A 269262-nucleotide genomic window follows, 5' to 3' on the forward strand; every position below is an offset into this window, starting at 1 on the left:
ACTATCACGGTGTGTTTGCTCAGGAGGAGGTGTGACTGTAAAATCAAAGTTAGCTCAGCCTCTTTACATACCTGCCAAGTCTCACGTTTTGGCCCGGAAACTACCGTTTTTTACCCCCAACCCCCTTTCCTACCATGCTCCCATATTATTATTTCCCCTTAAATATAAAATATCCCCCCCCCACTCTCATGTTAGTCTTTCTCCTTATGGTTTATACTCTCTTACGTTAGTAGGTAGTGCTCATGTTAGTCTCCGCCTCCCTCTCCTCGTTCTGACTGTAGCACCGGACGGCGACATTTCCTGTATTCTACAGTCCAAAACCTGACAGGTATGCCTCCCTGCGCCCAGTTCGCACGGCAAGATTTTAAAATGATCGTTTGACTATCAAAGAAAACAGACGCCAATATAAACGGGTTTGGTCCTACAGTGTGTGTCGTACAACCACACGGACAGTTTTCACTCGCAGGCATTCAGGCGTCGGGACGAGAAATCCGGCGGAAACCTCTCAAAATCAAACGCGAGACCAGCGTAAAGAAACATGGCCGACGAGGAACCTGACTTTCCATCTTAATTTAGTCCCAGATCATGCTTGGATCCAAAATACAGAAGACAAAAACAACTGCTACTGTCTGTTACCTGCATTGTTTTTCTCTGTTAATATTTTTACAGTTCTGTATGTCTTTTACTATTATTAAAGTTATTAGCATTTCATTATATTTTTTTATTATAAGGCGTTCTTTACATCCGTTGTCCATGCCCGCTTATCCTAGCAGGTCCACTTTGGACCAAAGTACGTAAACAAATTGATTCGAATGAAATGTGTCTGTCTCATGAGATAAAATAACGAACAAATGTGTGGCGTTTAGCTACGCCACCACCAAAACTGCAAGGATAAGCCGACACAGACGACGGATCCAACAGCGTCATTATTTCGTTGATCTGTTCCAGATCTTGCTTTTCCTTTTTCTTTCGCATTCATAAAACATCTCCTTTTGTTTGAATCACACTCCTTCCTAGACCTGAAGTCAGACTAAAAAGGAAAGGGGGAAGCTTCACTGTCAGTTGGACTTACTTTATCTGACTGTCTTGCGTATTGGTTGCAGGAGCTTTAAACTATTAGACAGCCTGCGGTGAAAACTGCCAACGTTTGACGGGCAGCCCCTTCATTTGATTGACACGCAAATTCCCTAGAGTATCGTGTTGTGTCAAGTGCAGAAGCCACAGTGCCACAGATGGTGCTTGTTTTTTTTAAAAAAGAAGTGGAAAAAAAAAAGGTGACAAATTATGGTGGGATTATCTCCGCCCACAGATGTTCATTTCTTCGTGAGGGTGAGGATGGAAATGCTGACAGTAAGTAGAGCATGACGGAACAAGGAAACATTCATCTCACGCGGCATGATTTAAAAAAAAAAAGGAAGACAAAGGACAACAAAAAGAAAAGCACAGCCTTGGCCTTTCCACAAAACGACTTCAGTTAGTCAAAATCACTCCCTCTGTGGTTTTCAGGCTTGTCTAGAATATACATATTCCTCATATTTTCACTATTGTTTCGGTTCTCTAACTCCACTTTCTCTCTTTAGCTCTCACTCACATCCCACTGCACTGTTGTCTTCCTGCAACTACAATCCAACTTTCATTGCGAGATCTTTTCTTAAGTGAGATTTCTGCTACATTTCAGACAGTTATGCCTCTCTCCCTGCAGGAATGCTCCCATCACGTTTTCAGGCACCTGTGACAATTTGAGGTTTCAGTGACAAAAAATGAAGAAAAAAAAAAAAAAGCGGTATCAGTGTGACATGAAAAGCCGACTCGCTTTTAAAGACGGAGACATTTTCCAGGCATTTTCCAAGAACTGAACCACAAGAAAAAACAAAACCAGAAAACATCTTTGGAGAGCGAGCTGCTTTTTCCTGCGACCCAATAAGAATCAGACTTGGTCACCGTACCAAATAAACGGGGAGAGTTCAGTTTAGACTGTTTGCCATTTTCCACAAATGAGTAATAAAAAAAACCCCAACAAATTATCCTCTACCGAAGTGCTGCATCAGATGCTGCAAATCAGATCAAGCGACTCATGGTGAGAGACATTTGCGTGTGACGCCACATCCCCCATCTGAAAAGCAATAGAAAACATGTTTGGAGTACAAATGAGTGTTAGCATTTTCAAAGAAAAACTCCCTAGGGCTCAGTCCGCCCCCCAACGCTTTGCCAACCTGGGCTGTGAGCCATATTGTCCACACAAAACACCTACACCATCTTTTTGACAGATAAATCCAAAGCTAGAAAAACAGCTGAAAGGGTTTTTTTTTTAAATCAACAACAACCTCTTGCATGAGGATTTGGAAATCTTTTGTTTGTTTTTTGCTTTGAGACAACATTTCCAGCGTTTAAAAGTGGAGAGCCGACACTTCGCCGTATCACGCTTGCGACCGCTTCGATCAAACGTTCACTGCTGCTGGAGAAGTGAAAACAAGGAGCTCTGCCGCGACACTCTGAGGAGCAAACATTAAAGAGCAATTTAAGCCTCGCATGAACTATTACCAATCTGTGCTGGAGTATTTTAAAGCTATTATAAGTGATAAAAGGAAATGAAGGAGGTTATGGAGCCAAAAGGAGGAGGGCCAGGCTGTGTGGAGCAACATTATGACTTGATATATATACAGTGGCTTGAAAAAAGCAATAATGCGCCTTCAACTTTCTCACATTGGTCCTGTGAAAACGGCAAAGTTTAATTTTGCTAAGACGTCGAGGGATTGACCGACACAAAGTAACACATCACTGAGAAGTGGAAGGAAAAGATTATATGTCTTAAACTTGTCTTACAATAAGAATCTAAAGTGTGACTTTGTATTCGGGCGCCTTGAGTGAAGTTGTACTGGCAATTACAACTGCATGCATGCTACGAGGTACAGTATGTGTCTACTAGGTTTTGAAATAACTGAAGCTCAGTCAAATTATAAGTGCCATATCTATTAAAGTTATGTCTGGAGTTTAATGGTCTTTCTTGCATTTGAATATATGTTTTACCTTAGACAGCAAAAACACAAAATCTCACCAAGTATTTTGGTCTAGTTTCTAGTCCAAATATCTTAGTACACTTGAAATAAGACAGAATTAACTTACAAGTAACTTTTCAGCAAGATAAAAGATCGTTAGTGAATAATTACTTAATGTTGATGAAGAACGTTCCAGTTCCACTGGCAGCTTAGTTAAAAAAAAAATACATGTAAGTGAAATAGTATGTCAGTGGAACAAGTACTTTTTCATCAGCATTAAGGAATTACTGACTTAAAATAATCCTTTATATCTTGCTGATAAGTCAAAGATTTCTTAGATAAATCTCAGAGATGTTTTAGATATAATCTTGGAGATTTGTGACCTTTGGATATTTTCTAAGTTTCATGTTTTTTTTTCTAGAATACTTTTGACTTTTCAAACGCAGAAAATCTTTTCTAGAAAATGTTGCTTGTGAAGAAATTTACTAATTTCTCTTTTCATCTACCGTGGCCCTCGTACGCTCTGGTAGTGAAATGTTCCCAACTTGGGATATTATGCAAAAGTCTGGTCCTTCAGTAAATGTATACACAACTTTTAGCATTTGGTTTCCCTTCATTTTATTTTTAGGGGTTTGAGATTTAAGGCGGCTGAATACAATAAAAAATAAAAAAATAAAATAAAATAAAAAAAATAAAAAAAATTCAGAATTTTATTTCACTAAAAATAATTTATTAGGGGTGTAACGGTGCACATATTCAGACCTAAAAGATGAACACATGCACAATGTTTATGTGCGCAATGCAGTGTACTACAGTTCACGTTTACCCTCTGATTGGAGATTGTCCCGTCAGACCGTCAGTTTCTGAAACCACACACACACGCAGCCACGCCCACACGCACACACCAAAACATGTAAAAGCGTAGAGTAAAAAACTCATGGGTTCCAAACTCTTACGGACGTTTGGACGGTAAAAGTGACCAAACAGAGAAGACTCCCAGCTATCACTAAACTTTGTTACAATAAGATTTCTCAAGTTAAAGTGATACATCAAAGATGAACCAAACCAAAACTCCGCAAACGCAACTTTCAACAGCAACAGGGTATGTACTGTAGCTCACTCTGCACGTTTTTACCTTAGTCATCCGAAACAAGGTGAAGCAGAACATAAACCCAATAACTGGAGACAAATCAACTGACTTCAAAATGGCTGCCTGTAATATCCAATTGGATCGCATTAAATGCAGGTTGGAGTAATTTCTGTTACTATCAACAGCTGCATGTTGCTGATTCCAGGTTTAGCTGGGTCACTTATCAAGATATCAAAACATCTCTGAAGTGATTGAGCCATGTTTTATTCTCAAATATGATCACACTTTTACTCAAAGGCCATTAACACTGACCGTTTTCAACTGGTTTTATTATACTATTATTTATATAGCCAGGCGCTGACTTTGACTGAATTTTACTTTATTCACTGAAAAATTATTTCAGAAATGAAAAAAATATTCTTTGTTTTACTGCTGATAGAAAAAGAATCAGCAGTAGCTTATATTTCTATAAGTAGGTATAGAAGTATTCCTACTCATATTTTTTTGCTACCAGCGTACTCAAAATATACAAAACCATGACTTTAAAACCTGAACATGTACCGAAGCGGGATTTTTGTGGGCGTGTGTGTGTGTGTGTACCGTTACACTCCTGCCATTTATTGAAGTCTGTGAATGTGACTTGACAAAATGTGAAAAAGTTCAAGTGGTTTTTCAAGGCACTGTAGTGCAGATGTAATTTTTCGAGGAAAACCAATGCAATTAAAAACAAGGGATTACATCTCATAACTGAGATCTAACTGCGGTTTTATGGCGCACTGCCCCTATTTGCCAAATATTCATAATTTGTATACTTTTGGCTCGAAAGATTGGAACACTATTCAAAATGACCCGAAGGTTATAACACTTTCGCACAAACTTTATGCACATAGAAGAAAAGTAGACTTTTTTCCTTTTTTTTTTACAATATCTCACTAAATATATTTACATGACATACAATTTGCCATCAGTGCAATACATAGGAATGTTGCATATTTACCAAATGTTAGACTCTTTCCTTTATGAAGAAAAATAATTCCAATGCTTAAAGTCGAAATAACCAATGTGTAAAATTACATGTGCAACTTTTATAGTTTTAAACAGCTTCACAGGAAATAAAAAACAAACAAAAAAAATCTTAGTACCACCCTATCAACAATCAAATATCAAGCCATGGGAAAAAAAAATAGATCACGTTACATATATGCCTTCATACATGTAATGAATTGCTCTGGTACAAATATTTAATATAACTTTGGCAGTTTATCAGGAGCAAAGTTGTTGGAGGAAAAATACAAAACAATAGCAAAGTGTAAGCAATGTCGTGTTAAGCTTGCCTTCCAAAGCTCATGTTCACAGTGGTCGTTCAGGAAGGCTGGACGCGAAAAAATAACTTGGAAAAACACAAAACGAAACGCTAAAAAAAAAAAAAGAGAGAGAAATTCCACTCTTTTATGCTAAGACTGTTAGCACTGGAGGCTCTCGCCAACGTTGTCATGGTTATAAAATTACAAACATCTACGAGGGTTTACATAGCAGTCATCGCCATTTTAAAAAAACAAACAAACAAACAAACAAAAAAAAACACACACAATCTGACTTCAGGTCGACGTAAAATACAAACAGTTTTGAAAGGCGAGGGACAGGACCCTGCTCGGCGGTCACTGTGGAATCAGGGGAAAGACATGATTGAGAAAGAAGACATGCACAACAGTGCAGAGTGGAAAAACAGGAAGCCGGAAAAAAAAAGAAAGTAAATTCAAACCAAGGGTGCGAAATCAAGACGTCTGCAACAATCAAAACGCCACACGGTCAGAAAATTACTTACACCAGACAAAATAACCGAGCAAATTTCATACATACTAACTTCACCATAATTCATATATGTTAATTTTGTTGTTTATGTTTTGTTTTTGTTTTTTTTCACTGGTTTGGCACTTTATTGGAACAAATCTCTGCTCAAAAAGACTAAATGTTGTACAAAAGGTATCCATGTCTCATTACAATAACTCGTAGAATATAGTACTTAATAGTGAGCATACGGTAAGTAAACACTTGTACATACTTTTAGTTTTAAAATGAACATTCCAACAGATGTTTTTACGCACATGCACAAAAAACAAACGAACACGACTCTCGCTCTCGCTGCTTCGCCACGTTTGGGCCGGCTTCCCTTCTCTTTGGATGAACTCGTTCTGATGCCGCATCCGGCATCTATCCCAAACAACGGGGCGCGCGGCCATGCTCTCTCTACGCTTCCCCCTGCATCTATCCGTTCTGAAGACGACACGACTCTTAATACCTCAATTTTTTTTTGTTTTTCGGGTTGTTTTGTTTTTTTTTTGCCTAGTTTACTCCGGACTATGACACTTCCTCCGCTGATCGGGTGTCCGTCTTGAGACGCACAAACTCTTTGGCCACCTCGTCGTTGGTCCTTTGAGAGAGTATCCTCATGATGGTGAGGCCCGTTTCGTCCATGGTGATGCTCTTTACCAGCGGGTAGCAGGCCGAGCAGCTGCCCTTCTCCGCCAGCTCCCGGAGCGGGATGACCGTCATGCCGATGATGCGGTCCTCGCGGGCAAAGCAGTAATCCTTCACCGAGACGTGGAGCTCGTAGACCTCCGGACCGTGTTCGTTACTCAGAATACTGAGAGAGATGAGCAGATCATAGAGGGGTTCAGTCAGAGTGTCGGGTAAAGTGCCCAAAAATTAAGAGTAGCACCACTTCCAACATAACATCTACTCAAGTAGAAGTAAAAGAAAAAGAAAAGAAGAATAAACATTGCTTCCTAACGGGAGCAGGAATTGGGTCTTAAATTTGGGAAAGATTATTGGGCTAAAGTAACTGACCGGATTTGTACATCATCATTCAGTTTTAAGACTGCATAAAGACTTCATATTTCAAAATCAAGACTATCAAAACAGAAAAAAAAAGTAAAAACAAGCCGTCCAAAGAAAGGACTCGAGTAAGAGTAATGAAGTGTCGTTGTCGTTTTTCGGGGAACCAATAAGCATCCTTAAAATGACTGGCGCGATGCCTGGAGTACAGCAGCTCTTTCCCTCCCGGAGCTGCTGCCTGGTGCCGGTTCAGAGCGAACGGCGGGGAAAAGCACTGCAGGTGTATTTATACAGGTGAGCGGATAGACTGAACACTGCGGGCGGCTGCACATTAGATAGTTAACCTAAGTGTAGCTTTACGGACGAATCAGAAAATTTATTTTATATCATCCCGGTCTCAACAAATGGGTGGCGGAGCTTATTGTGGCGGCACGTAGGTGGTAGATGTTTCTGTGTGTGACGAACGAAGGTGACAAATCCCATCGCTAACATGAACACAAAAGCTATAAATGTCTGGGCAAAGTGAGAGTTCATCTATTAAACTCACTGAAGATGAATACAGAAATGAAAAGCTGGACTATAGACTTTTTTTTTTGTACCCCTCCAGGGGGTCTTTTTTTTGTGGGCTCTAGTGTCCCTTATGTGACAGTAGGCTGACAGGAAACCAGGAAGGAGAGGGGGGAAGACATGTGGCAAATATCGTCGGGTCCGGGAGTCGAACCCGCGACGGCCGCATCGAGGACTGAAGGCCTCCAAATACGGGTCGCGCTAACCACTACGCCACCACGGCACGCCCCTATAGACATTTTTATAAGAGTATTTGTGAGCCTGTCTCTACAAGTTCAGATTTTTGTATAACTTTTCTTCAGGTTAACTTAGAAAGTGAGCCATTATTGTTACAGGCTAACTTTCTAAACTACTGAAAAGTTATTGTTAGAGAAGCTCAAATGTGAAAAATTGGACCCATGTTGATATGCGATAGCAACACTGCTGTTATGTTGGATTTACCAATGTTTTATTCTATCTTTTTTTTTATCCGATTACTCGATTAATTGTAAGAATAGTCAATAGATTACTCGATTACTAAAATATTAGTTGACAACAGCCCTAACTGAATGAGAAGGTTATTCATCACCAATGGCACAGCCATATTTCAACATGACGTTACTGGGTGCACTGAGCTAAAATGATGAAAAGAGCATGAAACAGAAAGAGATTAGCCTTTTTAGTCTCCAGACTTACAAGTAATTTGAGGATTTTTGGTATGTGCTGTAGACGTCTAGTCTAAATTTCTTTAAACATTGTCAACAATACCATGACAAGATTTGGTTATTGTTTTTGGGCTTCTTTTTACCAGTTAGTGACATGCAGTAAATTCTGGATTTTTGAATCGCGGTTTTACGTCAGCTGGCTCAGCTTTTCGCTTTGCGGGCTGTATTTGAAGACTGCAGTCCTCTTCAGATAGCCGGTACTTAAATTTTGTTACTGTTGTTTAAAGCAGAAATACATTAGGGACTTCTAAATAATTAAGATACTCGTTAAACCTCTCAGTGAGGTAATAAAGGGACAGGTGGAAACCGTGCAAAGAACTCCTCAATTGTTTGACTTACGGCTGCATCATATTTAGACAAAAAAAACCCCCAAAGGACAAACCCTTACAAGCCATGTTTTGTGAAACCCAAACAGAGCTTGATACTCACTACTGGAATGTTTCATTGTACTTTGGCGACCAGTTGTTGTTCTTGGTCTTGGTGCTAAATTTGCGCTTCTTGTCAGCCAGATGTGGACCAATGGCGCTGACCTCCACGAACGGCCGGAACATGGCATTGGTCTGCCACATGAGCTTGTTTACGCCAACCACTGAAATGAAGAAACAATTGTAGAAACACCAACAAAAAAAAAAACGCAGAGTGGTGAATTTAAAAATCTGATATTTTTCCAATAAGTGAATGTACATAATAGGGAGGGAGCAATTGCTGAGAAAAGAAGAGTCAAAGTTGGATTTTTTTTGTTGTCTCAAATTCAATTATAAAGATCACCCATTGAAAAAAAATAAATTAAGTGTAATATAAATTTTTTTTACCAAAGATCAATTTCAAGGAAATTATAGTTTTTTTGTTTGTAGGTTTTTTTCAGTGGACATAAAAAATGTAAATTCCATTTTTTATGTCCAAATGAGTAAATGAGTAGGTTGTCGTCATTGATCCTTAATTTCTGAGAAATAAAAAAAACATAATTGCACAAATATTGATTGAAATGGTTAGTATTGGAGTTAATAATCAGATACAAAAATGTTTTGGAGGAATTTTTTGGTTTCTGACACTATTGCATGATTAAACACTCCCCGGGTCAAATTGACCCACAAACAGTTTTGCTGTACCCTAGAGACAAACATAACAGGAGGGTTAAAAATATAAAGAAATATTTATTAGCTCACACATTTTACAATCTGTCTTAAAGAACCTGTTGGATTTGAAGATAGCGGACTTGTGACTGTGGTAAATGAAGCTCAGTTGGAGATAAAATCGAGTATCAACAGGCAAAAAACTAACAAGTAAATTGTCCGCCGTATTCATCATCTTGGTTGAGTGCGTAAACATTTCTTATCATGCTTCAGACTACATTCCAACGAGATCCGTCAGAATATCAAATTGTTAAACTGATGAGACACCGGTATGGCAGAAGACGTCACGTCATGATTGGAGTCATCTAAATTTAATTGCAATAAACCCAACAGTTGTTCAAATGTTTCAAATAAACACTGCCGTCCTAGCTTTGTGACAAAACAGACACTCTTATAAATAAGGTTGAGTTTAATGCAAGCTACCAGGCCGATGTCTGAAACATTTACGGTCTTCAGCGCGATTACTTCAACCTGGAGTGTTTTTCACCTTCGGTTTCTGTCTGAAGGGACAGTTTCCAGCAGAGACGCTCCCGTTAGGAGCTGAATCTGCAGAGAACACTTCTGACTCGGCGGGCCCCGAGCGTGGGAGGGAAGCTTACCCTTAACGCTGATTTTGTGTTCTCCTGTGCCAGGGTGAGAGATGAGAGTCACTTGCATTGACACCTCCCCCACGGATCCGTTGGATGACTGACCTGGAGACACACCAAAAACAGCAACGGGAACATTGGAGGGAGGCATGATGAAAACCGGAGTGGAACGGCGGGGAAGGATGCCAGGAAGAGCAGAAAGACGGAGAGGAGACGCCAGCAAACAATCTAAACCTGTGGGTGAAGCTTTTTTTTTTTCCTAACATTTTTTTTAGAAATATGTATAGATGAGATATCCAGAAATACGTCCTGAGAGCTGCGTATAAACACCTCACCACGTCGAAGCAGAAAGATTATAACGTGAAGGATGGACTAGATTATACACCAATCGCAAAAGAAAAGCAAACACTGCCAAGCTTTGACTTCAGGCAAAACCAAAACAGAGAGAAAAAAAATAAAAACAGAACTGAACCGTAATGTGTTTGTTTTGAAAAGGACTGGAACAGCAGATGGAAAAGACGAGGTAAACTAAATAAATATAATATCCCACGTGAAGATGAAAAGGAATATAAATGATCTTTAATGTACGGTGCTGCATAAAAACGTTGTTTTCTTTGGAGCTACTTTCAGATTTTGTTACGTTTCAGCGGCACACGTCAATGGATTTTATAGCAAGTTTATGCAACAGATAAATACAAAGTAGAACGTCATTTGAAAAGGAAGGAAAGTCATTGTTTTTTCAAAATTACTCTGGAAACGGTGGGATTTATTTGCATTCAGCCTCGTTTTACCCCTAATAACTTGTGAGGAGAAACCTATGGGGCCCACAAGTCCTGCCTATCAGTCAACAGAATTAGGCTGTTTGTATTTTAGTCCTGATAAATAAGGAATGAAGTTGGGAAGAAATGCAACACAAAACTGGCTTTTATCTCCTCATTTTACCACGGCTTCATCAATCACACAGAAATGGAGAGATTATCTCACTTCTGCAAATCTACCGCAGCGTTGCCATCCCCTCAAGTACCAGGGTGAGTTACTTTGATTTTGCCCTAAAACACTCCTAAAAGCACTTAATGGAACCAGAAAAAAAAGCACTTTTCTTTGGCAAAGGAGATAATTAATGAAGGTTTTTTTTATTTATTTATTTATTTTTATTAAGCTGTAGAGAAAGAAAATATATACATCATTTAAAGTTTTAGAAGGAAGAAAGCATAAAACTGTTTAAAGAACAAAAGTAGTTGCACAAAATAAATGTTGAAAAATCAAACTATAAGCACTTTGTTATTCGAGGCCCACTTACAGAAACAATTTGATGTTCTTTTTATATCAATTAGTTACGGTTCACTCAAAGAGGGACGGACAATCACAAAGAATTTCTGCGTGATTTGGGGGAGCTCCGCCCACTTCACCTGTCTTATTGTTTCCACCAAGATGGGTGAGAAAAAAACAAACAACTCCTGTAACTACACATTTTGGTTAAAATGTGTAGTTACATGTATTGTTTGACAAAATAACAGACAATTTAATAAATAAGCAGACGGAGTGGGATTAATGTTAAAAAAAGCAAAGGTAGTTACGATACAACAGTGAGCCGGGTCAGGAGTTGAACTGAGAAAACGTGGTAATAGAAAAAAAAAAAAAGATCAGTGAAGATGAGATGTTGATTAGATCTGTTATTTTTTTGCACAAATATTATTCCCTCTCCATATTCACAAGTTATTGACGTTTGGACTTTTAGCTGCACACCATTCAAGTGGGATGACTGTAAATGAAAGTATTTATGTCCCACTGAGGCTTTGAAGTGGCTGTTAAACTTCACCTCATTAAATTCTCAATTTCACTGATGATTTCGTTTTATTAATTCAATTAAAAATAGATTAAACGTATGACTATAGATTCATTACAAATCTATATAGATTGTTTACCTCTAATTAAAAAAAAACTAATTCAGTTCCTTAGAAAACATAAGATTTTGAAACAAAAATCTCAGCCTATATAAGCACTCAATGCGTGGGGGTAGTAAAAATATGAGGTGTTTCATTTCAAAAATGAGTTTCTGAACGAGATGATCTTTTCATGACGTCCTAATTCATGGAGACTGTGACACCGTGAGAGCGACTTTGACAGAACCAAACCAGAAACAATCTGCCGTCGCCATCGGAGCACAGGGGCGGCCGATTAATGAAAACGGCGTCGCAAAACAAGCCGCCGCCGCCGTAAAGCCCCGTCGAGCACACCTCACTACCTGCGGACATCTTTACCGGAACGCCGCAGATAAAGAGTGACAGCGCGGTGAGAAACCTGCGACGGGGTCGAAATGGGATGAGAGACGGGCGAGGCGGCGGTGGGGAGGGGAGAGGAGTAACACGGAGCAATCTCAAAATAGCACACGGCGAAAAAGCCGCACAAACCCGGCCCCATCTGCCAGTCAGGGGAAAGCAGCGTGGCTGGTTGGCCTGCTGGCTGCCTGGCTGGCAGACAAGCCTCTTCCCGCAGCCTTTCTGCTTCCTCACTGCCTGCATGTAGAGTGTCCTGCAAGGCTAAGCACACTGAGCTCAAGCAGGAGCTATGAGCTTCGATGCCCCACTGGGTCGCAAGTCCCTAGTGGGGCTATTTGGACACCTGAGGGGATTTCTGCCTTGTTATGCAGAGTTATAGCAGGGGTGTTGGGGAGGGGGGATGAGGGGGGGGAGCATGTAAAGGCAGAAAAAATGAGGCAATAATAAATGAGGTCAATGATGAGAAGGAGAAAACCGAAGCACAGGGGATTTTAAGATTTACATTAACGCATTTGTCAAAAAGCAGCGCTTCGAAAATTAATATAAAAAGAAAAAAAAAAACACGGAAAACAGAATGGAATTAAATATCTGAGGCTAACGGAGCGCAAATACCTCTTCATAATGGAACAGATGGATTATAAGAAGACGGGAAGGGATGAAAACAAATGCCTAACGATGATACAAAAGCTACGATGTAACTACAGCTGAGACCGAAGGGATCGACTGGACTTGCAGCAATCAATTTCAAACAGTGGCGCTTTAACTAAAAACAAATGGAGGAGAGGTGGTTGCCGTTCTCACTCAGACGTTAGAGAGACACAGTGAATAACAGCGACGACAAAATATTCTGTCGCTGAGCCAGTTCACACGCTCAATATGGATGTTTACTATCAGGCGCCAAATGAAAGTATCATCTACACATCACAATCTGTCTTCTGTTTTCACATTCATTCTGCTACTTCCACCATGTTTTTTTAATTATTATTATTATTTATTTATTTTTATAATGGCTCCCTTGGCGCCTGAACCTAACCACAGGTTTTGAACACAATGCAGCACGGAAGCCGGGCATGTTCCAAAACTTCCATTTAATTTAGTTTATTTGGAGCAGGGGTGTCAAACTCATTTTCGTTTCGGGCCAAATCGAGATCACAAATGGTCTTAAAGGGCCAGTAGGGCCAGAATGTATTGGGGAAAGAAAAAATGAAAAAAACTTTAATAAAACTGCTAAAATATCAATGAATCCTTAAAATTAAATAATATTATTGAACATTTTCTGATTCTTTTTGTGATTTTTTTTTTTTGCAGTAAAAATCAAAGTGTTCGTGGTGCTAATTTGGAAATATTTGCAAACATTTGTAAAATGCAAACTTTTTATAAAGATCACGGACTATAATCTGATATTATTTAAGGCTGAGGCAGCTGTTTAGTACAAGTAAAACAGTTTTTGACCATTTTTGAAAAAAATCTGCAGTTAATCCCAATTATGCATTAGCGCCAAAAGAAGTGTGGGGGTTTGTTGATTTTGGCGCGAATTTCCAAGATAATTCTCAAGAAACTGGAGGGACTGATTGATATAATTTGGCAGGAAGCAAATTAAAAACTGCATTGATTTGACTGAAAACATAATATTCAAGCACACTCAGTGTTTAGTCTAGAATCTAGAGGGCCACATATAAAGCTTCGTCGGCCTGGATTTGGCCCATGTGACTTGAGTTTGACACCTGATTTAGAGCTAAATCGCAATAAATATCGTCTCAAGCGCAACGTAATCAGACTAATCCAGATATATTGAATATGGAAGATGTTGACATGTAACATGCATTCAGCTTCTATGCATCACAAACCTGGAACAAACTTCCAGAAAACTACAAAACAACCGAAACACTGATTTAACTTAAGGCTAAAAACCCACTTGAAAATCTTGATGATGGCATTTGACAAAAATTTTATGTTTATTGCCGTTTCTTAAGTGGTTACCGTATTATGTTTTGTTTTTATTCTTTTAACTGCCTTGTTCCTGAAAAGTGCTGTACAAACAAACTTATAGCATAGGGGGGTTTATCAAAATAAATTGTCCGAATCCTTACCTTGAGAGTTTTGGGTGCATATATACTTTTTGATCAAGGCATCTGTAGGTTGAGTGTAAAGGCTGAGAGCATATTTGAGCGATTTCATGTCAGGGCTCTTTTCCAGGAAGGTTTTCTTCAGTCCATTCCCACCAGCATGGAAGTATTGCTGCAAGAAAAGATGAGAGACGCCCATTACCCTGGGCTCTTCAAAGAGAACGTAGGATTTCTTCAAAATAACTTCAAAAAGAAAACCTCTTCAGCAGTTTTGCACAGCAGCAAGTTGCAAATGGCCGATAAATAAGACAGGATTATATGGACAATGTGCATTTTTAAACTCAAGAAGCACACACACCCGCCCACGCCCACACACACAAAAAGACATTAATAGCAACTTCGCTAGCTAATTACTAAGTATTTGAATCTGAAGCTGCTGCCTGGATGGCTGAAGTGCTTTCTGTGCTGATAAGCGTGGTGGCCGGGGATAAACAAAGCTTTGCTCTCTTTTGAAACCATGTCCCCACTCCTACGTGTGAAAAGTGGGCGGACAGATGAAGTCAGACCTTATCAGGAAAGAAAGTTGGGAAGAGAGAGAACATTCGAACTTGGAGGCAAATCTGTGGGGCCTTTCTGTGTTTTGGTTTTACTTTGAACAAGCAATTATATGAAAAAACAAAAACGTTTAATGTCAAATGTCAACTATTAAAGAAACATGGAGATGAAAGAGTGTTGCCGTGTCCATGTTAAAGGTGCAGCGTTATGGGTTTTCCAGCCACAGAGTTTCATTTTATAGTACACATGTTAACTCTGTCATCTTCAGTTGTTATAAAAATCCTGTATGAATCAAACATGGCTTAAAAGAAATTTGACATTGCAACTGAACACCTTGAAATTGGGTCTCTGTCTCTTTAAGAAAGTCCTGCTTTTTCCAACACTTTGCAATCACAACATCGTTCCTCTATTAACCCTTTAACAACCTTTAACAACCAGCATTGTACTGAGAGGTAGCTCCTATAATGAGCTCATCAAATGCGCAGTTCCACCAGGTTATTGCTAATTGCTGCTGCTAGTCTGAAGGAGCCGAGTGAGGAAGTCGTGGGGGAGGGATGCTCTGTGAGGCAGAAGCTCCAAGGAGGAGCTGCATCCTCAAAGGCGGGGCTAGGTCCACCCAGGTGTTTTGCGCAGCTGAATGGTTGCCATGGGAAATTCAAGAATTTCTCCAACATGCATGAAAGAATCCAGGCGACACTCCGAACATGTTTTTGATGAGGAAATAACATTATAACTTGATGTAAAGCTCAAAAAAGTTGATTTTACATAACACTGTCTCTTTAATAGAAAGATGAGTAAAAGAAGAAAGCTTGGCCAATAAAGGCGCACAAGCAAGAGAGATAATAGCAGCCAGGACAGGATGGTAAAGAAAACCCTCATTCAATAGTTTACAGGAGCTGGAATCAATTCTTCAAGAGCCACAAATGTATCCAGGACACAGACTGAACATGGCAGACTATGACCGCCATGTTCCTGATGTGAAGTCTCTACTGAGCTGTTAGGTTTCTTACCTGTCACCCAGGTAACAAACCTGGGTGACAGGTAATCTTTCAGGTAAGAAACCTGAAAGATTAGGAGAAAAACAGAGGATTGGTGCTCTTGTTCTGTTTTCAGGTGAAGGTAAATTGATCCATTTCCTTGAGAATCAAGTTCCCAGAGTTACAAAGAGTGAAGGTCTTTAAGGTCCAGTGTGAAGTTTGCACAGTCAGTGATAATTCAGTGTCCATGTCACCAGTATCCTGATGTTTCTGTCTTGTTTTTTTTGTTTGCAGCTTTGGCTTCCCTAACACCTCAGCAGAGCCACAAGTTGATTGCCTCCATGGCTCCTCACACTGTTGACCATAAATCAAGCCAAAGGAGCTTCAACCAAGTGTTGGGTAACTACAGTGTACGAAAAATCAAGGTATTTTTCTGTAGGCTGACATTTTTATTTTGTGATTTTGTTTTGTCAAATTTTCTGACAAACTCAAATTTGAGAGTTTTTCCTTTGCCGACAGTCACAATCATTACAATGAACAGTAAACTTGACATTTAAAACTCTGTTAGCAACGTACGCTGTATACGAGTTTCACTTTGTGAGCTCAACTGAAATGAAATAAAATCAGAATTTATGTTCCCAGACACTGATAAGCAGCTGAAGTCCCACGTCTACCACAGGCTCAGGGCAGGGGGAAAAAAACAAAACAACGAACCCATAAAGTCAACCTGGCAACCAGCATCTGAGCTGCATCTTTATCACACATGGCAACACCTGTCCAGGCAAGATGTCTGTAAATATTTTATCTCTTATCCTGCTGTCCTATCAGAGCTCGCGTTATTCCAGCACAGTAGGAGGCGACCCATGAAGGCCCCATGAGTCATAAAATAAGACCAACATGTCAACTACAAAATGATATGATGTGCAAGGATGAGTCAGAGGTGCAGGGAAAACATGACTTAGGTTTTAATAGAAGCTACGCTGATGCATGTTGGATAATTTCAAGAGAGTTTTAATTTTTTTTTCAACTTGCTTGTCTGCTTGCATCATATAAATTTGGCTTTTCTACTTTTAGGTGGTGGTATAAAGTTTCACTTGATTTCCTCAGAAAGTCTCCACACCAACGCAGGTAAATTCTAAGGAGAACCAGCGTCCGTCTGCAGAAATCGTGCCTTCGTCTCTGAGCTGAGTTTCCCCCCTTGCAATCTATTGCAGTTTTAACCAACAACAAAAAGATGCTGTTTTATCACTGGCATAGAAAAAAAAATCATTTTAAAGATAAGCATTGCTTCACATTGGAATACGTGTTATTTTTCCCAGCTGGGAACTGACATGGTTCTGCCTGTGGCTTTAAAGACAGACAAGTCGCTGGCCTAAAATACCAACCTGCCTCTGGCAAAAACACAGACCAAAAAAAAAACCACATCTCTGTTTTCTCTCCTTTTCATCCACTCTTTGCTTTTCATGCCAGACCTCTGTGAGTTGCTCCATCCATCCATATATACAACGAAATGTATTGAAAATTACAAATTTGGGCCTTACATGCAGTTGAGGCCCCAAAATTACAGCTTTAAAGCAACTTGTTTCTTGTGACAGGAAGTGATGCGATTCACATTTTAGACTTGTCAAGCAGGGGCCCTGACTTGAACGTGACAGTTTGTGGAGGGAAGCTGAAGATCACGGCCTCAAAGCTGATCAGCAATAATCAGAAGGGCTTAATTGCTGTGAAAGATTTCTTTTGTTGATTATCGGAGGAGGGGATAAATGACTTTCGATGAGATTTTTAATAACATGTATTATAAAAAAAAAACACTTCACTACCAAAACATTTATTTACTGCTGCAGAAATATCTTCAAAAACTAAAACTAAAATAAAATAAAACTAACACCTCTAAATGTTAAGCTAACAGTTAGACAACTTATTAATTCACCATGGAGAAGGACTGGCAAGACATTATTCAGGTGTTGTTGATTGGCGACTATGTGACTTTGGACCACTAGGGGGCAGCACAAAGTGACACACTAAAACCCAATGAAATTGCTTATCAACACCCACAGATATAGAGGAAAGTGGTTAACCTGCATTAAAAGGTTGAGCTAACTAGAGGTTGAATGTAAGGGCTAAAACAGTTTTTAAAAAAACGAACTAAAAAATGTCTGGTTGACCTGAAATAGCCGTTAAAGAGACGCACACGGGCGTCCAGCGTTGGCGGTGATGGAGTTCAAAGCCGAGTCAGCATTTCTCCACAACAACTCTCAGGTCACAGTTCAAAGAAGGGGATAAAGGAGGAATTATTGAGTCGCTGTTAAATGGGCCACATAAAGTGGCTTTTATGAGTGCATTCATTCATTTTACCCCCTATTAGTTTTTAAAAATTTTTTTTTTTTTATCAGGTTTAAAGGTTAGTCTGGATGAAATATTGCCAGTAACCATAATCATTGAGAGAATGAAAGTGTGTGTGAGCAACTTGGTTTATGTTTCTTTGTTGTTGTTCCACCAAACATAATATTTTCTGCAGATTTTTCATGAGGTTGGTCTCATTATACCAGGAAAATTATGTGTAGTTTTACAGCATATGTAAGCTTCAATATTCACAACAGGTTTATTTTATTTTATTTTTTTTTCAATGAATTGAATCCTTCCTATTTTGCACTGGATGCAGCGTCATATTGCATAACGCAGCCCCTGAAGAAGTTTATGTGATCAGATCGTTCTCGTTAATTTGCCAGAGCTGAGATGCCGTTCTCATTTGGCGAGAAAAAAATAAATAAGAGTCGCACCGACGTGACTGATCTAAACCTGCAGGTAGTTTCTATGGTGACGGTAAAAATCAATTAGTTTTCATGACGCAGCGAGCACTTCACCACAGCTTTCTTTTTTATCTCTATAGCGCTGAGCCTTCAATCTGCCTTCCACCCAGTGTTGCAATTGCTTTTTTTTCCCATTATTAGAAGGTGCGGAGATCCGTCACTGTGAAGGTTTTTATTACATCCTTTAGAATGTATTCATATAGGATCTGAGGCTCTACAAAAACATTAACTGCTTCTTGCATCTATAATTCTGATTGACTTATTTGCATACCTTTTTGTTTTGTTTTTTTGCATCTACTTTACTGCTTTTTAAAGGTCATCTTCAGACGTTCTTTTTTTTTCTTTTAACTCAGCAGAAAACCTACCTTGATTGTGGGAAGCACAAGGTCCATGGCGGCACATTGGCGAGGCGTCAGACTTCTGGTGTCCTCTCGGATGACATGCTCCTGGAGGGACACCGAAGCGAGGGGAATGGCAGCAGAGCAGCGAGGAGGAAAACAACATCACATTCATACACTCTCAGCTTCGAGATGCTTACCGCCGTAATGGTAATAACTATCATTTACACCGCTGAGTGATAAACTTCAGCCCTCGCCGTCTTACAGCGGAGTGCTAAAAATCTATTTTAATCATGAAAAATGTTTTTGTCGATTCTAATTGGAGCTTTCCTGACCTTCGAATTGACTGCAGTAAATAAGTTCTGGCACCACTTTATTTCCCAGGTGCCGGTACTCCTTACGCTGCACAACCACCAGAATGCGATAAATGTTTTATGAATTAGGAGGACGGGGAAACTGAAGCACTGAAGTAATCACTGCCACAATGCTCGGTCAAATTTTAGCCGCGTCCAAAGAATACGGACAGTCCATAAAGATTTGCATGAGACTGACTCTAAATGTTAGAGAAAAATCAATATCAATTTAAAAGGAACACACTCAGGATGCGAGAGTTTTGTCTCTCACACCTGGGGATATACAGTATATATATACAGTATGCAAATATATATGCAGTATATATATATATATATATATATATATACTAGTTTTTTAAAATTAAATATCGGACATACAGTAGTATATACTGCACATCTAATGACTACATGTTAACTTACTATAATCTACAATATAGAACAATAATAAATATTCTAAATAATAATCCTGAATTTCTGGTGTTTTTGCTGCAGTTACTTTACAGTAAAACCCAAATCTATATTAAGTGAGATGTTGCCGGGCAACAACATTCATGTTAGATCCGTGATACCGGATGGTTGAATGTGTGTATAAGCAGTTTAAATGCAGATTCGACCCGAGGTCGAACATGAGCTTTGAATTATGAACGGTCTGAATCATGAAACATGGAAACATCTGTTACAGGATCATTACCAGATTACCTTCAGTTTGGACAGCTGTCCCAGGTCCTTGGCAGCACTAAAGATCATCTGAGCTCCTTGTTGCTGAACATACAAACATGTTCTTATGAGTACATGAAAGAATTAAGTCATATGAGACTGATTTGGTGAACAGACTAAGAAAGGCAAGAGAGGAACACAAAATCTATATCAATAAATGAAATGTTTGAATTTTAAAGTAGCGCTGGTAATTCAGTAACTTCATATGGCAAACTGAGAAGCAAAAGTGACACAAAAGCATCAGAACCAATACCAGAAATCAAAGAAAGAAGCACAGAAACTGATATTATTTAATCTTAAAGAGGAATTATTAGCTATGAAAGAAAAATCTCTTCATATGCTTGAATGGTTAGTGAACCCACAATGTTCCATTGTTGTATAAAGTTATTTTGGGTTATATTTTATCCATTAAAATGATTTACTTTTTGCCTTAAGTCAAGCATATCTGTTTGTAAATCTAATGCTCCATTAAATTCTAAACAGATTAATTTCTTCTTTCTTTCTTTTTTTTTTTTAAGCAAAAAGTCCTAATTAAACATCTTATTTAGAATTTAACTGAATATGTTGCTTCAAGCTATCGTTACAGTCTGTGTTTACAGAACTTGGTTTGGTTGCTTTGTTTATATGAGCGCCACCATTAAAACAGATATGAATTCTGTTGATGAACGACTCGTTACAAGACTTGTAGCTGCAATTTTTACTGAGTTGGAGCAAAAATTGTGGATTCCATGCAGATATAATCATTTTAGCAACAGTGCTAATGTGAAAGTCAAACTTGGTAGTGAGCTAAACTTCTAAAACCCAGCGGTGTTGCTGATAAATGGCAATAAAAGTAAGGCACAAGTGAATGTGAGAATAAGATTTAAAAGGTGATCGACTCACGCTCTGGTCACTAAGCGGAGGCAGAACGATTGTTCTCTCGATGGTGTTCAGAACTATTTTCCAGAGCTCTTTGAGGACTCTCTTCAGCACGGTCTTCTCACAGATCTTGGCGAACAACATCAAGCTGGGAAGTAGCAGAAAGAAAGGGGATTAGGTCAACACCTTCAGCACGTGTCTTTACCAGATCTAACACAGCTGAAGGCTTCAAGTAATGATGTCTTACTGTATAATATTCATAAAAAATGAAAACACCTGTGACTGAGAATAAAAGCTGGGGCTTTGTGCTTTAATCTCGCCCCTTTGTGCGAGCAGGGTCTCAGAATCGGCAGGAAGGATTTTCTATTTCCATATCATTAAGAGGATTTCTCATAATACCCCATTGGCCTCTATGTTGCTTTGAAAAATGGAGGAGAATGATTCTCCAAGCTCAGCTCTGGCATCTTTTTTCTTCTTTTAAGATTGCATGTTAAGAAAACCCTAGAAGTAAATACAGCTCAAAGAGTTGAATTGATAGACTTTGTCATTAGAATGTCTCCCTTTTTTTGGAGACGTTTTCTCTTTCAAGCGGCACAAATCGACACCACTCCAGTATCACATTATGACAACTGATAGGTAGAGCGATATGTTAATGTGTTAGAAGGAGATAGGGAAGACGGCAAGCCAGAAAAAGTTCTTTGACGCTTTCGGCGACTGGGAAGCTATGGGTGTTATTGAGACATGTACCAATTACCTAAGCAATGTTTCAGACCATGTGGCTGGGGACTCTCTTAACTAGGGCAATCTGCCCAAGCAGGAATGGTTTGAGAAGCAAAACAATAAAATGTAGGTGTTGACTAAAGGCTCCCACATATTTCATCTGAAGTTGAACAGTTGACGTGCAGTCACATGCTCTGGGGATGCTTTAGCAGACAACTTTTATACAACGGCGCAGACCAGCTGTGGGACAACGGCGTTCCCCGTCAACAACAACGTTACAATTTTTATCCAGGAGTTGTTAACCATTTACCAGTCTTAAAATTCTATAAGTTATTTAGTAAAAAATCACAAGTATCCATGTCTCCTGCAGATACAAAAACCGGATACTGGAAGCGGACTGGTTAAAGCAAAATACCAATGTTACCATCAGAGCACATTTGAAACAAATGTCTGACCAATCACACAACACTTTGCACAGAGCTCCATCGAAACAGTTTGACCCGGGGCTGGTGTCGTGTTCGGCAGGTATATGCCTCTCTCCGAACAAAATGAAGCAATTTTTGTGACATGTCTACATCAATGAGAACCAATTTCGACATTTCATATGAAGTACATGGGGGTCTTTAGCCTCCAAATTTGCTGAATCTCCATCTAATTGAGCATCAATGGTGGCTTTACTTAAGAAAATAGAGCACTTAAGATACCTTCTGCTAACATCTTAGAGCCAGAGACCACAGCTCGCCTATATGGGCCAAATGGAGTCCATACCGCTATGCTTCAGGGTTGTTTGACAAGGGTGATCATCATTTTATGTTATCAGTAACAAGTAAATCCACCTTCATTGCGTCTTGCTCAAGAATGTGATAAACAAAATTATTCTTTGACTACTCCAGATTAATTTGCCAGAGGACATGCAAGTTGATAAATAAAACGCCTACGACTGTATCCATCATCATGCCTTCACCAGGTACTCACTTCTTATCCAGAAGGTCCATAAGAGGCCGTAAGACGGTTTCTGCATCCATGGCAGGATTGCTCCCTTTAATTGGCCCTTTCATCTGGACCAGCTCCTGGTTCATCTGCTTCACGCAGTCCTCGATTACAGGTTTAAAGCTGTGCACACAACAAGAGTTGTTTTTTTTATGGCTTTATATTTGTCTTGGCTGAAGCAGTCGATGTTTGAGTAGGTGCTTTCTGAGTCCCGCTGTTCCCATTAGCTCAACAAAAGAGGTTTTCAGAGAAGAGGCGTCTTTTCTTCACGCTGAAATGTTTCGCGACTTGCTGTGCTCACAAAGCATAAGTTTGAGCCAAATAAATTTTGAGACTGACAATGAAAAAAACACCCTCATGGCATAATTTCCCTTCATTGGGACAAAATATAGATGCATCGACGGGCCATAAAGGATTTGTTACAGACTCGCACACGTGGAGTTTTGAGTCACACCAGTACCCACCTGGAGCCAAACACCCCGCTGAGCTCATCCAGGACTGTGTTGAGTTTATTCTGCAGCTCCTTTAGCAGATCACTGGCCTCTGCATCCAGCTGTCAGTGCAGAGAGAGACAGACAGTCACTACATCTACGCACTCCATATAGCAGTCCACACTTACTAGAGCCCTGTGTCTCAGGGGGATGCCTCTATTGTGATGGGGTTGCTTTAGGGGGAGCGGAGGGAGGTGCTCGCCGGTGACTCCTTGCTCCTTCTGCCTCCCATTGTATTCTGAATACCAATGTACAGCTCACCTAAGAGCGCTGTAATTAGGACTGCTTTCCGAGTCATAAAACATGGTGACAGCAGCGAGGGAGCTAGCTACAGGGACATTTACGTGGACCGCTACATGAGTTACAACTCGCTATGTCTCAGGGAATACAGAAAAACCAAAAAGTTAATTGCATTGAGGTGTAATATGGATGTAATGAAGGGCAGTGAGCAGTTAGCTACTGCTTAAACACTGAACAAAACTGAGCTTAGAGTATGTTTTAAATAAGCTGACAGTACAAACGTTACCAAAATTTCAACAAATCATTCGAATGCCCATGCATGGCATGTCCAGGATACATACGCCCACCGGCCACTTTATCAGGTGAACCAGGCGAATTATTTGCAAATACTGTGAGTTAGTCAAAGACATGGCAGCAATTCGAAGCCTTTAGGCCTCTACATTTGATGAAGGTGACTTGGTGATATTCAAAGTGAGCATCAGAAGGGAGGAAGAAAATGAAACTGAAGTGACTTTGAACATGGTGTTGAAGTTGGTGCCAGATTAATTGGTCTGGAGTATTTCAGAAACTACTAATCTACTGTAGAGGACATATCCATCTCTCGGGTTAACAGGAAATGATCCAAGAAAGGGGAAATATCAAATAAAGGGGAGTTATGTAGACAAGAAGGTCTTGCTGAGAGGAGAATGGTTAGACTGGTTTGAGATTATAGAGAGGCAACAGGAGCTCAAATAACCACCAAAGTAGAACAATCTCTAAATGTACAACATAGAGGCACTTAAGGGACATTAGGGCTGTTACATCAGCAGAAGAGTGCAAGGGGTGCCACTACTGTGAGCTAAGAACAAGAAAGTCAAAGAACAATTTTCAAATGCTCACCAAACTGCAGTGGTACAGAAAAGAGCATTATTTATCTACAGCACCAGGATGATGCCATCATGACACCAAGTCGAATCTACGCCACAAAGGACGTAAGACAGTTGTGTATGAAGCAGGGTACCAACCTGGTACCAGCTGGACGTACCTATAAAGTGGCCAGTGAACATATTTGAGCTTATGTACATGATGGATGCCCCCACAAGTGTTCATGTTTGTCTTCATTTGGCATTTGGCTTTATGCCGAGAGAATTAAACACGTGAATGTATTTGTGCGGAATACTTAATATGAGGTAAAAGCACGGCGCCACATGCATAACCGGCACATCAGAGCCGATAAACTCAGCCATGAAGCCGCTCATCTCACACACCCCTGATGGCAAATGACTCAGCTGGGAAGCGCATATGTAGACCTATGTCTTCATAGACATTGTGATTCTGTACACATGCCTTTATCTGCACCGCGAACAAGACAGATTTATACCTCTGCAAATGTGTGATATTTTTCTGTCGCATGGAAAATTGGCTATTGAGGTTAGGCTGTTATTTCACTGGCTGAGTAACGGATAACATCTTTTCCAGTGATAGCAAAAACAAAAAAAGGAAAGAAAGACATAAAAAACAACAAAAAATCCATCACTCACTTTCTCCAGTTCGAGCTCTAATATTTATTTTGGTGGTTTAAGAAACTGTGATTTTCAACTTGCTGGGTTTTTTTTTTTCTCTCTGTCACAATGTGTCTTCACTGCTGCCAAATAACAGCCAATTGTGACATAAACCAAATCCCCTCTAAACTCCTTAGAAGAGAAGATGATGCTATGATTCTGGAGTGCTATTTCACCAGACGACAGCCTCTGCAGGATGGAAATGTCAGCCAGCTGAGTGACTTTTTTGGCAGCTACAGGTGGGGGATGGGCGGGGCTGCAATACCACACTGCAAACAGCCAGAAAAAAATCTCTGGCTCCCAAATAAAAAGACTTTACACTGTAAAGGTATAAGAAAAAAAATTAGCAATTTAACTTTTGGTATATCGTGACATTGGTAACCAGCCCGTCCCTAGTTGTGCTCCAGCTGGAACTGTTATGGATGACACGTAAGAAAAAAAACATCTGGCTGACACACAAATGACAAAATGGAAGGCGCTCATGTTTTAGTAATTACATTCAATTGTAAAAATAGGACAAAAGATTGCATCTTGCTTTTAAGGTGAAATTGCTCGGACAGTGTGACCTGGCAGGTGTTTTAAATGTCACACATTTGGAAAATATCTTCCGTACTTTGGAACGGCTGATCTCAAATTCTTTTGACACCTCAGTAAGTCTCTTAAAAGTCTCGTACTCAGATAAAATGTTCTTTTAAAAGATTTACGAAGCTCCTTCTAGCTCAAAATGTTGTTCACTTTTCACTTCAACAGTAAGGATAACATAGGCAAATTCACACTGTTCCCATTGAGTGCACCTGAGGTCACTGACCTTTAAGTAATTTTACTAATTTTCATTAGGAATAAATATGAGGATGCCCTAGTTCAGGGGTCGGCAACCCAAAAAGAGCCATATCGGACCAAAAAAACAAAAAACAAATCTGCCTGGAGCCGCAAAAAATTGAAAGCCTTATATAAGGCTTATAATTAAGGCAAAGCAGGCTTTAAGTGTTTATAGTAGACTATTATCAAAATGACTAAGTGTATACATAATTAGCATTCGTGATTAAATGTTTATTTTCCCTGCTGTGCGTCTTGGACGGAATGACGCACCATGTGACTCTGTTGTACGATGGTGCTTTAAGTTTCCTTCCGTTACAATATTAATGTATTCTGTTTCGTTGCATCGATCAAATTAAAGAAATGCAATAAAGAAATCAGATTTTTGATGTCATTTTTATTATGAAGATCGACAGGGGAAGGGCCATTTTCTCCTTTTGGAACTCGGAAAATTTGCTCCAAAATGCAGTTTGCATAACGACGATCGCTCTTTGTAAATAATCACGTTACGTGTGTGATCGAAAAAACAACAAAACGGAACGTGCATAACGTGCCCTTTGTCTGGGCAACAAACGGAGAGCAATACAACGCAACCTGCAGTTATAAAATGAAACAGCAGCCTTTTGAAAAGGTCAAGTATAAAATTAAATTAATACAATTTAAGTTTGATTTCTGTGCAAATGCCAAGCAAGTCAGTGCAAGGGTAAAACATAGCTGCATCTTTTTCTCTTCCGACACGCAACCAACACAACCACCCTCAGACCTGAGCAACAAAACACAATAATATCGCTAAGTGTCATTCTAAATATATACTGACAAAAATCACTAATCAATTTATAAAAACAACCACTTTGTTACTAAATATATGTGCCTTCTCAACATTGGGCATGTAAAATGTAACTTTAATCTTGGCGCGGCAGCTAATATAATATATTAATAATACAATATATAATATAGTACAGGCAACTTTACAGAGGAGTCAGATACGGAAATCAGCTATTGTAACGATATACACAAATAAAATTTCTTGAACGTCATCTCTTGCACCGAGTTACGCAAGCACCGACCTTTCTTGATGAATAAAAAAAAACAACAACAAAAATAAAACCTGCTCATTATAAAATAATATGAGGAAAACATCCTGTTTGGAATGCATGAAACACCTGGCTTCTCCATGGTAGCTGCTTTCGATCGACACTGACTGGCATGCAGGGCTCTCTGGAGTGCAGACACACTCCCCTGGCTGACAGCCTATCAGCTGCTGCCCAGCTTCACTTCGCTTTCCCTGTTTCAACAGTCCAATATCTACTCACTGGCAGGTTGTTATTCCGCCGCACAGATGACTCAAAGCGACTCTCGGAGCCGAGTAAAGAAAGATTTTTACAAAGGGCCATTTCATCGAGGACGGGAGAAGCACATCAGCAAACAGTGCGGACGCCCCAAAATAAAGTCCGATGCTAATCTAGGGAGATCAGTCGCTGATGAATCCATTGCATGAGATTATTGTAAATCTCTGTCGTTGGCAGCGATTTGATAACGGCTCTAAGTAATTACACTGGCGCTCTTACATCTGCGAGTTCATTACTGATAATAAAAAAAAAAAAGAAAAGAGAAAGAAAACGATTCTGTGGCGACTAGTGAAATTTACAAGGAGAAAACCAATGAGAAACTCGCATCTGAAAAGAGCAAAGTCACAGGCAGGGTTAGCAAACATTTACTTTGTGGTTCTTAGTCGTAAGTTGGAGTTCAAAATGTGACTTTTAGAAGGTGAAATTAACTTTTGCGGAGTCAATATGCTTTAAATAAATACAAAATAATGAGAGCTTATGAGGGATCTATGGTTAGATCTGCAAACAGTTAGATTGTTAACTAGATACAAAATTCAGGGTGTTCTGATTTATTCCTTACCAGAAATGGCATTGTCTGTAGTAATTTTTACTTTTTTTTTTTTACTTTAAATGATTTTATCCAGTATTGCTAAAAGTATAATATTATCAATATGCATTTGAAAATAATGGCATGTGAGCAATACAGGGAAAGATCTGCAAACAATTAGATTAAGTGGAAATAAGTCCTGTAGTGGCATTCCTGTTGTAGTAATTTTTACATTTTGATTGTTTCTTTAAATTACTTTCCATTAACTTATCCAGGACTGATCAAACCTAATCAATATGCGTTTGAAAATAATGCCGTCTGAATGATCCGGGGTTAGATCTGCAAAACAGCAGCTCGTCTGCAGAGGGCACGTCTGGGGAAATTTGTGTGTGAGAAGCTCATGTAACACAGTCGTCTCACAAAAAAAACAAAAAAAAACTGTCTAAAGCTCTTGTGCCTGCAGCTCGGGAAAAGAACAAGAAGGAACAAAAACCACAGCCATCGACTCGTTGAGCCTACTACTTCCCTTTTTTTTAATGGCGGAGAGAGGGGCAAACGACATCCAAAAATAACCAGCATAGGGAGGAAAGTGGCAGAGGAGTGGAAAAAAAACAAGAAGAAAAAAAAAGAAGCAGAAAGCTTAAAATAACGATGGGATCCAATGATTTGAGCCAGTTAAGCAGCCTGTCCAGAAGGGTGATGGGTAATTTCAGCGCCATATGCTCTGTGGCACATGCTTACTGGTGGAGTGTGAGAGGCATAGGCGCGTGAGGGGTGGCAAGGGGTTGGGGGTGGTGGAGTGCTTAGTTGTAATATTTTGGTAAATGGTAAAGGCCTGCTGATGAGTCCTATTGCACACACCTTACAGAAGGAGACAACCCCCTCCTCCTGGAGACAGAGAGAGAGAGCACAGGAAGGAAACGGAGGGGAACAGAGGACACAACGACAGGAGACAAAATGCAAGGCGAGACAGGTGTTAGAAACTACAGAGACACATGCAGCTGAAGTTGTAAGAGATCGTGGGGACGGCAGGCTAGATTTTAGGTTAGAAACACGGAGATTGGTGAAGGGGTAACGAGAGGGGTTGGAGGGGAGCAGAAAAGATCAGCCAGATTTAAACTGCAACACAGAATTTAGAAATTTATCATAACACTTACTAACACGGTAGACGGATACGGGATACAAACAGAGGGTTAGTGATGGGAAAGTAGTTTCGGGGACACTCAGACCCACAGCTACATGGATATTTCACAAATATGAGTTTGTGACAATATTTAGTGAGGAAAAACTGAGATTTGAAGATTTGTCAAAACATTTTCCAAAGTTTTTCTCTCTCTCTCTTTTAAGGATTTGCATGTCAACTAGGGCTGCCAACTTTTTTTTCTTTTCTTTTTTAAAACCAGAGACACACTGTAGCATAGGCCTGTCACAATAATCAATAAATCAATTGATTGCATGATAAATTCAAACAAACTCAATAATTTCCAGTGGCATGATTTATCTCATTTTTTCTCTTTTTCTACCAAAAACTGGTAGATAAAAAGTCTTCAGTTTGGTGCTTTGGTCTCAACTGGCCCTTATGTGAAGGACTTTTTTTTTTTTTTTACAAAGACTTGTTTTGTTTATTTGTTTTGAATATTTAAAATGGCTTCCAGTTACAGTGATAAATGTTCATTAAAATCTAAAGTTTACTCACCTTTTAGGATATGTTCTTGCATTATTATTTGTGCCACTATATTTCTTGAAAATGGTCTCAAAACAACAATATTATCATTTACCGCAATAACGTCTGGAACAATTTATCGTCCAGCAAAGTTTGTTATCGTCACAGGTCAACCGTAGCCTGCCAAAGTAAATTGGGTTCAGTTCAAGTCAATTCAGAAATACTTGATATTCCAAAGTGATTTAGAGAGAGGAGTAAGTCGCACAAAATGTCTTCGCCATCAGGCTGTAAGTTGTTAGTTTACAGTTTGATGAACAGGACGCTCAGGGTTGTTATTAAAGCATTATGTTCTCCATTTATAAACACACACAATCATCATCCCCCCAAAACCGGGCAATCACACTGAGCTAGGACACTGAAGAAGGTTCTGTCTATTATGGACAATAAACAGCACCCTCTTCACCACATAGTGGACAGACAGCGGAGCACCTTCTCACATAGACTGCTCCAGCTCCGCTGTCGTAGGGACAGATACAGGAAATCCTTCCTGCCACATGCCATCTCACTGTGCAATAAAAGCTAAATCATTGTTCTGCACTAATCAGTCCAATTTTGCACAACTGCACTGTGGCACACTTGCTGTACATATATTTGCATATACATACTGTATCTGCATTTTTTAATCTTTGCAAGGACTGCTCTAAGCTGCTTTTTATATTGACAGCATGTTATATTTTATTTTTATTTTGTCTACAATTGCTACTCAGTGGTGGTTGTTGTGTGTCTTGTCTCTATGCTGCTGTAACTGTGAAATAATTTCCCTGCTGGGATGAATAAAGTAATTCTATTCTATTCTATCAGCAGGGACACGAGGAAATAATTATTCACATCACAATGATGATTTAGTTCATTATTTTATGTTTAATTTGTGCTCTGTTCTTTGTCTTTTTTAAACATTTTTGATTATAATTGAAAACTCCTGACAGCGGGAATCACTGCAGACAGGTTTAACCTGTTGACTTTTTTTTGCTTCCGATTGTAGCTGAATGGACTGGTTTGAACAATCAAATAGAAATTTGTGTTTTATATGTACCATACATATAGATCAGCAATGTTTCTGACAAGAATCGTGTACTGATCCTCATATTTGGCACAAAACAGAGACATGCTATGTAGCCGCAGCCTAATCAGAGCCGCAATCTGTCAGAGCGCCACCGGGATCAAAAAACGGCTTTCAACACGCGGGACAAATACGAAACGGAATCAGTTGCTCCTTTATACAGGACGTCCAGGCGATGACAAGAGAGCTGGCAACCCTGGTGTGTGGCTTGAATGTCCAGGAAATATTAGAAGCAACAAATGAATTCTAGTCGTTTTAATGCCAACGTTGGCACCGCCAGTTGCTACGACAGAGATCTGACTTTTTCTTCTTCTTTTTTTTTTTAAACAGGAATCCTCTGGAGTATATAGGCAGATTTATTTATTTATTTTTATTTTTTCAATTAGAAAAATTATTTGTAAAATATCCATAGTGTAGCTGGGGCTTTGAGGAAGCTAAGAGACAGAGGAGATTATTAAGCACAGAGCTAACAGACGAACATCAGGACATCAAGGGTGTCTTAAATCAATTTCAATAACACGCAATAAAAAATAAGCACTTGCATATTAATAAAAATCAGCATCGCAGATGCGGATCTCAGATTGGTTGGTTCAATTTTCTTCAAGTGAAACACTTCTCAAGACATCCCATCAGCCCCGGAGGTGCTGCACCAAACCTAACGCTACTGTCGGATATGGAACACCTTCGAAATTCGGAACAGAAAACATTCGCAAGCAACACATGTAGATGCACAGACCTGCTTCCCACCCATGGACTCAAACATCTTCTCTAGCTGGACTCGAAGTTGCTGGATGTTGTTGAGGATTATGCACGGCTGCAAAACAGTAAAAAATGAAAGTGGTTAGATTTTTCTTTTACGTTTAATCCCACTCCTCCATCCACCTGCTTTGACAGCTGTTGTGATTGTATTGTTATAGTTTGGGAGCCCGTGATTAGCCAATATAACTGGAAACACAAAAATAATGATAATTTATTTATTTTTTTTAAGTGTCAAAAGAAAAATGATAGGGGCAACCACCGTGAAATCCATCAGCTTTCATGTCGTGACACATCATCTATACAAAGAAGTGAAGTCTGTGCTCAAAACGTCAGCAGGGAAATGCAATACATAACACGACGAGGAGAGAAATGTCTGCACTGAATGTGTCAGACGTTATCGATTTCTCTGCTCCACAACAAGTTTAACAGATGACAGACATTAATCACGCCACTTTTTACAGACACCCAGAATAAATCTGGAGACTCTCACCGACTCGTATATTATGCGAGTTGTTTGCTCACAAGAAAACACAACAGAAGGCAATACGAAATGTCTTAATTAATATTTCAGTAATGAATACTACTAATACTATAATCCCTGGCCCCACAGGAAAAGGATGATTGGTGTCTTTCAAACCCCCCCAAAGCAGCCAACAGTGTCGCTGCTGTTGATGGATTACTCTCCATTAGATTTATGAGCATATACATGTGTGGAAATGATTAGATATTCTAAACCGAAGTACTAAACCTAAGTAACATTTTGGAACAGTACTTCAGCATAATTCAAGTCATCTAAAAGCAAACCTGACATCTGCATTTTCTTTTCGGATAGATTAATGATTCCAGTGCCAGATAATGTCGAGGTTCACATACAGATACAGATATCAATATCTGTATTGGTCCCGATATTGAAAAAAACTCTAGCTTGGCTATCGGTGGCAATGTGCCCAAGGACAGATCTACTCTGAGCGACGTCATGCTTTATTATTTATTCTACATTATATTTAGAATTCCTAATTGCACTTTCTGAACCATTTGAAAGAAGGTTTGATGCAGTTTATTTTTTTTACATGTAAAAAAAAAACTTACAAAAATTTTTTTTTTGCAAGTTTCAGTTTCCTTATTATTTATTTTGCACTAGCTTTATAGTCCTAGCGAATTAAAGTTGTGTTATTTTTACATGTTTGACCAAGCTTGTGAAGCTATTGGTGTATTTAAGTGCACATTTATGTCTGTTTTGAAAAAGATGCATTTAAAGTCAGTTCAGCAGTTCAGTTTCTGTATCAGATCGGTATCGGCCGATACTAAACCTCAGATATTAATATCGGTATCGGAACTGCAAAAAAGTGGATCGGTGCGTCCCTGAGTGATTATTTTACTTTCTGGGTAGCAAACAAGAACTAGTAACCCATCTTTTTTAAAGGTTTTATTGGCTCTAGTGGCCTTTATTTGATAGTTAAGTGACAGGAAAGTGGGTAAGGAGAGAAGGGGGAAGACATGCGGCAAAGGTCGCCAGGCCGGGAATCGAACCTGCGACAGCCACGACGAGGACTAAAGCCTCCTTATGTGAGTTGTGCTTAACCCCTGCGCCACCACAGCACATCCTAGTAACCCATCTTGACCAATATTAGCAGACAATGCACAGAAATGCATTAGAGATCATGCAACGATTCGCAAAAACATTCAGAACTTAAAGATTAGCAAAAACCACAAACTATAATTTATTTTTAATAGAAGTTTCTTATAAAGCAACACACATCAGGCGTATGTCTCTAACACTTTTCCGTGCTGAAACACTGAAATGTCTGTCCATCCTTTGCAAAGCAGATCAAGGTCAGTCAAATTGGATGGAGAGCGTCTGGGGAGATCAATTTTAAAGTCTTGTCATTATTTCTGAAACATTTAAATTTGACAAGGCAGTTTCACAACAGAATATGTATTTATTTCAATCCTTTCACTTGGGTCTGCACTTTTTAACAGAATTGTTCCATTTGAGTTGAATTACTATTGACCTCTAATTAATCCCCTCCTCAAATGGCTGGCCAGCTTAGTTTGACAGCTATGTTTTCTTTTGGTTGGTTAGCAGTTGTGCCCTCTTAACGTTTTTAGTTTGATGAGAGATTTTAAAGAGATTTCCAAATATTGGAATATTTGTAATTTAAGTTTCTCCACAACTTTTTCTATTAAATCTCAAAGTCCGCCACAAAACAGCAGCATTTTTATTGAGCTTAAATTACGGACTCAGTTTTATATCAGGTCTGGAGGACAGAAAGTTACACTGGATTTAAAACATAGTTAAACATCGCTATACTTTTGGTTACGTATAGCCAAAAACAGAGTTGAACTACGTTTAGCTAAACATATCTATGTTGTTAGCCATGTTTAGCTAAAAACATAGCTAAAAATAGCTAAACATTGCCGTGTTTAGCTATTTTTAGCCGCAGGTTTGGGCATTCCAGCTTCTTGATGATCTCAAACACTACAATTTTCAAAAATGTCATCAGTAAGACTTTTAAAAACATATTTTTCGTACTGCTTCACAGTTACTGTACATGCTCCTTTGGCACTTAAAATCCTTCTGAAACACACGGAAGTTTATGATTATTAAGTGACACAGCGCGTCAGTGAATACCTTTCCCTGGCCCTGCGGCGGGGTTAATTGAACACAAACACAACAGTCCGCTCACATCTCAGTTCCTGTATTTTTCCCATCATCTGTCACTGTAGTCCTGTCAAGGGAAGGCACGCCTTACTTTCTTCTCTGGGACAGTAGTAATGAGACCGTCAGCACTGTAACGAAACATCTGTTCCCTCACTGCCTGTTATCTCTCCTTTCAGCTTCAAAATCCAATGTGAATAATTAGGCCACTCACAAAGCCGTGTGTTTAGCCATCCGTCACTTTAAACAATAGGCCGAGAAAGTACCAATGACTCGACCTCATCAGCTGCGGGCGAGAAATGAGTTGTTTCATTTGCGTTAGTAGAGACGATGTTAACGGCTTTAGGGGAGATACTGCAAAGCTCTGCACAAAGAGTCTGACTTAAAAATACTTTCATAGCCTCCATAGCCAACCCTTACTGGACACTGAATATAGAAAACTATTTTTTTCATGTGTGTGTGTGTGTGTTACCAGGTTTGCACTTGACATCTCCCAATAACTTCGGTGCAACTTTGCTGCCATACATTTCTCCTGTATTTACCCAAGTATTTCAGTGTCTTTTTTGTAAACGGCAGGGAATGAGAATGCACTTACCACGTTCTCCTTGTTCAAATGCAATGGAAACTCCTTGGAAATGATTGCAGCATATTGCAAGAGAACCTTGTTGATAGTCTGCAGGAGTAGAAAGGATATTATAATTACTGTTTGTTTGCTCGGCTTTTACTAGGTCAGCAAACGCAGTCAATTACGCCGCTGATATTAAACAAAAGACGTATGCGAAACAAATCCTCCCAGACTAATGACAAACACCTCAACTGAAAGGTTCCACTGGCCGCAGCAGCACCAGAACGGGAAGCTTGCAAGGGAAACTGACCTTCGCAAAACGGCACATGAAATGCGCCAGAGCCTGCGGGTTTGGGCATTCCAGCTTTTTGATAATCTCAAAGCTCTGGTTTAGTTGAGTGAACACGTCCACCACGGAGCAGGAGAAGAGGGCGTGCTCCGAGGTTTGCTGGAACTGAAGCAGAGGGGGGGAGATGGGGTCAGAGTTCAGACGGAGAGAGAGAGAAAAAGGAAAACGATTCAGGAGAGATTGAGTAAAAGCTGATGTGAGCTAATCATGTGACTGAAATTCTGAGTGTATATGAATTGAAATACTGAAGCAGACAACATGTGCGCTAAATAAATAAGTCAGAGAATCAACGACGACATTACACATTGAGGTTTTTGGGGATGGCAGCTCTGGTCCTCCTGGGCTGTTGTCCTGAAAACGGTTGGATGTGTTTCCAAAGAAAATCGGCTGGTGATCGAAATCGGACAACTTTCCAATTCGCCCTCTCTGATTGGTCATCGAAACACCGAAAATCTTGCAGCTTTTCGAATTTTAAACGCACAACATGTATAAGTGCTACCAGAGAACAGCAAACATTAGAATGGAAACTGACTGAAATAAGACTTTTCAGCATCGCCGCGGTGCTTAAAAAGGAATTAGAGACGCAGAGAGACGTTTTTTTTTTAATGGAGGCGTATTTGGACCACATCAGTAGATCTAACTATTTATAGTTAGACACCAGTTGGATGAGAGGAAGCTTAAGCTATTCCAGTGAAGTTGCCCTGTTTTACCCGTCCAATTTCATCCGCCGTGGGACTTGTTGTATCTGGAAATGCTTGAAGTCTTGGAGGTCTTACGGTTCATGGAAGGGTCTTTGAACGCATCGCTGCTGTGCTACTCATTCTCAAAAAAAAAAAAAAAAGAAAGCACTGAAAACAGTTTACAAAGCCAACTTTGTAATCGTTTTTCTTTGTTCTGAAATATCAGTGAAATATTGTTTAAGTGCAGAGCTGTGTAACGTTGCCTGCTCTCTCTCTCTCTTACACACATGATGTCACCTCTGGTCCCGGTTTTTAAACTAATAATCAGTTAGAGAAAGTCTTTGTCGAGCTCCTGTACTTACAATAACTGAATGAATAATTCAGCATAATATCAGCAACTTGGAGACTTTTTTCTCTCATATATTTTCATGAACACCTCTGTTATATGTCTTGCAGAAAAAAAAAACAGTTCCATAATCATGTAAAGAAGTCAAACAAATGGCTTGTAAGCTATGATATTTATTGAAGGTGGGATGTGCTGTAATTCTCAGTTGGGTTTTATTTAGAGACCTTTATTCTACTGAATTTGTAGATTTTGTTCGTAATGCAAAGGAAGATGGTTCTGTAACTTTTATCTGTTGGTGAGGAATCCACGTTTCATTTTTCTGTTTTAGAAAATAATGTGAAAAGAGTTACATTTTTTATTTACTGAGAAAGCAGAAAAAGTATTTTGATGTTCCTGTTCTCGGTCTTAAAGCTAAAATTTGTTGTTATGTCATGACTTCACAAAATCGATAGTTTAATTCTGATCAGTATATATCTAGTTTCGTAGATTTAAATGGATTTATTATGTCTGTCACCAATTTCTACTAATTGTGTGATCATTTAAAAAAAATGTGTATTTAAATAGAGAAAACCCTTATGGACTGAATTTGCCCACCGCTTTTTCTGAAGCCTTCAGAAAGGTCACATAAAGGTTGATGTTATCAAACTGTGTTTGTTATTCAGCATAAAAACTCAATACATTTTAACTTTAGGAATGAATATAAAGCTGTGCATTGAGCATCTCTTCAAAAGAGCAGTTTATAAAAGCTTTGTGTGTGTCTAAATGCATCAGACAGAGGGACGATTCCAACTAATCTCAATAAAATGGAATAAATAAGCATAGAAATGTGGTCATGCATCAGTCTATCGCAGCAGCTCCATGCGACTCCTGCAGATTTCCTGTCAAGTCCCCCAGAAGCCTCTTCTGCTCTGAAAAACACGCTTCCTTCCTTCCTTGGTATCAATTTTTAATTGATACATTTCTTTTGTATTCCTGTCTTGTCACGTCTCAGGGCGAGAGGTGTTTCTTGACTGTGCAAAATTTCCTTTATCCTACCAAAACCCCCCTCGTCCTCCTCAAAATGTAAATTCGGTCTCGGGAGGCCACCTTGGTTATTAAGGAAGCAGACGTTAAGTGGCCCGGACAGCTGGATAAAAATAAAACTTACTTCTTGAGAAATAATTCAGTGCTGTACTCACGCCGTCTTTCTTGTCTCTTTCAAGTGCTCCGTTGAGGAAGTCCATGGCAACGACTTCGTTCTCATCGAGCCACTGAATGACGAAGGGTTCGAACCACCTGCGATGCAAGAAGAACATGTGGCTGGATGTTGTTGTGATACCTCATGATGAAATCACAACATCATGTGATGAAATGGTATAACAGCATCTCGTCACACCAACCTCACGACGCTGATCGTTTTCCCAATAAAAATAGATTCATGTGTGGTTTTGACAGAGGTTCACGGAACCTGCAGGGATTTGTACAGAGTTTGGTGGAAACTAGTTAGAATAACTCGGTTACGTTTACTTGAGCAATATTTTTGGGGAAAAGTACTTGTTAGGGGTATTTTCTATACGCTGTACTTTTGAGTAATTTTTTATGAAGTGTCACTATTCTTATTTGAGTAAACATTTCTGGGTACTCAACCCACAACGAATAGCTTCACTGATGGAAGAACAGGCTTTTTTTAAACAAAACATCACCAGACACAGTTTTTGCTAAAGTTTTGATCAAATATTTGGAAACATTTGCCTGATTTTATTTAACAATTGTTGTAATCATATTATTGTTATTATGATGTTTAAAATACCTAAATTTCCACATAACTTTATATCTGGTCCATCTGATTATACATTTTTTACATACAGCATAATGATTGATGTTTTGATCAGTTACTCGGTACTTTCAGCCTTTTTACCACATACTGTTTTACTCTTTCTTGAGTAACTTCTCATATGGCTTTTTTCTTTTCTTTTTTTACTTTTACTTTAAATATGTTTTAGTAGTGCAATTCTTACTTGACTACAATATTTGGGTACTCTGCCCACCTCTGGATTTGTATAAGGTATCAGATTGTGGAGAGATTCGGCATCCAGGTTCGGACAGAAATAAAATACGAAGCAGGACAGATGACAGCGATGTTAGTAGTGCTGTAATTGTGCAGTAATGTCTTTAACTTGAATTTGCTCCCTCAAGATAAATCTACTCCCAGTCTGTAGGCAGCTGCCACTTAAGGCAAAGCTAATGAACAAATAAAACAGGTGTGTTGACAGAGAAAGGCGAGAGAGGAGGAAAGCATGTGGTATGGAGGTGTGTGTGTGTGTCTGGTCTGCAGGGTGAGCCTCCGGTAGAATCAATCCGGCATTTGAGTGACGCCGTTGGAGACAAGGTGGGCGAATCATTAATCTGATAGAGTGGTCAGACGGGAGGCAGCACGGCGTTCCCTCACTGCGCTACACGTGTTTACACCACGGCCATCCTTGCTTTGCTGCGCGAGGTTACGCACACGAAACGATAAACACATTTCTCAGCCGCAAAAAAGGCGTCCCGTCATCAAAAACCGGAGTTTAAGGCGTTGCTGCAACGAATCAGATCATACGAACACAACGAATGACTAAAGGTTCGATCTAAACCCGGAGTCTGATTTGAATTTCCATCTTGTTTGAGCAGAATGTCGCTGCAGAATAATTCTGCTCGTGGCGAGCACCGGAAATAAATTTAGAACAACTTTGAAATCGTCTTCTCGAGCCGCATAAAAGTATTACATTGAGGTTCGCTACGGTTCTTTTGATAGCTTGTGGTAATAAGAAGAATTTCGTGTGGAAGATTCAAAATTATGTTCAATTTATTCTTGTTTTTTCTGTTTTTATTGCACTTTTCAATACTTATCCTTTAAGCCATGTTTTAAACGCTTTGATTTAGTTCAACATCAAATCATCATTATTATCATAATAATCCCGTTGAACAGCAGAAAGGTCATTGTTTTTGTAATAAACTATTTAGATTTTCTTTGTACCGTTATATGCATGTTTTTCTGTAGGAACAAGAGGCTAATACAGAAGCATAAAGATGGCCCTCCAAAAAATAAATATAGAGCAACATCATCTTACAACATGAAACGCTAACATAACTTTTTTCATGCAACAACACTGTAAGTCATCAGAACGCATCTTTCACATTCCAACGTGTGACATTGTTACAATGTCCACATTGGTCACGTGATATCATAAACGGTGTCAATATGTTACCGAATTACAAAAATACGTTTTCTTTCAAAGTATAAACTGATAAACATGTTATGATTACAGACTTCAGTCTCTGAGGTCTATAATCATTAGTAATTAGTAATTAGTAATTAGTAATTGGCGCTTTGCTTCCAGTGAGTCACCCGACTCTGGAACTCAAACGAGATTTTATTCTGTTTAATAAAACAACACGGCAGTTATTCATGTGGCCATATTTATGCAGCGCATCAAGAAAATGTCGCGGTCTTTGCCATTTTACGCTCCAAAGTCAAGAGGGATCTTTGGCAGCAGTCCTCACTTTCATTTCATTTCGGATCATTTTTAGTTTAATCAGCATAAAGCCTCGTGAAAGGTATCGGAAAGCCATCAGTCACTCCATTTACACGTTTATCCATCTTCCCACTGCTTTAATTAAGCCTTTCCTTTCTGTAGTTAGTAAATGTTTGTCATCGTGCAACATGCACTGAGGGAAAGGACAGACACACAGGCATTGAGAATTTCTAGCATCCTTACTCTAAACCGCAGGAGTTAACGAGCTTCAGTAAACGTCTCACGGCCCTCGAATGCATCTCCAATTGTTGTTGTGATCGATCGATGAGAGCTGCCGCCGCCTCATGGGGTTTGGTTTCATAAAACCCTTAGAAATAACAGTCGTACCGATCGCAGCCTCGTTCACGTTGATGAATGACAGCAAAATCTCACACTGGCTGTTACTGAGTCTTAATTATAACTTAGATAAGTGGTTTAAATGAGACCCTTTGCCATGTGATTGTCCTCAAATTCCCGTAAACCAACTTTATAAAATGAGTACGATAATCTATGTTTATGTGCTCAACGTGATCTAATAAATTTTTATTTTCCTAATAATTTGTTTTTCTAAGATTTATACTGTCGTTCACATCCTGTCGTCATGTGACCTTTTCTGCTCACTGGGTCCAGACGGTTTGAAATACATCGGCAGATGACCAGAGAGCAGCGGAGATTTTGTTCGTTAAATGTTACGAAATTTAAGAAACCTGCAACTTAGTTACACTGATGACATAATCACTGTTAAATTACATCAGGGACGATCAGAATATTGCTATTTGAACCAGCACAAAATAACAGATCTTAAAGATGAAAAGGTGAAGTCAGAAGATTAAAAATACAAATGTAAAAATGCATTTTTTAAGTAATAACTAAAATAACTTTGTAAAAAAAAAAAAGTCAAAGATTCACCTGTTTATATGTTTGTGCATGCTAAAAAACCATGTGCAAAAAGTAGCCATTTATATATCATCAATTTATCATTGATATCATTAGTTAAAAAGCCATTTCCTTATAAAAATACCTTGACTCAAAAACATCCTTCTTCCATGAGTCTAAACATAAACCCTGTCAAATCTATATCTCACATAGAACATACCAATTTTCTCTATACTATTTAGAGGCAATTAGAAGGTTTCAAGAAGGCCTTTGTCAGCACGGTTCTTGCATATTTTATACAACATAAAGTCAAACTACATGGTGAGTCAAGAACAAACTGAGTAAAGCTGAAAAACATCCACATCTCACCGTTTCACTGCACAGTTTAGCACCAAAATACTCTAAAGACCCGCTGGGTTTTGATCCAGTTCGTGCTCTACCAACCCTCCAGACCTCTCAGGTCTTCTGGTTCTGGGTTCTACTCTGCAGCCAAAGAACCAGAACTAAACATGGAGAAGCAGCATTCAGCTTCTATGCCCCACAAATTTGGAACGAACTTCCAGAACAACTGCAAATCAGCCGAAACACTGAGCTCCTTTAAATCAGAGCTAAAATTCCAGTTGCTTTTGGCTCATAATAACTGGAAAATGTATCAACATTTTTGATGTGTGTTGATGATTTTGATTATGTTTGTTACTGGTTTCACATTTAGCGACTGTCTGATGCTTTGATATTTCTATGATGTTTCTATGATGTAAAGCACTTTGAACTGCCTTGTTGCTGAAACGTGCTATGCAAATAAACTTTCATTTTGATTTCTTGTCTTTTTTTAATACAACCCAAAAAAATGTATTTATTTATTTCTTTTTTTTACCAAACTGAGATCTAAATTTAGAGACTAGGCCAGCATTTAATTTCTACAGAAGGTAAAGGATATCTTCTTATTCAAATGACCACTTACAGAGAATATTCCGGTGGAACATCCTTGAAGGCCGGCAGATCGCGGACGTACTCGTTATGGAACCATTTGACTTTGAAGTGAAGGTTCATGTACTCCGTGCTTTTGCATAGGCGATGCTTATCATGCTCTGCAATGCAAACACATAAAGAGAAGAGAACATTTCACTGTGGGCAGCAATAAACGAAGTTGGGACAACTACAAAACACAACATCTTAGCTGCATGTACGTCGCATGTGCTGCTCCTTCCACAGCGTCTTAAAAGATTCACAAGAACAGACAGAAACGCACGCGAACATCAGGCACGGAGCAGCAGTGGATGCTTTCATGCCAACATCCTCTCTGGCCCAGTTTTTTTTCTTTTTAATATATATAGCCTTGAGCTATTAAAGCATGAGAAAATAACACAGAGCTTGTAAATGTGCCCAACTTTGTCCAAACAAAGGAAGGTCTTTTTAATCATCGCCAACAAACCGATGCCAAAGTGGAGCGCTATTCAAATCAGCCGACATGTCTGCTGAGTCACTGCAGGAATTTCAAAGAGTTAAACATTTCTCAGGAATTCCCCCCGGAGAGAAAACGCATGGCGACGGTGCAGCTGAGGACAGAGGAAATCCAGGAGAAAAGAGAGAGAGCGAGCCGGCGGAGGAGAAAGGGAGAGGGAGAACAGACAAAAGAGGAAGAACCGAGGGAGAAGAGTACCATGGAGTAAAGGCACTTAGAAAAAAATATTTATAGATACAGTATATTGTATAAAGGCGTGTTTTATGCTACATATTTTGCGGAATCATGCCACTCATGTTGGCAGCATGTTGGAGTAGTTCTGTTACTTACATTTTGATTTCTCTTTTCTTTAATTCCTCTGTTTCTGGCAGAAAAGTTCTATTTATTTTGATTTTGGATGCTGTGCAGCAGGCAGGATTTTTTTTCCTCAATTTTCTTTACCTTTGGTCATTTATTCCAAGTCAAATGACCAAAGCATATCATAATGACTCCAAAGATTTTTGGAAAATTATTTTGTGAACTCTCAAGAAAAACGTGCAGCTTTTTGAGTGAAGATATAGCTGAAGTAACACTAACACATTTTTTTTTTTTTTTAATTACTTCCAAATATAATTTTGGCAGTGCACTGACATTTTTTTTTTCTTTGGGGCAACTTAAAAAAAAAAAACCCTCTACTTTATTATAGCTATTTTTATTACTTTTGCTTAACTATAATTATGATCTCACCATTATAGCTTGAACAAAACTACTAAAATTAGCTGTAGCCAATTAGAGTAATTTTTTTAAAGTTGCTTCAAAGAAAAAAAAAATTTCAGTGTGGGGGCTCTTTCGGGTTTGCTTTGCGTCTTTAAGACCTTAATCACGTGGAACCTTTCCTTTCCAAGTTATCCTCGAAGAGGAAGTCCGACCGCAACTTCACGACCGTCGGGTTTCAGCACATTTGGACTGCAAGACAATAATCCTGTGGCAGCAGGTTCACCTCTGAGTGACTCAAAAACACAAAGTTAAGCTTTTGGATTGACCAGCGTTTTTAATTTTGATTGAGATGCTTTGAAAACCTTCCAAGCGCTGAGGCTGATTTCACACAATTCTGCCAAGAAGAAAAAGTAGAAGAAGAAGAAGAAGAAGAGTTCCTCGACAGATGCTTGATGGCATCTGTTGCCGCCAAGAGTGGCACAACCGATTATTAAAATGAGGGGAGAATTACTTCTTAAATTTAAGAACCAGATTGACTTGAAGATCTTTTTTTTTTCCCCTTCGGTAAATTTTAATTTAAGTTCCAAAATTCTTTTCGATTTTACTCAGCTTGCCTTTGTCTAATGTTAAAATTTGATGAGCCGAAAGACATAAGATGGACAAAAAAAGGGCAAAACAGAATAAATTTGCAATCCGTTCAAAGAACTTTAGATGGAGGGTGATTCAGAAAGTTAGCATGAGAAACAACACAGAGTTAAAAGGGAAATGGCTCCCAGGATGTGCTGCCTCTCAAGCAGCTCTACAACAGCGCTTTCACATTTTTAGAAGGAAGGGAAAGTAATTACTGGAAAGATTCTCAAGAGTGTGGCAATAAAAAAAAAAAACAAACTGCAATTGCCAGTCTTCGCTCCTGCTTCTCAATCAATGGAGGAACTCTGACAGCATTAATCGATAAATCGAAGCAGCACAAAATGGAGAGACACAAATGGCATGCCTCTTTAGGCAAAGTCGTAGCAGCGTTAAAAGAAAAAACCCGTCATCGATGGATACCGATCCGGTTGGGAATTTGAGCAAAATGTGTTGGTTTGCAGAAGCCGCTGTGCTGATAGGTCGGACGCTGGTGTAATTCAGAATGGAAAGAAGTAAAAAAAAGAGGGAGAGAGAGAGAGGGTTACTATCCTCCCATCAGCAGGAGACAGATGTTTGACAAGGCCTTTGAGTCAAAACGCCAGCAGTTTGACTGAAAATATGGCATTTTAAAGAAACTAAATGAAAATTAGAGAGAGGGACTCACACCATGAGGCCCTTTGAATATGAATCACAGCTTAAGCCAAAAGGGAATTATCCATTTTGTAAAGCGCAGACACAAAAAGCAGAGCCGTAACGTAAATGGTTTCAGCACTTAAATAATACAAAATCCTGCTGGTTTGATATAGAACTGAATCCCATTGCTGTAAGTTTTATTGTTAACAGGCTCTTTGCAAAAGGTAAGACATTTTCTTCTCGTGCCATTATCTGATGAAGTACCCCAGGTAAGCTGTATTGCCGCTTTTATTGAGAAGTTTCCATTTCTCCTCTTGGAAGACCTTGAAAAAGTAATCGCTCTGACTTTATCAGATTTTGTCACGTTACAGCTGCAAGACTTGGGGTGTTTTTTTTATTATTATTGGGATTTTATTTCAGACAGACGTGGAAGGCAAAGGGCAAAAAAAAAAAAAGAAAAAAAAAGGTGAATTCTGAAAAAGTGTGATCCGCCTAAATATTGAACCTCTTTGTCCCAACGCCCCAGACTAAAGAAAGTCCAAGCAAATATTTTCAACACAAACGAAAGAGACAGGTCAGGGATGAAGTGGTGACGTTTTAAGCAGTGTTACAGTAGAAAATACAACAGTGTACTATGTGGTAGTTGTCAGAGGTTGGATTTTTAGCACATCGTCTCTGCACCTCGCACTGCCTCCGGTTCAACCCGCTGCATTTTTAATTCCTGAAGGCTTAGTTTATCACCTGCCTTGATGGATGCAGCTACATCTTCATTTTCCCCCCAATTGTGACCAAAAAACTGAAAGAAATGGTTGTATTTTATTTGTTCTCCGCATGCTAAATATGAATTCCTTTTTTATATACATGAATAAAAACTTACATTTTAGGAAAACCCTACTCCAGTGCCATTATTGCTCTCCATGTTGGTCTTATTTAGAGGGATTTGACATATCTCATTGAAAGCTGATTACCTTATCGTGAAGAAAGTTGCTTTGTTATTGCTAGTAAGTGTTGTTTGTGCCATTTTCTCTCGTCATTCATCGGCTCAGCTGCGTTTAATGCTTTTGGGTCATGAAGACGCTTCTCATTCACTAATGTCAGCTTGGTAGAGTAACTAATTTCATCACGCTGTGACAAACACTGACTGACAACATGCTAATGTTAAAATCTTAATGTTAAAACAGCAAGGTAAATGTAAGTGACCATGGTAACCAGTGAGCACTCAAAAGGCCGGCGCGGCTATTTCTGCAGTCGAGTTGCGCGCGCATAGGCTGTGCTTTCAAACAAATAATCCCTCTATAGAGACATCGATATGACGAAACTTGGACCTAAAACATAACGATACTTTAGTTCACTGCTATGTAGCACTAGAAGGTTTCCTGAACTGGAGCCACTAATAGTATATTAAGTCCAATACACTCTGAGGAACAGAACCTGTTTGACAAGACAAAGTAAGGAAAAAGAATCTCGACACTTCATGGTCTGATCTAAAAAAAACAAATGTAAGGAAAATTCACTTTAGCTCCTTACCACTCAGAGTTAGGCCAACATTTTAAACTTGGTGCCATTAATCAGGCCTATGTTGGGAAAATGGACAACTAGGGAGTAGATTTCTGTTTTAAATTCAAATATTGCAGGGGAAGGTTCTCTGTATCACAGAAGAGAATGGAGGAGAGTGCCTGACCAAGGCTTTCTTATGGGTGCAAAAGAACATTGGCTCTTCATGTCTGCAAACAGCAATAACAGGTGATGATTTCCGTAATGCACTGATGAGGTGAATAACAAATGTCCTAATCTCTGTGTTTACCTGAGGCGGGTCAACATTCCTCCAGCCCCTATCTGCAGGGTAACTCACCTCCCCAGTCCCTCACTCTATGAACATCATCTTATTTCACAGTGTTGCACGGGGTCTTCTTTCACATTTACGCACAGACAGCATTTTATTCAGAATGCAGACGCCCTTATTTTTTTGTACAGTGTGTGCTGCAGTTTTGCCCGGATCAAAATACTAAATACGAAAAGGTCAAATTATAAGCCTTGGAAAACGTTTATCAATTCCAACGGCGTAAAGTGCAATTTAGCGCTCCGCCATTACGACACCGCCTATTTGATTAGCAGAAATAAAAGCAGCATTTTCACAAACATGAATAGAGTTCATAAACCCCGTACATGCATCCACACCAACATCAAAGCCTCGTTTCAATCCGGAGCCTGGCACCTCGGCTGGCGTTGCTTAATCCCGATAAGTGCTTCGGTGCTTACAGTGATGAATAGCAGCCTGTCACCCAGAGCTCAAAAGAAAATATTTACATATGCGTATTTATTAGTGTACTTGTATCTCAATTCAGTCAAAAGGTGCAATGCAACACTTTTACTCACCAAAACTGAGGAAGACTATGAACCAACCATTGTATTAGATATCTTCTTTTTTTTTTTTTACCTTGTTTTGCTGAGGTAACAGGCACAAAAGTAAAATACTGAAATGTCCCCTCAGTGGATGTTCTGGCCAAGGCCAAAAAAAGGATGTATACTTTCCACAACCAGGTTTGAGCTCCTCCTCATGGAATATCCTGGAAAATCTCCAAACGGATCTACTCAAGGTGTCACCAGATCACATACCAGAACTGGCTCAAGTGCCTTCTTCCAGTGGTTCTGCTTAGCAGTCTTGGTCTTTTTTAACGTACTGTACATATTTGTGTAGTCGTACACTTTTCTGATGACATTTTGCTAGTTAGCTGTAACATATTTTGCCCAGGCTGTTTTGAGTATTTGCACCAAACAAACTCGAGGTTCCAGATCAGGATTATTGCATCAATAAATTGGCTGACGTGTCGACTCTGAGCTTGGCCCACATGACGGACCTCCACATCCAATCACTAACAAAAAGAAAAGTCAGGAATTTTACAGAGCAAACAATTTCCTACCAAATTGTGTCCGGGATCTGATTCTAATGATTTAAGGTTGAATGGTTGTAAAACAACAGATTTGCTTCTCTAGCAAATCACATTACTGGATGAGAGGATCGAATCTGTCTACTCATCTACCACTCGATTCTTCACGCATGAACAAAATATCAACACCATGAACATCTTTACTTGATGCTAAGACTTACCCCCAAAACTGGAGGGATCAATGCGCCTTTACTTTGGTCAAGAAATTTTGCCTCAGATTCAGTGATTCAGTGGGTTAAAGACAGCAACCTGTGTCTGGGGACGTAACAAGCCTTTGCCAGTCCCATAACATAAGTAACATTTGGCTGACTGGAGTAGCACTGCTATTGAAGCCATTAGGGAAAAAAAACAAAACAATACAAGTCAAGCAAATTTGAACAAAACCTAGAAGATTTGACGCAATCTGCACATTGTGGAAAAGCAAAACTTCAGTGATGTCATTCACTGTGAATTCGCCTTCTTAAAAATAAATCCTCGTAAATGCCACGGCTCCCATCAGCACCTAACCTTCTCAGCCGAGGCAGTCTTGTGGGCTGAAATTGCCGAGGTCTCACCTGGATTCACAGGTTCAGCGTGTGTCACTGAGGGAGCAGGTGGCCTAAACCTTGTGAAAGTGAGTCCAGATTGTTTCGGTGGAAAGGACGTGCGCTTATTCAGCTGCAGAGAATGTGCAGTACAGCGCCTGCGCCGAAGGATCTACTGTGGCTGTGTCACTTCAATAACTAAGCCAGCACACAGGCATTGCTAGCTTTGCATGTACAGCTTAGGAACACACACGCACACACACACAAAGCGACACACTTTGTCAACCTTTCTGCAGTGAGCTCTGACTTCACACATCCTCATTCTGTCACCTAACGTAAAGGAAGTACACGGAGGTCAGGTCGGAGAGAGAAAATCAGAGATCAGCATGCGTTTTGTTCGGTGCTGCCAGCTTTTCTAATTCCAACCACTGAAGAAATTACTGCTGGTTCTGACAGAGAAGTGTCAGAATAAAAAAGTATGCTCTGTTTCACACGAGGTTGCACAGACCAATCAGGGTGCCACACATTGGGTCTGGTCATTACAAGAATGGTATTTTGACATGTATCACCAAGCTAAGCGTACACTTTGATGAACACAGGTAGTATGTGGTGGCTGTGGATAATTTTTTAGCAGGCTAATTAGCCAGGGCACAAAGAAAGAAATGCTTTCTGGAGCACAACAACCCGAGGTGTTGACTTGTCTTCCAGATTTGTGATCTGTGGAATGTGCTGGAGAAACAAATCCCATTAAATAGAGGCTCCACCTCGCAAAGGTACAGAACATAAAAGATCTGCTGTTAACAAGACCCAACAGGACTCCTTCAGAGGTCCAGTGGAGTTGATGCTTTGAATTGTTTCCGTGTGACAGAGATTAAAGTGGCAGTACTATGTAAAAATTTGAATTTTGAGCTTCACATTATGTTATAATGTTATTCCCTCATCAAAAACATATCTGGACTGTTGCTTTCATTCTTTCATGCATGTTTGAGAAATCCTTAAATTTCCTGTGGCAACCATTCAGCTGTAAAACAAAATAAACAAAAACAAACCCCTGGGTAGGACCGAGCATCGCCTCTGAGGACGAAGCTCCTCCTCTGAGCTGCGGTTTCCTCACCAAGCACCAGTCTACTCCACTCAGCTCCTTCAGACTAGCCAGCAGCAATTAGCAAACACGTGTTGGAACTGCGGGTGTGCTGAGCTCATTGTACAAGCTAACTTTTTGAGAAAAACGTTATTAGAGGGTTTTTAGAAGAGCCACGTTGTGGCCACTTCCTGAAGGCAGAGTTTCAGAAAGAGCGGGAGTTTTTAAGGAAGTAATTGCTCAATTTAGTGTTGTTGAATTACAAAGTTGAATTTTTTTTCAGTCATATTTAATATTATGCAGCATTTTTATGACAATTGAAGGTAAAAGCTTCTTGATGGTGCCATAAAACACATAATGTTGCCCCTTTGAGGTCAAATTTGTTCCAAGACTTGCTTGGAAAGGATTCATGAAGCGCTGACATGTTCAACTTCTGGAGATCATGCATTTTTAATGTAAAGCTAATTAAAATTCTTATTTAAAGTGTTTCTGTCTTTTGTCTCCCAGTCAGATCGTCTCCCTGGCGTTAAGGACTGGGTCAAGTTAAAGCCGGTCGAGAGTTCTCCATGATCGGCAGAAAGGAATCATTAGCCTTCGCAAACAAATGCATCATCGCAGATAAATGCTATGGATAAAGAATGAACCCTCTCATACGGTGACTTAAAATGCCCTGTAGTAATGTCAATCTGTCAATTGAAGCTTTTGTAGTTTCAAAATGCTTTACTATAGGAGCCACAAAAAAAAAAGAGATAAAAATATGATTTTATTTCGCCAGAAAATGGAGACAGAGATTGGCTCTCGGCATATTCTGAAAACAAGTACTAAGATTTGATTTCCTATTCACTTGGCCAAGTGCGACTGTTGAACAAAAGGAGAGACCTGATGAAACGAGACCCGAGAGAGCAGGGTTTTTGTTGTTGTTTTTTTAAAATACTACAACAGAATACACTGGGGCTGGCTGACTTCATCATGAAAGTAGATTTGCTTTTATATCTTTTACATCTCAAACGACTATTTCAAATAATATAAGCATTTTCATAGTTTCCAAATGACCTCGATGTAAGTACAAATTTATTCAGCGATTATTGATGAAGTGTGGCTCCTGGACCACAGTTAACTCTGCAGGAGAAGGTGTTTGTCTTTGGAAAGCTGTAATTGTGGGAAGCTATTCCATTCATATTAATGAGAACTTCAACGCTGATTTATGCAAATCCAGGTTCCAGAGATTGCCTGGTGGTTTCAAATAAACTGTCACAAAAAAAAGGAGAAAGAAAGAAAAAAATTGCAAAGCACCACGTTTGTGCGTGTTTTAATGTGTGCGCGATTTGAAGCTGTCGGCACTTGCATTTGCCTTGAAATGTGTTTTATCATTCATGCTCACTGCAAGATGTAAATGATCCAAAATCTCACAGAAAGACAAAGTGGTACAGAGTCTGCATGCAGATGGTGATAATTCAGAACAAAACTCAATTTTGTTTTTAGATCTCTGCCTTTCACCAAACGTCTGTTGTTAACGCAACATTAAATTTGGAAATGGCATAAGAGCTTTTTGATTTCACCTCATTTAGACTGACATTATCTGCGCAACTTCAAACTCTCAATAAAAAACTATTGTATTGATAAATAAATTAAAAAGGAAAAACAGTACCATCTGACATAATCACTCTTCTTTTCACATAAGGCAAAAATTATTCCTACTTGTGCTAACGCAACATTTATCCATTGTTATTGGTGGCTATGCTAACTGGCCTGAGCATTCATGACAGGATTTGCTAAAGTAACAGAGATCAAGGGGGAAATCGGGTTGGATGAGCAGCGTCATATAATATTGTGATCGACAGTGCTTAGACCCGCCTCCTGACTTTGATTGGTTGTTTCTAGTTAGCAATGGAGGCACAGAGAGGAGCTCAAGTTCATTCACACAATATTTGTCTCATACCATACTCACGACATAAGTGACAGTTCCAATAAATATGTAATAATTTTTTTTTTATCAAAGTTACATTCGGCAGCTTTAAATTTTTGTTACTTAGCTGCATTCCAGAAAAATTGTATTATTGCTTAAACTGACATGTAGTTCTGTAAAAAATTCAGAGACAACTTGAAATGATCAGTTTCTCTGATTTTACATTTTATAGGTGTATGTTTGAGTAAAATGAACATTGTTCTTTTATTCTATGAACTACTGACAACACGTCTCCGAAATCCCAAGCAAAAATTTAGTATTTATTTGCAGGAAATGGTCAAAATAACGAAAAAGATGGAGCGCTTTCAGACCTCAAATAATTAAATGGAAACAAGTGCTGTGGTCTCTTCTTTTTTTCCCCAATTACATGTATGTATGTTTGAATTATATATACCCTTGTGAAGCCATTCTCAAAAAAAAGAAAGAAAGTATGAAAAAAGTACAAAGCCATACTAAAAGGTTTATTTATTTCCAACATGACGTCAATGTTTTCAAGGATAAGTGTATGCAAATTACCAGAACTACGCATGATGAAACAGTACAGTAAGACTGCACCTTAATCACTTCTTTTTTTTTTTGCTAAATCTGGACCCTACATCTGTTCCGGTATGTATGTGTGTAGGCTTGAACGCTTAAATCTGTCCGCTCACAGACTGATGCATGTGTGTGTTAGCGGCCGCCCTGCCGGTGCTAAACTCTGCGGGCCGTCCTAGGGGAAGAGTCGGCCCAAGATCCCTGGTGAGGATGTCATCTCGTATGAGGCGGCCCACGGGGACCGACAGGCTCACAGGGGACACTCACTCACCCTCTGCCTCATTGATTTAAACGCCGTGGATAATATGATGAACTGCAACGCCACCGTGGCTCTTCCGTCCGACAATTACCGCTCGATGAATGCGTTTACGGGAGCTCAGGCTTGGACAGATTTGCTTAAGACAAAGGAGCTGAGCGAAAGGAGTTCCTTCCCCGTGGCAGCCCAGGTTTCCTTTGTGACATAATTCATTCATCTTTAGTTTCTGACCCAGTTCTGTCGCGCGGTTCCTCCTTAGCGGCATCGCGAGGGCCTGCTGACACGGCTCAGCTGAAGCGCGGGGAACACGAGGAGACGCCGAGCCACACAGATGGGGCTCAACAGAAGCATAATGAATTTAGGAGTAAGCAAACGTGCGAGTAGGTAATGGTAACGTAAAAAAAAGAAAAAAAAACTCAAAAAGAGACGTCATGTGACAAATGGATTACTTATTTTCATTAACAATGAGGTTATAAAGAGGCATATTTTATCAAATCTGGTTATTTTTGTCTCAGCAGATTGGCAGACTTTATTAGATTTATCAGAAAGATTTATGAAGAATTAATGAACTCTCCATGAGCGAACTAACCGCAGCACCTGCGAGGCTTAAACGACACGTCAGTGCTTCATAAACTCCGCTGATATAATGGCTCCGGCACAAAGAAGTGGAACGGGAACAGTAAAACCAAAGCCCGGCCCCAGCCCTGTAAGCGCTGCTTTCCGTGGACACAAATCTGCCACTGCTCAGTTACATTATTGATATTCAATCAAAAATATCCTATGGAGTGAGGCACCACTCTGTGTGTGAGGATGAGTTAATGGGCTGCTGAAACGCTGCTGCTTTAATGACATGCCCCAGAGATTGCCATATCCGCAAGAGGATATACACTGTGTACGGTAAAACGCTTCTGCTGCCACTTGTCTTCTTGTTGAGGAAACTTCAAGAAGAATTAAGATTTAAATCTGTTGAGATACGTGGCACCACTCAAAACTGTCGGTGTCCCTGGTTCAAATGTATAAAACTCCTTACAAGTGCTGTCTGTAACTGTTATTTTAAAAAAAGAAACATTTTATTTTTTTATATGCGTTTGTTAAAGCTGTCACCATGTCTTGACAGTGTAATATGAGACAGATCATCTGTGAAAAGACCGATCTCCTCCCTGTGCTGCTATTGCTGTCTGAAAAAAATGCTAGGTGAAAAACAACCAATCAGATCCGGGAGGAGGGGCATAGCGATGTCAATCAACCTCGTGAATGCACAATTTTAAATTGTACAATAATTACATTTCTTTAAGGACAATTTTTAACGGCGTTCAACTTGTGTTGAAAGATGGAGATTTGGGAACATTAGAAGCATTTACTCGTTTTTCTGGTGCCAACTATTCAATTTTGTTTCTGTTTTCAGCTAATCCTATCCAGTTACATACACATGAAACATATTCACAAATATAAGTGTGGATATTTTCTTTTTTTTTACTTCTTATTTTTTACCTAAATATATGTAAAGCAGTCATATTGGATATCAATCCTTGTTGGAATTTGGTCTGAGTTTCCCCAACACAATTTTAACTTCAGGGGAATTATCGTTGGACTTCTGACTGCAAAATCTGATTTCAGAGTACAAGACAAATGCAAGCAGCGATCTCTCCCGGACATGTCGCAGTTCTCCGACATGTCCGCTTTAGAGATGCCCTTTTGATTTGTTTTCTTACCATGCTTACAATCATTCTTACTCTGCATGGTGGCAAAATAAACTTGTATTCTCATCCAGTCCTATTTGCTTTTCTTTTTTTTAAACTTAAGTTTAAGTTTTGACTTAAGTATTACTCTGACTGTGATTTAATAGGCACTTCCTGAAAGACCTGGTAATAATAGTAATACGTTTAGTACAGAAAAGATAGCCATGGTGAAAGTTATCTGCATCACAGGGAATATTCTCCACATTGTCTAGCTATAGTAGCTAGCTTCTTCTGGCATTTTGTCCCCTTTAGTTTGAATATCTTTGTATTTAACTTGGCTCTTTCTGAGTGTATTAGTTACCATGCTTACCACTTTCTTTCAGCTGTTTAGCATTCCCCTTAATAGACTCACTTGGTTTTTATATCATTCTTCAGTCCTCCTCTGTATTTCAACATCTTGTTTTCTGTTGTGCCTTTCTGGTTTCTGCCGTTACAATGACCATGGTTCCCAATCTGTTTTCCTCAAGAAAAGTCCTGCAAGCTTCCCCAGTTCATTTACATTAATCTCTGTTCTTCCATACCGCTTCTTTTTTTCAGCGTTTCGGTCCTCTAGCAACCACACTGTGGCTGAACGAACGACGGAATAAGCCCTGATAAAGACCCATCACTCCGTCGCCGATAAACCCTCTTTCATTTTTTGCTCTTTTTTTTGTCTACCTCTCTCATTTGCACATTCCGTCACACATTCAAGAGATTCTAAAATTAGCAGCACCCATTTCTGCATCGGCACCGGCTCGAAAGGCCTCGGAGCAGGAAGCAGAGGATGCATCAAAGACTTCATTAGGTGATCCGCGAGCTCGCGCGCATGCACAGCACAGACGTACACACATTTTCCCCTATTTTTTATTTTTTTTATTCCCATTCATTCATGTAGAACTGAACGCTTGAACAAATGCGCAGACAAACACAGAGGAACAAAGCAGGACCATTCCAGCCCACCTCCTTTAGGCTTTCTGTCAGTCGCTCTGAAAGTCTTGTGTGCCCTATTATGTAAACAGGTCACTGTGAGGTTTTTTTTTTTTCCTTTTCCATTTGTCTTAATGCGAAAGACACAGCACGACACACACAGCAAGACATAAACAAGCCCAATATAATCGCATTTACATCCATCCATCCATTTTCTGTTCACCCTTGTCCCTAATGGGGTCGGGAGGGTTGCTGGTGCCCATCTCCAGCTACGTTCCAGGCGGGAGGCGGGGTACACCCCGGACAGGTCGCCAGTCTGTCGCAGGGCAACACAAAGACATACAGGACAAACAACCATTCACACACACACACACACACACACACACCCAGGGAGAATTTAGATAGACCAATTAACCTAACAGTCATGTTTTTGGACTGTGGGAGGAAGCCGGAGTACCCGGAGAGAACCCACGCATGCACAGGGAGAACATGCAAACTCCATGCAGAAAGACCCCGGCCGGGAATCGAACCCAGGACCTTCTTGCTGCAAGGCAACAGTGCTACCAACTGCGCCACAGTGCAGCCCGTGCCTCCATAAATACAAATGTAAATTAGTATAAATACCCGGAAGTCTGCCACCACGTGAAGCAATAACCATGGCAACGTCCTTGTTCAAAGCAGCATTAGTATTTATAATAATAATAATAACAATATATGTATGTAAAACGTGCTTTGAGGACACATAATGTCACCTCACAAAAATAAAAATACATTTTAAAGGAAAAAAAAAAATCAAAATTAAAAAATAAAGAGATTCTGCAAATGCCTGTTTGAAACAGTAGCATTCAGGCATTCAGCCGGGATTTAAAGACAAACAGAGAGTCAGAGAGTCCGTTGAGTGGGAATGTGGACGTTTATTCTAAATACTAGAACGTTTTATGTCCATAAGGCGCATTCACAAAGCTGGCGACTTGACCGAAGGAAGACTGCAGCCGGACCGGTACCGGTACTGGTACCGCACGGCTCGTTAAGTTCTGCTCAGAGCTCCAGGATGATCAGTCTGAGTAATCTAAACGCTCATAAACCATCATCAACATTTCCCAGCTGATCAATATGATCAATCGCTCCCTCTGAATCCTTCCATTGGCGAAGTTCTCCATCAGAGCCAAAGCGCTTCACATTTACACAACTCACCTTTATGCAGCTACTTATATATGTGTGATTGTCTACACACCTTGATCACTTTCAAAACAATCAAACCTGTTGATTATTTTTAATAATTTTCTTTATTTTCTGTGCGTGTTAGGTTATTGTCTGAGGATAAATGCGGTTCAGTTTCATCGTTTACGTTTAAACAATAAAATGTTAAAATCATGAAAAACATCGGGTTTGAAACTTCTTGGTCTAAATGACATTGAACTTAGTCACATTTCAGTGCATTTAGGTGAGTTTTGACGCTTTGTAGTTTGATATTGTCCACAAAAAAGTTTGATTGGCTGCCGCACATTTTCGCGCCAGTCAGTGAGGACCAGAGGTGGCCCTTATTTAAGGACAAAGGCAGCAAATACTGTAGTGCACTTCTCTCTGAAAATGTGAGTAAAATGGTTTGTTTCCAGGTGTTATTCAGAAGAACAGCGGTCTTTAATTAAAAGGTTGTCTGGCAAGAGGAAAACATATAAATAAGTGTCAGAAATTATACTTATTTAAAGCAATTCTAAACAAAGAATAGGTTTTAAATGAAAGAAAAATGTTAAAAGAAAGAAAGAAAGATTTTTTTTTAACACCACATTTATTTTTCAATAAAAATACATTTTGACAGCATTTAGTTCATTCTTTCATGCAAACATTGAATTGAAAACTAGCTTTCTATCAAACACAGAACATATGACATTATTAAAACACCACAAAGAGAAAAATTCCATTAAGTTGTTCATCAATGAAAAGAACATAAATTCTGCTTTTACTCTATGTTTTACCATCAGAATAAACATCCTATCGACATTTTCCCCCAAAACACCATTTAGTTTATTTCTTCTACTAATATAAATGGAAAATTTCGCCTGTCCAATAAGAAAATTTAACAAATTCCACTTACTAGATTCCTTTTTTGTATAGCCTGCACCGAATATAAACGCTACTTCAGACCAATAGACACCACATTTTTTAAAAACATCTTCTAACAAGAAAACCAATGGTGAAAGTCTTTTACACTCAAGAAACATGTGAAAAATAGTTTCTACTTCTTCACAAAAGGGACATAATTCATTTAAATCTTTTCTAAATTTAACTATAAAACTGTTAACACTTACAGCACCGTGCAAAATCCTCCACTGAAGGTCGCTTACCCTCTTACTCAAAGGGGGCTTATAAAAAACTCTCCATATTGGTTTCTGATTATCCCCGACTTTAAACCTGTCTCTCCAAACAGTATCAGTTCTTCCACTTAATTGTTTCTTATTCAATCCTTGAACAACCAGTTTATACAAACATTTTCCAATCAACATACAAAAAACAAAATCTTTTTGAGCGATCAAGAGATGGCCCGTCAATTCTGAGAAATCAATGTTCAGTCCCATTTCTGGAAACGGATCCGTAGAATCAGGGAGTTCTTCTCCATTACAAAAGTCAACCAGCATCTGCTTTTCATCCAAAGTCAATTTTCCAAGCCAGAGATCTAAAATAGTCCTCATGACTCGAATCGATTTCAATCCAAGCAAAGAAGCCGTCGCTTCTGTGTTTTGAAATCCTGGTCCAGCCGTCTCCACAATGTGTTTTAATTTCAGAATTTTTTCCTTCAGCAGTCTTCTGGACAATCCGACACTATCTTCTAACGCCAAACGTGCTTCGAAAATTAAAGGTTCCTCTAGAAGCCAAAACAAAGATACAGTTGGTTCCAGTCTTTTCCACTCAAAAATCGTCCACGCTCTAAACAAACTTTTATAAAACATTGGCATTTCATACAACAATAACATTTTACAATTTAACAAAAACAAAGAAACATCTAAACCAAGACCTCCTACTCTTTTCAAAATAATACTTGTTATTGGCTTCCACAAAATATCCTCCTCCCTCCCCATGAGATATTTCTGAATAAACTGTAACCTGAACGCAGCAGTTCTGCTCTCTAGATGGACCAATCCTTGTCCACCCTCCTCTTTAGGTAAGAACAGCACAGCCTGGGAAACCCAATGTTTGTTATCCCAAAAAAACTTAATCATACAAGATTGAATTTTAGTTAGTAATCCAACAGGTGGCTCCAAACATGCTAACTTGTGCCACAATAAAGAAGCAATTAAATTATTTATAATGAGCACTCTCCCTCTATAAGACATCTGCGGTAGCAACCATCTCCATTTCGCTAACCTACCCTCCACTTTCTCCATCACTCCCTCCCAGTTCTTTTTTTCTGTGTCCTCATCTCCCAAATATACCCCAAGATATTTCAAACCCCCTCTTTTCCATTTTAAACCTCCTGGAAGTTGAGGAAGCCCACTAAACCAGCTTCCTATTGCCAGAGCTTCACTTTTAGCCCAGTTGACACGAGCAGCTGACAATTTACAAAATAACTCGACAATTCTACCTAAATTATTCACTTCTTCTTGATTTTTAACAATAATAATGACATCATCAGCATACGCTGATAAAGTGAAAGACACATTACAACTTGGAAAAACCAGTCCCTCAATATTTGCCCTGATTTTCTTTAACAGTGGTTCAATAGACAGAGCATATAACATTCCAGACAAAGAACAACCTTGTTGAACACCTCTTGTGACTTTAAAAGGTTTACATAAACAACCATTAATTTTCAGTACACTCTCAATGTTCTCATATAGAACCATAATCTTGGCAATAAAACTAGAGTCGAGACCAAACCTTTCCAACACCCTCCACAGGTACCGGTGCTCGACTCTGTCAAAAGCCTTTTCCTGGTCCAAAGAAACTAAACCAGCGTTACATCCCAATGATCTGGAGACGTCCAAAACATCTCTAATAAGAGAAATATTATCAATCATCGACCTGCCAGGGACACAGTAGGTTTGCGTTTGATGAACAACCTCCTCCATCACCTTTTTCAGTCTGTTTGCCAGCACCTTTGACAACAGTTTATAGTCTGTACACAACAGTGAAACAGGTCGCCAGTTCTTAATCTCCTGGAGATCACCTTTCTTTGGTAGCAATGTGAGAACTGCTCTCCTGCAGCTCTGTGGTAGAAATCCTTCAGCAAAACTTTCCTCAAAAACCTCCAAGAGGTCAACGCAGAGGTCAGACCAGAACGCTCTGTAAAATTCACTGGGAAGTCCATCGATGCCAGGTGCTTTCCCACCTTCCATACTTTGCAAAGCAGCATGAATCTCCTCCAAAGTCATGGGCTCTCCCAACTCCTTGGCAAAATCCACAGAGACTCTTGGGAGATCACTGCAGAAGTCGTTGAAACTGTCTTCATCCTCGCTGTATTCCGAGCTATATAGATCTGCATAGAAATCCGCTGCTCTCCGCCTGATGTCACTGTCTGCAGTCAAAAGAACATCCGTAGTTGATTTCAAACCATGCATAAACTTGCTCTGTCCTTGCTTCTTTTCCAAAGAGAAGAAAAACTTTGTCGGCGCGTCCATTAAAGCAACTTTCTGAAATCGGCATCGAACCAGCGCTCCCTGTGTTCTTGAGCCCAGCAAATCAGCTAAAGCAGCTTTTTTCGACTTGAGGTTCTCAAACTGACCTCGATCTCCTGTGGATTGTGCAGAAGTCTGCAACTCCACTATTTCAATCTCCAGATCTCTAATAGACTTGGTTAAACTAGATGAAACATTGACAGTGTACTGTTGACAAAGTTCTTTAATTTCAATTTTCCCCCGATCCCACCACTGCCCTAAAGATGCAAAATCCTCTTTTCTAGTTTTATGCATCCTCCAGAATGCAATAAACGTTTCTTTAAAATTAGTATCCAATAACAAAGCAGTGTTAAAATGCCAATAAGCAGATTTATGTTTGATATTTGCAATAAACGCACTACAAGAAACCAAAGCATGATCTGAAAAACTTACAGGATGGATACTACAGTTTTGAAAAATTCCAAAATTATGTCTAAAACTATATATTCTATCCAACCTAGCCGCAGAAAAAGAATTATCTGTGTTTCTAGTCCATGTATATTGTATTTTATGAGTGTGTATTTCTCTCCATATATCAACCAATGAAAATAAATCAATCAAATGTTTTAAGAACGTTGTCGAAGCTGGATGTGGTTCAAAATGATTCCTATCTAACTGATCATTTTCTGTACAGTTAAAATCTCCACCCAAAAAAAGAAAATCATCCGTGTCACACTTACACAAAACATCTTCAAGTTCATGCAACAAACCAATCCTCCCTACTCTTGTATTGGGAGCATAAATATTTACAAACACGATATTAAAACACTCATATTTTGCTTTCACCACCATTAATCTACCCTTGATTACTTCCTCAAACTGATAAGATACAGGTAGAAAATTTTTCGAAAACAGAATTGCAACTCCCCCACTGGCCTGGTTTAAATGACTCAAAATAATTTCTCCTCCCCATTCCCTCCTCCAATCTATTTCATTTAAACAATCACTGTGTGTTTCTTGTACCATTAACACATTTATATGTTTTAAATTCATTAATTCAAACACACTGATTCTCTTCTTCGCATCTCTGGCTCCATTCAGATTTAAAGTAGAAACTCTGAAGTGGCTCATTATCAGAGATGGGAGAAAAAACACTAAAAGAAAAAACAGACATTTAAACTTCAAACTCATCGTTGTTGTTGAATTCTTGCTTAAGTTTTCCGATCAATTTTTTTAACCGGTAAACTTCTTTATCATTGTATCCCCCTTTTCTTTTATTGTTCAACTGAGATCTCACATGCATGAAAAAAAGTTTCTTGTCAGGAAAAAAATCTTCTACTTTTACATTTTTCATATTCTTAGTAACTTTTAAAAAATGTTTTATATTTATCACACCATAACCTTTCCTTTGTTGACTTTGAACAATGGATTTGCAAGATGAGGCCAAACTATCTTCAGTACAAACTTCATCTTCACCTTCCTCTTCTTCATCTATATTACTTTCTGACTCTAGAACTTTTCCAGAACATTCTAATTCCGTATCTCTTTCATCATTTTCCGTTTGAGAACCAATAATACTGTCAGACAATTTCCTTTTTTGAGAGAATTCCAAGACATCTTCCTCTGGTGTCTGACTGCAGCCCTCATCCTCCATTTCCTCAGTATCTGTTTCCCCCTGAAGAGATTTTAGTAAACTCTGACTCTGTCCTTCCTCACTGTTACCTTCCTGCCTTTCCTGTGAATCGTCCACCGTTTGACTTTTCAGGATTTGTTCTCCGTCCTCTAACGCACATATCTCTTGTACTTCTCTTTCCCTGTGATCATTTTCTTCAGGCGTTTGCCCTTCCGTTTCTACTGTCACTGCGTTCCTTGAGTCTGAAACCTCAGCTTGATCTGTCAATTTTTCGCTTTCTTTATTTTGAGTTTGCGCTGAATTATCAGGAGGGAGATTTTTTCCAGGACACACCCGAACCAAGTGACCAACTTCCCCGCAACCAAAACACACCAATGTGCCCGAGTTTACATAAATGGCATAATCAAACTCGTCCACTCGCAGATTAAGAACTAAGTTAAGTTCTTCATTCTTTTTATTCAGGATCATGAGGACCTGTCTTCTGTGCGAAACAACGTGCTTCAGCTGCGGTGATTTACAACCCGAAGGCATTTTCCTAATCGGGGAAACAATTTTCCCATGTCGCGACAACTCTCTCACCAACAATTCGTCACTGATAAACGGCGGTATGTTCGCAATCGTGACTTTTTTCGCTGGAGTACTCAATGGGGAAACAGACAAAAACACATCGTTCACAACAATGCCTTTTTCGATCACTTTGTTTGCCTTCTCCACGCTGTCAACAAAAATGACCACCGCGCTGTTCATCCGAGCAGCAGATTTAATGCTGCTACAACCTACAATTTCTCCCACCGCCAAACTACATTCCTCCACCGTCATAGTAGAACTATTGGGTATTATCTTCAAACCATGTTGCCTCGTTAGTTTTGTCAAGTCCATTTCCGGCATTTTGCGCCAAAAGGCCAAAATGCCGGTATGACACACAGAAAAATAACCAAAAACACGTAATCTAACTCCACAACCACAATATTTAAAGAACAATATCCAAAACCCCCCCAATAAAGACAGGGAAAACAAAGTTAGAAAATTCTCAATCTCTCAGCCCACTCACCACACGCTCCTCCACCAACTCCCAGCATGCAGTGCGAAAGAAAGAAAGAAAGAAAGAAAGAAAAACAAATACAATTTGAAAACTCTTGAATTAATATGAGTGACAACAACATTTCATTTCCCATTTGGGCTCACTAAAGTGTTTTTGAATTGAATTTAATGGGTCAAACAAGAAATAAAATACTAAAGACTCAGTGATTAGCGCTAGTTTAAAACTCTCGCCCCAAATTTGGGGCCAATTGCACTGATTCCAAGAGGGTCTTCACAATAAAGGGGTTAAAGAAAGAAGATCTACAAACTAAGACATCCATGTGAAATCAAGATATTGTCAAGAACTCTGTGCTGTCAATGTTACCATTAGCCAAAAAAATCCCACTGACTGGCCAGAAGAGAAATGGTTTGATATTTTTGAGGACAAATGAAATCAGGATTGTTGCGTCTGTGTCTGGCAGCCGCAATCGGTTTGTGTATGAAGCTAAGGGAATGTTTCCCAGACTACGCCGTCCAGTCGGTATATCTTTAAGTCATACTCCATTATCTTAAGAGGTCAAAATCCCCTGAAACTGAGCAGAACAACATTTGATCTGCCAATCATTGGTCAGAAGGTCAAGGGAAAGTTCTTCCGATTTTGGTCGTCAGATCAATAGGCGGAAAGACAATACACTGCTTATCACCTCCTCTAAACAGGAGGTGGTCCAGAGATTACAAACACAACAGAGCTATCCGAGTGGTTTTGTTTCAGGAGTCCTTTTATGTAGAGTAATTCTCTTTCCCCTAATTCCCCTAATTCTGTGGGAAACCTGCGCTCCTGCAGCATCTGATTAGAGATTCCCGTGGAGACGCCCCACTCTCTGTCTGTTGCCTCCTTCTTTCCACAAACACCAACCCTGCTTCAAAGTTATATTAAGTTCTAACTTCTCCAAAAAGAAGCAAAAACAAAGACAATGTGTCGCACCTAAACTAAAACATTCAGCGTCTTGCAGAGGAAGAAGCCAAAGCTCAGAATTGAGAGTCTGCCGCAAGACTTGAATATTGATATTCCAGATTTCTGCAGCTCATCTTCAAGCTAGCACCTGAAAGCATGGACACATTTCTCCCATCTGAGTGAATCTCTGTTTTAAACAGCATGGCCCGGTCTGGTCTAGGCCTAATGGATCTCCCCCAACGTTCTCAAAAATGTAAGAGCGGTCCGGTGAAGCGGCCCGTCTCGTTTAGATATTCCGAGCTCCAGACTGAAAAGTAAGGGTGACCGGACCTTTGCAAAACTTTGCAAAACTAGCAGTACTTGCTGCTGCTCAGACCACAGAGACGCTTAAATCACGACTCAAGACTCGTTTTCATACCCTGGCATTTTATGCCAATGGAATATGAAAGCAGTGTGTATCTCGCCGTTTTCTGTTTTCTATATACATTTATTTATATTTTTTCTTTGTCTTATCTATTTTGTTTTAGATTAACCGTAAAGCACTTTGTTTAGCTCTAGGCATTTTTCAAAGTATGCTACAAAAATTCAACTTTTGACATTGCGACGTTTCACAAAAAATGCATCCAGTCTGATTTATGAGTCATTTCACAAAATAGTAACAATAATAATAATAAAAATTTTCCTATATATGTTTTTATTTGTAGCAATTGTCGAGATCAGTGTTTCTTTTTTTCTTTCCATATTATGAACCTGCATCACATTCTGCAACATTACGTACATTATTTCCTCTGAACATTGAACTTGCACTGAATTAGACAAGACATTTTATGTTCCTTTGTTTTTTTTCTGTTTGTTTTTTTCTGAAGACCTTCACAGCAGAGGCGATGATACGATTCGGAGCGTGCGCGTCTGCAGCCCCATCACGTTGGGGTTTACGAGACGTCGGACTGTCCTTCAGACACGCGCAACCCCGTAACCAACAAATCAAAACCCGAACGTACAACAAGCCAAGCACAAGGAACCAGAAATGAGCAGTAATTCAAAGTGCTCCTCGGAGGAACATGACAAGTCATGTCTTCCTCCTGGCACGTGTCACTGTGGGCGCGCGCCGGGGCAATGACAAGTGGAGGCAAGAGGAGGCCAAGCAGGGAGAGAGGAGTCGGGCTCAAGGAGCGAGAGGGAGGGTATATGTGACTGAGTGCATCTATGATTCTTATCTCCTTTTGTAACGCGGACACCCTCAGGGGGGCAAATCGCACACTTGCACACGCAAACACACACAACGTAAACCTGCCGTGACAGCAGTCAGAGACACCCTATGTGGTCACATGTCACATGTTCTCCTGCCCTGACTCAGATATGCACTAGGAGAAAAGAAAAGAAAAAAAAGAGATAGAACTACCCTCTCTGTGTTATTCGTCACTGATTTACTAAATTACAAGTTTAGTAAATGGGCAATGTAACTACATTACATTGTAATTTCTACAATGATCCCCGGCTGCAAGGAGAAGTGACACTTACCGCATGCATCATACCGCAATTTGAAATTGTTCTACTGCGTTGCTTCAACGAGTAATACGGAGGTGGTGGTGGTGTTTTTAAACCAGAATCAGAAGTCCAATTAGGCTCCGTTTGCCGAAAATGCTCTGACAGCTGGGCCGCTGAAGCTCAAAAGCAGATGCAATAACACAACTACATGAGATCAACAGCAACATGCACCGAGGGCTCAGTAGGTGGTTTGGAGCTCGTGTGGTAGAGGTCGAAAAATCTGCAGGGAGAATGAAATAAACCGCAGAAATAACAGCATGAGTGACACAAACACTGTGAAGTATTGCATCACTGTAATCAGAAAAGAAATTATCTAATAATTTTAGAAACCAAGACGAATAGCAATGTGGCACAGTAACAAGAAATGATCAAATATAAATCCATGGATCACAGAAAATATTAATGTACACATGTTATACATACACCTGCTTCCTAATAAATGATCATTTAATTGAAGGGCTAAATTACATAGATAGCTAGCTAGCTGGATAGCATTTCCTGCTGTAGATTTCATTCAATATCACAAAAAATATATACTGAACAAAAATATAAACATCCCATGTCAAATATTTTTGCCATTGTTGCCCACTGCACTGGCCTCCATTATTCCACCAAATATTGATCTTTGAACTCTTCCTGAGTTAAAACATTAGTGTTGTTGTGTCTAAAATAATATGAACTTGTCTTCTTTACATTATTTGAGATCTGAAAACACTGCATCTTTTTTGCTATTTTGTCCATTTCTCATTTCTCTGCAAATAAAAACAAACTATTTGCTGTGAATTTCAGAGACATGTTGTCAGTAGTTCATAGAATTAAAGAATAATGTTCATTTTACGCAAACATATGCCTATAAAAAGTAAAATCAGAGAAACTGATCACTTTAAGTGTTTTTTTTATGTTTTCCAGAGCTGTATATTACATAAAACCTAATGGATCACAGTTGTTTTCTACTGAAATCAATGTAATCAGAAAAGCTGCTGAAACGTCTGTCCATGGGTTCTACAGTATATCACTCAAGCATTACAGCAGGCCTTGGTATTATCAGCTGTGTAGGCAGGTGCCAAGTCCTATTGCAAAAAGGAAATCAGCATCTTTTTAAAGCTTGGCAGCAGAGGGAGCGAGAAGTGCTCTAAAATATTCCCACAGACCGATTTTGGAGTTCATAAAACACATAAATTACATGCAAAAGAAGGTAATCTGCATTCTGAATCCTACCCTCTCGTTCTAACCTAAAGCAAATTACATTTCAAACCTTATAAGAAAACACGGCAGGTGTAGGAGTTTATGAGCATCTCATTTGCTGTCTTGACATGTAAACGTTGTAACGCTGTAGTTCAAGGCAAAGCACTTAGCAGAGCACCGACCACAAGCAGGTTGCTTGGTTCTGCTAATCATTTCCTGGTGGCTTAAATAGCAATTTCAAGAACATCAACTCTCACCGCAGATCTGCTCCTGCCACTTCCAACCCCCCTCCCCCCTTTCAAGGCATCAAATATCAAGCTCTCTGTCCGGCTTCGGTCGGCAAAGATGCGTGTCGGAGGGCGAACTTGCGACGAAGAAAATATGAGTTGAATCAGCAGAACATCTTCCAGACCCAGAATCAAACGCAACCAAATCCACAAATCACCGACTATGTTCTGCTTTTCTGAAAAGCAACACGGTTTCTGTGCTTTTCAGCTCCCACTCCTGCCCGATAAAGATGTCAGCACAACATTAAGAGTCCGCCGGAACATTAAGGTTCTCTGCAGAATCATAAAGAAGTCTTCGGGGTGCGGGGCGCATTAACAGCTCGCTGTCTTAACAATGAGAGTTCCCCTGCTGTTTTATGCATGCACACAACATCTGCTGTGACTTTGTGGGGGTTTACTGCTGTGGCGGTATCATGGCTTGGAACACACTGTTCCTAGTTGCGGAGTGCAGGAGTCTGTTAGCAGCAGCTTATCTGTGGCGATTAGCTTCGCTAGCCTCCTACCAAGGCTACAACCTCATCAAGCTCACACTAGGCTGGCAGCAATCAAAGCAAATTGATTAAACACACTCGGCGGGCACGGCTGCTATGGACATTATGGTTAAATTAATTTTGAGCGAATCATAACACTAGAATGGCTGGAGTTAGGCCATTTGGACATATACCTATTCAGGCTAGAGATAGTCCAACTGGCCTGAAGGATCTTATCTAGCAGGTGCTTTTGTTCAGTAAATAGGGCCATTACCTAGGGCCATTACCTTAGAAGTACCCTGGTAATGGCCTCAACGCATCTCACAGTTGCACAATTGTTCCTTAGACTTAGACTTAGACTTCGACTTAGACTGACTTTGTTGTCATTTTCAATGCACAGGGTGTATACAGAACGAAATTTCGTTGCATACGGCTCAGGATAATGTTTGAGGTTCCAATGTTGTGAGTAAAATAAAATACAGTATAAAATATGAATATAAATCTAAATATAAAATATAAAGTGCAGGACTGACAGTAAAATAGAAGTTATTTAGCTCTGTACATGTGCAAGGTATAAAGTGGAGACCAGTTTTTGAGTGCAGTCCAGTTAAGAGCTCAGCAGTCTGATGGCAAGTAGGAAAAAGCTGTTTCGGAACCAGGTGGGCCTGCACCGGATGATGCAGAACCTCTTTCCAGAGGGCAGCAGGGAGAACAGTCCATGGTGGGGGTGTGAGGGGTCACTGATGATGTTTCGGCCTCAGGACACGCATCCTGCATCGATGGTTGACCTGACACTTCGCCCTTTTGCCTGAGCTGGGTGTGGAAGGTTGTTGCCGAAGCAGTTTCTCCTTGTGTGCCTTCTTCTCACTCACATGAGAGTTACCGAACTCTTTTGCAAGCTCAACCAGGAAGTCCACCCGTCTCTCCTGCACCCCAATGCATGCCTGATAAAGCACATGTGCATTCAGTGCTGCCATGTCAATCATGTTTGCCAGGTTTGCTGACCAGCTGTCACATAGTGATGGAACCTTGGTCACCCCCCACAAGATTATGACTGAAATAAATGCCATTAGTTCTTGTGAACTAAATAGGTGAAGCAGTCACCTATTTATCCTCCACAGCACAAAAGGCTGCATGCAAATTTGCATGTGCTAAGTCTCCCAGATTTCTTTTGCTTACACTTTTTGCATGATTTGTTTGAGGTGGATCAACACAATTAATACCCTCTTAGCTTTATTTCAAAGAGAAACATTACTCATTTCTTTTAGAAAAACCTTTGCATATTTTTTGAAACAGATTGTATGTTTTGCAAACTCTATGTACATTTGGCAAAATGACCTGGATAATGCAGCACAACATCATGGATCAGCTGCAAAAGGTCACATCTCTCCAAAAACACTTCATGTATGCTTCAAAACTAAACTGAAGAGCATTACCTACAGGAGATCTGATCTCCTGCAGGTATCATAGATACCCACCCCCAACATGGACTATTCACACTCCCACCTTCTGGCCTGACGGTCAACGGCCACATTTACAATTGAAGAAGAATGCTAATTTGAGCCATCAGAGTCGTCAGGGTGGACTCAGGGCCTTTTGGCCCTGTTCAGCCATTCTGGGGAGAAATCGAAAACCCAGACATTCTAGTGATAAATCTATTCTTATAAATACTGTTCAACAACGGAGCCAACTGCAAAGAGACGTCAGTATGTGCAAGGCACCCCATGGAGTGGAGCACACATCTCCAAATTGTGCATAGGCTGGTTGACTAAAAAAAGAAAGAACAAGTTGTAAATATTCCAAGATGATGCTGAGGCGTCCTTGTTACATTAAATTTAGGACCGTAGGCTTCAGAACAGAAGAACAGACTCGTAAAAACAAAACTCGATGCTTCTGAATTGGGTCTCCAACTAGAATCAGAATTTCCTTTATTGCCATTGCGTATGAAAGAAAGCACAAAAAAATGTCAACTCTCCAAGGCAAGTCAAATAAATGAATAATCTAGTTCATTCTTTCACGCTGATAATAAGCTGTTAACACTGACAGCGGCTCCACCCACGCAGCGGGACAAAAAACTGATGATGCAGGTGCAGAAACCATGTTAGAACTGTGACCAGGACGCAGAGAAACAAAGAATCACGTGAGTGCGCTTCGGTTGATGGTCAGGGTGAAACATCATCACAGTAACACAAGGCTTTCTAAATTGTCTGCAACACAATCGTGTGTGGCTTGTTAAACCAAGGAGCAGTCTTAACCTGCCATGAAGGGTTCATTTTATTGTGTGTGTTGCACGCGAATGCCAACCAGAACAAAATAACTGACACAGTGACCCAGTTGTTAGTCTTTTGAGATGTAAATAAGGATTTAAATTCACTTTGGCCTCATTAAGATATTCAAAATGGAGTTTCTACGTGAATTCTTTATCTTTCTTGAAGCCACAAAATTCATGTCGACAGCCACGATTCATGGTAATTCATCATCTGTTGAAGCTTATACTTATAAAGTGACTATTTCAGTTTCACAAATATTACCCTAGTAGTTCATACTGAAGAATCCGTCCTCTATCTGCACTCGATAAACATCTTTTTACATTCATTCGCAGCCCAAGTCCTAATAAATCTGCTCAGCCTTCCACATCCACGCTGCATGTTAAATACTACAAAGTTACATTCAGAAGTGAGCAACTTAAAAGACCGAACTCAGGAGGCAAACGACTTCTGGGAGTTTGGGTTTGGGAAAAAAAATTAAAAATAGGAGTTAGGGATTAAAGTCAACACTCGAAGACAAAAAGAGAAACACCCTCTCTCTCCCATAGCAGCAAAGCAATTTGAGATTTAGCGTTTGATTCCCTGCTTTCTTTGGGATGCAGACATTAAAACAAAATCAATACTTAACTTTCAAAGCTTATGAGAGAGAGGCATATAAAAAAGTGGATTTTATGTAAGGTGAATTTGGGGTTAGGGGGTTAGGGTTAGGGTAGGGGTTAGGGTATTAAATCACTACGGCCGAAACACAAGCAGTTTGTTTGAGATGTTGACTTAAGATACAGTGTGCCTAAGGCTCAGTGATGTGAAAGATCACAAAACTGTGACTTTATCGAGGCAAACTCAAGTTGTTTAAATGCACAAAAATATCAGTTTATGTACATTTCCCAACACTGAAGAAAAGAAAATCTAAAATTCTCTCTATTTACTCTTGAATTAGGCAAATAGAAATAACATTGGTATTCCCGACTGACATAAAACAGAAATTGTTTAGTCCAATTAGAAGAAGAAAAAAGGTTTCAACATTTTATAGTGTATTAAATATCTTATTTCAACTGCCCAATACACAGGACAATGCAAGGGGAACTGCTTACAATGGCTGCTGCGTTTCTGTCACACGTTTTCGGATTTTAAACCTCGTGAGTCATGACTACCGGCCACCCTGTCGTCACGGGTTAAAGTGAACAACACAAATCTCACACATGCCCCTTTCTCAAGCACAAAACCGGTCCTTCTTTGTAGATTCTTTTTTTTTTTTTTCCTTTTTCCCCATCTAAAATTACTTGCGAGCGCTGCTGGATTTACACAGGCACAAAAATAAGCAAGAAGGGAAACAAAAAGAAAAAAGAAAGAAAAAATAGCAGAGCGTCTGATCAGTTTTTTGCTGTGCCTTTGATCAACTGTTGATCTTGATTTAAAGAAGTTTCCTTTTTCTCTGCAGGGATCGATAGGTAGGGGGAAGTGTAATCTAGATAGGCAGTAAAGATGACCACATGCGGGACAAAGCCAAGAAAAAGAAACACTTCTCAGCACCAGCCAATTAAGGGAACACAGCAGAGTGGCACATTCAAACCGTAGCAGGGTTGAGTGAAATGAGATGGCAGTAAAGCTGCTAATTAGCTGACACAATACACTCCAGACCAACATTCATTCGGTTGAGCTCTTTTATCTGATTCTTTCGCTCCATCAGACACACACACACACACACGATAACGGATTGACAGATTTACTGACCTTCCATCGCGTACTTCATATCCTGTGCAAACAGGTTCCACATGATCTCGGCGCTGATTTTTCCCGCGCTCAATTCCTGCGGAAACCTGTCGGGATGGAGAGAAATTCCAGTCACCCTCATGCTTCCACGCGACAATAACCGGACGACTCTGACGTCCTCCCCTTCCTCTGACTTTTTCAGCAGCTTTCTTAGCAGATGTGGAAGTGGGTTTGGTCGCTCTGTCTCTCAGTGTACTTCCCCTCCACCCCCCGTTTTGCCACTCCCAAAACTTTTGGTTGAGCTGAGGGGTAAATGGGAAAGAAACGGTTATGCATAAGAGCAAGTGTGGGAGGAAACATCAACACTTTAAGGGAGAGACAGAGGTTGGTGGCAGCCTAATTGGCAAGTAATCTGCTTTGAATGTGTATGGATTTCCAGTCAAAGCTTGAATGCGAGATGTCGTCGGTTTAATTATCCGTGGCTTGGCGAAATGATGGGAGGACATTTATGGATGACCGAGCCACCCCCGAAGATGGTGATTTTATCTGGAAATATTTCACTTTTTTTTAATGGAGGCTGTGTTGTGTCGTACAGCAAACGAAATGCCTCTCCTGCCAAAAAAGGACAAAATCTTCTTGCAAGATAAATCATCTAATAGAAGTCATATGGAGAAAAAAAATATATAGTAAAACATTTATGGTAAAATACTGTAGAAATACAGTATTTACAGAATTGCAGTAAAATTCTAGCAACTACAGCTGCTGGTATTTTACCGTAAATTTGATTTATTTATTTTTTACAGTCTACATAAAGTGCCATTAAGCAATGTTCACATCCTTAAAATGTTTCACATTCCGTCACTCTAAAAACACAACCTTCAAATCGACGCGTTATCATTTGTTTGAACAGCGGTCTGAAAACTGTGCTGTACATTTGCATTCAAATGTGCAACCGGGTTATGGGACGTTTTAATATTTGAAGCCCTCAGGAGGAATTATTCAACGCATCTCTTAAAAAAAAGTGCGAGGAAAGATGGCAGAACCTCAAACTAACCAGGACGCGGCCTTTCACCTAAACCGACCTGCCAGTCGGCCAAGCGGAGTGCTAATCAGAGGAGTTGCCCGTGGCAACTCGTTTCGGCCGAGGGAGAGTGTGTAGACAGGAGGACTAGAACCGGCGCACCTTTTATGGAAGCGCTCAAATCCGTTGTTGGAAGGAGTGACCCAATAAAAATTCAGACTCAACCAAAATTCTAAATATGTGGAACGATTTGAAGAGATCTCTTCAAAGCCCCTCTCCACCCAACCTGACAAAGTTTGAGATATCTTAGAAAGAAAGACTGGGTAAGCCTTTATTGTCTCACCCCGAAATATCCACAGGACATTTAATTGTGGTTGAATTATTGACTCGGGTTTATTGATTCAGGGACACTAAACACACAAACATGTCACAATGACAAATATTATTGGTAAAAAACAAATAAAATCTGAGTTAACTTTCTTCTACTTGCCAATCATGCGTTGCATTTTTATAGGCTACCGTTTAAAATCCAAATAAACTCCATAAAGTTTGAGCTTCTAATGAAACAAAATATAAACTATTTTGATTTATTTTTGCTGTTGTACTTCCTCTACCATTTCGAAAACCTTTCTGCTTTCAGACGTTATTCCTCAGTCTCGTCATGCACCCGCTTGGGCGTATTATGGCTGAATCATGCAATGAAAACCCTTTATAATGGAAATGAATATGAATCTGCAGTCAGTGCACATGTTTGGGATTGCTTCACAATTTACGTTTTGCTGGAGAGAAGCATTATCTGCAAGAAGAATTATTTTTTTTCTCAGAACATCCCGGCATGCTGCTGCTGCTTCTTCTTCTTCTCCTTTTAACTTTGAAAAACAACTACAGCATTCTGTTTTATATTTCCTATCATGAGATCAATTCTGCGGATCAGTTTACTGCCTCAAATTTCCAGCGGCTTTGTTCCCACATAAATATTTTCAGCAGAGAGCAACAGACTGACAGCTATTTCCCTCTGGCTGCAGAGCCTATTATTTAAAGGCAACAAGTCCACTCGCAAGTTTGTGGAGGAAAAAAACAAAAAACAAAAAAAAAAGGAAAACATCACACTCGCTGTCACTCTTCAGCTTGACCCAAAAAAAAAAAAAAAAGGTGGAGACACTGAGCATGAATACTGCAAAGCTGTCATTAGCTGGTATAGGAGAGGAAAGCTCAAGGCATAAACAAAGGCCTAATAAGCATCGTAAATCAGCGAGAAGAAGGAGAAGAAGAAAAAAAGAGCGAATGTGTACGAGGGACACAAACATGCTACATTTTAATGCGTTTTTTTTTCTCAAGCCATGTACATTGTTTATCATATTACACCAAATCATATGAATAGGGCAAGCCTTTTCCCCTGCAACAGGAAACATTTTTTTGTTTTCCCCCCTCCTGTTCTAATGAATAACAGAGGCTTGCTGTGGTCTTAATAAGATTATTTTTAGAGTTGCCCTAAGAAATCAGCTGGTGACCTGAATATGATGATTTATAGCTTGATGGCCCCTGACCAGCGCTCAGCTGGCCTGTACTGGAAAATGAAACATGTTTTGCAATTAGTGAGCGATGGCACAACGCATGCCTGCTACCAGGTCAGACTCACAATTAATATTGCAGCATGACGTTTCGTTCTATGTATGATAAAGGACCAGAGGTTAAATAATTAGTAGCAAAATTTACTTGTCTGCATAAAGTGTAAGAATATACACCGTGTTCCAAATTATTATGCAAATTGGATTTTAGTGTCATAAAGATTAAATTTTTTGCTGTGCTATTAAATTTCTAGATGGTATTGTGTGTCAGGGCTCTTTGAATCACTATAATTAATTTCACAGAGCTGGTTGATTAGTTTGTCTGGTGAACTCAATTAAAGGAAATCTACTTAAGAAGGATGTTCCACATTATTAAGCAGGCCACAGGTTTCAAGCAATATGGGAAAGAGAAAGGATCTCTGCTGATTAAAATCATCAGATAGTGTAGTGCCGTATGACAAGGTATGAAAACATTAGATATTTAATGAGAACTGAATCGTTATCATCGTACTGTGAAGAGATTTGTGGCTGATTCAGAACAAAGATGGGTTTGTACAGATAAAGGCAGAATGAGGAAGGTTTCTGTTAGACAAATTCATCGGATTAAGAGAGCAGCTGTTAAAATGTCCTTACAAAGCAGCAAACAGTTATTTGAAGCTGCTGGTGCCTCTGGAACCTCAAGGTGGAGGATCCTCCAGAGGCTTGTGGTGCATCAACCTGCTATTCAGCCACCACTAACCAGAGCTCACAAGCAGAAACGGTCGCAGTGGGACCAGCCGGACATGAAGATTAATTTTCAAACAGACTTGTTCACTGATGACTGCTGTGCAACCCTGGATGGTCCAGATGGACGCAGTAGTGGATTGGTGGTGGATGACCACCACGTCCCAACACGGCTGTGACGTCAGCAAGGAGGTGGTGGAGTCATGCTTTGGGCCAAAATCATGGGGAGAGAATCATTGGTCGAACCCTTCAGAGTCCATGAAGGTGTAGCTTGAATTATTATTATTATTTGCTGCATAATAATTTGGAACAGTGCATTTTGAGTTTTTTATTTTTGAAAAAAATACTGTTCTCATGGGGAGCTTTGTTCAGTAAAATTTGATTTATACTGTAATAGTTCATGACTTGAACATTATACTGAGCATCATTTGCATTTAAGAAAATCTGAGAAAATATCACTTGCATAATAATTTGGAACACAGTGTAGATGGGACATTGGGGTACAGGATATGTAAGAGCTGCAACAGTTTATGTTGGGAATTTTTGGAAGTCTTGAAGTGTTAAGATTTGCAGGAAAGTAACATGAGAGTGTTATTTACCTGATAACTTCCCATGTCATTAAAACAAAACATTAACAAACATAATATAATTAGGGTGTAAGATCTATTTAAAAGGAAACATGTTCTGAAATGTCTGCTGTTGATTCAGGGCTTTTTTCACACTTGATAGTTTGGTAGACTCGGTTGGATTGGGAACCAAAATTGCAACATTTTGTTACATTTTCAGCAGGTGCGGTTTGCTTTGACACTGCTCTGCGTCAAACCATCCAAACCCTTTGAACAACCTGTGGTGGCGCTGCACCAAGAACTACTGAAGGAAATGAGAGAGAAAACGCCGAAGAAGACCAGCGCAACTTCCTTCTTCACAACATCTAAACAAAAATGGAGTGGAGTCAAATTTTAGCGGTTGTAGGCTTTCTCTTTTATCTCAAGTTGAAGATCACAAGCTATTTCTCCCCGTCATGCAAGACTCGCGCCTTTATTTTGTCTCTGTTGACCTCAAAATGCCCTGCCGCTATCGTTCACTTCCTGCTTTTGGAGCGGTCTCCAGTTCGCTTGCATCTACATATGCTTTCAAACCGCACCAGAGTTCATTTCAACCGAATCATCCAAGCTTTCTAGGCAGAGTTCGGTTTTCTGGTCCACGTCAGAGTTTGATTGGGCATTCACACCTCGCCAAACGAACGAAGCTACAGAAAAATGCTCTGTTTCATCCTACTGAGCTACAGCCTCCTGTCTGCCATGAAACATTTTGCATCTGGAAATGCTTTGACAATCGCAAACATGACAGGCAAAACTCTCACAACACTGAAGTCCTTTCATCTTTGCCAGTAAAACCCTGTTTTACAGCGACTTCAACTCTGCTCCAAATATAAATAATTAACGAATGCTCATGGACGGTGGGCAGTTTTTACTACTGTTTTTACATCTTCTTTTATTATAGTTCTAAAACCGATAATGGGGTTGGATCAAATCTGTAGAGGAATAGTTCAGCTCTAAAAAAAAAAAGGCAGTAACTGGAAACCAGCTAAAAAGAGAAACACAGTTGTTGGCCACGTTTCATTAACCCGATAATACCATACGACCATCAGCCATCACATTTTAACAAGAGACCCAGTACTGAGTGCGTCGCCACCAAAACACGTCAGACCAGTCGGAGAATTAACAACGAACGTAAGAACAGTGTAATAAAGTGTCTGATAGAGGCCGGATATTAACATGGCTTCCTTTTGGCCCTGCGGTTTACGAGGCTCGGTCCCTGTGGGCTGAACCCATTTCCCACAGATGCAATCATATCCCATCAGATTGGTATCGGAGTGGCACACAGTCCATGAGATCAGCTCAGGTTTCTTTATTTCTTTTCTGTCATACGTTGCAGGTGACAACTGCTGCAGTAATATCCATATGGATGTCAGAATGCAGGTTTTTCCCACAGAACATTGTTTAATAATAAAAATGGGACCACCTTTACCAGTCTATGCCCCTTGCAATGTAGATTGTGCATAGGCCCGTTGCAATAGGCAATAAATCAATTAATGGCTTCATAAATTAAAAGAAATTCAATAATTTCCTGTTGCATTATTTATAGCTTTTCTCTCTCTTTTTTTTTTTTTTTACCCAAAACTGGATGACAAAATGCTTCAGTCTGGTTCATTGGTTTCAAGTAGCCCTTTTTTATGAAGGATAATTTTGTTCACAAAGACTTCATAATTCATTTTATTTATTGTTCCTGTTTTGTTTATTTATTTTGGCACTTAAAATGTCTTACAGGACCAGTGTTAAATGTTCATTAGAAATGACAGTTTATTGATCTTTGATCATTCTTTCTTGCGTCTTTATGACATTAGCACTATGTTACTTGAAAATGGTCTCAAAACAACAATATTATTGCGTTTCGCAATAACGTCTGGGACAATTTATTGGCCAGTAAAATTTGTTATTGTGACAGGCCTATTTGTTTGTTTTTTTCAAGAGTGACATTTTCCGTCCTTTAGTTTTCTAATCATATCGTAAAAAAAAATCGGACATATATGGTAACATTTATTGACATGTTTGTCAATATTTTACCAACTTATGCATTTTTATATACTGTCTTCAATTAGGAAGTATTCAGCAGATCTCAGGTGAAATTGACAAAGGTGTTTAATCCCAAATAAGATTACCATTCACCCATCAAACACATCGGCATCGACCTAAATGCAGTTTGAGCACGTATTTGATTAAATACAATACTAATCAATGACTAGATGCCTTGGGAAAAGGGAGAAAAGAAAAAGTAAAGTGAAATAAAATGAAGAAGTACATACTGATTAATGACTGGTGTGTAGGCTGTGCGGTCCTCATCGATTACTGATACCATAAGAGTGATGAGTTTTGGCCAGAAGTCCAGGTTCTTTATAGACGGACCCTGCTCCTCTCTGGGAAGCTCCTGTTTCCGGCTCTGTGGAAAAGGAAATTTAGATAAAGACTGGTGAAGCAGCGCTTCACTGAGCACCGAATTAGGAAAGAGACAAAGAATGGAATTGCTTGGGTAATTGCGGTGTTTTGCAGGGCGTGCACATGTATCTAATACTTGACATTCATATGCAAATTGCTAAAATAAAAAAAAATTGGGTCAAAGGAAGTTGGTGTGCTGAAGTCTGACCTCAGTGATAATGAGAAACATTGAGATGGGATCATCAGACTTGATTTGACGTTCCCAGATTAACTGGCTACATCATTCCCAAAAAACTAGTTAGGAGAAATACAAAAACGGACAATATGTGAATTGTAGGATTGCTGAATGTATTTTTCCGACTGCAGTTTTAAGCAAATCTTTGCATCTTGCCTTTTAACCCATTGAAGACACTTATTGGTTTAACTCATGCAAACTGACCCAGGGTTTCCCCCAGAAAACTGGCTAAATCCAGAGGAAAAATGTTTGAAGTTGACAGGAAATTTGAAAATATCACTAAGTAATTATGTGTAATTGGGAAACATTATTAACAATATCTAAACAGGTCAGCCAGGCTTACAATACACTGTCAGAAACCCTTTGACCCAAAAAAGTATAATATATTAAAGTAGAAATAAACTGTATTTTTCTCATGGTCAAAGGAACACCGTTTATCAAGATGATCTTATGACAGGTTGATTTTAAATGCTTCACTGAGTGACATACGAGTTATACAATGAAAGGTTGCATAACAACAAAAACCTGTTATATTTCTGTTATTATAATAAGGCTATCCGGCTGAATAGAAAGCAAAATACTATATCCCAATTATGCTAAGACATACTGTATATATGCCTTTCATTTCATGATGCTATGGGAACATAAAATTCTGGAATTGCCTCACAATGCAACTGAAACTAGCATACACAATTTGACCACTAGATGAGTCAGTGCTACAATTTTTAGACAAAATTCCTACACATAACTGCAACAAATTTCACATCCCATGTGTGATGCAAAACTGAGACGCTGCTACAGAATTAATGTGACAGACTTAACTATGACAGCAACCATGCAGTAATACCATTATTCTGTCTTTATACAGTGATGCAGTTTCACTCAGTTTGGCCTGCAGAATGCGTCCAACTAAAAGTGAAACCTGACCTGCTTTCTGAATAATTCGGCTCACGATCATTTGACCCCCCGGGGAAAATGGTAGTACATTGGAATGCACACTGTACAGAGAAAGTTATTGTAGATAATAAAGAAATAAATAAATAAGTAAAATGAGACAGCGACATCACATTAAAAGTAACATACTACATTCATGTTGTCGAATCAATAAGCTCTAGTATCTTCCAGATTATAACTTTTTTATTGAAAGTTAAAGGTATTTTCACTGATGTTGTATGTGTGGATGTTTTGTCACAGCCTGTTGCGGAAATCTCTCTTCCAACGTTACAGTGAAAGGTGTCAAATCCAAAACCACTCACTGGCACTACCATCTGTTACCCCCACACTGTGCATGACTGCACTGCTCCCCAGTTAGAAAGCAGCCATCCCAGTCGCTCAATCTGCCATAAGCAGGTTGCATATCAGGGAGGGAAAAGTCTACTCTGTGCAGAAAACACAGGTACTGGTTTGCAAAGTTAATTCTGCACAGAACCTTTTAGCACATCAGTACACTTTATGCTCTTGCACAAACTAGTTGGAGCACATAAAATTTGTAGACCATCTAGACTTTAAGAACAAACCCTTCAAATCCTGGGTGTGTTTTCTTGTTTCTCTACATGACAGGGTGATGCATATTGTATTTCTGGAGACAATATTCTATTAAAACAAATTACATTCAAAATAACTCTTGAATAACCCATGTTGTATTATTTGACAATACCAACAACATTGACACCATGTCCGTGTGTGTCTGGTGAAACAAATTCATTTATCCTCAACCTAATCTTTTTGACTGCAATCGATTCCCAAGATAATCAACTAGTCTCCGGATTGATGCTTTAAATATATGGAGATTCCACACATGTCATGCTGATGCGTTACCTTGCTGACTTTGCATTTAGGAATTCAATCTCACACCAACAAGAAACAAGAAAAGAGTTCACAGCTGATTCTGCAAAAGGCAACTCATTCCTCGCTAAACTCCTTAGCTGGAGCAGTTTAGGTATTTCTTCTTCTTTGATGACCTGCATCAAAAAGGACCAAATTTACTAACAATTGTATTTTCCAATTATTTTTGTTTCCTGAATAAAGATGAAAATGACATAATCTTGTCACAACATCAAGTGGACCCATGATAGCTTGTGTTGAAATTTTGACCCAATCACAATTCAGCAAAGAATTTAGAGGTACAAATCGTGGAAGCAATTGTAAGCATGGATAAAAAAAAGACTGTTAGCAATTTATAAGGTTTGATAAATGCACGTTGTTTAGGGAGTATATGCTGTACACACAAAAACTGTAGTAGCAACCATGTAAGAATGATATATTCACTTTGGCTCTGATCTTTCAAAGGTTTGCACGTACAAAATGCAAACTTGATCTAAAAACAACACGCAAAACAAGATTGCGTCCGCAAAATCAACCAGCACACCAGCCGCAATCCATTGAGCGTGTTTGCCTTCATGAATATGCATCCATATGGTGATCATCAGAAATTACGAAACTGTAGAAGGAGGGAATACAAATGTAATGACTTACCACCCAAAATGCAATTAACCAGAATCAGATTTGTGTCAATCAATTTCCAAAATCAATCTTTGTAGATCATGTCCAACACACTAACTTACTGCTTGTGCAAGTTTTTGCCTATTTAGCGCTCCTTATTTGTAATTTTTCAAGATCAGGTGCATAGAGATTTTTTTTAATTAAGTTCTGATTTTTTTTTAATTTCTATTTATTTTTTTATGTATTTTATACCTTTGAACTGCCAGAGAACGCATATAGAAATGAACACCTATAACTAAACGTGAAATATTTACACAGCTGACTGAAGTGCTAAGTAATGTGTATTGTCCCTTTTAAATAAAAGTACAAAAAAACAGCTAGTGATAAATAACAGGTGGTTACTTTAGAGAGCTGTAACCTGTAATTTTGGTTTCCTTCCCATGTGATTAGGGGACAAAAAGTAAAATAATGTCTCTGCAGGAGGTGAGTGTCTTTGCTAGTGTGAGAGCATCTTAGTCTAATGATATGCATACATAAAGGACACTGAAGGTCGTGTCATCACCATTAAATGGAACAGAGTGTACATCCCACTAAAATGTGCAGTAGAATCCCTTTCCTCATTGGTATTCACTTGCGACAAGCCCACATACATTGTCAGGGGTGATTGAGTGATCTGCTGTCTTTATACAGCCAAGAACACACCACCTCCAATTGCACTTATGGTAGGAAGCAAAAAATGCAGCACCGAGTCTAAGCTAAGTTTCCATACTTTAGTGGGTAGTGTCGACACATCAAAACAGTCCTTGTATAACTCCTCTGTTGTGTACATAGCGGTTTAAATGATTGGTTTGCTTGTTCAGGCTCCTGGAGTGGGAGGATTCGGCATTAGCATACATCGAGCTTCTGATCAATTCTACCAACGTGTCACGAAATATTGAATTTCTGATTAAAAGTTGGTCTCACGGAGTACAATCAAATTCCCAGGAGCATCGGCAATGTGTCGAACTGAAACTCCTACAAGTTGTCTTATTGATGTATTAAATGTGTATTGCTTGGATTATATAGCTGTAGTTGTGTTAAATATTATGCTGTGCACTGTTTTTTTTTTTTATCTTGCCATGTACATCTAAGAACAAAGCCTACAAATACGAACAAATAAAGACCATTGGGCATGGCCCGAAAGTGGTTTCAAGTACAAATTCACATCAGAGTGAGGTATGTTACACTTGGTCTTGTTTTGTTTGTTGTTCCATAGCTATTGATCTGGAGATTACATTACTTGTTGCAGAAAATGGTAGAAATTCCTACAAATCCGGGTTTGAAGGAAACCCAGAGTTTCACTTCTTTGTTGATGGACTTCTTTACTGTCTGGCTTGGAAATTATCTTGCAATGACGTCCAACTATCCCTCAATATTGAATCAGTAAACCAATTTCCTTCATGGTATATTTCCAGTTTTATTAATTTGTCAGCGTTACGAAGCTTCGATTCTTCTACCGCATTACAGTTTCCTTAACACTTCTTTGTAGAATTTTACTTTTTTTTTTTTTTTTTCTTTAACCCGAGCCCAACGCTGACCAGGAGCGCGGAAATGTCACAGTCAGACAGCTGGGAAGTGGGGTAATTGTCCCGTCAACATCCGAAACCGCACACTCACAAAAAAAAAAAAAAAAAAAAACTCATAAAAGCACAGACGGGGTCAGCGCCACCCTGTCAGAATGCGTACAGAGTAAAAAACTTGTAGGGTCTGAATCCCCGTCTCTTAAAACTGCAGGAGGATTAAAAAAGAAAAAGAGACTTTCTAACAAGGGAAGTCTTCATCTTTCTCTTTTATTCATTTTTTAAGAATGAAGGAAGAAATGTGGATCCCTTCTCCATATCCATCAACCAACTGCCTCTGGAAGCTGATGAAATGCATATGCTGCCTTTCTTCCACTTTTTTTCTGTTGTATACTCTGTCATTTTGACTCTTTTGACGTAGGTGAACCCGATAAACACAAGCATGTGCTCCTTTTGTCCAATTCCATTCCCATTCTTGTTGTTGTCATTTTTGTCAAGCCCTCTTTTCTGTATGATTTAATTGATTTAATCAAATGTTTTCCTTTACCCAGATATTGATCAGTTTACATAATCAACTCAATAAATTGCAGTGAATAAATAATGAAGATGTGCTTTTTTTCTTTGTCTTAATCATTTGGTTTTCAAAAGGTAATAAAGGACTATTCTCTTCTAAAGTACAAAGCCCAAGTCGGCACCGATAGTAATATAAGTTTACTAGGTTTTGACTTATGAAATTCTGAAAATTTCTAAAAGTTGAACATTTCCGAACTTTGAAACTCTGAAATATTCTAGAAATCGTAGAAATTAATCTAAAATTTTCAGAGTTTTTTTTTCTGGGATTTTTTTTTTTTTTGACTTTTCAAGCTCAGAAACGTAAAAGTTTGTTTCTAGAAAATCTCAGAGATTAATCTCAAAATGTCTGAGATTTTTTTGCCAGAAGTTTACTTCTTTTCTTCTTTAGATGAATCTACAATGACCCTAATAACTACTTTCACATTTTGTAATAAACGCCACACAATGTTATTACATGTGTGGCTTAAGGGATTGAAAATTGGATTTTATCAAATTTTTGATCATTACATAATGCAGTTTTAATTTTGTTTTATTACATTTTGAAACCCGATTTTATTATTATTATTACTACTACATATTCCATACCACAGTTCCAAGGTTAACTCAAATACTTACAACAAAAATGTCCTTGAAGAAATAAACAAAACATTAGCTTCCTGCCCAAGTTAATATTTTGTTTATTTCTTGAAGGACATTTTTGTTTTAAGTATTTGAGTTAACCTAGGAACTGTGGTTCAAAGGTTAACTGACATACTTGAGTACTTGAGTTACTCAAGAGGGGGAAAAAAGAATTAAATGCTACTTCAGTCACAAGTGGTCAAATAAAGTTCAAGTCAGTGTCAGTTTAAAACGAGCCAATTACTTTTTAAGAGATGAACATAGAGATAGAAGTACTTAAAGGAGCAAACACCTGCTGACTTTAGCAGAAGCATTTATGTGCTACTTGTGTAGAATATCATGGCTTCATGCTGTTCTGCTCCTCCGAAAGCTGATATTTGTCGGCTAACTAGCTGGTCTCAGTTCGCTAGCCAACTTTACGTTATATCTTTCCAAGGACTTGGCTGTCGTTCTTGTAAACAACAGAAATGAGAATGAAATCTGTGAAACAGGGAAGGGAGGACCAGCTTTGACTCAAAGTGCTAATTTCAGAAATCTTTCTGGAGTTTTGCTGGAGGGATTTTAAGCCACTGAAAATGTATGATTAAAAAAAAAAAGAAAGATGGTTTTTAAAACTGGCCCAAGCTGTTTCCAATTCCAGTCCTCGAGAGAGCACTGTCCTACAACTTTTAAATGCATCTCTGTGTCAACACACCTAAATCACAACTATTGCACATAATTAGCATATTAGCAGGACACAGTAGAAAGTTGAGTGGATGAGTAAGTCATTCAGTTATCTCATTCAGATGTGTTGGACTTGGAACAGCTAAAAGTTGGAGGATGCCAGTCATGAAAGACTAAACTTTGACATGTTCTACCTTAAACTTTAAGAACAGTGGTCTCCAACCTTTTCATTACCGCGGACCGGCTAAGACTTAGCAATTGTGGGAAGGAGCAGGGTCGTGCAGAGACCTAAGGTAGGGGCAGGGGCTCAAATTTAAAAAAGGGACACATTGAACAAGACTATTGTCCTCAGAGGAGATTTCTAATGCAAAGGAGATTTGCGTGATGCACATCATGAATTCAACATGACTAGATGATTCAGCTGTTATTAGTTTCACAGTGGAGAAGGAATTTGTGCAAGTAACTTTTTTCCTCATATCTTATTCAGTTCTCTGTGATTCATTTATGAAGAACAAATTCAGAAACCATCTAAGATGATGTGGAGACTGGTACCCATCTTACCGATTGGTGAGTTGCTCATTTCATCCATAACATTTCTATATTTTTGGAGATAAAATGTTTAAAAAAAGCATTTGTACAACAGGACAGAGGAAATATATAAATGACACAGCTAAGCAGTGAAAACCAGAGAAGTCAGCCAGCCAATGTTTTCCTTATGAACAGAGCAAGTAATTAAGGCAAGACATGATAAGTTGAAGAGGATCCTCCTCACTCCCAGTTCAAAATAGATCAAGCAGATGGTTTAGAGCCAGTTTCTAAATGTGACTGATGTGTGTCTAACTTCTGGAAAAATACTTACTCTCTATAAAACCTATCAAAAACACTTGTATTAATTTATTTGTTTACGAGTATTCTCATAGGTAAAGTTACACGTACGTATGAGTTGAAAAACAGGATAAATACAAAACTTACATTTATGCACATTTACTGACTTCAATTCACAAATTTAGATGTCTACTCATGCATTTTTAATTGACAGTAGTTTTATCTCATACGTAACTCCTTGTGTTTCCATAGCAACTAAAACAAACAAGAACCTGACACAGGTCGTGTGACATCATCATGTCATCGATGTTCTCATCGATGATGTCATAAAGGTTCAAATGATTATTATTATCATTTGGAATACAAGAATTCTCAGTTTGCTTTTCAACGCCGTTGGAGGTACAACACTTTGATAGAGAGACGATTTCGGACAGTGATTTTAGAAACCATTTCAACCTCAGTCACAATGATTTTAACTATCGGTTGGGGCCTTGGGTATCTTGTTACGAAGGGAGTAGAAAAGTTGCTGGGATATCGGATTAAAGATGAAGACCTTTCAGCAGAGAGCTCAACTGACGAAGGTTCGAAACAATTTGATTTTGACGTCGTCGCCGAAGATGATGTAAAACACAGTGTTGTTTCAAAGGAGAGCTCATCTGAAGATGAACAATACAAGTATTTTGGATTTGAAGATTTCTTTGAAGAATGTGTAAAACACAAGGATGTTTATGCAGAGAGCTCATCTGAAGATGGAAGATTTGAGTCCTCTGATTTTGACATTGTCTCCGAAAATGATGTAAAACACAGTGATCTTTCTTCAGAGAGCTCATCTGAAGATGGAAGATTGGAATACTCTGGTTGTGACATTGTCGCCAAAGACGATGTAAAAGACGATGGAATTTCAGGAGAATTCGAAGAGGATAAGACAGGGAAGTACATGAGTTTTGACATTTTTCCTGAAAATCAGAAGGACATCGATGCTTCCTCTAAAGTCGAAGAAGTTACCACCAATGCATGTTTGACAGTAAAGACATCTGGAGAAACTGCTGCTTTGGAAAGCATATGTCTTCCTGATAGCAAAATGGAGCTGGAATTTGAAACCTTCTCTGGGGACACAGAAATTAAAAGTTACACAGACCATTGTGAGAACCTGGACACTAAAGATAAGGATTATGTTGTGCCACATTTTGATGAAGTGTCTGAGCTTTCTTCATCAGAAGAATGGTCTTCAGATGAAGAAAGCTCTGAAGATGATGTTGAATTTGACCCTGACTATAACGACAGCATTTATACTAAGAACATTGATGCTTCCTCTAAGGATGAGGAAGTTGGTTCTGGAAGCCCAAATGCTGAGGATATGTGGACAGAATTTGGAGAAGTATATAAGTTTTCTTCATCAGAGGAATCGTCTTCTGAAGAAGAAAACTCAGAAGACGGAAATCAGAATGACACCAACGATTTCGATGCCATGGATGTAAATATTTACCCAGCCATGTATTTTTGCAAATTCTCCAACTCCTTTTTTAACTGTTGGATGAATGCCACAACGCAAAGCATCATTAACTTGACTGTTGTCAGAAGGTTTGTGGCTCAGCATCCTGAGGAGATTTCTGAACTTTTTTCAGCGACACCATTGTTTGCGAGATGTTTCTTCACAGCAATGTGCCATCCAGGAAGAGACTTTCCTCCACATGAAGTGTTTGCTGTTCAGAATGAACTAATTGATATTCTGAAAATTAAGGATGTGAAACATCAGGACAGGCCAGGAGTCCTGTTGTTTTACATGTTGCACTATCTGGCGGAGTGTGGCATCTACACAAACACTAAGTTATATACAACTGACTACTGTGAACATTGTCAGAAGTGTTCACGAATTATTCGTGACCTTGGTCCTGTCATTCCTCTGCCAAAGGAACGAGAAAATGACACCACATCAACTCTTCTGGACGATTATTGGAATGGAATTTCAGAAAGTTGCGACACCTGCAAGTCCAACAAAAAGAGGGATTGCTTTTTTAATGACACTGATGTGATGACCCTGATACTGCCATGGCCGGACAGTCTAGATGATAGACATCCTGTGATACCCGACCCAGCCCTGGAAGTTCCTGTGAAAAATGGAACTCAGTTATATCAGCTGTCCTCCGTCATTTGCTGGAGACATTCAACTGCTTCTGACACCAGCAGCTTTTACACATATCTGATGTGTGGAGAACTGGTGTTTAAGGCGGAGAATGAGCGGGTATCACTGGAAACGATCGACTGTGCAGCTGACGTTTGCAGCAATGGGTACATCTATGTCTACGAAAAAGCCACAGAAGGACAGGACGAATACAGTGTAGGGCTCAAAGTCTGAAAAACAAAACACAACAAGGGTGGGTGGAGGGGCGCAGGACGGGGGGCCAGAGTCCAAATAACAACAGAAAACAACCCATCAGGGTGGGCGGAGGCACCGGAGATGGAACCCGCGGGGAAAGTCCGGCGGCCGTCCGCCGCGTGGGAGGTCCGGCAGGTGTCTACGGCGCCGGAGAAGGTCCAGAGGACATCCACGGCACTGGGGACGGGAACCAGGAGGTGCGGCGTAAAGACAGAGACAGCATGATGACACCAAATGAGATGAGGACCTGACAAGGGTGAGTGGAGGGGCGCAGGACGAGGGGCCAGAGTCCAAATAACAACAAAAACCAACCCAGCAGGGTGGGCGGAGACACAGGAAGGAGCCAAATGTGGGTCCGGCGGGCAACGTCGGTACTGGGGCCGGGCCCAGAGCACAGAGGTCAGGCTGTGGGAGGCGGGTCTGCCAGGCGACGTCGGCGCAGGGACCGGGCCACAGGAGGCGGTGACAAGGAGTCTCTGGGAGAATCTGGAGGAGCACTAGGAGGCTGGTTCTCGGGAGGAGCACTAGGGGGCAACGAGGAAACATTGGGAACACTAAGGAGGTTGGAGGAGATGCTAGGGAGCTTAGAGGAGACGCTAGGAAACTCGGAGGAACTAGGAAGCTCTTTAGGGGCCAAGAACCCACTAACTGGGCCCGAAGGCTCACTTACGGGGAACAGGCCACGCCATCAGCCGCGCCCCCTGTCGGCCCGGTGTCAGGCGGCCGCCTGGAAACCCATCACCATGGGGACCAGAGCTGACTTAGATTTTACTTTTGATGTGTAGAACTTCACTTCTTCTGCCACTTTTTGCTGTATGACTGCTGAGTTATGCTATATTGGCATTCATTGGAATTGCTCATTAATCAAAGTGATTGACAGTTTTTCATGTGAGGTCACAAAATGTCCTTACAGAAGAAAATTCAGCATCATCTATCATCTAACATGTTTAAATAAATGACTATTGCTATTTCAGTAATAAAAAATTTATATAGTTTATATATTAATTCAGTTTCATGACTAACTAGTAAGACAATGATTTAAACTGGATCCCCCTTTCCTGTAGTCCACAAATGGCACATATCTTCGCTGTTTTACTGTGCAAGATGCCTCATCGTAGGCCGGGGTATTTCCCTGCTTGCCTGGACCCCGCGGCTGCTCTCATGTCGCCACACTCAGTCATTGGGGTCTGGAATGGGTTTTCTCTGCCATGTCAGAGGCTACCTAGTATATGTGAACATAATCACTTATCGTCAGGGCTTGCTGTAGGTTGAGGCTGATGCGTTATTTTCTCATCCACGCAGTAAAACGTTGATAGAGAGTCTTTCTACTGTGAAACGGCGGCAGATGAGAATGTAATTAGTACAAGTGTCTATCGCATAAGTTTGGTAATTGCTTACAACCCTTCCGGCTATTCTAAACAAAGGAAGCGTATTATTCAGCTTTTGAGGAGACTCCAGCCTCTTGCAACCTAAGACGACGTTAGCACTGTCATTGCGAAGGCTATTCTTTTTAAGAATTAAGCCGTAAAAATAGTTGGGTGGCGCTGCGTTTCGACTGATTACTTTCTGAAGTGAAACCAAAAGGGCAGAAAACCGAGGCGATGAAAATCACACACACTGAAAACTGCTGTCCTTCGGATCATTCAGATGTTTTAATAAGCCTTTTCTTCAGTGGTGTTTAACATTTTAAAAGCCTAGCATTAAAAGCCCTGCAGAATTAATTTTGTATAAAATATAACTAAATCTGCTCGGCTGTTGTTTTTCAAAGCATACTAATAATTATAAAATAAACAAGGATGACTTTTGCAAAAATGAGGTTACAAAAAATTTCTATCAAACCAATGACTGTAAAAAGAGAACATTTCCCCCCCCCTTTCTTTTTTCTTTTGACAAAACCAACATTTCTAATCGGAATATGTCCAGCGGAAAATAATAAGAATCCAGGAAACATAGCTAAGTAAACGGGGTTGAGAAGAATGAATTTCTTCTAACTCAGGGGTGTCAGACTCCAGTCCTCGAGGGCTGCAGTCCTGCAACTTTTAGATGTGCCTCTGCTGCACCACCTGAACAGAATAATTAGGTCATCAAGGCTCTGGAGAACTGATCTACACAAGGAGGAGGTAATTAAGCCATTTCATTCCAGTGTTTTGTACCTGTGGCACATCTAAAAACTGCAGGACAGCGGCCCTTGAGGACTGGAGTTTGACATCTGTGTCCTAACTCATCAAAATTTGTTTTCTTCATTGCACTTTTTCTTTTTATCTTTCATAACTGCTAGGGTTTCTCCTACTGCTAGGGCAGACAGCTCAGGCAGGGAGTCGACAGCCCCACCACCAAGGTCACTGCACTTGTTATTTGTGTAGCTGAACTATTTCCCTTCTCGTGTGTCCTCTGTCAGTACAAAACATCTGGTTGTATGTACACACATTGTTTCAAATAAACATTATTTTCCGTAAAAAATAATTTCAGCCACAACTCTCTTTTTTTTGTCAGTGCCTTGTCCAAATGAGCAAAACAAGAAAATAATATTTAGCCGTTTTTGACTGATTGCTTAGCAAGCTACGGTCATTTACTACTTTTGTGAGGGACAAGTACAAAGGGTTTACCACAAAACACTTTTAAATCCCTAGGAAGGGTGCTGGTCTGTTAGCTCTCCAAGCTACCTTTCTGTGATACAAGTCTTTTTTAATTTCCTTCTCCACACATAAATCCTCACTTATCGCCAATTTTCTTTTAGGGTGCCAGAGTTCAGCCTTCCAAATGTGGCTTCATCCCCCCTTTCAGCAACCTCCACTTGTTTGCATCGCTTCTGTTTGCTAACTTCATTTCTCTCAAACTGTTTTGCACATTCCTCAATTTCACAGATGAAAACAGATATAACTGGGAGCTGTGGGCCACGGCTGAATATGTTGTGTATTCCAAGATTACTCCTAAAAAGGTTTTTGTGCTCTTGAGAAATCAACATGGTCCCTAAAAGGATGAAATCAGTTAGATAAATTTGTCTGAGAAATGGTCCCCCCCCCCAAACCTGCTTTCATCTTTGCTCCAGACTCTTCAAGTCAAAGTTAAAATAAACACTGAACATTTTACAGCCTGGTAAATGCCAGGTGCGACATATAGACTATTGATTTCCAGCCGTGACGGGATGGATTTATATCTTTCCCAACATCGCCACCTATCAATACAAACACACTAAAACTGAAAGGGAAGATGTAACTTTCATGACGGTGCAAAGGTTTGCGTTGATAAAAGTATTTCCACGAGAGCGCGACAGTGTTATTAAAGAAAGATTTCTCTTCATTTTTTGCTGTTTATAAGAAATAGTATTAAAACATGGGACAATCCCCCTTCTGCCAAAAGACGAGCAGAAAACTCTTTGTTTTTTTACAGCCTGAACACTAGCAAGCTGTCAGTGAAACTGTCTTCTCACCCACTTACCGAAAGTCTCTGCTGTAAAAAAAAAAAAGCGTCAACTGCAGCTAAATAGGATAGATCAAAGGAGAACGGGCAAAGTGCTGATTCCACGCTGGAAAAAATAGAGCTGCAAAATCGTATAAAAAGCACAAGCTGGACTTGCTGCGAATGTCAGGTTTAAACTACGGCTACGGGAAAATAAGACTACCAAGTTTTTTGGAAGCAAAATGCTACCAGTATTGAAGCAAACTGTCACGGGAAACATAAAAACATTTGGATCACTAAGAATATATTTTATAAGTAATATATTACATTTATAAGGCAACACGATTACTTTGTTGATTCTTCGACATATGCCATCATATCTTTTGCAGCTTCTTTTCTTTATTTTGTCCATGTAGCTCAATCCAAACTTCATTCACCTTAACTAAAGACAAACATTTTTCACCAAACTTTAAACAGGAGGTGTTTCCACTCCTCCACAAACGTAAAATCCACAACTTGACCAAGACTGTGACTTGGTTCCCGTGCTGCTGTCTGTCCTCTGACGACCTCGGTCACTGAATGTGGAGGTAGAAATACAAAAACAAACCGGGATTACCTGGTCGAGAAGCTGGTTGTAGAGCTCATGACAGTTGTCAAAAATGTATTTGTACGTAGAGTCTAAACAAGCTTTCACGCAGTCCTTTACGACCATGCTGGCCCTTGGTGGACTCTGGAGCTCTTGCACCTGCAGAAGCATAAATACAAAATGGTCGCTGAAGAATTTATACAACATTGAAATCATTAAAAAAAAACACACACTTGGAAAGAACGTAGGAAAGAACAGCAAGTATTAACTTTCTGACGGCTTTGTATTGTGGGAAACCTTCCTGTAATTTTTTTTCAGCTTTCTAAGATATGCTACACAGTGCAAGCCAGTGCTAACAGGGGGAACAAACGCTTTTCTTGGTTACCCCTCAATAAAAACGAAAATGTTTGAAGCACATTGGACAGGCTCAACAGTTTTTCTTTTGTGGTTCCACGTGTTTTTCTTTAATTGTTATTAACACTGTAAATCTTAAATTTAAAGACACTAATCGAAATGCATTCGATAGACTAAACCGGAACAATTTTGTTGCGGGGAAACTTTTGGGCCAATCTCTGTGTCACCTGCTCCCAGTGCAACTCAGTTGCCTAGCAACAGCTTCGGGGCAGTGACACGACGGCTTATAGAGCGCCGTGCTGAAATCACTCCGACGGCGGCTCAGTGACCAGAATTGTTTTATTTTACGTCAGAGACAATCAGAAGGTGATAAAAGAGAGTCATTGTAGGAAGAGTAATCACCTGTGGTGGTTCGGTTTGAGAGCCATCCAGAAAACACGGGGAAGTTAATCACTCGGTTGAGGAGATAAAAGTTGATAAAAACATCAACTATGGTTTTGGTTGATGCGATTCTAATTTCTTTCCCTGCCAAAGCTACGCACAACCACAAAGCAGTTTTAAAGCACTTTTTCTTTTTCCCACTGTTCAAATTTCACAAAATACCAATGCTTACATAACAAGGTATTAACAGAACAATAACTCATTACCACTTTTCGAAAAGGCCCTCCTTATTGATCGCTAATAAATAGTTTACAGATATATTATCCATTCATTAATAAACAGTTTAGAAATTACTAATAATGGTTTAGGGCTGCAGCGATTCCTTGAATGATTCGAGAACCTCAGTTATTAAAATTCCTCGAGGAAAATCACCTGCCTCGAAGCTCCGTTAAGTTATGTTTCATTATTTAGCGCGCCGTGTTCCGGCCGGGTCGTTATTTATGTTGCGCCGCGCTCTCACTCCCGCCTCTGAGCTGTTGACGAGAGCCAAGTGCATAAAGTTCAATTTTCACGTTCAAGGGGAATTTCATTGATTTATAATAATGTCCAGGTTTGTATTGTTTTTCTGGGGAACAATAAGCATCTTTAAAATAACTGGTGAAAGAATTTACCAATATTTTTCTTATCAAGTTTTCATTCGATTACTCAATTAATCGTCAGAATAATCGATAGAATACTCAATTACTAAAATAATTGTTTGCAACAGCCCTATAACACTCTATTAATTAAGAGTGATAAAGAGACTTTCTGCTACAAATAAATATGTTTACATATGCTTATTGTGCTTACAAGGTAGTCTAAAACGTTTAGCATAACAACTCTAGATCAAATATAGAAGTGAACAGACTTGGTTCATTATTTGGCAAGAAACCAGTAGATTTTTCTTCTCCTTCTCACCCTTAGTTAATGCATAATAAACACTTATTTATGACTTATAACGCGTCTAGAGGTGAATTAATAACATATATATGAGCTATTTATTGAAAATCTATAAGGGGAGCCTTATTGTAAAGCGGTACTAATCATTCTTGTTTAAATGTTTAAACAAATCGGGAGTTTTTTGATCCCCTGATTTATAAATTAACCCTAGCTGGTGTTGGAGGCTCCAGCGTTTAGGTGCTTGTGCGGGTCACAGTATAGGCAGAGGCCGTGGCTGTGTGTGAGCAGCGGTGCACGCCGTACACACAGTGGGGCTCAGCATCGGTACAGCACGGAGTGAAGGCTTTGATGACCTAAAGTGACAGTTTTCATTCCTTCGCTCACAGCTGCCATCTCAGCTCTGCCTCAGTGCACCGAACCCACCCACCCACAGAAAGGGAGCTGGAAGGAGCCGAGCTTTTCTTGTCGCCTGGAAACAAGTCAGCATCCTGTAGTTTGCCAGAGGAGGAGCAGGGGAACGAGGAAAATGGCAGTGACTTTTTGACTCCAGAGCGGCCACGTGGTCGTTACGACGCGCAGAGCATTTGTAGGACTGTGAAACCGTTTTAAAGCAGGACGCAGCACGTGCAAAATAAATGGAATGGGTCTTAAATAATCTAATTTTATATGTGGGTGGAGGTTTTTACATTTAGAATAATCCTATATTATCGAATACAATGGATAATGCTTCAATTTCTTTGAGTTAACTGATCTTTCTTGATCTCATTAAAATGAATTAAAACACAACTTGTAAGATCCAGGCATCCATCCCATCATCCATCATTAATGGATGATGGGAACTCATTAGTACTTCTGCCTATAGTACACAATGAGCCAGAAGTAGCTACCTTTACAGTGAGATTAACTTTTCAATGGAAAGTTGCTTTTTTTTTTGTTTTCTTCCTGGTCGAGTCTTATTCTACTAAAAATACATAAAACAAAGAGAGAAATTTAGCAAGAGTAGCCCTTTTTTAAATGTCACACTTGTCATTTCAAAGGCTCTTCTGACACTGGGTCAAAATAACCTCCACTGGCATTTCAAAGGGCCATTGGAACCATGGCAAGGATAATTTTAAACACACTATGAGGGTTGTTTGTTGAAAACAGGTCAACACCTCAGAGAAAGACAGCAGCTCTGCAGCAGATGCTAAATGTATTAGCTTTTTTGCAACAATAAATTAATAAGATGATAAAGTGTTCAGATTTTAAATGGATTTATTCAGAATTAGCTGGAATCATAGTTGGTCTCTATCTGTAACAGAAAGTATTCAGTTCAGCTGAATACAGCTTTATTCATTCCCAAGAGGCTTTTGAAAAGGCAGCAGCAGTACAAACAAGATAAAAAGAAAAACTTTTAAAAAGTACCTAACCAAGTAACAGAACACATGTCAACACACACTCTGCTTTTTAACGCTGCTTAGCCCCTGCACCGCCAGTCGCCTCCAGAGGAGCGACACAATCAGTGTGTGTCAGAAAATGTAGGAAATTGTAATGGCAATGGGACTGTGAGAGTCAAATATAACATACAGCCCACGCATTCCTGTCATATTTTACGTACAATCTGTGTTAAAGGGGCAGTATTCTGTAAAATCTACTTTTTTGAGCTTTACATCATGTTGTAATGCCATTCCGTCATCAAAATTAATTCCTGGAGTGTTGCCTTGATTCTTTCATGCATGTTTGAGAAATCGTTTAATCTCCCGTGGCAACCATTCAGCATAGCAATACGCATCGCTGGACCTAGTTCTGTCTTTGAGAAGAAGCTCCTCCAAGTAGCTCCAGTTCCCAAGCTTCCCCGATCCAGCTCCTTCAGACTAGCCAGAAGCAAATAGCAAACACCTGGTGGAACCATGCATCTGCTGAGCTCATTTTATGAGCTACTTCTTAGTGTAACGCTGGTAAAAAAAATGTTAATGAAGGGTTTATAGAGGAGAGATGTGCTGACTTCCTGAAGGCGGAGTTTCAGAAAAAAGTTTTCAGAGCGACCAAGGCCCAATTTCAAGGTGTTAAATCATGAAGTAAAATTTCTATAACAACTGAAGGCAACGCAATTACTTGATTGTGCTTTAAAATGATGCTAAATGATGATACCTGGAAAATACACAATACTGCCCCTCTTAATGTCTGGCTTTTTAGATTCTGAAATCTGGACGTTACCTTCATTCTGAAGAAAGTGATGCTCGTAAGCAGGTCAACGGTGGACTTCAGATCCTGGAGACGCTCCGGGTTTCCTGCCGGGAAGTTGTCCTGCAGTCAACCAAAGAGAGCAAAGATAAAAACAAAAAAAAAACACAACATGAGGGGGGAAGGACATCTTTCTGGAAGCAGCCTTGCACCGTCACACAACTCCACCTGACACGTCATATCACTTAGTCGGCCCAAAAAAACAGGAAAATTGATTACGGAGGAATGCCAAGCAATCACGGCGACATGACAGTCTGTCTAATCGTTTAGTGGACAGGGGAGGCCTCTGCTGATGAAAATCCCTATTTTAGGGCCATGAAGTCATCAGGCGGCGCAGAGCAGCGTGACGGGGGCAGGGGGTGGGGAGCATATAAAGCCCTGACAGCTCGGAGGAAACGCATTACTGCTCCATGCATTATCCTACTTCTCCAGCTCTCGCCGGGCTCTAATAAAAATGTTCTCGTTGCGTCTCTTCCTCGACGCCGTCGATAAATTCACATCGGGGGCTCGGAAAACCGAGCACCCCGTCTCAACGGCGGCCTCCGAGCTCGACGACGGCAGCGCCGGGGAGTTCTGAGATTAACGCCGAGCAGCTGGAGCAGACCTGCGTCCACGTCTTCAGGACGAGAGCCGATGAAAGAGGCGAGGAAGGCAAAAAAAAGCAGATACAGATGATTGGCAGCAACAACTGCAGAAGGGTCTAAAAAAAGCTAGCAGAGAGAAAACAGTGCGGAGGCCCTTTAAATGTCTCACAAACAGTCAGCGGCCTACTGAGAAATTACAGTTTCTGTCCTCCGTGCTCATGATTAATAGGAAGAGTCGAATTTAGAGGTGAAAGAGTAGTAAACAGCCGCCAGGCAAACAAGTACGACACGCATCCTTATGAGCAAATATGCTATATTTGGCTGTTGATGTCGAAAAGAAAAGGAAAAATCAATAGAGGCTTCTGCTCTTGTTGTTTTTTGTTTCTGCCTTACTGATGCTGTTTCGCATCACCGCTTTTACAGGAACTACTCTATTCTTGAAGTGTTTCATCATGGTTTGTCTGCAAGACGCTGCAAGAGGCTTCTGTGAGTCCCTGGTGAAGACGTAGCAAGATGAAAATTGCACAACATGATTACTGTGAGGAAATTTGTCACGGTTATCAGCGTGTTAAAAATATGCAAACGGCATTATTACGAAATGAGGTTATAGCCATTATACTGCTCCCATTTTCCAGAAGCGTAAATGCTATCGTGTTATGATTCTCCCTATTAACAGCAACACATACCCAACATTGATTTATTTTTATTCTTAGGGGAGTATATATTTTCCAACAGCTTTGGAAAAAATGAAGAGACCACTGGACTGAACCCCATTGAAAACCTCATTGTTATTCCACCAAATATTCATCTCTGAGCTCTTCCTGAGTTAAAGCATTAGTATTGTTGTTTCTAAATGAACATGAACTAGTTTCCTTTGCATTATTTGAGGTCTGAAAGCACTGCATCTCTGTCGCCATTTTGACCATTTCCCTCTTTCCACAAATAAGTACTACATTTTTGCTTGGAATTTCAGAGACGTGTTGTCAGTAGCTCATAAAATGAAAGAACAATGTTCATTTTACTCAAACAAATACCTATAAAAAAGTAAAATCAGAGAACTGATCATTTTAAGGGGTCTCTTAACTTTTTTTTTCCAGAGCTATATATATTTGTGTTTCAGTTGACCTGTTGTGATGAGGCTATAAAGTAGCAAACTCCTAGCAAACAAGTTTGCTACTTTATAGCAAAACATTTTTGTCAAGCAAAAATGTTTTGCCTGACATTTTTTTTCAGGCAAAAAAAATGTCATTATGAATTGTATTGTCTTGAGGATACACCGACCCCTAAAAAAATACCACTTGATAAAAAAATCTGACAAGCTGGCAACGAGTTACACAGACTAACCAAACCATTATAAAAATGTTAGCATCAAGCTAAACGTCAAGCTACGTCACGCTAGCCGCTAGGCTGCTAGACGAGTTGTTATACTGCTGATGTATTTTCCCCGCTGATTTTAATGGTTTAACTAGAGGAAAGTCTAATATTGCGAAGATTGAAACTAAAAATCTATTTATTGCAAGAATTAATAGCTGATGTCTTTTTGGAAAATGGCAAGATTTTATTTTTTTTCCCGCTCCATATAATCCGCTTCCTCAGTCTTTGTTTGCTGCCACAGAGACCATATGTGCTATATCTGTTCAAAGAGGATTTTTCTTATTTTTTTCACTACTGAATATCTAACAAGGACTATTTATGTCTTTGACTGCAGCATTGAGTACTGTCAAAATCCGAGCATGAAATCAAAAGCACCATAAAATATACAAACGCTTTACACAGCTTTTGCCACATCGTCCATTACTTTTCATCTTCTCCGAGGTGTAGAAAAAAAATAGTACATTTACTAGCCACTAAGTAAAAGAAAAAAAAGGGGCAATAATAGTCAATCATATCATTTCCAGCCAGATGTGACTGCCTACAAGTCTTTTTAAATTCCCTTAATTTAGACAAAGCAGCCTGAGACAATTCAGCTGTTTCTGCAACTGATTCCAAAAGACCTAATAAAAGTTGTTGTTGGGCTTTTTTATTATATATATATATATATATATTATTTTAACACTGTAGCTAGATCTAAGGAATGTGGTTGATAGATTACATCAAAAATATGGTTTTGCATTTATGAACATGTTGAATTACTGGTTGTTTTTTTTATTTAACAATTCCTTTTAGGTCAGATTGTACTCAAGAGAAATTGTAGTTAACCTAGAAATCGACACAGTATAGCTGGAGAGCACCGCATTGTTTCCCTTTCCGCATACAATTGAACAATTTGAATATTAGACATGTCGGAGACACTCATCGTATCACTCTCACTGCAGCTTTAATACACTGACTTAAGTCCGTTGTGTGTATTTCAAAGAGGCATAATACGGTAAGTCTGCAGCATTCTCATGTAAAGTAAGAAAAAGCTCTCCTGGTTTTACAGAGAATATATTGATGGTGACATTAGCATTTATATCAAATAAAAATGACATCAAAAAGAGCTGAAACTGCACTCCAAAATACGTGGTTTTCACATTTTTCGCTCTGCCTTCTATCTGACCCTCACGTAATAATGAATTTAAATCTGCACACTAAAAATAAAGTCTTATTTTCTACTTCTGTTTGGACAAAAAAAGGCTTCAAGGTTTAGCTTTTAAGTAATGGATTCAGGAAAACAAGAACATTTTACTGCTAAGTGTGGCTAGTGAAGTCCAACTTAAGTCAGGTATTGAGTGACAGTTGATTCAGCTGCGTGAGAGTCATGAATGCCAACCAGTGGTAGCCTTTTTGTTGCTTTTATACAGCATAATGGTCACAAAAGCTGTAAATCTGTAAAGTATAAAGTGTGGTTTAATAGAAGACCAATGCCTCCTCTGGAACAGTTAAAGAAAACATCCAAAAACTTGCAGTTTGATGTCTAGAGAAATTGTGAAATGGAAGGAAAATTTGTGCAGGTAAAAACCTGAAAAGTGTGGCGTGAACGTTTTTTAACCCCCAGTCACAAAGGCGGGGAATATGTCTCTGATTGCTTTGTCCGATCTCCTTTGCAAAATATCTCTCAAGGTCAGTCAAAAGAGAATCTGTAAATAGCAGATACAGTTTCACAGATTCTAAAGCAGATCTGGGCCCATTTGCCTTCCTTTGCAATCTGCTCGATTCTCATTTCCCCTGAGTGCTCTGTCTGGGATTTGTCCCATAGAGCTTGATTTCTCAGGACACATTCGCAGGAGGGGGAGTTATGACGTCGAGGTTCTTCGCTGTTTTCGAACTGAAGTCTGTCTGTTGTTGCAAACCTGTTTGGCTCAGCAGTTTTCTCTTCGCAGTGGAGGACGGTTGTTTACAGCAAGGTCAGCTAACGAAACAACACTAACGAAATAACAAAAACTGAAATTGAGAAAACATTTCCATTAGCTGAAATGAATAAAGACGCTAATTAGTGGAAAAAAATCTAAAACTAACTGCAACTATATTACGCATTTATAAAACTAACTAAAACATCACGAAAATGTCCTTCATTTTTGTGATGTGAAATTGATTATGCTAATCCACAAAATGGCCACAAATATAGTTTTATAGTTGGAATTTGTTGTCCCATCATTGATTTGATACATTTTGATTTTTGGTATCTTCTCCTGAGTATTCATTATCCAACCAATATATCTATAATCACAATACTTTCAGTATTAAGTATTGTAATAAAGTACTGAATTCCGCACCAAAAATGGCCTGAAGTATGGAAAAAACTAAAACTGTGACAATAACTAAACTTAAACTAAGTTTAATTTAACTAATAATGACTAGTAAAAACTAGCAGACCCACTCTAAAAACTGAATTAGACAAAGATAAAGTCACAATGAAATAAAACTAAACTATAGTGAAAAACTATTACAGCACTGGTTTACAACGCACACAACTTCTGATAAACGTCATCGAGCTGACTGCAACTTGACATGATGTGAAAACGCTAGAGGGCAACAAATGATATGCAGTCTGAAAAACGCTGTACATTAGGGGGTTCCTTTCTCCAGGTGTTAACAATTATGTCAAAAAGAGAGCTATAGCTATCTGAGCTGTTGTCTGAAAAGCGACAGTGACAGCAAGAAGCAAGCTCAGTAGAAGAAACGGGAAGAAAAAAAACAAACAAAAAACACAGGAGAGATGGAGAAAAAACACCAGCACCATCAGATGAGTAAACTAAAGCAGGGAATCCATCTGTGAGCCAAAAGTCAAGACAAACATCATCAGTGCCTTAGAAAGATGACAGGGAGCAAGTGATGCTGATGAGCTTTGAGGTGTTTGTCTCTGGTGTTGTCGGCGCCGGATCTTATTTTGGACCAGAGCCCAAACTCTGCAGCAGCGGCAGCAGCAGCTGCTGCTTATCATCAAAAACAAAAAAAACAAAAAAAAAAACAGTTCACACAGCGAGGAAGAGCAAGCAGATCATTACCAACTTCAAACCGTTTCACAAATCCTCCTCCAGTGTTTATGCAGGCCTATGCAATTTACCATATAGAGCTTTGAAGCTAGTGTGTGGAAACAACTCTTAGTTAGGCCATTGTAATTTAAACAGCATGCTAAATATTACACATCTGTCATTCCATGATTCCTGAATTCGATCTTAATTTATGATGATCAGAGCAGGACTGTTTCTACAGTGGTTTGCTAAGATACTTTTAAAACTTGAATGTTTTATTTTTTTCAGTTAAAATTGAAACCTTCAAAGGTTTAAAGGAGATTTTATGCCAAAAAATTAATAAAAGTTGTGCAAAACAGTTAATTGTAAGATATCTGCGGTTTAGACTGTTTTTTGTGTCTTTTTAAAAGTGTGGTGTACAATTATAATCTGAATCAATACTTAACAGCACATCCCTTCATTGTTCAACCCAACTACAGACTGTAAATTATCTCAGTTACCAAGTTATGCCACAGATATGCCATTTTAATGTAGTTCTGTACTTGTCCTGCTCCATTTTAACATATGAATATGATTTAAGCCAAACTATTCCATCATCTGGCCGTGCTTTGTGCCTTCCTGAAGGTGAACCTCTGCCTCAGTTTAGATTTCAATTGGATTTAGCTTCATGTATTTTCCTATCAACTCTCTCCCTGCTGGGGGAAAAAAAAAGGAAATCCCACAGCATGATTCTGCCAGCACCATGTTTCACAGTGTGAAAACGAGCATAAAGAGCAGTAGAAGTTTTGTTTCAGACCAAAAAAAAAAAAAAAGTTATGTTTGGTCTCATCTTACCAAAGTGTCTTCTTCAGTCAATAGTGTAGATTGAAGTTTGTGGCTGTAATGTGACAAAATCACTGTTTTTAGTCTCAAAAAGGAATACGCTGCATTAAGTAGTAATTGGATTGAACTACTGAATATAGATTTAAGTTTTAGTTGGTTATTTATTTAATTCATTTTGTTGTGAATTGTTTTGGGGGCGGGGGAGGTTTAAGTTATTGAACTGAATAGTTGTTCAAAATATCAGCTATAAAATATGTTCTTAACCCAAAACTGCAACATGTAACATTTTCTGCTGAGTAGTATTTCCAAACATTTACGTAGTTGTATTTTTGTTTGAATCCACTGAGTGTTTATGGGTATATTTGATCTGAGACGGCGCTCCGATAGCTGTATGTTTTGTGCTTAATAAGATTGTTCAACCGACATGAACCTCCGCAAGATTCAAAGCAGAACCAGCGTGCGCGTGTGGTGGTCTCATCTGAACAGGGAAACTCAAGGGATCTCCCGTAAAAAAAAAAAAAAAAGGAAAACGGATACAGAGAGAGGCGTGATGACTCAGATGCAAATAGCTGCAGCCACCGTGACCCACTTCTGCGTTAAGCAGAGAATTCCTCGTCTCTCATTGCAAATACTCATCAAAGGTGTCGTAAATATCGTTCTGTAGCTCGTTAATTTGTTTTTCAACCAAGCAAAAACTTTACACGTTCAATCATTTCAACGACTTTCGAGATTTTCACGTGTTTCCTCGACAGTTTTGCCGGGAAGGTGTCTTATCCCCCCGCCCTCCATGACAGGTGATAAAAACCTACCTACTCTGGTGGGATTCTCTACATTGTCTATCATGCGTTTGCAACAGCAAGATCTGGATTATGCAGGTTTTGTTCAGCAAAGAACTAGATAATCCCAAATACTTTCTGTTGTGCAGACAAAGTTTTTGTTTCCCAAACAATTCTTTCCTCGAGAAACGATAAAATTATGTTTTCTCTCCTGCGCCTTTCTTGAGAGGATGAGAAAATGGGGATAATTGTGCAACTGGGATGATTTGTGGTTTGCTCTCTCTTTATCAGTACAGGAAGCAAAAGAAAACTTTTAAAGCAGCAAACCAGAATTGTGTCACTGTAAAAATCCCTGAACTCCTTTTTAAGAAAATGGGGCAGATACTAAACCAAACCAAACCAACAGAACAAATTCCTCAATGTTTTCTCTGAACACTGATATTTCTCGGAAGGATTTAAAGGTGCTAAATGTGTAAACAAGGTTTGCATACAGATCTGACTTAAAATACCAGCTCAGGTAGCATCTTTCGGCTAGCCCACATTTAAATGAGTTTTTCTGCCAGAATTTAAAGGGAAGTCTTTCGATGTCAATGTCATTTAAAGCCTCAGAAAGAAAGCATTACTTTCTGAAAGACCAAAGCTACATATCTGTTACATAGATAGAACAGGAGAAAAAATACCAACGGCTGAAAGCAGAGCAGAAGGAAGAGAGAAACTTTCAGCTGGTTTCATGAAAAACAGAAGCTACCTAGCAGAATCTATAAATGATCTTTTTGGCATTAAATGTGCTTGATATTTTTGTTAAAAATGTTTTTGGGGGGGGATGAATTGTCAAAATTGTGTTGGATTTCCAAATGGGGAGGGGAGTGAGTGAGTGAGTGAGTGAGTATCTCTCTCTCTCTCTCTATCGAGATGGAATTGTTTGTTATTAAAGATGTAAAAAAATATATATATATTTCTTTAATGATTTTATTCCATTTGCTGTTTGTGGCTAAAGAACTGTGACCCGACACCAGATTCTTGCAAGTTGCTCTCATTTGCTGGACTTGTTGGTTGGTGTTTGTTTCTGCCTGTAGTTAGAATCTAAATCTGCTTCCAAGTGCGGAAATAAACAAACGTCTAGCACAAAACCACTGCAAAAAAGAAAGAAAAAAACTTGGCAAAGACCACTCTGCTTCATGAATCCCCCGTCCCACCCAGCGATTTAATGCTCTACCCAGAGACACTTGCAAAATCCCAGCTAGCAGAGATTTGCTATACAAGGTGTCACCATGCATCAGCGCCGTCGGGAGCAAAGCTGAAGGAGAAGGAGGAGGAGGGGAGAAAAAAAGTGCATATGTGGTCAAATGTGGAGCGACAGCTGAACTCCCGGCTCCCTCTCTCTGCTGATTCAAGCCCCTCTGTTTTACAAAAGCAAACTCAATCTCCCTCAGACTGACATTATAGGGAAATCCATATGGTGAGTGAGCGGAGCAGCCAGATCTGAATCTTATTACGGCGGAACAGTGGCAGGTCGGCTCTGCGGGACGCCATGGAAAGAAAAAAACAAAACAAAGAACGGAAGGGCTTGTGGATGAGAGGGCGTGCGTGAACCGCCGGTCTGTGGCGACGTTGATAAGAGAACAGCAGGGCAGAGCTGGCAGGTGAACGCAATGTGATATGTCGCGGCTTTTCCTTCGCAGGCAGACAGCCAGGGCCGTGTGACGATAGCAGGGGCCTTCTCTCCTTCACTTACCCCCCTTCTCCTTCTCTGTCATCCTTGCGCACCTTTTTTTTTCTTCTTCATCCGTTTCAGATCCACCTCCGTTGCCAAGTCCTCTTAATCGTACCCCTCACTATTAGCGACTTCAGCCCGTCTCGGAAAAAAACGTCTTTCGTCAGTCGTACCTGCTGCTCTGTAATCACTGGGGACTTCACACTGTTGCTCAGAACAGAGGAACAAAAGCGCTGCCCGACCCCCCCGAGTCGACAACGTGTTGCTTTATGTGCCACGTTAAAGGTGACTGGGTCATCCTTCAGCTACAGCTTACTGTCACGCTGTCAGCGGGGGAACATACACAACGCTGTGCACACAGCGTGTGCAGGATTGTGCCCGCATACTGTAATATCTGCTCTTCAGAGCAACAAATGAATGAGCAGGAGATGAATTCAGACGGTGTGTGTATATATAGAAGGGTGTGTGAGCAGAAAGAGGAATACAGGATGGGTATGACTGTCTAACAGGATTAACTCTTTAGGGATTATTCTGGAAAATTAAGTTCTTTACAACAATTCTTTACATTAATTTCCATGAGCAGAAAGGGCTGTCAATGGTAACGTGTTACCGTTTACCTATTTTGACTTAAAAACCCCTCTAGCCAACCCTACGATTAGCTAGCTACAGAGACTGGGATTAGCTAGCTAGAGAGACTAGCTAACAGTAGGGTTAGCTAGTTCACAGAAGCACATTACACGGTCTTGTCCTGCGGTCAACAATGCAGAGTTGCAGGATGTGCTGTGGTGGCGCAGGGGTTACGCACTACCCACATAAGGAGGCCTTAGTCCTTGACGTGGCTGTCGCAGGTTCGATTCCCGGCCTGGCGACCTTTGCCGCATGTCTTCCCCCTTCTCTCATTACCCACTTTCCTGTCAATTAACTATCAAATAAAGGCCACGAGAGCCAATAAAATAAAAAAAACAAAAAAAAAAAAACAATGCAGAGTTGCAAACGTGTGTGAAAGGATGAGAGGGGAGAGTCAGACTGATGAAATCGAGGTAGTAGGTAGCCTACTTATTATGATGATGAAATATTCTTCCGGTGAAGCTCAACGTTTCTAAATTAAGTTTGTAGCAAAATTGCTTCTTTAAACCTTCCTGAGGGTGAAAGTTTGGGAAACTAAGATGTTAGGCTTTAAGCATTTTGAAAATGTGCATTTCTTTCACATTTCAAGCCTACAAAGTTAGGCATAGTGATTAATTGTGATTAATCACAGCGCTAGAGTGTGATTAATCTCTTTCTTTTACTCTGTCTCTTGAATAAAGAGACAAATGCACCTTTTTTCCTTCTCACTGTTTGAGTTAAGTCAGTCCAAACTTGTATTCGGCTAGGAAGAATTACCAAAGTTATTTCTACTTGCTAAATCTCACAATAATAATAAGAGATTTATCATTAAAGTTGCTGAAATCAGATGTGTATCTACAAAATGATCACTGTCTCTTTAAGCCCAGATGTTCATGTAGTGAAAAACCAATCAGCGATTGATTTGATGAATTAATTGATTTGATATCTACAGTATTTTTCTTACTTTACTTCTGATCAGCATTTTAAAGAAAACATCAGCCAGAAATGTAACGTCTCATAATGTTGTTAATGAAGTGCAAAACTGAAAAGTTTTTTCTTTTTTTTTTGCAGTTGGATTCATAACCATAATTAGTCTGATTGCTGCTTAACTCCAGTTTTACTTTATGTCTAATAGGAGGATAAAACTTATGGACAAATTATACATCCGCAAAGTCCACATAATAGGAGCTTCAATTTTCTGTTAATAATCTCATTCTGGAGGTGGCACAATAAATCTATAATTCATTCTGTATCAAGAAAACCTGTGTTCATAATTTATGGACTCGGATATAATAAATGTCCGATCTTGCTGTTAAAAATGAAGTGATTTATTCTAGAAATAAAAAAAAATAAAATGCACGTATTCAACAGTAGTTTGCAGCGTCGAGTCTTGGCAACAAAAAACTTTCTTGGTTACGTGAATATTATTTTTCCACAAGTGTAAAAATAAAAGAGAATTTAAAACAATCCTCATATTCTCCATAACTCTCTTTAAGTAAAACTTTCAAAGTTAGTCTCGCACAAAACTATGGACTTCCTCTTTTTCATCATAAAGACTCGGCTGCTCTGGAATCCTGTTTGCAGAAAACATCCCGGCGCCGACCTGCCACCGTTTAACCTCAGCCGATGGATCTTATCCGTCGTTGAACAAGATGATAGAAAATAAAGGCTACATGTCATGTGAGGGGCGACGACAGTGCCACACCGTGCAGCCTGAGAATTCATCATATTAATACATGAAGGTGACAGCAGGCTAAATCAAACACATTCGTGCCATTTTTGTAACAAGTCAACCAGAAAATCCTATATAAAGCGCCATAATTAAGCGCAGAGAGGTGCTCCCCGAGGCTTATCACTCAGCAGCAATCACTGAACTAATGGCCATGACAAATGAACCGGTGTCATCCCATATATGGGCTAACAAGTGAGAGTGACCCCGCTGGGCGACGGCATTTTACGACACCTTATAAAGTGACAATATTTCTCCCAGTCGGTGTGAGCGTGAGGTTACATGCGTTTCCTTACAACGCAGCACGTACGGCTTCGAAAATGCCATCACAGACTTTCAAATGAATAATTTTGCAGTCATGGATCAATACATCCCTGTTTTCAGATAACCCATTCAATAAAAGTTGTTATCTCCCATAAAGATTTGTTATTGCACTGGTATCCGGTAACACACACGTGCACGCACACACACAGCGAGCTGCTTTGTGATATGTTGCTCCGGTGAATATTCTTGAGATAATCACCGGCGGGCGATTCCCACTGGAAGAGCTGCTTCACCGCTGCAGGACGTTAAAGTTTCCAACTTCGCAGCAGCAGCTGTAGCAGCGTGTGCATCAGCTCCTGTTTACGGCTCCTGCACGGTGTGTGTGGTGAGGAACTAGCAATTAATGATGACACTGCAGCTCAACCACAAACATAAGAGCCCCTATAGCTGGGAGGGAAACATGACTGCCTCTCACCACCACGCTGTAGTTGCAAAATCTCCTTTTTTCTTTTTGTTTTTTACCAGCGTTGCAGCGACATAAATATTCCAAATTACACATCAGCGGATGTCGTTTGCTCAACGGCGTCGGCGTCCGGCGGGTCTGCGGAGGCATTTGCGGAGCAATTCGTCTCAATTCGAATTTTCAGTATGAAACAACAACCTTTATCCTCGGCGTTTATCACACCTACTGCTTCTGCAGACGAGCCATAACTGGCAACAATCATGATGAGGATGATGATCATTTATTTCAGACAGACATGTCACCAACAAACATAATAATGAAGACTTTCATGTTTCTAAGTGTAAATACAATACCTATCAAATTTACATACATGTAAATACACCATGTACTGGCACTACCGACGTGTGCTGCTGTCTTACACGTCATATTTTAGCACAAAAAAACAAAAAAAATTGTAATGTAAGCATACATATTCCACTTTTCCAAGCAGCTAAAAAAACCCCCCAAATGCAGCACATTCAGCACTTACACCACTTGGGCGTTTTTACATTTAGTCCCACCGTAGCTCAATAAAATAGAATATTTTATTCTATTTTATCGAGCTTTAACGCGATAGATCCTTTTAAAGGTTACGTCTAATAGCGGTGTGGATAAAAAACGGCACATAGTTTTATTTTCTTTTGAAAAGAAACAACCTGAAAAGTGGGGCATGAGTAGATTTTACTGTTTTACATTATTATTTTAAACATGAGCGGATGTGAAAGAGTGGCATCTATGGCAAAGTTGAGTTTGTTACGAATGACTTTAAACGGGTTGTGTTGGATTGTATATCAGATGGCGTTTTAATTATGGGTTATATTTATTGAATAGCAACCAGCCGTCTTTTAATGCATTTTATTCAAAAAGAAAAAAAAAAAGGTAGGTATAGGATGGTGATCCGGATACATTTTGGCAACAGACAACGCATGTAGGAAAACTAAACCTGCAAATTACTCTGCATCATCGCCAGAGGACAACACGGTGGTGGCAGTGTTGTGCTGTGGGGATGAGGAAGCTGGTCAGATGGACGGTGCTGAATATCAAAAGATGCTGTGGGTGAAGTTCACCCTCCAGCAGAACAAAACCAATCAACAACCAGAGAAAGTCTATAAAATCCAATAAAGAATAGTAATGTTAAAATTGATGTTCACAAATCTTCCCTATCTAATCTGATTAGGAGCAATTTTGCATAAAAGGCAAAATCTCAGTTTTTACCTGTGCAACTCTGACGCAGACCGAGACTTGCTGCTGTAACTGCAGCGGTTCCACGCAGTAACAACGCAGGAGGGTGAATACATACAAACACAGCGCAGTTTTAAGACAAGATGTGGGGGAAAAGAACATAAATGGACATGAATACGTTCTCAAAGCACTGCGTTGAACGAGCCGTCGGATACAACAGAAATACACAGCAGTCGCTTGTCATTTTTCAAGGTTTAAATGTTGAAAATATCAAAAATGACACAAATAATTTTTCGATAATTTTTTTAAATAAAATCTCATCGAACACACACACACATGTAAACACCAAATTATTATTATTTTTTTTAAAGAAAAAAATTCTTACATACCCGGTATTTCGAAAGGTCGATCCTCAGAGAGTTATGCAGCTGGTCCAGCAATTTGACGAATTTTTCCCTCTGTTAGGATCAGAATTCAATAATTCAGCTTCCACCCAAAGCGCCATGCCAAAAAATAAATAAATTTATAACACCGCCTGGACTGTGGTATTGCCTGTCTGCAGTGATTCATTCTTACTTCTTGGAGTAAAATGCAGTTGTTTAGCGATGCTGCCAGACTCGGCTCGGAGCCCGAAAATATTATTTGGGGTCTTGCAACATTAGCTTATTAAAAAGTTTGAATGAATGACTTTGGGAGGCGTGCCAAGTAGTTTTGATTTTAAGGAGTATAAATTCCTTTTAGAATGTTAAACGTAAACTAGCACAGGAATACAAAGGTGTCAGGAAAAGGCCAGGAAGTTTAACAAGCTTGTTAAAAAAAACAAAAAAGACAACTGAGAATCCAGAGGCAGGAAAAAAAAACACTCACCCCAAAGTTGGAGGCGGCGAAGCGGTCAGATGCGGAGGCGGTGGTGGTGGTGGTGGTGGTCGTGTGAGCGAAGTAGGCGTTGATGTTGGCGAGCAGGCTGCTCATCACGGCGGGCACGCCGGGACACATGTATTTGGCAGACAGACAGGAGAAATGCCTGCAGAGGAGAACAAACAGCTATCAGCTTACTGTAAGTGTCTCAGAGAGTCGAAGAGAAACGCTTTTATCCTTTCGCTGCCAAGAAACAGACGAGGACCACATGAAGAAATACTGCACTGAGAGACGGACGCAAAGCGCCTTGAAAAAGTAATTCTCATGCCATGAACCCTTTTCACCTTTTTGACAAACTACAGACGCAAACGTCAATGAATACCATCGGCGTTGAACATGATGGACATTGAGTCATACTGGCAGGTACGGAGGGGGACGCGAGGTTTTCAATTCGGAAAATTATCAGATGCTGTTAAATCACTCTCGCTGATTCTATCGCCTAATGAAATGACATTGCCGCTAACCGCCTATACAAATTAAGTGACTGGTAAATAGAGTCCACTCGCGAGTCGTTTAATGACAGTAGTGTAAATACAGCAGAGCGGTATACCATCGCTTTTCTGTAAAACTGCCAAGTGCAATTTCCCCTAAACGCCACATACGCAGCCGCTCCGATGACCGAAAAAGATGCCAGCATCTTCTTTGATGAGCACCGGTGTCATGGCTGAAGTAAAATCATATTTCATGCAACGTTTTACATTAGTCACTGCCATGATTTCTACTGAACTGTCACGTGGAAGAGCTTATTGGCGTCTGATTTTAATTTCATTTCTTATTTAGAGTTTTTCGACATCAGCAGGATGTCGACAAAGTGTTTGTAATGGCATCTAATGTAAAGGACTTTGTGCTTAACCTCACAGGCCAAGAAAGTAGAACATTAATCAGAGAAAACACATCATCCCTACTGTGAAACATGATGGTGGCAGACTCGGTCTGTGGGAGAATGAACAGCAAAGCTGGCTGGAAAGATGATTCAGTCTAAAGATACAGGCAGAGCTACAATACAATGGCTCAAATCGAAACATATTCATGTTTTAGAGTACTTGCAGCAATAATAATAAGTTCTCAAAAGCATTGATTAGATGCCATATGCATCGATAATGTACAATAATTTTAAAAACCATCATATACCTTTAAATATCTGTGGAAGTTTTTTGCTATTATTATTATTAATATTATTATTATTTCTAAAATATAATGTCACAGCCTCATAATGCTTGAAAAAGTTCAAGGCAGAGAAACAACAAGACGCATTGCTTAATAGTTCTGAAACGCTGTATTTTCACCTTCAGACTGCTGTCTGTCACAGGATTCATTTTAATGTTCTGAACAATTACCTTTGCCAGAAGAGGTGGAATGCTAGTAGTCCAGAAAAGTCTCTTCAGTGGCCAAAAATCATAGCATTAATCAAAGCTGTTGTCAAATACTAATATCAACATGAGGGGGCTGCTGGGGTGTATGGAATAATGCATGAACCAAAACATCAACGGGGCCGAAGGCTAAAAACAACAAAATCATAGTTTCCTTTTCTTTGTATTAATTTCGACATTCACACAGTGATGCATCTTGAAAGAGGTTTTATCCTTTCATTCAAGCTTAATCTTTCTTCCGTGTCTGCTGCTTTTTAACTCGGAGACATCCAGACCTCCCACTGTACGGGGAAGAATTGTATCGCTGTGCAGATAATCAGTCATCCTGAGAGCTAAACAAAGCAAACCGGACACACTCGAGTTCGCTGAAGACAAATCTTTTTATTTCATTCAAGAGGCTTTTTAAAAAATATTTTAACTGATAGTAAGAGGGAGCCCCGAGCATTAAACCTCTTGTGGGGTCATTAGCCCAACAAGCTCATGTGTGAGCTGTCAGAGTAGGATGTCAAGGTGTGAAGAGAGTTCAGCTGTCTAAGGGAGGGATTTCAGGTTTTCTCTGGAAGTCAACACCTTCTACACTGTTTTTATTTTGTTTTTTGGGGTGGTGGGGAGGACTCGAGGCTGTTTTTGTGCAAGTGGACTAAAGCGTCTTTTGAATTATTAGAGCAACGCCAAAAGCTGTTATTAGCACTTTTAAACCAATCGTCGCTGCTATGTTTCTCAAAGTAAAGCCGTCAGAGATTTCTGGATTCCTGAAGCTAAAATGTGTGGCTTTTAGCAAGAGATATTCAATGAGATGAGTGGGAAATTTTCATCCAGGACTGGTGTACCTGCTAGCGTTAACGGGATGCGCTAACGTCGACGCTCTCTGGCTCTTCAAAGCGAACCCAGGTTAATGGAGAAGCTATTTAAAAGGAAGCTGCATTTACTTGGAAGACAGAATTACAGGTAGTTTAGACCGCTACGTTTTGGTATTTGTGTGCGTTGGGTGAAAGGGCAAAGGTGGGAAGCGTGTTCGAAGTTAACTTTCTATCGACAGGCCTCTGACTTGTTAAGCGAGGAAGTCAAAGCCCCATGTCAGCTGGATTGCGTAGGAGTGAACTGGCGTTGAAGCTTGTCAGCGTGATGTATTGGTTACAGACAGATTTGAGGTGAAAACACACAGAAAACACCTCTGCACTAAGCACATTGGACAAAAATCATTTCTTGCCACTCCGATATCATACAGGCACATCACTAGACACAACCTACGGAGATTTTTCTCAGTAGCGGTGATGTTTGAGAATAGGTACTAAACAGAAAAAAAAAACCTTTAGAAAGTGAGGTGTCCAACACACAAACTATGTGCAACTCTTTATATATCGGCCACTCTTAAGGCCACCCAGACACTCTGGAGTACTTCACTCTGCAGAGGTCTGCGTGTACTCAATGCAGACTTAATGTCTGGCCAAAGGTAAAGTTTTACGACTGCGTACTCGGTGTTCCAACAATAAACAGCTCAGCGGGAAATGGTGTCGACATCAAACTGTGTTGTGTGCGACACCAAGACGATGATAAGGTTGAGCCAGTCGCGAGGACGTGCATCAGCCAGACTGCAACTTTGTGCTGCGCTAACAGGCGTACGGCGGCTGCAGGTGGAGAAAACAAATGGGGCTAGGCACCCAACTTGCTCATCAAGCTTACGAGTATCCACTTGAGTTGTGGGAAACGAAGGAATGTCTGCAATCGGTACAGTCAACTATGAAATATGGCTGTGTTAGCCTGATTTTTGAAAGTTGACATGAACATACACATCGTCGGCTTGATTGTAAAATTAATTATGTAAAATTAAACCAGAGGCATCTCAGAGTGGGTCTTGTCTTTTTGGGTTCATGGCAGAAGCCTCTCCCCACGCCCTAACAAAAACTAAGCGGGTTCAGGAGATAACAGGAAGGCTGGATGTGCCATGGCAAAGTCTTTCTGCTTCATCCATCTGAGGTTTCCAACCTCTTTCTTTCATGAAACATGATGGTTTGGACAGTTTTCAGCATTTTGAAAATCTCAAAGTTACGGTAACAGTCTACATTTTCAAAGGCGCGCATACACCGGTGTTTACAGTTAGTATTGAGAACCGTGCAAAAACTCCGACCTGGCACATTTCTTGCTTTAAGAGATAGAGTACTTTAATGAGTGAAGGGCGCAGATTCCTTTGAACAACTCCAAACAATCGTGCTGCTTTACGAGCCCCGTCATGAATCCTGACAGATTCTTTCTTTTGCATTCAGAGGAAATCCGGTCTAATTATTACAGATTACACCCTGCACCAAGAAAACGCAGAGATAATAGTTTCTTTATTGTTTAAGTAAACAACACACATCCGAGGCGTCTTATGAGCCTCCGGCATGACCCGCAGCAACCAAACACCTGAACGCTTGAGACACTGAACGCAGAAAACTGAAGGCTGAGCAAAGTTTATTTTGAGGCTCGCGTTTACTCATTGCACGAAAGAGAATTTTTTTTCACACAAACCCCGATGACGGTTGTAGCATGTTTCTCTATAAATATTTTAAAGCGGCGCTGCGAAGCCTGGTGCCGGACGGGAAAATCAAAACAGGTTTCAAAACCAAGAATATCTCGCACACAGTGAGTCATTGCCTCATGAATGCACAGAGTTATGTGGGGTAACGATTATAGATTCCCTTCCCTTCTCTGAGTGCAGTCCAGGCACTCACACCCACGCACGCAAACACAAATATGTTCTCATTGGAAGGCCTATTTAATTACTCTGCTTTCAGCCTCCAAATTACCCAGCAGCACTTGGAGTAAGGCGAGCTAAGAGAGCGATGCGGGGAGAGTGATGACGGCATCCGCCGAATTCCCATGATGCTTTCAGAGCTGGATTTCCTGAGCCAATTTTCGAGATGGGTCGCATTGTGTAACCCGGTGGCTTCCCTGCTACGGTCTTCAGCGGCCAATGAGAGCGCCTTCTTGCGGGATATTAGGGTTTCCGACAGCAGGGGGTGAGAGGGAGAGAAATGAGAAAAAGACATTATGAAATGAGGAGTGAGGGTTAGGAGGTGAGGGCAGCTGGTGGGGAGAGATGAGGGATAATGAAGGAGTGCGCGTTTGCAGTTCTTATGAGTGGGTGTGTGTGTGGGGGGGAGGGAGAGAGTGACTACTCACAGCTGCTCTGATTTATGCGGCAGTCATGTTAGGAGTGACTGGGAGTCGAGGCTTTTTGATGAGAGCAAAAATTGTAACTGTGAAGAGATTCACACATTCCCGACGAAGCGTAACAAACGCTCCGGAGAGAAACAGCGATTCTGAACAAGTTTCTGGCCCGGAGCATTAATTCCACCTGATGGAGCCGGTAACAAGCCTCCATCCCAGGCAGCCCCCTCGCTTCTCTGGACTTAAGACAATCAAAGCAGTCCAGCACGCGTCGAACGCCACACCTGAAACAACAACTCCTCCTCAAAAAAAAACTAAAACTGCACACCCTACCGAAGCAGCAAAGGAGATGATGTATGTTTGTGTTGAAAAGCGTAGCAGCAGCTTTTAAAAACGTTATTAAAGCCTCAATTATTATATCGGCTTCGATTTCTATACACACAAATGTCCTGGGAACACTAAGCATCCTGTTCTATATCATAATACGAGGGGAAAAAATGTGCAAATCTGTTTCCAAGCGACAGAAAGTAATAAGGATGTTGGAAAAAAATGTGTTTCATTAATATAGTGAAGAATTTACTGTAAAAAAAAAAACATTAAAATGCTTCAAGATGGACATTTTCTGTGACTTACGAGGCTAATATTTAGCCATATAGGCAGTATTTTTGTGAACTGCGTCGAATAGAGTCGACCAAGTTCTGCCAGCTGTGAACGGGAATCATCAGGTTCTTCATGTTCTCTGCGTTTCTTGGTTTTGCCTTTCATGTTTGATGACACCGTATGAGTTTTCTATCAGATTAAGACCGGAGGATTCTTGAGATGAATCATTAGCGGGGATGTATTTGCTGCTCGTTTGTAGATACTGTCCTGTTGAATCCTGATGCATAGACTGACAGAGACGGGATGCCTCTGGTTGCCGTGGCTATTTATGTTGAATTTTTAAAAAGCACATTTCTCTAGACTGCTTTTTAATTAGTGTTATTTTTGTTTTATGTACGATATTTTATCTCTCCTTTTCTTACATTCTGTCTTGTATTTTGTAACGCACTTTGTGGTTTCTGACCTGTAAAAGGTGCTATGTAAATAAAGCTTACCGACTTACTTAGTTTTGTGAATCAAAAGTCCTATCAGATTACTTTTGTTTCTATACGCAGTTAGAATGTACTTAAGTTAGGAAGTTTGGAACAAAAATCTGTTATACATTATTACATGTGGAATTAGGATCACTTTGGTAACCTTTAGACCAGTGGTGTCATACTCCAGTCCTGGAGGGCTGCAGTCCTGCAACTTTTAGATGTGCCTCTGCTGCACCACCTGAACAGAATAATTAGGTCATTAAGGCTCTGGAGAACTGATCTACACAAGGAGGAGGAAATTAAGCCATTTCATTCCAGTGTTTTGTAACTGTGGCACATCTAAAAACTGCAGGACTGCGACCCTCGAGGCCTGGAGTTTGAGACCCCTGCTTTAGACACATTCATTTAAGAGTTTAAGAACATTTTTACATTACTTTTGCAAACCTTTCCACTCTTCTTGTGGGAAATTACACAGAAATTCTACCAAAACAGTGATTATTCTGCTTAGTGATATCGGATTACTATTATTTGTAATGTTGCAGCAAATGCGCTCATTTCTTGTGGCTATTAATGAGAGATGTTTTTTCTTCCTTTTTTTTTTATTTTTTATTGAGACGGATTAGAGATTGTTAAAAGCAGCTTTGCAGAGCTAACAGGAAAGCCAATGACATGATGGCCCTACAGGGAAAGCAGGCCGATTGATAAAGAAGCTGCTGTGAGGAGAATCAAATATGCTCAGGGCCTAATGGGAAATGGGTAATAAAACTCTGAAACATGGTTAAGTACACAAGGCTTTAAAAGACCTGCTAATGCAACATCTTTAGTCACCCTGAGGTGAGAAAAGTGTCCCATGTTTCCAACATTTTAAAGACTTTAGGATAATAAAGTGCATTGTTCATTTGTTTTGTTTTAGCTCTCATTCTTTTTTCTTTTTTTTTTTACATGAATTCTGGTGGCAGTCCAAAATAAGAGCAAGAAGTTTCATGATTACTGATTGCAAAGTTAGTGGCTAGTACTGCCTACCAAACTATATTTACCAGGAGAAAACTAGAAAAACAAAGGATGCTAGCAGTGTTCAAAATGTCTATCCCTGCTCTAAGGAGTGAACACTATGCTGAACAGGATTTCTACAAACTCCTAAAATGCAATTAAAGAAACAAATGATCATAATTTTAGGCCTTAAAAGGAGAGGTAGTGGCATTTACACTTTCAATAGAAGGGCTTACGTCACATTTTCGTCTTAAATTCGTAATTTTGTTGCTTCTTCCTTGTAGATGTTATTTTTAAGTAATGTACTGCTGGCATTAGTTTGCTCCATGATGTGTACTTTCAAACCTTTAGCTATATATTTCAATCTGAAGTTTGTGACTGAAGTAACAGGGAGGTGATAGGCTATGTGAAAAAAGAAATCTGTCACAAGATTAGCTCTCCATACAAATCTACTAAAGTATTATACTCCTGAAACTGGATGTACTGTGACTTTAAACTATTAAAATCAAACCATTCATGCTGTGTTGTTGTTAACTGTTTTCATTATAGATGAATTTATCTTTGGCTTGAAAACAATCATGCTAGTAGTTAGCTAAAACCAGCGCCTGGAACTTGCAGGTCTCTACAGCTTAGCTGTTATAGTTTCAAAAACTTTGTGCAGAAAAATTTGACTCACATACGTAACAAGACTTGTAATAACAATTTAAAGTCGTATTTTAATAGATTAAAAGCTAAATTAAGTAAATTAACCTCTTCCACTTCAGTTATTGACACTTTCAGGAGGTTCGAATACAAGTGCTCTGACTAAATATGCTAATTTGATGTAAACTAAAAATTTAATACTTCTACTATAAGAATCAACAAAACTAAGAGAAAAAAACGAAGCTTTTAAAAAGACAACAAATCATTACAATGGAGGATATTGATGCGAACTGATAGTCATAATTTGAAGGACCTAAATCATCCTTTAAACATTCAAATAATGGGAAAAAAAAACATGTGCAGCCACAGTGACGCAGCTGAATGAGCAGCGAAAGCTCCAGGGAAACGGCTAAATGCTTCCAGTGCTGTTCTGACCATTGGTCGGAAAATAGAGGATTGCTTCTAAATTAACAAATTTTATCAGCCACTTAATGGTACAAACGAGTAAATGGTCAAGATACATTACAGGCCGCAGAGGCAAACTTTTCAAAGTGTGATTCAAGTCCCAAACAAAATAAAGAGGAAGCAAAAACGAATCACTAGAAATTGAGGTACATGTATGACGGTTACTCCTGCAGCATCAACTCATGACTTCAACAAAATCGTTCCATGTCAGCAATCAATAGTTAGCTATAATTTATTTCTTAAAATAGAGTTTTTCATGTCTCTTTGTGTGTGGGAATGGAAGTAAATCGACATTTATGGAAAGCCAAGGTAACACTTGATCAGAGAGGCAGCCAGAGGGGGAAACGAAGCCGTTAACGGGTTCCCATGATCAATGCGACCAGGGGCGGGTTTGAAGTTTTCCCCCCCCTCCACTAACCAACAACTAATCAATCAAACGGACGAAGGAGCTCGATTGTCTTCCCCTGCTCCGATTCTGCTGAGGAGACATCTTTACAACTCCTCTGTTCCTTCAGCTCTCCTCCCACTCTGCCCGATGAGGCAATGACAGATTGATGAGGTAAAAGGCCATAGATCAGGGAGGTACTAACGTCATAGCCTGATAGATGGACTCCACCCCGTATCTCATGGCAAATTCGTCCACTATCTCCTGAGACACGTCGTCAAAGTAGACCTTCCACGCGTCGTCCCCTTTCACCTGCGGGATCTTCACCACGCCGCCGCTCTTCACTTCGGTCAGGTAGTGGAACAGGTTCTGTTGAGGAAAAAACAACGACAACAAAACAAAGAGATTTGAAACTTAAAATATGTATTTTTTTGCAACAGAGTTTTCAATGCCAGGCTACATTTGGGCGTGGGCCAGTTACGAGGTTTTACAGTCACGATTTCAAAACGACCAAAATGTTAATGCGCACTGCCAGTCAGCTGGCTGAAGAGAGGGCTGCTGTTCTCCCTCATTTACAAGAAAGACGAGGAAAATAAGTTTTGCCATTTGGAAATATTTTCCGGCAGAAATCACAAACTACGTAAATTAGATGGCATGCGTTCTATGTCTTTGCATAAGTCTATGTATCAATATTAAAATAAAAACAGGCATCAGATATCGTTAAAACTGTAATAGTAAAATATTATTTTGGCAGCAATATCAATAGTTGTTGTTTTTGGTATATTTATTTTAAAGAAAGCTGTTTAATTATGTAGATTTTTAAGCTATAGCTTAAATTTGTTATTTTATCTCTGCTAAAATGCTAAATCTTGCCTACTTGGAAAAATTACTCTTGTCTAATTTTTAGCCAAATATCTCAGTAAACATGAAATAGAACAAAGCTAACTTGGAAATAACTTTTCAGTAAGCTATTTTAGCTTGTTTTAAGTCAATAATTCCTTTATATTAATTAAAAACAGTGCTAGTTCCACTGGTAGATCATTTCACTTTTAACATGGGGAAAATATCTTATTGTAAGGAGAAAATATCTTCCAGTGGAACCAGTACTTTTTAAAACAACATTGAAGAAATACTGATTTAAAACAACCTCCTAAATCTTACTGAAAATTTACCTCAGCACATGTCTGGTATACTAAGATATTTACACTGGAAACCAGACAAAAAATTACTTGGTAAAACCTTGTGTTTTTGCAGGGATCTCATCACAGCCCAGGCCTAGCTAAGCCTCGAGAGCGACTGAATCGGAGCAAGAGCTCAAATTTAGCAGAAACAAAATCACTTCTGCCACTTACCTCATGTAAACACGTGTACTGGCCATGAGGGGGAGCCACGTTCTCCTCCCCTTTCATTTCAACACTGATCTTGAGTCTGATGGCGCCGGACACTGCAGACTTGTCGGTCCTCTTATCTGTTACACACGAGAAAGACGGGGAACGTTCATCGAAATGCTCTCGAGATGCACAAGGTTGCCAAGGCATGAGGTGAAGGTCTCAAGGTTGGGAATTGAACCCAGGACGTTGACGACTAGTTTCTGTATGTATGGCGCCCGCTCTACCACCACACCATGCAGCGCGCCACAGACTATACCTTAATATGCATTAATATGCAAAGTGGAAACAGTCTTGGCAATCAGATAAGCTATCATCTGTCTTTCCCATGTCCACCAGAGAGAGACTAGAGCCAATCAGCTCCAAGGAAAATGGCTGAATGCTTTGCAAGCACCAGCCAATAGCGTGTCAAGTGGCATTACACTTGGGTATTTCTTCTTCTAAAGCTGCATTTAAAAAATATATATTTTTCATTTGCTCTATGACAAAACATTTAAATATAGGCAAATCTTCCATTAATAATTTAGAGCTACGTTCCAGTGAAAAACTCACAAATATGCGAATCTGCGAATACAGAACCGCCGTAGAAAAAAACCTAACAGTGACAGCAATGGGACAGAAGCAACCCAAGCACCACTGTTGTGGCTGTGTTTGTATTGTTATCCTGGATATTTTGTGTAACACTCTACTGCCCTTCATGTTGGTTCTGATTTGTGTTTGAGACTTGTTGACTCTAAAGCAATAAACCAATTTAATCGACCTGCTGGTAGATATTATTTATTAAAAAAATGTTTTATTGAAACAGACTCAGTGGATTAAGAAATAAAATTTTTTATTTGTCATTATTATTTGTCTAGAACTTAACTAAACAGCAGAGCTACTCTCAGTAATGAATAAATAAATAAGTATTTCATTATTACTGAATGAGACTGTCTCTAAAGTCTCAATCGGTCCTAAAGGTGCAACTTAATTGGAGACAACTGATTGTAGAAAATTATAATTGGCTCTGATTTTTTTTTCCTACACAGGTGCTATTTGACAAATGGTCAATACAAAACATCCTGATACAAAACAGAAATATAACCCGAAAAAACTAAAAAACGAACATTGGGTACAAAATACATGAGAAAGGAAAATAGCCGACACCCATCTGACAGCATTTTTACCATTTTCTGAAACACGCTTCCACTTAGCTGTTTGTCTTTTCACGGCTTTTTACATTTTCGTAAACTTGGAGATGGCAGAGCAAGACAAGAATCCTCTAAAGTCCTACAGTAAAAACCATGTTTTATACAGAAAACAGGACAGCAAATGTCTCTGGCCAGAGACGTTTAACTGTCCTTGCCAACATATCTTGCCAAACAAGATATATAAATCACTAAGACATTAAAATCCAAATCTCTCAATGTCACAATGTAAAAATCCTTAAACATGCTAGAACCCCCTCCCCGCCCAAAAAAAACCCCAGTGTCATCACAAGCTGATAGCCATAATAGACATCTCTACTCAGCTTCACAGCTTTAATCTACAAACACTTTGTGTTTCGGGAAGCGTAGAAAAAGAAACGACACAAACGACACAAACCCATGCACAAACGAAGACCTTAAACACGCAACGTTCTCACAACTGCGGGGGCTTGAAACAGCCCTCAGATCTTCTCCTTGTCTAATGGGCCAAATTTCCTCTGGAGACAGTTAGTCAAGAGTCAGGAAAGTGAAATGTAACATCACGACAAAGTGACAGAGAGCAGAGCTTCAAATGCAAAAAATAAAAAATCTCCAGATTGAAGAGGGGCTCAAGAGGCTCAGAGAGGAGGGCGCCGACGGCAGCAGTGTCCTGTTTAAACACCGTGAGCGTTTAAAAAGCCGCTCAGCGGCGGTGGCGGACAGGGGTCACTGCTACCACAAATTGCTTCCTTTCAGCCGGAGAGGCAAACAAAGAGAGACGGCCGCCAGTCATAGGACTTTAATGGAAGTAGAAGAATTCATTATGATGGTATTTGACCTCATGCATGTGTCACGTGAAAGGCGTGTGGCCAGGCCTGTCACGACAACAAACTCTGTTGGACGATAGATTGTTCCAGAAGTTATTGCGATGAACGATGATATTGTTGTGTTGAGACCATTTTTAAGCAATGTAATGGTAATACCGTAATAATAACGCAAGAGCATATTCTCAAAGATGGATAAACTTTAAATCCTATGTCTGGAAGACATTTTAAATATCCAAAATAAATGAATAAGACAACAAATAAAATGGATTTTGAAGTCTTTGTAAACAAAATTGTCCTAATTGAGCCCCCTACCAGGGGCTTCATGCCCCTGGTAGGGTCACCCAAGGCAGACAGGTCCTAGGTGAGGGACCAGACAAAGTGCAGCCCGAAGACCCCAATGATGAAGGAAAACCTTGGACTTGGTGTTCCCTCGCCCGGACGCGGGTCACCGGGGCCCCACTCTGGAGCCAGGCCTGGAGGGGGGGCACGATGGCGATGGCTCAGCCCGAAGAGGAAACATGGGCCCCCCCTCCCATGGGCCCACCACCCGTGGGAGGGGCCAAAGGGGTCGGGTGCACTGTGTGATGGGTGGCGGCCAAGGGAGGGGACCCTGGCGGTCTGATCCTCAGTTGCAGAAACTGGCTCTTGGGACGTGGAATGTCACCTCTCTGGTGGGGAAGGAGCCGGAGCTAGTGCGTGAGGTCGAGAGGTTCCGGCTAGAAATAGTCGGTCTCACCTCGACGCATGGCTCTGGTTCTGGAACCAGTCTCCTTGAGAGGGGCTGGACATACTTCCACTCTGGAGTTGCCCAGGGAGAGAGACGTCGGGCAGGAGTGGGCATACTTGTTGCTCCCCATCTCGGCGCCTGTACGTTGGGGTTTACCCCGGTGAACGAGAGGGTAGGATTCCTCCGCCAACGGGTGGGGGGACGGGTTCTGACTGTCGTTTGTGCTTACGGGCCGAACGACAGTTCAGATTACCCACCCTTTTTGGAGTCCTTAGAGGGGGTACTGGAGAGTGCTCCTCCTGGGGACTCCCTTGTTCTGCTGGGGGACTTCAACGCTCACGTGGGCAACGACAGTGAGACCTGGAGGGGCGTGGTTGGGAGGAACGGCCCACCCGACCTGAACTCGAGCGGTGTTCTGTTGCTGGACTTCTGTGCTCGCCATGGATTGTCCATAACGAACACCATGTTCAAGCATAAGGGTGTCCATATGTGCACTTGGCACCAGGACACCCTAGGCCGCAGTTCGATGATCGACTTTGTCATCGTTTCATCGGATCTGCGGCCGTATGTCTTGGACACTCGGGTGAAGAGAGGTGCGGAGCTGTCCACTGACCACTACCTGGTGGTGAGTTGGCTCCGGTGGCGGGGGCGAAAGCCGGTCAGACCTGGCAGGCCCAAACGTGTTGTGAGGGTCTGCTGGGAACGTCTGGCGGAATCCCCTGTGAGACGGAGCTTTAACTCCCATCTCCGGCAAAACTTCGAACACGTCCCGGGGGAGGTGGGGGACATGGAGTCTGAGTGGACCGTGTTCCGTGCCTCCATTGTCGAGGCGGCCGATCGGAGCTGTGGCCGCAAGGTTGCCGGTGCCTGTCGCGGCGGCAACCCTCGAACCCGTTGGTGGACACCTTCGGTGAGGGATGCCGTAAGGCTGAAGAAGGAGTCCTATCGAGCCTTTTTGGCCTGTGGGACTCCGGAAGCAGCTGATGGGTACCGGCGGGCGAAGCGGCATGCGGCTCGGGCGGTTGCTGAGGCAAAAACTCGGGTGTGGGAGGAGTTTGGAGAGGCCATGGAGAAAGACTTCCGCACGGCTTCGAGGCGATTCTGGTCCACCATCCGGCGTCTCAGGGGGGGGAAGCGGTGCAGCACCAACACTGTTTATAGTGGGGATGGTGTGCTGCTGACCTCTACTCGGGACGTTGTGGGCCGGTGGGCAGAGTACTTCGAAGACCTCCTCAATCCCACCAACATGCCTTCCACTGAGGAAGCGGAGCCTGGGGACTCTGGGTTGGGCTCTCCAATCTCTGGGGGCGAGGTCGCCGAGGTGGTTAAAAAGCTCCGCGGTGGCAAGGCCCCGGGGGTGGATGAGATCCGCCCGGAGTTCCTTAAGGCTCTGGATGTTGTAGGGTTGTGTTGGTTGACGCGACTCTGCAATATCGCATGGATATCGGGGGCAGTTCCCCTGGATTGGCAGACTGGGGTGGTGGTCCCCCTGTTCAAAAAGGGGGACCGGAGGGTGTGCTCCAATTATAGAGGGGTCACACTCTTAAGCCTCCCTGGCAAGGTCTATTCAGGGGTCCTGGAGAGGAGGGTCCGTCGGATAGTCGAACCTCGGATTCAGGAAGAGCAGTGTGGTTTTCGTCCTGGTCGTGGAACACTGGACCAGCTCTACACCCTCAGCAGGGTCCTGGAGGGTGCATGGGAGTTCGCCCAACCAGTCTACATGTGTTTTGTGGACTTGGAGAAGGCGTTCGACCGTGTCCCTCGGGGAGCCCTGTGGGGGGTTCTCCGGGAGTATGGGGTACCGGGCCCTTTGATACGGGCTGTCAGGTCCCTGTATGACCGGTGTCAGAGTCTGGTCCGCATTGCCGGCAGTAAGTCGGGCTCGTTTCCGGTGAGAGTTGGACTCCGCCAGGGCTGCCCTTTGTCACCGATTCTGTTCATCACTTTCATGGACAGAATTTCTAGGCGCAGCCAAGGTGTTGAGGGGATCCGATTTGGTGGCCTCAGGATCTCATCTCTGCTTTTCGCAGACGATGTGGTCCTTTTGGCTTCATCAGATCGTGATCTGCAGCTCTCGCTGGATCGGTTCGCAGCCGAGTGTGAAGCGGCCGGGATGGGGATCAGTGCCTCCAAATCCGAGGCCATGGTCTTGAGCCGGAAAAGGGTAGAGTGCCTTCTCCGGGTCAGGGGGGGTGTCCTGCCCCAAGTGGAGGAGTTTAAGTATCTCGGGATCTTGTTCACGAATGGGGGAAGAAGGGAGCGGGAGATCGACAGGCGGATTGGCGCAGCGTCTGCTGTCAAGCGGGCGCTGTACCGGTCCGTCGTGGTGAAGAGAGAGCTGAGCCAAAAAGCGAAGCTCTCGATTTACCGGTCGATCTACGTTCCCACCCTCATCTATGGTCATGAGCTTTGGGTCATGACCGAAAGAACGAGATCGCGGATACAAGCGGCCGAAATGGGTTTTCTCCGTAGGGTGGCTGGGCTCTCCCTTAGAGATAGGGTGAGAAGCTCAGTCATCCGGGAGGGACTCAGAGTAGAGCCGCTGCTCCTTCACATCGAGAGGAGCCAGTTGAGGTGGCTTGGGCATCTGGTCAGGATGCCTCCTGGACGCCTCCCTGGTGAGGTGCTCCGGGCACGTCCCACCGGGAGGAGGCCCCGGGGAAGACCCAGGACACGCTGGAGGGACTATGTCTCTCGGCTGGCCTGGGAACGCCTCGGGATTCCCCCGGAGGAGCTGGAAGAAGTGGCTGGGGAGAGGGAAGTCTGGGCCTCCCTTCTGAAGCTGCTACCCCCGCGACCCGACCTCGGATAAGCGGAAGAAGATGGATGGATGGATGGATGAGCCAGTTGAGACCAAAACACCAAACTGAAAACTTTTATCCTCCAGATTTTGGTAGAAAAAGAGACAAAAAAAAAAAGATAAACGATAAATCATGCCAATGAAAATTATTGAGTTTGTTTTAACTCATTATGCAATTAATTGATTTATTGATTATTGTGACAGGCCAACGTGTGACACCTGAACAGCGATCGGCATCGTCCCAATATCATTGGAAAACATATTTATTTTACCAACTCGATTCAGACAGATTTCGTACGCTCGCCACACACAGGCGGATTTAAATTGCTCCCCGTCTTTATGCTTTAGAATACCACATAAGACAAACAGAATAATAACGGCTTTGTAAACAGACACGTTCTCCCACTGAACAAGATGTGCATGCACTGCAGAGTGTATGAACTCGTTACTCGGATCTTTTGCATGAATTGCTGCTCTAATGAGGTGTGGTACATATGGAGGTCATCAGCCTGTGGCTCTGCTGAGGTGTTGGGGAAGCTCCTGCAATAATCGCTAAACCAGAAACTTTTCACTGGGTCTAAAGTAGCTTAGTCTCTCTATCGGGAGTGGATCAACACCAGGGATTTCAAAGCACTTGCGGGTGTGTGCGTGTGTTAATGGGTCTTAAAGTTTTTACTTGTAAGTTTCCCCTGAAATCTTGCAGATAATTTTTTTTCTACAACAATCCCCTCAAAGCTCAAGTTATCCCAGTTCTTGTGCACCATTTTCTACTTTTTTTTTTCCTTCCACTTAACTTTCCATTGTGTCATACACCATCCTATAAACAACCTTATTTATGGAGGCTATCAATGACTGTCTGGTTATCAAGCCTCATATCAATAGGTTTTCCCCATAACTGTGTATGTCATGCAAAAAAATACATGTATTTCTTAATATATTTTTGTATTAAATGGTGTTTTTGTTGGTCACAAGCAATTCAAGATTTTATAGAAATTGATTTTTAGCGTAGAAATAAAAGCTTCTAATAAATCATTCTGTGAAATTAGAATCTACATATGATTTTAACTTTTCTCCCCGGATCACTTTTTGATAATATTCTCATTTTTACAGTTTTCTATTAAATTGTAAAGCAAAACCTAAATAAAAAAATAAATTGTAAAAAAAATGTGTGCCTTTACATGACAAAAATTGGCTTGAAAGAAAAACACATTACTAATGAGTAATGTTCACAATGTTCAGGATATGACACTGTACATAAATAGCCATTCTTTACTTAATCCGTTATGAAATCACATTTTCTATTTATGTAGTCCCTTTCCTTTGTTTTAAAATTTCAAATTGAGTTTGTATCGTTAGTTTTTTTTTTCTATTAAATAAAAAACATCTCACTTTTTTTTTTCTCAAATCCCATATTTGGAATTGTAATGGACAGTATGTCTCCTGATGTATGTATGTATGTATGTATGTATGTATGTCTCTTTTCATTTAATGGAAAAACAACATGTCATCCTAATGTCAGCTAAGCCACACAACGCAAAAACAATCGGCTCATCAGAACGCCGTGTGTCCATCAGATTAAAAGGCGGCGTACCCAGATTGTACCAAACATCCATCTCTCCGCTGAGCGTGCGAACCTCGATGATGGTCTGGCCCAGGAAGTCGTCTGACTCGCGCTTGAAGTGTTGCTTCACCCGTGACTTGATGTCGTCATCTTCGTCCCAAACACGCACCTTTATTCGGTCGGTAGCGTTGTGGCATTCGCTGTGGGTCAGAAGACGATTTCACCAGGTTAGCTAAATCACAATCACAGCAACAGAAACTGAGAGTCAAAGTTTTTCAGGTCGGGGTAATCAGCAGAGCGGAGACCGTAACAGCTACATTGCATGTTTCGGTTCAGACACTGACTGAATCGTTTTTAAGTAATGCGACTTTTAAAATACCCTTAGTTTATTAGGGAAGGGGTGAGGGGCTCAGTTCTGCTTTGCAAACCAAATGCACCGTGTCTCCAGAGATACAGCAGAATAACTGTAGGATCTGGTCATATGAAGAGCCTGTTTTCTGCCATGGAAACCATTTTGTGTGTAAGTAAAAAAATAAATAAATAAATAAAATCTGGTCCCAAGTCAAACCAAAAACATAGATGAATAAAAAGTTCTTACTGCTTTACATTTGTGCACCACTTTGTGTCAATATGTCCTCTGAAAAGTCCAAATAAATTCTAGCGGTGCACAGATTGCAGTGTCAATAAAAAAGAATGATATGCCGTAATCCGATTTTGGGCCGATACCATGGTTGTTTTTTGGTTTTGTTTGAAATGTCAATAAACATAGCAAGAACAGTGAGGTGACTATTGATAAATGCAAATATGCAGACATGACCTGGTGGGCCAGGTCTGTTAGTCAAACGTCTCTCACAGCAGAGCAAAAGAAGACAGTGGCTGATTTTTAGACTGTTGCTGATGCAGATCAGATCGACTTCACATATCGGTATCAGCCAATCACAAACTCCCAAAATGAAGAAAATTGGGGCCGATTTAGCTAATAAATACACTTCAGTTAAGGTTGCATCCTGACGAAATGTTAAAATGCTAATGGGACATGAAAGTGTTTGCAAAAAACTTGTCAAATTCTCGTCCCTAATTCTTTTTCTGCAACTTAGCTCAAACTGAAATGTTAGACAGAGTCAGGCTCTGACGCTCCAGAATTGAAACCATCATATTACATTTCTCTTCAATGACATGTCGTGTGAGACCTTCACCAGATTTGGGTAGTAAATAGTTACATTTACTCAATTATATTTGCTTTTAGGAGTGTTTTCACTATGCTGTACGTTTAACTTTTACTGGAATAACTTCATTATGAAGTATCGCTACTCTTACTTGAGTAATATTTATGGATTCTCTACCCACTGAATGTAGGGACAAGCATGACCAGACACAGACACACACCTGCAGTTTCTGTTAACGTTTCATACGTTTTTTTTTTGTATTATTATTTAAAGAAACTGATGTGGAAAAAATTTGTTTTGCCTGATTTTGTTACATATATGAATTGTCTTCATTTTTCCTCCTTAAGATACCAACTTTTCCACTTAACTTTATGTTTTTGGTCCATCAGATGATGTAATTTTCAAATGTTAAATTATTGGTAATTTTATCAGTTACTCAGTACTTGAATAGACTTTTTTACCAAACACTTCTTTTCTCTTACTTGAGTCATTTCTCAGACGGCTACATTTCGCTTTGAGTACAATTTCTGGGTAGTCTACCCACCTCTGACCATCACTGGGTTTATTTTAACTAATCTCTTTCTAGGAGAAGCACCGGCTGCTTGCTGCTGCTGCACTGGGGCCGGAGTCTCTGCTAAGCACACAGTAATGTATCGCTCTATTAATCCACATCCCTGTAGTAAAGGAAAAGCGTTTTATTGGAGCCACCACAGGAGTCTTTTTAAATACGTGGGGGCTAGCCCCGCAAACACAAAACTTTCAGAAAATCTCCATGGTATACAAATTATTTGTCGTAACAGATGCTGCTTCACTGACCAACTTGCATTAGGAGAAGGCAAAGGGGCCTCGCATTAATTTTAAATTAAAATTAAAGTCGGCCACTGTGATAAGAGAGAAATAATTCCACTGTCTTGTAAGACAAATACCCGGTAGGCTCATTGTGGGAAAGAGTTCATTGTTACGCTAAATTAAAAAGGAAAAAGAAACAGCAGCAAACAACGTCCTAATGAAGACATTCAAAACAAAGCCTTGGGATCGCCTGCGGTTTTCTTGCACCTGTCTAGACCAACCAAGCCATGCTGTTTTGCTTTGGCTTAAAGTGTTAATATTAGTGCTGGAACAGGCCCAAAGGAGAGAACCTATCAATGCTGTGCTCATGAATTAGGTAATAAACTGGAAATGGTTTTAAGGAAAACATTATTTAACTCAGAAGCTCCTGAAAAAAATAAATAAAAATTTTCTTACAGCCTCTAGTTTCACTGTTTAAGTTTCACTCAACACCTGCAACATGCACTATGGTAACCATGGCGACCTTTTTTCGAAGTGAAGCCAAAGCCTCCTGTTATTGAGGATGAAGAGAATATTTCAAAGTTGTTTCCTAGAAACTTGCACGCCGGTTTTTAATTAGAACCGAGCTTCATTCAGATGAGCAAGAAAATCCAGTGACCCATTCAGGTTGCTATGGGGAGAAAACGTGAAAAACAAAACAAATGATGGATGGGAAGTATTAATGCGTCTGCGTCCACTGCAGGCTTTTCTAAATAAATAACAAAATTATAGGTTATTTTTTTCCATTTTTCCAATTCATTTTCATTCAAACTATGTTTTCTATTAATTTAAATGATTCTTGCAAACAGTTGATTAACATTCCAACTTCAGCTTCTCAGAAAGTGATCAAATAAGAAATAAAATAAAAGGATTTTTAATAAGGAGATATTCACCAACAAAAACATGCTGCATGTCTATAAACCTGAAAAACACTCCAGCAGTGTTTTTCAAAGTGGGGGCTGCGGCCCCCTGGGGGGCCACCAGGGGCCCTAGGGGGACCTCAGGAAGATGGAGGCAAGAAATGAGCAAAAAAGAATTCAAAACTCAAAAAATGTAATTCATCTTTTTTTAAATCACTTTTATTCTTTTTTTTTTTGCACAGAATCTAATCTGTTTTTAATCATTTCTATAAAATATACATAAAAATAAATATGGTAAAAATATTGTTTACCATATTTACCAGAATTTAAATGTTATTTACCATCCTCATCTTTCTGATTGATTGCCCATCAGATTTACCAGATTCACTGTCCTGCTGTTGTAAAAAAAAAAAAAAAAAAACGCCCAATAATGCCTGGCTGACTAAAATCAGAAGGTCTAATTTTAGCATTCATGCTAAAAGAAAATGTAATAGTTATTATTTATTGAATAAAATTCAAGGAAAACATTCTAGAAGTTGATGTTTGTGTACATATTAACATTGTCTGTGGTTGGGCAAAGTAGGGTTCCTGGCCAGAAACTAAAGCTCTTTGGAGGGCCACGGCATGGAAAAGTTGGGGAGCCCCCGGGGGCCACAGCGTTGCACTGCATGTTTGGTTTTCAAAAGCTGCAAGTCATAGTCATCAAATTTATCAGAAATGAAACAAAAATGAAATACTACAGCGTGGAGTCAATCTAAAGTAAAAGATTACTGAGATATATTTTTACTCGCCAAAGACATAAACCCACAACAACAGAAGCAGCAGCAGCATACCAATGGAAAAAAATAAAAATAAAAAATTAATTTCTAAAACCACAGCTGGCATGCGGTGCCTCTCTGCTGGTTAAGCATGACAGAGGAAATAAATTGTTTGCGAACGACTCCAGGTTCACAAAAACAGACGACTCCTAATCCCGCCGGTGCGAGGATTAGCCGGTCAAAGAAATGTCGCGTTATTAAAAAGCACTCACAAGTGGAACTTTTCATCCCAGACAGGGTTGAGGTTGCCAAAGATGGTTTTGGTTCTGCGTTTGGTCTTCCCCACCTGGACTGTGACATATGGGTCGCTGGATCCCGTCTTATCCTTGGCCTGTAATCCCTGCGCACACATGACTGAACACAAGACAGGAAGACATTGTGTCAACACGGAAAAACAGCAAATCTTCACACGTTACGTGAAGCGTAACATCTTTTCATGCCAGTAGCGTCGCCGATGTAGACTTTAACAAAATCTTCGGGAAATAATTTGGAAAGTCGTAAACAAAGGGACGACGTAGAGGAACCGGGGCTGTTATTTCCGTATATTTCCTTCCAGAGAAGGATGAGACGTATAAAACCGGAGATGGTGCCGATGAAACAATAGAAGCGCTTTAAGGCGCCGTAATTTTTCCCCCTCCCGACTTTCTAATAAAAAGTTACAGTGTTGACCATCCTTCAGCGGGATTTAAATTTCACACAGTTGCCAGTGCTGTATGATTTTTACATAAAACGCGTGCTCTGAGAGCCTTCTGACAAAAACTGCCATTTTATGTGAAGTGCTATTTCTTCCTTTGTGTGCTAGAATGTAGATATTGGACAGAATGCTGACAAGCGGGACATGACACTGTAGAGTATTTGTAGACCGTTTTTTTTTTTGTTATAACACATTCAACTTGGTTTAATAATTCCCCTGAGAGAAGCAGCAATAATCCTTTTGTTTTCCACAGCGGCATCATTTTAATTCGTTGTCATGCCAATTTCATTTCTGATATAGTTACTGACCTCAGAGCTTCACACGGTTCGGCTGATATCAGCCACTCACCTTACTTAGTGGATCAGCATGTATTTCAATCGAAAAAAATAAGATCATCATCCAATTTTTTTTTTTTTGTTATCCAGTCCAAAATGTAAAACTTATATATTGTATAGTTTCATTCCACACAGAGTTGTAAGTGTTATCATATGAGTTTACTGACAGACCGGAACCATGTGACCACACATGCAGGAAATCAGCCGACACAAATAATCAGACTTTACTTATTTTATTCTTTCTTAGCGCTAGAAAAGAGAGATGCTTACCCTCACAGGCTAATTTGTTGTGGAGTGAATATAACCGGAATTATACAGCATCTGCTCAAACACGGAAGACACATTGCTTATATCCTAAGGTCCGCCTCCTGGTCTGCTGATGTGTTACGTCACTAAAGGTCCTCCCAGTGGTCATCCGACGCTCTAAATTAACTAAAGTTAAGTTTCGTTTCTACAGAAAGTTTCCATATGAAACAAAAGGCTTTTGTGTAGAACCTTTGTGTCCGTAGTTTGTGTGTGCGTGCATGTATGGAGTAAACGTCTCAACATAAGTTATGGGTGTGTTTTTCTGTTAACTCTGGGGATTAAGCTAACGAACACTTAAACCCAAAATTAAGTGTCTTAAAAATTCCATAAGAACAGTAAAAAAAAAGCAAAAAAGTTATTTTAATATGGAATTTTTTTGGTTTGTTTTCAACACCTGCAAGTCTTGCTATCAAACTTCAGAATAAACTACTGAAATATATCACTCTGTGTGAAATGAATTCATATGAATTTGACTTGAGTTACTGAAATAATCTAGCGAATATACAAATTTACTGGGATGCGCTTGCACATGGAATGCGTTGCTTAAATCGAGCCGGATTTTTAGCGTGCCAGCTAAATGTCTAATTTAGCGTGCCAGCTAAATTAAATGTCTTACTGACCTACAATTCACGTCTTTGTGACCCACATGCAATTATCAGTCTACCAGAAAGCAGAAGGGGGAGAGTTGCCTATTTGGGTTGCTTTTGTAACACTCAGACTTGATTTCCAGTGATACTAGTGCATTTTTTATTTTTTGAATACAATAGTGGATATCTTTGATAACAAGAATGTTATTGTAAAGTTCTCTGACGCAAGCAAACGCGACGCATTTGAAAACAGGCAAAAAGTACACTTCTATTCACTTCAATTGGGGGGGATGTTCCCTGATTTCAACACTTTGGCATCAGGGTGGATGTTCTAGTGGCCAAATCTCAGACTGACAGAGCGAGCATCACTTATTTTATGCCACATACTTATATTAAATCCATAATATTGTGTAGAAATCTGTTTTAACTTTTGTCATCTAGTTTGATTTTTGCAATATTTTTTAGCCAGAAAAGCTAAATTATGATAATCATGACTTATTTTTAAAATCAAAAAGGATAAACTACCCAAGAGGGTGAATAATTTTTATAGTGAACATTTCAAGTCAGGGAAACGCAGACAGCAGAAACATAAAGAAAGCACGCAGTAAAAAGTTACACCAGTGCTATACTCATGCAAAATAAATACAGTATAGGCCTTGATTCTGTAATTGCACTTTCATTCATAATGTTATTTGCAATCCTTTTCTTTAATCTAAGATGAAAGCAGATTCTGGCCAGTGTGTGAGTTCCCTCTGCTACAGTGTGCTTGCTGCTGAGTTGATTCCTGGCTCCAAATAAAGGGCAGTGATTCAGACTAGTAGGTGCAGAGGGAGAAAGACTGTAGTATTTCACAAGCACCATAAAAGGGGAAAAGGACACTGCAGCATTAAATATGCATAAGTCACCGACTAAATTATTCAAGGTACATATATATATCATTCAGCACAAAGCTGACAGGATTTGAGGGTGGGGTAGGGGGGCAAGATCTAGTGGGAAGGGGGTCTGTGGCCTGCTTGCTTCAGGAAATCTCAAAATCAAACGCCTCCTGAAAGAACAGCGAGTCCTGTGCAGGAAGGTGTTAGGACGCTTCAAACAAACGCTGAACTACTTGTCAGTGGCTATATCATCTGAATTTGAGTGTTTTTGTGTTGGGATTTCATCAGGCTGTGAATGAGGAAGTGCATGTGTTCAAAGTCACTCGTTTAAATGACCACAAGCGATCCTCGACGATGAGATCCAAACATGACGTCTCACTGAAACCTAAATTGAACCTAGAAGCACTTATTGAAACTTTTTGGGTGGAAAAAGTTGTTTTTTGTTTGTTTGCTTGTTTTAATAAAATTATTTTTAAAAGCATTTAAGTACAGAGGCTGCCTGTTTAAAAACAAAGCTATGATGCCTAAAGTAAAGCAAAGCATGAAAGCAAAATTTGTATTACAGATGAATCAAGAATCGATACGTGATGTGAATAATTTAACGACAACCATCAACAACATATAAAATGAACTCATAAACAATCTGATTGTAAAATTGCTACTGATAGTCTATGCAAACATAAACTCTGCTAACTATTAATGTTTGTCAGGTAAAACAGAAACCTCGACTATAATCTGCTTTTCTTTGAGAAAATTGGTTTTTAGTTTCTGTCTGTTGGCTTCTGTCTCTGTGTTAATTTGCCACCTTCACATTTCAGTAGATGGTATTTTTTTCATGCAGAAGCTGAGTAAATATACAAAAATAAAACTGGACTCTGCGTAAAGCATGAATAAAAATGTAATTAATTTGTGTTGACACAAGCAGACTCTAATTGATTAAAATAGCTATTTTTATAGCAGCCTGCTCTGTAATTAACATACAACCACTTAAGATTTGGCATACACAAGGACAACTTGAAATACCTTCCCACTGCTTACTTTGTGTCTTTTCTTTTCTTTAAATCACAGCTATATATATATATATATATAATAAATAAATAAGTGTCATCCGTACGGATCGTACATCCTGTGCTTTTACAGGTTCCACAAAATGACAGAGAGGACCAATAAATCCTGAGCACACCAATACCCTTCATCAATATCAATGATGTTTTTTAACCCCCTCTGCAAAACAACCACAGCATCCGTCAAATTCTGTTTTAGTCTCTACTTAAATGTGTATAGAACTTGGTGATATTGTGTTAGAGGTTAATGGCCAAGGGGACAGACATTCATTAGAAATTAAAGTCAATCAGAATAAAAACATTTTCCCTTTCAGATCACCGTTGGTAGTCTATCGGTACAAATACATCTCACTTTTCTGTTGACTGTAGGTATTACTAAATTACCAAATATTGACAGATATTTGTGTATTGTCCTAAGAAAGCAGGCCCCACCTGTTATGGTGATTTTGGCAGACCATTTGGAGGTCCCGTCCAGCACGGCCTGCTTGGCCGTCTTCAGATGGGAAGCGAATTCTTCTTTCGAGACGAGGAACATCTCCTGGATCACCTCAAACACTTCTGGGCGGTTCTTCTCCCTGATCTTCATACGCTCCTTCATAGCCATGATGATATTTTGAGTCTTGTCTTCTGCCCCATGCTTGGAACTTTTCTCCACAGCCCCTAAAAATTGATCCAAAAGATTCGGTTGAGTTCAAGATCTAATGCATAGTGTTAGTTTTTCTACTTTTTTCTTTTTTACTTGCTCAGCGATCTGATCTGTGCACAAAGTGTGTGTTAGTTCCGGCGTGTTTATCAGATCCCAAAATTTTCTTTTGGATCTGTCTGTGTGACAAAGGAAGCACATATAACAATGGCCTCTTTTACTAATATCTGATAAGAGTGCTATCTATCTGCTGTGTGGTAATGAGCACAGATTGAAGATAACTCACAGCTCAAACTACAAATGGCATTTCTGTACGTGTATGAAAATGTACTGAAATACAAAATTTTAGAACAGCCGGGACGTAGATAATCCACTTAGAGCGTTGCTGAGGGACCATCCCGAAGAGTCACATTGTTCTTAGCAGGTGGCGTTCTACCCAGTAATAACAAGGTAGTGCCTCATAGACAGAGCTGATTGGATGCTGTAATGAGCAGAGTGGCTCACACTGTGACACAAATGCACCATGTATATGGGGGATTTTTTTTTGTTTGTTTTTTTTGCCATAATCCAAGAGCACACATTTACATGTTGAAAGCAGAACTTCAAGGCTTTCTTTTCAAAACTTGTAACGTTTGTACTCAAAACTTCTCCGTGTGCTCACACTCGCTGCTCGGTCTCTCTGCTGGCTTTTGGAAACGCCTATTGGCACAGTCGCCTGGCAACCTCTCACCCAATAGAATGAAAGTGTTGTACTGGGTGTGTTTGTTTCCTTCTAGCGGGTGTGCCTGTGTGGCTACTATCGTTGTAGAAACCTGCGCCACCCACTAGATGTAGGGAGTTGGTTGGGTGAACAAACTCCTGATTAAAATCAGAAAGTTGTTAGTGATCAGGAGTACATTGCTGGCAGATGTTTAATGTACTACAGAGCAGAAAGCTGATGTCTTCGTTTCACATTGACTCCCACTAGTGGGGGGCAATGCACAGTGCTAATATTAGTGCTAGTGTTAATGCACTGCGTCTGATTTTTACTTTTGCAAAATTAAAATGTTTACTTCGTGACACTTGGTTACCAGAAAACACGCTCATCTCCTAGCAACAGATTAACAACAAATATTGTTATTGTTCAGAAAACATAACATTTCTTCTTCTCTTTTCAAATACTACTTATCTTATTCTACTTTACAAGAATTGCGCAGTTGGTGAATTGTTCAGAAATTCACCAACTGCACAAAAATTATAATTTTTTTGTCATTGGTGGTGAATATATTATAAAAGAGACATTCAACACAAAAGTAAAAATCTGATTTATACTTCATGGCAGTTATCAGAAAAAAACACCCATCTCTTAACACCAAATTAATTATAGTTTATAAAACATAAGTCCTTTTGGAATACTGCTTATCTGCTTAGACACACGAAATTTACAGTTGGTAAATTTTGCAAGAGTAAAAATCTGATGTTTACTTCATGGCACTTGGTTACCACAAAATGTGCTCGTCTCCTAGCAACAGACAAATAAAAACAGACATTCAATACAAAAGTAAAAATCTGATTTATACTCCGTGACAGTTCGTTAGGAAGCAGCAGTTATTTTGAGGTGTAGAGTAATAGGTGCCTTCCATGCAGTGCTTTACAGTCACTTCCCTCTCTCGCACAGTGGGACATTGCCTCCACCTCTCTCATAATCAATTAATGGCTTTATAGAGCAGAAATTAGCCACAAAACAGATAAATGCATCTCGGTGAATCACTCAAGTATCATCATGAGATATGAGAGTATCAGTAATTTATTGATTAATTATTTTTTCCATCATTATCCAAGCCTGTTAACTGTACAGAATCAAAAACTCTAAATTAAAGGAGAAAATACACCTGTGTGATTATGAACTTGCCAATGTAAGACTGGCATCTTAATTAGAGCACCTTTGAAATTAGTTTGGATGAAACCAAACAAGCTTTGCCAGAGACTTTGGAGTTATTGCAGTGTGAATTGCAGTGCTCCCTTACTTTGTAAACAGTCCGCATTGAGCAGGTCCTGGCACTTCTCGTGGCATTTGACGCCGCACTCCGAGCAGCGCATGCCCTGGCGGGCGATCCCCCACAGCAGGCCTTCGCACTCGTGGCAGTAGGTGGGAGCGGTCGCCGTCCACACCTCAAAATTGTGGGGTGTAGTCGAGGAAATTGGGTAGATCAAGGCCTGGAGGGTTTTCTTGAAGACATGCAGTTTCTGAAAGCGACAGAATGGAGGGGGGGAAAAAAGTAAGAAGAAGTGACGGCAGTGATTAAAAAAGATCCGTTGCCAGAAGGGACTCGGCTGATGTCATTAAACTACCGCCGGCACAGTGAGCTGGGGAAAATATGTTTCATAAACCCTCCAGAAGTTAATAAAAGCAAGTGGTAGCTAAATTGAGCTGTCCAGCATATTGTGAAACCCTCAGTACTTCTCAGTACACAACACGATGAACACCAAGAAAACAGATTTTTAAACAATAAAGTCATAGTTAGAGTCCAAACACAAATATCCTCAGTAGCTTCAGTTAAAAGAAATGTTACTTTCTCAGTGCTGCAGCTTAAAACTTAAAAACTGATCAGAGTCCACTTTGGCCCATGATAGATTTCATTTTATTTTTGTTTTCATGTCAAAGTGACATGTTTCAGATCATAAAACAAATTTAAGAAAACAAAACAAATCTGGATAACTGAAAAAAAAACATAAAAGTTGTTCTATGATATGATTTGGGACCAACAGCATAATACCAGTTAAGGTCAGGGTTCATGATTCAACAATAAGAACTAAAGACTGGGAGAAAAAGGACACAGAAGTGAGTCAAAAAGGACCAAAACAAAAGTTTTAGAGTGGCCCAGTCAAAGTCTGGCCTGAGATGCTGTGGCGTGACCTAAAACCAATGATTTGTGCTTGAGATAAAACTTTCAGCAAAGAAGAGCGGGCCAAAAGTCATCCACAGCGACGTGAAAGACTCAACGTCAGCTGCTGCCAACACCTTAATGGCAGTTCCTGCTGCCAAGATTGGCACAACCAGGTATTAGCATTTATATCGCATTTTTACAACATTCCAGGTTGGTGTTGCTCCTAAATAAACAAAGGGTGAGAGTGTACTTAGTGAGGTTATCTGTGTCTAATGCTAAATGTGGAACAAACCAAATCAAATTTTCCAACCATAACCCTTTAGGGGGGTTCATAGGGCGTTCTCTTGAAAGTCTCATGACTGATTACATACAACCGATTACTCAGATTAATTAGCGTATTTTGTTCACAGGCTTTGTTTCCATTGAGTGGCTTCGAGGCTAAAGCAAGAGAAATGTCCAGAACCGAAGCCTCTCCTCAAACTGAATGTATCTCTGCAGGAGTCTTGCCTTCCACCAGGACCTGAAGGCTGAATCAATGGATGTTGTAAATAAGGCTTTTAAAAGTGAGCAATAAACAGATTGAGAGGGAGAGCAAGAACAAAAAAAGAGAACGAGAGCGAGTGAGAGATGTCTGAAAGTTGACTAAATCTCTGAAAGGTGCCTGCTACTCACCAAATGTAGCACTGAACAACAAGCGCTTGTGGGGCGAGCGAGGAGCGAATTAAATTTTTGACGCGTTTGGGAAATCACGGGGCCCTCTCGATTTCCGTCTGTCTCAATGACATGTCTGGGCCGTTAAGCAGCCCGTTACTTCCAACCAGCAAACCAACTGCTCCGGTGACAGTGTGTGAACCTCGGATCTGTGTTAATGCGTCTTTGATCACCGCACGGATGGTGTGATTTTCTCTTCCCAATCTCCCGCTCGCGCCGTCTCTCTGCTGTGCAGCAGATACGTGGAGAGTGTTGCACGTGCCAGTCTGACGTGTTACCCTGTGAGGTTGCCCTGGAGATTCGTGTGAAACACGGTGAGAGGTGGTCAACAGCTGTAGCCTCAACAAGGGAGCAACACGATAGAGAAAGAAAATCTAATCTTGCCATCTTCCTTTTCGATTCACCACCCGTTGTCCTCGTCAACCACTAGCACCAACAGCGCTAGTCTCCTCATCCTGTTGCAGCCTATTTGGCATTAACTATTTTTGCAATTTCCCCTCATTAAGCACAATTCATGCTATTTTTTTTTTCTTTTTTCTTCGTCCCCCGTTGCCATACACCGCCTAGATAGATTAGCTGCTGACCAGAATGGACTATTTGCAAGTATGGTAATACGTTTTTGGCGTAGAAGCCTTTGTTGACGACTGAATGGTGGCGCAGTTGGTAGCAACGTTGCAGCAAGAAGGTCCAATATGTCTGTGCTCATTAAAAACGCGTGAGAGCAAGATGTTCAGCGGATAACAAGAGGGCCGTCTCTGAGCTTTCAGTCTGTCTGTTGTGGGACATACCAGATGTAGAAATGCTAGCAGACTTTATGAAGCCTAACACTAGCCCACCCCTACCTACTGGGGTGTTAGTAATAGTAGACATGACAATACAGTTAATGGCAAATACAAAACAATACAAGTGTGACCTTTTAAAAGAAAATTAATCTCTACTTAAAATTTTTAAGGATTGTGTTTTAAGTGAAATCCTGTTTGATGACTTTATACTGGAACATGCACAATACACTCAGTGTTGATTGTTTTATTAGGTTCCCATGTATCAAATTGGCTTTTTGAGTTTGTGGTCAATTTCTCCTGGTCTTAGGTTTTAATAAATAATTGTTTTTATTTTTTTAAATGAAGACCAACGAGATCATCTAATGCTGTTTTTCTCAGCAAAAGGAACATACTTTTGGAGTCTTTCACCTACAGAAATAAGTTGGACTGATATTAAACTGAAATTTCAAGGGGAAAGTGATATTGTAGCTTGCGTAAACATACATTTACAGTAATATAGTCATTATTCGACAATAATGTAAAGAATTCCAATGAAAACAAACGGCAATATCACATGAATGGGTGCCTACTCCAAACATAAGTAATTAATGGCCGCTAATGTCCAAAATGGCTAAAAAGAAAACTAAAATTGGAAATACTATAATTCTTATATTCACTTGTATTTTAGCACTTAATCAGAACAGATCAGGTGAAACCTTTCCAAAATTTTTAACTCAGACATCAGGCACAAAATTCTGATCACTCGTCTGAAAAAAACTATTGAAAAGTAAAAACCTCTGGCCAATGTCTTTTTCTGTTCAGCACATTACACACACGCACAAAAAACGGAAAAAAAAATCTTTGGAAGATTTCTCGCGCCAGCCTCCTCCACTCAGCCTGGTACGTTTTGCTGCTAACAAGATGTCTGATGATATCTGAACAGACTTACAGGAGCACGTCACGTCTTATTCCCAGATACTCGTTGGCTTCTGTCAGACCGCAGCTTCCTTCCCCACTCCGTGAGAGTCGGAGCCTCGTCTGGACAGGTAAACACGACCTCTCTTTCTTGTCGACAGGCATTGTTAAAAGGCTGCTGTGGTCACGTCAGAACCTGGACCGGACACGCGGGCCGAGCTATTCTGGCCCAATGCGCACAGTCCCCTTCTGCTCTACGAAGCTGATGCAGAGGAAACATGATGGAAAAAAAACAAAAAAAAAAACACCAACGGACGGGATCCCGCATCAATAATGACGGACGTTTTGAAATATAAAGGATAAGAGCAGAAATCGAAGATGAGGCAACAAAGCAAAGAAGAAGCTGGAAGAAGAAAGGACTGAATAGATTCAAAAGTTTCTCCAGGGCAGGCAGTTTGCTCAACATGGCTGCCTGAGCAGAGGAACTATGACCAGGGGGTGTTCACGATGACAAATCATTTCCTCCTCTGCTTTCTAGCCTCCTCTCCTAATTTCTGTCCTTTCCTCGCTCTCTTTCCCATCTCCTCCTATCAAGCAGCGTGCTGTGGAGTGTGTTCCCTCAGCTCGCGCCGCAAAACATTCTGCTGGACTTATTGCAACTGATAAAAACTCTGACATCTGCTTGTCCTACTTACCAAGAGCGCACACAATCTAAAGCTTTTCTCGGAAGCCAGTTCGCCTCCACCAATTATAAACCTCTTCCCCTCGGTGGCCCCGAATCAGAATCCCTAGATGTCAAGTTCGCAGTGCAGCACAGACACCAAAGATCACCAAGAGTCAGCCTTTTTTTTTTTCTTCTTCTTCTTCCAAAGCATCAGATGGGACGTGCGCTTTGTGCACGTCGTTTTTGCTTCCTCAGCTACTATCACGCCGATGACTATGACTTTGCAACAGAGGTGCAGGGAAATCACAAATCCTAGTCCTGGGAGTTTTGAATCGATTGTAAAATGCTCAAAGATCTATTTTAGTTGCACGCCTTCGCGGCTCGTATTTGTGAGTGTGCAGGAAGTCGCATCCACTTGGCCACCGTAGAAGGCCGTGTGTGTATTTTCATTAACTCTGATATTAAGTAATTGTTTTATATAGATGTGGTAGGCACATTGTCGTTCTGTTGTCAGTCACTTCATTTAAACAGAATATCTAGACCATTTGAGTTGGAAAAATTGGTTCCTGAATTAAAAATTGCACAACTGGATGATAAATCAATAACAATATATATCACGATAGCCATGTTATCAATATTGATAAACAATAGATCTGATACAATATCCAATATATACAATATTCACTGAACTCTGATCCAGAACCGCACAGCATTGTGGGGGATGTAGGCACAGGAAAGACTTGTAACTGTTCAACCTCTCACTGCGAGCTAATAAGCAAGGTTGGTGGCATCAACTAACTCATTCACTGTTTGGTTACCTAGCAACAGCTTGTTTAGGTTTCACCATGGCTTACAAAAATAAAACACAACGGCCTGGAGAGAAAACTGTGGATAAAACAGGAAAGGTCATGGCACCAGTTTGGCAAAACAAAAGAAACAAATCAATAACTATCGCTAAGGACAACTACGGATATCGACTGATATGAAACACTTATATTGTGACATGTTGCTCAGCCATATTGTCCAGCCCTATTCTGAGTCGAACTGTGACCCCAAGAATCGGAAATGGAATCGGATCTACGTTGAAAGAGTCAAATCTCTACTGAGTCAGTCGGCAGGATGTTGAGGTGATCACGTTTCACAAGTCGATCACGGAAGCTGAAGATCAAGCGGGATACAAACGTGCACACGCACACAAGTCGGTTTCCACCAATGGAAGGCCACATTGAGATCTCTTGAAAAGATGAAATGCGTGCGCTGCGCGCGCCGAGCTCATTTAAATCTAGTAATCTTTCAGGCTTAGCCAGCTGCTTGCTGCACATCAGCGGATATAAAACTGCGCTCTGCTTTCTCTCACCGAGGAACTGCTCGCTCTCCTGCTGTTTGCCTCCTGTTACGCCATCTTTCCCTCAGGGAGGGAAGAATTGCAATCAATTAATGCCGAGATAGCTTTAGAGGTCAACACAAAAGTGTCTCACACCATCGACTGAGACATTCTGCCCTTTCTCCATTGCTCAGTCACCCGCACTGCACAGTTTTTTTTTTGTTTTGTTTTTTGAACACCGAGCGTTGTGTAAATAAAATGTCAGAGCTTTAACTTAATTTTCTGAATTCGGCCAAATTGTTAAGAGCACAGCAGATGGAAGGAAATGCTGTCTACAGGGGCCAATTTGTTAAAACTGCTGCATTTATCTCAGATCAAGAGAAAGAAAAAGAGATTGGATTTATTGCCAAGACCACTGAGACACTGGCTTTTACAGATAAATGAACTTTAATGACAGTCTGGTCCTCAATACACAAGCTTTTATATAAAGTTAGGTCACCCTTTTCAGCTGTAACAAGGTTTAGCATTTCATCGATGTTGAACGAAAAGGCCTGGCTCTCTCCATCTCCACTTAACTTCATCCTGTCTAGTTGAGGTCAACAATCAATGGACACACACCAAACATGGTCACCTGTGTCCTTATCAACTTTGTTTTGTGGACTGGTGTGCAGCCATGTTGCAATATAAAAGAATCATCTCTGAACTGGTAACTTATTGATGAGAGCATGCAATTAAGCAAGATTTGACATGAATTAAAAAAAACAAACAACTTGCAGCAGCAAAGGTTTAACAAACAGTGTTTTGTATCCGTTTGTGTGTTTTCACTGTGCCTAAAGTTACTCTTTCTCTAACAAGACAAAAACAAAATGCTCTTTGACTCAACTAGCGACTGAATTTGCCCTCTGCTTGCCCTGTGAGAGGAACCTGGCCATGGAGTGAATAAACATCAACGCTTTGTCAACAAGGTAGATGGACAGAAAAACAGCAGTTTCCGCATACTCACCAGTTCCTCGTTGTTCAGGGTTGACCTGTTCACCAGAGCAAACGAGATGCCTGCCTTTCGAGCAGTGAGGGTCTGTTGGAGGAAGAGAAAACCAGGGTCCAATTTCAACGTGATTCGGCGCATTCTGTTATTGAAACGTTTTCATTACGAAATCAAGTGATTACGTGGAATCATTTTGCCAAAAGACATTTAAATCAAACTGACTCTGGAAGCAAGTGTCCTTACCAAAGCCTGGGATTTCCAAGTGTTCGCGAATGGCAATTAAAAACAAAGAGAGAGAGACTGACTTAGAGAAGTAGCACGAGTGTCATGGCTGAAAACACAAAACGGCAGACAGACTTAAACTTGTTCATTATTACTGAGCGCAGAGGTGTCTTAACTGCCATGCAGGACTGCTGGTTGAGGCATAGAGCTCTCCAGAAAAATTCAGCTATGCATAAAGAGAGATTATCCAGCTGTTGCGTGATTGTTTATCCGCTCATGCAGTGGACGCAACCGAACTGCAGTCATGCTTGGCATCTCTGTTCATTTGTCTGTTGGATGAAGCTTTGATCATATTTTCTGCTGTCTGCTCTGCACATTGGTTTGACACGAAGAGAAACACACGAGACAAACATGTTCGTGAATGGGTGAAGCCAGATGTACATACGCAAACACACTTTGAGCAGACTCGCACACAGTGCTGTGAAGAAAAAGTGATTGAGCCCCCTTTACTGATTTCTTCTGGTTTTGTTTTCCTGTCACACTCGATATTTTGTAAAAACCTTAATTACAGGTTTCTCTCTTTTTTTAATATATATATATATATTCTCAGACAGAGATAACCTGAATTGAAAGAAACTGCAGTGTTTGAATAATACTTTTAGATTTAGTAAGGGGTGAAAGTTATCCAAATCATCCTGGACTTTCGTAAAAAACAAAATAAGTAAATAAATAATAATACATAAAATATTTTTTTAAAGTATTCAGAAATTTGTTGTACAGCAGCAACTTCCAACTGGCAACGAGTGTTTTTCGCTCCCAAGGGAGCTTGGCCAACACTTTGCAGAATTGCTTTAATTCAGCCACACAACAAACTGTCTCTTTAAGGTCTGTTTGCCATTCGGATTTGAGTACAGACTTCAAACAGGCCACTCCAAAACCTTCTATTTGAGAAGTCTTTCTTGTCCTGCTGCATAAGGCGCCGGGGTTCAAAGTTGCAAACTGATGACCAGACATCCTAGTTTAGGATTTCCTGGTGGTCAGACGCAGATGAAAACACACGGCCACCATGTTTAATTTGGTAGTTTTCCAAGCAGCGGTTTAGGGCTCGAATTTCCTTCTCGGCTCGTCTTTTTTTTTACTGTTAATTCACTAACGTTAATCGTAAAGTGAGGCAAGTGAGGTCTCCGGTGCCTTTGTGGCCTCCTGGACCAGTCAATGATGCGCTGTCCGCTGGCCACTCCTGTGAAGGTTCTACCCGGTCTATGTTTTCTCTGATAGGAAACGGATGCAGGTAATGACTAGGCCTGTCACAATATGAGCAATAAATCAATTAATCGCATAATAAATTAAAACAAGCTCAATAATTTCCATTTGCATGATTTATTGTTTTTCTATTTTCTCTCTCTTTTTCTACAGAAAAAGGTGTTAAACGTCGTCAGACCGGTGATTTGGTCTCAGCTAGCCCTTTTTTTAGGGAGATTTTTGTTTACAGAGACTCCATAATTCATTTTATTTGTTGTTTTTGTTTTTTTGCTTATTATTTTGGATATTTAAAATATCCTTCAGTACCAGTGTTAAATATTGATTAGAACTTAAAGTTTCTTGATCCCTGAGAATGTGTTCTTGCATTATTATGCCAATACCACTATATTATTTGAAAATGGTCTCAAAAGGCAACAATGTAATTGTTTATTGCAATAACGTCTAGGTCTATTTAACGTCCAGCAAAATTTGTTATTGTGACAGACCTAGTAATGACTAACTGTTTTACCGGAGCCCCGTGGAAATTGATTTTTATTCCACTCCAGACCGATAGATGGCGCCACTCAGATGTTTCCCCATTTTAGATGATCGTGTTGTGTTGCTCTTTAAAATATTTGGCCTTCTTCATGTTCTCAGGCGTGGGTCTTAATTCTGAAAGTCGGGGTATTGGTTGATTTGGGCAACGTTTTCCCCCATATATACTGTATATACAGTACAGTTTGGACACACCTTCTAATTCAATGGGTTTTTTTATTTTCATGACTATTTATAAGGCAAGAAATCCCACTTATTAACCTGACAGGGCAGGTTGACCTATGAAGTGAAAACCATTTCAGGTGACGACCTCTTGAAGCTCATCAAGAAAATGCAGAGTGTGTGCAAAGCAGTAATCACAGCAAAAGGTTGCTACTTTGAAGAAACTAGAATATAAGGGGTATTTTCAGTTGTTTTACACTTTTTTGTTTAGTGCATATTTCCACATGTGTTATTCATAGTTTTGATGCCTTCAGTGTGAATCTACAATGTCAATAGTCATAAAAATAAAGGAAACTCTTTGAATTAAAAGGTGTGTCCAAACTTTTGGTCTGTACTGTATATATATATATATATATATATATATATATATATATATATATATATATATATATATATATATGTAATTAAAGTCCAAGGTAAAAGCCAAAAATATCAGAAAGCTTTAAGTAGGCCAATGCTTTCTCACAGCTCTGTACATATATGCACACACTCTTCAGCCCAGACAGTCAAACATATACACTTGTGCACGCCCACACAAAATAAACACAAATCACACACGCACACTGATATACACGCACACACACACACACACGTGTTAATAAGCTCTCATATTACAAAATTTACTGTGTTTGGGTGAGCGTAAGGTCAATAAGTCCCAGGCTGAGGGGAGTTATGTAACAGAGGAATGCAGACATGGACAGCTGACAATACTGGATCTGTCTTTACCACGACCCTCTCGTCTCCGCGGCCCAGCTATGGTAAAGATCCATGGTAGCCATGGAGAATGTGGGGAGGAATGTGACCTCTACATGAACCGTGAGTGTTGATGTAAGTTTATCAACATGCACCAGCACTGCTGAGGTTGCTGCGGGCAATACAATATAAAAGACCGTGCGTCCAGAGGTAATAATCTGTCAGTGCTTTGAGAATGGATGATTAACTTTTTCTTTCTTTTTTTTTCCAATGTATTTTTGTTATTAATTTTCCATCATAAAAGCGGGGAATCCCTGCTGACCGTTCCAATCAAAAACAAAGACAAAAATAAATAAATAAATAAACAACCAAAATTATATAAAAAAATAAAAAATAAAAAAAAAAGGCGCTGTTGCTGCCCTGAAGCAATCACACAGCAAATGGGGGACATTGACAAAGGGGAGGCATGAAAGGGGGACCAATTCGTTTGCTGACTACGGACTTCATCCTACGTGTAAAAGGCTTGCTCAGTGTCACTTTTACATGATTTAAAAGCCTCACACAGTTAAATCAGAAGTCAATGAAGTCTCTTTGGATATATTTTTGGGTTGAGTTGTCAACATTTCGAGGTAAATAGTGTGTTTGGTTTTTTGGGGGGTTTTTTTGTTTTGGGGTTTTTTTCCCCCTCCCCACCCCGACACCTGCCGAGCGACAAAAGACGACAACTGGCGAGAGCTACGTTGAAATCTGACAACTCACTGAAAAATATCACCCATAGCTTTTATGGGTTCATGTAGGAATGGCAAATATACATGTAAAAAATATATAAATAATCCAAGAAGATTAAAAAAGGAAATTAAAAAAAAAACAAAAAAAAAACGGCAACCCATACTTACCAAGACATTGTTGGTTATTAAATTTAATGAGAGATATGAACAAATACAGCATCAACTCATGTTGTTCACTGTGGTACAAAACATTCATCAGCATCCATGTGTATGACATCAAGCTGCATTATCATCTGCGTAAAAAAAAAAAGCATTTCGTGTGACTTCGATCGAAACTGGGAGAGAATATCGAACAGATTCATTCCAGAAAGATTTGAGTCGTACTGTCGTTTTGGTTTTTAGGCTCTGGGTACATGAAGATGGAGAAACGGACACATGTGGGACAAACGCGTGTTGTGGCATGTAATAGACAGTTACAGACAGAAACAGACATGAATATTATTACTGGCGTCATCGCAGCCTGCCGCCTCTCAGAAAGAGTAACCATGTGGCACAGTGCTAAAGTGGACCTTGCCGCAACAAGCTTCTCTGTGGGATATTTTACGACACATTATGTTGCAATAAAAAAACAAATGGTGGAGCTTCACTGTGATGCTTTTTTTTTTTAAACACTCATTCTGGGCTAATTAGTCAAGCAAAAGAGTTACACAGTTATGGTTAAAATCCCTGCACCTCAGGAGCCTTTCATTAACGGGCATACTTTATGTAAATCTAATAATACTTCAAGGCTTATTATCTGAACATGTGGTGTTGTGAAAAAAGTATTTGCCCTCTTTCAGATTTCTTTAGTTTTTCTTTCTTTTTTGTTGTTTCTTGTCACACAGTGTCCAAATAATGATCTGAATTATGTGGTGTGAAAAGGCGATCCAAACCAACATGTGTTCACATGTGAACAAAGAAAATGGCTCCTAACCTTAATAAATGGGATTGCCAACCTTGATGGCAACAACTGCCATTGAGCGTCTTTTAAGTTTATTTTGTAGAAATAGTTTCGCTGAGCCACGGCGGAAGGTTAAGCAGCCTGTTTAAAAGCATGCCACATGATCAATTGAGTCCGTACTTTAACAGGTCATTTATCAGTCAGAGATGGACTTCTTGCTATACTTCAGGTTATTGGCTTGAAGCTTGATGAGTATGAGCTCACATGCTGATGTTTAGTGGACAATCATTCACTGGTGGCTCAAAGTCTTAGAAAATGGCATGAAACCATTTCCAAACCAAATATAATTTCATTATTAAGACCTTTTTGCCTACTTCATGTTGTCAGACGGGTACCAGTTAGGTGATGTCTTGATTCCTCAGGTCTAATTGTAATCTGGCCTGTGCCTTTTTAGTAAAACTGAAATGCGTCTAATGAAAGTTAGGTGATGAATTTTAGATCGGATGAGGTTGGTTTGGACACTTTTCACCGTTTAAAAAGCGTACTTCACGTTTATTAAGGCTATTTTAAATTTTTTGAATTAGTTTGATGTTCTTATGCATTGAAGTGTGGCATCTGCAAATACTTTGCCATCGCACTGTAAAGTGTGTATATTTATACATTTTCCAATCATTGGAGTTACTTCCTACGCCGTGATTGATCCAAGTTTTAAAAATCAATCTTGTGTTTTAATACTGACTTGAAACCACATTATGCAAGATCTCACTTCAGCACTGATAACATTGTCTCCTAAAGTTACCGCAAACTAAATCTGCTTCTGTAAAGCAGAACAGCGTTCTATCAAGGTGTCAGAGACGATAGTGTTGCGCTCAGCAGAGGCCAACACTCACACGGCACAAGATTCCGCGACTGTAGCATAACATAGGGTCACGCTGATAGAGTTGACATAAATCACATGTAACCTTGTTGAGGCAGATGACTCACCAGGTCTCGGACAAGAGGCACTGTCCTTTTGCGGCGCAGATCTGGCATGCTGTCAATACCATAAAGAATACTGCCAGCCCTGTAGAAGTGGACAGATTTAAGGGGTATTAATATCATAATAATGCCATGCTGGGCGAACATTACTACGGCGAAAGGGGGGGCCGAGATTTACGCGGCCATCAAACACCATGGATCATGCCTCCTTCCGAACCTGCCGTTCCCCCACATTCCCTTCGCTTTGCATGGTGCGAACCTCCTACAGTACTCTAAAAAACTCAAAGAAACAGAGAGGATCCACTGCAGCTCAACATCCTTCTCTCTGTCTTCTAAGTGATTTTTTTTTGTCCCCCTGCCTTTACAGACTTACTTTTACCGGCATCACCTTAACTGTCACTCAAAGCCTCTTTAATGACCTCAACATGACATCAGGGGCCCCAATGCCTCCACACAGATAAAGCTCCTGAAGCTCTTCTGTCAGCCTGTGTCGTGACACGCTGAGCGGGGCCTTTGCTCTGGCTTCTGGGCTGACTCTATCCGATGAAGCAGCCCAAGCCGCAGATAGCTGCTCGTCATGGGCGTAACGGGATCTCCTGCTGTGAGATTCCGCGACGTTAAGATGCCGTGACATTTCTTGCGATACGAAAGACTTGTTACTTGTTACCGACTCTTATTAGGAAGTGTAAGAGTTAGTAGTTCTTGAGTTGTTTTCCTGAGGTGTTGGTTGGCTCGGTGCTTGCGCCAACCGCGCTAACTGCACAAGCATTAAAAGAAACGGCACTGCTTTTAAATCAGTTGCGTGGCAGTGTTTTTGAAAGCCTGGTAAAAAAGAAAAAAGTTATAGAGTGGCAGACAATCAGACAAAAGCAAATTTTTGATAGAGCTGCAAAGTATATACTGCATCACAATCAACACAATGTTATTGAGTGCAATATTACAATCACAAAAGACTGATTAGCTGCTATATTTGAAGCCATGACACTATCAGTGGCACTATTAGAATATTTCCTGACCGGTACCAATGTTGTGTGAATTTTAGGGTTCTGTTTTGTCAAACCAAGTGACCTAAGCCTTTAACAGCCTTAACATTTCAATTAAAGTAAAAAAAAAAAAAGCATAAAAGTGCTATTATCTTTGCTTAGGATAAAATAGTGAGACTTATTTGTTTTGGTGCAATATTTTTTTAAGCTAATCAAAACGTTTTCTGTATTTGTCCTTCCAATGATATGTCAGACCCAATTAACAAAAATTTATTTTGATTTCTGACTGAAGTACCGCTAAATATTAGCTATACATATATATTTTATCTGTTGAATTGACTTTTACTGTCATTGACGTCCACAATTTAAGTGATCTGAGCTCAAAAAAAGGGCTGGCAACATTAGAGTTCAATAAAAAACAATTACCACAATCGGATGTTTTCCAAATAATTTCCAAAAAAATCATCTATCCACTTTTCAGTTATTTGACGTTTGAGAAGCAATGTAAAGGCCTTAGTAGTTGTGATTTCACTTTAACTGTCGTGTGTCAAAAACAGGAAACACGATCCTTCAGTTGGAAAAACTCTCTGCTTGCAGTATTTCAGTGAACTGTTCCTGAGACTGAAAGCATCAAACTACACAGGAAGTCCCATTTGTGTAATAGCAAACCAATCAGATCATGACATGAGCCACCACTCACCCTCCGGTCTGCAAACCAAGCAATTTGGGATCCAAAATACTGCGAGGCTGTAGAGAAGAGAGACACAGTGTAAGACCAGACGTACAAGGAGAGTACGCAGAACAAAAACAAACAGTGGCAGAAAAAGGAAAATGAAAAATGCACAGCATGACAACGCTTGGGAAACGGCATGTCAGTTCAGGACTGGATAAATGACTGGAGAGGGCGGGGGGGAGGGGTAGCACAGAACAAGGAGAGAGGAGGGAATCACTACAGGCGAGATCCAAATTATTCCACAATGGGGTAATTTGTGGGCTCAAGACTGAGAGCTTTGCTGCACTACATGCTTCAGGCAAGATTCGCCTATTGTGTAACTCTCCCTCCTCACTGGACAAGAGCCTATTGTAAAACACATCATTTAAAAAATATATATATGCTGAATAAAGGAAAAATCAACTTAAAATTACTACAAATTGGTACATGCTGCGTTCTCCTCGATCCATACAAATTTCACCTTTCACTGAGCTTCAAGAAAACACTCACAGCTACGCGCACATGGACAATAGGTACAAAAGTTGTCACCACGTTGACACAAGGACACACATGCACATGCAAGAAAATCACACGTGTCCAATTAGGTGATGTAAAATAGTAAAACCTGAGTATCCAAAGCACTGGCGTCTGGAAGGAGAGAATGACAAGAGGAGAAAATGTTAGAAGGGATTAGCTAAATGGAAAATGCCAGGGGCTTTTGAAAACTTTGTCACTTTTCTTCGTTTGACGACACAGTTGTGTCTTCTGAAGAAACTTTTGCGGAGACGGAGTCAGGCGACTTAGAGAAATTATCTCTGAAGAGAAGAGCAGCTTGAAACCAACAGAGGACTTTTGTAAAGCAGGCATTTTTGGCGGACGATTAGCAAGATCTAAACATTTCTGGCACAACTTCAACTACTTCCAAAGTGCATGGAGAGGGACAAAAATCAAGTGAGGAGAAAACTGTAGCAACACCTGAAATACTTAAGAAATCGCCTTATTGGCTTACATTTCAAAATCATTACAGGTGAAGTTAATAACCCTGAATTTCCTCATAATGCATAGCTGATGTGTTAAAAGTAGAAGAAATGGGCAAGCAAGGACCAAATTGTGATGGTTTGATAATAAGGTCACATAATTGGCTAAGATGGTACACAATAGGCACAAAAGACAAGCTGCAATGTGACGTCACCCAGCCAAAATCCCAAATAAACTGCTTACCGACAATGACTAGAATTGGTTTTGCTGTCAAGTTGACAAGTCAACACACTAAATCTTATATATATGCATGATATATGCAAAAGAAAAAGGGATGCAGTACTTTGCTACTAATTGTCAACATAACTAGATAAGTTCCAATGATGTCACAAGTCAAAGGTCAGTAAAAAGTTTTAGTTAAAAAAAAATGGTGAGGGAGAGGGAAGTAGGTAAGTTATGCTAGCTTGACTTTGACTACCTGGCCATGTAGATGTGCTGCAGAAATTGGTGTCCAGGTAAGAACAAGAAACGGTGACTCACAACCCAACTCTCTTTAAATCAGCTAATCCATTGCTGTGTTCAGACAATCACTTATTAATAATCGCTGAATAAACATCAAGCGCCAAAACATAATGCTGTTCTTTGAGTGGGAAATGTTTGTACTTTTTGGTGTCGAATCCTTAGAAATTAGTGGAGCTGTTTTCAGTAAGTTGCTATTGAAACGGGTCTGTGTGGAGTGGAGCCAACACAGAAAGCGAGATAAATAAAGGACAGTAGGGATTTTAAGTTCAACATTTCTTGAGGAATGTAGCAAAGTTCAGAAGGATAACGGCCCCTGCTACAAGTGTGTAAGGTGACTCGGGGAAGTGTTTGAGCAGCAAAACAATGAATTCAAGATGTTGTCACCAAATTCCAGAAGCCACAGATCTCAGTAAAATTTAGCATTTGAGTTACGGTCCATCCAACTCTGGACCAGAGTTGAGCCAAGTACGGCAGCAGATGCCATAGCATCTGATGCTAGTTGCTATGGTGCATCTTGGTGCTGGTTGCCATGGTATTTCTTCAGTGTGTCCAGTGGAGTCAATATCTTGGTGGATCAGGGTGTTTTTGCAGCAAAAAAAAAAAGGTGATCATAATGAAATGCCTGATTGGTATTTTTAACTAAGGAATTTCAGAACCGTCATTAAAAGTGTTTGCCTCTAATCGATAGCATCACCTGAGTCAACACTCATGTTCATGTAGATATGAAACATTAGGCAGGTACAATCACTTAGCCTCATGTTATAATCTTAAAGACCAAAGCAGGAGATTAGAAAAGCAAATGTCTAATTGTTGTCCTGGTGATCCATGGGTGATTTTACGACAGCATAATCAGGACATAATGTGTTACTAAGAGACTACAGCTGCTCGCAAGAGAAAGATCAAATTTTAATTCTGATTAAAACGGCCCAGCAGGCTGTTCATCGTTAGAAGTTTGCTTCATAAACAACAGCGCGAGCCAGAGTAGCTTTGCTGTTAAATTTTTTATGCGCTGCATTCCATCGTGCTTGATCGGTTTAATTAAAAGCAAAAACTGTTGGATTAAACAATATTCGTCAATAACTCTTCCACGTAACCATTATGCTGAACCTGCATATCGACCCAGAGAGCAGTGATAGAGCTTTCCTGCCATTACTGCGCACCGCAAGTCCAGATCTTTTTAAGATGAGCGACCCTCGTGGAAGCTCTGCGATAACAGCGGTGTGATAAACGTCTCCCGGTCAGCACATGGTAGATTGTAAATACTAATTAAAAGGTTGACTCTGCAAGGGATTTTTTTTCCTGTTGTTTTTTTTTTTTTTTTCCTTTGCGATCGTGTTGTTTGTGACATGAACTCCGAAGGGGAGCTGAGAAAACTGCATCTCAAGGAGAGCTAAGCTGCCAGCCGCACTACGGGCAGCAATCAACTGAGTCCCTTTCAGCAGAGCCTTATAAGATAGAGGCATTACTCTACCTGTAAGTCTGCAGCAGCACCAGATAAAGCCAGGTTACAAAGATATGCTGTAGGCTGCTGATATAAACCTAATTTCACAGGAGCCTTAAATCTGTGGAACAAAAATGTAATTGATTGATAGAAACCCTCAGTGTGTGTGATTGCGTGTGGGTGGGGTGGGGTGTGTGTGCTAAGGGACGAAGTGCTGTGGAGGTGACAGCTGCAGTAACAAATCCTTCTTTCAGTCTCATTGCTGACACACACGGACACACTGTACATAGATCACAGCTCTGTGGAGCAGTAAAGCTTGCACCTGGCTAGCAGTATTACCAGAACTGACCAATGCCTCCCCGAACGCAACCAGAGGGACTGACACCAGTCCAAATGTAGCGGTGCAATGCCCTTTCCTTTCCTTACAAATACAAATGCCTGTAGAGGAGAGAGAAAAAACCCGTTTCATCTTGGATGTATTTGTTGCTGGGTTGCCTGTTTTTTGAAGTTAGGCCACTTTTCACAAACTACTTCTCATTCCAATGCTCCTAAGAACGGTTGTAAACGGCATAATGGAAAGGCATTGTTGTGACGACGCGCTGAAGGCGGAGCGTCGGAAAGAGTAGGAGCTTCTTAAAGAGACAAAGGCCAATTTCAAGGTGTCAATTTGACTGAATGAAAAGAAGTTACTTGATTGTGGTATAAAATAGCACTATGTGCCTGGAAAATACATAATACCACCACTTTAACAGATTTCAATTGTCTTTATACCCTTGAAGCTTTTCTACATTTTATCAAGGTTCAACCACAAACTTAAATGTAATTAGCTAGAACACTTTTAGCAAATTTTAGCCCAGCACAAAGTAGGTCATTTTTCTGAAGAACAAAGTTTATTCATGGTTGTTAAAATTTTTTGGGCATGAATATTTATTTTGCTCACTTTACTTTGATATCCCTGAATTAACACAAGGGCAACCAAACTGCCTTCAGAAGTAAACTCTATAGTAAATAGATTGCTCCAGTGTGTAATTCAATATTAGCACTCTGAAGCAATCTGAAGGCCTCTGATGTTGTTTTAGAGAGCTACTTTCTTCATGAAGGCCCCAAGACACACCAAGCGGATGAAGGATAAAGTTGTGAAGATGTTTAAAGCAGTTTTGACATTTCAAGTAGCTCAGTTAAAAATCCAGGACTACTGCACAACTGAAAATCTGGCTTTTTACCTGAATTGTTAGGTTGAGCACTAAGCAAACGTCTCATTTTAACTCTGGAGGAGCTGCACATATATCAATTTTTAGCCTTTTAGCAAAATGCTGCACACAGTAGTGGCAAATCTCCCTAAAACCACAATCCCCACAGTAAAATTGGTGTGGCAGCAAGACGCCACACCAGAAAAAGATTGTTAAATGTTCCAAAAGTGCTGAGACTGGAGCGGAGATTCATATTCCAGCAGTTCAACAGCCCTAAACACTTTATGCCCTGCTATAAAGTATGGTTGCATTTCTTATTGTGCATTTTCTAGCAGGCTGTTTGACAACTCCTTAAAGTCCTAAAAGGTTCTTCCCAGACAGCACAGAGGCCAGCACTTCACTCCAGCTCTAACACCAAATTCAGAATTATGTTAAATTAACCTAATACACGCAGTGAAATGCAATATGCTATTTAATCTCTGTATGATTAATAATTTATTGCTTTAATTTAAGCTCTGTATTCCTGTAATGCAAATTTGATATAGGATAATTTTTTTGGGGGGAAGAGACCTTTTTAAAATGATGATGTGTCTGCAGCTTAGTTTATAATGGATCTCAATTTCTTCCACGTGGGAAGATTACCATATGCAGGTAATATGGGTTTCCCCAGGCTGCTCAAAATGACCAATATTGCTACCATATTTTAAGATTCAAGAAAAAAAGTCACAGAGGAACTTTTTTTTTTTTCAAAGTATAAGAAAATCACATGATTTGATATTGAGCTCTTCTAAAATACCTATATACCAGGGAGATTCTTATTGCATGTCTGTGGCACACATAGTAAATTATAGTTTAAGAGTGCAAGTTAAATATCACCATTTCTACTCAATCCTATCAGTCAATGCTAGAAGTAGAACTTGTCTGTTGCTTACCCTACTTAATTCATAATTTTACTTTGTCAAAGAAGCTTTTCATTCCCCCCTACAATTAGCAACAACAAGAATCTCTGATCTCAAACCAGTAAGGCTCACATATGATTGGCTTTTGCAGAAAATAAGACCTAATAGATTCCATTAGAAAGTCATTCATGACTGCAGATTAAGACAAAAATCCACCTGCCTTCATTGGCTGCATGTAACTCCAAGTCCTTAGCAAGGTAATGTTACCACGTCTGTCTCTAATGTTGCACATTAACAAAAGAAAAACTAGTGTTGAGTGAAACCCCCCCGCCTAAAACAGCTTTAGTTATTCCAAAACCTTATTCTGTGATAGTCAAATAAAAAAGCTTTAAAATGTCTTGAAACTGATGATAATTACCCTGGTAACTTGGAAGATGAAACGGAGGAAACTGAGCTTATAATAGGCACATATTTCAAAGCTGAACTTTTGAACATTTTGTATGCCAGCCATTTTTTATTATTACTGCCTGACATTAAATCAAAACACTGCACAGTCAAATTACTATTTGCTTAATGACTAAGGAATGAAAAAAATAATAATTTTAAAATAATTATTTAACTTCTATAAAGTTCAAAAGCTTACATACGTCTAAATTTGCCCTTTAAACTCCATGGCTTTGGTCAAATGGTTCAAGTTATCTTTCTCAAAACTTCTCTCAACAGTTTGTGAAAGGTTTGGCCTGAGATAACTTGTCAATAACCTAAGGTTGTAGGTTATTGTTTCTATGGGATTGAGGTCAGCTCTTTGTGAAGACCACTCAAAAAACACTGGCTTTGTCGTCACTATGCCACTTTGTGACAAGTTTGTCAGTGTGCTTGGGGTCATTTTCCAGCTAGAGGACAAATCTGTGCCCAATCTGAAACGTGACCTAACTGATGTTTTGAGGTGTGTCTTCAATATTCATACTTAATTTCCTTTCCTTATGAAGATGTTCTCAGGGTTGAAATAGTTCCCCTTATTCCTCACACTGTAGAAATAGTCATTATAGCCAAACACTTCAACGTTAGCATCAGCAGGCATTCCCTTGAGTACATTTGCAATCGGAAATCTTTATTTTTGTGCTGCTCTTGAAGTGATTTTTTTTATAAGAGGGGGAAAAAAAGTTCTTTTTTCTTTTTTTACATAGTGTATGTAAAAGAAAAAGAAAGTCATCTTTTTTTCACAAGGTGCATGCAAATATCAGGTTTTAACTGCACAAATGCCGTGTTCCTGATCATTCTTATCCAAATCCTATTCAAATGTTTTCTGAAAACTATATGTGGTGACATATTTTAACAAGAACAAAATTCTCAAAGTCAGTAAAGAACGGTCTCAGAAACATTTGATGACAACATCTACTTTAGGTTTGTGTATTTCTGCAGAAAACTGAACAGATTTCTTCACAGGTTCAGTTCGGACTTTATGCCCAGAAGGTAAAAGTAAGCAACAAATAATTTCAGGCATCATGTATGGTAGTGACTCATCTATAGGCTATGATGGCGTACATATTCATATTTAATCTGAAAGACAACTTCTCCACATTGTGTGTAAGGTATAAACAGATTTTCTCCTTGTCCTCCCACATACCAATTCAGACAGTGTGCTGAACTGGATGGAAATACAGTACATCAGATTCTCTGCATATGCATTTTTCATATCCACTGTATCAGGAAGTGATGCACTAAGCATAAAGAGGGTCTACCTCCTATGCTCCCTGAGGAGCAAACAACAAACTTTACTCGCATCAGGCCTTTATAAATATTCCTAGCGAGGCTGACCTGGTTACAAAATGCCCTTGAGGGGTGTAAATTAGCATCTGACTGCAGACTCTACTGTAGCCGGTTGAAGACAGATGTAAGAGTACAGCAGCGCCGCTGAGACTCCCTACGTTGCTCGCAGTCAGGCCAGACGGGGCTCTCTGGACCGTGAGCGAGAGGCAAGCGTGGCGGCTGCGAGGGATTTGATTGGTAGCAAATTGGACACAATTTAGCCCCAAACTTATTTGTGTTGCCAGAGTTTTAAATGTATTTTCATTCAGCCGATGGGAGATGAGAAGGACAGACAACAAATTAATGTAAAAGGTTTTTGACTGAAAATGTATTTATGTTTACAATGTCTTAGTAAACGAAACCTTTTTTTGGACATTACTAAAGACAAAATCTATAACCTTGAGTTAAAGGAAACATGTTGACCAGTGGTATGAATAATTTTGGGTTTCATTTTAATATTGTTTACAATTCAATTAAAGCAATAAAGTAATCTATTAAAGGAAAAAATACATATATTTTTTTAAAATGCAATACATTGCCTGGATAAGTTGACGTGCGACAACAAACTCCTGTAGTGCTAAAGACAGAAATATTGTCTACCAAAGAAAACATGCGGGCCCCAACTCAAATAAAAGCGACTCTGTGCTATGGTGTGCTGAAAGCCAATCTCATTTCTTAAGAAACAATATGAAAAGTTATTTTCAGTGCCCAACCAACAGTCCATCACTGGTAGAAGACCAAACAAAGTAAAACACGGCGGTAACCGCATCATGATGTGGGGTTTCCCTTCTTCAAATAGAACTGGGGTGCTGTCATGGTAACTGAAACAATATTCAGTGCCATCCATCAGTCATTTTTCACTGAAACATTTCTTTGGTTGCATTGTACAGGATATGTGTCATGTTAAAGATGTGTGAAATTGTTTTTTGTTGTTTTTTCCCCAGTTTCTTTCATTATGTAAAAAACAGGGATTTGTAACAGGCTGCGTTCCCTTTCAACAATGTATTTGAAAACAAGAACAGAGTCCATTGCCCACTAAAATTAGAATATAGACAAGTCCATATTAGGAGGTGAAAAAAGAATATATGAAGATCTCTCAGAACCCGATTATTCTCACTTCTACTATGTTTATTCCATGCAGCCTGTGGGATAGTGAGATTTGATTTGCAAGCTGCGTTCCTGACCTAAACTGCCTTACTGTGAGTACCTCGGTGGGACCAGGTGGGTCAAGAACTTTTGATTTGCAGCAGGAACAGAAAATTTCATAGCAGAAGGGTTTTTTCATGCCCTGTGGAAAGCAGTTTCATCAATGAGTCAATTTTATTGTTTGGTGAAACTTGGCCTTGTCGGCTATACTGCATCTTGATTTAAGGTAAGAAAGGCTGGGAGAGACAAAAGCTTAATTACAACCAGATGAACTAGAAAAATGGCCCACCATTGAAAAAAGGGCAAAAGGTGAATATTATAAGATCACATAAGGTGTATGATAGTCTCTTGCTTATGTTATTAACATCTTCTGCCAGAAGGCAGTCGTGTTTTTCTGAATATTCATTTGGACAACAGCCACATTGGCGCTTTTAGCTTTACTCTTTGAGTAACAAACAAACTATAAAGCATTAATCTCAAGATAAAGTGCCTTTGTCAGAACTCTGGGCTTTTGGGTTGGTTTTGCTTCTCATTTTATTTAGCTTCATGTTTTAGTTCACTTTAGTTTAGCCCTTCATGGTCCTTTTGATATTATTATTTGAGGAATTTAGTGAAATAAGAATTGTCTTATTGCTTTCCTTATTTTCAGTCCTTCATAGTGTTTCTAGGTTTGTTCTTTAGTTACCTTAAGTTCTGTCCTTGTTTGTCTGAGTCCATGTCAAGCCTTCTTTAATTACAATAGTCTAATTCTATTTTATCCTTCTAGCTTCCCCTGTAGTGTCACTAATTCTTATTTTGTCTCTTTAGGTTCAGTTAGTCTTTCTTTAGTAATTCTAGTTAGGTTATTTCTTTGTTTAGATCTTCTTCTAGTTTCTCTAGCTCTATGTTCCTTAGTTTCTTATTGTTGTTAGATCAGCCTTGTTTCTATTTAGCTTTGGTTATGGTTTCCCTCATGTCCTTCTCTCCTAGTTCATCAGGTTTTCCTTACTCTTAGTGTCTTTTGTATTAGTAGTATTTTTCAGTTCCCCGTTTCCTCCCTTTTGTGTTCCTAGCAGATCTTCTTAGTTTCCCTATGCCACCTTCTCCCCTCAGCTAGCTCCTGTGCCAATTACTCTCACCTTCAATCACTCTTCTCATCTAGCTAGGCCATTTTTCCGTTTACTACCTCCCGGTATTTAAGCTCCTCTATCCCAGTCACATCTCGCCAGTCCGTCTCATCACCTTGATTGTAACTACCCATGCTTCCCTCCCTGGATTACCTGTTGTTCCCTCGTGTTTCCAGTTTGTTTTGTTTTTGGATTTTCTTGTACCCTTCGATTTTGGATTTTTTGTTGGCTAATTTTCTTCATTAAAACATCTATTTATTTCTACGTCTACTGCCTGTTGCATGATGTGGTGTCGGGTCCACCCCAACACCACATCATGACAGCCCTTAGCAGATAGCTGTCTCTTTTCAGTTTTGCAACTGAAAAGGTTTATCAACTGTAAGATTACTACTGATTTCACTAAAACATGTAAAGTTATCAACATGAACATGTTATCAAAATGTACCAAGTCATCTAATTCATACCATACATAATGGTTATTTGTTAGTCAATCAACAGGTTCTTCCTTTTTGTTTGTATGTCTGTATGCATATATACTGTACGTACTTACCTAATAAGAAAGTATGACACAAATGGTCTTAAACTTAAAGACAATTGAATGCGTAACTAAGATTTAGTTGGGTTTTTCACATTTCTGTAACCTTAAAGCATACACATATTACAAACTTTTGAGGCTTCATGAACTGCAAAAAAAAAATCAAAGTGATGGTATAATAAAGGTTAAGAAGGGAAAAGTCATACCTCCTGCCAGAATCTGCTGCTCCAGTTCAGCCATCTGTTTCCTGTAAGCTCTCAGTGCAGCCTCCTTGAACGTGGGTCGGAGACGCTTCTTGGGTGGCGTCTCCACCGGCTTCTCCTCTGGAACATTCTTGTTGTCATCCTCCTCCTCCTGTTGTGGTTGTTGTTCCTCTTTATCAGAAACTTCAACAGCCTCCTCTGCTATTTCCTCTACCTCGTACAACTCTTCTGCACCCTCTTCCATCTCCTCTGTTACATCGTTATCCTCAGTCTCATCAGGCTCTTCAACATCCACATACTCAACCATTGCATCGTATTCTGCAGTGTCCTCGGTGAGTTGGTTGTCATAATCCTCGCTGTACTCTTCTACGTACTGATCGTCCAAGCTGCAATCATACTCCAAAACTCGGGTTTCGTTACTTGCATCAAAATCACCCGGGGCCTCCAAATCCTGCGATGCCTCAAGATCCTGAGAGGCATCATTGTCTTGAGAGGGCTCAATGTCGTCAGACACATCATAGTCCTGAGAAGTCTCACATTCCTGCGCAAGCTCATCTGTGTCCTGGTTCTCGTTAATATTAGTCCTGTTTTCCAGGTTAGCTAGTACCTGCTCCATCACTTCAACGTAGTGAGTCTCACTATCCACAGATAGTTCTCCTGTTCCTGCAATTGTATTTTCCTCCTCCGCCTTGCTGAAGACAGGTTCCGCACGAGCATCCGGTTCTGTTGTAGCAGGGGAACTATTTGCAGTAGAGGTGGAGAGTGTTCGGAAACGCCCCATAAATGAGGAAGAAGAGTTTGTTTGTTCCTCTGGAGGAGCAGGGGTGGCTTGGGAGCCAGATTTCCAAACAACCTCCAGAGCAGACTTAGCTCTTTGGAGAGTGGATCCAAAGCCAAAGCCAAAGGACTTTTCACTTAGATCGATACTAAGTCTACTACTCCAGGTTTTTGGAACCTCCTCCACTTTCTCTGTTCGTATCTCACTCTGGCTACGGTACATACTTGAGGACTTGCTTGGGGCCTGGTGAAAGCTATGATTAACATCAAGTTCAGGGAATTTTTCACTGGCACCTGTTTTTGAGGGTCCCTTGGCAACATCTTTAGAAACTGATTTAGGTGCTACCAAGGGAACATCTGTTGGAGATACTTTAGAAGGCTCGTTGGGGGTCACTTTAGAACTCTCTTCAGGAGCTATGTTTGAAACTTCCTTAGGTAGAATCTTAGAAACCTCCTGAGCAGGTACTGTAGTGGTTTCCTTAGGTGGCGCTTTAGTCACCTCTTTTGGAACCTCTTTTGGTGATGATTTTAAAGCTTCTTTGGTAATTTCTTTAGTAACAGCCTTTATACCCTCTTTAGAAATTACTTTCTGGGGTTCTTTAGCAATTACTTTGGGGGATTCTTTAGGAGTTACTTTGGGGGATTCCTTAGGAATGACTTTGGGGGATTCCTTAGGTATGATGTTGGGGGATTCTTTAGGAATTACTTTAGGGGATTCTTTAGGAATTACTTTAGGGGGTTCTTTGGGAATGACTTTAGGGGATTCTTTAGGGGACTCTCTAGGGGTTGAATCTGGAGTCAAGACAGGGGTATCAATTGGAGTTATTTTAGGGCTCTCTTTGGGCGACTCTTTAGGGCTTTCTCTAGGTGTGATTACAGGGCTGTCTTTTGAGATTGCTTTAGGAGTGACCTTAGCCGTTTCAATGGAACTTAACTTTGTCACTTTAGATACTTCCTTACCTATAGGCTTAGTAGTTTCTTTGGGTATAAATTTAGAATTGTCTTTATGGACGACTTGAGAGCTTTCTTTAACAGCTGATTTTAATGTTTCTTTCTGTAATTCTTTAGGGGATGTTTTAGATGTCACTTTAGGTGAACCTTTAGCCGAAACGTTTGTGTTTTCTTTTGCCAATATTTTAGATGTCTCCTCTTTAGGAGTAGTGACTTTACTTGTTTTGGGCGTCACTTTTGCTGCAGCTTTAGAGGCTTCTTTTGATGATATCTTTGTGCTTTCTTTTGTGATCACCTTACATCCTTCCCTTGACTGCCGGGAAGAAGTCTTGACAACTTCCCGTTCTGTGATGGGAGGAATAATATGGGTGGTGATAGGAGGTAAAGAAGCTTCTCTGTCAAGCATCATAAACTCCTCATCTCCTTCAAACTGCAAATCAACCTCCTGACACTTGGTAATGTTCTCTGGAAATCCAGGAATAGTTGATGGGTCAAAAGGGCTACTGACCTCTATTGAAGCTTCTAAGCCAGAGTCAGCTCCTTGCTCCAGATGATGCCAGTCTTTCCATGGTGAAAGATCACCTTGTAATGATACCTGTGAGCCACTGTAGTGGCTTCTATCACCGGACATGCAGACAAGTCCATTGCTAACCCCACTATCAATAGTTTCAGTAGTCTCAACTTCATTATGTTCATATGTTTGATTATCATGAGGATGGCTGGGGCTAGCATACCAAGAGGAGGCCATGTCCTCTTGTTTTCTCTGCCACAGTTCTTGATCTGAGGAGGAAAGGAGGGAGCCACCATTTGCTCGTGTGAAGTATTGACTTTCTGAAAAATCTTCAGAGTACGACTGGCAAAGTTTTGAACAGTCAGACTCTGAACGACTAAGTTTTGGAGTTGAATAATCGCTCTGGGAAAGCCATCCTGGGGTCATATCAGAGTAGTAAGCCTTTGCATGCTTGTCTGTGTCATAGTAAGAGTCGTCAGCATAGTGGACTGTTCCTGAGTAGCCTGCTACGTCTCCTGACCTGCTGTGGTCATGGGATCGCCTCTTCTCTGATTTGGACTTGTGAACAGGCTTTGAAATAACCATTGCATATTTATTCCTGCTTAACTCATCCAGCTCTTTATCACTGTCCATTGAATCCCAGTCATCACTTTCTACTACTTTCTCCTTTCCTGAGACTTTTATATCCATACTTTCATATGTTTGAGAGGATGACATTGTTTTGTCTTTCCTGTCTTTTCCATCATTTGTTAAACTATCAGTAGATACTGTAATCCCTGTACCTTTGAGTTTGTAGCATTTCTTAAGGACTACGTCTCTGTCTTGGGGTGTTGCAAAAATGACAATAATAGGACGAGGCTTCGCATTAGAACATTCTCTTTGTTGCCCTAACCTGTGAGCTAGCTCAATTTTAATTGTTTTATGGGCATCAGTGAAACCCATTTTCTCTTTCAATATTTTGTATATTACACTCTCTGTTTTTTCTGATCTTTCTTCAGGAACATTGAGAAACCGCAAGGTTGAATTATTGGCCTGGTGGCTAATCTGTTTAATGTAGTCATGGATATCTCTTGTTTCCCTTCTTGACTGGACAAATCCTGATCTAAGCTGTTCAATCTCACTCTGAACTACTTCCACACTGCTGGAGATCTCATCAATTGAGCTCTTAAGGGCATTTACATGGCCACGAAGCTCAGATAGTTCCGTTTCTATTTGACTGATCCCCTGAAGCTCCTTAAAAATCATTTCCATTACATCCTGCGTCTGACTGATGCAACCTGTTGAGGAAGAGCCAGGCTCTAGGGTAGAACTCTTTTGTTGTCTTCCAGCACGGTCCAGAGATTTGCTTCGAATGCCCAGGGTTTTCCTCCAATTGCTCACGTCGGAGTCTGAGGAGACACATTCCTGGCTTTTTTTCCATTTCCTTAACTTACGTAGAGCCCCCAGCCTAAGCGTATGTAAACTAGAGCGTTCCACCCGTTCCCCCTCCGAACTGCCATCAGAGGGAGCTAGACTGATGAGGCTCTTCCTGTTTCGTCTTACTGGCATAGTGTGTGATTTATGCTCATCTAGTCTCCGGACAGGTTTGGTCTCACTCAAGGAGTCAGAGTAACTGCTGTCAATCGAAAGAACCTCAGAAAAGATACTTTCATTATTATTTAGAAAAAGAGAACTTTTTGGGAGTCCATTTGCTATAGCTACACGATAGCTGAAAGTGGGTGACAACGATGAGCAGTCGTTCTTTCCGTCGTCCTCTTCAAGCGATATGTTACGTGCCGAAGAGCATTTGGAAACCTTTTTGACAGTTGTCTTTAGAGTGGTTGAGAGAGTTAGATTATGTGCTTGCAAATCAGCGGTTAATTTGGGCTCTTTATTTTCACTTCTTTCTTTCTTCTTAATTGGGTTTGCCAATTTCTTTGTAAACATTCCTTTGCAAATCTTTTCAATATAGAATAACACAGTCTTGATTAGCGCAGAAACCATGGATGGCAATCCGGTGGATTGTTTTTATCATCGGCTGAAAGAAGAGGTTGGCTTGTAATGGAGTATGGGCGAGCCAAGCATATTCAGGCGCTGAATGACAGAACAGAAGCCGAGTTCACAATCACTAAAACCACAGTTTGTCCAGAGGTTGAAAGACTTTTAAATCCAGTTGTCTTCCACAGGAAAAAGAACAGTTCTCTGTAAGACAAAAAAAAAGGGAAATTGTTCATGCAAGAGTAAACATAAAGTTCATAGGTACATAAATATTTAAAACCCACCTATTACAGTTTGAATTTGCAAGATAGTTTCTACTGATTGGAGCCTAAATCCAGCGTTAAAATCTAGTCTAAAGTATTTTGCTTCAAGTCTTTAAATCCATGAAATGTAGTCAACCAATAACCTTTCTCCTGGTTAGGAATTCAAACTGTACTGTTTGCATAATTGAGAAACATTGTTGTTATGACATGCTGATGGGGATGTTGGAAAGAGTTGAAGCTTCCTAAAGAGAAACTTCGATTAAAAGTTTAAAACGCATCAGAGGAAAATAAAAAGTTATTTTTTGATTTAAGTAGTATTTCCAAGTAACACAGTTGCTTGGTTGTGCTATGAACTGGCACTGCGTGCTTGGGAAATACATAAAACATCGTCTTCAAAAATCAACATACAAACAGTGTTACCAACTGCACTGAAATGTGCTTAAAATTTATGAAGCATGATATTTATTCAATAGAACAAAAATAAAAATGCACTTATTCTCAAAGAAAGGCAGCAGAACAGAATGACAAGTAATAAATCAAAGTGCTTATTTCTTCTCTATCTCTGGTTTAGTTTTATTTTCTCTCTAAAACAGAGAGAATTTAAAAAAAAATATTATCAGACAATCATGTTCTAAATCTAAATTTAAAAGCTTTGTTGTCAAGTCTGAACAGTAAACACGTTCCAGTGCTATAAATAACAACAGAATGTGCAAGGCACAGTGTAAAGAGTCAATGACAGAAAATGTTGACTTTCTGAATGAACAGGAAGTACTGTTATTTAGATAATCCAGAAGGTTTTTTTGTGGTGACAGAGCTAGCCTATCAGCAAGAGGGAAAGAAGCTGTAATTTAAAAAAACAACACATAATTTAATTGACAATACAGAGATTAGTTTGAATGTCATGTTGCTACAGGTAGCATAAACATGTTTTTATTAACTATTAACCGCCCATGGTTTGGAACACAACAAATGTATCGTTTCATAGTAGAATATACACACTAGGATGATCATCTGTGCAGTCGGTACCTTACAAACCATCTAGCTTTCAATCCTAATAATGCAAAATAAAGTTTGTATGCAACAACGTGATTCTAGGTCGTGTCTTCAGGGGAGTCCAAGTCAAGTCTCAAGTGTTTGTTTTGTCCACTCAAGTGTGACTCGAGTCCAAGTCTTTCCCCATTGTACCTGCAATGCTCTTAAAATATATCATTTTCATTCATTAAAGTTATTGCCATGTAATTTTAAATAACGGTGTAACTGAGCAAAATGCACAAAATGCCATGACCAAAATCCTTGTCATTGTCCCTAGTAGAGTGATTTTCTTTTTCAAAAAAATACAGAATCATTTGAAGTGTGGAGGAAAAAAATACAAATTTGCAGCTTTTTAGGCTTTTCCTACAGTTAAATATTAAACAAAATTTTGTACAAAATGCACTGCACTCCAAATTAGGTCTAAACTAATTGGCTGAATGCTGAAGGCCTTTTAAAACGTAAAGTGAAAAATGTCACACTGCATTTAATCAAGTATGTGTGTATGTGTCACTAAAGGTCAATACAGCCAGTGGCTACATTGATGTCTTTAGCTTTAAGAGCGAGAAGCTGGCCAATCACTCTAATTGCTTCAGCGCAACAATACTGTTGTCAGTGTCTACAGAACAGACAGCAACGATATGCTTTAATGTGAAAGTTTGAATTTGGTTTAATAAGGAATGTTTAAAGTAATATTTTACATTTATAGACTCAGACTTTTATTGCGTCCTTCTATTTTTAAGATGCTATACTAAACTTAAAAGCATAGAAGAAAAAAAAAGTTTGGCTTTGACTTAAGACACAATGCACATTTATGTTTGCCACATACTGATTTGGAATGAAAGATGTGGGCGTCATTACTAATTAAAGTAGTGATTCACTTACACTGTCGAACGCTTGATGTTCCAATTAGTTTAATTAGTATGGTTCAGCACCTACGCTTACAATATAGTTGAACAGAAGAGAAAATAACAATCTTTCAATACATGTGGGGGAGAAAAAAAAGAGGCATTGAGTCATGCATTGTTTAAGCTTCAGTCAGCTGCGGGTAGCTCTGAGAGGTGTGCGTGTTTTTAGATTGCAACTGGTCAACTGAGTCAAAAAAAGAAAAAAGAAAAATAGAGGGATGTTGTGTTCAGAGGATCTGACAGCTGCTCTGCATTAGTTCTGGGCTTTAGAGCTTGATCTGTCTACAGTCTCATGACCACAGAGAGATGCTCACTTCAAATGAGCTGTGAAACGCAGCTTCACAGGTAGCTATTATTGTAGGCCTCAGAAGAAGGACTATGCATTGGCTGACAAAACGTAAAAATACTGGCCGCTGGTTTATGTTCGGACTTTTGTTGTTGTTGTTTTTCACATCCACTGCATGACAGACTGAATCCGGTATCAATTCATGTTTCTAAAACACTGATATATCTACATGTAGTGTACTCAAGCTGTCGTCCAAATGTTAACAAAGTCGTCCAAGCCCTCCCAATTAACAATACAGGTCAGATGTAGGCATCTATTGAGTTTGAAAGAATAAGTAATCAACGGTCAGGATCTTTTTTTTTTTTTTTTTTTGCAATCCAAAATTAATGAATAAAAGTGACCATAGTTGGTAGCAGGAGTTTCCTGACTCAGCTTACTCACTCGCATACTGGCATATAGCCAGAGGCAGCCTTTCTGCAGCTGATGGGTCATGATCCAAAACAGTCCACCCATGAGCAGCATATGTCCACAGATTGCCTCAACTGTCTCCATCAGAGCTCATGGGGATCTCAAATTAATTGTATATTTGCGTGATAAACCTTCGACTTATATCGTGCAACATTAGCTAGACGCTGAAAGCAAACGTGAGGAGGGAAGGAAGATCCATCGTGATGACGTCAATCCATTAGTATATTTGAAATTGCACATCAAATCTGACAGATTATTTATTTTTCTTGAAAGCGCTTCCAAGTTTGTGTAATTTTTTTTAAAGCTGCCAAAGAAAATGCTGATTTTTGTTTCTTTTTTTTCCTGTTCTACAGTTACTGGCACAGCGGTCCCAATCTGCACAAAATATTGAACACTGTGAAAGGAAGAATGTATTTCCTGGATATGTTTTGTTTTTTTACTTTCTTACACTAATATGTTATAATGTAATTTTTCTTCTTATCAAACTGAATACCAGTAAGCATAACTAATAAGTAAAATGTAAATCCTAAAAAGGAGAATGTCATACATTAGCAATGAAGATAAACTGACATAAAACAAAAAAAATATTCTGTGAAATTACAAGGTGATGCAACTAACCATCTGCAAATGTTTTCTTTTTTCACAACAGAATAAATGATGTAGACAGATACGACAGAAAACGTCTCAGTAAAACTGAATTTGGTATTAGGTCCTTCTGTCTCTTTCAATGTTGTAAGAACGTAACAATGGTTCTGGCTTTTAAATACCAAGGTTTAGAAACCAGGATGAGCTTCCTTTACAATGTCTTGCTAATTGAAAAATTTTTTGTCACATTACAATCCCAAACTGACAGTATTTTTCTTGGATTTCATGTGATAAAGCACAACAACAGAGTGTATAACGATGGAACACAAGGAAAACGTAACTTAAAAAAAAAAAAAAGATGGACAACTAAAAACATCTGCACCCGGCGACCTTTACTCTGATAAAACCGATTAACATTATTTAGCACCTGACAGGGGTGATGAATCAGATTTTATTTAAAAGCTCTCTATCTGAACCTTTTAACATCTCAAGTAGACCTGTTCAATCTATCTTCTGAAAATGGACGAGTGTGGCACAATCGAAAGACAACCCAAGTTATGGCCAAGTTATGGTCTTCGAGAGCTACTTTTCAGAAACCTTTGGATGTGTCCTTTCTTTAACACACCCGAATCGAATGGCTCATTACCAGACCTAGGAATGACCTGCTGATTCAGGGAATTCAGCAACTTGATTCAGGAGTGTTGAAAAAGGGATGCATCCAAAAGTTGCAGGGGAGTAGCTCTTGAGGACCGCTGACTTAAACTGTCCAAATGAAAGCCACTGGATGTCAGGGGTTCTAACAAAATACCCAGCTCTTAAATCCTTACCCGAGATACTACGGATGGACAGACCGAAGCGATATCACCTCTAGAGCTTTTTTATGGAAGCGTCTGATCTAGAACTGGTCTAGAAATATAATTAATCTAGACTGCTGTTGCACATTGCAGATGGCTAATATTGTCGATTTCAGGGACTTTGTTTTGTTGTCTAATGCAGTGGTTCCCAAAGTGTGGGGCGCGCCCCCTAGGGCGGGGGTGGGGGGTGTAATCCATGGGTGGGCCCAGAAAATCTTCAGGAACCACTGGTCTAACCATAGAATCTCCCCTCTGTGGGACAATAAAGGGTATTCCTATTCTATTCTATAGCTTTTCTATATACCTTTCATATATGGCTGGACGATATGGCTAACAAATATATCACAATTTCATATCAGTCAATATAAATAATTATTGATTTGCTTTTTTTAATCTCCGTTTCAAATAGCTTCCATTCGACGCCGTTCTTTTTATTGTTAAGCAGCTATGAGGCACGGTGGCGAAAACCTTAAGCCGCTGCTGCGCCAGCTACTCAACAGGTTGTTGCTAGGTAACCAAACGGTGGGCGAGTTAGTTGATACCACCCAAGTTGCTCAGCTGGCCAAGAGCGGTCGAGAAGCTAAAGCCTTTCCTCTGCCTACATCCCCCAGAATGCTGTGCAGTTTTGGTTTGGAGTTGAATATTCCATTGGGATGTATTATCTTTTGATATCAATAATGTCTCTACCACGATATATATCATTATTGATTTATTGTCCAGTCCTGCTTTCATCTTAAATGCTTCTCATATCTGGGATCTCTGACAGTATGTGCTTATCACACTCTACTGTGCAGCTCCTAATATGTGCCATTATGCTTCACTGTGGCATGTGAGATATGACTCTGACTCTGTCTGGACAAACTGATGGGAAAAAAAAAACAACTTTGTGTTTAACGAGTGGCGATCATCAATTGGAGGACTGCCTTTCACTTCACACAGCCAACATCCCGACATCCGCATGTTAAGGTTTGACAAATGAAGCATCCGTCCTCCTGGTGAGCCAGAGTTGATGCTCAAATGACTTACTAATGCCCACGAGGTATTGCCTGTATCATCCCATTAGAGAGTAATGATGCAAGAATTAAGAAAGGGGAATGACAAATAACAGGATCCCTACATCGCCGGTCACGAGTATTTTAACATGAACGACTGTCGGATCTGCAGACACGCCTTCTGTAGGACGACTCTGCAGCATGTTTGGTTAAAAAGGAGAAACTTGATCACAATTTGAGTAGATTCTCTTCTCGGCAGAACTCATTCGGAATCCTATCAGTGGAGATAAGTGGGAAGCGAAAATTGGTTTCCAGAGAATAAGTTGCAGTAGTACAGCCTCAGCTCATCAGAGAATGTGGCTTTGTCTGCAATGTGCATTAAATATTCTATGTTCTCACATTCTAAAAAATCTCTCTGGGATTGAAATACACATGTGCAACTGTGAATTAAAGTTAAAAAGCATGATGTAATGTACCGTTCTGTACTAGGGGTTTCAAAAGTTAGGGTTGAAAACAAGTCATTCAGGTCATATTGTCCCGAAGTGCTTAAAGTCATTTTAAGGAAAGTTCAGTGTAGAGAATGAGTCAGTGAGGTTATCTCTAAACTGTTTGGAGCATGGAGTAGGACTTTCACCTTCACCACCTGTTGCTGCACTTGCTAAAAAAAAAAAAGCTCCTTTGCTCACAAAAAAAAAGAGAAAAGGAGATGTTCTGAAGAATTGCAGTTGCGTAATACAAGCTTATCCTTAGTATGCCAGCCAAAGAAGCAAACAACTAAAGCTACATTGTTTAAGAAACACATTTGGCAAATTACAAGTGACTGCCTCAGCAGACAGCCTGGTTAGTTAGTTAGTATTTGCTTTTTCTTCCAAAACTTACTCTGTAAAGAGCAAAAAAAAAAACCAACAAAACGGGGAAACACTTATTGAATTTAGCAGGTGTTTAATCTTTAGCTAAGGTCTATGCATTAAGATTAAAATAACCACCATATGTTAAAGATGGCACTACAAAAACCTGCTGGTTTTCTTTTAAAGTCAAGTTACTATATATCCTTTTCTCTGCTGCCACAAGATTATTGCTCAAAACCAACACAGTTATCAGATTCTAGGTCACCGGACCGGCCATTCTGGTCTGCATTAAATGATAGGCATCTTCTTCGATTCATTTTTCACCAGCCTAACCTCTTTTTTCATAGCAGTCCTGACAGGTCAAGAGACCAGTGGCTCGTGTGACGAAATAAATCTCGGAATTCTAGTGGCTCTCTGAAACCGTCTGTCCCGTTTCACCCTTTTCCGGTTTTGGACTGAGAGAAGCAGGAGAAAAGGGGGTTAGTAAAAGCACTCCTTTTGATTAGAGGTGCTGCAATTTTTTTGCTTTGTTTTTTTTTTTTTTTTAAAAAAAAAAAAAGGTCTTGCAATAACATCCAGACTTCCCCCCCCTCGTCTTCTCCTCTTGCGATCAGCAGTGCGCTCCACAGTTTAACACCTGTACAGCATGTACTATCGCCGCCACTCCCCTTTGGAGCAAAAAAAAAAAAAGAGTGTGAGTCGGAAGCATGCTAGCCTATTTCCACTCGCAGCAGCGTATGCCTGGTTGTGCGTCGACTGATGCGAAGCCCCGAGTAAGCCAATTTAAGCTCATCATGCTCCCGTGCAGTGGAGGACTGTTTGTTCCCATTTCCCTTCTGGCTGAGACAAGAGAGCTTTTCTGCAAACCTTTTTAGAAACTGATGCATATAGATGAGACAAGATTACGTGTTACGTCATGTCTCCAGAGCATACGATTATGGATTATGGTCGAGTGTGGATGAGGAGGAGGTACGGGAAAAAAAATTAAAAAAAATAAATAGAAAACACTGTGGTTGTGTGCACGAATGTGCATCTATCTGTGTTGTGCAGCCGTGCATGAAAAACACACACATGTGCCACGCATGCCTCCTTGCATGACTGCTCTCGCGCATGCATTCGCTGCTGAAGAGCAGCAGCAGCATACACCAAGTGGGAGCAGAGCAAGAGGAGAGGGTGTGTGCATCCTCAGATCATATTGCCCTCACGCCCATCCTTAGCTTCATTCTGCCTGAGTGGTCCATTTCCAAATAGAGGAATATCCGCCTGCAGCTTAGGAAGCAAGCCAGTAGCACAACAGATTGTCTCCTTCCATCCATCAGCATATTATTTCTTGGGCTGTCTTGACGGGATCGAGTGGAATGTGGGTCGGTGTTGACACAAACAGCTTGATCACATGCGCCCGTGTTGTGGCCACGTTATGCAGAAGAAGCGGCGGCGTGGGGAGAGAGGTGGGAATTTAGTGGGATCGACAGTGTTCCGGGCTGTGCAAATCCGGAATAAAACTGCAACAGCTGGCACGGATATGAACGCCACCTCGCACTGTCGTATTTCTCACGTCGGCTGCATCGACAGATGATGCCCGCATCCTTCCCAGATAACGTTTCATTAATGCACTCGCAGGGCCACAGGGGGAGGGGGAGGGAAGCAACAAGAAGAAGAAGAAGAAGAAGGAATACAACAAAGTCCAGCCAGTCACAGGTCTCCCATCCACCCCCCCACCCCGCCTCTAAACACAGCATGCAAAACGCGCGTCCAGCGCCCCGGACGCGCGGCGCCGCCGCACATACCTGCCAAAATCTTCGCGCGGGACCCAAGTGAGCGAAGCGAGCCGTGTGGAGCCGATTCCCCTCTTTGAGCGAATGGTCGGCGCTTGGGAGAGAGAGCAGGAATGCTGGGGATGAGATGCGGGGAGGGAGGGGACAGAGCGGCTCGGTGGGTGCGCAGCTGGCTCTGCTAATACCAGAGCTCACAGCATCTCTCCGCGTCCGTCAGACATCACAGTCCCAAAGCGCCGCTCCTGCGAGGAAACGCGCGCGCACGCCTCCCTCTGTCTCTCTCTCTCTCTCTGCCCCCGCCGCCATGCCGCCGACGGCATACAGAGTACCCTCCGGTCTTTGGGTCCTTGTTGTAGAAACCCTGAGCGATTTTATGTGCTCCGCGCCTGATGCACACTCCTTTTCTCATTGACAGTTTCGCCAGCCCGGGTGTGTGTGTGCGGGGCGGGTGGCGGTGGCGCCGACGGTGGGGAGGACAGCGCTGCCTCCGCCGCTGCTGCCGCTGATGACTGGCTGGCCGGAGTCAGGCTCTGTTCTCCGGCGGGAGAACATCACTCCGTCCCCCACTTTCTCGCTCAACTGCGCGCGCGCGCGCGCTCTCTCTCTCTCTCTCTCTCTCTCTCTCTCTCTCTCTCTCTCTCTCTCTCTCTCTCTCTCTCTCTCTCTCTCTCTCTCTCTCTCTCTCTCTCTCTCTCTCTGTGGACGCGTGTGTGAAAGCTCGCTTGTGTCTAGGTGTGTGCGCGTGCTCGAGTTGAGTTCAAATAGACCCGAATTCAAGATACACACAAGAGAGAGAGAGAATGAGAATGGTTTTTAGAAATTGCACGTGCTTATGTGTAGGCTAATTCCCTTCCACCTCTTCCGGTGGAAACCTTTGTGATGTAACATGTTTGTAAACCCTGCAGAATGTTCACTAGCAAGATGGGGAACATGGTTGTCATTCCCCGATCGTGGTTTTGTTTTGTTTTGTTTATTTGCATTTTTTGTGATTTTGCGCAAGTAATATCCATGCGCGATCCCAGCATGCCTATGGCGCAATCATGGGCATGACCAGGTGCAGTAACGCCACCGTGAGGCAGTAGAGACGGGCCATTGGAATTAGTTGGATAGTTCCCAATGCATAATACGTTTTATGCAGCGATGTTGAAAACGCTTTGGTAAATTCCAACATTTATTTGTTAATTTTATTTGTCTGCCCTGCGACAGCCTGGTGACCTGTCCAGGGTGACCTCCGCCTCTTGCCCTGGAGATGGACACCAGCAGCTTCAGAAGGGTGTAAGAAAATGGATGGATGGATGGATTTGTTAATTTAGTAATTCATTTATTAATGTTACTTACTTATGGCCACCCTCAGACGATACCAGGATATTTTATTGTCACTTCCTAAAATAATGGCCCAAGTTATTTTTTGCCAAAAGTGTTTTTTTTTTGTTTGTTTGTTTGTTTGTTTGTTTTGGCGAGAAATGACATGCTAATAACTATTATTATTTAAGGCTATTGTTTAAGCAAGGTCAAGATTTGGGTTGAGTTGTACTTTGAAATAATAGACATTCAATTTGTATATGTTTTTTAAAAATAAAAACATATCAAGTAGTTGATGATCTCACAATTTTACTTTTTTTGCAATCATGCTTAGATTTTAAGCTAAGCTATTGCTGAATATCTAAATAATAATAATTTTGTTTTTCCATGCAGTGGTATATTTTTATTTAGTTTTATTTTATTTTGGTGGACCTATCATGCCATCCCTGACAAAATTTCCTAGGAATTAATTATTTGCTAAAACCTTTTTAAATTAGTTAAGTATTAAACCAATTGTTTTATGTATCTGCTTGTTAGGAATGATACGTGCAACAAAGACAAAGAATGTTACTCTATTTTTGTTTATGCAACCTTGATGTTAATGTGTAGGGCTGCCTAACTATCAATGAATTGTAATTTGCTTGCATGAAAAAAGTTTTATGCATCCAAAATAAATTGGTTGTGGCATCAAAGCCGCCTAAATAAGAGCTCTACATCTTCTTGAATCTGGCATTGGGAGCGGTCTATTAAGACATAATTTAAACTGTCACTACAGCTTGTTAAATACATCCTGGAGTCTAATTGGCTGACCTGCACAGGAACTTAACTTCAGAACACTCGTCTTGTTTCTAGCAGCGCAAGCCATCCATTTTGACTTTAATTAGTAAGCCAGAAAGAACAGAAGTCTTGATATAAAGCAAGTCAAATATGAATAAATAAGTAAATGTCTTTCAAAATAAATGGCAAGAAACATTTAAATGACACATAAAATGTACCTATTTATTGATGTTTGTATCTCCAATTGTATCAAAATATATGCATTGGTTTATGTTTCAATTTGATTTGATAGGGCACTTTTGGTCTTCCATAGGATTTAAAGCTAGCAGTGGTCAAGTAATAAAGCTGATTTTTTATTTTATTTATTTTTCCCCCGCTGGCTTGGTGGCCATTAAACATTCAAATAGAAGCCATCTTTCTCTGATGTAACTCCATGATCCTGCCTCCCCTCCGTTAGTCCTGATCTTCTCTCCCAGCCTTTATGTGTGCCATGCCTTCCCTGCAACAGCCACTCATTGTCTGGCCTTCAAGCAGACTCCCGTTCCTCTCTCTCCCTGCTTCTCTCCGTCACATGGGAGAGAGGCTGGATGTATGGAGACGCAAGCGTGTGCGGTTCTCAGAGGAGAGTGGGTGCAGATCCCGAAGGCGGGGAGGATGGGGGGAAACGGCTCGCCGTCGCCCCCCGTCGGAGATGGCCAGCGACTGCAACCTCGAGCCTCCGCTGTCTTGAATCAGCCCGTCTGACTGACCCACATGGTTCTCGCCAGTTGCTCGTACGCTGGGGCGAACACAGCAGAGCGAAAGTTGATTTCTTTTAGCATTTGTACCGCATTTGACACGGCTCAGTTCAAATCAGATTTTTAATCTGAGGGCGGGTTGACTCAGCAAATTAGTGGCGTCTGGTTGGGGATGATTTCATCTTTTAGCAATTTTCTTGGACATAAAAATCTGTGAACACACGGCACATTTGTGTCGGAATTTCATTGTTCGGTTTTTAGTATTATTTTTGTGCTTTAGTGTCATTCGGAGTTTTCGTCCGCTTTATGTTTGGTGCCGCTTTCTGAACCCTCTGGAAAACAACTGCTGCCTCTGTGCCCCCAGCAGCCAAAGGGGACAACGGCGAGCCAAGTTTTCTGAGGCCCTCTCCATCTTCGTCCTGCCCTCCTTTTTACTACCACATGACCCCTGAGCCGTCCAAAGTTTGGTAGCAAACTAACAGCTTTCTCTGTCTTATAGTCAGGTCTGTTTTTTAGCAGAGAAAAGCAAAGTTGCAACTTCACTACAAAAAAAAAAAAAAAATCCATGAAGGATTTGTTTTGTTGGTTTCTTTACAACAGATCAATAGTACCTTACCTCTTACCTCTTGAACTTTCACATTTTGTCATATTGCACCTTCAAATTTTAATGCATGTTGAGACCAACATAAAATGGGGGCCTGTTTATGAAATAGAAGAAAATAAAAAATGTCTTTAGACTCTAAAGTGAAGGATGCGGGGGTTTTTTTATTCATCTTCTTGAGCCAATTCTTTGTGGAAGCACCTTTCACTGCAGGCACAGCTGCACGTTTACTGGGGTATGTCTCTACCAGCCTTGCACAGCTAGACACTGAAACTGGTGCCAACTCTTTTTTTTTTTTTTTTCTTCAATAGCTCAATGTCTGTGAGACCAACAGCAACTTTTGAAGCAATGGCCCAGATCAGATTTAAGTCTGAATTTTTGCCCGGTCCATTCAAACACATGAATATCTTTTAATCTAAGCCCTTCCTTTGTAGATCTCATTGTCCCCATTCTGAAGTGTTTTGCATTCTCCTCCAATATTTAGCATCATACTGCACATCTTCCCACCAACTTTAACCAACTTCCTTGTCCCTGTTGACAAAAAAAGCCCTTCCACAATTTTCCTCCGTTCCACACAAGGTGTGTCACAAACTTTAAATTGAACTTTCCCATAGCTTTTGTTCGACAGTGGCTGTTTTCTTGCCACGATGGCTTTCATTTAAGAGTATCAGAGCAAGTGCGACAGAACATGCAGGATTTTCTTCTTTTTTCATTTTAAAATAGAGAGCCGTCTATCAATTTCTTTCCATGTATGAATTAATTTGAGAGAGCAAACAGGGCGACTGAGAGAAGGTGAATGTTTAACTCAAAGGGAGCTCAACTAGACGGAAAGGGGATTACGACCTAAGGGAAAAGAGACCAACACCGATCTAAGAGAGTAAGCTACAATACAAACAGAACACAAAAAACAAGTGAGAAACTAAACATAAAGAAACAAACTCATGTGGAAAGAGTTTTCAAACAATAATCTAATAAAGACTTCAAAAGTGATCAAATTACAAATACCACATCCAAAAACAGACATGCCAGTTTTTAGTTTTGATGAACGTGTTAACAAAAGACAATCACCATGGTATCTAAAAGGGAGCCATTTTAGCTTCTTTCTACAATATGTCACAGCAGGTGGAGTTCAACTGTTGTCATTTTGTAACAAATTCATGTCTGATTAAATTTGAGCATAACATATTTAAAGTAAAAAAAAAAAAAAGAGAGAGAGAGAAATACCAACTTAAAATAATAACGATTTTAGAGCTGCTTACCATTATGCAGCAGAAACGCAGTGAATGTGCGCTCTCGCTAGTTATGCTTCCACAGGAGTATTATGGACTAATCGCATTTTGTGAAACAGCATTAACGTTGAAAGGTAGCAGAGTGGCATTAGACCGCAAACAGTTGTAGCACAAAAGCTAAAGCGTTTCTTTGTAAGCCATCAGATTAAAATTCATCATCAAAATATCTCCTGATACACAGTTTTATCATCTGACAGGGAAACGCCGGAAAGTTGGCACTAATGAGAAAGGCAGATGGCCTTTATATGGCCCTTCTGTGGTTAAAATATTTCCATTGGAGCATAAAGAGATAGCCATGGGCGGATGAAGCATTAAATCCAACACATGACCATCAGCTGAAAGGGAAAATAATTTTTTTTTTCATTTCTATTTAGGAGAATAAAAGACACTAAAGTTGCATATTCAGATGACACAGCTGTTTACACACAGCTGGCATTAACTCACACTGCCTTCAGCTCTAAAAGATCAGATTATTGTTTGTCTCATATCAGCGACCAGGGAAGAGAGTAAAACAAATATTGTTGTTGGGGGCCGACTGGGTGAAAATAAAATTCTGTGGACTGTCGAGGCGAGGAGCTAAGAGGTCATGAGCGCAGTGGGAGCTTTCCAGAACATTTCGACTGAGCAATTGTACGGTTAAATGATCATTCCACGAACATTTCTGTTCGCTGATTCACGCTGTCAAGCCTCCTATTTTCAGCCATTGTGGGATCAACAAAATAAACATTAGCGACTTTTCATTAGAGAAGCTGGACCTCGGCATTGTTGCTGTAACACCCACTTAACTTTTTTTTTTCATTTTACAACCACAGACGTCAATGTATTTCATTGGGAATTTATGAGACAGACTAATGGTGTTTTCGCACCTGGTAGTCTGGTTGATTGGGTGCCAAAATTGCGACATTCTCTGATGGCGCTGCACCAAGAACTACTGGAGGAAAAAACTCAAAAACCTCAGGAGAAGACATGAGCACAACGTAAAACATAAAATGGATTCGATTTTAGAAGTTGTACATTGTCTTCTTTTTTGTTGTTGATAAAAAACCATGAGTCATTTCCACTCTTGTGTTTTGTTTTGGTTGCATTTACCCAGAATGCCCTGCGCTACAGTCCACTTCCTGCTTTTGGAGCGGTCTCCAGTCCGCTCGGGTCCACATATAAATTCAAACGAGTTCACTTCAACCGAGCTGAGACCCAAGTTTATAGACAGATCGCATCAGAGCTCGACTGCACATTCACAACTCCCCAAACAAACTAGAGTTAGAGCCAACAGGGCTGGTGTGAATATAAATTCCTACACAAGTTTTACAATGTTTTTTTCAAATAAGAATCCAAAAAGTGTGCCGTGACTTTCCTGATCCATTTTTACTGCAGCTACATCTTGGTCTTTTGGGGTATCTCTCTACCAGGTTTACACATTTTAAAAAAAACATTAAAGACTGATACTTTTGCCTATTCTTTTTTTTTTTTTTTTTTTGCAGATAGCTAAAGCTTAATTTTACATCATTCTGTTCATCACTTGCTATATTGTCCCACCAGAAGCTGAACGTCCACCCTCGTCTTAATTCTCTTTCAGCCTTCGACGGACTTTCTCCCATTATTGCTTCTTGTATTTAGCTCCATCCATCTTCCCGTCGACCCTGAACAGCTTCCCTATCCGATCTCTCCCTAAGGAAAAGTCTTCAAACATTCGTCATGATGCATGCTCGACTGCTTTGCAGATCAACTGTATTTAATTTAATTTAATTAGATGAACGACGACGCAGGCAGGCTCCGTTTACTCATTTGGATGCACTGGAATTGTTTAGGAGCTTCAGAATGCAAAATCATGTCACACTTTTCACATTTTTATTAGTACAAAAGGAACCTTGACAACCATCTACCATTTTCCTTCCTCTTCAAAGGTCTGTGATACCTTTTTTTCCCCCCCAATCAGTTGGATTAACAGCCTTATCGTTGGAGGAGCTCTCTACATTCAGAGAGGCGTTTTGAGTTTCTAAAATTGGGAGAGGGATGCTAGGATCAGTCCAGCGCACTTCAAGTACCCTGGGAGATTTGTGGTGCTGTCTTCCATTTCACAAACTGCTGCATTGCAGATAAGAATCCTCTTCTACCTGAGACCTTTCACACACAACAGGAAGAGCTACCTTCCTGAGCACAGGACGCCACACACTCTCAGACAGACCTTTTGTTATTTTCCGGTCAGTCATATATTTTATTACCTAAAAAGAGTTAAGACTTTAGACATTCCCCCCGCCTGAAAAGCCGAAAAGGTTTTTAGCCACCTGATTCACAATGGGCCCAACGACTGCATGCCACATCAGTCAACCAGAGACAAAACAAGAGGTGAAGCCACTGAAATCAATTCAAACTGAGCTTATTTGAGAGACAACTAGTGAAGAAAGCTTTTGTTGTTGTTGTTGTTGCCGACGTTTTCATTTATACCAAGGAGTTGTGAATTCTCTCAGATCGCAAAATTGCTGTCAGTTGTCAGGGCATTTGAAAAATAAAAAATAAAAAAAAGCTGTCAGTTTCTCATTTTTCCTGCGTCTTGTTCATTCCTGGCAGGAATTGCTTTGGTATCCATATCTTACCTAAAGCTTACACCAAGTCTTTTTTTTTTTTTTCATGTTAAATCCTGTGTCATAACTTTCGGAAGCCCCAAAGTGCCAAGATGGTGTCAGAGTTAGAATGAACTGCCTGGGTCTTTCCTTCCCCTTCAACCTTATCAATATTAACGGGACGAAGGCAATGATGACATGAGGGGGGAAGGGAAGAGAAAAATCCTGTTTATGATTTATTCAGCTCCTGTTTGTGTTTGTTCCAGTCGCTGCGACTTTCCATCGTTATTCTCCATTTCATTTTTGGCATTTTGATTTCCCTTTGTGGGCTGACAAAGGGACCAAGATAAGGGGGACCAAGTCATTGTTTTGCAAGTCTCAAGTCTTTATCCTCAAGTCTCAAGTCAAGACAGGCAATCATCAAGTCCCAAGTCTGAAACTTGGAATTTCAAGTCCTTTAGAGGTTTTTTTTTTTTTTTTTTTTAAATGTTGCAATTGTTTTAAAAAAAGTACTTCTAAAATTGCACCTCCATATTGTACAATTCATTTAAACTTTGCTGCAAGAAAAGTCTTACTTTAAATAAAAACCTTCCAGAATAAACAGTCAGTAAAAAAAAAAAAAAAGCCAAAGCAGAACACCATGTTCAGACTTAATGCACAGACTGCAGTAAACAATATATATATTCTCAATATGATTTCAATATGACACAGATGTATTCAACTATATGATCCATCGTCTGACGGAACTGGATTCATTTCAGCATTGTGATGGAGAGAAACTCTGACCCCAGAGTTCAGCTGCAGAACTCTCTTTCTGAAACAGCTCAACATCCACCGGTAATCATTAGCGAACAAGCTGGACGTTATACCACAAAAATGACATACAGCTTAACGTCAAACAGCATCATCAACGTAGCCCAGAGCGCTAAGATCACAAAGCTAGCTAACGTCAGCTATGTCATCATAGCAAAAGGAAAGTATCACTTACTTAGTACCATCTCCATCTGTGATTCTCTTGTTGCATGTTTTGCATGTTGCACTTTTTATTATTGTTTTTGCTGTTGTTGTTGAGTTCTTTGTAGTTGATGTACCTTTAAAAAACTACCTTTGCTGGAATGTTTGTTTTGACATTTTTGGATATATGCAATTTGATTGGCTCCACTGCAGCTCATGCACACGTACAACCAGAATGTGGAAAAGCAGAGAACCCGTCTCCGTTTATTAATACAGTATGGGTGAAATAAGAAAACGAAATGGTCCGCGCTTCTTCAATAATAGGAATATGTTTTAATCTTTAGATTTGGGGTAAAATATTAATTATTCTCAAGTCCTTGGTGCAAACGTCAAGTAAAGTCACAAGACACTGAACATTTTTCCAAGCAAAGTCATAATATTAATGACTAAAGTCTGACTCAAGTCCAAGTCATGTGACTCGAGTGCTCACCATTGTGACACAATTTCATAAAAACAGACACTGATTAATAGCAAACAGTCATGACGTCTCTTATTGTTATGTAATATTTTTGCCTTATTTTGTTTCTCTTTTTGCGATTGTTCATATCAAAAAGAAAAAAATAATAAAAAAATAACCTATAAATACCAATATCTAAAGTAATCAATCACGTTACGAAGTTCAAATAATCTCAAACTGGTTTTTTGAACTTGATTGTGAGATCAGGTCTTAATCCAATAGAGCTCATATGGGATGTGGTTGAAATTCTACATTTACCATCATGGGATGCGTAGCCAACAAATCTGCAGCAGCCATGCATTATCGTCATGGCAACATGGAGCAATATCTTAGAGGAAAGTTTATGACATCTTATGGAGTCAGTGACATGAAGAACTAAGGTAGCTCGGGCAGCAAAAATTCAGTTCGACCCAGTTCCAGCAAAGTGTACGGAACAAAGAGCTCAGTGAGTTTACACAGCAAAATGCAAAGTGAGACAAAAATGTAGGAATTAAATGACCTGCTTGTTTTAGCTGCCACCGGTAATTTGTACGCTCAGCAAACCCAGTGTTGCTGGTCCACTCCGGATTCACCTTCGGCAAAATTAACCTCAGTTCAGTTTAATTAGATGAAGAGGTTTGATATGTGACTTGATTTGGATTGATGTGACCTATGAATGTGGACCTCAGGACAAGAACTCAACATTTGGGCACCTGTGAGGAGGAGTAAGGGCCACTGTGGCTCGGTTCTGGGTAACGACTCCGCCGAATGACTCAGAGCTTCACTCGCTCTCTCGCTCCTTCTCTTTTTCTCTCCGTCCAGCTCTAACACACACGCTCAGTTGCCCAGGGTTGACGACTTGTTGATTTCCATTTGTACCCTCAGCTCATCGTTATTCACACCTGAGTCACCACAATACACACCGATATGTGCAGGTCCCACATTTCTGGTATTTCCGAACAGGAAATGTTTGTGTATTGTGTGGATTGTTTTGACAGATTTGGACACTCGTAGGTGTGTTGCCTCTTAAGTTTGAACTTGCACACATTTAATTTCCTTTTTTTTTCTCTTTTTGTCTGTCAGAACAAATTTTCATAAAAGCTGCAGATAACCTTAATAAGTACAGCAAGCAGTTTTAAATATTTTATTACTCAAGGTGTAAAAAAAAAAGAAGAACAAAACAACCTGGTTTATGTGCAAAACTATGACTGTGGAAGACTTTTGGCCCGCTCTTCCTTACAGAATTGATTCCGTTCTGCCAAGTTGGAGATTATTCAAGCGTCAAAATCAAACTCAAGTTTCATCTGTGTCTTAGCAACTTCAAGACCTCAGTTTTTTGTTTTCTGTCTTCTGAGCCATTCAGAGTTTGGCTAGCTAATTTTTTCTACCTTTAGCTATAGCCACCTTTAGCGTGTCAGCAGGAGTGACTGATTTCATTGCAAAGTGTTCTTGAGTGTCCAGAAAAGCGTTATGTTATGTCATTTCATTTCATATAACGTATATATTTCCCCACATCTTCAGCACTGCTTCAGTTAAATTTCCCACAATCCAGCGCTGCATCACCATCACTGTCAGATGACCAAACAAATACCACATGACCAACTTTCACTCCCTGCCCCTCCAGAAACAAATGGCAGCAGGATAGAAATGAATTAGTTTTTAATATCGGTCCGGTTTTATGTATCGGAACGATACAGTTATGTTAAAAAATTACCGTTACCGGCCGATATATCACGCATGTCCAGTTGAAATCATCACTGGAAACTGCTTTTGTATTCACCAATGGTGTTTTGGTTTTAAATTCGGTTTCATGATCCAAGACATTTAAGTGTGAATCAACAACAAAAAAGGAGGGAATCTACAATAGGACAAGTACTTTTTCACAGCATGCTGCTGTTTTCCTTTATTCCCTCATTTGTGCCAGTAAGGATCCTGAGAAATAACACACAAAATAACAGGAGAATACTAAGAGGCAGAGGCAAAAGAAAGGAACAGAATGGAATTAAGTCGTAAAGTTCAAAGTGAAATATTTCACCACATTTTATATTAAAGTTCAGGTGCTTGAATTGATTTTTGTCTCTGTAATCAGAAGGAAAGAGACACGCAAATGCAACATATGGATCATGCAGAGTAGGAATACGAGGAGCAGCACGTGGGACGATGTGTGAAAAATAATCAGGAATATTGACTTTCAACACTCCACCTATGTCTGCCTCCTCTTTCTATTGTGACTCTGACTCTCACACACACACACTAAGCCCCTCAGGTGCGGCGGCTCTAACAACAGCCAAAGTGTGTCCCTAATAATTAACAAAAAATAAATAAATCGTCTTCTGAATGCTGCAGAAGCTCTGTGCCACGCGAGCTTAGCGACGCGGCTGTGTCGACGCATCACTTCCCGGTTTTTACCGTGTCGTCCCGCAGCAGGCTGCAGACACCAGATAACAACAGCACAAAGCATGCTGGGAGATAAAAGCGACGCTAAATGCGCTGGGCCCCCCTTGGTGCCTGTCACAGCGTGATGTGGCATCAGTCAGTATTATCGCTGGCTTGTACCTGCTAGCGAGCAAGGCTGCAGGAAGGGAGACGACGAGCCAGAAGACCGGCGTAGTGATGGCCAAATGAAGCCTCACGAAGCAATGAAGCTTCCGGCCCATTGCTTTGCCCAAAGGTTCGTTACTCGGTGGTTCATTCATTTCTCACTAGTGACATCTGCTGTTCAAACTGTGACAGCCTTGTCACTCAGACAGACATATTTAAAAAACAATTAGTATATGTAATATTGTCACAAATTTTGTTGTCAAACTCATGTTTAGTAACAGGGGAGTCAATTAAATCCTATTGAACTCATCTTTTTTAGTTATTAAAATGATTTGTAGTCAATCCTGGTATATGTTGACTGTCAGTGGCTGTTTTCTTTTGTCATCGAGTGATTGGACGATAGACATTTGTTTTAGTGTACTCAGAGTGCAGTGCTTGTTGGGGCAGACAGTAATCTTTGAGTTTTGATTTGCCTCCTAAAAACTAAAATTCTTCAAAAATTCTCTTTTTCTTGGATTCCTATTGGCTCTCTGATCTGATCCCTTACATTTTTACTCATCATGCCAGAATTTTACTCTTCCAACAGCTTTAGTCTGTTTCTTCTGTGCAAGACTGATAGATTTTTGCAGAACAAAGAAGTGGAAATTTCAAGAAGGTGAGAATTTTGGAGGTGAAGGGTTTAATTACTTTTTATTTAAGAACCTTGTGAATGATCATCTCAAAGTATTCGCAGATGTCAGATTTTTTCTTCTCGCTGGCTCCTTTTCAATCAAGTTCATTTGTGTAGCACATTTCAGCATCATTGCAGTTTCAAAGTGCTTTACATAATAAACAACACACAAATATAATGTTATAAAATATACCATAATCAACAATTGAGAAAATCAATAACAAACATTACATTTTGATGAGTGCCATCATCAAAATCATTAATGCACATGAAAGGTTCCTTTTATTTCGGCCACTACTGAAGACAAATACTCCCCTGATGCGATCCTTCATTTTGAAAACCGACACGCAAAATGAAGCAGTCACATGACCCATGCAATGCGAGGCCTCGTTTATTGCCAGTCACGTGGTTTTCAACAAGAAGACATAAGCCTCGAAGCGGGGCTTCATCGTACACGCCCCCTTATTACTCGGTACGAGCCTCGAAGCCTGGCTTCAGATAGCCCATCACTACTCGACTCCTAAGACAAAAGTTCAAGACTTGGTTGCAGGAGCGAAACGCAGCGTTCTGCAATCAAACATTCCTCTTCTCTCATGTTGGTCCGGGTTGATTGCTCAACGGTAGCCATAGATGGGGACGTGTATAAACAGCGAGGTTCCTGTCGCCTTTAAAGAACGTGAGGATGTTTCAGTGAATACTCTGCGACAAGCCCATCTGAATAAAGGAGGATTTAAAAAGAAGAAGAGCCCATCGCAGATTATGCACCGATCCGGGAGAATTCTCAGAGTCAAATTGTTCAAAGAATCACCAAAGGAACTATGAACACGCACTCTCTTTTGTAACCCTTCAGTATTCAGAACAAGTTCTGCCATTTCCCCCAAAACTTTAGACACAATGTTTTCTCTACTCACTTACAATGTTTTCTCTACTCACTTGCACTTTCTATAACTGCAACTTGTAGCTTCAGCTATCTTGAGGAACGATCAGGAATTCTGTTCTTTGACCTTTTTGACTTTCTAAGCGCGCAGGTTTGACTTGGGAATGTACTCCAAGTCCAAACTGAGACCTCGAACGCTTAATGTAATCAGACACGGCGATAGCAAATAACAAGTCTGTAGTTTGATAGGACTTGTAATGTAGTAAAGAGGAGATCTGAAACTAAAAGAGAAACAATTGTACTTACATGGCTGCTGCTTTTCTTTTTAAAGTAATGTGGTGTGATTGACCTCATTAACTGACATTTAAGATAAAAAATGATGGTATATTACTGACTGACGTCACTGTATGAGTGATGAAACTCACAAAAGAGTTACTAAAACAAAAAAAAAACAATCACTAAATTGTATAATCGCGTCAGCTTCTGTGCAGCATGAAATGCAGTAAGTTGACCCGAGTTTGAACTCTCACTGAACTGCTGCAGTTGAAGGTGATCTGAGGTGAAAAGTCCCAGACTTTGCACATTTCCATGTGTTGAAGAGCTCTCTGACTGCACTAACATTTGTGCCTTAAAAGGAAACAATTTGGTTTGATGCTGCCGAGGTAAATCACGTGACGTTTCTTCTGGAACTTTTAAGAGGATTTTCCTTTGTTTTCTACTAGAAATTCAGATGTTCCGGAAACTTAGGATAAACCTTTTAGGATAGTTTCGCAAAGTATAACAATTAACTGGTATGTTAAGAGTCACTAGTCTATTTTGTATCGCCCAACGAAATCTCCGGGAATGATTAGTGCTAAAATGTTCTCTTTGTTTTTTGATTTTGATTCAGTTCTGAGGGAAGGTGATTGTCAAACTCCTTTTAAATCTCAGCGGACCTTTGTTCACTCCACGCTCGGCCTTACAACTCGCAACATAAACTAAACTTCAATGTTTTGGGAGGAAAGACCAAATCTCTCTTTACTCTTTATGGCACTTAAGGGAAAAGGACTGGAAAATTCGGAGAAGATACTCTCGGCACACCAGACCTGTGCTTTTGTTTCCCTTCATAAGATTATTGGCTCCAGCCAAGTTTGACAGGTGAATCAGTGGCTCAGTCGGATTTATATCAGTTAAAACAACTAACCACTTCCTGGTTGACTTCTGAAATAAAATTGTTCTTTACCAAAATACTAAATTAATGGCCTAAGTCCCTTTTTTTCTTCCCTAAAGTGATTTTTTATTTTTTTTCCTAAATCATCTTTTGACAATAAAAAGGGGTGATTTTTTTTTATTATTTTCAAAAATCACTTTTAGCAAATAAAATGATTTAGGCTGTGATCTTAGGAGGCTGTCAATGTGCGAAAACAGATTTTGCAAATTTATTTTGATCGCGTTTGGCTGATATACACACACAGCTCTAGAAAACAAATAGAGACCACCTAAAATGATCAGTTTCTCTGATTTTACTTTTTATAGATAGATGTTTGAGTAAAATGAACATTGTTCTGTTATTCTATGAACTACTGACAATATGTTTCCGAAACCACAAGCAAAAATGTAGTATTTATTTGCAGAAAATGGGAAATGGTCAAAATAACGTAAAAGACGCAGACTCAGACCTCAAATAATGCAAAGCAGACAAGTTCATATTCATTTAGAAACAACAAAACTAATGTTTCAACTCAGGAAGAGTTCAGAGATCAATATTTGGTGGAATAACTGTGAGGTTTTCAATGGGGTTCAGTGAAGCGGGCTCTTATTTTTAGAATGGTCTCTTAGCTGTATAAGGTGTGAAAAAAATGATGGATTCTAAAAACATATTTTACAGAGATCAGTCAAAAATAAATAAATCACACATAGATGCCTTCCACATTACCGGCAGCTCAACCGCTCGGGTTTCTCGGATGTGACATTTTACTCCAGACCGTGAACTTATTGTTAACGAGGAGACAAGAAGCTTTATCACATAAATCTTCGCTGCCCAGCGGCTTGTGTGTGGATGTGGCTCCGGCTGAGCCCCCGTTTTAAAGCGGAGACTTTCACTCGGCTGTAAAAGGTCAAAGCGGTTCTTTTAAAGCTCTCTGCTGAGCGACTCTTTTCTTGCAGGATTTTTAAGGACTGGAGCAGCAACCTACACCCTCCTTACCCCTCCTCAACCCGCCTGAAAACCAGAGAGGAATGGGTCTCTTGTCCCAAAACGTCTACAAACACCCGTGGAGCAATAAAACTCAAATACGTCAAAATTTAAGGCTTGGAATGTTGAATTCACGACTCCGTTGATGTCCAAGACTCTTCCGAAGGCGCTGCGAATGAAGGATGTTGGCCTCATCGCTCCTCCTCCCCGATAGTCGCCCGGCTAAAAATGAAGCTGTAAAAGCCCGCGCAAACATGCGGGCGTCACCGGAGCACAGGCCTGCCCTCGCTGCGGCAGGCTAATTATATTTGCGCCTCGGTGATGAATGTGGCTCGGCTGTGATTTATTTACGTCGGCGCCGACAGCATTCTGGGTCCGTCTTTCCTCTCGCGCAAATAAACACGCGAGTATAAGGAAGTTTAATGTCCCCCGAGAGCAATTATCGCGCGGTCCTACGGTACGCTCGCGTCATTAATCTCCTTGCAGACTTTGCCGTGTCAATACGGCACTTCCTGTTGTTATTTACCGAACACTTCCTGGCCGGGTGGGTTTTACTGCGCCGAGTGATTACAGGCACAAATACGCTGACTTGTCGAGTCCCAGCAGCCCCAACAGTGTTGGGCAGCTTGTTATTGAGGCAATAAAGGTTTACAAAAAAAGAAAAAAGAAAAGTGGTATAAAACTTAATAGGCACATGAGGTTGCTGTCATAGGTACATGCTTTACATCAAAGAGGAAAAGGGTAAATATGAATCGGTTTTGTGCAATGATTTACCAAAAGAACAAATACAAAAATCAAATGGAAAGGCGGAGAGGTTATGGTAAGAAATTTAAATTTTTTTTAATGAATAAAATTATGTGAATAAAGTCATAATATGAGAATAGTCATAATATTGCCAGAATTATGTTGCAAAACAAAAAAAAGATTGAAATACAGGAATAAATAGTCATAATATTATGACTTTGTTCTCATAATATAATGATTATATTATTCTTGTACAAGTTTATTCTTGTAATTTCATTTATTTATTAATTTGTGTTTGTATAGCCCTCATACTGTGTCGTGTTATATAGATGTTCTGATCTGATTTGTTTCATTTAAAAATTATTTAAATTAATTATTTAAATGGATACATTTATTTAAATAAATAAATATGTGTCTGGCAGGGACCAACAACATTGTCATAAGAATACAATGATTCTTTTAAGTAGTTCACCATCTTACTTATAATTGTCATAGGTCATAGGTCAGCATACTGTGGTCACTAAAATAAATAGTCTTCAGTCTCACATTAAACTTCTAACCCAAAGAAGGAGGATTACTAAATAGAAATTCCTATAAATTCCAACTCACTTTAAAAAGTGAGGCATAATTTCCAATATGAAATGATTGACAAGGGTAACAACCATTGTGCTGAGTGATTTTTAAAAAAATTTTAAACAATAATTTCTTAATTTGGAATTTTTCCCAGCAAAATAAATCTCCTCAAATTAAAGCTTGGATTTTTACACTGACTACAGATTTGTTTATTTAAATACTTTTACACACATCCTGCAAGTGGTGTCATTAATGTATCGACATCTACATGTGAAAAAATAAAAATAAAAAAATCATTGACAGCATGAGGAACTGTTGCATTAGGGCTGGGGTTTGAGCTTTTCTTTTTCTGCAAGGTGTTTATTTGTTGTTGCTTCGCTTTACAGTTGGAGTTGTTCATTTTCTGCAGGACTGCTCTCGAAGCTGAGTGTTGTTGAGAAAGGAGAAAGCAGGTTGGTAAACAGGACAGGAGAACCGAGGTGAGTTCGTGACAGATGGCCTTTCTCTGGACATCTTCCACATGCTTTATAAGCACACACACACACACACGCGCCTGCACACACACACGCATGCACACACACACACTTGCGTGGCTATCTTTGTGGAGACTTTCCATTGACTTCCATTCATTTCTACAGCCCAAACCTTACCCTTATCCTAAACCTAACCCTAACCCTAACCATTACATACCTAACCCTAACCAAAACTCAATTCAGACCATAGTCCTAAATCTGACCCTTGACCCAAAAACAGCGTTTCCCTTTGTGGGGACCAGGCTTCGGTCCCCATAACGTAGTATGTGTCAGGAAAATAGTCCCCACAAGGTTTTACAAACAAAAGCACAAGCACACCCCAGTTGGTATTTGTACCAATGTTAGGACTTTGTATGGACTTCCATTCATTTTAGCAATGATATTTATGTCAAACCTAGGCTTTCTCCCTAACCCACCGCACTAGCACCAGACTTTTGTCCCCATTAGACTCATCGGTCTTCGGAAGGCTAGTAGACAGTTACATTATTATTCTCCTTTCTTTGGTTCCCTCTGTTCTCTTCATCTCCCGCCTCTCGCCCAGCCTGTCAGCCCGCCTTTCTGCTCAGCTGTTTCATACCTCCTAATTTTCCTCCACCTCCTCTCTTCCCCAGCTGTCCCCACTCAGCTGTGATTAGCTCCACTCCTTCATCGCTTCCTCCTCTCCCTCAGTATTTAAGCCGTTCAGTTTGTGTCGTTTTCCACCGACTCCTTCTGGGACTCTCTGTGATACTCTACGATTGGCTCCGTTATGTTCTGTGTACCTATCGTTAAATATGCTCTCAAGAACACGCCACACAGCAGAAGCTGCTTGGAGCTTTTACTTTCATAAATTAAAAAAGAAATGTAATTATTTCTGCGTGAAGGATTTCCTCTTATCTTTTAAAATCTCTGACATGAATGGGATGCCATACAGGTCGGTAACATTGAGCACGTGCTCTGTTCCCATTGTTAAAACCTATCTGTGTCATGCTCTCATTACATTTGCTCCATTACTCAAATGCAACGACTTCTTTCCTCATGCACTGCAGTTATTCAGATCTGACTGCTGTCCACTGTAAAAACGATGCCGTGAGCAACTGATTATTGTTGTTTTTACAAATAAACGTCTGAGTGAAACGACAAATTTCCATTACCGTAGTTCTAAGGTAAACACTAAAACCATTTATACCTGTCCAACTATTCTGAAAATAGTTGGGCAGGCTGAGGAGATTCTTTCCTCTGGAGATTTATTCATGGTAATATTTTTCCAAGCGGCGAACAATAAACAGATATTGATTTTTCTTGAAAAAAGAAACGTCCCTTGCTGTACTGATTTGTGGGCCCGCTTGAAGACAGACATCAATTATTTTATTGCAACAGCCAAGAGAGCCACATATTGTTGGGTCATGAAAATACATAAAAATACCTGTATAGCAAGCCACATAACTAATATAAAAATAACGTAGGTTTTTTTTGGCACTAATTATTTACATTTACGTGCACAAATCTAATGGATTAATAAATCCGTCAGCAGACTTTTATTTTTTTCATGACCTCTGTTCAATACCCATATCTGAAGAACACGTGTTGTTGTAATCGCTCCAAGCTTGTTGATTCTTTTTTTGCGACTTATGGAAATTAATTCTTGAAATAAACAGCTAGAGAAACCAGTCTTGTGAGGAAGCCGCGCGATGCAGCACGAGTTAAATCTGCAACTCTGTCCGTCCGTCCGTCGGCCCATGCTGACCTTGTGCGACTTGTTGCTTCGAGCTGCTTAGACATTTAAATAGGGTCAGCTGAAAGTCAGAGCAATTTCACATAATCATATTGAGTGAACTCAGATGGCTCTCAGTAAGAAACAACTAGCCAGCAGTGAGGCATGGGGTTACCTTTTTATGATTTTTCTTTTATTATTATTTATTCATTATTTAAATATCTTTGTGTCACTTAACTCCTTCAGACCCCTCGTCCACTGTAATGGACATGATACCTTTCTGGGATTAAACCAATAAAAAAAATAAGGAATTTGTTATCTGCATGATGGATCTAACAGATTGGTTTCTTAATAAACAAAAACAATGAAGTTCAGACTCGTAACTTGATACTAGTGAGTTTCAGGCATCAGACAAGACGAGCATCTGAATGGGGAGGAGTAAGCATCTGTTTTCCATCCAAAATATTAATTTATGTTCATAGCAGCCTAAAAAACATTACTCTCAGTATAATGTTAAGTATTTCCAATTATGATTTTTTTCTATCATGAAATCGTAGGATTTTTTTAAAAGTTGAGTGTCCATCCCATTGGACATCAGGAGTTTCTGTATGTTGTACAACGCCTAATAATTCAGTGTTACCATGCAAAAAAAGAAGTATGTATGAGCATTTCATAGCCATTTTGTGATTTGTTAATGCTTTTATATTATGTTATTTTTTCAATGATGGAGTATAACCTCCCAGGCTTTCTTGAACTGACTGTGCATCAAGAGACATCTGCTCTTGAGTGCTTGGATATAGGAAATAAGTCATGTGAGAATGTGAATTAGATGGTGAATTGAGAAGTAAAGCACAAAGTGTCTCATCCAGAGGTGTTCAAGCTATACAGTGAATCAACGGGTGGTGCTGTCCTGCTAGATGAAATTGTTGGTCTGTACCACACAAAACTCTGGGAAAAAAGTCAGTGCCTACCAGATGCAAAAAGCCATAATACGCATTTCTACTGTAACACATGTAAAATCCAGCTGTGCTTTGTGCCACACTGAAACTGCTTCAGGGGTGTTCACCAAAAATTAGAGATTACATGAAAATACCCAGCAAGCTGATGCTTTGTCAACTGTTTGGTAACTGTGTAATCCGTTTACATGACTGCAAATAACATGCCAATGCATTTGAAAGTTCAATGACGCATTACTAAAGTCAAAACTATGTTTTGCATCATATATTTTCTATTCAGACATGCACACTGAAAAACAATTAAGCAAACATCCAATTTATAAGGTTGAGATCATGCCTAATTAGATATTATATGAAACTCTGGGGAAAAATATAGAAGTTTTCAAGACATCCTACGCTCATTTAGTCGAGATGTCAATTACAATGGACATTTGAAAAAACATATTAAAACATGAAATAGGAAAAATGTCTATTTTCCCCTTTATTTCTAAGCTTAAAAGGAGTAAAAATCAGTTGAGCAAAATTTTTTGGTCCACAAGAAAAAATTCTGGTCTGAAGGGGTTAAAGTAGAGCAGTCCAAGGAAATATAAAACAATAATTAAGCAAATATCTAAAAATAGTAAACAGTAAATGAATCGGAATGGACAGAGCAAGAGAGCGATGTATTCCTATTTTTTAATGCATATATGCTTTAAATGCTTTAGATGATTGACTTTGTTTTTACTCATATCAATTATTATCTTTGCATGCAATTATATTTTTGCCTCAAAGGAAACTGTGCTTTTTCTACAATAGTCAGGCTATATTGTATGGCTTCCAAAATTGTATAGTTGAAAATAATCATATCGTTCCCATTATGGAAAGTAAGTTGTTGTTTTTTTTTTTAATTCCCGGTGAGAAACAGTCTGCCAACCAGCCTTGTTTGGTGATATTGAAAGGCCTCATTAAGCAGAAACAGAGAGGGTGAATTGCAGAATCAACAGGGTGGGATCATTAAAACTGAATTCTTCTTCCAGCGGAAGCTTTAGGTCATTTCCTGAGAAATGAGCTGAACAAAATTAAGAAGAAAACAGTAAAAAAAACAAAACAACAGAAGTGTGGGAAACATGTTAGCGCATGCTTAAATTAAAAGTATTTTTGACTCAATTTTCTGCCATTTTAAAAAAAAATTCCAAGCTATCTGCAATCAGGGAATTTTTACTATTTACATTTTACCCTCTGTGCACAGAAAACTAAAAGTTTAGATTTTTTCTAATAGTTTCATTTCAATATGAAGGCATACTATGTCAATAAAAAAAAAAGATAGATATTGCATAAAGTAAAACATTTCTTCACGTTATTAAGTGCAAATAAACACTTGATCCCCTAAGAAACCATGATTTATAGGGCTGGAGAAGAAGGCATGTTTTGCAAGACCAGAACGTCGACAATTTCTGTGGTTCCCCAGGTTTTTCCACATTACAAGAAGAAAATAGTAAAAACTCAAAAACCCTCTTAATGCTTTAAATTTTCTCCTCCTTCTAATGTTCTGCGGGGTTACGCTCTGGAGACGGACTATGTGCTGAATTCGTTTAATCTAGCCATTTTATTGTTGTCATAGCAATGCGTCTTGAGTTATTTTCATGGTGGAAGACATCTTGATGAACCATCTGTAGTGTTCAGTTCCTAAATTCCACTGTAGTTGTTCTTGTACATTCTCCACCGATGCCTATAGCTGAAAAATGCATCCAAAATGCAACATTTTTACCTCATTGCTCTATTTGATGATTGTTAGGGAACCGCTAATTCGTACATGTGCCTCCTGAAGCCAGAACTGAGACTATTAGACAGGTTTTCATGGTGACTGTGGTCCAGTCTGCCTTCAGATCATTAACAAGCTCCCACCATGTATCTGACAGCTGATTCCTGAACTTTCTCATAATCGTTCTCACCCCATGATCCAAGACCCTGCATGGAGCATCAGCTTTTTTCCCCCTCTTTATATGTGTGCGGGCGTGTGTGTGTGTGTTTTCATTTCCCAATAATTGCTGACACAGCTGTCACCTTCTCGTAGAGCTAGTTTCTAATGATGGTGGATCTCATTGGAGCCGTTGTGTCCACGGAGGTGGAGAGCCTGGTTCTGTGCGTTTTTACTCGGATACGTTAGGGTTACACATGTTCTGTAAATGATAAACTGATTTTGTGTGCAAATCACTACTCTGCAGAGCTCAGTTCTAGTGGCGCCCTCGAATCTTATTTCATCATGCAAAGCGATTTTGAATTTTTATGCAATACTTTTTTTTTTGTTGCTGATATTCTGCACTTTCCCTCCTTGTAAAATTAAATCCTCCCCCTCTCCCCCCATTTACTGGCACTCAGTGATGACTCCTTGGGTGTGCAAATATCTGTACAGCTTCAATAAAACTTCTTGCGTCCAAGTCAAACGCCAACACTGAATCGTCTGGATTTTAATGCGTTTTTTTTTTTTTTTTTTCCCCAGTTGCCGAGCACAGCTGCGCCACATTCACCATGATGCAATTTGTCACAACAACTCCACAGGCATGACTTGTCAGCTCTGAGCTCTTTGCATGGTTAGCAGCTTTAAAAAAAAAAAAAAAATCCACCCTGAACGTGTTGGTTCTGTTGTGAGCGCACAATGAGACGCAGTCTGCTCTGTAGTGTCTCGCACAACGACCCGAGACCGGGATGAAGGTTCAGTTTCCCGGCTCATGATGACCAGAGCTGCAATGCTGTCGATCAAAACGTATTCATGTGGTGATGAACGAATGGCCCAGTCAAAGTCCAAATTGAATTTTAATTGAAAATATATGCCTTTGAAAGTTGCTTCATCCTGTTTGATTAAAGGGGCTATACTGTGTGTTTTCCAGCCACAGAGTATCATTTTATAGCACAATTAACTATGTTACCTTCAGCTGTTGTAATGAATGGCTGAATGGTTGCCATGGGAGATTCAAGGATTTCTCAAACATGCACGAAAGAATCAAAGCGACACCTCAGGTATGTTTTTGATCAGGCAAAATCATCAAAACATGTTAAATTAAAAAATTCAATTTTACTTAATGCGGCCCCTTTCATTTTGCGTTGTTTTGTTAGGAAGAATGGGGAATAATTCACAGTATCTTGCATTTGCAACGATAATTCAAAAAGTCAGCAACGTCCTGTTCCTGGTCTTGCATATAAAATATCAATGCAACACACATTGACCCTCGAGGTTGCGACGTGAAAAAATGTTGAGAAAGTGCACAAAGTCGGAAAACTTTTGCAATATGTACTTGTGTAGCATATATCGAGTTTGTCCCCTCTGGGTGTTAGCGTAGTCAGACACACCATCTGCGGAGTGATGTATTGGGTGACTGGAGAGCAAGGCTTTAATGAAACATAACTTGTGCAGTCAGACCAGCTGCAGACTGAAAATCACAGGCTATTAAAGCTACACTGCCCAAGTACCGCATTTTAGAATCGGCCACCACACAAATTATACCATTTAGCACTAGTTCACTAACGGTTTGGCCAAAAAAAAAACAAAAAAAGAAAAACAGCTATTTGTCTGGTTCACTTGTCCATTTGTTGACATTTTCAGCAAATCACAAATTAGTCCACTCAGTTTGTGGTGACTGAGCACAAAAAGCTGAAAAAAAAAGAAATAAAAACACTGCAAACAGTTTGCTAGCTTCAATCATAAACAGAAAAGTAAACGTAACAGAATTGATGCATTTATTGTGACTGCGAAACATATAGTCAGACAATGTTACAGTATTTGTTTATAGTATGGGGAGGACAAAAATAATACACAAGCACATCTGTTTGTGATCCGATCTGTTACTGTGATGGAACAAAAACTGTCTGCATGGTTTTGTGCTCGCATGTGATAGATACTGTTCACACGGAGCGAGGGCCGCTGCGGAACCGCTTGGTGATTTCTCTAAAACGAGTTGCGAGTTAGATCATCAGGGCCCCGGGAGAGGACATTCCTGCTCGCCGCCGACGGAGGGCTGTCCCAGAGGAACGCCCACCAGAAACAGTGACGGCTGATGACATCACTTATTAGAGGGCAGACTGAAGAGCGGGTGCTGCCGAAAGCGAGGAGGAGGAATTAAGCAAGGTTAGCGCAGCTTTGACTTCTTAGAAGACCGGCGATTTCTTGTATTTGCTGTCATTTTTCACTAATCGCAGACGGTCTTTGTACTCGCAAATACGCTTTTCGTGCACATATGTGCTTATGCTGATGTTATTTATTTCCGAGGCTCGATCTGAAGTTCCCGACACGCAGAGTGAAACAAATCAGTTGGAGGAGAGGGCTCTCAGATCCGACTTTTCCTGATTCGCTTTGATGCTCCCACATGAAAGAGGTTCAAGGCCACAGGGAGACATAGAAAACATGTTAGTTTTCTTTTTTTTTTCCCCTCATGCATCATATAAATCTGACACCCTCTTACTATTTATGGACCTCTATGCATCGATGTCACTTGGTCTGAACTGTAATTGACACTGTTGACTAAAACAGCTTTGAAATTCCCCCCCCCCCCTCAATTTCTCCTGATTTAAGTGTTTTTTTGTCACACTTAGATGTTGAGTTCAATTTCACAAAAAATTCTGACCCCGCAGAGAAAGATCTGATTTTTACCAAGCTAAAAATCCCAGGAAAAGTGCTTATTATGTATTTCCAGCCACATAGTGCTTTTTTAAATAGCATAATCAAGTAACTACATTACTTTCAGTGGTTATAGAAATTCTGTATACATTAAGCATAAAAGAAATTTGACTCAATTTGGCACTTTGAAATTTGGCCGCTGTCTCTTTAAGAAGCTCCTGCTCCTTCGGATGCTCTTCCTCGGACTGCAGCTTCAAGGAGAAGCTGTTTATACACAAGACAACCTGAGTGGGGCATGGCAATCTCCATCCTGAAAGATTTTTATTTTAATATTGAAAGGGTTTTGAGTGGCCTACTCAAAGTTAAAATTTAAATGAGCTGCTGTAGCCTTAACGAGACTGCTTATGCTCCAAAAAATCTCAGAAATGGCTGGATTAAAACAGTTTTATGAAACACAATGGATCAAAATTACAAATATAAAAGTAAACAAAAAAGCCCTTGTCACTTAAAATAAATGCTTTATCTCAGCTTTTTTATTTATTATTCCCTTATTTGTGCAGCTTAACCTTACTGACACCCACAATCTCATTGGTAAAAGAGGCAATTTAAGACAAAAACACTGTTATGAAGCTTAGAGAATATATACTTCATGTTGATTTGACACCCTCAATAGATAAAATCAGAATTTGAAAACTGCATTTTGTAGTAAGAAGTACGAAGTTTGAAATATTTTTTTTTCCCCCCACATACAATCCACAGCTACGTTTTGATCTTATGGTTAAATTAGTTTGAACAATGCAATTAAAGCTGGAGTTCAAATGAGTTTGGTCATTATTATGATTCACTTGCATTAGCCATGGAACATTTGCCGAGGACACAGCATACGCACACAAAATGTCATTAAGAGGCAACATTTAAATAAGTTGTCATATCAATGACTGAACAGTAATCACCGTATGAAGGCAGGGGAGGAATTAGTTTCTTCAAAATTCTAATAGCATACATGAAAACAGCAGCCTTCGTCCTTAGGCTGTTTGACTATTTCTATTTTTCGTCAGAACTTTCCCGGTGTGTGGGTGCCACAGCGATGAAACCGGCTGGGTGTAATCCGGCCTGACACTCGCCCACATCTTGTTTCCCCAACTGCGTCGCAGGCGCACACAAAGACCCACTATCAGCAGGGACACGCAGGGGAACAAAACAAATTACAGCGGAAAGGGAAAGAGACAAACAAAAGGAAAGTGGGTTACACAAACACTGGGGGGAGGCCGTTTTGCAAGATTTGATTTAGAACAATCCATTAACAAAGCTGCATTATTCAGTGGGACCAAAGGACGGGCGTGGCGTGAACAGGATTCGCGTTACTTTGTAAAACAAGTGCCGGCGTTCAGTGGAAGAGGGGCTTAAAACGGTAATTTGTTTAGGATTTTGAGCGACGTGGTTTTATGTCTCACTACTTCGGTATAACAACGCGGGAAACTCCGCCGTTCCGATGATGTCTGTCAAATCTAATGTTTGTTTCCAGAAGAAAAACAATGTTGCTTTGTTAATCAAATGCTGTAACACAGTCTTTCACTGTTCCACAGCATAAAGAGGGGAAAAAAAGAGGCAGAGATGGAACTGAAGTAATGAACCAGAAGATAAACAAGAGTATTGTTACCCCTTCAGTGTTTCTATACTTTATTCCATACAAGTATAAATGTCAATGTATTTCAGTGAAATTCTATTTGCTGGGCAAACTCGAAGTATGGCATGAATATAAAGTGGAAGGGATTTTTTTTTTTTTTACTGTGATGCCCTTGAATAAAATCTGACATTAGCTAATGAGTCAACAGACTCCAGTCCTTTGTGATTTAATGACTGTATAAATACAACTGTGAATACACGCTAACCTCAAACTTGTCTGCGATTCAGAATTCACAGATTGTGGATTTTTCTGCTTAACGTAACCCCAAATTTGCCCCTTTCTTTTGAAAATGTTCTAAAGAAAATGCCATTTGAGCAGCAGAAGCAACTAGCCACAATGCTACTTGACACGCTAATGCCTAGCGTTTGGTAACTAGCCATTCAGTTTTTGGCTGTACAGCACAGAGCAGACACAAGGAGGACCACGTATGTTAGCCTTTGTGGCATTGCTATGATGGTTTCCACTCTGCGCATTAATGCATATTCAAGTATATTTTGTGCATAAACTATTAAATGAGGCAGCTGTTAAGTGCTCTTAACGTATTTGTGGATTTTAGCTATGAGAACTGGGAGAATACTTTGGAGCAAATGTGTTACTTTTGAATTGCGAATGTTTTGCAAATTTATATTTTTAATAATTATGATTATTTCTTTTATGCTGGGCAGATTTACTCTATAATCCAAGCCCTGTTGGGCTTAAAGTAATAAATTACAAGTCGGGTACTCAGGATTTTCTTGTCATGCGAAGTATCATGGCTCCATCACTTGTCAGCACAGTGTTCTTTTTAAATGCTAACAGTTTTATGCTAGCTGGGTAAAACAAGTGACTTCTTCACCTTAGTGGCTTGTGAAATTTACCTCCCAAACATGTGATCAAACAGTGAATTTCTGGCTCAGCAATGAGGACTTTAACGCAAGGCCGTGATAGTTGGATAGCAGATTTATTTAGCTTTGCTGCTTTAGTTTGATAAACGGAAACGTTAAGAGATTTATTCCGTTTTTGTTTTTTGACTCAAAGATTCATGGCGTTGGCAATACGTCCCAATTCCTGCGCGAGCCGAGCTGTGACACTCATTGCCGCGGGATTTTTCAGTGTCCAAAAAAAAAAAATCTTTCACAGCCTGGCTTAGCTAGTAATCACATTGAGTAAGCTAGTGTCAGGCACAATGTGGAGCGTTAAGTTATTACAGCTCTTCATCATCCTACGTCACCGAGAAGCAAAGCAGTTAATGCGACAGAGCGTCAGGGGAAAATGGAATCAAGGTTTCCCCCGAATGTAAAGTCATTTAACCTGGATCCTCTTTTGTCATCCCAATGCGTTATGCCTCATCATCCAAACACGTCATAGCAATAAATGTACACAGACTGCATTAATAATGCTGAAATAATAACTGCCTAACAGCTGCAGATTTTGCTGTTGCCATTTGTAGCATTTTATGCCGACTCTAAAAGGGGCACGGAGCCACGTGACCGGAAATTATACACAAGCTTAATTTGTAGAAAGTGATATTTTCAAATTTCCTGTCAACTTTAAACATTTTTCAACTCAAAAACACGACGGGCCGCTGGATGAATGACCGCCCGAGCGCCCAAACACCAGGCTTAGCAAGTTTTCTGGGGGAAACCTTGAATTAGGATAATTTTCTTTTTACGGCTGATAAAAACAACATTTCGGATTAGAATATTACATCAGACAAAAATAAATGCAGTAATGTGATCTTAATGAAAAGTTTGATAATTATCTGCCTAAGGGCTGTTTTTCAAAAGATATTTTCATTTGACAAAAGCCTTTTTAGAGCACATACTCTAAAATACTGTACTGAACATTACTGTAAATCCGTTCTGCGTACACAGTTGCATTGTGACTTTCTGACGTTTTCTTCTAAGAAGTGCCTCTTATTTACCTCTCTCCATCTTCCTACCAGTTGTCTTGTAGAAGGAAACCATCACCACCACATGATGCCCCAGCAGCACTTTTTTCCTCACTTGGCATAGAGTGTTTTTGGATGTTTAGAACTAACCTAGCACTAGAGCACTTTTTCTGGTAAGATTTGTGGAGTGCACGGATAACAGCTCTCCTGTCATCAGGTTCTCCGACCTGAGCCGTGGATCTGTGAACCACCTGCACCACGGCCTCTCCTCTGATGAATGCTCTCCATGCCCACGCTGTCAATTTAGATGGACATTCTCTCGGTTTTCAGATGATGGATTGAGCAGCGTTCTGTGGGAGTCTCAACTTCTACAAAACTTTATCCCTGACCTGTCTGCTTTGTTCCTTTTGTCTTCACGATACCGTTTATTCACTAAGGTTCTCTAACAAACCAGCACAGGACAGCTACATACTAATTAGGTGACTTTTAAAAGGCAATTTGTTCCTAAGTTATTGTTAAAGGGACAGTCTTATGTATTTTTCAGTTAACTACGTTAACTTCAGTTGTTATAAAATGCTAGGGTTTCCCTCAGTGTATTATAAGCCTGGTAGGCCACCAGGCTGTACTTGTGCCCCCACCAGGCTTAGCATTGTTAATTTCTCTTAGTTTTTTGTTTTTTCATTATTATTGCCTTTTTTTTTAAAGATTTTGTAGTTGGTGTTTAGGTATTAAACTTCCAGTCTTCAAAAGCTGCATAACTATCAAGTAATATTTTCAAATTTCCCATCAACTTTAAACATTTTTTAACTCAAAAACACGGCGGGCGGCTGGATGACTGCCCTAGCGACCTGAGCACGGAGCTTAGCAGGTTTTTGGGGGGAAACCCTGAAATGCTGTATTACTTAAAATAAAACTGACTTCCTGATTTAACGCCATGAAATTGGGCAACTGTCTCTTTAAAAATTTCTGCTCTTTCTGAAACTCCGCCTTTATGAAATCCTATGTTGACCCTTCAACAGCATTTCACTGAGAACTAGCTCGTATAATGAGCTCAGCAGATTCACAGTTCCACCAGGTTGCTGCTAATTGCTGCTGGCTAGTCTGAAGGAGCCGAGTTGGTGAGTCGTGAGAGAGGCCTGTTCTGAGAGTCTGTAGCTTGGAAACTGTAGTTCAGAGGAGGAGCTTCGTCTGGGAGGCAGAGCTAGGTCCTCCCAGGCGTTTCACTGAATGGTTGCCACGCGAGATTAAAGGATTTCTCAAACATGCAAAAAAGACAACAATTCAGGTATGTTTTCATTATGGAATAACAGAACGTGATGTAAAACTCAAAAAGGTTGATTTTAAATAACACTGTCCCTTTAACATATTTAGTAAAAATAAGGAAAAAAAAGCACTATTTTCCTTCATAACTTGCAACTTTATAATTGCACAATGCTGGATTACCAGAAAAAAAAAAACAACACGAAAATCTATTATTCATGGTGATTCTGTGAAAAAGTTCAGCGGGGATAAGAACTTTTACAAGGCACTGTACATCAGAAGCATTCGCTGAGTTTAGGTCAAATTAGAAACGTCCTGGTTGCAGCACATCATAATTCAAATCTATTTCAAACTTGAGAAAATTATGAAAGACTTCATGTAAACTGAAACAGGTTCATTTCCAAAGAAGGAACATTCATCAATCCGCTCACCGACACTCATGGTAGAGTACGCAAAAACAGTGAACTCATTTAGTTTGTTGCCGTTTAAAATGGAAATGCATTAACCCTTTTGGACAAATTCAGTTTAAAGAAACAATATGTTGAAATGCATTCTTGAGCTGAGTTTTATGACTCTAAACTGTAAAAGACCAAAACGTAGTTTACCTCCTGTAACATAACTCAAACATCCAAACATATTTTAAAGCTAAATAACCTCATATGTGAAATTTCTGCCTCGTTTCGGGCTAAACAAACATTTTCTGCTTCATTGTGCCCCACGTTGAACATTACCAAACCTTTTGCATCTGCTGAGCCTCACTTTGATCTTTCAGCTGCTGCTGAAACTCCTGCTGGTCTGGTGCCTTAAATTAGACACTAATGTGTTATCATATAATAATATATTTATTGATTTGCTGAGATGTGCAAATCCAAAACACATAACTTTTTTTTTCTAAAGTCCTTTCACCCATTTCTCTTTGATTTGGTTCATCGCGCTCTTTCCTCGTGAACAGAGCCGCCGTTAAAAACTGAATTACCGAAAGGACTGAATGTGAGTGGGAGGTGAGTAGCTCAGTCTTTTTGGGGTCGCTACTTCCCGAGTCGTCGTTGCCGAGCCTCGGGCGTCTTCATGGTTTAAGGTGGCATTTTCTTCCTTCATTAACGCCGCCTACACTCCCTCAACTGGATGGGAAGAGATTTAAGGAGATCAGAAGTGATGTAATGTTGCGTGACATCCTGTCCTCGACAGCATCACCCGCGGTGTAGGCCACAGACACGAGCTCTGGTGCAACAACACACACAAACACACACACACGCGCGCACAAGTCTGGAAACCACAGTGACACAATACACTGACGGCAAACATGTAAACAGTGATTAATATGCATAAGGTTGCACAGACATAAACATGCGTAGCTGAATATTAATAAGTGTCAGTGACATGAAGCTCGAGTTCATTAGAGACAATCGAATCCATGACAAGTTTTACAATACAGTAATATGGTCAGCTTCATCGCTAGTAAATAATCAAGCGCTACCTTCAACTCCACTTCAAGCTGGGGTATGTAACTCATAAAAATGTTTTTTTTTTTTTACATATTTGTTGAAACTTACTGTATCTTGACAGTATAGTAGGAGACAGGAAGAAAAAAATATCTCCTACCGGTGCTAACTATATAAACATCCAGCATGGTTAGAAACAAACAATCTGGGCCAGGAGGAGGGTCTTAGCACAGTCAATCATGCTTCTGTACGTGCTGCTTATGCTCTTACCCTTCCAGTCTGCTACACTACAGCTGGTTCACCACAACAGAGGCTGCCATTAATACTAAAGTTAGTCTGCATGGCCACCGATGACAACGGATAAACGGTTTTCCTGGAACTGTAAGTTCCTTCGCTGCCATTAGCACATTTAGCAGCATGCACACGAGCATGACTGACAGCGCTAAGCCCCTCCTCCTGGCTCTGATTGGTTGTTAAATATATATATATATATATATATATGTGTGTGTGTGTGTAAAATACATAACGTTAATAGCGTTATGTTCTGATCAGCAAAAACATCCCCACCGCTGAGAAGCAAAGTGAATGGCACGGCTCATTTTAGTTTCAGCACATCTCTGCAGTAAAACGCCTGCATTCTGACACTGGAGGCTACAAAAACGGTTGCCATCTATCTAAATATGAAGACTAATCACATTCCTGCAGCAGCAGCCTCTCCCTCACAAAGGAGAGCAGTGGGTCCAACAAGGCGCTGCTGAGGAACGAGAGTCTGATATGTCTGCCTAGCCTCCAGCTACCGGTTGTATGGCATCTCTGTGTTAGAAATCCATTCATTCTGCTGAGACTCTGACCCACACGCCCCACAATATGTATTGCCAATGCAAGGCGCTCGAGGACACCATCAGATGATCCTCGCCTGTGCAATAACTTGTCGGAGCTGTTTTGGCAGGGAAATGACAACCGAGGTAATGTTGAGCAGGTTTTAAAGACGTTATGAGTGAACAGTGCGCTTTGCACTTCTCTACAATCTTTAATGCATTAATCGTCTCAAGTGAAAGAAAATGTGTTTTACTTTAATCAATTTAAAACAGTTGATAGCCACTTTGCAAATTAAGGGTGAATTCACACCAGTCTTGTTTAGTCCACTTTAATCGAACTCTAACTCGTTTGCCTGGAAAGTCTGGTTCGTTTGGGAAGGTGTGATTGCTCAATCAAACTCTGATGCAGACCAAAGAAATGAATCCTGGTCCACAAAAAAATCCAGGTCTCTGTTTGGTTGAAGTGAATTCTGGTGCAATTCAAAGCAGACCAGAAACCACTCCAAAAGCAGGAAGTGGACTACAGCGGAGGGCATGCTGGGTAAATAGAACCAAAGCAAATGCACGAGTCCAGCGTAACGATGAGAAAAGGTTCGTGGTCTTTTACCAGATGTTACCATGTTGGACTATCACATATAAATAGTCCAGCTGATTTTTTGGCTGTAAAAAAAACCACCCAAAAAATAAATGCAGAAAATATAGAAGAATATTTAGTTTTTTTGTACATAATAATACCATTTTAGGAACCTTTGACCCGTCACATGTTGTTGCAGATCCATTACACTCAGTGAACAGATAAATGTGGGGAGAAATCAGTTCTCATTTGGAGATAAAAATGGTGGGAAGATTTTACCAAAACTCACTGTGAGGATGTGCAACCTGCGTACACAAACACACCAAGACTCAACTTTAGCTTCAGGTGATGGCCTTCTTCAAAAATAAATAAATAAATACACTTCTTTCTAATGATAACAGTGTTTTACTTAAAGGCACAGCCTAACCTAACCAAGCAGTTATTCCTTTTTAAAGGCAGTGAGAGGGTTTTAGTCTGAGGGGGACGAGGGATTTTAAAGTGGGTGGATTGAGGGCAGCTAGGAGGATTTTTTAGATTTTTGTTTGCAGCCTCAGAAGTTGGAATAGTGTAAAAGTGGATCCACAGGCTTGCAGCACTGAAAGAAAGGTTGGAGGCAGGCTATGAAATATGAAATATCCATATTCAGCTGTGGATATTTTTCTTATCCATAGGTGAATAAGAGTTAAATATGAGCAACATAAACTAAATAAAAAAGAAATACACATTTAAAAAATATGACAAAGTGAAAAGCAGCTGTGTAACACAAAAATGTATTAGCCTGATTTTAAGAAAAAACTGTTGGTTTTATTTTTTTTTTTTCATTTGTTGTTTTGTAATAAGAAAAGGAAATATTGTTTAGAAACTGAAAATAGGTAAAATTGTAAAAAAAAAAAAGAAAAAGAAAATAAAGGGCAAAAATAGTTGAGAACTGGAATAGGCTATGTGGGATTTGCTAGAAAATGTGATATGTTGAAAAGAAGAAACAGCATAAATGATTTAAATTTGACATTTTTATATTTTATTTTATTTATTTCAAAAAGTACTGAATATTATTTTGCTTCACGTGACTTGTTAAAACAAATCAATGCTCTGTTTGTTTACATGTAAATTAAACTAAAAAAAGAAAGAAAGGAAGAAAAGGCAATCTCTAATCTCAATGTACTCTTCAAAAACAATTATCTTTTTTTGTGCCATTACCCAGTGACTACGGTGGTCATTCGCATCAAAGTTAAATGTTTTCTCTCATATACAATATTGTGTTATGTAATGGACGTTGAAAGAGTTTAATGGTTATTATAATAAAAATTTAAAGAGCTGCCGTACACCCACTAAGTCATCATTGGTATCTACTTAGCGAGGTCATGGGTGGACAGGAGCTTATACCAGCAGTTAATGGTTTCCTCCACATGTCCACCTAAGAAAAGAAAAACACATCCAAACTGTTCTCTGGAAGATTTTACACCTTTTCCTTTTATCATATAAATGTAATAAAAAGCTTTGAAAAAGTTATTTTTCAAGACATATATAGCCGAGAATAATGCATTTCTTTATATTCTCCGCAGGATTCACCAACACTACTTCTGTCGGATTTAAATTCTCAGATTCCCCTCCCGAGTCCCCAAGTACATGTGAGAAAATTCAGCTGCAAATATTGGCCATATTACGATTACTGATTTTGAAATTGCACCTTACAGCTTCGGCTCAGGCTTTCAGACCCTCTTATCTCGACCCCAAGGTTGTCAGGGTCTGGTAGCAGACTCTCTGGCACTGTTTCCACTAAGACAAGAGCCCCACAGGGCACGGTGTTCTCTCGCTTTCTCTCTGTACTGCTGACTACAGGCATAGTCAGGAATCTTGTCTGGTGCAGAAATTCTCCAATGACACTGCCCTGCAAGGTGTTTTTTTCTTTTAATCAATAACAGTGATGATGCAAAAACAAAAAAAAAAGATTGAGGTTTGTGGTCAGAGGGAAACTTTTGAAAACTTTAAAGGCTCAGTCCAGACTTTTTCCCTTCTTGCTAGAAGGCTGACCCCCTTTTATTACTGGTTGTTTTTTTTAAATCATGGAATCCTGGCAAGTATCCTTTCTTGCTACGTACCAAGGGTGGGTGGACAGGGGAAGACGTTATGGTGGATGATCAATAAACTCATCAGGAAGGTTGAATCGCTGTTGGGCCTCACAGCTTGCCTCTCTTGACATCATAATTTGAAAGTGAGAGAGCGTTTCACGTCTCTTGTTATTGAACTTCTTCACACGTATAGTGTAAACATGATATGATTACACTAATCAGGCATTGCATTATGACCAGCCTGTAGTTTCCATTAGTTTCCTCTGGATTGTGAAACTATGACAGAAAAGCTGATTTTGGAATCAATAACATAATTACAATAATCACTATGAAAAATTATTGTGTTATTGTTCCTGCACAGAAGCGACACACCTCACAAATTGTGACTCTTTTGTATTAATAATGCTTAATATTGGTTAATTTAAAAAAATAAAATAAAGTAGAAAATTCCTGAAGAAATTTAACTGGGGCCTGCCAAAGTGTGCCCGTCGGTTTGGACCCAGCGTTCTGATGCTAGAAATTAGCATCAATGCTAAAGAAAGCTACAATGTAATCAGTAGCATGTGGAGAATCACAAGAATGTTAAGTAAGCTGGACTTGCACCATTCAGTATGATAAAGTAAGTTTAGCAGCTAAAATTAGCAAAAATGCTAATGTTAGCGTGATTGCTGTCAGTAGCATGTGGGACATCACTAGGATGTTTTCTATAATTGACTTACTTCATTCAGTATACTAAACATGGCTAATAAGGAAAATAAATAGCTAATAGTGTGTTTAAGCTAAAATGCTAATGCTAAGGAACTGCCTCAGAGAAAAAGATAATGCAGAATAATATTATTGCACCGCCTGCGGCAGTGCACTAACCTGAGGGGCATATTGAGGCTTTTATTTTGGAATTTGCAGTAAGACTCATATTAAATGGCCACACTACACCAATGTGTAACATTGCTTTGGATAAACCAGTCACATAAAGCCAAAAAGAGCAATTCCATGATGTAAAAATATTCAAGGCTTTTATTTTGAAATTTTTCTTAAGCTTCATTTCAAAGGGCCGAACTAATCCCATGTATAATAGTCATTGTGTTAAATCAGTTATATAAAGCTCAAAAGAGCAATAATGTCATGTAAAAATTGTCAAGGCTTTTATTTTGGAAATTTTGTTAAACTTCATTTCAAAGGGCCAAACTAATCCCTTGTGTAATAGTCATTGGGTTAAATCAGTTATATAAAGCTCAAAAGAGCTATTATCTGATGTAAAAATATTCAAGGCTTTTATTTTGAAATTTTTTGTTAAGCTTTATTTTAAATTGCAACATTAACAATGGTTGTGTAACAATGGTTGGGTAAAATCAGTTATACAAAGCCCAAAACACAAGTAGTTCTAAAGGCCAGCTCAGTCCTCCTCTGTAGTAACTAACAGTTCCACCATGTTTGTAGTTCTGACATTCAGCTCAGACCTCTTTTGTAGGCACTGAGTGTCCGCCATGTTGTAGTTCTAACCTTCAGTTATTGTAGTTCAGCTGTCATGTGAGTGAGACAGAGAGGGAGAGACAGAATTCTAACAGTTTGAAGCAGTTAGTTTTTCTGAACAAAGCAGGCTGAACATATCTTTCTCTAAATGCAGTCAATAGCATGTGGGATATCATTAGAATGTTGTCTGTAATTGACTTACTCCACTCAGTATATTAAACATGGCTAATAAGTAAGAAAATAGCTAATAGCTTATTTAAGGTAAAAGGCTAATGCTAATGAACCCCTAACCTGAGAGAAAAATATAATGCATGCTAATATTATTGCACCGTCTATGGCAGTGCATTAACCTGAGGGGGATATTGAGGCTTTTATTTTGAAAAAACAACAACATAAGCTTCATATTAAATGACCACACTAATTAAAATGTCTAACAGTGTTTGGGTTAAATCCGTTATTTACTGGCCAAAACAGCCAGTAACTCTAAATGGCAGCTCAGCCCTCTGTTTTAACAGAGTGTTAGTTAGAACTACAGTGATGCGTATTTGTAGTCCTAACCAGCAGCCAATCGCCTCCTGTGTTCCATTGCTGTGGTTATCAATCCTCTGCTAACTGTCATGTTAGCAGAGGATTCGCAAGTCAGTACTGCTCTCCTTATGCATTGCTATGGGCAGGCCCCAAATATGACATACAATGCTGACAGTCAGGCCATTTTCATTTAATTGTAAATGTATATGAAGTCACAATTTATGTTGACCTTAAACACATACAGTACATGCTTAGTGCTACATTCATATTGTATTTGTTCAAAATCTAGATTTGTAATGACAACGTAGAAATAAGTTCACCACCAAATGTACTGCTTGGTACCATAAGCACTCCAAAACAAGCAAAAAAAAATCTTTGTTTGTTTTTTTTCTTTTACCAATTTGCAGAACATGAGGATCATTTTTAGCCTAAAACATGGCACGACAAATATAAAAAACATCATCATCTTCAAAACACTCGATCAGGAATGTGCGGGAGAAATAATCCGGGGACATTAATCCCTCAATTCCACCGCAAATAAGAGATGTTGACTAATTCCAACCTACAATCTGAGGCTTTAGGCTGAAATCCGTAAACGCATGTAAAACAGACACAGAGGGTATGTGCACATGTGAAAGCTTCAAGGCTTTACTGTATGTACACACACACACAGGGCTTACTGTAATCTGTGCCGAGCTACTTCACAGTCTAATGAAGTCACGTTGCGTCGCTGCCGTGACTTCACTGTGACGTTACGCACACACACACACACACACACACGCCCACTGCACACTCAGGACACAAGATAGGATGTAAGTATGTCAGAAACAATTTCCTGTTTGACTAAGACTTGACTGAAATAATGTACAGCGCCTAGAAAAAAACAAAATAAAAAGGTATTCCCTTTTACAAATCAATCATGATGAAAAATTTAAAAAAAAATTTTTGGCAAAAAAAAAAAAAAAAAGATATCAAGGCTCAACAGGGTTTGGCCAAAAGGCATGTGGCGGACTCCATGGTCAAGTGGAGGAAAGTTGTTTGGTCTAGTCTAGTGAGACCAAAATTGACCTTTTGGCCATAAGACAAGATAGTATGTTTGGTGGACACTTCCCCGCTGTGAAGCATGGTGGGCAGCTTCATATTTTGAGGATCCTTCCTGGAAGGCTTGTAAACATAGAAGGAAAAAATGAACGCAGTGAAATATTGAAAAACATCAAGGACAGCTCGTGTCCAACCTCAAGAGTACTACGACGTTTATTTTCCCGTGAGACGACGACCCGAAGCTATCCGGCTAAAGCTGCGCAGAAATGGTTTAAAGACAATAAAGGTGGGATGTTCTGGAGTCACCTAGTCAAAGCCCAGGCCTCAATCTCAGAAAAAATATTGCTGGACTTGGAGATGGGAAAAAAAAAAAAAAAAGCTTTTCACAGCTGATTCAACCTGAGGGTGCTTGAACAGTTTAGCAAGGAAGAACGGAGTAAAACTGCAGCATCCAGATGTGCAATAATGATAACTTTAACAATTTTATTTGCATCAACCAAAGTTTTGTTGCTTTATACTTAAGACATGTGCGATGACAATAAAGATGATTTCAATTCTATTCCGTTTCTGAAACCGACATCTGAGGGGGTGAAAACTTCATTTAGTCAACGTTAGTGTGAGATTTTACATATTCTCCACAAATTATTTTTCGCCGCGTCGTCATCGGCGCGGCTGTCATTGCGTATATTTGAGTACGCCGAAAGCTGGTTTGCGGCGCCTCGGCGGATTCCTCCGGCAGCGCGTCCTCGCAGCTGAATGTTATTTTCTTCTCCCCTCTTCCATTCCCTCGAAGGAAGACGGTGAGAGCTGGGAGACACCCTGTTTCTATCATTGTTATTATGAGCTGCTGGAGGTGGGAGCAGGATGGGGGTTGAGAGGACCAAACGGATTTCAAACTTAATCCTTGACTTCGCTGTCAATCCGGTTCAGCGTGCATCACGTGTGTATCTGTATGTGTGCTTCACATGCATATATGTAAAGTTAAAGTAAATATGTGCTATAATAATGCATCTGTGTACTGTACCCTTGTTTCTCTGTAATGCTCAGGTAGTAAATAATCTGTTGGCATGCGTGTGTGTGTGTGTGTGTGTGTCAGTGGTCAGGCTCGTCGTTAATATTCTGCAGAGTGTATCGACTCCCGGCACAGGGACACCTGGTCATGCCTCAGGGCGTCCAGCCTCAGTGGGGCTTCTTTGAGAGGCCATGCATACAGCCTGATACACACACACACACAGAGAGAATTCCTACAGCACCCTTAGACTTTTTGTCAGGCATCTAGCTTTGTTTCATATGTATTGGTTTCAGTTCCTTCTCGTAAACTATAAAAAAATATAGTCCAGCTCGTTCAAAAGCATACAGGTGCTGAAACTAGCTTTAGCAACCATTAATCGTTTGCATAAATACAGAGACGTCACGTTGATAAGCAACAATGTCTTGGGAAGTATTCAAAACACTGAGGTTGTTCACACTTTGTCACATTGTGACAACAAAAAGTGGGGAATAACTGATGGGGACCAGGGGGGAGGGACTCGGCACTGCATATCACCTTGACTACACCAGGATACAGAAAAATTGAGGTGGCAGTGTTATGATGTGGGTGTGCTTTTCTTTTTTTTTTTGGAAAGGTAGGTAAAATGGGGAGAGTTCGCTAGAAGAACGATGAAGCTGAATACAGGGGTGCTCAACTGCAGTCCTTGAGAGTAACTGTCGCTTTAAATGAACGATGCCATATACCAGGCCTCTGCAGAGCTGGAACACGTGCAGATAAGCAAAACCAAAAAAAAAAAATGTAGGAAATTTTGAGATTCATTTGAGAAATTTTCTAGAAAAATAACTTTCAAATAAATCTCAAAAGATTTTGAGGTTAATCTGAAAATGTCTGACTTTTTTGCAGAAATTTACTCCTCTCTTCTCCCACCCCTTATCTACAATGGTCCTGATACGCCGTCGTTTTTACAGGACACCAGTCCACGGGAGTCTCTCACACCGGCACTTTTTCAAACCAGGTCTCAGAGTGAAACTTTTCTGCAACACCTGCAGAGGTGGAAAGCTCAAAGGTGAAAGTGTACATGAGCAGAACGCACTACTGTAGGGTTTATTCTACACGACAAAAACAATGGCGGCTAGCATTGTGCCGTGCTGCGCTACCTAACCTGTTCACTTTAGTTACATTTCTAACAAATATATATGTGTTCATGGGAGATGGGAGAGATGGGTTACTAAGGCTGGAGGATATGAGGAAAATCTAATATCCTGATATATTTTTTGCTATATCACGATACACGATATATATCACGATATTCTTAAATGATCTCCAATGTTATTTTAAACAAGACTTCTTCCAGCACAATGTTACCCCACGCAAGTTCCCGCCCCCATTTTCCTGTTAGACTTAAATGTAAGCTCATATAAAAAGGGATCAGTATTTTGCTATGAACTGTCTACACTATGACTAGATAACAAGGTGAGAAATAAGTTTTAACTAAGAAAAAATAGCGAGGGAGAGAAAAGTAGGTCAGTTATGCTTGACTTTGACAAACTTAACATATAGACGTGCTGTGGAATGAGGTGTGATTTGGTTCAGCTTAAAAATAAGATCTACACACACACTGACAGAGCATCAGTAAAGCAGGGGTTTAAATTAGCTTACCAACCACCGCTGTGTTAGCTTGGCTAATAGCAGCGGCTAATCTACCACAGCGATCACTTATTAATAAGAATCGCAAAATACACATCAAGTCTAAAAGCATAAAACTGTAACGAACTGAATGTTCTGTTCTATGTGGGGGTAATGTTTGAGTGTTTTTGGTGCCGAATCCTGATACATAAAGTTGCGTTGTTGTCAGTTGCTATGGCAACGAGTCTGCGTGCATCATAAAGCCGACAGAGAGCGAGAAAAAAAAGGAACGAGTAGTTTTGAGTTATTTTTCCTATTGCATAATAGCACTAAATTAATCCTACCCACGTCTCCAGGTTTCACTTTAACGGACTAGTTCTACCGGCTATGAACGGCATGTAAAAGAATAGTCTGATTAGGCGGTGAAATAAATTTGTGGGAAAACCTTTTGTGGCAAAAGTTCTATAACATGTTTCGCAAATTACCTCATTTTGTTCGACATCCTCCGTATAAAATCCAAACCAGTGTCAAATTATTGATCCAGCGCTGTTTCTCTTCGGAACTAGACTAGTTCATCTGATTCGTCTTCAGTTACCGTCTCATTCACGGCTCGCCTCAAACTCTCGCTGTCACCATGTCGTTTGCTTCCTGTGTTTGAACTAGCCAGGGGTCACGACATGCTTCAGCGCCATCTAGTGGCCTGGCATGACAACTACAGTTGACTGGCGGTGCGGTCTAAAACGTGGAACGTTTTCTGATCAACATCCGAAAACACCGGCAGTTTCCAAGCAGTGGTCTCCTGTAAACACAACCTGTACCTACTTGGTGACAGAAGGAGGACAAAGCAAGACAGACCAGAAAAAAAAGGCTGCAGTTTAGGTTCCCATCTGACAACACAGTCGTAAGCTTACGAGAATAAGATACTACTGTTTCCAAACATCTTTTGTTTTTTCCAACTCCAAAAAGATTCAACTAAAAAATCACAGTTAATATTAATAAGTTTCCACTTAAAAAAAAAAACCAAACAGATATTTATTTTCAGTTAGAATATGCGATTATTAGTGCAAAGTGAAAGAGCATATATCCCAGGTCCTTATTGTTGCAGCCTATCCTGTTGAAAAGCGGCTGCTTACAGACGACTTCAAACTGCAGAGCCAAACCACTGCAAAAATGAAAAGCTGTGGGAGAGCGCCGTGCTTCTGCAGGTTTTATATCTCCGTCATGTGTTGACACCCATATGCTGCTCTTCCAAGGCCGGCAGAGGTGCAGCTCAGAATATTAATGACGAGGAAAATGAAAATCAAATGGTGAATTTTACTACGCTAATAAATAAATGTAAAAAATGAAATTTCTGGTATTTGTGTGATAAATTTGTGCTGTATTCTGTTCACTTTTTCACTTCAGAGCGAATATAGAAAAGCCTTGTCATGTACATGGAGCCAGGTGTAATAATCCATGATCATAAAAAAAAAACAACTATCATAACTGGACACCAAATATCAAGAAATGGGAAATAAGTGAGTATATAATTGTTGTGAGATTTAAGACAAGATATGCCTCCCTTAAATATGTGGTCTGAAAACGAGCAAAAGCCACTTACCTCACCCATTCAAGTAAATTTTATGTATTTAATCTTCAGTGTGCAGAAAAGAAATGTAGTTTATTAACATTTACATCCAGTGGGCATTCTGGTCTATTGGACTGACTGTGGAACTGGTATGGCTGGAAGGCCCTACCACTTTTTTTTTTTTTTTTAGGTTATATAGAAAATGTGAGAAGACACAAAAAAAATTAAAATAAAAAAAAGACGTTTTGTACAATTCTGGACAACCGCTGTTGGTTCTAAAGAGATTCAGCTAACAGGATCTACAGATGATGCTGTCCTGAGCTTCATTGCTCCTGACTCTGTTTGCTGAAGCTTCTTAAAACTAGTTTTACATCATCCGTCGTTTCTGCACTGGATGCGACACCTGCAACAATAAGGCTGCTTCCACTATCTTAATCACTTCTTCTTCACCTAAGCTGTGAATGTTGTGATCGTTCAGATCCCTCTATCCTCCATATCCTTATGTCTGGCTTAACGTCGGTGCAACTCTGGTGTTTGAGCTGCTGAAACGTGCCCAGATCTTGGTATTGGAGGATGTTTTACTAGGAATTTGATTTAGGGAAAAATAAATACGTTTAAAAATAAGCAGGTGACAGCGGTCCTTTGGCTTAACAGAAGTGGTGAGTCTGAATTGTTTTGTTTGTTTTTTTTAACTCTCTTTGGGTTAATTAGTGAGCTGTAAAACATGAGTGTTACCATCTGGCCACCATTAAAACATGTTTTACCCAGAAGTCCTGAACTGCCATCAGAACACTGTGCTTCGTTACCACACAGCGACATCCTTATGGCGCATTAAATGGCCCCTTGTACATTAAATTGTCTATACTGGCATACATAAAGTATAACATCAAACTTTTTAGTCAACAAATGCCACCACAGTCTTCTTCTTCACCACTTCTCAAATAACAGCCATGTCCCTTTTTGTATGTTGGGTTTTTAGATCTGACCAAAACTCCAGCTCATTAAACAGAAAATGGCTGACAGACCGAGGGAAACAGCATTTCAAACGGCTCATGAGCCGGGGGTGTGCCGCAGCAAAGAAGCGAAAAGCTCCTCCAGCAAGAGCAGCAAACACCCACTTCCACCCTGTGACTGATTAAGAACCTTCTTATCTAGAGGGGCCGAGATAAGAGGGGCCGAAATTATGAATTCTGTGAATCTGAAGGACGATCGGCTCCATATGAGCCAGTAGGGGAACAGACAGCTTATTTTTTTAAATGTCCAATCCCACAGACTGAAATGTGGCAAAAGCTGAAATGCTTTTACCCCGTTTTAAATTTTTGCTCCAATAAGACACACTGCAGCCTAATTTGAAGAAACCCCCCCGAAAAAGTACTAGATACTTCCCTTTTAACTTAAGTTCAGTACATGTGCTGTTAGTGCCTCAATGATTTAGGTCAGACATCTGGAACAAACTACATTAAAAACAGAGAAACTTGGATCCTTTTAAAAGCACAGAGGACTATAAAGATCCTTGATGTTAATGATGGTTTTCCTAAATAGCATCACCAACAGTCAGTACTATGCAACGGGTTATTAGAAAACCCAAAATTTCAGCCACAACACAGGAGGTTAATGCTCTGGTCAAGGAACACCACTCGTACCTCTGCAGGGACCAAAAAAAAAAAAAGGGGCTAATGACTTCAGTCATTAATTGGGTCAGAAGACGAAACAATGAGCTCCACTAACTGGCAGCGGTTAAAGTGGGCGAAGATGCAACAGACACTGTGGCACTGTGAGCGAACGGTGGTTGGCTGGAAACTCTAAGGCGACAATCAGATCCCAGGTGAAGGAGAGATCAAAACTGAATATTTTCTCAGCTCTTTTCAGTTTACATAGCACAACTCCAGTAGTGCAGCAGACGCTGATAACGACAGCTGTCGGCGACAGTGGCAGAAGAAGTACTGCCTATTTTGGACTATAAGTCGCTACTTTTTTCCCACATATTGAACCATGCGGCTTATAGCCTAGTGCAACTATTCTATGGATTTTTCTTCAACCACCAGGGGGCTCTTTAGCAGGGAGTGAATCGTTGGAAGTCAAAATTGATAATCAAATAAGAAAGCGCTACTTTTAATTTAGAACAAGCACGACGGAGAAATTTTTTCAAACTCATACTCCCTCATCATGAAAACAACACGAAGAAAAAGATGCCGCTTTTAAGTTGAGGGCTATCGATCTGGCAGTACAGGAGGGAAATAGAGCCGCTGCACGTAAACTCGGCGTGAACGAATCCATGGTTCGGCGTTGGAGACGGAGGGCTGCGTCCTTAATAAATCCAGCAGATTAATTAAGGCCTTGTGGAAAACTGAGCGCGACGGAGATATCGGCGGCTTATCGCCCGGTGCGACTTATACATGTGCGTTTCCAGGTTTTAAAAAAAAACCCAAAAAAACTATGTGGGTACGGCTAATAGTGAGGTGCGCTCTATAGTCCGGAAAATATGGTACTTCTGAAACACAGCTCAAGTTTGGTTCAGTGAAGACCTCCACAGTTGAAGCACTAATGAAAAATCCACATATGTGGTCAGTGAGCAGGCACTGGTCTAACTCATGGAGACAGATGTCAGGAAACTTAAGAGGATTAAGCGTGAATCCATGGCCAAGATTCAGAGCGAGAGTCAATGTCCAGATATCTGAAAAGCACTAGAAGTCGCCTGAGGGCAACGATGCACAGCCGTAAACTTGGTCAGCAACTTGGTAACAAACTAGAGCGAGGAAGGAATGTTTGCCATCCTACTAGCATAAGGCTGATGGTAATCTGTCAGCAATGCAGCTGGGGAGAGTTTATGGGGTTATGCACACAGGTGAGACAGGGAGGCTGTTGGGATTTTCCAGGTGGGCTTAATTAGGCTGATTGGAGAGCAGAGTCTTGGCATGACCAACCTGGTGAGAGGATATGAGGCAAAAACACAAACCTCAGCACAGGCATGGCAGAATTTTCTGAAGTTACATCTCCGTCCAGTTGATGGCGGTAATGCACAAAGTCTGTAAACTGCCATAAAACGCAACAGAAGAAGAAGAAGAAGAAGAAGGCATGGCAGAAATGAGAAGCATGACATTATCAAAACCATTCCACCGTCTTTTACCTTTTAATTGGCTTAAATGTCATTTTAACATTTAACATTTTTCTTCTTATATGTTGGGTTTTTTTTATGTGATACTTCCTGATTTTACTTTTCATGCTGTTCATTGTTACAAATGTTAAATGGGCAAATTTCAGACGATTTTTTGTACCAGTTAAGATAGAAAGCATGCTCAAAAACAGAAATATTTCTGTTCTGTTATACTACTGTTTGCTGTAAGTGTACTTAATAGCAAATGTTAGGTATACTAATGTTTGCCAAATTAGTATACCTAATTTGGAAAACATCTAAGGCCAGAACAAAATATAGATTTGTTTTGTTTTTGCGAATGAAAACTGTTCAAATTTAAATCTTTGCATTGCTTGTGTATAGAACTGTTACATATTGAGGCTTTGTGCTAAAGACAATAAATTTCTCTTTCAAAAGATCTCATCCAAATGCATAAAAAAAAGAAATTGTCATCTAAGAATGTTGAGAATTTTTGTTTTTGTTTTGTTTGTGTTTTTTTTAGGAAACTTTGGGTTAATATCTTTCAATATTCTTTCTACGTTCACTAAAATTGAAATTGTCATTTGTGTCTTCAGTCAAAAGTTCTATTAGCTTGAAAAGTTCTTCACCTTTTTTAATATGAAGGATCAAAAAGCAAACATGTTGTAAGGTATAGACACACTACTAGAGAGTATTAACTTTTTAAGCAGCACTCATAGGAGAGGAAAGCAACAGTCTCTCAGGACAGCACACTGTCTTTCGAAGTCGTCCACAGTTGGAGGAGCTACACTTTAAAGAACAAAGTAAGGGCGTAATTGATATTCTCATCACTGACAGGAAGTTTGCCAAGTTGAAGAGCATCAAAGAAGAATCAATCTAAGCCTCAAACATGCAGGTTTCAGGGATCAGTGGTAATGCAATAAAATAGATGAGGTATTTATCCCACATAGTCTTAACTTCATACCCCATTGCAGCACTGCTCTTTAATTTTTGGTCCTGCAGCTCTTTTTGCATTCCACACAAAGAAATATCGCCTTTAACGCAGAAGTCTGCATTGCGTACCAGCAGGAACAATCCCATCACACAGTAAATACGAAAAGTATTGACTCTCTCACAAGCATAAACAAACGTGCCAATTAAAAACAGGTAAATGTGTGGGGGAAAACGGTGCATGCTTTGGATGGCAAAGAACAAACAGATAAATGCATTCGTTAATGGAAAAGATTGCAAGATAAATATATGGGTTATGATGCATATCCTGAGAGTCTAAGCATAGAATATGCTAATACGGGAATTGAACAAATCAAGTTTACCAAGTAATATGCACACTGTGATAAGCAGCGAACAGTTGTGGGTGGCGCCTGGTTGTTCTGCTGCTAAAACAAACTGCATCAGCAAACACGGCCTCGCCGATGTATTTTTTTTTTTTAGAAAGAGTAAACCTGGATTATTGGATTTCTCTGTAGAACAAATAAACACTGCAGTGAACTGACTACGACAAAAAGCTGTTTCCAATTAAAGAAACTCTTCACCTCAACCCAACACAGTTGTCTCCTTCTGCTCTGTTAGTATTACTGCACTATATCTTATTTAAAAACTCCCTTTAGGTTTTTGATGCATCAGATCATAACTCAAGACAAATTGGCACAAATATTCTTCATGGAGTACCATTCAGATTTTATTATAACATCAGAAACTGAGAAGTAAATGGCCGAGCCTCCTGCTGCGAATGCCTTGACAAACACGGTCCTTATTTGCATGAGAGTCATTAGGCCTGTGCTCTTCTACTCTTCTCATCTATTGCTGCGCTGCCACGCACACATTGTCCTTCCTGAATTATGCAGGTGAAGCAGTGATGGAGATGGGAAGGCTTGGTTCGCTTCCAGTCGAGGTATGGAAATTGAAGGAACCTCACCCATAACTCTCATCTGGATACAGCTGGCAAGTTATGAGCTGTATGTCTGCTAAACAGCCGACTCCTGTCCCTAGTCGAGCTGTAAGCTTGACTAATTACTCAGCCTCATGACACCTTGCTGGATTTGTTTGATTTTATGAAGAGTACCATGGCCAAAATGTATGCTTTGCACAATAAGTCTTTGAAATCATTTTTAACTAGAAGTTTCTTTTTAGTGTTCCTGTTAAAATAATGACAGATAAATGTTCTCGAAAACTAACTAATCATCAGCATGCTACATGCAGTTGGGATAATTGTTGCTTTTTTTCTTTAAAAGGCATGTAATTTTTTTCCTTTAAATTGCTGCAGTGTGGTGTTTTGTACTCAGCTGGCTGTCACCCTGCAAGAATTTCGTACCAGCTCCTGCCTACTTATGAGTCAACATAGGCGAGAGAGGAGGGGAAAATTGCTAATTTGTATGAATAAAAGCCTTCTCGCTAATTCACCAACTTCATACCTGTGTGTTAAGAAAGTAGCATCAAAAACAAGAACATGCACAAAGTGGTCAGTGAAAACTGTTGCCGGAGCTGCTGGTCATTTTGGAGAAAACATTACTAACCTTCCATAAAAACCCATGTAGCCATCTTAAAAAGTACTGCTACAGCACAAAGCTGCAGAGTGCCACTGCAAATTCTTGCATCACTCATCTTCTTGCTTCAGGCTTGACTGCCCATAAAGACAAATGGGTTAGTTTGGTGTTTTTTTCCATCTGACTGAAAGTAAACCTTGGAGGGCTGCGAGGACTTACTGGTCTAACTTTAGAACAAGCAAAATTTGCCAGAAGACTTTTCCGCAAGAGATTACGCTGGCAAAAGACCCCCCAAAAAACCTACTTTCTCATGTATTTTAACTACACAACTACAAGTGTCCAGGGTGTGGTCCACCTTTTCTTCATTGACTTCTTGGAAAGGCTACAACGCTTTGTGACCCTGAACAGGAAATATACAGTAGGTACAAATTATGAGAAGGTGACAGCTACCAACTCCAAACAGCTTTTTAGAAGGCCTGAACAGTGAATTATAATCCATTTGTACATTGTCACTTTCTTTCACTTTGTAAATTAAAACAAAAGTACAATGCGGGTCTTCACGTATCGGCAGTGGTGGACAACGTACTCAGTGGGAGTAGCGATACTCGAGGTCAAACTTATTCGATACAAGTAAAAGTTGCTAGGTCAAACTTAAAATGCTAAAGTACTTATTTTTGAAAATACTTAATTCAAAAGTACACATTGGTTCCCCTTGTTGCGAGGAGCGTAGCTTGTGGCCAATTGCATTTCAGTTGAGAAAAACAGCAGCATCAGACTACAAAGCAATGCTGAGCCAAGAAAAGTAAAACCACTCAAGTAAATGTACTTCGTTACTGTTGCAAATCCGTTGCAAGTCTTGTATTTAAGATGGCTGGTAGACAGACAAAAATGCTCCACAGTTGAATCAAATTTTTAGTATTTAAGAAAAATAGCTGACATAAAATCCATTCTTTCTATTTGTTAGTTGGAAACAGCTATTCATGCCTTCATTTCATCACTTTCGTATCACTGCAATTCACCATCGGGATCAGCCAGTTGTCACGCTGCTGCATGCCTTTTAGCAAGAACACATAAAAGAGCACGTTACTCTTGTCCTGGCTTCCCTCCACTGGTTGCCTGTGCGTTTTGGAGTTCACTTTAAGGTCCTTCTGTTTGTTTGTAAGGTTTGAAACAGCCTTGCCCTGCTTCACTTGGCTGAGCTGCTCCACCATTACACTCACTCCGGACCTCTGACCAGCTGCTCCTGGTCACTCCCACCTCCAAGCAGAGGCTTAGAGGAGACCTTTGCACATTCAACAGTCCATGCTTAAAGCTTGTCTAAGTAACAATTTCTACTAATTGAACCCAATTAAGACTTGATTTCACTCTACTTTTATTGGTGTTGATTTTATCTGTGTTTTCTATCATATTTTGTATCGAATTTTAATCCTTTCACATTGTTTAGTGTTTAACTGTCATTTTATTTAACATGTTATTTTATCTTGCTAATCTTTGATTTTAATAACTTTGTCTCAGCTGTGGTTAGTGTTAAATCATGCTATAAATAAAGTTGCTGCTGCTGTTGATAATCCTTGACCACTCGTGATCCTGCCATTGGATCAAAACTGTTGAGCGTTGAGAGAGACGTTTTCCAACAAACCGGCAAACCTCCTGAAATAAAGGGTTGCCATCAATGGATGAACAAAATAGAATAGACCTACCATCAATTCTTTCTTCGGAGAGTTTAGAGAGGGAGCAGGGAAAAGATAAAGTCGATCAGAGTGGAAGGAGACAATAACTCTGTCTCTGCTGATCAATGAAGTCTCAGAGGATCGATCATTATGCTCCCCTATCTGCCACCAGACAAGCAACCTAACCCAGAGCAAACAATGGCAAGTCTGAACTTGAAGACTATGGCTCCTCTTGATGACTCATTCTGGACCCCAGTACTTTAGTATCCTATCCAGTCAAACTATCAGCAGTAGTTGAAGACATTATTAGTGGAAGGTGGCAGGGGGGACAAAAAGTCTGAACCCACCGTAACACAAAGGATGGTGAAGCTTTACTAAAAGTAGTCAAATCACTGATGTTTCCAAATTCATTTCAATGTTGAATGCTCTGCTTGCAGCATTACCCGACGTCAGAAGTGACAAATGTAGTCACTAGACTCTAAGCTAAAATTTACAAAGCAATTTTGAAATACATACAGTCGACTGAAAATCCATGATGGAGTTACTGATGACATTATAACAGAGGAAAATCCAGAACATAACCAATAGTAGACTAAAATAAATGGATAAAAAAAGTGGCACTTATGATGACAACACAATGGCAGTAGAAACAAAAATAGATACTTAAAACCATAAAATAAAATAAAAATTTCATTCAAGAAACTCAGCTGATAAGATATTTAGCAATCAGGATGGCAACACAAAGGTTGTTCAGTTGAGAACATTGTATAAGTCTAAAGTCTGCAGTTTATGTATTTTCCAGAGGAGCTGGTTGGTTAGAGGGAGCATTGTGCATATAACTGCATTGTTTTTCACTTAATAGCCCATTTTGGGGTGTCCATTTTCTTTGAAAGCACTGAAAGATGGTAGCTTCTTAAGTTCCCACATAGATAACTCTTCATGACGTGAAAGTAGTGGGGCTTGACCAACCAATCAGAGAATGAGTCTTGTCCTTAACGCCTATTGGCTTTCCATTCCCATGAGAATTTCTCCCAATTCTCCACAATAATCTGACCGCTGTCAACTCTATGCAAGATCCTGACTACTAATAACTAAAACTCTACATATACTCCACCTCTGCTTTAAAGGCTGGATATGAGGTTGTATATAAAGATAGGTACTTGTTAAATACATCTTAATGCACTGATTTAATGTTTAACATTCAGCAGCTACGCTAGCTGGCTTCTCAGTGCTGGGCAATCCACACTGCAGTACAGTAGCAGGAACACTGGAGTACATTTACACTGCTGCACACTGGAGAAATTTGATGGCTGAAGAAGGGATTGTCTGGTCTCTGAGCACATCACCTCACATCAATCAACGTCTCTCTTTTCCTCCATTTCTCTCCCTTGGAATAGACTCGCCTTAGCCTACAAACAGTCTTACGAGACACACACAGTTGCACACCCCCACACACGCGGAAACTCAAACAAAAAGACCCCGAGGAGCGGCTTTCCCATTGCCCTGGCACATACAAACTAGCGTGTCAGCTCTGATTATTAGCTCTGTTCATTGCTCGCTGCAGGAGCTTCTATTTTAGATCTGTTCTTCCTCATTGCTACCCAACTCAGAAATGCAGACGGAAGGGGGGGAAAAAAAGTCAAGTACACCTTAAATTATCTAGGTAGATAACTCAAATAATAATACTAAACTTTCCTGGTCTTTACAGCGTTCTAGAACCAGGGACTTCAACATCTGATAATAACAGCCAGTAAGGGTTAGTAACACGCAAGTGCTGCTATTGGCAGGCTCTTAATTAACTGACATTTCAAAAGCTTGAGCCAACTGATCAAAAGGGTGAGTTTTTAAGAGAGATGTGCATATTCAGGTATTGCTGTTAAAGCAGCTTCTCTTGAATTTTTGTGCAGTTTTGTAGCTTAATGCATTGTGTCATAAAGGGAATGGCCACACACAGCATGCATCCAATGCATGACATGTGATTTCAGGGTGTCCATTTAGGCATAGGCCAGTGTCTGGGATCAAGGTTTTTCCAAGTTTATAACTGTTGAGCTTTCCTGCCAAATATCTTTACAGTGTACAGTAATTTCACTGAAATGTCAGATACGGTACCAGAGTTTTCTCTTGTTGTATCAAGCAGTGTTGCATTTTAACCCAGTATCGGGGAATTTCCCCATAACCCTAATCTTATGTAATTTTAGCAGCAGGATTAGTTGTTTTAGGTTGGTTTTAAACAAAAAAGGCACAATTACTCAAGCTTATCATATCATGAGAATCCTAAACAAGAACAAGTCTGCATTCATTCCATCATTTCATGTATTCAAACGCCCTAAGATCTCATTCGGACCATTTAATGTCTATTGTCAGAAGAATGTTGATGTGTGTACTTCTTGTATCTGCAATGTCCTTGATAAGCTATTTACTACAAATACAAAATGAATTGGGAAGGGAACTCCTAATACATATATGTCCCTGAAACATAATAATTATTTGTTAGTGTGTCTCTCCAGATGATATCCAACCTGACTTGTATACGCAAGTATGAACAACAAAGACTGGGGAAATAAAGTGTCTTATTGTGAACAAATGAAATACCTGCTGATAGGACAATACTGCATTGGATATTTACAGTAATCAAAATATTCAATTAAAACCAACAAAATATCTCTGTGCATTATGTGTAACAATGTCAAATGGCACAAAGAAGTACTAATGAGCTCTTCCAAAATACTTTTTTTTTTTTACTGATGCTTCAAGATGTCTCCTCCGCATGGAGAAACTATTCACATGTATTGTTCAGATATATATAATTTTAACCCATTCTTCTAAGCAAACTATATTTCAATTTTGGGATGGTTCTTGGGATCTCTTTCATGCACTAAGATCTTCAGTTCTTACCACTAATTTTCAATTAGTTGCCTGAATTACTGATCCAGTCTGGCAGCTTGACTTTGTTTCTTGAAAACCGATGGCGTTTACTGTTGGGATCGCTGTTTCGCTGAAAATTACACCCTTGTTTAAATCTAAGCCTCATTTGCTCAGACCCATCTTGCAGAATTTCTATCTTATTTATTTATTTTTTATTTATTCATTTATTTCAAACCTGATAGAAGCATAAAATCACACACATGAACAAGGAATGGAAAAGACATTTTTTCTGACTTTCTGCCAGAAGTCTTTCGATGTGTACCTGGTTGTGGGTGGTTTATGGTGAAACGATGTTCTTTCCCATTCTGGGTTATGTCCCCCAATGGTGCTCACTGAAATATTCAAAAGTTTAGAAAAAATATGCCTGCTACCAAGTGCTGCAACAATAAAGTTGTGGAGGTTTTAGGAGCTCTCTGCGCTTTTAACAACTGCGAACATGTTCTGGTGGGATGTCTTGGTAATAAGAAACACTTTATAGACCATCAGTCATAAGAAAGCTAGGTGATATTATGTAGAGAATATTAGTAGAGAGCAGGATTCTTAATAAATACTGAAGGATTTCTGTTAATTTGGCTGTCCAAAGATGTCTTCTACGTCTTTTTTACGTGTTGAACACTTTTCACTTTATTCCCATCGTTTTTACCTACCTATGCTTTCAGTTAATGGGTGAGAGGTGAGGTACAAATTGGACAGGTCGGCAGTTTCAGTCAAACATAAATTAACTTAAAAATCAGTTTCTTTGTAAGTCTATGCATGTGTAGATTGCTTGGATGGCTCCTGATATATGGTGTGGAATTCGTGTCAACAGTTATTAGATATACAGTATATTTAATGAGAAGCTGTGACATGTTGAATAAATATTTTGCCCGCCGTATAAAGAAGCATCTCGAGATCAAACAGTCCGTGGCATCAGCCGAGTATAAAAGTGAAAACGGAGACAAATGCAGTCCATTGCTCAGCCGCACATCCCATTTTGCTCATGGTGCTCAGAGCAAGGTGCGTGTGACCATGAGGAAACAAGCTGTGAGAGAGCGAACAACACTGTCAGTCCCAGAGGGGGAGCTGGAGAGCAAGAAAAAGATTTGATAGAGAGAAAGAGGAATAAAGGTGGGCATTGTGTGATTCATGGGCACTGTTACTGTTTCAGAAAGGTGTCTCTTCCCATCACAATTCAGACTCAGCTTGTTGTAGCGAACACAGTCGCAGGCAATGTAGTACCCGTCCCGCTTTATCTCTTCTTCCTCTTTTCCTCTCTCATCTCACTTTACTTTCCTTTAGACAACAGAGTAGAGAAACACTAGAAGAAAGTCGGTCTTCAACGACACCGGCTTTCAACGAGAGACGTCTCTCAGACAGGCAACCTCAAAGATTCAGACCTGGACAGCATGCAAAGATTTTTTCAAAGCATTCAGTAATGTATTCAGAAAAAAAAAAAAAAAACTTACTTTGATACATCTCTGACACCGAAAAACAGATCAGACTGACGGTTAGGGAGTGAACAAAGCCAGAGTGTGCAGCAGGTGCATCTAAAGTCAAGGACGGAGACTGAAGCCTTCGTGAAAAGACCTTGCCTCAAGACAGAACCTAAAAGAAGAATTCAAATGAGTTTTACTATGTGATTGTATTGCAAAACATTATAGCAGTCCATAGATACAAGAACAACAAAAATACTGAAATCACAACTTTGCTTTAAGTAGGTCATGATTTATGTGTCTAAAATTATTTCTTCAATTCTTTTCTTACTTCAAAAAGTAATTCTGATTATTTGAATCACAGAATGTTCTGCAAATATCTATATGGTCCCAGTTGCTCGGTTTATGGCAGGAGATGAGATTAGCTACACAGATGACACAGAACTCTACATTACAATGTCACTCTGAACCCGTCCAAGAACTAGAATGCTTAGAACAGATACATCTGTGGATGTGGCATTACTTTCTCCGGCTAAACAGAAACAAAGCCGAAACAAACCTAAAGAGGAAAAATCTTAGAGTCAGCACACAGCTTCAGTTATTACAGCTGGAAACCAGATCAACCACAAAATCTGGGTATGGAGCAGGAGTCAGACCTGAGCCTTCAGAGCCACATTAAGACAGTTACAAAAATCAGCCTTCGATCACCTGAAGAACATCTCCAGGATTAAAAAGACAACCAGTGTCTTCTTTCTTTCACAGCACAACTGATTTTCAACCATGAACTTCAGATTCCAACATGCTAGTTGCATCAATACCTCTGCAGGTAACACAATCACAGCAGGTGCTTCACAGTGCAAAAAACCCAACAACCTCAAGACACAAGGATTTTCAACACAGCAGAATCCTTCTCACCTCACCGACTCTCAGCAGAGAATCAAAACAAACCAGCACAGCAAAAAGCCAAGCACTTTATCTTTCATTAACAGCATCAAAACCACCAACAGCTCTTACTTTGAGATGTCTTCTGAATGCACTATCAGAACACTTGCTTCACCTAATATGCCTTTGATGAGTTGGGCGGATTCGCAGAGTGCTTGAAGGTATCCTCGGCTTCATTGAAGGGATCCTCAGTGTGCTTGTAGTGATCACCACAGTGTCCGTCTTCAATCTGCTGCTGGTTGCAGATGCCAATTTTTTTCTCCCGAGATGTTTTAGGGATGTTTTGGGGACGCCAACAGCCAAACAAAGCGCCCGTTCCTTCTCTACTGTTCTGTTTAGAACAGTATATAAAATCTAAAATTCTCTTCAGTCCCACATATTGATACAGAAAATAAACTGCTGCTCCAGTATGTCCTGACCCTTATGAAGAGTGATGTTAGAATGGCCCTTAGCGGCTGGTTTACAGAAGAGTCTTGAGGCAGAGAAATAGTGCAGACCAACCGGGTGTTTATTCTCCAACATTTAACACATAGACAATCCTGCTTACAACGGCCATGGGCCTCAGCAGCAACCACACCTACCAACCTGCAATGTGACCACCATGCAGGTTTTTATAGGGCCTGGCTGCTCCAATTAACAACCCCCACCAAGAAACAGGGTAGGACAAAATACATGTACACAAACAATCTTGACAAAACAACCAAATCTTTAGCACAATATTAACAAACACTCTTCATTTTTAAGCAGCCATTTTATTTCTAAAAATACCTTTCTATAAATATAAATCCAATCATTAAACTTCTAAAATGCATCGTTCTATCGCTCCATCCATCCATTTGTTTGTTTTATTTTAACACCATCAGCTCCAGCTGAGATGCCACTGCACAAAAACACACAAACAATAAAATACTTCAATCTGTATCTGTCTCTTATTCAACACACCCTTTTAAGTATTTTCATCCAAGTAATGAAGACCTTCATTACAAGTGACTAGTGCCAAATTACAATAAATAGCTTCTGAGATACTTTTTTAAACATGTCAATGTATTAAAATTCTTCACTCTCCATAGATACTGGGTCTTTTGATCAATCTTTAAATTTATGGATAAATAAATAATTTATCCATAAATTGCTTATTTAAAAAACACAATAATGTTTTCTCAAATACATTTTTCTTCATTAATTTATGCAAAGGTAAGTCAATAGATCTCAATTAAATGTTTGGTTTAGATTTTATTTCTAAAATCCAAACCAATGCAAATCATGAACTCTGTTGTTTGGATGTTTCTGCTGCAGAAAGCGGGACCAGAACTTTATTTCTTCCTCAGGATCCAGAGTTCTGTTACATTATGCCATTAAAAAGTAATTTTGTAGAAGTGGTTTTATTTGCGAACATAATGGTTTTTGAATGATGCAGCAGCCCAAGACAAACTTCTTTTGAGACAATAAAGTTCACCTTATCTTATCAAATCCATAATGATTAATATTATTTACCATTTCCATTACCAATTTATAGCTAAATTCTGGAACAGGAAATGAAAACTAACATCTAGAAACACACTGACACTATCTGTCAAGTTTATCCTATTGATTTTATTGCCTCTATTGCACTACTGTCTTAAATAAGTGATAAATGTTATATATGGTTGCAATATTTGTTCACATATATGAAACAAATCTGAGAAGAAACATATTATAAATATTTGCATCTTTAATAACTTTGTTGGCAAAGATGGTTTTCTTCCCAGAACTGATAAAGCGTTGTTCTCAAAAGGATTCCAAACCAGCCATCATCCAATATATGTAAAAAAAAATTTTTAAAAAAGCAGCACTAATATCAACATAGACCATGATAAATAATTTTTGTAGTGTTGGGAATGTGATGCATCTCAACACCAGAGGCCTTGGCATTTGTAGACGGAGGACTTTGACGTACAGCCTTGTCAAGACGTGTCCAGAAGGACTTGAAATATTTTATGAAGGACAGAAAATACAGTTAGCTATAAAGTAACTGTGGTCTTACATTAGCTTGGGTTAAATCAGATAAGAATTAGATTAAAACTTTATCATCTCCATGACCTTAACTGGGGCATCGTATCATTGCAGGAAAACCTGCGATGCTACGCTGATGGCATTTGGTGGGAGAATAAGGAGCATAAGGAAAATCTGGGGAAGATTAGTTTCACTGCAAGTTTTTGTTTGGGAGTGGGTGAGACTCACGCTGTGCCTGTACATTTGCAGTTCATGTCAGATTTAGTATTACATTACTGATGTTAAATGGTTTGTCAAAATGTGTAAAAAAAAACAAAAACAAGATGGGTTGTGTCTCAAAGACAAGGCTAGACAGTTCTATATTGTTACCAAATAAGACAAACAGATTGGTTACCACAGAAGGAGGGTGGCTGTCAGGAAATGGGCTTGTTAGTGGGATAGAGGACACCACCAGGGATCTGTGGTTAATGAGTTTTCCAAGAAAGTCTACCGTATATTGGTTATTTGGGCTATACGGGGAGCCGACAGCCAACACACACACACACACACACACACACACACACCCCGCCACGCAAACATGCGGACAAAAATAGCCTATCACGACTGATGCATTACTTGTTTTGAGTTATACTTTCAGTCAGAGTTGGCGGTGTCGTGACTGCATGGCACAGGAATCGACAGTTGCAAAATCTTTTTCCTTCGCATTTATATCTAGTTTGAATCAAAGGAAAGAAATGTTTCACTCAAATACAAGTTTTGCTTGTTCACTTATGAATGTGCAGATTCTACAGGGCCTGTCTGACCTCACAAAGTCAAGGGTTCTCCACCTACTGAAACACTAGGTTGCGTACCCTGCTTCGGTACGATGACTGTGAAGGTAGAACATGTTATAAGGTAAAAGATAAACGACTAAGGGAGAGCAATAACTAAGACAGTAAAGAAATCCATTAGGCTTTACTGCAAAAATGGGTGCTGGGTTTCAATCCAAAACAAATGTAATATCTTGGGGTGCTGGGTGGCTCACTAGGTAGAGCGTTAGCACAATGTGCAGAAGCCATAGCCCACGATGCAATTGTAATGGGTTCAATTCCCAGTCTTGGGCCATTTGCTGCATGTCTTTTCTCCTGATTATATCATGTCCACTTAGTATTCAATGAAGGACACTAGTGTCAAAAAATCTCAAGAAATAAAAAAAAGTTGTACCTTTTCATATCCAATAAGACTTAAAAAAAAAAAATTCTAATGAATACCACTGAGTTATTTCTCTGAACTGATCCAATTATTCTGAGTGTTATCAAAAATACAAAAACTGACATCAAAGCCATGAAAACAGAGGTTCGGCTCGTCTTTTTCACCGGTATATTTATAAAGCGACTCGAATGATAACATCATTTCTGTAATGAAGAGGGTGGAGTGGAAGCTGACATGAAGAACTCGTTAGGAAGAAGGAATGTCACATCCATATTAAGTTTCCTGACCCACATGCAGAAAGGAAACAAGATTAGGGACACAAGATTAAAACAGTGGAATGTGCAATAATGTGCAGCTAGATCTGGCCTGTCTTTAGCGGAGTCCACGGAGTTATAGGTTTAAAGCAAATGCTTCCAAAAGATATCAGGCTTACTGTTTCTCACAAGGGGCTTTGCTCTGAAGGAGACACGGATCCTGTTGATGTTGTGAGGTATTGAGAGAAGGACAGATTTTTTTTTTTCTCCGAGGGGAGAAGATGAGTGTTGGACAGCGGGCAGTCAGCAGAGCTATAGAGGGTAAAACAAGGTAAGTTTTCTGGGTTAGTTCTCTCACAAATTTTAGCTAGATCGAGATTGGCGAGTAACTCAGGAGATAACATGAGGGAATAATACCAGTCCTGTAGGATAAAAAAAATCCCCACCAACAATACAAAAATACCACTAAAGAGTTTGACTCTACCACAAAAAGTTGATCATTAGGTGAGGAGTGGTTGTCTAAGTTCCCTCTATGGCAGGGGTGTCAAACTCCAGTCCTCGAGGGCTGCAGTCCTGCAACTTTTAGATGTGCCTCTGCTGCACCACCTGAACAGAATAATTAGGTCATTAGCAAGGCTGGGAGAACTGATCTACACAAGGAGGAGGAAATTAAGCCATTTCATTCCAGCGTTTTGTACCTGTGGCACATCTAAAAACTGCAGGACTGTGGCCCTTGAGGACTGGAGTTTGACACCTGTGCTCTATGCCCACAGATCTTGAAGGGAGAATTGCAGCCAGGTTGAAGGTGCTGGCTGTGCCCACGAGCGACTTCACACATTGACAAGAATGTTCATAAGCCAGAATCATGACAAGAAAACTAAGATTGCTTAATCTTATGCTTAATATTGTCCTTCTTGCATTGCAGGAAAAGGAATCCAAATGCAACACAGTGGACATAATGTCAGGAGTGATAGATGAGGGGAAGTAAGACGAGATCCTAAGAGGAAGATTCGAGAGAGAGCAAAGAAGACCAGGCAGATCATATTTGAGTCTCTAATGGCAGAGATTCATTGATGTGGGGCAATTATAAGCCAAAAAGGTCAGGGAGGGAGGGAGAGAGAGTGAAATTTGTAGTACCAAGACAGACAACATAGCAGACTGATTAAACAGGTAATGTGGAGAATTATCCTTTCTCCATGCTAAGTTCTTGATGTATGAAGAAGAATCAGATAGTTGAATTTATGAATTCTATTTATTAATGCCAAAATGCAGCTGGTCCATTTCTCATGCTACCTTTAGGAGCTAGCAGGACAAAATGGCATCAAGCAACAGTTTGTAATTCTATTTCTTAGCCTCTATCTAAACTATGCCCTGAAGAGGACATTCCTTAGTGTCTCATTTCCTTTAACCTTAGCTTTGAGAGTGTTTCCTAACATGTCATGTAGCTTTAGCTTTGCAACTAGCTAAAAGAGACAGAAGAAAAACACAGAATTATTTAATCTCAACAGTAGTCATGGTTCTAGGAATGAGGGTCAACGTGGGTCTGAATGGGCCAGCTTCTCAGAGGATAAGCTGTTCTAGGAGATGGAATAACTGATCCCTTTGGACGGATACAATCAAAGCCTATTAATACAAGTGGGCATCTGGTAGTTCTTCATTTTAGCTATCTGGGGGCCTTTTGGGCCTTCCAAGCAACCACAGCACTTGTTGTGTTGACCTATATTCATGAAACCATGGTTACCAGTCTAACTGTCCCTTTGGTTTCATAACCAATCAACGGGCAATTATAAGGACTAACAGTATTGTAAATAAAAGAAGAAAGATATCAACTGATGCCAAAAGAAAATCCTCAAGATAATCCTTTGAGTGCAAAAGGTAGTCATCACTGTCAATTAACTTGGACAAAACTGAAGAGTTAACAAGGAGAATTTGTGGCACAAGTGGCACAAATGTTAATATTGCACCACGTAACTCCTATTTAACAAGGACTGTAAAAACCTCCCTCAACAGCCACATGCTTAATGACTGAAGAAATATCACAAGCAGAAGGGTGAGCCAAAATTCCTCCAAAACAATGAGAGAGATGAATTCAGTCATATTGAAAACAAGTGGAAGGTATTGCTCCTATAAGGCATGTTCAGTTCTACAGACTATCTAGTTTTTCCACACACAACCTTTCCTTTTCTGCTTTTTTGGTTTTATAAATAATGAGATCCAGGGGACAACCAAACCATTTCAAAAACCATCCATCCATTTCCATGGCTGCTTAATCGTCACATGATCATCGAAAGGTGCTGTCTAGCTGCAGCAGTGAGTGGGTAGAAGTACAGTTCACCAGGGGCAGATTTTCAGTTAATCACAGGGAAACACAGAGACACACAGGATACATACTCATATCTCAGACAATTAAAAAATTATCATGGTTACACAAAACCGTACAATTAAACCCGTACTTTCCCACCGGTGAAAGTACTTCTCAAGACGTTCACCCATGTGTCCAAATGCGCATTTGCATTGCAAATATTTGTCACCGTGTGGTTTTTCCAGACAGATATTTCTGTAGGAGGTAGTTTGATGACTTACACCTGTGTCCGACCCTTGCGCAGAAGGCACTGCGTCTGTAATTAAGCTCACAGAAGGTGGGGGGGAAATTAGGGAAGAGACTGAGAGAGACTTATGCTACCAATTCAGTAGCTGCGGCTGTGACCAAAAAAAAAAAAAAAATCATCCAACAGCCCAGAGGAATAAATGACTTGTGTTTACTTGTCAAATTATTTTCACATGATATCCCAGGGTGAGGGATTTCACTCTTTGTTGCAGTCATACTAGAAAGGTCTACTGCAATCAGTCGCTGTTACAGTTGGTGTAAACACAGTAAATACGTCCTGTGAAACTCGGGTTTAATGATGCATAAACAGTGTACCGACAGAGCTACGAGTCAACATGAAAGGTAAAAGATAACAAGAAATGAGAGTTTAGGGACTAGAGATACTTTCTACCCACTAAGCGTGTGAATATCACCATTAGGTAAACCCAGCATGTTTCTGGTATTTATTACCATCACTCAGAACATCTTTTTAAAGCATCAACATTTATAAAATTACTAGTTCAATGACTAACAGTATGTTGGATCTTGACTTGCTGTGGTGACCGCCCTGACTCACCGAGGCACAGACTCGACTAAATCCCCTAATGTTGTGATTTAGCATCTGACACAAATATCCTTTAAGTCTTGGAGGTTGCGAGGATCTCCATGGATCGAACTTGCCATCCCACTGACGCCACATGAAAAACGGTACACGGTCGGCAACAATGTTTGGATATGTCAAGGTGGCAGAACCCGAGTTTTCCCAGCAGAAAACTGTCCAAAACCTCAGTGCCTCAGCCTTCTTCCAATGTTTCGTCCCGATGCAATGGGTTTCCCACACTCGTCCGGCCATTCATGTGATGATGTAGTTCATCAGAGCAGGCTGCCTCTGTCCACTGACTTATGTTCCAGTTCTGATGTTCATATGGACATTGTTGACGTTTTCGAAGGCAAACAGGGGTCACTTTGACTGGTTTGCAACATACAATGACGTACTATGTATTCTGAAACTTTTCTACTGGAATCAACATTGACTTGATCAGCAGTTTGAACAATAGTAACTTGTCTGTTGAATTGGACCACACGTTGTCAGCTTTCACTCCCCAAACGCGGTCGTTAATATTGCCCATTATCTTGTTGCCGGTTCGCTATCATCCGCTTTTGACACTGACCAATGGGGACCCTCCGCAAGAGCTCCAGTGTTGGAGATATAAAAACATCAGTTCTGATGACAAAATGTATATATGTCACCCAATAACGTTCAATGGTGAATGAATAATCCGCTATTCATTTCCCTGTGGTCATAATTTTACCACTGATGGCAGAATATTGCCCTTTTTGGTGCCTTCTCTTATGATCTATTTGTAAAAACAGACAAAGATGAAAATTGACTGAACTAGAGAAGGTTCATGTGCGTTTTTTAAATTTTATTTTATCTTTTTAAATATGCTGCCTTTATGCTGCACTGGTCATTTAGCTTGGACCTTGTGCACTGTAGTATAAATTCCTGAGCGAGTTTCGCCTGTCTTTTCTTCTCAAAGTGGAAGGTTGTGACAGCTACTTCAAGGAAACTGTCTGCAGAAAGTTGTTTTCAGCATGATGGGACTGGAATCTATACCGGCTGCCAGAAGGCTAGAGGTTGAGACATCTTTGCACGGGTTGCCATTCAATTAAAGAGGAAAAAAATGGACTAACAATGATTTATGCCCTCACTAATATATATGGGAGTCTTTAACCACTTCAAACTGGCTTCCCCCGGCCAAGAGGTGACACTTAACTTTTAAAATATAACCCTGTTTTAAATCACCTTTTTCCTGGCTTCATAAATGAAAATTAGGAAACTTATAGTAAACTGTGGAGATATAATTTTGGTTGACACATATTATACATATTGATCTATTGTTCTGATGAAGCGTCATACCTGCTATATACACAGTTAGCTGGTACAGCATATGTAGCAGTTGTCAAAACCGGACAACTATAATCGTTTTGTTTTTTATATAGTCATTAAAAATCTATTTTATAAACATTCTTACATCTGGAACATTAAGAGCATTTGTAAAGTGACTGACAGGGGGCTTGTGTTACATTTGATTGATTTTTTCAGTAAAATCTCCCTGAGAATAGATCAAAATATACTGTTTATGATTTTATGAAAAACTACATATTTCACATTTTCTGACATGGTAACCAGCATGTACAGAAATTTTGCTAACTTTTGCTTATTATTGAAATTCTTTTTGTTTTCTTTTGTCCAAACAAGTTTGAATTGCATGTTCAGGATGAGTTGTATAAATGCTGCGAATGTGTTACAGATGAGTCTGTAACTCTGAAGGGTTACACAGGAACCCTTCAGTGTTTGTAACCATCATCCAGGTCCCAGCTTAATTCTGAACAAGTATCAGACCACTATTGTTGATGGGAAATGACAGAGATCATTTTAATTAATTGGTTTCCTGACACATACCCAATTTCCACCTATAATTTAAAATACGAATGAAATATATTGGAAAAACTTTGCAGCTTTGTAATTTTGGGGGTGGGAATATTTTTTTTTACAAAATCTGAGGAAATCTGGGATGAAAAGAACAAACAGCAATGAATGACCCAAAGACACAATGTTTGCACTTACTGAATTTTGATGAATTTTATGACATACATAATATAATTATAAAGAATTAGAGATAGTGAATCTAAGAAAAAAAACAGTTAGACTTCATCTTAGCTGTAATATTAACCTAGATGTTGAACTTCACATAAGCTTTTATATTGCAGGGCACAGGAATGTAGATAGGACGATGGCGACATCTAGTGGTGTATATATACACCACTAGATATATATATAGAGAGAGAGAGAGAGAGATCTATATATATATATATATATATATATATACAGTACAGACCAAAAGTTTGGACACACCTTCTAATTCAATGGGTTTTCTTTATTTTCATGACTATTTATAAGGCAAGAAATCCCACTTATTAACCTGACAGGGCAGGTTGACCTATGAAGTGAAAACCATTTCAGGTGACGACCTCTTGAAGCTCATCAAGAAAATGCAGAGTGTGTGCAAAGCAGTAATCACAGCAAAAGGTTGCTACTTTGAAGAAACTAGAATATAAGGGGTATTTTCAGTTGTTTTACACTTTTTTGTTCAGTGCATATTTCCACATGTGTTATTGATAGTTTTGATGCCTTCAGTGTGAATCTACAATGTCAATAGTCATGAAAATAAAGGAAACTCTTTGAATTAAAAGGTGTGCCCAAACTTTTGGTCTGTACTGTATATATACAGCTTGCCTACTGTAATTGTTTCATAAGTTGTACATTTAAAAATATAGATATTTGAAGAAAAAAAAGCTGATTCTTCTTCAATGTAATCATGCTATTTCTTTGTGTTTCTTTTTTCATTGTAGTCCTCGAAATACCAGTAGGTGGACATAACTTTAACATTTTTCCATCTGATGATATTATTCTGAAATATTAAATCAGATGATGTGATGAACTACTCGAAATGTAAATTTCTTGATTCAGTACTCTTTTGGGCACTGTGCCCATCTCTGATTACAAGGATGGAGAACAGAAAAGTGACACGAGATGTGAAACCACCATGGTTCTGATTAATGTTGGGGATGGTGTGTTCAGGGTGATGCCAGGTGTTGGTTTAAATCCACATGTTTGATCATACACTTAAGCCAAAAATATTCTTTCACATCCCCCCCCCAACACTGGCTTTCTTTTTTGTCGCTGTTTCACAAAGTGGTCTGAACTTGACAGAATTGATTCAATTCCTCTTTTTCAACTTGATTCAGAGAAATGCAAATGTATGGACATGGTGAAACACTCGTGGGCTTAGCTTCATGAATCCGGCAGACAGACGGGGCGACGTTGTCTTATTTTATATAACATATAATTACTTCAGGAATCCACTCAATTTAAGCAGAAAAGAAGGATCTCATCAGATTCACACATCATTATTTCTTACAAAACGAAAGATGGACGGATGTTATGAGACTCCGAAGATACACATAGCTGCTGGTTTAGACAGCTAACACAATCTCCATCTACATGTGAAATACCTGGTCATCATCTTTGTAGACAGCTGTGTTAGCGTTTCTTTTTACAGCCACCTGTAGATGGCACTAACACACTGCTTCAGTTTTCAGGGTTTGCAGCTGATGGAGCTGTCATGGTCAGAGGTGCAGTCGACGCTGGACTCTCACCTACTAGCTTCTGATTTCTGTTCTTAGTCATATTCAGGGTTGAATGACTATAAATGAAAAAAAAAAAACCCCAATAAACACTTTTTGTCACAAAAAAGTTTCATCGACACTACCAGCTAAATCATTCTGACGATAATAAATCCAGCAGCGCTGCGGTAGACATCAGCTTTATGATCTCCAGGCATGCACGGGTTTATTTATATTCTAACCCCACATACGCTGACATTTGCTCAGGATATTATTCATGCAGGCGAGCAGATATTCATATTCGCCGGGGCCGCCGGGAATCCTTTCCCCTCGGAGGCCTCGGCGCTGACGCCACATGCGGGGTCACACACACGCAGCCGTGTCAGCCATGCAGAGGCAAATCTTTTCACACGAATGTGAACGAGCTCATTTCAAGTGCGCTTTCTGGTGTCACTTACCAGCCGGCGATATGTTTCACAAAGCCATTCTCTGTGTTCCTCAAAGGTCAGTGGGATTTGGTTATTATCAGGCTTTTCTTATGCCTGATAATACTCTCCTGCGTCGGATTTTAAACATCCACACGTGTCGGTGTTGAATTGCAGGGGGTTTCTAGTCCCATGCCGGCCGAAGCGGTTTTGTTCACACAATGAGGTTATGCCGGTTGCCGCATTTGTCCACAACTATGCTGCGTTTAAATCCGACGCAGTTACACAAATGGAAAAGTTCATCCTCAAAACAGCAACAGATGTCGGAGAGTGTCAATTTTAAGGCTGGTGTTTCCAAACGATCATGTTTGCAGTTGTTAATAAGGAAGCGATGTCGAAGGCAAAAATGATTTGAGTTGCGATCAGAAGCGTCGAATTTTATTGGAGTCTTAGACTAATGCAGAGGTGTGACGTGGAAGAACAACGGGAAAAGGTTTTCAAATTGTTTTGCCAATAAAAGCCTGCGATGTATGGCTTGTGTTTGTACTGAGCCACCCTGTGTCACAATTGTGCTGCAGCCATGGCAACAAAAGTGTTAGTGTGTTTCCATCGTCTTGTAGAGACCAAACATCCTGACTCAAGCTCAGTCGGATTGGAAGAATGGCGCGCGGGAAGAGCAAAAACGCCAAACATTTCTAAATTGGTTTTAGGCCTTGAACTTTGACTGGGCCATTTTAACATATGGGTTCAAAATCTAAGCTGCACTTAAAATGTCACAAGTATTTGTATTGTGTACTGCTGCAAGTTGAGCTTCAAAACCTGAAGTGAAGGAACAGAAGAAAGACATAAAAGAAGACAAAATCCAAGTAATTGTGGAGGGTAAAGGTGTGAGAATTGTATACATGAGCATGATTGACACTGCTGAGACATTCTGTGTATTCAGTGTATTTCTGCACTGGGGGAGCCTGAGGAGCATGATTTTATTTTATTTTTTTCCCACATTTTATTTCTCTCCTATTCTTCCATCAGGTCATAGTGACAGCTTTTAAGAAATATGTGAAAAATTCATTTTTTTAACAAAAGCTAGCTACTGAAACATTTCAGACAGATGATTGGTGAATTCTGAAGGCCACGGGTTTCACTTTTCAGATTTCATGGAGAAGACATTTTTAAAAACTATGCACTATTTTTTTTTTTATTAAACTTTGCTTGCGGTGATTATGAATAGTCATTATCTTAACCTGTTTGCTCTTAGTAAAATAAAGATGGCAGCTCTCCTGTCACCACAAAACATCTGCCTGGCTAATTATACAAACCTAACAGAATCTCAGTTTCATGACTAAAGTTTTAAGTCAAACTGCTTCATATAATAAACTTATGTGGCTATCCATCGTGTTAAAAATCATGTCCTTCGATGTATTTGGAAAAATAAACAAATGTGCTAACAATTAAAGGGCTATAGTCTCTTGTTCTAACCCTTTTTTGAAACCATTGAATTACAATATTTCATCATTCTAAAATTTGTGCAGGCGTCTTTTTCCTTCTTTGGTGTCGATCATTTTGGAGTTAAGTCATTTAAGCAAAGTGTATTTATTTATTTTCTTTCTAACTGAAGTCAGAACATCAACGGAGGACACAGGAGGAGAACAAGACTACTTGTTTGCTTTGCCTTCCTCCATCTGTTTAAAACTATGAGTGTAACAAGCATGAAATAAATCTTCTTCTGCAATTGAGTAAAATTCTGTTTGTGTGTCTGATTGAAAAGAAATTTATCGACATAGTAGACATGATGAGAAGGATTTTAAAGTCCAGTTTGAACAGAAAACCAGTTTATTCTCACTTTTTCCTCCTCTGGGAGAAAATTCATACTGCTTTTGTAGTTATACTTTTCGGCCAATGGGTGGCGCTGTCATTCTACAATTGAGTCAAACTGCTACATTCACAAATGCAGATAGCCTGTGAGGGTTTGTTTTTATATAATAAAAACATGTAATTTACTGTAATTGTGACTTAAATTTGCTCAATTCTGCCTTCTCACATTTTTATATCCGTGAGGAGGAATAACTTCTGGGATCCGGGGTTATCGGACCTTCCTAACGGGGCCGCAGTTTTACTTTTAGATTCGTTTATTTCTTTTTAAATCGCAAGTACAAAAAAAAAAAAGAAACTGAGAAAATCTTTTTTTCATTCGTTAAAGTTAGCAAATATTTCTAAACAAAATGATCATTAGAAAGCCAGGAGTATTTCGCGTTTGAGATAAAGAGGCGTTTCCGAAAACAAACTGTGAGCGACCTTTTCATTGACGTTCTCATGCATAAAAATGCAGCAAAATTATTTTTGACGCCCTTCAGCCTTGCTGCCATAATTCTACATACACAGCGCGAGTGTGTGTGAGAATGTGTTTTATGCAGACTCCCGTAAAGTGAGTAAGAAGGTGCATGGACAGAAATAACAGTACAAAAAAACATTATATTACAATTACATTATATTGGTATCCAGTTGGATGTTGCGAGAACAAAATGGCTGAGATCTGAAAGTTTCTGGCACAACTTCGCCGACTCACAAGGTGCATGGAGAGGAACGGAGATCTTCTGGCTCTCTGGAGATACTAGGACTAAAGCATTTAGATACATTTCACTTTCACTATTGTTGTATAAATGAGACTTTGCTGTCCATTGCTTTATTTGTTCCCACCTCTGTAACTAATGGCATCATGGCTTAAGCACATCTCTCTTGAAATTAATACTTTTTTGTAAAATTGTCTCATTACTGCATAAAATAAGGTTATGAATCAGCAAAATGTAAAAAATGTTTCAGTAAAATATATTTTGCTAGCTTTAAACATCAGAAGAAAAAGAATTTCTAAGCTTTACCTGCACGATAAAGATGACTTTTGTGGCCTGCTAAATACTAGCCGCTGCTGAAATTATTTAAAAGTTTATCTAAAAATATTGATAAGAATTTAACTTGACTCTTAAGCTGCTGGCTCAGCCTGTTATTCTCATTCATCATGTGCGGTGACCAGCAGAAAACTGTAAGGCTGATATGGTTACAAGAACTGTACTGTGACCGAATGACGGCATCAAAACTGCCAAAACTGAGAATGTTTCCGTGTTGGATTTCAAGTGTGTATCAGTTTAAAATTAGCGCTCGCCACCAGACTTCACTTCTTAGCCCACTGACTGTTTCATACATTTTTCTCAAAGCAGCCAGTGCACCACGCGTTTCCCCTCTAACGCCGGAGGATGCATATTTTACACGGAACAAAGATTGTGTTGAAAACAGAAAGTCACACCCAGTCATGATAAATTACAATTTACATATGTTGGATGGGATATATGTAAATCAGCAGTTGTTAGTATTTTTTAGGCAATTATCAATAGGCAATTATCTTAGCCGTAGGTGACAGTTAAAAACCCCCAACTTTTTTATTTTAAAAAAAAGAGTTTATTACTATTTAAGTACATTTTGATTGCTCAATCATGAGCCCTTTCTAGTATTCTTTCGAAGTGAGATTATCAAATTAACCATAATAATTACAGTCATATGAAAAAGTTTGGGCAACCCTATTAATCTTAATTATTTTTATTTCTAAATATTTGGGTGTTTGCAACAGCTATTTCAGTTTGATATATCTAATAACTGATGGACACAGTAATATTTCAGTATTGAATTGAGGTTTATTGTATTAACAGAAAATGTGCAATATGCATTAAAACAGAATTTGACAGGTGCAAAGCTTTGGGTACCCTTATTATTTTATTGATTTGAAAACTATTAACTACTTTTCACTGACTTACTGAAACACAAAATTGGTTTGGTAACTTCATTAAGCTTTGAACTTCATAGACAAGTGTGTCCAATCATGAGAAAAGGTGCTTAAGGTGGCCAGTTGCAAGTTGTTCTCCAATTTGAATCCCCTCTGAAGAGTGGCATCATGGGGACCTTAAAACAACTATCAAATGATCTGAGAACAAAGATTGTTCAACATAGTTGTTCAGGAGAAGGATACAAAAAGTTGTCTCAGAGATTTAAACTGTCAGTTTCCACTGTGAGGAACATAGTAAGGAAGTGGAAAACCACAGGGACAGTTCTTGTTAAACCCAGAAGTGGCAGGCCAAGAAAAATATCAGAAAGGCAGAGAAGAAGAACAGTGAGAACAATCAAGGACAACCCACAGACCACCTCCAAAGACCTGCAGCATCATCTTGCTGCACATGGTGTCACTGTGCATCGTTCAACAATTCAGCGCACTTTGCATAAGGAGAAGCTGTTTGGGAGTGTGTTGCGACAGAAGCCTTTTCTGCAAGCATGCCACAAACAGAGTCGCTTGAGGTTTGCAAAAGCACATTTGGACAAGCCAGCTTCATTTTGGAATAAGGTCCTGTGGACTGATGAAACAAAGATTGAGTTGTTTGGTCATAAAAAAAGGCGTTATGCATGGCGGCAAAAAACCACAGCGTTCCAAGAAAAACACTTGGTGCCCACTGTAAAATCTGGTGGAGGTTCCATCATGCTATGGGGCTGCGTGGCCAACGCTGGAACTGGGAATCTTGTTAAAGTTGAGGGTCGCATGGATTCCACTCAATATTAACAGATTCTTGAGAATAATGTTCAAGAATCAGTTACGAAGTTGAAGTTACGATATTTCAGCAAGACAATGATCCAAAACACCGCTCCAAATCTACTCAGGCATTCATGCAGAGGAGCAGTTACAATGTTCTGGAATGACCATCCCAGCTCCCAGACCTGAATATCATTGAACATCTGTGGGATGATTTGAAGCGGGCTGTCCATGCTCGGCGACCATCAAACTTAACTGAACTGGAATTGTTTTGCAAAGAGGAATGGTAAAAAATCCCTTCATTCAGGATCCAGGAACTCATTAAAAGCTACAAGAAGCGACTAGAGGCTGTTTTGTTTTGCAAAAGGAGGATCTACTAAATATTAATGTCTCTTTTCTGTTGAGGTGCCCATATTTTTGCACCTGTCAAATTTTGTTTCAATGCGTACTGCACATTTTCTTTTAGTCCAATAAACCTCATTTCAATGCTGAAATATTACTGTGTCCATAAGTTATTGGTTGTATCAAACTGAAATAGCTGTTGCAAACATCCCAATATTTAGAGATAAAAATAATTAAGATTAATAGGGGTGCCCAAACCTTTTCATATGACTGTAGAGTTGAACTAACTTTGTTGAGTACATTTTAGAAATGTTCTCAACAAACCTATGAAACATACATAATTTCTACTGAGATATGATAACATTGATTAAAATGTACTCAAATAAAATCATCATTAAGCAATTTTTATTGGTTAAATTCAAACTGTTGTTTTCTTAGTGCGGCTTTATTGTGCAAAAACCATTAACGTTTGGTGCAAAACAGTAGCGGCTGGTGCTAACAAAACTGAGGGGGGCGCACACAAACAAACAAATGAAAAACAAACAAAACAAATCTTAAAAAATAGCACTATTTGAACATGAATTTTGCCCTCTTTTCCTTCTGCCCTGCAAATTTCTCAATTACATTCTTGTTAAAGTCAGTCATCTCTGTGACTAGTCTTTTCTCCATTGACAACATGGCCAATGCATTCAGCCTGTCCTGAGTCATTGAGTTTCTCAGAAAAGTCTTGATTCTTTTCAGAGTTGAAAAGCACCTTTCAGCTATGCTAAGTTTCCCCCAAAAACTTAGCTTCATTGCATTGTCTAGGTGGCTGCGGCTGTTTTCGTGCCGTTTGCATTTTTCTGAAAGATGTTTTAAGTCTCTTACCCCAGTTGTTGTCCACATTGCCTCCGTGCCAGAACTTTGAAATAGCAAACACGGAAAGCAGTAAAATGCATTGCTTAATGCAAACGTAAACGTGAATCGACCTAACGAACTGCAGCTGCGCTAATGAGTCGAATCGGGGATTGTCCAATCACACAATGTTTTAAAAAAAATTAGCCAGTACTGACGCTCTACCAGTAATGACACAACAGAATGGGTGTGTCCGGGACGCAGAGCGCTGCGCCCTGTGGAAAACCTTAAACAACCAATTAAAAGTCAGCCTCAGATCACCTGCTTGCCAAAAGTTGATGCCTACATACACTCTCATTAGGACGGCGCCCTGCACATAGGAAGTGTGCACAATGTGAGCAATTAGAATTATGTATTTACTATTTTAATAAATTCTAACATGTCTATTGGACACACAGTATGAATAAATACATTTCTAAGTATTTTGCAGTTCAGAATAGAAATCATTTATTATCTAAACAATTTAAAGGGGGCGGCGCCCAAGCGCCCCCTACTGGCCAGCCGCCACTGGTGCAAAACAAGATTAAGAACGAAGACATCGCACATCTCTGGACAACTAAAAGAATCAAAAGATCATCGGTCACTTTTCGCGATTCATCTGTATCGTCTAACACCACGTTCCCGCCATGCAGAGGTGTCTGGCTGAATACCAACATTTTAGTTCCGATTCAATGATGCGGGTACATTCTCAGCTACGAAGCGACTTATTGAAATCTCCCGACGCATCAGCCGATATTCATCAGGAACGAGAACGCGGCAGATCTTGTCGCGCGCCTTCAGGTCCGTGCTGGGGTTTCGACGCAACCGGTTCGAATAGAACATGGCTAGAAGAAAAAAAAAAAAAAAGAAAAACTTTAAAACTGGGAATTAAACAGTAAATTACTTAGACACACAGAGAAGAGGGTGAGGTGTGGGGCGACGGAGAGGAAAGAAACCTCGTGTTTGCTCTACATGGTCAGGCAGCCATATAGTCATTTAGCCAGTTCCTAATTGCTGACTAATCGTCTGTTTGTAGCCATTTGCTGCATGCAATCTGTGTTAGCGAGCAAATACTTTAATCAGGTCCATATCAAACAGTAGCTTGTAAAAACATGACATTTACAACGGAGCGCAATAAAGCTATGTAAGCCAATCAATACGCGCGCACTCTCGTACACACGCCGGCACGCAAACAAGCAAAATGCATGATTTAATGTCAGGCGCTCTGCATGGAGCCAGGCCAACCGGCAGCCAGCAGAGCTGCACCCACCGGCTCTCGTCTTTCCGGCACTCTTTGTCTGGCTTTTCTTTCCGGCCAGCGTGATCCAAACCAGGTCTGGATTCATTTAGGACAAAAAGAAGAAAAAAGAAAAAAATGAGAGACTCGACAACTAAACAAAGTTGTTAGGACACTGATTTGGCTGTAGAATAACTAACAAATTCATTTTCAGTTTTTATTTACAATGATTCACTTTACTGCCCTGTAAATCCCCGCTCCGTTTCTGGCAGATGAGCACACGACGTTTGGAGCCATTTTGGGTCGAGGCAGATTCCCGGTGACACCTTTACGTCTGAGGAAAGGATGCCTTCCGCTCCCCTGTCTCATCAGCTCGGAACGACAGTTTGTGAGATTGTAAATTCTTGTGTTTTTGTTGTTTTGGTTTTTTTTTTTAAACCAGCAACATCTCTGCTTTCTGTGAGCCCCCCTCCAAATCCGACACTTGTGACACCAACAGTTTGTCTCCACCAGCTTGTTGTTATAAGGACAGCCGTGTCCAGTTTAATGCACCGCTTGCTGCAGATTTACAGTTTGCCATTATGTTGTTTTGTTTTGTTTTTTTAAAAAGCCAAGCTATTTTTTTTTTTCTTGCTGGATTATCAGTCAGTCTTGTGTTTGAGCAGCTTCTTTTATGTTGCTAACTTTCTCTCTGGGTTATTGGATCAGCAAACACATCGCTCCCGTGCGTTTTCTGCTCCAGAACCGCCATAAAATTGCAGGCTTTGCCCTTTGCATCACTGATGACTCAACCCATCAGGTGTAACAAGGCACCGTAAAGTTCTGCAGACCTAAATCATTTTAATGGTGGGAAAAATATGGAGCTTACTGACCTTCTCTCCTTTCCTTTTCTGTCCTCCATATGATCTTTAACATGTATTTCTTTTAAACAAATGTCTTTCTTTTTGTACGATTTTGAACCTGAAATAGACAACATTAGTAAAATAATACATAACACAGTTAATCTGGGAATTTCCACTACAATGTCTGTGGCAAGTTTTTACTTTCCACTGTCACCACATGCTGTCACGCCTCAAAAACCCGTTGCAGTTGTCTGTATTGATCTCCAAATGAACTGGAAAGCTCGACTTTGTCTGACCCGAGGACTGAATTGCTGAGAATCAGTCCAGTTCTTCTGCCAAAGAGTCCCGTGCTCTCTCAAGTTCCGGCGTGTCGTAACTGTGAGAGGAATAAACTCTCCTTGAGAGAATCCACAACCGACATCGATCATCAGCTGACATTTGCGAAATACGATGAATTATTAGGCCATATTTTATGTTTCAGATTGACTCCTGATCTTAGACATAGCTGAATATTAAAAAAAATTGATTGAGAGTAAAAGTCGTCAAAGCTGTTTTCTGTAACCATAATTGCTAAAAAGAAGAAATGACAAATAATCTGGTTATTATATCAAACCTCCAGTTGTCAGGACACTGATTTGGCTGTAGAATAACTAATATTGATCGATTGATGTTACAGTTTAAACAGGGCTGCATAGTGACACAGTTTTCAGGACGGTTGTCTTGCAGCAAGAAGGTCTGGGGTTCAAATCCAGGCCTGACGTCTTTCTGCATGGTGTTTGCATGTTTTCCCTGTGCGTGCATATTATTCCAGACACTCTAGATTAACTGGGCTGTCCACCATATGAGTGCGTGTATTTATGGTGTCTTAAAGGTGTTCGTATTGCATCCTGTGACATACTGGTGACCTGTCGACGCCCCAACAACCCAACCCCCGTGACCCTGCCAGGACAAGCAGGTACAGACAAAGGATGGAGGCCGTTAAATCAACATCCTGACGATGCCTTACGAAGTGTACGTCTTACTTGACAATCTTCTCCCGACAACCACAATCTTCAACATTTTTCATTTCAATATGCTGTGGTCGACTAAAGCTGGGGGGGGATGTGCTCTGTCTTCCTGTTTTTAGTGAGAACTTGAGTCACCATTGGTAGCGTGTCAAAGTCCTTCCACTGGCTCCCTGTAGCTCAGAGAATAGACTTTAAGATGCTTCTGCTAGTTTATACATCTCTGAATGGCTTACCACCACAATACATCAAAGATCTGCTGCTGTTGTTTCAACCCTCCAGACCCCTCAGGTCTTCTGGTTCTGGTTCCGCTCTGCATCCCCAGGACCAGAACCAAACACGGAGGAGCAGCATTTGATTTCAACGCACATCAAATCCGAAACAAGCTTCCAGAAAGACGCTGAAACACTGAGTTCCTTTAAATAAAGCCTAAAAACCCACCTGTTTAGAGTTGCATTTGATTAGTGGTGAGTGAAACATTGATCAACATATCTGATGTGTGTTTGCTTTATAATTCTGATGATGGCGTTTGACAAAATACGATGTTTATCTCTTGTTTTGCAGTTGGTGGCTGTGTGATGATGTTTTTACGGTGTAAAGCGCTTTGATCTGACTCGTTGCTGACGTGTGCTCCAGAAATAAACTTGACTTAACACAAAGAAGCAGAAATTGGAAATTAAAAATTGGCTTTCAGATGCATCACTCTCTGTTGCCTTCCAGCAAGAAGGTTCTGGATTCAAATCCTGGCCCAGGGTCTTTCTGCATGGAGCTTGCATGTTTCCAGATTCCTCCTCCTAAACCATACATGTTAGGTTAACTGGTCTCTCTAAACGGTTGGTGAGTGTGTGTGTGTGTGTGTGTGTGTGCGTTCTTAGTTGTTTGTCCTGTGTTGCTCTTTGATAGATAGACTACCTAACTAGGGTGTACCTCCCTTCTCGCCCAATGGCCGTTAAAGATACACACCAGATCGCCTGCAAAGGACAGAATGTACAGACGTCGGATGGAAATTGGTTCTTGGCTTTGAATTCAGCTCCCGAAAAAGCATGAAAAGCACGATGCTGTCTCCATCACACTTTGCTATTGGGGCGGCGTTTTCAGAGTTACGTGTTGCGTTCATTTTACTTCTCTCTTCTTTTTCTAATTCTTTAGGGAGACGAACACATGTGCAAAACCAAAAGCACAACATCTAGAAAACCATCAGTCGTAAAAGACATTCACTGAAATAATGCAGCAAAACGTTAAACATTTTGCAAGGCGTCGCGTCATTGAACTTTTTGATGGCTTCTGTGAGTTTAAACTTGCACGAGACATGCACAGTCTTAACATTTTTACTGAATCGCGCATAATGTGCGCGTCGTGTCAACGTAACTCTATTTGCGAAAGTCGGATATTGCAAATGTGTGTCTCGTAGTGCCGTGAGCTCCGCTGCGTTCTCCCTTTTTAAGATGCCTTCTTTTAATATTGGAAATTGCCCATCTGCTTCCTGTAATCTGTTTAGGAAATGCAAGGAGCCATTTTTGTCCATAAGTAGACGGTAATGGCTAAAAGAAGACAGGGAAGATCTTGTGCAGTCCTTACATGGCATGATCAAAATTCACTGTTGAAATCTTCTGTCAAATCAGTGAAAAGGAAGAAACTATTTAGCAAATCTAGGGATATAACTTTTTTCCTTCTCTTAGGCTTCAACAAACCCTCCATCTGATTTGCTTAAGTTTTTCTCTTCATCTCATCCAAACAAGACAACTCCAGTCCCACGGCGGCCTCGTTTCTCTGGAAGGTGTCTCAGGTTTTTAAGTTGGGTTTTATAGAAATCGCCCAGCAGATTGGAGATACTCGTCCCTCCTCGAAGAATAAATAAATAACAGAGAGAGAGCGGGGGGGAAAAAAAACTGGTTAGATAGATTAAAACCCGGAGAAAGAAAACGCCTCCCGGTGTAAATGCTGCAATTTGCCTCTCAGCTGGTAGAGTGGGCTTTGACAGCGGCAAAACAGCTCTGAGGCACAAAAACAATCAATACAGATTCTCTGCTCCATCCCGAGCCCACCTGCTCTCTGCTCCGAGTCCCACACAGGGAGGCAACCCCCACCTCCAGCAGCAGCAGCAGCAGCACAATCACTGTACATGAACACACACACACACACGCAGCCTTCGAGTGCCACATACCAGAAACAAAACCCTCCCTCTGCTGAAAACAATCATCATGTTACACCTTGCCTATAGCGGATTAATAACACAGATTTCTCCCGCAAACACGTGGTGTCTCCGTTAGCGGGCCTCAGTTTTCACATGCAACACCTTTTATTTATTCATTTTTTATTTTAATGTTCCTCCCCGCTCGACGCCCGCCTCAGAGACCGCGGCTCGGCTCCGACCGCCATCACGACGCCGCGTGGCCTTCCTCCATCGCCGGGCAAACACTTTGATTCCGTCTTTCTTCATAACGCCGCGTCGATGATGCACCCATATTCAAACTGCGGGTCCATTTTGATGCATGTGTCGGGCGCAGGGTGGAGGGTTTAACTGATTACATCAAACTCCAGCGTGGTAAAAGAGCACAAAGGTGTCAATCTGGGCCCTGTGATGGGAGATCAGTGAAACAGTAATGCAATGGTAGTGAGTTATTAAATGAATAAAGAGGCAGAGCTGCCGAAGAGTATTGATTTTTCACAGCTCCCTGAGGCTCCGAGGGCTTTCAAGGCAGGAGAAGGACACACACACACACACACACTCCCGCCAACGCATATGAGCTTGGACACACATGTACGCGCTCACATATATACAGACATATACAGAAAGAAGAAAGAAAAGGTTTAAGAGTGAAAGGATAATGGCTTCAGCAGTTGCAGTCCTACCTAAAACACAGTTTGGGCTCTCAAGGTTTCCCACTGGACACCAATCACCTTATGAAAGGGCCCCATTCAGAACCGCTCCAGTTTTGTTCTCCTTTTTTTTTTCTTTTTTTTTTTACTGTAATGCACTCAGCGCTTCGCACAATGCTAGCAGCCGCGCTCGCACAAATGCTCCATTGCGCGCATCTTTTTTGCGGCAGCCTCATTCGCCACCTGGGGCCTGCAAGGGGTGGTGGGGGGGAGAGGAGAAAAAAAACCCTCAAAACCTCTTAATCATAAAAAAAGATGAAGCCTAACAAGTTTAAGAAAAGCTCTTGGTGTGTGATGGATGGCCTCCATCTGATTAAGATGAAAGATTCACCCAGGAAGTTGAGGGAACACTCGACATTTCGTCTGGCTAATTCTCAAAACGAGGATTATGTTTCGGGGTTGGGGGGGATTATCTTGAATGTAGCTCCGGTCATTTTCGCCGATGAGGCCCGGACTCAGAGGAGCGAGCTGGAGACATTTTCATCCACAAGCGGCGGCGCTTTTGTCGGGTGTCACTTTTGATGAATACCCGGGGCATTTTCACGGGGTGCAAATGTGAACGAAGGTGAGATCCATCTTGATTCCAGGAGTCCATCCGAGTCCATAAGGGGAGGGTCAACGTCCATCTCTCAGCTCGACTTCACTGGGTGTCTCAACAAAGGGAAAGACTGACCACTGACCTCAAACCGCTTTACGCTTTTTAATGTCTTTGCCGATCCAGAGAGGAGTGGAGTCGCACACATCGCCTTCACATTCTTCACTCGTGTTCTTGTGAGGCGCAAGCAAACCACATCCACAGATATTCAAATGGATTCAGGCTTTTCTAATGTCTTCTAAAGGGACTCGAGGCACAAAGAAAAAACTATCAAGTTTATTTGTACAGCACATTTCAGCAACAAGGCTATTCAAAGTGCTTTACGTCAAAAAAAACAAACACTAAAATATCATCAAAGCAACACACTGCTGTCAATTGAGTGACAACGTTACATTTTGACGAGCGCCGTCATCAGAATCCTCATTATACGTCGAATGTGTTGGTCAGCCGCAAGTCTGAACAGGCAGGGGTTTTAGTCTTGATTTAAAGGAAGTCAGTGTTTCGGCTATTTTGGAGTTTTCTGGAAGTTCGTCCCACATTTGTGGTGCACAGAAGCCGAATGCTGCTTGCCTGATTTCTGTCAGATGCCGGAGGTTTCCATCCTTCTGATGAAAACGTTTTCTCAAAAAATTGGCTTTCTCGCATTTGCTTTTATTTTGGCCAGCTGAAAGTCCAAGTGCGCAGACCTCTCAGCTGCACCTGCATCTTTGTACCTTGATTTGCACTTTAAAAAAAAAAAAAAAAAAAGACATTTTAGAGGCCAAACTTCATAACTGAGTAGTTCTTGAGTGGAATGTCTTGCAGTCTGATCTTTCTCACATTTTGTCCTGCTACAACCACAAACTGATCAGTGCCATTTATTGATCAAGTTTATTGAGGGGTTTATTATGATAGTCCAACCCAAAGCAGTGGATAACTGTGAAAAGAAATGAAACTCATACATGGCTATTAAGATAAGGCTTGTTTTCAAACCCTCGCGTCTATGGTAAACTCTTCACTGCAGTACATCTGTATCAGCGTTGCAAATCTAGAGGCAGAATTTTGTTCTTTCTTTCTTCTTTGCAAAGTAGCTCCGGCTCAGTCAGATTGCACAGAGAGAACATGGGAACAGCAGAAATGCCACAGAAACATTTTTAGTCCAATTTAGGTTTGGTCCATTTTAACTCATGAGCATTTTCTTGATCAACGTCTTTGGTGCACGGAAAAAGTTACGAATTTTAGCATTTTGAACTGCTGAATTGTGACATGAAAAAGAATAAAGACAAATAAAAAAAAGAGCCGACTCATTTAGACTCAGTGTTTTCACAAGCTGGTTAAAAGTTTAAAACCACGGCGCATCCTTAAAGGTTTTAATGGAATCGTGGGAGCATGCTTGATGACCCAGAAGAAGTGCAGAGCCCTCCACTGTGCTGTGCAGAGAAACATCTCTAGTGGGATTTCTTTGTCTTGTCGCGTAGAAACACATCAAGACCATCCAGGTTACATGATTAAAAAATAAAACTATCTTCCACTTTTTTACAGTCGTACGTTGGCTGCTCCGTTGCAAAGCCCAGCTGATGTTATTGCTGTTTAATTATTACTTGGCCTTTCTTCACACGCAGCTCACTGAATCATCCAGAGCTGATTTTCGGGGAGAGTTTTCAACATTTTATTTCCCGTGACCCTACGGATCTTCTAAGGAATGTAAAATGACTGTTTTACAGCATCCAAACTCTGCAGCAAAGGCTCATTGAAAATAACAGAAAGGCCAAGAGTGTGTGTGGTCCTCCTTTGTCTTCTTAGGGCGATATGCTCCTGTACATTTGATCAACTGAAAAACAGCCAGTTTGAGCCGAAATGCAGTTTTCGAACATTCGTTTGTTCAGTTGTTTTGTTTGTTTGTTTCTCTTGTTTTGTCTGATCTCGAATGAGAAAACGTCAGTTTATGTATAAGAACGAAAGTCCCATGAGCTGAATCTCTATAAGTGTTGCTGTTGCTGAACTAAAACTGATCATAATAACACAAATAATAAGGGTGCAACTCTTCATTACATCAATAAACATCAGCCTAAGCAGTTCCATTCCTCCTTTGAGTCGGTTCAGCTTGATGTGCAAAGTCGAGGGGTTTGTTTGTTGCCTCACATTGTGCTTTTCATGTAGACCAGAAATATCCATTATAGTTTCCATTGAGGATCTGAGGTGTTTCTCTGGATTTACCAAAGATTCCTTCTCTATAAAACACCGCGTCAGTTTTTCAGTGACGGTCAGAGTTGGTAGTTGTGCCATACTTGTTCAAATTTTTAGATGGATTCTTTTCGTGACGCTCTTTGTTTACTCGTGCAAACCTCCGAGGCTTTCGCAGACCAGTCGTACTTGTGGTGTTTAATTATTAAAGGAGGGGAGCTCTATGTTGAGATGGGTTAGGGTAAGAGGAACTGAACGCAAATTTACGCCGCACTTTTCAGATTTTTATTTAGAAATAAATGCATAAAAAGCCATCCGTTTCTTTCCTTCCACTTTACAATATCCACCAGTTTGTCTTGGTCCATCACAAGAGAGATCCCACTGGACCGGATTGAAAAATGGGGTTGTAGCGTTTGAAAATGTGAAACAGGTGGCGATGATGAAAGTTGAGTTGAGTTGAAAGTTGATTACTTTTCAGATTTTTGTTTGATATATTTTATATTATTAAAGTATGGTGGCCCAGAAGGGTCAATAAAACGCAAATTCCAGTACGCAGAACCAAAAAATCCACAACATAAATTATGATAAACTTGCTAGCATAACTTCCGTTGCACGTTTTTTTTTTTCTTATTATTTTTTGGTTGTGGTTTTTGCGTGTCGGCTTTTGCATTTCGTTGACCCTTCTGGGCCGCCGTACTGAACGGCTGACGCACGGTTTGACTCAGATCATGGAGTAGTAATGGAGTGCCATTAAAGTGCGAGAGAGCAAAGCGAGCAGACGTGTTTCGGACGTGATGAGTCTAATAAACGTAAAATCAAGCAGCAGCCCGGACTTCATCTCAACCCAAAAGGAAAAGAAGCAGACTTTTGTTAGCGATAATAAAATGCAGGCACTCCTATGTTATTGACAAAAAAGAAAAGAAAAAAAAGTGAGCTTTAAACAATTTATGCTTCACGGCGGACAAACAGAAAAATAACAACGCACATAAACTTATACAAGAGCTGCAGCTGCTGTTTTCTTATTTTTTTCTCCCCCCACCCACACATGTTTGTTTCACAGAGGTGGAAAGCATCCAGCCAGAAAGATGCAAAGCAGGACAGAGAGGGTGCAGCCCGAACAAAAAAAAAGAAAAAAAAAAAGACAAACAGATGACAGGACAGACAAAAATCCCACTTGTGCTCGGCTGTGCACATTCCCACCACACAGACTGCAGGGAAATCAATAGTTTTCTTCACCACAAACAGATGAATTATTCCGGCCCGGACCTGAGTTGTTGAAAGATTCAACGTTTTTTTTCTTCTTCTTCTTTGCAGGAAGAAGAATAGTCTGGTAAAGCTTTAATGGGGACTATGTAAAAAAAAAAAAAACAGCAGCAAACTTGCTTTAGTTATAAGCAACGGCAGCCTCGCGTACTCAAACTGTTTGTGTTTGCTTTTTAAGAAAAATGTTCCATGCAGAGGAATCCTTCGACCGCTTTAACGTCGGGATTTATTGCAGCTACACAAAACAAAATGAGTTATTTGTCTTTAGAGATTTAGAGTCTAAATTATGCAGATTGCGAATGTGACACATCCGATATGGTTATGAAATATGATAAATATGAATCAACAAGCACTGATGGCGGTATACATACAGTACCTCGGCTGTGTTTGAGTCAGATTTCAGAGCAAGTTAAGGGATTAAAGCAACTTGCCAGAGGTTTCTAGAAAATCAATTCAACTTAAACTGAGAGAAAAAAAATAATACTTAAAGAATAGCATGTCATGGACACTTTTATAGTCATTTGTTTAGCTATTGAAATATTCAAAGTAATATTTTCCAAAAACAAACTTCAGTCTGGTGACGTCACATAAGGTAAAAGTCAACTAATCATAATTCATTGGAATACAACAATCTGTTTTTCTTTGTTTGATTTTTTCTTCTTCTTATTATTATTATTTTTCTTTGCAATGCAATAAACATTAGCTTGTGTGAAGTAACATCTTCAAAAGCAATGAGCAAATATACATTAAATATATCGATCAATGTTCCAGTTGTTAGGAATCAAAGGCAACCCTAAACAAGTTGGGTTTTAGCCTCCATTTAACGGAACTCGGTGTTTCAGCAGTTTTGCAGTTTTCTGGAAGTTTGTTCCAGATTAGTGGGGCATAAAAAACTGAACCCTGCTTTTAATATTCATATATTCATATTTTAACATTCATTCTTGGGAAATATTGAGTAAACATCATTGTTCAGCCTCTTGAGATGACATCGAGCTAAATGCAAACAGTGCAAAATTAGCATTTTTGTTTTCGTCTTGAAAAAGAAAAGCTTAGCTAAGCTGAAAGTCAGCTTATGTTTGTTATTGAAAAGAATTAACAAATATAAAAGCTGGATAGCAGGACCAGATGTTATGGACTCCAAGTCATGTGGACTATGACCTGTAACCTTTCACATTTTGAGGGGAAGAAAAAGTCAGCAAAAGTTTCTTAACCCCCAACCCAAGACCATTAAGTTAGTTTAGCTTTTCACTCAAAAAAAATCTTTTCTTATTTGTCCTAGGCTTTAATTTAAAAATTCAAAGAGGAGAGTTTTATTGTTGGAAAGCATACCAACTCTTACCATGATCCAACAGCTGTAATTGCTTCTTAATTGTTTTTTTCTAGCTGCAGCAAAGTTTGTCTGAAGAAAGTTCTCATTATTTGCTCCATTTCCGTCCCGTTGCAGGAGAGACTCCTGAGTTGGCAGCTCCGGCAACGTATTGCTTTGTTGTTCAGGCGGTAATTACAGACAACAGGGCAAGTTGTGTCCACAGCTGCTGTATATCTAACAACACAGAGGAATTAATGCAGTTAGTATGGGTCGCCACTGATCCGTCTCCTGCTGAGAGCGTAACCCAACAGGCCTTTAATGCAGAGTGGAGCTGTGAGGAGTGCCGGCTGCGCGGCGGGCTGATTCAATCCTCCGCTCTTGCCTGTTTTAACACAGTATCCTTTAATGCAGCCCTAACAACATTTGAGGAGTATTTTTAAACAAAATGAAATTGCAGAGGCGCCACCTCCGTCTGCCTCGGCGCGGCGCAGGATACGGTTCCCCCTCCGCCCCCCAGGCCCGGCACGCTCTCGGAGAGGCTGCAGGAATTCAAACTGCGGCTAATGAAGACGAGGGGGGCGGGAGTGCTTTTCCTCCAATATAGGATTACATTGTCAAACAGCTCTTTTAATGCACCAAAGTCCGATACGACGGAGGGATTTAATGCAGTAACTCAAAGAAATGCGTTTTAGTCAAAAAGTGGTATAGCAGTTCAAATCTCGATAATTAGATTCTAATGAATTGTAATTGTGAATTATATTTGCAAAGTATAAAGTAAGCATTCCTAAGGTATCCATTGCACAGTTAAACGAATTTATACTTTAGTACCCATGCACAGGACTTGTCTGTACCGTTTTGGCTAACGCCTACAACACGCGTGTCCTTTATGTGCGCGTGTACATGTGTGCGCCATTTGATGTCATGGCAGCTGCAGCCTCTAAATGTTTGATACGACCAACGGTGTGAGGACGGATCCGAAGTGCCGAGGTCAGGAGGGTGTGCTGTGACACACCGAGGAGACAGAGGCACCGACATGGGAGACTCCTTGATGTTTGTCCTGTCGATAGCATTGCTCAGGGGAATATTCTGTCTGACGGTGTGTGTGTGTGTGTGTGGATATAGGGCGGGAGGTTGCATATTATGGGGCTCCAGTTCGTCTCTCGGCCCAGTTGACACGTAAGGGCTTGGCCGCTAAACTGCTTCTGTTTGGTGTCTTGGATATTTAAGTAGCTTGAGTGAACTGGGGCTGATAGAAGGTCATTTCAGAGGTCCTCCAGTGTCAGTGTGTGAGGAGTCAAAAAATTGTGCCATATGTGGTTATCAAAAGATTGCAGGAAGCTGACAGACCTTGGTGGGGATGGTTCTGGGAAAATAGCCCAGTGCGGACACCAAGTTTATCTTATGCCTCCCATTTGTGCATCACATGTTCCTTATGCAAAAATATGGTTTTTTTCCCCCCATATTTGTTAAAACTATCACCATGTTGCGGGCAGTGTAAAGTGTAAACTGAAAGGTCGAACTCCTCCACATCTGTCTTGAGCTACTATTGCCGTCTGAAGAAATGCACCGCAAAAGCAGCCAGAGGAGAGCAATGAGGAGTGACTTAGTGTTGTCAATCAACCTCATCCATGCGTTGCTAAATGTGCAAGTAGCAGAGAAACCACTTACCCTTCCAGGAAAACTGTTTATCTGTCGTTATTGGTAGTCATGCTAACTAGCTTTAGCATTCGCGACAACCTCCATTGGTGTAGCATAGCAGAGAGCACGTACTGGATGATAGGTTTGCGTTTTTCAAAGTCTTGAAGTATTTTATTTGAAATCTTTAATTTCCACTTTCCATAGAAGCAAAAGCCAACAAGGACAGACTCTTTGGAAATGAGTAATGCCACTCAGAACCGCCATTGATCATTGTCCTGAGTTTCTTTTCCAAGGGGATCTTCAGGTGTTGTGAGAGTACGAGAGTTCGAGCGCTTATATATGTGTGGGAGCATGTGCTTTTCTTTGTACAGAGACAATGAGAGAAGGGTGGTGGGGGTAGTAATCCATTAAACAGTCTCTCCATCTATGGATTAGTTGAGGCCATCAGTAGATGGCTTCTTCTCTCTGAGAAAGTACTGAGGTGCAGGTCAAGCATTCAGTAATAAGCTCCAGTGTCCTACAGTGACGTGTTTGTTACCAGTCTGACCCCTTTCCAACAACACCTCTCCAAGCCCCTGCATCTCACTGAGTCAGTGTATAGAGGTGACACTTGTGCGCACACACACACACACACACACACACACACCCACACACACACACACACACACACAGGGATCATTGCACATTTCCCATTCTACAAAACTCAATGTTTCTATTTCCTTGTTTTCATGCTTCCTTGAATTCTCCCACTTGTCCCACCGATACCCCATCTGTTCCACTCATGAAATGATGCTCTAGTCTCATAAAATCTTTATGACAGACTGCAAAAAAAAAGAAAAAAAGTAACCTTTGACTTCAGCCACGTAGAAATGGTCAGCTGTGAAATTCTTTTTTTATATTTGTATTTTTTTGGTGCCAGACGGCGTGCCCGGTCTAAACCGCTTGCGGCGTCCAAGCCTGGCAGCTGCAGCGTTGCCGTCCCACAGAATGCTGATGCATTGTTTGTCTGGGGCATGTTTTGGTCTACATGATGGATGACATGCGCTGATGCACAGGCTCTAAGTGATTGGGGAAGATTGAAGACACCCAATTCACTTACAGTAGCTTTCCCGTCCATTCCATAACCAGCCAATCACAGCAGTGGGCATGTGTAAAACGTCTGTGCTGCGTGTGTCGGACCTGCTGCGGTGCTTCTGCTGCGTAACTCAGAGCGTAACTGCAGAGTGTTTGCTGCTCCACTCTGCAGGCCTGTGCCACCAGAGTCGAGTCATGTGTTGAGCTAAACATTTTATTAAGATACATGCCTTATGGCATGAATTTGCTGGAACTTAGTAATGTTGACATTTGGTAGAAATGTGTTGAATTCAAAGTTGTTTTTTAATTTGATGACAAAGAATTTGGGATTGGTTGTTAATCCCAATGAGCCCGCCCGTAGCAATAATTGTGTTTTGGTTCCGGGGCCAGATCCAGACCTAAATGTGGTGGAAACAACAATAACTTGTGGTTTGTAAGCTTTAGCAAAAGCTGGTGGAAAAGGCCTTTGACGGACCTGATGTTGGAAGTCCGTCCACCTCCTGTGTGGACGACAAATGACCTACGTACATGGGGCTTTAGCATGAACAATCTTTGTGTTTTGTACAACTGGCAGCCACATTCCAGGTATTAATTAGTATTAAATAAATAAATAAAAAGTTGAGGAATATATTACAAGAACTGAACAGACAAAATATAAGATGATGGATGAGAAAACTATTAATTCAAACTAAATTACTGTAGAACATTTAAAGCAAGAGTCTCCAGCTATAGAACCGCTGACCTTTGAAGACTCCAATCAATTGTGTCTTTTATTAAGCTGTGCATCTAAAAGTTTCAGAGCCTGCTACAATGCATTTCAAATGTTTGAGACGTCTTTGGATTAAAACTGAACATAAAGATCACTATTAAAATTACTACATCTACTAACTAGTTGACAAGCTGATATATCTCCAGTTGTGTTTATTTTTCTTTTTTTCTTTGGGGTGTTATTCTATGTGGGATGGATTGGGTTTTTTTTCTGTCATAATAAGTTTTATTTCTCTGTTCTTGGCTACATTTCCTACGTCTGGCTCCTGTACAAGAAAGCATACGCTCAGATAGGTGCTTCCTGAATTTAAGTACTAAAATATGTAATGCTTCCTGCATTAGAGCAACAAGAAGATGATAACGTATTGATCATTACAGAGCACATCTCACATTTTGAATAGTGCAGGATAATCACATAGTTTTTCTCTTTTGGCTCCTTTCAGGGCGTAAAATGTGATAGTCCATGAATGTCCTTGATGATTTTGTCATTGATTTTTTTATTTTTTTATTTTTACCCCCACAGTGTCAGCCTGATTTCCTTTTGATGATCAACCAAATAATTCTGGTCTGGACGTGCTGGCTGAGGCTGAGGAAGTGTGACTGTCAGTGCAGGTGTAGATCATCAGCCAAACTCAAAATATTTTACATTTATGTGACTGTATATATATATATTTTTTTAAAATGTAGAGTGTCTCAAAAAATTATTAGTGATGAACGTGAATGTCATTGAAATTCCTTCATAATTTGCTGTCGATTGAGTTGTTTTGTTTATATATACATATATAAAGTAGTTAGCCGTTGGCTAAAGAAGGCATCAAAATACATGCTCGAAGAGAACCAGGGACATGGAACTAGAAGGCATAATCAATATTTTTAGCAAAATATTTATTAGAAATTCTGAAATTTAACTGGTTATTGGTTCAGATCAATGTTGGTATTTTGGCAACTTTGTTGCTATTTTTAGCAAATAGTACAAAAAAGTAACCAGCTACAGATTCAGACATTTTTTTCCTAGTGTGACTAGAAACATTAGTAGACTTTTACTTAAAGAAGGCGAATGATTCTGCTGTGGCCTCAGCACTCACAGGATGCCCAGTACTTATGCCCAGTCGCTCCCAGCTGTAGTCAGAGCAAGAAGGGTGTACAAACTTTTCGGCTTTCCCGCTTTATTTCTCACTCCTACAGCTTCCATTGTAGTTGAGTTAGTGCCAAAGCTAAATCAGACTTGCTAACAAGTTGAATGTTTTAACCCTGAGGTCAATCACATCTTAGCTGTGATTGACAGTTGCAACTATTAATCTACAACTTTGTTAGAAAGGACTTGCTGTTTTAATGACTTCTTAAAGCTCAACAACAAGATATACTTACATCTTTTTTCACTAGATGATAAACATGATCTAACCCACTAATGAAATCTTAACTAGTTTAGTTGACAAAGTACATGTTGAATTAGTTGAAACTGAACTAGTTCACTTAGCTATTCAGACTTATTCATTTATACGCTGAAATACTGATGAAAGTCTAGCCTAATAAAAGGCAACCCATCAGTTAAATTCCCACAACTTTGTGTTTTAAAAAAAAGTGCAGGAGGAATGGGACATCTGACGCATAAATAAAGGAAATCAATGACAAGTTGTTAAATATAGAGTGCAGACTGAATCAACACAAATTTAAAATTAATCTTTAAAAGAGACTCTTTCATCCCATGGAGCTCAACATAAATTGATGGAAAGAATTGAAATGGAAATACCTGGAAATGTAATGACCAAATTACCTGAATTTAAAAGATTAGAAGGTAGATTAATGTTAGGTTGTTATCTTTGCTGCTGCTCTTGGATTGATGTATGAATTTATGTAATCCATAACTTTTTTTTTCTTTTATTCAGGGCCGAGTAACAAGATGAACAAATTATTGTTAACAGAGCTTTTCAACCTAACTAATTTAATTGACTTAGCATAGTTTAACAATGCATTCATTTTAGTGTTTTCAGTGGTTAAGCTTACATATTTTCCATCCAAGACTATTGATTACAATAGTTTGCTTTTTCAGTGTACATGTCCTATGATGTTAGGTTATTGCGTAATGTGAACAGTTTGATGTTAAATTCAGAAATTTTCTTTAACACGTTTTAAAAATAATTTGGTATGTTTCTAAAACAGACAAGAGCAGAAACAAAGAGGAGGGACAAAGAGGCTGAATGATGGCATGAGAGGGGAGAGTGTATTTTTAGCTGCTTATCTGTCACATGTGTTTCCACCTTTGATGGCTGCTGTCCATCAGATCTTTGGAGCGTGGTGCCCCCAACCTTGAAGATACATCAGGGATCACACTCAGGCACGAAACCCCCCCACACACACAGTACGTCTTTCTATCCTCACAAGGACTTTGCATTGACTTCCATTCATTTTTGTATTAATTTCTATACCCTAACCCTGAACCCTATCTCTAACCCAAACTTAAACTCAATTCACACCTTAGTCTTAAATCAAACCTTTAACTGAAAAACTGCACTTCCTCTAATGTAGCCCGGGCTTTCGGTCCCATAAGAAGCAGTCAGTCCTCTCGGTGTCGGTATTTGTTGGTAAAATGGTCCTTGCAATGTATCAAAAACAAAAACAACACACACACATACACACGCCCATATCTTTCTCCTGTTAATAAATGGTTTGACAAACAAGGGGGACACAAGTGCCTTTTTGTTTGAGCTCAATCACATCTTTACCAGGTCCTCTGAAGTATGATCAGAATATGAATTATGGAGAAGACACAAGCATGTCCCTTCTTATAAATTAAATTATCCTGTTTAATGTGAAGACAGATCCTACTGCCCTGCCCTGACATATTTGCGAGACAGCTTGCCTCCTGGGAGGAGACTGAATGTGTGGACACCTTAGAGACCACAGATCCCCCTCCCCATCACTCCCTTCTTGTCAGCCAGCCTAATTATCTTCACACCGTTGGACACATTAGAACCTACTGCCTAACTGAGGACACACAAGCTATATATGTGCAAATAAACATTGAGTGTAACCTCAAAGGCTTTATGTAAGAATATGTTTACCTCAGGACTGCGAGCACTGCTGTTGTCAAGTGATTTTGAGCAAAGTTCAAAAAGTTTGTGAAGAAGCCTTTGGGAACATTCAGAAGCAGCACAACTATAAAACTCAATGTCAAGTGAAAAAAAATGTAAAAAAAGGAAATAAAATTCAGGTTGACCACAAGGCTAAACTGAATTGTTCAGAGATGCTTCCTTTTGTATTCCTGGCCAAAGTATTTCCAGTATTTCCTGCTGGCAAATGGCTAGCCGTCAAAACGACTCGCAGCCACATCTTACAAGGGCACAGAGGTAATTTCTTTTCCCTCTTTGTAAATTATTAAAAGTATGAAGGAAATGTGGATTCAGTAGACTGAAAAATGCAACAAAATACTCCAACCTGTTAAAGATTAAATATTAATTACTGTCACACACAAGATGACCATCTGCTTTGGTCCCACTTGATGTCTTTTTGAGAATAAAGAATCCTTCTGCAAAAAACAATTTGTAGCATGTAATTCAGCCTAGAAAATCTGAACTCTGGCTGTATTTCATGGCAGAGTAGAAACATTTGGTGAATTTTTTCTTTTTTTTTATTGCAGCTTAATAATTTTGAACCAAGTCTGTTGGGTGTGTGAAACTGTCAGAAAACAGGAAGGAGACACATCTCATGACCAAGGGTTGGAATTTAGATATACTGGTTATTTCTATGAATACTGAGGATAAGATTTGACCAACACCGTTGGCACTGTTTTCTGCCTGAAGATAGTGACAAGTTCATCAGCCACTTTAGGTTTCCATGGATACTCCTGTTGAGCCTGTGGTCAGAGGTCCAGCTTTGTGGGTATCGATACGGCCGCTGACCGCACAGCGATTCCAAGCAAGGAAGGAAGGAACTCCAGCAGGAGCTGACAGAACAACTGGGTGTTTGCCAGGAATCTTTAGTTTTTATGGGATGGAATTATAAATAAATTCTGAGTTACAACACATATAGCATGATGAATTAATGTACTTACTTGTTCTGATGTTAATCCATCTAAAATGTAATCACTTTTTTTTTTTATCTATGGTGACGCAGGTTAATGGCAGATCTGTGGAATCCTGTGAAGAGATGATCCTCTCTTCATGGCATCAGTAGGTAAAGCGAGTGACTTTATGGTTTTTTCTAGTTGAGCCATAGTTTTGGTGAATGGGCCTGTGCTAATGCCAATAAACGTCAGCATTAGCTAACGTTTATTGGCCTGAAAGGCCTGAATTGCCCAAGTCTTAACCTTTCCACAGCACATTTATGCTACATTTAAAATACCCTAATTCATCTACATGTTGTACAACATTATACATTAGATATTGCTACTTCTCTACTCTACTTTATAAAGTTTACCAACTACTACAAGCACGCTTTTTGATATTCAGAGAGGACATATTTGGGACATATTTCCGTCTATTTGTATATTAAAATGAAAGCATGTACAGCAGGGGTGTCAAAGTCAAATGGACGGAGGGCCAAATAAAAAATTTAGCTACAAGCCGAGGGCCGGACTGATCGAATGTTCATTGAAATTTTTTTAAATGACGCATATAGTCTAGTGAACCTAATTGAACCTACTGAAAACCTAACAAATATATTCCAATATGATCAGATAAATAAAGCAACATTTTCTTATGGCTCTGTCAGTAATCTTTAATTTTCAACAGACACAACTGAAATATTTTTAAAATATAATTGGATTGAAATACAATAAAATAAAGAGCAAAAATCTATTAATCAAAAACAGCACTTTCATCAAGGAGAAGTAACATGCAGTGAAAACAAATATTAAACTTTAACTTTTAAACTTGAACTGAGTAAAAACTCTAAATATGTGATTGCACAGTAATGTTCACTTGTTTGAGGTTGAGGGTGATACTTGGTGGTGTCCCATCTTTTCCACAAGTTCATCAATGTTCGGGGTAAGGTTCTGAGCTGAGGAAATCCTCAGAATTGAGTGAAGGTGTTCAGCAGTAAGTTGACTTCTGTGTGATGTTTTGTTCAGGTTCATCAAAGAAAACAGTTGTTCACACAGGTATGTGCTGCCAAACATAGACAACGTTTGAGCAGCCTGGATGCGCAGCTACACGTGTCGCCGGCGACACATCTAAATTTGCAGTACCGTAATTCCGCCACACGTAGCGCTAAGTGGAAAAGTTCCAACGGTTTCTGAAAGGGGAGACGTTGCACTTTCCAGCAAGTATCGGGTTAATACTGTAACTTCGCAGCTGCAGCTGCAGAGAGTGTAATTAATCCGGGGGGCACTCCTTTAATAGATGGTATATTTCGGCAATAACTTGGTGGATATTGAAAGTTCCGGTTGTTATGGATACATGGGTAAGTACATCATCTCACAGAACATTTAAAGAACTACTTACAGTTCAAATAAGGAAGGTATTTTTTTTTCAGACGGGGTGCCGGCTTACTGCGGTCTGCGGGCCGGTTCTAATAATAAATCAAGATCATTCCAGGGGCCGTAAAAAACCTTCTCGCGGGCCGGATGTGGCCCGCGGGCCTTGACTCTGACATATGTGATGTACAGTATATGTATGTATATGACAATGAAGGCCTGTTAATGAAGGCATGCATTCCTTCACGTGCGCTGGGTTCCACATCGATGGTGATGAACAAAGAAAACAGAACTAATTCCATACCTACACAGTTCCTTATCTGGAGCTGTACTTGCATACACAGCTGTCTTAGCCTAGTCATCGCCTTCCTGTGTAATTCTGCTCATTTACAGTGTCACATCCCAGCTCTGTCTGGGCTTTCCTCCATTGACTTGGATTCTTTTGGTTGAATTTCAACTGGGCCAATTAGTGAACAGAAGGAGAAGTTGTGAACGATGATGTAGATTTTCTGCTGTGGTTTAGAATTGCAGTCTGCCTAACAATGGCATTAAGAAGTGATCGAAGACGTTCAGTCCATGCTGGCCACACTTCCAAATATAGAATCAATATAAAAAGCCATCTTGTTTGGCTCTGCACTTCTGTCTTCAGTCAATTTCCGGTGGGCTTCATAGCTACGAGCTGGCGCATTACATACCTCACGGGCAAACGTTAGAAGTTGGATAAAGTTTAAAACCTCAACACAGTCCACGCCTTCAGAAAGCAATTGTTTCTCAGTAGCCAAGAGTCGAGACCCTCTCTACGAAGCATACCATAGAACAAGGAGCTGGTTTTTACCAGGGTACAGTGTTTCTAAATTAAGTGTGTTTTTTTTTTCAATAGAAAATCCAGACAAGTCTTTATCCATTAGGCCTGCTCTGCAAGTAAGGGCCCAGATAGATAACCTGCCATGTAGCTCAGATGATTGACTGGAACAATTCAGCTGTCTGCCATGGACAACCACCACGGCAAACAGTTTCGACACCAGTTCACAAAAGCCAGCAGTTAATGGGCACGTCTGATGGCAGGTGGCCTGAACTGCACAACCGATACACTGAAACGAAAAAGCAACGGGAAGCAGAGCAGAGCGTTTGGTTTTGTAAAATGCACAAGGAAGGTTTCAAAGAGAACATTGACTACAAGAATCTCAAAGGGGCTGTGTTTTGTAAGATATACTTTTTTGAGCTTTGCATCATGTCGTGTTATTCCCTCATCAAAAACGTACCTGGAGTGTTGCCTTGATTCTTTCATTAATGTTTGAGAAATCCTTCAATCTCCATGGCAACCATTCAGCTGCACAAATCGCCCAGGTGGACCTGGCACCACCTTCAAGGTGCAGCTCCTCCTCAGAGCCGCAGTTTCTGAGCTTCACAGAGGAGCCCTCCCCCACAACTCCGCCACTCAGCTCCTTCAGACTAGCCTGCAACAACTAGCAAACACCTGGTGGAACTGCGCATTTGATGAGCTCGTTATAGGAGCTACTTCTCAGTTTAACGCTAGTAAAAACGTTGTTAAAGGGTTAATAGAGGAGCCATGTTGTGATGACTTCCTGAAGGCGGAGTTTGAGAAAGAGCAGAAGTTTTTTTAAAGAGACAGAGGCCCAATTTCAAGGTGTTACATCAGGAAGTAAAATTTCTTTTAAGTAATAGTTGATATATAGCATTTCCAGAACAACTGAAGGTAACTGATTATGCTGTAAAATGGCACTACGTTCCTGCAAAACACATTATGCTGCCCCTTTAAGAGTGTACATATTTTCTGATCTAGTTCAGAAAAGAATTGTGAAAACACCTTTGAACATGAACACGTAAAGAAAAAGTTGAGAAATGCGTTTCTTGTGTCATGCTGTCATCGTGGTGTAGAGACAGACGGTTTAGTTGAACAGAACAAAGCAGCAGCTTGAAAGTCAGGGCATACGACTAACTTAGCAGCAAAATATATCTGAAGTTGTAAAACGACAACGACCAGGGGAGCCTTATGGGTCAGAAACCAGCCTGCGTGGTCTGCTGCTCTCCTTTTCATAGGAAGGGAGGCCTGGTTGTCATGGTGATGCAGTATTTCTCCCGAATTGCACATATTGATTTGCAGAGGCGTAAACGACCAAGCAGGAGTGAGACGAAAATGTGCGTGTGTGTGTTTGGGTGAGCTGCTTTGGGGGGGGATGAGCCGCAGAAGAAGAAAGACAAGCGGCGGCGTTACTGAGGCTGGATCATCACCAGATGACTTCTGCCTTCACTCACACAACACGTCACCTGCACAATGTCGTCCCTTCACAGCTTTGTGATCTCGGCTCTCCATCCTCACCTCGGGCAGCGCACATGGCAACGACATGACTGCCTGTGTCAGTGTTTCTGTCAGTGCATTTTTATTACAGGTTTTTAAAAAATGGGGGGAGGGGGGAGAAAAGCACACCGTCTTTCCTTGAGCCACAAGAAAGCGCTTGTAGGGAAACACCAGTTAAACATAAGCTCATGCCTGAAAACAGCATTCGCCGTATGTTATGCGCCTTGTGTGCTCGACAGATTAATCAATACCGGTGTGCATGAAAAACCGTCGTCGAAAGCCGAGCAGCAGCGTAGCGGGTGTGTGATGTAATCAAGAGAAGCCCGGAGCTGATTCAGTGGTAATTATCTATCCGGTGAACGACTAGAGAAAATATGTCGCCGCAAATGTAAAAGATGCAAAAGATTCTTTCGAACCTGAATTTGTTACACTGTCTGCAAAAGAAAACAAAACAAAAATCCTCCTACATGAGGTTGTAGAATATTTAAATCAGTTCTGGTGAAAACTTAACATACATCCATCATTGGCGTGAGCTTCAGAAATATTTTGGTCATATTTAGCTGCAAATATTAAAGGGGCGGTATTACATGTTTTCCAGGCTCATAGTGCTGTTTTATAGCACAATCATGTAACTATGTTACCTCCAGTTGTTATATAAATGCTATATGAATCAAATATCAAAACAAATTGTGCCTTCTAATCCGAACACAGATCCCGACCAGACGTCAACAGTTTTGAAATGGATAGAGTGAACATTAATCGATGCACAAAGCAAAAACAATCTTTAACATTCAGGAATCGACCACCAAGTTGAAAATATGTGAAGTATGCTTAAGAGCTGGCACAGATACATCCAGCTAACAATAAGCTTAACCTCAATTCTATCAGAAGGTCGTGGAATATGTTGAAAAGCTGGTTCTGTGCCAGGGAACCACATCGATCTGTCAAGACGAGACTGAAATATCCAGAAAATTTAGGCTGGATGCTTGTTGTTGGTTACAAAATAAATAGACAGTTTATCTATGACTTACTGGTGGACTTCCATTCAACCTTATTATAATTTTTACTATGCTAATGGGAAAATATGACAATTTCACACTTTTGCATATTAAAATATGAAGTTTGGTTCAAATCCACCCATCTTTCAAACCATTATCAATATCATTAAAAGCATCTAGTAATATGAACATTGTTGCCTGTAATAACTGTATGCAGACTTTTCACCAGCACTGTGTGATGCTTAATAGCTACTGGAGAAAATGTATGAGCTCTACAGACTGTTTTAAACTTTTAAGATTTTCTTGTAGAAATATTATTCAACAGGTTTCCAGAATGTGCTGTAGCAGTGCTCGGGTCAACAAGAAACAAACGTGAAAACCGTGAATTATGGCCTCAGGAAAATAAGTCGGGCAACTTCAGGCCCTGTGCTTTCAGCGTCAAGCCTTCAACTCTTACGGTGGTTTTCAACAAAGGAAACTTCAGAAACCTGACCATCTCCGGAGCTGGTTAGGTCTCCCGAAGAGGATCGATACATGTCAAGACGCTGCCTCTAAACTAATCAGTTATGTTAGAAAAGGAAAAAAATATAAAAGCAGACAGTGCGTGGGAAGGATATGCAAGAGTGTTTTCCTTCAACTCTGATGAATGAGTTTTCTAAGAAGCCCTTCAGAGTAAGTGTTTGTGTGTGTGCATGGATAATTTGTCCTGCGTGTCTCAGTGAGGGGTTGACGACCTTGTCCAACATGTACCTTCCTCTCTCTTAAAGGCCTCTAGAGGTGGATACCAGCCCCTTAGTGACTCCTGACAAGGAACAAGCGGGTATTAATGAAGACAAGAGGAAGGAGCAGTTAAAAGCGCCACCTCAGGCAGAAAAAGACAGACTTGGATTCAGTGAATCCCGGGATTGTACCTGTACACAACTGATTTAATGCAATACCAGCTTCTCAAATGTAATCCTGTGAAACAGGCACCATTTCAGTTTTTACACCCTTTAAAAACTGCAGTATGCAACTTTTATAGATATGTTTTTCTACATATTTGATAAAACTGTCGCCATGTCGTGACAGTGCAACACTAGAAAGATAATCTGTGAAAAAAAATAATAAAAATCGAGCTTCTCATGCTCTCAGTCAAAAACAACCAATCAGAGCCAGGAGGAGGGCCTTAGCGTTGTCACTCCGCTCGTGTACGCTCCAGTAAATGTACTATTGGCGGAGAGACGACGTACTGCTCCAGGAAAACTGTGAACAAATGCCATGCTAACTAGAATTAGCATTCATAACAGGTTCTGCTGATGGGGAGAAGCTGTAGCGTAAGAGGGAGAATGTGAGCGCTGCGTACACAGGACTGATTAACTGCGATAAGACCCTCCTCCTCGCTCTGATTGGTTGTTTATGACGGAGCAGTATATTTGTTCACTTCACAGCAGGCCTCTTATGCTGTCTCAACATAGTGACAGTACCAAGTATTTGTTAGTTTTAACAAAAATTTTAAAAAGTCATATTGGTTTTTTGAATAAAAGTTATATTTTTAAATTGACTTGTAAATTGACCCGTACATTCTTTCATTGTGCTAAAGAAAACAACAACAACCCTGAAGTTTAGTTTGCTTCGTCTGCTTGGGTTTTCCTCTGAGCCGAGAGAAACACCCGACATTGAACTTTAAAGGCATCGTTGCACAAACTAATCCAACACACCAGCAGAAAAACCCGCAACATTTTCAGTAAAATGCCATTGTGTGTCCAAGGACTTACACGCAGAATGTCGGTCTTGACCTTATGCATTCCTCAATAGCGAACAGCACCAGAACTCCAGCATTAACCTAAGACACGGCACATTCAGGCCAGCATGTTTGTGGTATTTAAGAAAAAACCGAGAACTGTTCAGTTTGTGAGGGACGAGGCGAGCACGTTTGAAAAACTGTGTGAATGCGAAAGCTGAATTCCTTGAACGCTGTTTGAAAACTGTAATCCCGGCTGAAAGGTCAAAAGTCTCAGCGGGTTTTTTATTTGTGTCTTTGTGCTGCTGTTTTAAGCCCAGAACATGCTTTGTACTCCGTTCAAAGAGCAACACGAGGGGTCTGTGAGGGGATTAGTCTGAATGAGGACGGCAGAGGCGGTGGTGTGCGTGGGTGTGTAAGGCCGCTCGGATACACACGCGCTGTTGTGACTGTCATACTAAAACCTCTCAAAGTCAACTTTTTTTTTCTTTTTTTAAACCAAAGACTGAACATAACATACATTTTGACACGTAGTTGGTTTAGAAATTTTACATGGACCCATTACAGGCATGAATGTCACATTGATTTTCAGCCTTTACAGATTTTTTTTTCTTTTTAACCTTTCCATCAGGTTAGAATCACTACACAACATTCAGCAGCCATGATTCCTACAAACAAGACTCATGAATAGTTTATTATTATTATTATTATTATTATTACTTGTTTGAGAAGTTCTCTTATTTATGCAGGTTAAAAATGCCACCTCACAGGCTCAGATATGTTCATACACCCCAAAGAACATGTAAGGTTTTGGCAAAATCCTTGCTTTCTGTTTGATTTTTGGTCATTTAAGTTGACTGGTTTTGTGCTACAAAACAAGATTTGCAGGATGGACAGGTGAGCCAAACTGTCATGGAGGTGAACAATACGAAGGATGAGGTCATTTTTATGCATTTTATTTTAGCAGATAATAATCAATACATTCTTAGTAAAACAGTTTGTACGGATTACAGCTCTAAGATATAAATAAATCTGCTAAATTAAAACCAATTTAAAATGTAGCAAACTCAAATTAATTATTCAAATCATGAACATCACTTTGGTCATCTGGTTTTTCCTCTACAATCAGAAGAAGCAGACTTGGTTTGCAAATATGTCGTTCAACATTAAAGAAGCGGCATTGAAAGCATCTTAAGTGCACAAAGTTATAGAGTTATAGGAGATCCTTCCTCAGGCTACACCATCACATATGCCAACATCATCAGTAAGTGTTTAAATACTGGCATTTGGGCAATCGTTTGCACTGTTTACTCATTTTTAAAATATACAATTTTCTACAGTATGAAAAACAGAAACAATATAAGAACCTAAACAAATTTGTGTGCGTATTTTCCCTAAATAAACAAAGTGCCGCAAATAATCACTTTAGAGCAAATCAAAGCAAACTCTTTTTGAAGTACAGCTGAAAACTACAACACACACACACACACACGAAATATATATATATATATATATATATATATATATATATATATATATATATATATATATATACACTGCCTGGCCAAAAAAAAGTCGCCACCAAAAAATGGTCACACTCTCTAATATTTTGTTGGAGCCCCTTTAGCTTTGATTACAGCCCGCATTCGCTGTGGCATTGTTTCAATAAGCTTATGCAGTGTCACAAGATTTATTTCCATCCAGTGTTGCATTAATCTTTCACCAAGATCTTGTATTGATGATGGGAGAGTCTGACCACTGCACAAAGCCTTCTCCAGCACATCCCAAAGATTCTCAATGGGGTTAAGGTCTGGACTCTGTGGTGGCCAATCCATGTGTGAAAAAGATGTCTCATGCTCCCTGAACCACTCTTTCACAATGTGAGCCCCATGAATCCTGGCATTGTCATCTTGGAATATGCCCGTTCCATTTGGGAAGACAAAATCCATTGATGGAATAACCTGGTCATTCAGTATATTCAGGTAGTCAGCTGACCTCATTCTTTGGGCACACAATGTTGCTGAACCTAGACCTGACCAACTGCAGCAACCCCAGATCATAGCACTGCCCCCACAGGCTTGTGCAGTAGGCACTAGGCATGATGGGTGCATCACTTCACCTGCCTCCCTTCTTACCCTGATGCGCCCATCACTCTGGAACAGGGTAAATCTGGACTCATCAGACCACATGACCCTCTTCCATTCCTCCAGAGTCCAATCTTTATGCTCCCTAGCAAACTGAAGCCTTTTTTTCTGGTTAGCCTTATTGATTAGAGGTTTTCTTACGGCTACACAGCTGTTCAATCCCAACCCCTTGAGTTCCCTTCGCATTGTGCATGTGGAAATGCTTTTGCGTTCACAATTAAACATACTCCTGAGTTCTGCTGTTGTTTTTCTTCGATTTGATTTGACCAAACGTTTAATGATCACGATCATTCAGGATTTTTTTCCGACCACATCTCTTCCTGGGAGACGATGGTTCCCCACCATCCTTCCAGTTTTTAATGATGCGATGCATTGGACAGTTCTTAACCCAATTCTAGTAGTTTCTGCAATCTCCTTAGGTGTTTTCTCTGCTTGATGCATGCCAATGATTTGACCCTTCTTAAACAGACTAACGTCTTTTCCACGACCACAGGATGTGTCTTTTGCCATGGTTGTTTATGAAATGAGGAGTTACTCATTGCATCAGCTGGGGTTAAATAACTTGTTGCCAGCTGAAAGATAATCGCCTATGCAGTACTTATCCAATAGGAGGCTTGTACCTACAGTATTTGCTTAGTTAAATCCAGGTGGCGACTTTTTTTTTGGCCAGGCCAGGCATACTGTATGTGTGGGGGTGTGGGTGTAGAAAAACTCAGTTATTGGGCCTAAAATGCTGGTATCGATATTATCAATATCTTGGATCAATATGCCTACCTCTGCAACAGACTCAATCTTGATTGCAAAGGACAAATGTTTGTCTTTTCAAAATCAAAAAATTATAACTTTGTCAATCTTTCAGCCTTTTATTCTTATCTCGCTTCACATCGCAACCCCCGCCTGCTGATGTTTCCCACCTTTACAGGCTAGCAGTGTGTTCCGGGCACGTCCCACCGGGAGGAGGCCCCGGGGAAGACCCGGGACACGCTGGAGGGACTATGTCTCTCGGCTGGCCTGGGAACGCCTCGGGATTCCCCCGGAGGAGCTGGAAGAAGTGGCTGGGGAGAGGGAAGTTTGGGCCTCCCTTCTGAAGCTGCTACCCCCGCGACCCGACCTCGGATAAGCGGAAGAAGATGGATGGATGGATGGACAGTGTGTTTTAAAGTCTTTACTTGTTGTATGAGCGACGGGTTGTAGGGGAACAGGCCTCATTACACCTGAGCGCCAATTTAGATTCCATCAAAATGATTCATGTCAGTATTTAAAATACAACAAAGCAGCACACGGACACACACACACACACACCGGCAGCAGAGGTTGGAAAACCCGACCCCAGAGGTCCCGTGGTCCGGGACTGTAGGAGTTGAATTGATGAACCTGAATCACCCTCTCAAAAACACGACTAATCCTCTGCCTCTCCACAACAAACACACACACACACACACACACACACAGAACGCCTCCTCCCTTCCTCTCACACTCCTTTAGCCTCTCTCCCACTCTGCATTCAACGCAGCACGCTCACGACCGCGAGAGGGAGAGCGCACGCATGTATGCGTGTTTATTTGTCTTTGTCCACGCCGCGATTGCAATGATGGGCTCTGAGACATTGTTAGCCCCAACAGAGGATTGCTGCTGTGTGTTTCAGCTCAAGGTCTCAGCCTCCGTCTCCGGCTGTGGTCTCAGCTCCTTCCAGCTGCTCCTGAAAGCTCCACTCTGCCTGAATGAGCTGCTAACCTTGGCACCAAATCAATATCAGCCAAACTCTTTGAAGAATCACAGATGGAACTGGCCTCACCGCTCTGTGCTCTTGGTGCTGTGTAATCAGTGTGTGTGGGTGTGGGTGTGCGTGTGCGTGTGTGTGTGTGTGTGTCTGTAATTGCTGCCAGCCTCTTTTTCCTGCTTGGCCTCCATCCAGAGGATTGCACAGTGTGCTGCTGAAGTATCCTCTCTCATTGGAGATTTGAAGAGCAGCTATAAAAAAACAACAACCTTCATCTCAACAAACATCATTTATGCACAATTCATCTTTATTTTCCATCTTTATGTTTTGTTATTCATCCACAGAACCAGACGATTTAGTCTCCAACTCCTCTTAGGTGTCTTTGTCCTTATCCTCAAACACACCCCTACACCCCCCCCCCCCCCCCCCCCCCCCCCCACACACACACACACGTGCTTCCTGTAATCCATCCTGCCATCATCTGATCTGGGTGTTGCTGAAGCTGATCGATGGATGTATTGAAATATCTCGGGCGCGTGATGGGATGCCGTGTTCACACATGCACAGAAACATATCAATAGTCCGAACGCTCAGGTCCATCATCTTTGTCTCCAAATACAATTAAACTCCTTCTTTTACACGAATGCTCTCCGCGCACGAGCAAGCGCTCGCAAACAAATAGATTCGCGCCTAAACGGATTTCAGGGCCGACGTGAGAGCGAACCGGCTCCGCAGGACGATTCGATGGCACCGCAGGGCGAAGGGTTTATTCATCTTAGAGGGGAGAAAATGTTCATACTTAAGACAAGGGAAATGTTTTACTTGTCTGTGAGGATGTCCACACATGAAAACAGATTCAGAACAAAAATCATTTGTTGAATGGTTCTCGGTATTTTACATCCCAGCGACCGACTTTCCGGTTCTTCACCAGAAAGTCAGTTGCTGACTTTTTATTTGCCCTTTTGTGTGGAATATAACTTATTTTTAGCTCATTCTAATAATTTTTCTCCTCTTAAAGAAATATGTAGTTTTTTTTCCCTTACTTTTAATGTTTAGTGTCTCTTTTTGACATTTGCATGGCTATTTGATTTGCTGCTTCTACATTCTTTCCTCATTAATTCAGAGTCATGCTCTTCATTCTGTATTCAAGACCATCGGGTGTCATGTTTACGGTCAGAAATGAGCTGCTTAGCTTCACATTTAGGAGACATGTCCTAAATGTGTCTTGCAGTTGCTGCCAGCCTCTTACATTAACATCTTGGTCATCACGGCTTGATTTCAGTTCATTTTATCGGTGCTTTTGCTGTAAGTCTGTTTCTTGTTTTGTCTCCTGCCTGGATTCGTATTTATTTTCTTATATTTCGAAGACAGACCTTGGCTTGGCCTGTTCTGAGACGACTGAGTGAACCAAATGTTTGTGGAAATGTTACGCTCATCTACAACCAACCGTGATGTTTGTCTTCTTTCCTCTCCCTCCAGTTCAAGAAGTCCAGATTGCTTTAAAGCAGAAGTATTATGCATTTTACAGGCAAATAGTGTCATTTTGCAGCAAAATGAAATAACTATGTTACCTTCAGTTCTTATGAGAATGCTATATATGTAAGCATAACGTAAAAGAAATCTGACTTCGTAATTTGACTCCTTGAAACTGGGCCTCCGTCTCTTTAAGATTCAACCATTTCCAACACTCCGCCACCAGGAAGTCATCACAACAACGTTCCTTCATTAAGCGTCTTAGTCCAACACTGTTAGCGGCGTTGGACTGAGAAATAGTTTGTACAATCATCTCAGCAGATGTATTTATATATTATATATAAAA

At 40.0% G+C, this 269262-nt stretch overlaps 1 protein-coding gene and 1 long non-coding RNA gene across 6 annotated transcripts; both read right to left on the reverse strand.

Annotated features, from left to right (window-relative positions):
- Window positions 1-4945: 4945 nt before the first annotated feature.
- unc13c (unc-13 homolog C (C. elegans)) lies at window positions 4946-168973 on the reverse strand. Of its 5 annotated transcripts, XM_028014535.1 has the most exons (34): window positions 168394-168973; window positions 156161-160577; window positions 146954-146976; window positions 146317-146363; window positions 144640-144718; window positions 139297-139302; window positions 139072-139143; window positions 132833-133052; window positions 130616-130843; window positions 126535-126676; window positions 122681-122850; window positions 115534-115649; window positions 114387-114550; window positions 106053-106209; window positions 105575-105643; window positions 92586-92675; window positions 88746-88874; window positions 75309-75442; window positions 69152-69237; window positions 41050-41176; window positions 36858-36954; window positions 34615-34758; window positions 34335-34412; window positions 31058-31135; window positions 28400-28426; window positions 23040-23128; window positions 22561-22698; window positions 20890-21013; window positions 19990-20052; window positions 18965-19045; window positions 14282-14429; window positions 9925-10017; window positions 8622-8781; window positions 4946-6730 (listed from the first exon to the last, which is right to left on the reverse strand). In XM_028014535.1, the coding sequence occupies exons 2-34, from the start codon at window positions 160377-160379 to the stop codon at window positions 6445-6447; spliced, it is 7884 nt and encodes a 2627-aa protein (XP_027870336.1). In that variant the 5' UTR covers window positions 160380-160577; window positions 168394-168973; the 3' UTR covers window positions 4946-6444. The 5 variants fall into 5 exon arrangements, with proteins under 5 accessions (XP_027870336.1, XP_027870338.1, XP_027870337.1 ...); XM_028014537.1 differs by lacking the exon at window positions 139297-139302 and having other exon boundaries at window positions 139072-139125; XM_028014536.1 differs by lacking the exon at window positions 139297-139302.
- Window positions 168974-180657: 11684 nt separating this feature from the next.
- On the reverse strand, window positions 180658-201739 carry LOC114143620 (uncharacterized). The gene is made up of 3 exons (XR_003595284.1): window positions 201727-201739; window positions 188090-188095; window positions 180658-180821 (listed from the first exon to the last, which is right to left on the reverse strand). It is a non-coding gene; the product is annotated as an uncharacterized LOC114143620 (long non-coding RNA).
- Between the last annotated feature and the right edge of the window lie 67523 nt (window positions 201740-269262).

This window comes from Xiphophorus couchianus, chromosome 4 (genome assembly GCF_001444195.1).
Source record: "Xiphophorus couchianus chromosome 4, X_couchianus-1.0, whole genome shotgun sequence".
Lineage (NCBI taxonomy): Eukaryota > Metazoa > Chordata > Actinopteri > Cyprinodontiformes > Poeciliidae > Xiphophorus > Xiphophorus couchianus.

Excerpts from the sequence above, each read along its gene's own strand:
- unc13c (XM_028014535.1), bottom strand. The coding sequence starts at position 160,379 with ATGGTTTCTGCGCTAATCAAGACTGTGTTATTCTATATTGAAAAGATT. Across the intron at positions 115,650-122,680 it reads GGATGTTTGGTACAATCTGG|ATAAGAGGACCGACAAGTCT; the intron begins GTACGCCGCCTT and ends CGTGTGTAACAG. Across the intron at positions 31,136-34,334 it reads ATTTGAACAAGGAGAACGTG|CCGTGCATAATCCTCAACAA; the intron begins GTAAGTGCATTC and ends ACTGTTTTGCAG.